Source organism: Arachis hypogaea, chromosome 7 (assembly GCF_003086295.3).
Source record: "Arachis hypogaea cultivar Tifrunner chromosome 7, arahy.Tifrunner.gnm2.J5K5, whole genome shotgun sequence".
NCBI lineage: Eukaryota > Viridiplantae > Streptophyta > Magnoliopsida > Fabales > Fabaceae > Arachis > Arachis hypogaea.
In genome coordinates this window covers 1,397,936-1,682,041 of record NC_092042.1, presented here as the reverse complement: position 1 = coordinate 1,682,041, position 284,106 = coordinate 1,397,936, and the positions used below count along the sequence as shown (strand labels likewise).

Sequence of the window (284,106 nt, the reverse complement as noted above, 5' to 3'; positions counted from 1 at the left end):
CCGGAAGCAAGCTGGACCGAGGAAGATAGGAAGACAGTGGAGTTAAATGCCAAGGCAACCAATCTGCTCAACTGTGCTATCAGCTTTGAGGAATACCGACGAGTATCACGATGCACAACGGCAAAGGAAATCTGGGACAAGTTGCAAATCACTCATGAAGGAACTACCATTGTGAAGAAGTCTCGGACAGACATGTTAAATAGGGAATATGAGATGTTTGCAATGAAGGAAGGAGAGTCCATTGATGAACTGTTCGAACGGTTCAATATCATCACTGTTGGCTTAGATGCTCTTGGAATCACACATTCAGAATCTGTGCTAGTGAGAAGAGTGTTGAGATGTCTCACAAAAGAGTGGGAAACAAAAGCTTTAATTATTTCTGAGAGTAGTAATTTAGATTCCATGACACTTGATGATTTGAGAGGAAACCTTCTTGCTTTTGAAAACTCCTATTTGAAAAAAGATTCAAAGAAAAAAGGAATTGCTTTTTCTTCTGTGACTAACCCTCTGGATGGTGAATCCAGTGATAACTCTTCTGAAAATGAATTTGTGTTGTTTGCAAAAAAATTCAGGAAAATGGCAAAGCTCAAAGGCAAAGGTAGCAGCTCAAGGAGGATAAAGAAAGACCTTAGCAAAGTAACTTGTTACAACTGCAAGGAAATGGGTCATTTCAAATCTGATTGTCCCAAGTTGAAAAAGGAAGAAAAGCCGAAAAAGGTGAAGAAGAAGGGACTGATGGCCACATGGGAAGATTTGGAAAATGACTCAGATGATGATGATGAAGAGTCTGAGACTAAATCACAGCACTGTCTCATGGCAAATGAGATAGATCAGGTATCATTTCAAGACTCTAACACTGAAGACCTTCATCTCATGATAGATCATCTTTCTGAAAAAATAAGATGTTTTCTAACTGAAAATCAAAATCTTGAACAGCAAAATTTCATTCTTAAAGCTGAAAATGATTTCCTCAAAGAAAAATTAAGAGAGGCCGAAAATGCTTGTGATCTTGTGGAAGAAAACAAGCAGTTAAAAGCCCAAGTTAAAAGCTGTGAAAGTGATCATTCTGTTCTTGCATATGTGAACTGTTTTAAGCAAAATGAAGAGTTGCTCAAAGAGGTTAAAAGACTTAAAGATGACTTAGCCAAATTTACTCAAGGTTCTGAAAATTTGAATCAAATCTTGGCTAGTCAAAAACCTCTTTATGATAAAGCTGGGTTGGGATTTTATAAATCTGGAAAATCACATTTTGAAAATATTGCCTCATCTTCAAATGATATAACATATCAAAACCCAACTCACTTTAACAAAACTGCAACTCCAAGATTTTGTAGAAAGTGCAACCGAGGTGGTCATTTTCCAGTTCAATGCTTCTTTGGTGAAAGACTGATTGGTGACAAAGTTTACAAAGTTGTTTTTGATTACAATGATTTGGGACATAAGAGATGGTTTAACGTGAAAGGATCCAAGAAAATTTGGATACCTAAGGTCACTTGAGTTTATTTTGTAGGTTTGCCTAGCATCCAAGAAAAAGGAAAATATGTGGTACATGGATAGCGGATGCTCTAGGCATATGACCGGGAAGACAACCTTCTTCATAAAGCTTGATGAATATGATGGAGGACTTGTTACCTTTGGTGATGATGCAAAAGGAAAAATAGTGGCTGTTGGGAAAGTTGGTAAAAACTTTTCTTCTTGTATAAATGACGTGCTTCTTGTAAATGGTTTGAAACATAACTTACTTAGTGTTAGTCAATTGTGTGATTTAGGTTTTGATGTTATCTTTAAGAAGTTTGTTTGCATGGTTGTTTGTGAAAAAACTGGGGATGTTTTATTTGAAGCTAAAAGATGCAATAATGTGTATGGATTAACTCTTGAGGATTTAAAGGAACAAAATGTAACATGCTTTACCTCACTTGAATCTGAAAAATGGCTTTGGCATAGAAAGTTGGGACATGCTAGCATGTACCAAATTTCTAAACTAGTCAAAAAGAATTTGGTTAGAGGAATTCCAAACATCAAGTTTGATAAGGACCTTACTTGTGATGCTTGCCAATTGGGCAAACAAGTAAAATCCTCTTTTAAATTAAAAGATGGAATCTCAACCAAAAGGCCATTGGAAATGTTACATATTGATCTTTTTGGTCCTACTAGAACTCAAAGTTTGGGAGGTAAACATTATGGTCTTGTTGTGGTTGATGATTACTCTAGATTTGGTTGGGTACTTTTCCTTGCTCATAAGAATGATGCATTTTATACTTTTTCCACCCTTTGTAAGAAAATTCAAAATGAAAAGGATTTGAAAATTGCCCATTTGAGAAGTGATCATGGAAGAGAATTTGAAAATCAAGACTTTGAAAAATTCTGTGATGACTTAGGGATTTCTCATAATTTCTCATGCCCTAGAACACCCCAACAAAATGGGGTAGTTGAAAGAAGGAATCGAAGTCTTCAAGAGATGACTAGGGCCATGTTATGTGAGAATGAAATTCCTAAATTTTTGTGGGCAGAAGCTGTGAACACAGCGTGTTATATTTTGAATAGAACAATCATTAGGAAAGGGTTAAAGAAAACTCCTTATGAGCTATGGAAAGGAACCCCTCCAAATCTTAAGTATTTTCATGTTTTTGGATGTAAATGCTTTGTGCTTAATAATAAAGAAAATCTTGGAAAGTTTGATCCAAAATCCTATGAAGGAATATTTGTTGGATATTCCACCACAAGCAAGGCTTATAGAATTTATCTCAAGGAACATAGGACAATAGAGGAATCCATACATGTTACTTTTTGTGATTCTAACTTAATTCCCAGTACTGTGATAGATAATGATTCAGATGGAGAAGAAGCTGGAACAAGCAAAGGAAATCCCAAATCTGTCCAGAATGAAGAATCTGCAAGTCCAGTTTTGTCTCGTCAGATTGAAGGAGAAACTCCCGATTTATCTCCTGAGCAGGGACGAGAAACTGAAACAGTGAGACCACCAGAAGTTCATCAAAGCTCAACACCTGTTCGAAAGCCTAGAGAATGGAAGTCTATGAAGGGTTATCCTCATGACTTCATCATTGGTGATCCCTCTCAAGGTGTAACAACAAGATCATCCACCAAAAGGCCAACCGAACCTAGTAATCTTGCTCTCTTGTCACAAATAGAGCCCAACAATGTCAAACAAGCTCTTGAGGATCCATCATGGGTCAAAGCAATGCAAGAGGGGCTTGCTCAATTTGACAAGAATAAGGTTTGGACACTAGTACCTCATCCGGATGGTAAGAAGGTAACGGGTACTAAGTGGGTTTTTAAGAATAAACTTGGTGAGGATGGACAAGTTGTTCGTAACAAGGCTAGATTAGTGGCCCAAGGTTACGATCAAGAAGAAGGAATTGATTTTGATGAGTCTTTTGCTCCGGTAGCTAGAATGGAAGCAATTAGGTTGCTTCTTGCCTATGCTGCCCATAAGGGTTTCAAAATGTTTCAAATGGATGTTAAGTGTGCATTCCTTAATGGTTTTATTGATAGGGAAGTGTATGTGGCTCAACCCCCCAGTTTTGAACATAAAGAATTTCCAAATCATGTCTTTAAATTAACTAAGGCTCTTTATGGTCTTAGACAAGCTCCAAGAGCTTGGTATGAGAGGCTTAGTGCCTTTTTGTTGGAAAATCATTTTCAAAGGGGAACCACCGACACTACCTTATTCATTAAGACATCTAATGATGATATCCTTCTTGTTCAAGTTTATGTTGATGACATTGTATTTGGTTCGGCCAATATCTCCTTGTGTGAAGAGTTTGGAAAACTCATGACTAGTGAGTTTGAGATGAGTTTAATGGGAGAGCTTACTTTCTTTCTTGGCCTACAAATTAAGCAAACTCCTAGTGGCACTTTTATTCACCAAGGAAAGTATGCAAAAGAACTTATCAAAAAATTTGGCCTAGAAAATTCCAAATCAATGGGCACTCCTATGCATCCAAATACTAAACTTGAAAAGGATGATGATGGCCAAGATGTGGACGAAACAAGGTATAGAGGAATGATAGGTTCACTCATGTACCTTACCTCCTCTAGACCGGATATAGTCCAAAGTGTGGGTGTTTGTTCAAGGTTTCAATCTCATCCAAAAGAATCCCACCTCACAGCCGTTAAACGCATCATTAGATACATTAAGGGAACTTGTAATTATGGGTTATGGTATCCTAAATCTGATGACTATTGTGCAGTAGGTTTTTGTGATGCAGATTATGCGGGAGATCGGGTGGATAGGAGGAGCACCTCCGGCATGTGTTGCTTCCTTGGAAGCTCACTCAACATGTGGTCAAGCAAGAAACAAGCCACAGTGGCTCTATCCACTGCTGAAGCCGAATATGTTTCCGCATCTGCTTGTTGTTCACAATTAATTTGGTTAAAAACACAATTGGAAGATTACAAATTAAAAATCAATAGTATACCCTTATTTTGTGATAATATGAGTGCTATAAACATTTCAAAAAATCCTGTTCTGCACTCAAGAACTAAGCACATTGAGATAAAATATCATTTTATTAGGGAACATGTGCAAAAGGGTACTATTGATATTCAATTTGTAAAATCTGAAGATCAAATTGCTGATATTTTTACAAAACCTCTCTGTGAAGACAGATTCTGTACATTGAGAAAAAGTTTGGGAATGTTTGATTTGAGTTTTATTGAAAATCTGTGAATTTGTGACTCTGTTCTGTTTTGCTCGTAGGTTTGGACGAGATGAAAATAAATGGCACAATGGAAGAGCTATGGTCTAGGGGGAGGCAACGCAGAATTCAAAATTTTATGGGCCCCACCAAAATTTTCATAAACCCACCATAACACCTTTGTTAGTTATCTCTCTATATACTTAAGAATCTTCCTCCTTGTGTCATAATATCTTCTTGGAAGTGGTTATTGTCAAATCAAATCCTTCTCTCCATCTAATCCCTAGATTTAAGGTAACCACTTTTCAGTTTTTGATTTCAAAAATTAAAAAGGAAATCATCTTTCTGGGCAATAACCGCCCATAATGGTCATTAACCTCCCACTAATGATCATTATTTCCATCTCTCTCTCTCTCCACGACACATTAAATGCATCATCCATCTTACTTCTCTCACACTCCACTCGGTTGTCAACCTCACCCCTTCATATTCTCATTCCTCCATTAATATGAAAAAGAAAACCGCGCCAAGAAAGAGTGAGAGAATTCTTCTTTCTCAGAAACCTCCAACGCCTCAAACCCACACTCATATCCACATTCACTCAACCTCATCATCTTCTCCTTCACCACCATCTAAACGAACCACCACCATGAGAAAGAAGGTTATTGCTCACAAGAGCTCAGGCCGAGGAAAGAACAAACAACCTGCAGTTGAAGAAGAAGAGCAAGAATCTCATACCTCTCCTACTCCTTCTCCTCCTCCCTCATCACCGAAGAAGACAACCCCCGGAAAAGGCTCAAAGAAAGATTAAGGGTTTGCACTAAATGACACAACCGAACCTGCGAACTTGGAATCCATGGAATTCCGAGACAAGTTTCGCAAGTCTCACTCTCACTTTGATCCAAGCAGGTTTAACTCATGCACCTCATATGAGTTCCACAAAGAGGTTGTGGAGAAACGCCATCTGTGCACTACATATCTTGTCAGTCTCGATAATCTCAAGAACACCAACATTCCCTCTCTGTTTGAACTTCTCAACTGGAAACCTCTGCTCCTTATCAAAAAGCCAGTGTACCCAGGTCTTGTTCGAGAATTTTATGCTAACATGCGGCTCATCGATGGCACCCTTCATTCCTATGTCAAAAGGGTTCAAATAGCCCTTGATGCTGAGACAATTGGAGCGGCCCTGGGCTTCAAGGATGAAGGACCGCGAGCATACATGGTGGAGAAATGGGACACACAAGTCGGCCTTTCTCACAAAACTGTTCTTCAGCACATTTGCACAAACCTTTCCGGATTGCATGGAACCACTCCAACTCACAAAGCTCTTGGACCGGTCAATTCCTTGCTTCACCGCATCATCACTCATATTCTGACTCCCCAAAGCGGCTCACACAACCGAGTAACATTTTCTGACTGTCTCATATTGTTTGCTTTGGTTACCTCTACTCCTATCTCTTTTGGTTATATTATGATTAGACACATGTGGGATTCTGTTAAAAGCACCAGAAAGGCTAATCTGCCTTATGGTATGTTTTTAACTGGAATATTTGAGTACTTTAAAGTTGATTTGTTGAATGAGAAAGTAGAAAACGATGTGTCTACAATCCGTGGTGGAGGCGTGACTAAAGAAACCAAAGGGAGAAAATCGGACAGTGAGCATGAAGGAAGGCCAGAATCTTCCAAAACAATCAGGTCCTTTCAACAGATCTTGGGAGAATTCTCAAACATGGCTGACATGATGTTTCGATCTCATAAAGAAGCCCGGAAGCAGGCTTATGAGAATGAGAAAGCTTGGAAAAACTGCAAAGAAAGGGTCAACTTGATGCTGGAACATCTTAACAAGGATTTGGGAGAAGAGAGTGAAGGAGGCGCTGAAGAAGAGGACATGCAATTCTCTGATGATTAGTGATTTCTTTTCTGTTTGATATTGGCTCCATTAGGCTCAATCTCTTTTTTGTATAAGCATGACTTGATACTCACTGCTTTAGGATAATCTTTAGGATGCTTTGATACACTTTTGCTATTTTATATTGTTCTTTTTTTTTGTTATGATTTGTGCAGGTGCCCCTTTGATGACAAAAGGGGGAGGAATTTAGGTTCCAAAATTGAAATTGGAACGAAACAGGGGATGAAATTTTCATTTGAAAATTCATGATCACCCTTGTTCAAAGAATGCATGTTGATAATGCATTGGTTTTACTATGATCATTACTGTTTGAACTACATGTTTATCATGATTAGTCTATTTTAGCATTTGGTTGATAATGATGTTTGATGCATGGCTGATTGATTCATCATTGATAAACTGGTTGGTTTAAAAATTTATTTTTGGCAGGTCCTTTAATTGTGTAACATATCAAAACTGCCTTGTTTTGGTCCTCAAATATTTTTCATCATGTTGATTTGCTCTGATATCCTAAACAGGAAAATGTTTGAAAAATATTTTGGAAACTTTTTGAGTTTGAGCAGTAAATCAGTTATGATATCAAATGAGTTTTGATTATCAATTAAAACTGCTCATAAATCAAGCAATTTAGCATTTTAAAATCTGCTAAATAACATTGTTACTTGAAGCTTGATTTAAATGTTACAGGTTTATGCTTCCCTTGGTAAAATAGCATATATTAAGGGAGAGCCATGTGACATTTTGAAAGGGGGAGAAATTCAAATCAAAGGGAGTATTACTTACTCAATCTTTTAATTTCTTTCCATTTCAATTTTAATAATGTTTGTCATCAAGGGGGAGATTGATGAGTTTGGAAAACTCTAAATTAATATTTGTGATGACTAAACATTGTTAAAATAATTAATTACAAAATTATTAATCTGATTCTCATTTAACATATTTTTGGTTAATAATTTTGTTACAGGTTCTATGATGGGCCGGGAAATAAGTTTCTGACTTAAGCCCAATAAGCAGCCTTGCTACAAGCTTTATACTATGAGGCTGAAATTTTATATTAATGGGCCAGAATAAATATTAATGTTGCAAGCCCAACCAAATGCTTTCTTATTTGCTTCCTATGCTTGATCCGCTACACAATTGTATCAGGAAAGCAAATGCTTATCAAATGGGCCAGTTTTGATCATATTGTCACAAGCCCAAAATTATACTAAAGAGAATAGCTTCCATGTTTGGTCCGAATCAAAAGGAAAATGAAAGCATAGTGATTCCAACGGAACCAAGCTCTAACAAAGTGATGGATTTCAAAATCTATTACATTGTTAATTAATGCATGGGGAACATGAGAGAGAAAAAATTCAGCTGAAGTGATTGATGGCTATTATGTCAAACACGCCACTCTATGTTAGGGGAGTAAAAGCAAGCTATTCAAATTAATTTGCTTAACCACTTTGCTTTGCTTTTATTCAGATTCTTTTCACTCTCTCTCATCTCTTTCTTCTTCTCTATTCGGTCCTTGTCCAGGAAACAATGGATGCCGTGCTCTTCAACGAAGAAAAGGAAAGAGAAGCATGCATCAAGACCATCAAGCTAATGATGGCAAGAAAACATACCAAAAGAAAGATGAGCTGTGGCTAAGATGCTTACCAAATGTGGTTAGATTTGGTGAAGCAATCTTGAGCCTTTCATGCTCAAAATGGAAGAAGAAGATTCGGCCAGGAGGGAGATTCTTGAAGCATGGCTTGTCTTCGAATCTGACCAACCACCACAAGGAGTAGCTAGAGTGGCGAAGTGATGGTTGGAGGCAGAGTTTGAAGCAGATGAAGTCATCATCATCATGAGGCATCAAGGGCCAGAAATCCATCTTGGAGAGGAAGCCAAGGATGGAGAGCCCGGATTGATGAAGGTTGATGATCAAGAAAGGACAAGAGGTAATTGCATGTTGGTTAATGCATGGTTATCTCTTCTCTCTCTGAGTGGCCGAACCAGTTTGTTGAAGGAGGAAGAAAGTTGGTTCGGTTTTGGCTTCAAGTGTGGAGGCTTTCCTGTTTCTTATAAAAGGGGAAACAACCACTGTTTGAAGCAAGGAGAAAATTTGAGAGTGCAAGGCACAGAGTTCTCAGAGCTACCTGAGCTAACAGTTTTCTCTTCTCCTTCAATGTATTCTGTTTTGTAATTTTCTGTTTAATTTTGTCATGTCTTGAGTCTCATGGTAAAAGGCAAACAAGTGAGGTTTGTAATGAAAAAGCCATAGAGCGGAAAAAGGCAGAGAGTGCAAAATTAAAAGAAAAAGCCATAGATGTCTTAGAGTTCCTTTGTTCATCTATGTTGTGTATCATGATTCTGTGGAAATCCCCTTGTAAGTTGGGTTAGCACTTTACAAGTTGTAATCAGATTGACTATAGTGAAATTCCATCATGTTTGTGATGGAGACTGGATGTAGGCTGCACTGCACTTAGCAGCCGAACCAGGATACATCTTGGTGCAATCTTCTTCTCCTTCTACTCCATTTCTGTTTTCAACTACACAGGAGCAAAAGCCAGAATTATCTCGTGCCAAGTGACGAGACAAATCAAAAATCTCGTGGCAAGGGACGAGACAAAACTGAGTTGCTCGTGTTCAGAGACGAGCAAAAACAAAAAGTCTCTTCTGAAGGGCAGCAAGTGTTAGCTTTTAAAAAGGGGGCTAAGATTCAACCCCCCCTTCTCTTAGCCACTGAAACCATCATATGTAAAATATGAGTTGTGCAGTAGAAGTTGTTAAAATTTTTAAATTTAAACTCCATAATTTCTGTAGAAAAATTGCATTTTAATGGGTAATAATGTGAGTGAGGAATTTTAGGGATTTAATTTGGAAAAAACTGAAATTGATTTTGAAAAGAACATTAATGACTCCAAACATGCAAATAAATAGTAGGTGATAAGGAGAGTAAGTGATAAGAAAGTGTATGTCACTTGCTTATCAAGAGAGAATGAAAATTTTTATGTGACATTTTTATATTGTAATTAATTTTTAGCTACCTAGCACTGCCCATTAAAAATACTATTCGTACATTAAAATTAGCCACTAAAATCAGCTATTAATATATTTGTATATAAATATATGTTTAATTTAATTATTTTCAATGTGTATTTATATTCTAATATATATTTTACATTAGAAACTGACTTTAGTGACTGATTTTGATACACGTATCATAGTCCTAACTAAATTCAATGGTTATGGAAAAGAAAGCAACACATTGAGAGTGGTTATGGCCCTACAATAAGCAACATTGAACCACGTTATGGTAACATCAATTCATCCCAGCAAATACGTTCTTAAAGTCTTTATAAATGTACAAATTTTCCAACCCTTCCTTCAATGCATGCTTGATTATGGGGATTGGGGAGCTAATATAAATAAATGAAATAATACAAGTATTATTTATAAAATAATATCTAGTGCTCCAAAAAAAGATTTTAATTGTTACTCTTAATCTTAATCTCTAGTAATTAACAGGTAACAATAATAATATGAAAAATTCACAATGTATTTTGTTTGATCCGAAGAATATTTCCCATTTAATTTTCTCATTAACGTAATTAAATTACTATATAATAAGAACATTTTCATTGAAAAGAACATTAAAATTATTTTTCGATTTTTGTCATATTTTTAATTATTTTTTCGTCACTTATTTATTGGTTGTATTTTTTGAATTATTTTTGTCAATAATATAAACTTTTGATTTAATAGTTTATCTTTTTCTTTTACTTCAACAATGAATCGGCGAAAATTAAAGAAAAATTTGAAAGAGATAATCTATATATACTTGCAAGAGAATGGAGAAAATATGAGACGGGTTGGGTGAAATTGATAGACTTGATCATCACATTATATTCTTTACAAATTAAATATATATATTTTTCAATTTAGTTATAAAATAATAGGAATAAAGCATTTAGATTATTCTCTAATAGCATTCGATCATAATTGAACTAGTGCATATCGTTGTTGATCACAAATCCTATAGGTCGATTTGGGAATATAATGGGGGAAGACTTGGGATTACGTTGTTGAAGGGTCGGAATAAAATGTTCATTTTGAATAGTCTTTGACTATTAATGCCTAAAAATGGCAGAAATAGTTATATATATATAGAAAAATCTTATATATAGTTTTGTTTACTTTATGAATAGTCTTTAATTTTTGTGACGAAAAACTTAGAGTGATATATAAGGAATTACTTTTTAGTTTCTTAATATTCGTTAATTTTTTTTAATTCTAAAAATTTTATTTTTTTTTTAAAATTAGAGTTTAGGATTTATAATTTAAATTTAGAATTAAAAATTTATGATTTAATATGATCTATAATTTAAAAAAAATTAACTGATATTTTTTGTGGTGACTAAAATTTAACTGATATTGATATTGCGTGAACAAAATTGATTTGCTAATATTGTTTTGTATAATATATTAAGTTTAGAACAAAGGTTCAGTTTGGGTAAACAACTTAATTAAGTTACTTTTGAAAAAATAGTTTAAATAATAAATGCTTATATTAAAAGTAACTTATAAATAAGTTATTTTATGTTTGATTTTTTAATTCTAAAAATACTTATTTTAAGAGAAAAATGATAAAAAGCTTTTTATTATAAGAGAAATTTTTTTTTAACTTCTCCTTAAGCACTAAGATAGCTTTTTAGAAAGTTACAATTTTATTTTAAAAATTATATCAGATATTAATACTATACCTTTTTATAAGTTAAAAGTTAAAAAAAAGTCACTTATGAACCTATCCAGACGGATCAAAATCTTTTTCTAGATTCATATTGGGACGACATCAATTTATCTAACAAATATGTTACTCTTGATATGTACAATTACTTTCACCAAGAATAAGAAGAAGCTTTAACTATCTATTTTTTTTTACTCATATTGAATTTTTTTTTTCCACAACTAATAAAAATGATATCGTTTTGAGAAAATTGATATTCACTCTAATAAATCAATGCCTTAAAAATTAAATTTAAAGAAATAAACTAAAGTCAAGCTTTTTTTGGTCATGCTAGAGTCAAGCTTCTCACCAATGCATGGTGGATATTATGGGTATGGTTCAAACATATGGCATATTTCAGTGAGTATAATTACAAGAAGAAAATTAAAAAAAAAAAAAGTCAAGTTTCTTACTCCATGACCCACAGACCACAGCTATTATACCCAACAAGAAATAGAAAACAACAACAAAAATAGAGAGAAATTATACAAGCCTCTCACTCCAACTAATTTCTCATTTGACTCATTCATAGGCTAATCAATATTCTGTCCAAAGAAAAAAGACTAATCAAATGGAATTATTTCTTAACATGGACCTGGATCGTGCCCCTTTTGTCATGAACTTCTTTTTCTTCCCATGTCCATTGATTTCCACATATAATACCAATATTGACCTTAGTTTTAGCTTGGTGAGTCAAGCTAAGTTCATCCACAAATGCCTTCTATCATGGAAATAAAATTATCTGGGTCTCGGGTTAGAAGAAAACTAAACTTCAATTATGAATTAGTCTTGGACATTGATAGATTGGAATAGTATGAATATTAATCTACAAATCATGCATTGGCTGGGTATAGGTGCTTGTAATTCCAGCTAGAAAAAATATCTATAAATAGATGGATCCTAATTGATGAGTGACATACCAATCCCATTTTCAAGTAAGCCATATATACACATAAAATAAGCAATAATCAATGGGGTATTTGATGTTGTTGGTTGTTAGAGTGGTGATGTGTGTGTATATGTTTATGATGTTCCATTTTGCATGTTTGTCTTCGCATCTATGCCATCCCGATGAGAGTTCTGCCTTGCTTCACTTTAAGACCCAATTCATTTTTAACCCTTCATTTTCTGAATATTTTTATGAGTATGAGTGCCCCCATGTTTATCCAAAGATGAGTACGTGGGAAAATGGGACAGATTGCTGCTCATGGATGGGTGTCACGTGCCACTCTGTGTCTGGTCACGTGATTGGCCTCGATCTCAGTTGTGGTGCTCTTGTAGGTAATATGAATCCCAATAGCACTCTTTTTCATCTTACTCATCTCCAAACACTCAGCCTTGCATTCAATGATTTTGATGGTTCTCAATTGCCTTCTCAGTTTGAAAGGCTTGTGAGTCTCATACACTTGAATTTATCCAGTTGTGGGTTTGAAGGTGATATTCCTTCTCAAATCTCACACCTTTCCAAATTACAATTACTTGATCTCTCTTGGAATAATGATTTGAAGTGGAAAGAAACAAGTTGGAAAAGAATGTTGCAAAATGCAACAGCTTTACGTGAGATTGTATTGGATGAGACAGACATGTCTTCCATTAGCTTAACACCAAACCCTTTGTCCAATTGGTCTTTTTCTTTTTCTTTGGTTACTCTTAGTCTTAGTATTACCAGAATAAGGGGACACTTGACAAGTCACGTTCTCTGTTTACCCAACCTTCATGAGCTCAATCTATACGGAAATGAAAACATTCAAGTCCATGTTCCAAAGTTGAATTGCAGTACTTCTCTTAGTTTTTTGGATATTTCATGGTGTCAATTCCCAGGATCACAAATCCCTGATTCCTTTTCTAACCTCACACAGCTAACTTTTTTGGACTTGTCTCAAAATGGATTCAATGGTTCAATCCCATCATTGCTCTCAAACTTTCAGCATCTCACTCACTTGGACCTTTCACACAATGCATTCACTGGTTCGTTCCCATCATTGCTCTCAAACCTTCAGCATCTCACTCACTTGGACCTTTCATTGAATGCATTCACTGGTTCGTTCCCATCATTTCTTTCAAACCTTCATCATCTTGTTTACTTGGATCTTTCATGGAATAAATTTAGTGGTCAAATTCCAAATGTGTTTGATAGGCACACCAAGTTGCAAACTCTCTTCCTTCATGATAACACTTTGGAAGGAAAGTTGCCATCCTCGTTGTTTGTCTTAACTCAACTCTCTTCCTTGGATTGTTCTAATAATAAAATTGAGGGACCACTACCCGACAAAGTAGCCTTTTTAAATCTCACTCAATTAAATCTAGAAGGCAACTTATTAGATGGGACAATTCCTGAGTGGGCCTTATCCCTCAAGTCTTTGAGATCCTTAGATCTATCAAATAACAGATTCAGAGGGCACATAAGTGAAATTACATCTTATTCCTTCGAGTATTTAGACTTGTGCAACAATGAGCTCCAAGGAAATTTTCCAGAATCCATTTTTCATCTTGTCAACCTTACTGATTTGTGCTTGTCTTCAGATAACTGGAGCGGTATTGTCCACTTCCCACTCTTCTCTAAGCTTCAAAACTTGGAGTATCTTCATCTTTCAGGTTGTAGTTCATTATTGCTAAAATCTGAAACTAGTGTTAATCACACTTTCTCCAATTTGATGGCACTGCAGTTGCTTTCTAGCAATATTACTGGTTGGTTGGAATTCTCCGGAAAATTTCCAAATTTGGATTATCTTAAATTGTACAACAATAGTCTTCAGGAAAAAGTGCCAGAATGGATACATGGTATGGATTCATTAACTTATTTGAATCTCTCACACAACAATTTTACATTGATGGACCATTTCCCATGGTATCGACTTCAAAACCTTGATCTTAGTTTCAACTCGATGGCTGATGACATTTCTTGCTTCTTTTGTAATGTAACCTTGTTGAAAATTATCAACTTGTCCCACAACAAATTCACAGGAACATTTCCACAGTGCCTTGCCAATAGCTCATCCCTTGAAGATTTGGATCTACAAATGAACAAACTTCATGGAACTTTGCCAGATAACTTTCTGGATCTTACTACACTGAATCTCAATGGCAACAATTTCGAAGGTCTATTGCCGAAATCTTTGTCCAAATGCCCAGGACTTGTGGATTTGGATCTCGATAACAATCAATTTGAGGACACATTTCCCAATTGGCTTCAGAATATATCAAATTTGGAAATACTGGTCTTACGAGGCAATAAGTTGTACGGTCAGATTGTAAATTTGAAATGTGAAAAGATATTTGCAAGTTTGATTATTTTTGACATATCATGCAATAACTTTAGCGGCTCATTACCAAAAGCATACATACAAAATTTTCGAGCCATGAAGATTGTTCATGATGATGTGCAAAGCCCTTTGTCTTATATTGAAGCAGATTGGCAAGTTAGTCACGGCACAACAGAATATGACAGTTCTATGGTTGCAACAATTAAAAGAGTCAGTCTTCCTTTAACGAAAATTCCAAGAGTCTTTGTAATTATTGATTTGTCAGAAAACAAATTTGAAGGAGAGATTCCAGATGATTTTGGGGAGCTTCATGGACTCATAGGCCTCAATCTTTCTCATAACAGACTTGTTGGTCATATTCCCCACTCTTTGGGAAATTTGACAAATCTTGAATCATTGGATCTTTCCTCAAATATGCTTACTGGGGATATTCCTACTGAATTGGCAAATCTGAACTTTCTTGAAGTCTTGAATCTTTCCCAAAACCAGTTGGTGGGACCAATACCCAGAGGAAAACAGTTTGATACATTTTCAAATGATTCCTATGAGGGAAACACGGGGTTATGTGGATTTCCATTGTCAATTCAATGCAACAACAATGTCCCTTTGCAACAATATCCATCTTCTGAGGCTGAAGACAAATTTGGGTTTGGTTGGAAGCCAGTGGCAATAGGATATGCATGTGGAATGGTACTTGGAATAGGATTGGGATATTGTGTTTTCTCAATTGGAAAGCCTGAATGGCTAGTGGTCCTCTTTGGAGGTAAAAGGACCAAAAGGAGGAGCCGTGGAAACCGCCGGCGTGCAAGAACAACTCTGTTTCAGCTTTTGGTTGTAATGTAAATGTGTAATAAGTTTATGTCTTGTGCTTTTGTGTTTTTCATGTTTTATTTGATTTGGTGTCGTCTTTTTCTTTTACTTTATGGATGTCTACAAGTCTTGTCGATATTTATAGTAAGTACTTGTTCTATAGTTGTAAGAAATGTTGCAAGTAAATTCTGTTTTCGAAGTATATATATGTGTGTGTGTTTTCTGATTGTTGATTCTTTTAGTAATTATGTTAGAACAATTGCCAAACTATTAGGAATATCTCCAATACAATATGGTTGTTTTTTTTTTCTTCTCTTTTTTTTATGATGACAATCTAAAATAATTTGATAAAAAAATATTAATTCTCGTGCAATAATAAACAAAAGTCATTGATTGTGGTATCCATCATCAAGTAATAGCTGGTCCCATATTCAAAACGAAAATTAAACCATCTATACTTAGTTAGAAATAAGAGTATAAAACTCTGGTGAAGATGCAAAGTACTTTACATACTTTGATTCTCAATCAATTATTTGATTAGTCCGATTAGGTTGTTCTCTAGAATTAAAATGTTGTGTCCTTTACAATCAAATATAATATTAGAAAATATTTTTTAGAAAGAGAAAGTTCAGGGGCCAGCAACTTTTGTGTTTTGTGACCAGCACTTAACTATAAAAAAAATGAGTGATTTCCCACCATTTAATATAATCTCACACCATTAAAAACACTATTGATGGTCAAATGATGGTTACAAAACACAAAAGTTGCTGGCCCAAAACACAAAAGTTGCTGGCCTCTAGCACTCCTCAGTTCCATATACATATCCTATTGCCACTGGCTCCCAACCAAATCCAAATTTCTCTTCAGCTTGATTTGTTCCAGAGGATAAAGGTTCTTCTTCAAGGTTCTTGTTGCATTGTATTGACAATGGAAATCCACATAACCCCATGTTCCCTTGGTAGGAATCCTCTCGAAATGTATCAAACTGTTTTCCTCGTGGTATTAGTCCTACAAGATGGTTGCTGGAAAGATTCAAGAATCCAAGAAAGTTTAGATTGGTCAATTCATTTGGGATATGACCTGTGAGCATATTCGATGAGAAGTTCAATGATTCAAGTTCTGTCAAATATCCCACGGATTGAGGAATAGAACCAATGAGTTTGTTATGGGAAAGGTTGAGTGCTATGAGTGCATGAACCTCTCCAATAACATTTGGAATCTCTCCTTCAAATTTGTTCTCTGACAAATCAATATATGCAAAGATGGTTGGAATTTTTGTGTAAGCTCTGCTCACCCCTTTAACTGTTGCTATCAATGAGTTAGCATACTCTGGTTGAGTTTCATAACTTATTGCAGAGTAAAAGCGACTATTCATGTAACTCAAAACGCTTCCCACTTCAGCATGAACAACATTCTTCATGGCTTGGAAATTCTCAATGAAGTCTTTTGGCAACAGGCCACTAAAATGGTTGCCTGATGCATCAAAGATAATTAAACTTGGAAATGGATGGTTGGTTGTCAAGTTATTACCAACAGGACCATAAAACTTATTGCCTCTTAAGACCAACACTTTTAAAGATGTCAAATTCTGAAGCTAGTAGGGAAAGGTATCCTCTATTCGATTCTTGCCAAGAATTAAAACCTCCAGCTCTGTGCAGTAGGGAAAGTTATCCTCTATTCTATAAAATATTATTACTGTAAATGTAAAAACAAATCAAGTATTTTTTAGTATATCTTACAGAAAATTTACCAATAACTCATTTTATACATCATAATTGAACTGATAGAGACAAATTAAAACAAAAAAAAAGAACAAAATTCTTGTCAAAGTCAAAGTCAAAGTTCGAAAGTAGTGCTACTTTAGTACTAAACTACTAATAGTAAATTCCGAGAGATTAAATTTTATTATTATTTTAATTTTTAATTGTTTTTTTCTTTTTGGCCTAATACTCTATGGATTCTTATATGTCTCTATGTAGGTTAAGTTCACTAGTCTGCTTAAACAAGTGTCAGGAGTTCGAATTTTGCCTTATGCATGCAGCAACCCATTGGCCAGCGACAAATCCTTAAATGGAACTTAGTACTGCGGCAAATTAATCCTTGACTTGTCGGATTGGAGAATACCGTGAAAAATAAAAAAAAAAGGTAAGCACAAATTTATATTATTATATGCCATAGAGTCTAAAATTTCAAAAAGAATAGAAAATAACATACATAGAAAACATTACCATATCATCAATTAATAATAATATATAATTAAACCAAATTGAGTTATTTTAGTGATTAGCTCAGTAATCCACTTAAACAAGTATCGGAGAGTTGGAATCTCCCTTGTACATACAGCAACATTGGCTAATAACAAATCCTGGAGCTAAATTGTTATTAGTTATTATTACTACTATTCCATGGAATGGGAACTAAGATAAGATCATTCTTCCTTCTTGCCGTGCTCCCAAAATATTCAGTCATATCCAATTCTCCTTCAATGTCTCCATTTTTTGGAACTTTCCAATCGAAATAATACAAAAGTTGTGCAACGCAAATTTCAATGCTTGAAACAGCGAAATAAATGCCTGGACATATCCTCCTCCCAGCACCAAAGGGTATGAACTCAACATCACAACCTTTATAATCAATGGAACATTCTAGAAACCTTTCGGGACGGAATCTCTCAGCATCTTCTTGGCCACCCCAATGATTAGGATCTCTTCCAATGGCCCATGCATTTACTATCACTTGGCTTCCAGCGGCTATGGTGTAGCCGTTGATGTCACATGTCTCTCTGCATTCTCTTGGAAGGAGTAAAGGAAATGGAGGGTGTAATCTCATTGTCTCTTTGATAACTGCTTTTAGATATGTTAGATTCTCAAGAGATGATGATGATTCTTTGGTGCCAAAAGCTTTTCTAACCTCTTCTTGAGCTCTTGCCATTGCTTCTGGATTCTTCACTAGCTCAGAAATTGTCCATTCTATCACTGCAGATGATGTTTCAATTCCGGCACCATATAGATCCTGACAATCCATGTAAATTAAATGAGTTTTAAAGTTTTATCATACAATAATCATGTTATTTCAACTCTAATGTTGGTGATTATATCATGTTTTAAATAGTAAATAAAATTACAAAAAATATTTTAGTTAAAGTCTATCTCTGAAAATAAGGAAGTAAAGTGATAATACTTTACATAAAATTAAATACTAAATACGTCTAGGTACTTAAACTAATTGGGATATATATATATATAAAATCCTTACTAATAAAAAAACAATAACAACACTACTCTCAATATAAATATATGAGAAAATTCTACTTCTCTTCCTGCGAGATGCTAAAAAGACACTTTCATTCTTTCTATTTATAAAATGTACATTCTCCTCTCTTATTATTTTTAAAAATTTCCTCTTTAATCCATTTTAATTTTTTTTTTGTGTTAACTAATGTTAACTTCATCTATTTTTCAAAAAAAATTATTTTTTACAAAAATACTCTTTAATAAAAATTTTATTTTTTTATTATTAAATTTTGCTTACTAAAATATCATTTAATAAATTCTTTTTTCATTAATTAAATTGTATTTTTATTAAAATATTTTTTAAAAAATTTAATGATTAAATTATTTTTTCTAAAACATCCTTCAATAACTTTTTAATTATTAAATTATGATTTTACCAAAATTTTTGTTAATAATTTTGTATATTTTACTATTAATTTTTCGATATCAATGTATATTATTTTAATATTAAATAAAAAAAATATTATCATTGTTAATATATATAATAATTAATATATATTGATATTGAAAAATAATCTTACTAATATTTTTTTTAATATTAAAATAATATATATTGATATCGAAAAGTTAATAATAAAATATAAGAAAAACATTGTTAACAAAAATTTTGGTAAAATCATAATTTAATAATTAAAAAATTATAGAATGGTATCTTAAAAAAAGTAATTTGATTATTAAATTTTTTTAAAAATATTTTGATAAAAATATAATTTAATCAATAAAAAAATAATTTATTAAAAGATATTTTGGTAAGCAAAATTTAATGATAAAAAAATTGATAAAATTAATATTAATTAATACAAAAAATTTAAAATAGATTAAAAATAAAATTTTTTAAAAATTATAAAAGAAAGAAATATACATTTTATAAATAAAAAAATATTATTTTAATATTTCGCAAAAGAGGAGAATCGTAAAGCAAAATTTTCTGAGAAAGAAATTTTGAGGTGACATATGAAGACATTTAAATTCTGAGGGACTAAACTATTTAAGTTGTTGATTGGTGTTAGGTTTCATACCTTCCACTCACCGTTAAATATTAAATAACCAATCCCTTAATAGCTAATAAGTTAAACAACTTTATGGGAATAGTAATAATAAAGAAATGCAGAGCACCATTTTGGTGCAACATATCCTCCTACTCCAACCTTTACTCTATGGACCAAGTAGGTAGACTAAATTATTATGCATGCACGAGAGTGTATATATATATAGTAAATGATGATCATGTCACAAATAGTCCTAACTCCCAATAAAATGATAAACAATAGAAATATCACAAACAAAAAATAAAAAATAAAATGTACACTTACAAAAACAATAGCTTTGACACTGTTGATTGTCACAGGATACTCATAAGCTCCATGATCTTCCACAATATTTAGAAGAATAGAAAGAAGATCCACTGTCTGAGATTTATCCTCCTTATTTTTTATCCTTGTTATTTTATTTTTTATAATATTTTCAATTACGATATCAAATTCTTTATGTACTTTTTCCGTCTCACGCTTCGCTCCACTTATAAGATGGAGCCATGTGTGAGACGGAAAAAGACTAAATACAACAAAAACACGTTCCACAATCTTTCCAAGACTCTTCAACAATGAAATGAATTGTTCTTGACACTTACACTTTTCTCCAAAAATTGCCCTAGCAGTGATTGCACTTGTCAAAGAAGCAACTTTCTCACTAAGATTAACACAAGATCCAGTATTATCAGAAATCCATGTTATCAAATTCATTACCTCTTCTTCCCTTATTGATTTGAATGAACTCACACGCTTAGGGCTAAGAAGTTCCATTGAGCATATTCTTCTTAGTTGCTTCCAATAGCCACCGTATTGCGCGGTGGCTATGTTGGTGGAACCATAGGTTAAGATATCTGCACCTAAATTTTTAGGTCTTTCGGCAAAGTTGATATCATGGGTTTTAAATACTTCTTTGGCAACTTCTGGAGAAGAAACCACCATGATTGATGCTTCACCGAGCTTAAGGTGCATGAGAGGACCATATTTTTTTGCTAAGTCTCTCATACAATGATGGGGTAGAGATTTTCCAACTAAGTGGTGTATGCTACCGATTAGAGGTAGTGTCCATGGCCCCGGAGGAAGCTTCTCTTTTTTCTTGCTTGTGACTTTGGATTTCTTAGCTAACAATTTGAGAAGTTGTGATATGAAAAGGATGAAGATTATTAATGAAAATAGAAAGAAGGGTAAGGATGATGAGGAAGGGTGATGATGCTCCATGAAGAAATCTAATGTGTAGAGAAAGTGAGAGCTAAGTGATTATAAAATTAAGCTAGTGCTTCTATATTTATAGAGTATGAAACGGATGCATGTATAAATATGATTTTTAAAAGGAATTAAAATTTTTTTTATTAAATAAAAAATATTTTGTGTATTTATATATTTTTATTTCATACTTAATGTTAACATGTATTTTTTTTTTACTATATATATATGATACACTTTATTGTATCGAATAGAATGAATACAAATAATAAGATCTTTTAAAATAAACTAAAGGTTAATTTATAGGAAAATTTTACACGCATTAGTTTCTGGAAAAAATTATTTATTTGAAATTAAATCATTTCAATTGAAGAAATAGACTCATAATATATAACATCTTTAAAACTTGAAAGTTAACTACTAACTAATAATAATGATAATAAAAAGAACAGCTGTATACAACAACAATAATAATAAATTAAACCACATGGCTGCGTAGGTGTTATAATTTATATATTGCTTGTATAGATGCAGGATTCTTTGATTGACTTAGAACCTCTGCCATACCATATTTTTACCATATTTTTCATGTTTCTTCGGTATTAAATATTTATACTATGCGTGTGTATATATAATATAGATGAATTTGGATCTTTTAAATTTTGAATCTTATTTTAAAGGATAAAATGTGATCTCTTATTATTTATTTCATAGATGATACTAAAAAAAATATGAAAAAAACTATTTAAAAATAAGAGATTACATTTTATTTTCTAAAATAAAAATTCAAAATTTAAAAAATCTAAAATCAATATAGATAGGTAACCTCTCCCAAATTAAGGGTCAGAGTCCCATAATAACGACTGAAATAGGTAAATATTATTAGGTATTCTAAATGCACATGTTAACTTTGGTGGCAAGTGTTAACTGGTCAACAACAACAGCACAACTTGAATTTCGCTTACACAAACATGAAGTGTTTGAATCTCGTCTTATAAATACATAAATACAGTAATTCATTAGTTAATAGTAAATTTTTAATGAAGCTTTAATTTGTGAAAAATTAGTCATTAACTTGTAGAATTGGATATTAAATGGATCACAAAAATTAATTCTGTTATTAGCACTAAATTCCGATAAATTAACTTTTGTCATTACTTTTTATTTTTTTAGTTTTTGGCCCTACATTACTAGTTCTTATATTTCACTCCATGGTTAGGCCCATGTTTCAAACCCGGTTAATTAGGTGAATGGATTTTCCTTAAGGAGTTGGGCTTCCAATATAAATTTCAGTCCAAATCATTCAACCTAACAAAATTAAGCACAAATTTGCAAAGTACAAAAAAAAACAAAAATTTGTATACAACTGAGGCCTAGTTGAGCTGATACATTAGCATGCTTCTTAATATGTCATCCGAATTCGAACCTTAGTAATGGCAAGTGGTGGATAAGAACCCTTAAAAATACTGGTGTGTGAGTGGATAGTTTGTGATGTAATAATGCCTAGGATTGGACCTCCAATCCATCTGAACTAAAAAAAAAAAAAAAGCACAAATTTGTATTATGTCACTTTCTAAAATTCAGAAAATGAAAGAGAAATAGCATACAAAAAACATTACCATATCAACCAATACTATATACATTATACAATGAGTGCTAATGTTTTCAAGACTAAGAACTAACATAAACTTCCATGTATTAGACTAAAGAGAGCAATCTGCACATCATTGTTTTCAATCCATGAAGGAAGAAGTTAGAAGTTTAGAACCATATTTGACTTGAATGTGTATAGGAACAATTATACCTAAGAAAGGAGTCTAATAATGCAGGACCTATGTACCTGAGTTAACCAAAACTACCACTCCTACTGTCAGAACAAGATTGTGAGAATGGGAGCTTTCTTTTGCGTGATTCAGTAGTTTTTGCTTGCGTTACTCGTGAAATAGGGAAATCATCATCATCATGGTCGCTGTCACTGATCTCAATGATATTTTGCAATTTGGATCCTCCCTCAGCTGCATCAAAGGTATGGAAATTGAAGAATTCTAAATTGAATAATCAAATGAAATATATATCTATATTAATTGCAACATTTTTTAGGTAATATCAATCTCAAGCTCAAGCATTTCATGTAATTGAAAGTCTATGGTATAAGAATAATGCATTCAACAAGTTTGGATAACATATACAATAGGAAACTCTGTGATCTCGCTTGTATAAATTGATCAATTTACTTATCTACTCAACAATGGTAAAGAAAATTTCAACAATACTATTTTAGAATTTTCTGATACTCACAAATCTCATGTAATTAAGATTTTCCTAATCAAGACAAGAAGGGAACATCAAAGAGAGTAAATTGGAACAATATTCTATTTACATAGCACAAATAATCAACCTTATCCTATTCACATAATTTTGTTTGGTAAACTCTTGGTAGTTATGAACTTAATACTTGTGGAAGCACCAACCTGATAAACTTCAATAAGCACTATGACAATTTGATTTCAAAGTAAATTGAATTCTGTATTGAATTTATGTTGTCAATTTGTGTCATATAGTAAAATCACTAGAAGAAATTTCCCCATTCTTTCAAAAGTTATTTAAAATATATATAAAAGAGAACATGTTCTGTTAATGCAGCTTCCAAAATACTAGTTCAATGTGTTGAGACTAATATATTGCTCTTAAGACTCAATCAAACATAATCATGACCTACACACCTAAAAACCTGACAAAATTATGTAATTAATGCAAAGATCACTATAAAGTAATATTTTCAGAGTACTACCAATAAAAAAAATGGACATTACTAATTGATTTAGTCATAAGAGAATTTGAAGTAGAATTTCAATACCAGCTGCAGCACCATAAGATTGATGAAAATCTTTGTGTTGCAAAGGTAGAGAACCATCATTAACATCATCATTGAACTCCTTCACTTCTTCTTTGACTTTAGAAGGAAAACCAGGATCATCAGCTTCATTAATATCATGCTCTCCATCAAAAGAAGCATTACTCATCAAAAACTTTGCACTTTCCTCCAATTTCACAACCCTATCAAGCAATTCCACAAACTTAAAATCAGCCTTCAATTTCTCGTCCACCAACTTCCAATTCTTATCATTCAACTCAGCAATGGTATCCAAATTATTCTTCTTTTCAGCCTCTAACTCAGCCACTTTCTTCCTCAATTCATCAATAGCATTGCCATCAACCTCACATTTCTTCTTCAACTCCAACAACTTAAGATTCTCGCACTCTAACTCTTTGTTCTTCTTCCTCAAATTCTCAATGGTTGCCTTGTCCAACCCACTTTCCTTCACTCCTTTAAACAACGTCTCATAAAGCCCCTGTACCTTCTCACACTGTTGCTCTTTCTTCTTCAATTTATCCTCAGCATCAATCCTTGCTAGACTCTGAAGCTGAAACTTCTCTTCAAGTTGACCAGCCTTGGTTTTAAGTTTTTCCTCTCTTTCTACCAAAACCTCTTCAACTCTGTCATAATCCTCTTTTTGCCACTTAACTCGAAGAATTTGAATGAGCTCAGGAATGCTCATCGTCTCCAAGCTTTTGTTACTGGTTGATGAGAGAACGGGGGGTGACCCAGGTTCGGTTTTTGGTTGAATTGACATAACAAGGGCAAAAAATTCGAACTTTGGAGAAAAAGGAAAGTGGGGTTCGAAAAAGTTATTGCCTTTTCGGTTTCTGAAGCTGAAAAAATTGGAGCAATGTCACTGTGAACGAGGAACAGAGGAAGATGAAGAGAAGAAGCATGCTTTTCTTCTTTTGTAACAGTGAATAGTGAAATTGTAACCGGTCTGCACTTTGAAACTTGGAAGGGAAGTGTATGAAAATTAATGTTTGATTGATTGTTTGGGAACTCAGAAGACATTTCTGTAATTAAATGCAAGGAGGGTAGAGTTGGAACTACAATGCAAAATGAAGTAGGATAAGAAAATTGAGAAAATTTCTTATATACACTCTAGATAGTAGATGTCAAAGAAATTTCTTTTCTCTAGGTTAATTTATTATCATAAAATAATTAAAGAAAAAGAGATAAAAAAAATTGAATGAATTGTTGTTAAACAATAAATACTAGATAATAGAATCTCTCAAAAATTGAATGAATTTCTATTGTTTAGAATTTAGATTGAAAAAACAAAAAAGATGGTCAATGATAATACTAAAAAAATTTATACTCTCTGTAACGTATAGTACTTTTTTCTTCTACGAAAAATATTTAATAACTAAAAAAAATTAGTTAAAAATAATTATAATTTATTTTATTTAATATTTATTAATTATTGTAATAATTAATAAATATTAAATAAGACAAGTTTTGACAATTTTTTGGTCTTCTTAATATTATTCTTTCTCCTAAATATGTTCAATATTTTAGATATTTATAACTAACTAAAGATTAGATTAAACTCCTAACTTAATACATAGTTACAAAAATAGGTTCACTATCATAAAATAAAATGAAATATGAATATATATTCTAGTAAAATTTACATTCAAAACTTTAATTCTACTTAATCAATTTTAAATACTTAAAACTTTCTAAACAACATTTTTTATACTAGTTATCTATATAGTCAATCACAGCATTTTTATTCGTATTCAACTCTAATAATTCAGCAACAGATAACAACTTAAAAGGCAACATATTATGGTGATGTCCTCTTTTATTAACTATTCGAGTTTTATCCATATTAAATTTTATTGGGAGTGGATCTTTTTTTAGAAAAAAAAATTTGATGGTATTAATTATAATTTTTTATTTTTTATTTTTTTATATTTAATTTTAGTTTTACTTATAAAATTAATAATAAAAGATGATACTATATTTTTCTAAATATTAAAAAAAATTGAAAAGAATCCATTTTTAATTTTATTAACTACTTGAGTTTTATCTCATTAAATTTTATTAGAAAAAATTTTAATGAAGATTTTGATTCTCTAAAATTTTAATTTTACTTTAAAAAATAAAATATGATCTTTTATTCTTTTAACAAAATACATCTACCGCATCTTAATCTCAAAGGTCCTCTATTAAATAATTTTTTTATATTTTTTGTTTTTTTTATATTTTATTTTCATGTCTCGTCAATGTTAGAAAGTAGAAACACAATCTGACCTAAGCCAAAACAAAATCCATGCTAATCCACATCCACATTATATACGCTATTTCAATCCTCATAATTACTACTAATCATACCTATTCAATCCTGAAACTTTAAGAACAACACATTCATTACTTTATCTTTTATAATATTTATACTTATCTATAGATATCTGCAGAAGTAAATCACCATTTATTTTTCTATATTTTTCTTCTGGTCATATATATCTTTTAATTGGGCAAAACTCATACCGACCTATAAATCGAAATAACACCTTTTTTCCCACAACATATTTTAAAATAACAAAACAATTATCATGCAAACAATCAAAATGTGAAAACATTCTTCAATTATGTTCATCTAAAACACTTCAAATATTGAAAACTGTTCCCAAAATAGCAGACATGTTATATCTGACCTGGTTAAACTAAGACCACAAGTCTACCAAAGTATTACAATCAAAACCCATCCAATACCATATATTTAAACAGAGACAAAAAATACATTCTTTCACATAGAAGTATAGAACAAACATCAAAAGACTACCACATCTTTACTCTCACTCTCTTGATCCTGATCATCATCAACCAGCTGACCATTAATCACAACCTTGCATGGATCCATGACAGCAAAGTCCAATATCGACGCAATAAGGGTTCGTTTGGAAACTCCAAAAGCTATTTTTTTTTTTTTTGACTTATAAAAAGTTGTTATTAATAAAATCCTTATATTCAGTCAGTTTGACCCTAAACCTCGCCTGCTCCCTGGTTTCTGATCCATGGTTGTCCTTGTCAGTCTCCAAACTCTTCTTCTCCATCGTCAACTCCATCACTTTTGTCTGCAACTCGACTTTATCTTCTTCTAATTTTTTCTCCTTTTCCTCTAATTGTAACATCTTCTCCGTCAAACCTTTCATTTTTTCATCTTTCAATTCTATCTGTTCTAAAGCAACCCGGAGTTTCTTCTCTTTTTCTAGATTCTCCTGCATAAGTTTTTCCATACTTTTCTTGTCAAAAGTAGCACTTGCATGTTTCAATTCTTGAGTTCGACCAATAGATAACAATCGACCTCCAATAACCTACAAAAAAAAGAAAAAATCAATTGCCTTTATAGTCTCATTAAAATAACATAATAAATAATTTAATACATTATAAACAAAATTTACCTGTAAGTATTGAGCTATACCAATATCATCCACATCATGAACTAATTTTACATCAGTAGAACATTGTCCATACTCATCAGCCATTAACATAAAAGGAAAGTGCTCACTCCACATGGATAAAGGATCAATATTTCTCTTGTACCCATGAAGTTCTTTTTTATTTTTGATAAATTTTTCTATCTCTCCCAAACCAATCTTTTTTCCCGCAACTTTAAAGTTGATCAGATCTACAATTTTATCCTTCTGAGTATCAATCTCCGCTCTTTTTCTTTTCAAGCTAAAATTTTCCTTGCGAGCAATAGGCTGATCCTCTATTTTCTCATCATTCAACTCAGTAATGGTATCCAAATTATTCTTCTTTTCAGCCTCTAACTCAGCCACTTTCTTCCTTAATTCATCGACAGCATTGCCATCAACTTCACATTTGTTCTTCAACTCCAACAACTTACGATTCTCGCACTCTAACTCCTTGTTCTTCTTCCTCAAGTTCTCAATGGTTTCCTTGTCCAACCCACTTTCCTTCACTTCCTTAAACAACGTCTCATAAAGCCCTTGTACCTTCTCAGCATCAATCGTAGCTAGACTCTGGACCTGAAACTTCTCTTCAAGTTGACCAACCTTGGTTTTAAGTTTTTCCTCTCTTGCTACCAAAACCTTTTCAACTCTGTCATAATCCTCTTTTTGCCACTTAACTCGAAGAATTTGAATGAGCTCAGGAATGCTCATCGTCTCCAAGCTTTGGTTACTGGTTGATGAGAGAAAAGGGGGTGACCCAGGTTCGGTTTTTGGTTGAATTGACATGATAAGGGCAAAAGATTCGAACTTTGAAGAAAACGGGAAGTGGGGTTCGAAAAAGTTATTGCCTTTTCTTTGTCTGAAGCTGAAAAAATGGGAGAAATGTCACTGAGAATGAGGAACAGAGAAACATGAAGAGAAGAAGCATGCTTTTCTTCTTTTGTAAGAGTGAATAGTGAAGTTGTTACCGGTCTGCACTTTGAAACTTGGAACGGCAGTGTATGAAAATTAATGTTTGATTTTTTGGGAACTCAGAAGACATTTCTGTAATTAAATGCAAGGAGGGTAGAGTTGGAACTACAATGCAAAATGAAGTAGCATAAGAAAATTGAGAAAATTGAGAAAATTGAGAAATAATTAAAGGAAAAGAGATAAAAAAAAATGAATGAATTGTTGTTAAACAATAGATGATAGAATCTCTGAAAAAGTTGAATGAGTTTCTATTGTTTAGAATTTAGATTGAGAAAAAATAATAAAAATGGGGTGGTCAATGATAATACTAAAAAAATTTATATTAAATATCTTTTTTTCCTCTAGATATGTTCAATATTTGTAACTAATTAAGATTAGATTAAGCTCCTAAAATAATACATAGTTATACTCTAGTAAAATTTTTACATTCAAAACTTTTATTCCTTAACTTGAGAACTTGTGCTAATAAAATTACATTTTATTCTGCTAATGTGTGTGTGCATGTATATATAGTGAAGATCATGGGAGGAATTTGGTGCTTGTTGGTGACTGGTGAGTGATAAGTGATAGGAATCAAATCCAAATCATATTTTCTTACGGATAAGCCAAAGGATTCAGCCATGTCAAGTTCTTCAGGTTTGTTCCCATTAGGCACCACCTTCCAATCAAAATGGAAAAGCAAACATGCAAGCGTGAATTCAACATTAACAGCCCCAAATGTGATCCCTTGACAAATCCTTCTTCCACCACTAAATGCTATAAACTTGTATTCTGAATCTTTGTAATCATCTGATGAGTTATCATCATCATCAATGAAAATGAAAATACTAAAAAATGAGTGATCTTAAGGGAACTCTATTACATGCAAGGTTTCATATTCAAAAGAATACTAATCAATGATTGCTTTGACAAAACTATAAAAGCTTGAAGAGAAAAAATCATACGAGTGTCATGACATCAATTTAATTTTTGCATGATTTTTGAACTGAAACATACTAACCAAAATGATTGCTTTGACAACACTGTCAGATAAGGGATATTGGAGATCATTCTGCTTTTGAAGCCTTAAAAGAATATCAACAAGATCTTCTCCTCCTCCACCACCAACTGTAATTTTGTCCCTAGGATCTGTCACAATGTTCTCAAGTATCCAATCCACTTCTCCGTGAAGCTTGTCATTTTTTTCCTGAACCCGGTAAGAAACCTCAAGAACTCCAATGGAAGGATACAGATCAACAACAGAGAACTCTGAAACTGCCTCCATGACATCCTTCATGAATTCTATATACACTTCTTGATATCACGAGTGTTCATCAGAGCTTTGGCCGTGTCAGCTGAAGATACCACCATGCAGGAAAGCTCACCAAGCTGAATATGCATGAGGACCATATTGCTTTGCCAATCTTGTAAATGTTACCTATGAGAGGTAGTTTTCTTGGTCCTGGTGGCAATTTTGAGTTTGATGAGTTCTTAGCTTTTGATGTCCAAAAGATGGTGAATAACATAAACAACAAGATGAAGAAAGGGAGGACCATGGAAATGGAAACCTGAAGCTCCAACCCCATGCTAGTGATGATGATTATCAGAAGATGCAAAAGATTAGATGAAGAGTGGTTTTGTGTGGTACTCACACTCTATCTAATAACATGGTATGTATCAACTTGGTACGCCAAACAAATCAAATAATACATCTCTGATAAGTTAAAATTTAGTTTTTTTTTTAAGGTTTCTACAGTATATTTTAGTCTGATAGGATAATGTCTAATGTGTCCTGAATTGGAACTCCATTTAAATTGGTTTTAAGAATTTTAGATTAAATACTTTATATCTCTAATAAATTTTTATTATTCTCCTCAGATAAATTGGACATCTATCACTTAAAAGAAATTAATATTTATGATGATAAGGACAATGAAAAGAAAAGGACCTTGGCATCTTGAGAGAATTTTCATTCGTGCAGCCTTCGTTAGTGAATGGTTCAAGTAATGAAGAACTCGATGATCACCGAGAAGATGAAAAGAAACAGAGTAAAGCGAAGAGCAACTCTGCAAAGAGAAGCTCAGAATAAAAATAACAAATTTAACTAGAAATTTCAAATGGCTTCCCAACTGAAAGCATTTTTGTTTTTTACACTATATGGTTAATTAATTGATAATTAATTAATAAATCATTTAAAATGATATTATTTTAAATTCAACTTTTTTTAGCTGGATTAAGTTTGAGTTTTATCATTTAGTTATTTTAAGATTGTAATTATCTTTAGTTAGAATTGTAATTGATATATGCATAGTTGTCTGAATCGATCTGGTTCAGCTGGCAAGTCACCGATTGAACTGATTAATTTGGTTTTATTTAAATAAAAATATAAAATAATAAAAAATTTAAAACTAAAATTTAAAATACATGTCTTCATTCACATTTGAACAACAATCAATTTTCAAATTCTAAAAATACCTAATACAAAAATAAACATAAAATTAGTCATTAGTATTACAATATTTAACACAATAAAAATAACAATTCATAAACTATGTCAAGGATTATTTTCAAAATCTTCATATGATGCTTCTTGGGATGATGGGGTTTTTGATGAAGCCATCTTAAAATTTCATTAAAAAAAAATATTCAATCAACTAAGTAACTAATAGCAAAATAAACAAGCATCATTCCCAAAATTCATAATCAGCGAAACCAATTCAACAATTAATAAAACCATTGCATATTCAACAATTAAACCATATTATATAATCAACAAAACCCTTGCATATTCATAAACCAATTCAAAAACCAAATCAACATTTCAATTAAAAAATTGCCATATGTATTTCTAATCAGCTCATAAACCAATCAATAATAATATTCACAGCAATAACATCAAAGAATCAACTTGAAAAATAAATTGAAAAAAAAAATTAAATGCTCACCTGTTGTTGCAGAGGCAGAATGTGGACGACGAGAAGCAGTTCAGGCTGCAACAACCACGGAAGCGAGGCGAGGGAGAGATGGAGGCTCGGCGCTGTGAGCGCGAGCACTCACCAGTAAGCACAGTTGCAGGAAGAGAGGCAAGACGCGAGCAGTGGAGCACACCAGGCGTTTGGCTTCTGTGATGGCGTAGGACGACGACCCGCTACACGGCTGCAGGAAGCACTGCTCGAGCACTCACCGGCGGGCGCGTGAGATGCGTGCGGCGGAGCACACAGCACAGACGGAAGAGAAATGCGAGAGGCGACTCGCGAGCATACGATGCGGATGATCCTATTAGAGGCACGGCGACGGCGGCGAGCGTGCGGTGGCGGTGAACTGAGGTGAGCTGCCAGCGCCGTGCCTCTGTGTGGTGTGCCGTTTTCGAAATTGAGAATGAGAGAGCTGGGTTTCTTCTTTTGTTTTTTTAACGTCAAACCAGTCGTTTAATTTTTAAACCGGTTCGTATTTCTCAAACCTAATAGTTCACCGGCTTTTGCAAAACCCAAACGAGTTAAACCGGATTCACCGGATTTGTTTTTTATCCGATTTCTCAGACCAAACATCTGGACCGGTCCGATTTTTTCAATTATAGCGATATATCTATATATAATAATCTCTAACATAATTCATTTAAATTTAGCTAATTTTTTCATTCAAAACGTTTTTAATAATCTCCTAACATATTTTTATGAAGTTTTTTTTATGTATTTTTATTTAAAACTTGTCACCTTAATTAAACAATAAATTTTTAAGTACAGCATAAAAGTGTCTCAAATGTTATTTATCAAAATTCTTAGTTGGTAATTAGTATCCATGCAAAGATAAATTACCAAACATCTTTTTAACTACTTACTAATTATTATTATTCAAGTGGCAAATGATGATGTGAAATGGGAACCACAAATAAATCATTTTTCCTTCTCATAGTAATGCCAAAATCTTCTATCATGTCCAAATTCTCATGACTAACTCCAAAGGGAAGATCCCAATCAAAATAGTATAGCAATTGTGCAAGTGGAAGTTCAATGTTTGGTAGAGCAAATAACATGCCAGGACACATTCTCTTTCCTGCACCAAATGGGATGAATTCAAAATGGGATCCTTTGTAGTCAATTTCACTATCCAAGAACCTCTCAGGATAGAATTTCTCTGCTTCATTCCAATACTTGGGATCTCTTCCAATTGCCCATGAATTCACAAGCACTTGGGTTCCTGCTGGTATTGTGTATCCATTGATCTCACAAGTTTCTCGACATTCTCTTGGAAGTAAAGCACCACCTGGAGGATGTAGTCTCATACTTTCTTTAATAATTGCTTTTAGAAATTGAAGTTCCCCAAGATCATTCTCGTCCACATAATCTATTTTTTGCACGAACATAATACAAAAAATAAATCATTAAAAATACATCCGAATAATTTTATCACATTTTACGCTATAAAATAATTTGATAGTATTTTTGTTGATAACAAAATTCGAAAATATTTTTGTTAACACAAAGATCATTCAAATGTATTTTTTTGTGATTTACCCTAATATAAATATTACATAAATATTTAAAGAATAATATTATATAAAAAAAAAAAGAAATAATAAAAAAAAATTCTTCTTATACCATCAACAATGTATAAAAAATATAAAAAAAAAATTATGTAAATATTATTTTTTAGGAGTTTTCTACCTCCTACCACAATAGATAGAAAAAATAAACATAGAATATTTATGTACAACCTTTGTTACCGAAAACTTCTCTAATTTCTGCTTGTGCCTTTTTTAGCACTCTTGGATTTTTTAGCATCTCTGAAAAAACCCATTCCATAGTTGAAGATGATGTCTCACTCCCAGCAAGTAGCATGTCCTGCAATAATAATAGAGTAACAACAATTAAGAGAAAATAAAGCACTATACGCTTATTATTAAGGATTCACATCACCTCCCATATATTAATCATGAAGTGCCAAGATCATAAGTGTAGAATAATAAAACCTTAGTAATATCTAACCTAAGCATAATATACCGAATAAAAAATATTATATATACACAAAATTAACTATTTATATTTAATATATATTATTTTATATATTTTTATTTTAAGTAGATTTTTTAATAATGACATATTCACGTAAAAATCACATTCTAAACAACAAATAAATAAATTGATATATTTAACTAAATATATTTAAACGAATTATAATTTACAATATAATTTTTAAGTGAAAATTTAGGACAGTCAAATTCAGATAAAATTGATAATTAAGAACCTTTAAATAATTTAAATTATTTAACTAATAACTCTCACTTATCAACTTTACTGATTTAAACGGTATCTGAATTTTGACCCTTAATTTCAAGTGAAGATATCATTATTATTGAAGTATCCATCTATATACTGATTTGGACATTTAATTTGGCCATAAATCGTACCTGAAGAAGAGCTTTAACATTGTTTCTTGAGAATTGAAATTCAGGGGTGCCGTTATCTGCTTCGAGGCTCAAAAGAAAAGAGAGAAGAGTACCATCTGCATTAATAGTCTTGGATTTTGCTGCAGCGATTATATCATCAAGAATTCTATCACTTGTTCTATGCATATCCTCCAATTCACGCATGGCTCCGTTAATCCTATGCAGCCACTTTTGGGAAGGGAAGATGTTACTAACATTGAAATTCTCATTCGTTCTCAAAATTCTCTTCATGTAAGAAATAAACGCTTCCTGGTCACTGCTTTTTGAACCCAACGTCGCCTTCGCAGTAATGCTATACGTCAAATTGAGAAGCGCATCGCTAAGATTGATAACAGAACCGATGTTTCTAGAAACAAATCTTACTAATCTAGAAACTTCTTCGTTTCTTATGGATTGAAACGATCGCACGCGCTTTGCGCTGAGCAATTCTTGCGTGCAAATTCTTCTTATGCGCTTCCAGTATTCTCCATAGGGTGAAAGCGTGAAGGTGATGTAACCGTAAGTTACAGCTTCGGCGGCGACGATTTGAGGCCGTTGAGCGAAGGCGGTGTCGTGAGTTTTGAAGATCTGTTTCGAGATCTCCGGGGAAGAAATAACGATGACTGATGTCTCTCCGAGCTGAATATGCATCAAGGAGCCATGTTTCTTGGATAACTCTGTTAGGCGGCGGTGTGGAAGACCACCGAGGAGATGGTGTAAGCTGCCGAAAATTGGAAGCTTCCATGGCCCTGGTGGAAGATTCTTTGAGGAGGCTTTGCGGTTAGTTTTGATGAGTCTCTTTCTCAATTTTAGGATCAAAGATATTGAAATGATGATGATAAGACTTAGCACCATGGGAGATGATGAGAAACGAAACTCCATGGCAGAATACAATATTCGAATTCTGTAAATAAAAAAATTAGAACAAAATCTTAAATTCTAAAAATAAAACAAAAATATTATAATTTAAATTTAAATAATATTGGATATAATATGATTAATTAAAATAATTTAATTACATTCACTATACTTACTCTCTTAATTCATGTTTGCCCTTGAAGCTTCTTACAACTGAGTACCGATTCAAGCTCACACCACCACCCCTCCCACTAACAACACATATACAGAAGATGATAAAATGGCTAGCAATTAGCGTCCTTTCTTTTCTTTTCTTTTTTAAATAGAGAAATATAGATAACTAACAATATTTTTGAACAATGTGTGAATAATATAAATTAATAGAGTTAAAAGAGTAAATTAATCTTAAATTTAATTAATAACATTAAATTAGGTTATAGGTTAGGGTATAATATATTTTTATTTGATTAATAATTATTCATATTATGATGGTCATTATTTATCTATCACTCCTTTTTAAATTAATTTCCTACTAAAATATCTTCGGCCAATCTTTTTATTTAATAACAATACAACGCTCTTTCGTCATCTTGTAATTATTATATTTCAAAAAGTCTTCTCCTAATTTTGTTGATCAAAACAACAGGTTTGGAATAAATCCTAACAGTTGTTTTTTTTATATTTACTATTTTTATTATTTTAATTTTTTAAATTTAAAATTTATTAAATTAATTTTTGATATTTAACTCTAAATATTATATTAATCTTTAAATTCTTTTTTCATGCTGTATTTGTTTTATTTTGTCACTTAAACAATAAAAAAATAAGAAAACAAATACAAATTTATATGATGTACGAATTATTTTATCTTATTTTATTTTTTAAAATAGTATTACTTTTACTTTATTTAAAATCTAAAATGACGTTTAATCCGTATCTAGTATGATTAGTCATAATTAACATTTCGTTCGTTAACTTATCGTCACAAAAAAACAATCTAAAAACTAATATAATGTCTAAAATTAAATAAATAAATATAAAAAATTAGTATAATAAATTTTAAATATAAAAAATTAAAATAATAAAATTTGTAAATTTTAGAGATCATTATAAAAATTTAATCATACTTTTATTTTAACATATTCAACTTACGTCACAAAAGAAGAAATATATATATATACACGCACACTAAATTAAATTAATTAAATTATTGTAAAATAAATAAATAAATAAATAAAAAATAAGAAATATAAAAATAAAAACTTTATAATATTTTTTAATACGTGCGTGTTTCTCGAGCTTTTTTCCAACATCATTAATATTTAGTCCGCCTTAAAAACTGAAACCGCCCAAATTAATTAAGATAGTTGAAAAAAATCCGAAAATCATTAAATTATACACTTTTCATATCATAACACTCTCCTATCGTATCAATAATAATTAATTAAATTTTATTAGATAGATAATAGTTTTTGTAAACAATATAAATAATAAATTTTAAAATATCTAATAAAATAAAAAAATACTTTATTTTTAAATTATTTTTTAAATCTTAATATTAGAATAATTATTTACATACCTGATAAATTAAACATTCAGTTATTGTTAATTGTACATAAATAAATTGAATAAAAAAATTTATTCAATTAAAAATAATAAATAAAATTATCTAAATATCTATTAAATTAAATATTTAATATATATATTATTTATATTATTTAATATTTTTATTATCTATGTATCCTTTTTCTAATTATATTAGTTCAGGTGATGTCAAATCCCAACTAAATTTATCCATTGCAAGTCAAAAATCACAGTTGTACGGGAGTGGATCCTCTCCAGTGGAAAAAAAAATTGAATGATATCCAGTAGAAGATTTCACCATTCAATATATTTTCTCTCTTATTTATTACTGGTCCCACTTGGATCTCACCATTCAATATATTCTCTCTTATTTATTACTGGTCCCACTTGTAAAATTAAAGGTGGGAGATTACACTTTATTCTCTCCGGTGACAAAAAGAATAGAGAAGATCTATTTCCCAGTTATACATAGCTCACCTTTGGTTAATTTTGTTATTCTTAGGGACGGCTCTTTATTGCCAACAAATATATTTATTGTCATCAAAAGTTTTTTTTCGAACAGATAAAATAGATAGCTATCATTCATGAATAGAACTCATAATATTAAAAAAGGCCAAATTATAGATATGAAGAGATGCTTTTTACATTTATATTGAATTTGGATAGATAAAAATTAATTGAGCCAATTCATACGCTACTTTATTATCAAATTTCATAACATAAAAAAATAAAATTGATCTAAAAAAGTTAGAATAATAAAAACAATCAGCAATAAAATTACTAAAACAATTTTTATCATATTTGCTGTTTTTTATAGCATTGATCACCTGAATATTATTATTTTCTAGAATTACTTCAAAAATGTAACATTTATGAATTAGTTTAAGACCTATTATACACGTATACACTTCAATTTCAAAAGATAGGAGTGACAATTTCATGTTCCACGTAGCCGCTACAGCAATCTTTCCACACTAATCTCGAATAACTGTTCTTATCATAATTGATTCTTCTCCTCCTTTACTTGCATCGATATTAATTTTTCACAGATTAGGTGGTAGGTATTTCCAATTCTCAACACTTAAAGTTTTAAGAAATAGTTGGTGAGTGAAATTGAACTCTAAGTTCTAGTCTATCCAGATTTTTTAAAAATATTTATTGGCTTTTAACATCTTTTGTACTGTCTCTTGAGGAGTTCTCTACTTATCTTCGAATACTACTTCATTTCAGGTTTTTTCAGAGGACAGCTAAGTTATAGCAAAGGAGACTTTAATTTACATGGCTAGTGATGGATCATCTGATTCAGTACAAGAGAGAATTGGCACGGATGAAAAGTGTCATCACCACTAGGGAGTTGCAGAACCAGAACGCACGAACAATACCACACTCCAGAATAAAAAATTTATTAATATTTAATAACCACTAACGTCCCAAAAAGTAAACTGCTTTTATACGTATATCATACGCATCTTTTTATATGTATATACTTAATAGGGAAAGTATAGGGAAAGTATGAGAAGCCAATGAAATATTTATACAATGTGTACAATGGAGGTTTATGGAGTATTTGAGATATAATTATTAGTGTTACACTTTTTTATTAGCTGAAGCTTTTGGGATGAGTGGTATCATGACATGGTATTAAAGCGCTAGATTCGAAAGGTCAAGAGTTCGATTCTTGGTGAACCCAAAAATTAAATTAATTTTTCGAGAAGATGTTTATTATCACTTGTACTCGGATGGTTATTCTAAATAGTATAGGGGATGTTTATTTCATAACTCAATAGCCATTGTACACATTGTATAAATAGTCCATTGTCTCCCTAGCGGGATCCGTCTTAATATGATACAATAAAATAAAAATAATTATAGTTTAGTAATTAAAGAGTATATAGTTAGAGAATATAATCTGAAAATATCAGATTTAATTTTTTATTTTAATTTAAATTTTAATTTTTAAGACTAACAAACACACAAACTAAACCAAATCAGTAGTTTTGCATTTCAATTCAGTCTAATTTAATAATAATGGTAATATATAGGATCAGAAGACATTATTGTCATTTTAATAAGCAAAATTATATATATCATATTCTCATGTAAATTAATTTTTATTGATTTAATAGTTCAATTAATTACGATCATATATCTATAATAAAGACTATTATATTTTACACTAACTTTTTTTAAAATTTAATATTAATAAGATTGTAATCTATTAGTTTATTTTCGTAGGTATATTTTAAACTTTTCACAGTATCAAGTTCTTACTAATTAATAAAAAATATGTCAAATAACACTGAATTTAATATTAAATTTCATAAACATAAACTTCGGTGTATAAATTTCTAATCCAAGAATAAATTTGTAAAAAACGTTACTCTAATAAAAATATAATTATTCAAAACTTGCACTGTTGTCATTTAATAGTAATAACTTATACATGACAAAAATTGATTACAAACTATTTGATTGTTTAATATGTTTTCTTAAGTATATTTGACAAAATATCTAATAAGTCATAATGATATTTTTATGTGAAGATATTTTTACAAGAGTATCTCTCTCTAACTAAGAAATTTAAAAATAGTGGAAACTCAAGTGCAGTCAATTTCACGTGAAGTTGATAATTGAGAATCGTTAGATGATTTGATTGATTTGACTAAATTTTTATCTAACAACTATCAACTATTAACTTCACGTAAAATCGGTTGCACATGAATTTTCACTTTTGATAATAGATTTATTCAAGTGGCACATTATGGTGGACCATAGGAATCACAAATAGCTCATTTTTCCTTCTCATAGTACTGCCTAAATCTTCAGTCATGTCAAAATTCTTATGACTAATTCCCAAGGGAAGTTCCCAATCAAAATAATACAATAATTGTGCAAGTGGAAGTTCAATATTAGGTTCAGCAAATGAAATGCCAGGACACATTCTCTTCCCTGCACCAAATGGGATGAATTCAAAATGGGATCCTTTGTAATCAATTTCACTATCCAAGAATCTCTCAGGATAGAATCTCTCTGCTTCACTCCAATATTTGGGATCTCTTCCAATTGCCCATGCATTTACAAACACTTGAGTTCCAACTGGTATTGTGTATCCATTGATCTCACAATATTTAAGGCACTCTTTTGGAAGTAACACAGGAGTTGGAGGGTGTAGTCTCATACTTTCTTTAATCACTGCTTTTAGAAATTTCAATTCTTCAAGATCCATCTCATCAACAAAATCTATATGGCACAAATACGAATACAAATATTAAATATAATATAGTATGATAAATAAATATAAAAAATTTTATTATACAAAAATGAGTTTAATTTTTATGTAGTATTAATATAAAAGAGGTTTATAAAAAGGTGTAGTCTATGGTGGCCACAAATTTTGGTACCTATGGTGGTTATGGACTTTACAAAATCATATTTTCAACCAAATAAAATGAAAAATTGAAGCACGTTTTAGTTTTATTAATAAATAATGACATGTTTATGAGTGTAAATAAAAAAATTAGACCATTTATCATATTTTTTGACAAAAAAATGATCTATCGTTTTCTCTCGTCGTCGGAAATGAAATCGCTACCAATGCCCAAAATTTATAAAATGATAGTATCTAAAAATACTTACGTTGCATTAATTTTTTTTCTCACGTTAATAAATAATTATTTATATCTTTTATTTTTAATTAAAATAATCATTTTATTCTGCAATAAAAATTTTGAAGTCTAAAGTTACTGTTATTAATTAAATTTTAATATTAGTAAAGTGAAATTTAAAATTATTAATTACAAAAAAGAAAAGTATAAGTAGATAACGAAAATATTAATGCAATGTAAGTATTTTTAGATACTATCATTTTTTAAATTTTGGACATTGGTAGCGACTTCATTTCCGACGACGAGAGAAAACGATAGATCATTTTTTTTGTCAAGAAATATGATAAATGGTATAATTTTTTTCTTTTATTTACACTCATAAACATATCATTATTTATTAATAGAACTAAAACGTGTTTCAATTTTTTATTTTATTTAGTTGAAAATATCATTTTGTGAAGTTGATAACCACCATAGGCACTAAAACTTGTGGCCACCATAGACTACACCTTATAAAAATAACTAATTGTGTATTATTATATCAATAAAAATAAGGGATAAATATTGTTTTAGTCTCTAAGGGTCAGAATCGAAATCGTCTCCAACGTAATTTTTTATTTAGAATCATCCTTAACATTTTTTTTTATTAAAATCGTCATTTTAACCTTTTCTGGACAAAAATACCCTCCACCAGCACCTTTACCTCCACCACCACCACCACCAACACCTCCACCACCAAGAATAACAACATCAATGAAATCAACACAAATTCAACAAATCAAGGAATTAGAAATTCAACAAATCAACACAAATTCAACAACCAAATCAACACACAATAACAATAAAATCAGAAAACAACAAATTAAAATCAAAATTAAAAGTAAAAGTAGAAGCAATCACAGAAGCACAAGAAGCAGAAGCAGAAACTCAAACAGAACAAACAGAAGCAGAAAGCAGAGGCCAAAACAAGAAGCAGAAGCAAGAAGAAGAAGCAGATGCAGAAGTCGAAGCAGAACCATCGGCAGCTCGTGGGCGACGGCGGCTGGGCAGATTGGCGGTGGTAGGAACCCAGCTCAGTCTTAGATCCATCTCTCTCCTTCGCGCGTCACCCTCCTCGCGTGAGGCTCCCCTTTCCGGCGACGCAGTAGTCACAGAAGCAGAAGCAGAAAGCTCTCCTTCGCCGGCGCTGTCTCCCATCTCTCCTTCACCTTCCCCCTTTCCCCTTCTCCCTCTTTCTTTCCCCTTTTTCTTTCTCCACTCCCTTGCGCCCTTCTCCTTTTCCCTTCTTCCCTGCCCCCTCGCGTGTTTTTTTTTTTTTTAATTTTATAATTTTTTTATTAATAGGGTAATTTAGAAATAAAATAAAAAATTTTATTAAAAAGAACGATTTTAATATAAAAAAATGTTAAGGATGATTCTAAATAAAAAATGACGTTAGAAACGATTTCGATTCTGATCCTCAGCATTAAAGACCGAAACAATACTTATTCCTAAAAATAACTACTTTTTAAATTTATTATTTAAAAAGTTATCTAAATACTATATAAAATATAGTCAATCTATGATGTATAGACACTAACAAGAATACGAGACACGACAAAAAACGCACCGTTATACAAATTTCAAGTTCTCATAAAACGCGGAGACATGACATATATATAAAATATAAAATAATTTTTAAATAAATTGTAATAATATTTTAATTTCTTTTTTTAATTATATAGAATATTTAAAATATTTTTATTTTAATAATTAATAATATAAACTATTTTTAAATTTATTTTAAAAATATATATTAAAAATAAGATTAAATATGTTGACATGTAATAGTATTAAGTAAATTTAATTTTTTTTATTTTTTTATTAAAACACAGTTTAACATAAAAAACATATATATTAATTGATAAATTTTAGGGTAAAAAACCCAAATGAGCTAAGGGGAACTCATTTTTACCCAAATCCGCCAAAATAAATTTTGATACATCAATCCACCAGAACACATTTTTATATAATTCGAATTAATAGGATTCGAATTAGCTTTGCACATAATTCGAATTGATTCAATTCAAATTATGACCAAATACTCTTCTCACGTAGTTCGAATCAATTAGATTCGAATTAGGCATGCAAGGTTCGAATTATATCAATTCGAATTACATGGAGTACGTGGCTTAGGGGAGTTCGAATCGAGTTGATTCGAATTACAAGTGAATTCCCTATAAAAGGAGTTCGAATTAAATTAAATTAAATTAATATTTAAATTGAATTTCCTGTAAAATTCTAATAATTTTAATATTTAAATTAAATTTTAATTTAATTTTTAATATTTAATTTTTTTTCAATTTTAAATGAATTTAGTGTTATTTCAAAGTTAAATGTGACATAATAACTAGTATATTTAAAAATTAATATAATATTTAATTTTAGTACGTAAATAAAATTGAGGGAAAAAAATTCAAATGAGCCAAAAAGAAATAAGTGTAGAAATAATAAAGAAGATAGAGAGTATAAATAATACATTATAAGATAAAGTATTATTTTAATTTTTAATATTTAAATTAATTTTTTAATTTATTTTTTAATATTTTAAATAGCCTATTTTAATTTTAAAAAATTTTAAACAGATTTAATATTATTTTACTATTAAATCTAATTTAAATAATTAATAAGAAACTTTTATATTAATAATTATTAATAGATCAATTTTATTTTTAATTTTTAAATATACTAGTTATTTTGTCACATTTAACTTTGAAATAACACTAAATTCATTTAAAATTGAAAAAAAATTTAAATATTAAAAATTAAATTAAAATTTAATTTAAATATTAAAATTATTAGAATTTTACAGAAAATTCAATTTAAATATTAATTTAATTTAATTTAATTCGAACTCCTTTTATAGGGAATTCACTTGTAATTCGAATCAACTCGATTCGAACTCCCCTAAACCACGTACTCCATGTAATTCGAATTGATATAATTCGAACCTTGCATGCCTAATTCGAATCTAATTGATTCGAACTACGTGGGAAGAGTATTTGGTCATAATTCGAATTGAATCAATTCGAATTATGTGCAAAGCTTATTGATTCGAATTATATAAAAATGTGTTCTGGTGGATTGATGTATCAAAATTTGTTTTGACGAATTTTGGTAAAAATAAGCTCTCCTTGGCTCATTTGGATTTTTTACCCTAAATTTTATATCCAAAATATATCCGATACCTATAAACACACGTAAACACAACAAATCAGTGAAATGCCGCGCTTTGTATAGTAGTCAATTCATCTAAGAGATTTTTTCATGAATATGCGGATATATACTTTACCAAAAATATTTATAAAAGAAATCAACCTTTGTTACCAAAAACTTCCCTAACTTCTGCTTGTGCTTTCTTCAGCACTCTTGGATTTTTTAGCATCTCAGAGAAAATCCATTCCACAGTTAAAGATGTAGTTTCACCTCCCGCAATTAACATGTCCTGCACCATATATATTATATGTTTTCAAAAACCTTAATAAACAAACATGAAATTAACCACATAATACACACAAATTAAACTAATTAATACTAACCTGAAGAATAGCTTTAATATTATCATTTGTCAATTGAAATTCACAAGCACCATTTTCTTTGAGTCTCAAAAGAATACACAGAAGACTACCATCTCCATCTCCATCTATCTTTGATGTTGCTTCATCAATGATATCATCAAGAACCTTATCACATGTTCTATGCATCTCCTTCACTTTACATTCCACTCCACTAATCACATGCAACCATTTCTGAGAAGGAAACAAGTTACTAACACCAAAAGCAAGTGATGAAGATGTTAAAGTTTCCTTGATGATTGAAACATATGCGTCTTGATCCTTCGTTTTCTTTCCGAATATGACTCTCGCTATGATGCTATATGACATGTTCAAGAACATCTCAGTGAGGTTGATGGATGAACCAACGTTCATGGAGACAGATCTTACTAAGCTTGAAACCTCTTCCATTCTTATGAACTTGAAGGATCTAACGCGCTTGGCGCTCAACAATTCCACCGTGCAAATCTTCCTTACCTGCTTCCAGAAGTTTCCGTATGGCGAAAACGCAAGATCTGACCAACCATAAGTTAGAGCTTCAATGGCGGGAAACTGAGGCCGTTGAGCGAAGGCGGTGTCATGGGTTTTGAAGAGCAGTTTGGCGATCTCCGGTGAAGAAATGACTATGGCTGGTGTCTCTCCGAGCTGCATGTGGATTATGGGGCCATGTTTTTTGGATAGTTTTGTTAGGCGGCGGTGTGGAAGATCGCCGATGAGATGGTGGATGCTTCCGAGAATTGGTAGCTTCCATGGGCCTGGTGGAAGATTATTACTTGATGCTCTGCCATTAGTTTTGAATCTCTTTCTTCCCAACTTGAGGATCAAAGAGATTAAGATGATAATGATAATAGGACTTTGAAGGATGATGGAGAATGATGAGAAATGAAACTCCATCATGGAAACATGTTTTAGAATTTAGCTTATGTGTAAGATATATAAAGGTGGAGACTCGCATGAAGTTGATAGTTAGGGGTGTCAAAATTTTCCGAAGTGCAAGAATCTCTGCGATAGGCACGGGACCCTAGCAAGGATTCCCATCCCATATTCGATAATTCTTCGAATTCTTGAGTTTATTTAAAGGAAAAGTCTTGGAGACTAGCAATTTTATTGCATTTTGGCCAACATGTAACCATCAGAAAAATGTGAGTCATAAGATGAAATCTCACACCAATCTCATACCATCAAATCATCATTGATGGCTAGTTGATGGCTACCAATCACAAATGTTGCTGGCCCCCTAGCATTGCTCTTATTTAAATACGCTGAATTTATTTCTAATATAGGGATTTTTTAGTAATTTCACCTATTGAAAATCCTAACCCTACCTTATTGAATGTCTTCCATTTTCTCCTACTACTCCACTTAGCGCCATTTCGAAGTCCCGACTCTACAAAAAAGTTCAATACTCCCAATCCCCATAGTTGTGTCCACAGTCACAGTCATAGCAGTATACCCCCTCACCAGTCGCTACCGGCCACTCTTCCTGCTCAGTGCTTACCCTCTTATGGACTATGATTTGTTATGTTGTATTTCTGGACTTATAATTTTAGATAAGATATGCTTGTAATAATGTTTTGTAGTTTTTTTTTTAATTTTTCACTATAATTTTCATATAAATGTTTAACATAGGGAGATGGAAAATGGGGCATCGCAAGGAACACGGAAATGCGGGGAATGGAGATGGGGACGATTATCCCTCCATGGCGAGGATCGGGACGGGGATAGGGATCAATTATGGGGGCAGGGACGGGGAGCAGGGAAGCATCCTCCGCCCCGCCCCATTAACATCCCTATTGATAGTTGAAAATCATTAGATAACAATTTAGTTAAACTTATCAAATCATCTAATGATTCTCAGCTATCAATTTCACTTCATATAAATGAAGAAAAAAAGGAAAAAGATGATCTACCAAATAATAAAAGTTAGGCACTTTCTTAATCAGTCTATTTTGGATTTGGTCCCTCTTCACCAAACTAATTAATATTCCCTGTGACACAAGTTATACTGCTTCACCAATCAGTACAAATATTTTCATGCAATTAGAAAATCAAACCTATTATAATATATTTTGAGTTAATTATTGTTTTTATAACTGATTTATCAATATTTTTTGAGTTAATTTGTTTAGATAGAGTTGGTCTTTAATTAGAAGCAGGGCCATAGCTAGCCAGAGATATTCAAATAGATATTCAATTCAATCTTATATGCAATAACCACAAAGTCTACTCTTAATTATTGAAGCTGCTTTCCTAAATTGATATCAGGAACAATGGTGTTAGATTATGGACTTGGTTGCTCATTGATATATCAAACAACTGATCTTCAAGTTTGTTTTAGCCTTTTAGCTTAGCAAGTAGAGAAATTGAATCCCCTGCCCCTTCATTCACATAAAATTTCACTTGATGCAGAATAACTATTGTTTGGAAGCTAAATTATCTGCAAACAACTGAGATTACTGCACACATTTATATGCTTAGCTGTTGTTCATATATATATATAACTCCATGATTCCATCCTCTAGACCTTAACCAGGCTTGGATTTTAAGGCTGCCTTGTAGGAAATGGGAATCACAAAAGGGAGTTTTCATCAGTCAAAAGACAGAAGACTACCATCTTTTATCAATATTCTTGGTTGTTGATTTTGTTTTGATATATTATCAAGAATCATATCACTAGTTCTATACATCTCCTTCACTTTATGCATCACTCCACTAATCACATGCAGCCACTTTTGTGAAGCAAACAACTTCTGCAGCAAGAAAGCAAGGTCTCTCTGGAAAGGCAGTGTCTCAAGACCTCTTCGGCAATCTCCGGCGAAGAGAGAACTATGGCCGATGAAGTGATGTATGCTATCAAAGCTTGATAGTTCCTATGGTCCTGGTGGAAGATTATGTGAGGCTGCAATTTTTGACCTATGATTGTTACTGATCTTGTTACATAACTGCACACAATTTGGTTGCAATTTAATTAAACAAGCATGTCTCACAAGGAGAACCACATAACAAGAACATACTATGTAAGATACTATATAAGCAACACAACCTAAATTATTGTAGTATTTATTACAGAAGGGTGGTTCTGAAACCTTACAACAACAACAACAAGATCCCTGCATATTATAGATACAGCTTTGTTGTTCTGCATACTATATATTTCTGATAGACTAATACAATGGTCCTGAGGGCACTTTGCTGTTATTATTTTCCTTTCGTTTATTGTTAGCAGGAGAACATGGATTCACTCTTACATAACAAACAAGAAGCCACCCTCCCCAAAATCAAGAATATAACCCTAAACCATGTTTCAAGCTTCAACTCTAAGCCGACTTATTCGGTAATTATCTCAGGACAGAAATACAGAAACACATGGAAAACGAACTTATTCGGAGAAATAGGCAAAATGTCTCCATCTCTGAGACAAAATTTATCAGAGACAGACAGAATTCTTCTATCTTTTCTTGTTCCTGTATCCTGTTTTCATATGTTCTATATCCTGAGAATCCTACCAAAGAGTAAATGCATGCTAAAATCTAAATACAGTAATCATAAAATTCAGTAATATTTGAAGTATGATCCATGGTGAAGCTAGGCATTTTGTCCAGCTTAACAGGGTTGTTCTTGCCTCCAACCAACTTAGCAGGATTCCCAACAACAGTAGTCCTAGGAGGAACATCCTTAATCACTACAGAACCAGCACCAATCTTAGCACATTCACCAACCTTAATGTTCCCCAAAATACAAGTCCCTGCACCAATCAAAACCCCATCACCAATCTTTGGATGCCTATCACCAGAAGCTTTACCAGTTCCACCCAAAGTCACACTATGCAAAATTGACACATTGTTACCAATCACTGCAGTTTCACCAACCACTAATCCAGTTGCATGATCAAGCAGAATCCCACTTCCAATCTTAGCACCGGGATGAATATCTACTGCGAAAACCTCGGAAACTCGGTTCTGGATCATAACTGCCAAGACTTTTCTTCCTTGAAGCCATAGCTTATGAGCAACTCTATGAGATTGGCATGCTAAGAAGCCTTTGAAGTTCAAGAAGCAATGCACATGGCTTATGCAAGCAGGGTCTCTTTCCTTAACTGCTTTGAGATCTTCCTTCACAGAATCCATGATTTCTTGGTCAGATTTCAAGATCCCAACAAAGAGATCAAAAAGTGTGTTACTTGGAAGGCTTGCACTGCTTAATCTGTTAGCAAGGTGATTGGCCAAAGCAGATTCCAATGAATCATGAGACAGAATTGAAGATTGGTAGTAACTATTCAGAATAGGTTCCTCAGTTACATCAAGTTCAGCCTCTTCCTTCATCTTCGGCCATAGATCCACAGCTTCATTTTCTTGAACTTCCTCAACAAAAATAGGGGTAGTCTGAAGAGTTTTCACCTGGTACTTGCAAACACCATCAGTGAAATTGTTTCTGAAGATTCTGGAGAAACCCCTTGAGTTATTTTTGGTCAACGTTGAACTTGAAGCATCAATTGAAGCAGAAGACTTAGAAGGCAAGGTTTTAGGTGAAGGAAGAGGAGTGAGAGTAGAAAATGGGGTGTGGCAAGTTAAGAACTTTGGATTGAGAAGAAAGAGAAGAGAGAATTGGGTTGGTGTTGGGTTGACAAAGGAAGTGAGGGAGCGCCCTGCCATGAGCACCATGATTTTCCTGGAAAAGTTTTGAAGATTTTCTGGGAAAGTAGGTTTGGCAGGAAAGAATGTTTATCAGGAAATGATTATTAGTGTTTGGAGTTTGGTCAATGATTTGTGATCCAAAAGGAAAGTTCACAGAAGAATGAATGAATGAGTTGGTGAGAGAGATAGTGGAGACAAGAATCTAGCACTCTAGATTATATAAAACATCATATGTAAACTGTTTGAGAATTAATAAAACCGCCAATTTTTACCAATTTTTATTTATAATTATATTTAATAAAAATATTTTTGTAGATATTTCTAATAAAAATATTTTTATTAAAATACTTTTTTATGTTAGTATTTAATAAAAATATTTTAATAGATATATTTTTTATTTAAAATATAATAATTAATTATTATTGATAATAAATTAACAGATAATATATTAATATTTTATATTTTTTTAATAAAAAAATAATATTTACCCAAAAATTAAATAAAATATTTTTTTGTTTTTTATACTCAACATTTATTCGATAATTTTGGAGATAATATACCTACTTATCTTTATGACTGTTAACTAAATCAAATCCATATAGATTTACTCAAAATACTGAATTTAATAAAACACTTATTCAATCAATAAATCATTAATCTAATCATTTATGATAAATTTTAATATGTATTGAAAACCTTGAGTCTTTGATGATTAAAAGAAAAGTCCATTTTTGCATCATAGAGTCAGATTGTTTGACCACTATATCCCACCATCAAGGCACTTCTAATGTAACCCCTTACATCACCATTGTTCATATTCCAATTAAAATAAGTGATAACAAAGTTTTTTATTCTATCATTTATTTTTGGGTATTGATAGAATAAAACAATATTATCTTCCATACAAACAAAACAAGACTGTGTATGGGTTGCAACGTATGAAAATTAATAAAAGTAAGCTATACTATAATAGTGTCAAGGCTGCGCATCCTATACAAAAATATATGGGTAAATTACACCAATTCTTTGTTAAAGAATAAGCAATATTATATATAAAAAATATATACAAAATCATAAACTTTAGATAATATATGTTGTAAATTTGTAATATCATATAATTTAGGGGGATCGAAATTTGATTTATCTAAAATATATTGATATAATATATGGATAGATATATACATCTTGAATATAATAATGAAACATATTAGATGACTCTGTTTATTTTTATGTAAAGATAATAATTAAATTTTTTTAGATAATTTAGTATGTTTAATTAAATAATTTAATATAATATGTATCAATATTTTAGTTATTATTTTTACATAAATTTATTTTTACGTAAATAATTATTTTTTAATTATAATAATTAAATATTGTACCTTTTTTATATTATATCTCTTGTCCCATTTCAGGTTTTAAGCTTTATTCTTTGTATATTATGGGAACATGGAATCGTGGATAGCAACCTCTAAAAATAAAAGATTCTCCACTTGGAATTTTGGATATACAAATAATGTTCTCATTTTATTAATTACCAAAAAATGTATTATTTGATGCTTTATTTTTTTAGTTTCCCACATTATTCCCCTAACCCGACAGGTCAAGGACTAATTCGTCGCGATACTAAGCTCCATTTAAGGGTTTACTGCTGGTCAATGAGTTGCTGCATGCATAAGGCGGGATTCAAACCCCCAATACTTGTTTAAGCGGACTAGTGGGCTAACCACTAGACCAACACAATTTGGTTTATTTGATGCTTTATGTTGTATATACTTTTTATGTAAGGTCAGAAAGGTCCAGGGCCTACAAAATCGTATAATAATTTTGTTTGCACAATCGTTGTGGTCAAGCAACCCAAAAAAAGCAGCAGCAATAATTGTGGTCAAGCAACATAAAGAAGAAGAAGTAGCTACAAAGTTGTATATGTTTTAATTTTCGCCTTCTTTTTTATTCGTAAACTAATAATTATATTAACTTCTTTTAAGCACCATCATTTTATTTTCTTCATTTCTTAATTTCGTTCTGCATTTCTTACCTTTTCTGTAATGAAATCTCACCGATGTATTCATCATCTTTAGACCAGTCTTCATAACGAAAGAAAAATACTTGCTTGTTTTCATAAATTTAACGTGTATTATTATATGATTATAACTTCAGTTGACGATAAGTACCAATTTACAAACAATTATATACTGAAATGATTAAAAAAATGTTCCATGCAAAGTCAAAATTCAATATTAATGTACCCCTTTTTTATAAAGATTATTTTAACCAAAATATTATTCTAATTCATTCTACAAGCATTACAATATGAAATGGTTAAATGTTAAAACTCTGTGGACTAAGTCTATAGGGTTGAAATAAATAACGATATAAATAGATATAGGTATTACAGGCTTCAGTGACTTGAAAAAGTAAAATATTCTAGGATTCCTTCATTATAAATTACACTTGATTTGTATGTGGATTAATCACATTACATACAGAGAATAAAAATTCAACAAAGAGCTCTATCAAGAGAAGAATCAACAGTAAGAACTGCATGCATGTTTATGCCTTCAACTTGGAAAATCGGGTTACTACTCAACAAGCTTGTCCAAACAATAATTTGGAAGTGTCATCCCCCATATAGTTTTCTCAGTAACATAATCCAATCCTTGAAACCATAATAAAATTTGACATCAATGGAAAATCAACAATGCCAGAAAGTGTAAAGGAGACAGCATTTGCAAGAAAATAGCATCATGCATAGCTTTTCAAAATTCAAACCAATAAAGGTAATACACCACTGTAACAAAGTAGAGTCTATATAAATATCTATGCAACAAATGTAGGTACTTTTTGAAAACCTTGCTAGGGTATATACAAATGTAGTGCAGAAAACAAAATGACAATTGAAGGCGAAATGCCCTGTATCTTTTAAAAAATCACATTTCTTAACCATTGATGGGTGAATTGAAGCTTACTCGGTTGCAATATGGATTAAGAGCCGTAAAATGTCGATAGCTCAGAGCTTGACCTCTACATCCACACCAGCAGGAAGATCAAGCTGCATAAGAGAATCTATTGTTTGTGCTGTAGGATACAAAATATCAATGAGACGCTGATGTGTTCTGATCTCAAAATGGAATCGAGCATCCTTATGTACATGTGGCGATTTAAGAACACAATAAATTCTCTTCTTAGTTGGCAATGGTACAGGACCCATGGTTTTTGCATTGGTATTCCTTGCTGCATCTAGTATCTGCTTGCAAGAATCCTCTATCAAGGGCACCCAGTAAGACCTAAGTTTGATTCTAATCTTCTGCTTAGGCGCCATCTGAAAATGGAGGGAAAACTTCAGGTAAACTGAAATTGATAAGGAGGAAAACAGTTACGAATCGGAACAAGATATAACAGAGTTGATGAGTATACCGTATCTGGATCACCACCAATGCTAATTGAGGAAGTGGTACGAGTGTCTGAATCTCCAACCTTAGAAAGCAACACAACAAAATCAGCAAAACCACCAAATGGATTCAGGAGAAGTATGAATGGATATCATTCATTCATAGCTAAGCAGGATATCATTTTCTTTTTTTGACAGAATATGATTTTTTATTAAAACTCTCTTGGAAATTCAGTTCCAAAAACTGTGAATTTACAAAGACCAAATAGCATTGTTTGATTCATGTATACAACTCAATCTAGTGAGAAAGGATTATATTCATAAATCACTATTAGTAACCTCAACAGAAACTTGCCTTTGATAAGTGTGTGTCTTAGCAACTATAAAATTTTAACCTAAACATTTGCATAGTTATCCTTTCCTAGAACATTATATCCACCTAATGGTAGAAAAATTCTATCCAGGCTCCTTGTCCTAATCCATAATTGAATCCACAAAACTAAAGGAAAATCATAGAGCTAAGTTCATTCACTCATTGTTGAATTCAATCTCATTCTAGTGACCAAGCACTCTGAGAAACAAATCAAACAATATACATAGATATATACTATATTACATTGCACAATTTCCAATTATCATTTTCACCATCCAGAAAACTCAAGTTATCCGAATTCGAATGAACAAAAATGAAGAAATGCGATATGCACAGACCTGAAAGGTGGTCGCCTCAGATTCATCATCGCCAAGGATTTCTGGAGGTACGTCTAGCGGTTCCTCAGAATCCAAAACTTCAGGCGCAGCAAAAACCCTAGTTGATGAGTGAAGCAGCTTAGGGGTTCTGAGCTTGAAGGTGTTACCAGATTGAAAGCACAAAGACGCAAACTTTGGGTTGGAAGAGAGCGAGGAGGAAGAGGTAGAGAGAGAAAGAGGAGGAAGTAGTGCCGCAGAGAGAGAAGAAACCATCGCCATCGAAGAAGCTCTGAGGTGAAGAAGCTCACTCTACAGTCTACACTATCTGAAAAATTTTATCCATTTGTTTTCTCTTTTTTTTTTGGTCAGGTGGATCCATTTGTTTGCTAAATTATTGTTTAGAAAAATATTTTGGGCCTAAGTTACTGTTCGAGGCCCATAACTCATAAGTATTCAACTTCATATGGATCATGGTTGAAGATACGGTCCAACTTATTGACCAAAAAAGGTACGGCCCAATTTCAATATTTTTTAACATTAGATTTTTTTCGGCAGTAACAATTTTATTTTTTAACAATTACACTCGGCTTCTTTTAATAAAAGCTTTTGAAAAATCTAACTGTAAAATTGTTCATATTAAATTATATATTTTCTTATCGGCTCCGCTACGTTACCAACAGCATATTTGTCAACTTCTGCCAACTCTTATTTATAATTGTGTTTTATAGAAATGTGTTCGTGGATGTGTCTAATAAAATAACTGTATTTAATAGAAGTGTCTTTATAAATATATTTTTTGAATGTGTCTCTTTATATGTATATTTAAAATATATTAATTATTAGACACATCTGTGAACACACTTTCATAAAACACAAATATAAATAAAAATTAACAGAAGTTGGCAGATGATATGTTGGTACCCTATACTTTTTCTTTTCTTATTGTATACTCAACTTTGTCACTTCACACCAACGCATGGTGTTTTACTGTTTTGGTTTTTTTTTGTCACTTATTGAATCCAATGTAAGGATAGATTTACCAAACAATATTTAAACTTCTAAAATGTCGTCTCGAATATATATACAGGTATAAATTATGAAGAAAAAATTGTGGCCTAACCAAAAACAATCACATCAGCGCAGCTTTTGGTATATGGAATTAAGAAAAGGTAAATACTTACATTAATTCTTATTTATTGTCAAATGGACCATATGTGTTAATGAGATGGCAGTTGAAAAATATGAACCTCAAGCAATTTTTACTCTCTTTTTTTTTTCCTTTAATTTCTTTTATCGATATAAATCATACTATGATACATTTAAAAGTAAAGTAAGATAAGATTAAATTGTAAACCTTTATATATAAAAGTGAAAAATAAGAATTTATATATCAAAACATAAATGATAAATCACATTGTTAAATATGATTTTTTTTCTTCCTATATATCATTTAAGTAGGAGCCAATTGAAACTATATAGTTCAATTGATGTAGATTTTTTAAATATTAAATTTAAGTATCATATCTTTAGAAAACCATTTTTAGTGAAAAAAAATAAAAATTTAGCTAATACCAATTTAGAGATACAATGCAAATACAAGGAAAAGATGTTAATTAGCTAATATTTTTATTCTTGTTAAATAACTTTTTTAATTATTAGAAAAAAAAAGACTAATTTTCTTTGTGCCTAGCTCTATTACTACTCCAAACACTTACTGGTTAATCCAGATTACTTATTAACCATATATAATTTCTTTTTTCTTCACAGAAGAAAAGAAAATATTGTTTTGCATTGAATGCCTATATATGTATGTTAGTTTCATGAAGCTACAACCGCACTTGTTGTTGAGGAGTTCTTTCCAACTTCTAACAGTTTCACTCCTTCATTAATTATTTGCCTTATTAGCTCATTCAATTATCTTATGCTTAATCTTATTAGCCCTCCTTAAATTAAACCCAATATATATTGGTTAATTATTCCTAGCTATTAATTCCGTTAAAAACATTATTAATTATATCCTCTTGTCATAGAGGAGTACTAAACTGGTGATTATGACTAGTTATAAGAAGAGATTATTGTTGTTATTATTGGCGATTATGGTTGTGATAAAAGGTGATGATGTTAGTAGAAACATGATTAGTTGGGATGATCTAATGGTTGATGATGAGAATCTCTCATCATACAATAAGAGTCAAGATTTATATTTTTCCTGGAATTTGCAGGTACATAATTATTGCCATTTTTATATTTAATTTCAACTTTTTTTTTGTTAGCATTTTTCATCATTTTATGTATTTCAAATATTAGAGATATAATATTTTATATATTTCTTTTATTAATTTAAATTTTTTAAAAAAATATTTCATAACATAATTTTAGAATATCTATAACTAAAAGTTTTAGAATTTGATTTTTTAAAAAAATTAATATAAAATAAATAAAAAGAGATATTACAATAAACACCCTCCTAGTTTGATATATGGTGGAATTTGCTAGTGAAATTTATACAAATATTCTAGTAAATAATAACATGCATATGTCATGCACAATTTAGATTTCAGGATATGTATGTATGATTATAAATATAAGAAATAATAATATGTATTAATAGTGAATTGATTTATGCAGAGAAAGAGTGCATGTGCCAAAAAGCAAGCCATATATTTCGTTTATAGGTAAATCTAATATAATGATGAATGCCACTGAACTAAATAATGTAACAGAAATTGGCAGTGCCATATTGTTACTACCTGTAATTACAAATAGCACTAAGGCATCAGATAAGGGTTCAATGGAGGGACAAGAATTAGGCATGTCTAACACAGCAACTCTTTGGGTTCAATCTGATTTCTTCTGTGCAACTGTTCTGACTATTGACATAACAAAACCTATTATGGGTTTTCAAAAAAAAAAAAAAATTTTGTACATTTTATTACATGATAAATATATTTGCATGGTTTTAAATTTATCAAATTACAAGAGCAATTTTTTTTTTGAAATTTTTTTTAATGCGATATATTTTGAGTTTAATTTTGATGCATTGACAATGTAAAGAGATTTACATATTCTTTTTTATCACCATTTCGCGCAGCTATTATAAAGTATAGTTATTTTTAATAACATATTATATACCTAGATGTATGGTTTTACAATGATACTTCGTCAAAATTAAATTCATATTTTTTGTGCACAAATAGTTTACTAGTTTGCTTACTAATAGAAATGATAATGAAAGTTGAAAGATGTTTGATTTGTTACCTATGCTTCTTATAGCATACATCTTCCGTGTGGCCTTGCTTGTTGCAATGAGAGCAAGCCAATGTAGCTCCACGACCTCTGCAATGGGAGGATCTGTTTGCCATGTTTGCCATTTTGAGAAATCAATGAATCACAGAGTAATAGGTATTCAGATCTTCTTCCTTCCAACTCGTTGATCGGAATAGCTATGTTCACCAAGAAAGAATCTTGCGAAATAGCCTCTCATCAAACTCTATTGGATGAGTTTGAAGGAAGAGGTAAGAATGGGGGAAAGAAAATGTCGAAAGAAAAATTAGGGATAGAAAGAGAATGGCAAAATTGGATTCGCAACTTTTTCTTTTTTTTGATTCACAGCTTGGTTGCTCTCCACGCTCACCGCACCATGAAGAAAATCTCATGCCCTAAGCTGTTCAAGCTGTGATGTTGATGGTTTGATGAATCAGAAAGAATTAAGAGAGAGAGAGAGATGGGTTCTTCTCATTATTAGAGAGAATGAAAAATCTCCCTTAGAAAATATTTGTTGAGTTATTACACCTTATATACTATGTACTTTTTTTTATGTACTCTCACTAAAAAATAATTACAATGGTAAACCTATTATTGATAAAGAAATAATCTAGGTAACATGATTTACAACATTGTTATATTGTTTGATTAATAGTAGAATTTGGTAGAGAAAGATGGAGAAAGCTGTATTCTACCAAGTTAGGGTTGTTGGGGAACAAGACACTCTCCTTAATAACACAGGAACCCATTATTTCTACCAAACTTTCATCCAAGGATCTGTTGATTTCATATGTGGCCAAGCAAAATCACTCTTTCATGTAACAATCACTTGTTAGTTCTTACTTTATTTTCCTTTCTATTTTTATTTTATTTTATTTTTAATTTAAAGTAATAACTAATTATTCACTTAGAGAATTATTGGCTTAAACATTTATATTTGACTTTATTTTTGGTGTAATGTCTCAAAATAGAATTTTTTGATGAAATTCAAAAATATGGATGTAGACTCCTTAAACTTTATGGGGAAAAAATTCTCTTTCAATTTTTTCGATTTTTTTTTTCAGTATACGAAAAGCTTTTATATATATATATATATTAAATATGCCTTGAATATGCGAAAAATATTGAAATAGTGATCAATTTCTTACATTTTCTAAAATGTCCCATAACTAGACAAATGACTTTTTTGTCCCATGTACATAAAATACACCAAATTTTGCTCTATATGAAAATTAATTTCCGGAATTATACTCCCATATTTCTTTCCATTTTTTTGGCTATAATTTTACTAAGATAAGAATTGTGTAAAAATTTTTATTTGAAAAGTTCAATGTAAAAATGTATACTATATTCAGTAGCTGAGAATTGGGGAGCAATTGCAGCTCATCATAGAAATTCAGCAAAAGAAGATACAGGATTTTCATTTGTTAATTGCAAAATCAAAGGAAATGGTAGAATCTTGCTTGGAAGAGCTTGGGGAGAATATTCAACAACAATTAAAAGTTTAAAACTATTCATGTTACTCTGTTTTTTTCAATGTTAATCTGACTAGATTCTGGTTTTACAAGACTGCAGTGTTTGGAGAGTATCAGTGTTATGGAAAAGGATCAAATAGAACTGGAAGGGTAGAATGGTCAAAAAATTTCAACAGTGAAGAAGCTATGCCTTTTCTTGGTAGAGACTATATAAATGGAGATCAATGGCTTAGACTACAATAGTAGTCATCTTTTAATCTTGTTTAGTTTAAAATTTTTGTCATTGAAACATGTTGGAGATATTTTCATAGAAATTAAAGTAAATACAACATTTTTATATTTTATTTTTTCTTGGTTCAAACACAAATTAATAACAAGAATTCTAGAATCTCAAATAAATTGTCATAAGAATCAAGATAATTATGATAAATGTTGACAATTTTTGTTTAAAAACAAAATGCTCTGCTCCTTTTGATGACTTGATATTAGGAACTCTGTTAGAGCATGAAATCTCTACTTACTATAACAAAAATGGGTTAGATTAAAATAAAAAATAAATAATTTTGACCAAGTAATCAAATACAATCTCTTACCATTGAGGAATAGTAATGGTAGAAAGTAGTAACACCACCATGACTTTAGAGATACATACACATTTATGCAAAAATTGATACCAATTCAGTGAATCACTCTATGATCCTAACCAACAAGTTATCATAAATGTAGAGAGGTGAGAGGTGATGGAACCATGTGTGTGCTATTATTATTAATAATTTAATTTTAATGCATAATTTTACGGCTAATTTTTTTTAATATTGGTTAAATATATGTGTAATACATTGTTATTGGAAAATTAGGTGTTTTTTTTATATGGTGTTTTATTCAAATCGGACGGTCCGATTTGTTTGATAAAAAAAATAAACTACAAATCGGAGGGTCCGACTTGTTTGAAGAAGAAAATAAACACCAAATCGTAGGGTCCGATTTGTATTTTTTATTTTTTTAATTTGTTAAAATGAAAATCGGACGGTCCGATTTCAACATTAAAATTTTTTTATTTTCGAAATTACAAATCGGACCGTCCGATTAGTTTTGTTTTCTTTTTTTTTCCTTTTTAAATCAAATTTGACCCTCCGATTAGAATTTTTAACCTTTTTTATTTTTTTTCAAACTCAAAACGGAGGGTCCGTTTTCTGCTAACACCATGTATATGTAAAATATCTCTCTTCTCCACATTGTTGTATTGTTACATTCTCTTCTCCATATAAAAAATCAAAAGCGTAATTTTACACGTGTATTCGATTATGCAATATTATATCAATAAAAATAATTATATTCTTTATTAATTACATAAATAAAAACACAAATGTGATGTGAGAGAGAGAGTAAGGCATGGCAATGGCACTCATGAACAAAGACTTTGAAGCAGCCTCATGCTACATAGTAATTATTTGTTACCTTAAATTGCCAATGACAGTAGTGAAGAATGGAGAGTTTTGAAATGATTTGGTATTGTACAATCCCATACATTAACAAGGTACTTAAAGAACAACCCACACCAAATATTCTTCAATATACATCCAAGATAACATATTGTAACTGCTACACTCATCATTATATGATACCTACATTTATTCTCCATATTTTTATTCCAATTATTGTTCACTTTACAGCTTCAAGTTATCTCTCAATTTTCTTTCTTAATTTTTATTTTTTTAGCTATTAATATATTGTCATTTATTCAGAAATTATCAATTTTTTAGTTTTTTTTTTTTACCACCAATATCCACTATTTGCATGAATTATTATTTCGTTAATCTAATGTAAACAACTATAATAAATATCATTTTCCATTAAAAAAAATGGTCCTACCAAATTGTCTATTTAAAGCTAAACAACAATGTCCACCGCAATTTTTCTGTGTTTCTATTAGATCAAGTTAAAATTCTTTGTTCCACAATTTCTTCTTTTATTATCTTCCTAACGAACCAGAAAAGAGAGGCAGGGACTAAAAAAAAAAAAAAAAAATATTAATAAAAAAAGCAGGGTCAAATGCTTATAATGTAATCATTGTTTTAAAGACCAGAAACATTCTCAATGGTAGTTTATCCAATTATTTCTCATCCAAAAGCACACTTTAATATTAGCATTTGTAGTAGCTCAACCATAACTTCCAAAATCATATCATCTACCAAATTTAAAAAATAAAATCAACAAGTCAACAAAATTCATTATTGAAACCCATAAAAAGGAATGAGCCTATATATACTCTACTATTACTATAACACACATGATAATTCAAACGGTAGAATTTCATTTTTATATATTATCAGTATAAAAAAATTCTATATAACAAAAGTAACGAACTTGTAAATTTATTATTTAAAATAGGTTTAATTACTGTGTTGGTTCTTATAGTTTCGTAAAATTTTTAATTAGGTTCCTATACTTTTTTTAATTGGGTCCCTACACTAATTTTTTTTAATTAGGTCTCTCTTAGCAGTAATTAACTTATATAATTTTATAGGGATCCAACTAAAAAAAATTGGTGCAGGGACCCAAATAAAAAGAAAAAAAAGTATAGGGACCCAATTAAAAAAAATTGTGCAAAGACTCAATTGAAAGGAAAAAAAATATATAGGAACCTAATTAAAAATTTTGCGAAATTATAAGAACCAACAGAATAATTAAACCTTTAAAATATTATTTAAATACATAAATAATTAGATGATCGTATAAAATTATTTACAGAGTTCAATAAATTAAAATTAAACTCTTTATTTTATGAATTTAATTTAATTATTATATTGTCAAATTATATAACGCTATATTAATAAAAAATAATTATTTTTAAAATTGACTGTGTAAATAGTCATTCGAGAGAACAGCTGTAAGTGCATGAGGTGTAAAACATTAAATTAAACTCAAAATTGCATGCATGTGAATGCAATAGATGAAGCAAAGTAAATAATAAGATCCAATTCCAATATAGCATAGACATAGTGGGAGGCAGTTGCACCCAATGAAGCTACAACCGCTCTTCTTGTTGCCACTAATGTAATGCAACTTCTTCTTCCTTTTAAGTTTTAATTTCTAACCCTTTTTTCTTTCTTTTTTTCTAAACTAATAATATCAAACATGCCACCAAATTAAACCAAGCATCTCTTATTCTTTCTATGTGACTCAACTTTAAAAACCATACACACTTTATTATCTAGTTACACAACACTCTTTCTGCTTCACCACTTTGCACATTCATATGCTTGCATTTAATTTATTCATTCATTCATTCATTTATGTTTATTGCCTTAATTAAACACAAGTACAAAGTCTCTTTATGTTCCTCTTTCAATTAAACACAATTAAAACAAGCCCATGTTTTCGTATATATTATTATTATTTTTTAATAATAAATAATATTATGTTATTTTCATGCACCACATACAACGCTTCCTTATTTATTGTATTCAGCTACTCCACGCTTCAACTCAAATAAACCGTTACCATTATAAGCTTTATTTATTCTTCTTCATTCACTTCCTCACTAGAGTTTCTTGAACTAAAGAAACCTTCTTTTTCATGATCATGATCATGGGGTTGTTTCCTAGAGTTATTATGGTATTGTTTGTTGTTATGGTTTTGAGTTTGAAGGTTCAGGTGAATTTAGCAGCAGCAGCAGAAGAAGAAGAAGGTTATTTCAATGGGAATGTTGTTGATGATGATGATGATAATGTGAAGAGCTACATTAGTTGGGAGGATTTGGAAGTGGGTGAGGAGAGTTTGGAATTGAGATCAAAGAAAGAGGTTAGAGTTATTGTGGTTGATCAACATGGTAAGGGACATTCAAAAACTGTTCAAGGTGCTGTGAATATGGTTCCAGATCACAACAAAGAAAGGGTCAAAATTTACATTTATCCAGGAACTTATAGGTCAGTTACTAACTTCTTTTTGTTACTGTTATCTACCTTAAATTCTTTTGAATGAAAAAGATAAACTTTTGGTTTTTGGGGTTAATGGCACCAATTATATTTGGTTTCTTAAATATTCCTCTGTTTTGAAAGCTATATTCTTATATCATCAAGTGATTAAAAATTTTACCTACATTGTGTTGGTCAATTGGTGTGAGTTTCTGTTAGATTCTTTTATAGTCACAATTCTCAAATTCAAGCGATAATAGTCAAATTAGTCCTTAAAAAGATTTAGACGCTTCGAAAATATCGATAAAATTGAGGGACTAATTTAAGACATCTACTCTTTTGATGACTAAATTGATTTTTGCCTAATTTGAATATTAACCTTTGAATTTAAACTCTAAAAAAATAATAACAATGAAAATTATGCAGGGAAAAAGTGCTTGTGCCAAAGAGCAAACCTTATATTTCATTTATAGGTAAAAGAAATGAAACATCAAGTGCTGTGATTACTTGGAACAGCAAATCATCTGATCAAGGCCCAAATGGCCAAACATTGGGAACCTATGGTTCAGCAACTGTTGGAATTGACTCTGATTATTTCTGTGCCTCTCAGGTCACTTTTGAGGTAAATTCAGGACACATTTTTCTTTTTATTTTTATGGAACAATATCAGAACATGTAACAAGACTTTAATTTGGTTGGTTTCAGAATTCAGTGGTTGCAATGCCTGGTGGAAATGGAATGCAAGCAGTGGCACTAAGGGTAAACAGTAATAGAGCCATGTTCTATAAAGTTAAGATCAAAGGAACACAGGATACTCTCTTAGACAACACAGGAACACATTACTTCTATAAATGTTACATCCAAGGAAAGATTGATTTCATCTTTGGCAGTGCTAAATCACTCTATGAGGTTTCAATAACATTATTTACTCTTTTCATTTCCTAGTAATTAGTTTATTAGTGAATCAATCGAATTAGTCTAGTTTTCTAAGAGTTCGATTTTTAGAACCTTGATATTTCTATAATGTTTATAAGTATAAGATATTGTTTAAGCGAGTTTTTAAGATTGAATTAGATCTACAAAATGAACAGAAATGTAGGCTTGAATCAATAGCTGAGAGCTTTGGAGCAATTGCAGCACATCATAGGGATTCAGAAAATCAAGACACAGGATTTTCATTTGTAGGATGCAAGATTAGAGGGAGTGGGAGTGTGTACCTTGGAAGAGCATGGGGTAACTACTCAAGAATTATTTACTCCAATTGTTACATGGATGATATCATCAATCCTCAAGGTTGGTCAGAATGGAACCATCCAGAAAGAAAAAGGTATATGCAAATATGTCACTAGTATTTTCACATAATTTATTAATTAATTGTAGTATATTGGATTGAATATTAATTAGTATGTGTATTTGTATGCAGGACTGCAGTGTTTGGTGAATATAAGAACATGGGAAGAGGAGCAGATAGAAGAGAGAGAGTGCCATGGTCAAAATCATTCAACTATCAGCAAGCAAGGCCTTTCCTTGACAAGAGCTTCATCAATGGAGATCAATGGCTCAGACTCTAGCATTATTCTATATATATATAGATAGATATAGATGATATGTTATGTTATGTAATATGTATATGACTTTTATTAATATATTATTGTTCTAACTCGTTTATCTCCTTACACATTAGCAAATGAAATTTTTTTATGCATTTTATTTGAGTGTGTGTTGAAGTGTTGCAAACAAATACAAATTAAAGAAAACTAAATGTTTTTTTTTATTATTATTATTAATGTTAAACCGCAAATATTTTTTTTTTTTTTGAAAGCATAAGAAGAAAAATGTTTGTTATGAACAAAAAGTACTTTTTTTAATTTTTTTGGACATTTTTTTTGTTAAGCGGATTGGACAGTTTTTAATACCGTTTGCGCTTTTTCTTGGGTATTGGGCCGTATTTTTTTGTCAGGGCCCGTTTCTGTGAAATATATTAAAAATATAAAGCCCATTAGATTATTTTTTAAAAATGTGAATGATTCGATCCATACCAAAAAAGGAAAAGAAAATAGAAAAGGTTTGTAGGTTGGGTCATCCTAGCCCATACCCTGATACCCATGACCAAAAATATAAGAAAAAAATAAAAAAGGTAAATGATTCGGACATGTTAATTGTTAACAGTGAAAATAGATTTAAGGTGAGGCAACTTTGACTTTTAAGTTAGCCTTTAGGGAAACCAACATTTTCTTTTTTATTTGGCAGAATATGTTTGTTGGATGGATTTTATTGACTTTATATTGTGAAATGAAATTATAGAGAGCATAAAAGCCGAAGGCCACGGGGAAATATCAAGGAGGTGCTATTTTTCTTATGATTTTATGTGCTTTATTTTTGTCTCCGTAAATTTAGGATGAAAAATAAGAAAAGATTAAGTTTTGGATGTGAATCAATGACTCAATGTATATCTGAAAAGACCTCATATATGTGTGTTATCTCTAGAATCTCCTATGAGTACATGTAGTACATCAAATTATAGGTGACATTATATGTTTAATTTAATTTCTTAGGTAACTTAATTAGCTGAAATACCATGCAATTAGGTAACATAATGCACATATTATTTTTTGAAAAAACAAAATCACTCCAATATTTTCTCTAAAATTTAGATACTACAAAAAATTATCCGTATAACAACTAATTTAGCGACTGATTTTAACAAACAATTTTCAATCAAAAATACCAAACTTATACTAAAATCACTAATAGAATTGATCGTTAAATGACGATCAATATTTCGGTCGCTAAACGATTACTATTAGCAATTAATTTTATTTGTTGCTAAAATTGATTGTTATTCTAATATTTTTTGTAGTAAAAAAATATTACACTATGTCCTTAACTATATTTTGTAAAGGGGCTTGCTATACATACAAGTAAAAAGGCCGTACAAGTTTTACAAATTATCAGCCCAAACTTCATTAACACGTGCATTAACTCATTTTGAATGGAGCGTAACTACACGCGCCCCACTCAAACGGTTCCTCTTCGTCTTCTTCTTCTTCTTCTTCTCTTCTTCTTCTTCTTTTTCTTCGTCTTCGTCTTCGTCTTCGTCTTCTTCCTCTTCCTCTTTCTCTTCTTCTTCTTCTTCTTCTTCTTCTTCTTCTTCTTCTTCTTCTTCTTCGTTTTTTTTCGATTTTCATGGTTTCTGAAATTCTTCTTCTTCTTCTTACTGCACGTTCTTCTTCCTCTTACTCTTCTTCTTCTCCTTTTCTTTCGTTTCTGCACGTTCTTCTTTCTCGTTTTCCTCTTCTTCTTCATTTACGTCTTTTCTCTCTGTTTTCTTTTTTTTTTCGATTTTTCATGGTAAAATCGTTTTTGAAGAAGAAGAAGCAGCAGAAGATGAGGAGGAGAAAGAGAAAGAGTTCTGAATTATGCATAAGATGTACTTCAACGAATTTTGGGTGTAATTTTTTAAATCCTTTGGGTGTATTTTCTGTAACCCTTTGGGTGTATTCCTATAATCGTTTAGGTGAATTCTTGTAACCGTTTGGGTGTATTTTCTGTAATCCTTTGGGTGCATTTCTGTAATCATTTGGGTGTATTTGAGTGATATCTGACTGATATCTATGGGTGTATCTGACTCATATCTATGGGTGTATCTTACTGATATCTATGGGTGTATTTTTCATTTCAGAAAAAATGGCAAGCATTAGAGAAATACACCCAAACGATTACATAAAATACACCCAAGAGATTACAGAAATACACCCAAACGGTTACAGGAATTCACCCAAACGATTATAGAAATACACCCAAATGATTACAGAAAATACACCCAAAGGATTTAAGAAATACACCCAAAATCATGCATAATTCAGAACTCTTTCTCTTTCTCCTCCTCATCTTCTGCTACTTCTTCTTCTTCAAAAACGATTTCAGAGCTTGATGTCAAAAAACAATAGAAATCGAGAATAACAAAAAAAGAAAACAGAGAGAAAAGCACGTAAATGAAGAAGGAGAAAGAGAAGGCAAGAAACAAAAGAAAAGAAGAAGAAGAAGAGGAAGAGGAAGAAGAATGTGCAGCAAGAAGAAGAAGAAGGTGCAATGAAAACGTGCCGTAACAGTATGTGGAGGAACTAACGTCAACGACGAAGAACAAACCAGTGAGAAAGGAGGAGAAAAGAACGATCGAAAAAGAAGGAGAAGAAGAAGGGATGTAGCGCGTGTAAGGAACGTAGCACTTGCAGCGAATTTTGGGGATTAGAGTTTAATTGGCTTGTAATACTTACAAGCCCTAATCGCTTGTACGCAGAGTTTTTTCCAACACTTTTATCTATTATAAGCATTACTAATTGTGGAAGTTATTATTATATGCCGAGAATTTCGGTTACTTTTTTTTTTATATTTATCTTGGTTGCTTTTAACAAAATAAATAAATAAAACTAAAAAAAAACAAAAAAAAGCCAAAAAGGAAAAGAAAGAAAGGGTTCCAAAGTTTCTTTTACACATATCTCATTCATTCCCTTCCTTGTCTTGTAAGAATATGGTACTTTAAAATATACAGATAATAATAGAACTGAAAATTAAAAGTCCTATGATCGATGTTGTAAAAAGATTAGATAGGGAACCAGGTTCTCCAAGCTTTATATACTTTTTCCAATCCAATACTTATCTATTTATCTTAAAATTTTCTTTTTTGACATTATCTATTATTCTATCCTTTTTCTCTGCGTCTAGTTTCGACAACATTTGTAGTTCCTTGTTAAGTGCTGTAGAAAAATAATAATAATAAACATTGACATTAACATTAACATATGTTTGAGTTAAGGACTTAAGGGAATGCCACGAAGCAAATTAAATTAAAATATATATTATGTACGTAATGTTTTCTTGAATGACTTAGAATGCTCCTTCCGTGACAATAATAATCATGAATTATTTTTGTACCAAAATACTTAATCATCTTGTAAATTTCAACATATCAATGATGATTGATGAGATTCCCAGAAACTATAAGAAAGTTTGAATCAACTATAAACTAGCCAAATCATTTGGATTGATATAGAAGCAATAATGGAGTATTAGATTTTGAGTTATATGTTAAATTTTAATTACTATGTATCAAGTAACTAAGATGGGTTGAATTTGATGATTGGCACCGTTTTTATTTATGAAAGTTCGAAATACTGATAAATTTAATTATAAATGAAGAAAATTAATTTTATGAATAGATTTCGAGAAACAAAAATATCAAACATAAATTTTCATCATGAATATAGGCTTGTTAGTATTTTAAAACTTTTACAGAAATGATAATTTATTTGTAAGTATAAAATTAATTTTGTCATTGCAAATCTTTTATGTTATTTTTTGTCCATCCAAAATTCTAAATCAAACGTGTTTTGCCACTTAAGTGAAAGAGATTAATTTTAATACAATAACGGTATAAAATTATACAATAGTTTAATTATTTTTTTTTAAATAATCATTCATGAAATTAATAAAAAATAGTTATTTTTGTTAGTAATGTACTTTTGTATAATTAAATATACGTGTAAAATTATTTTACAATGAAACTACATCAAATTTAAATTAACTTTGATACAACATTTTTTTTATGAAAAATATAAGTAAACAATAAAAATAGTAAATAATGTGAATAATAAATATATAAGATGTTCATTTTATTACTTAATGTGTAGATGATTATTCTAATATTAAAATTTAGGTGAATAATTTAAAAGTATAATATATTTTAATTTAATTAATAATTATTCATGTTGTTTAAAAAAATTATTAGTTACATAGCATAATTTTTTTTCTATTGTTTTGTCGCTAACACGTTCTAAGTTTAGATTTTCAACAAATCATCACCAACATATTTTTATGAAACAAAACACAAATCCAAATACACAAACACATACACACCCACCCCTTAACACATATCATTACTTAAGTGATTATTAAACTATCTAACTTAACACTCACCATAAAATATCTAATAATTTTTAATTACCATTGTAATTCAAACCTCAGAAGATTGCCACATGACAAGTCCAACTCAAAGAGGTGAACAATGAAGATAACCATTGCCAATTTGTGGGGGCAAATAGTGATTTGAAAATTGGCCACTACTTACCATTCAATTCAATTCAATTATATAACTATTTTTCTATCTTCATTCTATGACAAAATCCCTGAAGAGCAGGTGATGAGACTTTACCACAACATCATCCAACGTTGCCATCTGCCTCACAATAATTTGCCACACACTCATACAGGGTCATTTTAGTAAAATCACAAAAAAATTAATCATACATATATAGCTACCCACCACTATATATTTAAGAAGAATGTTACGTAAAAATGCGTAAAACATCTTTTTGTAAAAATACTTAAGTAGTGTTTGATGGAGAAATAGAAATAAAAAGATTAAGATTGTGAGACAGAGATTAAGAAATAGAGATTAAAATAAATTTCAGTATTCTATTTGGTACAAAATAGGAGACAAAAATTGAAACAAGAATGAAACTCTAATTTAATGTACACAAAGAGTAAAATTGGGATTAATTAATTAAAATGAGGATATTTTAGGTATAAAATGTTATTAAAATTTCAGTCTCCATTTCTAAAAATTTTAATCCCTGTGTCCCTACTTTTTAGAAGTACTAAAATACTAAAATTTTGGAGACAGGAATAAAAATTTTAGTACCAGTCTCTGAACCAACAAACATGATATTGAATCTTAGTCTCTCAGTCTCTGTTTCAATACCTCAAAACAAACGCTATCTTATGTGTCGTATTATTATTGGACATATTAATAAACCGGTTATTTTTAAATTTCTTACCAAACTAGAATAAAATCGATTTTTTTAACAATAACAATAATTTGCCACACACTCATAGAGGGTCATTTTGGTAAAATCACAAAAAAATTAATCATACATATATAGCTACCCACCACTATATATATAACCCTCTCATAGCACTCAAATTCAATATCACCAACCACTTCACCAAATTGGAAATTAAAAAAAAAAATTAAAACCAACCTTCCTTAACTTGGTTTTAATTTATTTAATTTAATTTCCCATATCTTATATTATATCAAATCATCACAATATGGATCAAATAAAGTACCAAAAGATTGCATCTTGTGTGACAGAAAGCATAAAGTCTCATCAAAATGTGTTTAAGATTACACAAGTTTTGGTGTCTTTATCTCTTTGTTCATTCATATTGTTTTCATCACCTTCTTCTTCTTTCTTGCATTACTTCAAATTCTACTTGTCAACATTCCCATTCCAACTCTTCACACACAACATAGACAAGAATTCCATGTTTCTTCTTTGCAATGGGCTCCTTGTCTTTGTTGGGATCACAAGATCTTTCTCTGGATCAAGAGATCATGATGATCAAGATTCTATTAAGTATGGTGAAGAAGTAGAAGAAGAAGAAGAAGAAGTGATGATGATGGAGGAGAAAACTGTTATTGAAGAGCATAATATTATTGTAGCAGAGGATGATGAAGTATTAGAAATCAAGCAATATGATGAAGAACAAGAAGAAGAAGAAGCTGAAGATGATGATAACATTGTTGAGCAGATCATTGTGGTAGATGAAGAACATCATCATGATCATGATCATGATCATGAACAAGTAGAAGAGGAGAAGAAGCTTCATGAAGAAGAAGAAAATAATGAACTGTTTGATGATGCAGAACAAGAAGATGAAGAAAATGTATCAGAAAGTGATGATCAATTTCTGAGTGAAGGAAACTTTGAAGAAGAAGAAGAGGAAGAAGAAGAGAGTAACATGTTAAGCACAGAAGAATTGAACAAGAAATTTGAAGATTTCATAAGAAGGATGAAGCAAGATCTAAGAATTGAAGCTCAAAGGCAATTAGTCATGGTTTAATTAATTACCAATAATCATTATTATCTTTTTTTTTCTTTTTTATCTTTTCTTTTTTTCTTTTCAAGGGAGGCATAGTTATTTTGTAGGTCTTTTTTTTTTTTGTTTTCTGTTTATTAATAACTTAGTTTAGTTGTAATATCAAATATGCAATGCAATTTTTCATTATGTGGTTGCATGCACAAATTAAGACCAAGCTCCTACGTACAATATTTTTAATAATGTTTTTCGATTAAAGTCATAATCCAATCACATAAACATGATAGAACAACATTAAAAACCTATAAAAGAATAAATAAATTTATACAATTTTATTTATTCTAACAATCTATTTTCACAAAAATAGTAGTAAGCACATTTTTTTTTATTATAAGAAGATTCAAACTCACGATTTCTTAGATGAATATGAAAAGATTATGCCATTTTATTAGCATAATAATAGTAAGCACACTTGAAAAAAAATAGTCTTGTATTTTAATCATGTGAATTCAATCCTTCTTAGATGTGTTTAGTAAAATGATAAATATAATAGAATAAGACACTAATATAAAGATATAATTACAATATATTCCAATCTTACTATAGTTTTCTTATAATATTTATTTAGAACTATCAAATATTTCTCTATATTCTTATGCCTATGTATTTTTGTTTTAAAATATTAAATAAACAGAACCATTATGATGACATAAAAATTAACATATGCTCGGTAACCCTTTTTTTAAAAAAAAAATCAAAGAACTTAAAAGTCATAGCTTACTATGATAAAATTATTAGAAAAGCATTATATGAATAACAATAAATTCCTATAATGTCTTGATAATTTATTATGCAATGGATTTGTTGCAAATTTACAATATTTTAGTAATTTGACGCCATGCATGATGAAGGGAAGGATTTGGATAAATCAACATGGAAAGGAAAAAAAAAAACAAAAAAATCAACATGAAAAGATAGAAATAGATTCTCAAGAATAAATGTTTTAGTTTCAATATAATTCATTCATTAAACTAAAATTAGCTATTTGAATATTGTTGACAAAAGACATGACCAATTTAATTAGTCCGTTTAATTAAATGTTAAGAATTTAAATTTAGCTGTATTAGTTTGTGTATATAATAATTAATTGACCAACAACAAATACTTAAATAAAATTTTGATTTGCGACGAATTAGTCTCTCGTATTAAAAAATTCATGTGCAACAAAAAAAATTAATTAGTGGGCCATTACTAAGTATATAATATACATGAGTTGAATTAGCTGTCAAAAGTGCACATGGAACCACTTGTTTGGTGGTTGTTATTCATGTAATGTCTGGCTAACAAGTGGTTTTGTATGAAAAACATTATTAACTCTGTTTTCAACATACATCTGTATGATTCTACAACATTCCAAATTCCAAATAATTGAAAATAGTAGTTTTCTAATTCTATGAGCCAGCTCATATGGTATTGTCCAAAATATGATTGATAAAGTTGAGACAATCAGTGATTAACAACTGATGTTACTGATAATGATAACTATCATCAAGCATAATTAAAAACACCTATTTAATGATTCCAGCAGCAACATTGCAAAGTGCAAATATTTTTGTTTACATAAGCATGCATCATCATCCATTTCTTTATTTATGCTTGTTCCTTTTAGAGCCCCATTATTTTTGGAGTAAATTAAATATTCTTTCATTATTTGGCTTAAACTGGCGGTTATTGAATCTAATCTTAAATTATTTTTAAAAATATAATATAAAATAAAATAATAAATAAATTTTTTAAAATTTATATTTTAAATAAATTAATTTTTAAAAAAAGATTAATAAAATCTTTAGGATAATAAATATAGATAAATTAATTTAAATTAAAATTTTTTATTTTAATTATAAAAGCTAATTTAAAAATAATGTGTCTACATCTGTTATTATAAAAAATTTTATTGATATTTTTTTAAAGACTAATTTATTTGAAGTATAAATTCTAAAAAGTTTATTTATGACTTTACAATAAAATAAACAATAAACTTAGCTTGCACATACCCAAGATGTTTATTTACTTAAAACTTACAAAAAATATATTACTGAACATTATTATATATAATTCAAAATTTTTATTATTATATATCTGTTTTAATCTAAATAAAAAATTGCACTTTCTTTTACCTAATATATATAGACACAAACATGATTAATTTTTATGCTTGATACTGCTATTTTCACATTTTCACCACCTAGAAACTAAAAAGCATCTCTTCTTTTTTCAAAAGGTAGGTCTAAAAATGTTTGAGATAAGAATGCAAGTTTACACTGCTTTTGCAGTTGAAAAGAATAAGAAAATTTTTTTTTTCTCATGAACCCATAAAAGAGTTGACATGCAATTTTTTTTATTTTTATTTTTATTTTTATTTTAAAAAAGATTACCTCCTCCTTTGGAATTCACCTTTTATGCATATGAATAACTGAAGTACGTACGGATAAGCATTAAGTTAATGATTGCACCAAACATTATTATGAAAATGAAGCATCACACAAATATCACCCAGATGGCCCATGAATATGGATATAGACTTCTTTATAAGCTTCAAATAATTGCCAAATTATGAGGGTCCAAAAAGCTTATTAACTTTTATAGAAAGCAGCTTTTATTAATCTTAAGCAAAAATTTTGGCTGATTTTTATGTCAAACCTAGTCTCTCTCTCTCTCTCTCTCAAATGATTGAATTTTAAATTTTTAATATGTAACAAATAAAATATAACTTGAAATTGCATAGAAGGCACCTCAAACAATTCAAAGTTCCAGCTATGTTATTTTATATATATAAATTTTTCAAAGCAAAGAAGGGTACAATAGGAATGTATGTGTGAATAAAACTAATTAAGAGGCTTGAAAATTGGAACAATCTTAAAAAAAAAAGAAAAAAAAGACATAGACTACTCTTCTTATTCTTATTTCTGAAAGTGACTTATTAAGATTTTGTCAATTAATTATTAGCATGCAATGGTACAAATGGCCAAGAATTAATAAATGCCTTTACACTGATATGGCAGAAAACTAGGGACCTTTCATTTTCATTCTCTTAGATGGTTTTTTTCATGACAAACAAGTTCTTCTTAAATGGATCCTCTATCTAAATCATGGTGTGGTCAATCTCGAAATTCAATGTACTTGCATTATTTCCCTTATTATATGGAGGAATAATTAGTAAGGCTGCATGGAGCATTGCATGTAATCATGTATTATGCTTAAAAAATAACAAATAACAAAATGAAATTTAAGATAAGAATTTAAATTGGTGTGGTAGGGTATATAATAATGTTATGTTTTTATTGATCATGATTATATTTTAATTAGTAGTGTATGTTTTATATATGTTAATTCAAGGGAATTTTTTATGTATTATTTTTTCTCCTATTTCAACTTATGATCATTAACATTTGAATTATATTACTAAGAATTTAACTAATTCAATTTTATTTAATTGAACTAATCACATTGAAAAAGAACTTATTATAACAACAATTTTTAAATTTTTAAATTTGAATATCAAAAGTATTGTGTATATAAAAAAGCAGCTACAAAATTAGTGGCAATGGATTTGTATATAAATATACATGTTATTTCATATATTTTTTCAACTAAATAATCAATTATTAAAATAATCAAACATGTTGTTATAATAGGATAATCAAACCTAAATGAATAACCAAATTTGTTCATAATATGTAATATAATAAAAAATATTATAAATATATATTTTTATATAAGTAGTTAATTAAGGATTGATTTTTAAGAGAAATACTTTATAATTATTAGAATTTATTATTTTTAGTCATTATTTTTATTTATTAATTTAATTTTTTTAGTTTAATAATCTAACAATATGTTTTTAAGTCACATTTTTAAATATTAATGACAAACTACTGGTTAAAAATAATAAATTATGCTAACTTTATAGTATTTTTTATTTTTAATTTATATATAATATGATTGTTTTAATATTCAACCTTTTATTTATTATTTAAACCAATATTGGTGGAGCAATATTAATGTAGAAGAGAAATGAGAGGAACCTTCCAAACTTGATGAGACTAATCCTAAGGGACAAAAGCTACATAACATTAGTATATAGTATAGTCCATATATATTAAGATAATATAGTCCTACAAAAAATACTAAGACTGTCCTTGGTGTCCTACAAAGTACACCGATTCATGCATGAAAATAATATAATAAAACTAAAGCAATAATACAAAGGGAGAAAATTCCAAGATGTGCAAGAATTAGTAAGAAATAAAGGTGGAGATTGTTACAACTTACATGTCAAGGGTAAGAAAGAGCATCCACGTGAGTTCCTATATATAATTTGGAAGCAATGGTGTGCTTGCTAGACAAAATTATTGATCAAGCTATAAGCGTACGTGGATTTAGAAGAAGTCACATTTGATGTATGTGCAAGAATTAAGAGTATGAATCGTTTGTGTTTGTGCATTAATCACATTGATTAAGACATATGATAAGGATTGTCCATTTTTGTAGCAATAATGCATTCTAGCTAGCTATATATTTATATATGCTCAATAATGAGAAATAGGAGCTGTATATGTTTGAAATTGATTTACATCACATATTTTAATATCAATTATGTGAGTAGATTTCCTTAGTCTTTTTCATGTCACCGTAAGATACTGTTACATAATATTATTTGATATACCGAGTCACATGATGAGTTGGATGCAAAACTTCAGCTACCTATTTTGACATTCATCTTAACTTTTTTTTTTTTATATACGATCAAGGAATTTCCAGAAAGACCCTTCCATTGGATATTAGGCTTTTTTTTTTTAAATTTAAAAAAAAATATTTACCATTATGTGTTGTCACTTAATTAGCAGTGACTTTATCCACAATAGTTGTAGTATTCTAGATTTATAGTTCTGTTTTTAATCGCTCTATATATTTTTTGTTCCGAAAATTACTTAAAACATTAATTTGGATTTGAACGTGAAATTTAAACTCCTTGTAATTTACATGTAATTTATAAGGACAGGAAAATTATTACAAGAGCTATGATATACAATAGTCAAAAACAAATAGTATATATAGCTTCTTTGATGAGGTCATGATTTATATAATTTAAAACAAAAAAAAAAAGAGGTCAAACTAGTTTTATGATGATATAATTGTTCGTCCTCCTGATCATCATGTCTAGTTTTAAAACTTTGGTATATATCATAAAAAATTCTTGGACTTAGTGTTTCCCTTCTACAATTATAATAATGTTCATAGGGCACTGTAGAAGCTACTATACTACTAATTAGAGAATTCAAGTTTGATGTAGGTGACACGAGTTTAGGAAAAATTGTTAGGATATAAGTACAGAAAAATTCATGTCTAGAAAACAACATTATGCAATGGCTAGTATTATTCATGAAAGATTGACATCACCATTTTAATTACTCTGTAGTTATTGGTATTTAAAACGAGATCCTATAAGATAAAATAAAATAAATCCTAGATATTAAATCAAATCAAAGCAAACAAAATTTGATATCACCATCTCAGCGTATTAATTAAGGGTAGTCAAGCGCCAAATCTTCTTGATATTTCTTTGATTTTGGTTGTATCTAAAAGGTTTAATTATTCTGTTGGTTTCTCTAATTTTATAAAATTTGTAATTAGGTTTTTATACTTTTTTTTTAATTGAGTCTTTGTATCAATTTTTTTTAATTGGGTCTCTATATTTTTTTCTTTTTATTTAAGTCTCTGTACTAATTTTTTTTAGTTGGGTCCTTATAAAATTAAGTTTATTACTATTAAAAAGGACCTAATTGAAAAAAAAATTAATGCAAAAATCCAATTAAAAAAAAAACAAGAGATCTAATTAAAAATTTTACAAAATTATAGGAACTAATAGAATAATTAAACCTATTTAAAATGGTGACTAACTAACTAACAAATAGTAATACTTTTTTTTTAAATTAAAAATAATCAAAAAATTATGCCATTTGAACTATATAATTCGTTGCTGTTTCATACGAGAATTAGTTGGTGAGTATTGTGTCAATAATATTCTCTACTGTAGACTAAAAAGAAGGGTTACTTTAGTACAACCTATTTCACAAATATAATATATAGTTAATATAATCATGTGACAAAAGTGAGTTCAAACAAGAAAGCAAATAGAATAAAACCATGCAACATATATAGCATGAGGATCAATTGTCCAACAAAATAAAAGAACAAAGGAATTAACAATCCCCTCTCTGATCCTAATTAATATCTTTAAGGCAGAAATTTGAACTATAATTTTCTGTCTTTCAAAACCAATTATCCAAAGTATCACAAAATAATTACAAAATTCAGTTGTAATAAGAGACACTACATTATTGCACAAGAATCTTCTGTTGCCATTTTATTTGGCCTAGGGCAGAAAGGCGGCGGCGGCGGCCAATAAGATGTTAAAGGAGGAGGTCCATAAGGCCGCGGCCAAACCGGTGCTGGTGGAGAAGGGTATAATGGTACTAATTGAGGATGGTATTGTGGTGGTGATGGCGGCGGCGGCAATGGCAGAGGTAGACTTGCTTGGTAACATAAATGTGGAGGATATGTTGACATAGGATATGATGATCCCATAGAATAGGGAGCATAAAAATCACCACCACCATTACCACCTCTTCCTCCATAATAATAAGGAAGAGTTCTTCTATCTAAAATTTCACCATCAAATTTTATATATTTGACTTCAGCATGTTTACCATATTTCTCTAGTAACCCTAATATTGTACTTGGATTCACTCTGCCAGTAACTCTAACCGTTCCTCGTTCTCCATCAATGGTGATGTTGTACACCCCTGAAATCAAATTATTGCGTGTGGAAATATAATAATGCATTATTACTATCTTATAGAAAGTGACTGAATAGACATATTTTTGTCCAAACTAGAATTTTATTCATACATTGCATGTGTGAAATAACGTTATATTTAGACGTGTTTGTAATAATTTTCTATGGAAAAGTACAACTCATACTATGGAAAGATATTCAATAATTCAAATATCTAAGAGAGAAAAAAAAAAGAACAAAAAATGTACCATTGATGTTCCTCAAGACTTGCATCACCTTCATTTTACATCCATCACATTGTGTATTTATTTTTAGAAGACAAATCTGAAAATAAGAGGAGAAAGAAGATATGGTAATGGATATTAAATCAAAACAAAGGTAAAGTATAATTAAAAAGAATTGCTTATAAGAAATGAATATATATTTTGATGTTACCATTTCAGCAAGAGAGTTCTCCATATTGCCTTATGATGATGACTCCTTTAGGAATTTGCAAAGTGAATGTTCTAACTTCTGCTGCGACAACAATTATGGAGGGGCAATGGGCATCAACTTCAGGCTCCTTCTTCAATGCACAGGTTGTCCCGAGACTTTTTCTTTTTTAATTGGGACCTTATGATATGATCAATTTCTTCCTTCTTTAACTCAATCATCAGCAATTAATTTGTATATTACGGAAATATTAATTTGTATGCTTAATTAATTAATAAAATTTGAATAAAATAAAAGAAAATGATTGTAGTCATTATTAGTGTGATTAGTTATTCTATTTGACTCGTTGTTGATGGTATCTCTATTAAAAAGACAAAAATTAATTCATTGCGAATTAGAATTTCATTTAAGTTACTCTATTTGATTGGTTGATTATGATTACTCAGAATTATTAGTGTGATTAGTTACTCTATTTGATTCCACATTCTCTTCAGATATTCGTATGATAAGCATAATATTGTAATTTAATTTATTTTTTTAACAAATAATTAAATGTTGAAGAGAATTATCAATCCCGAAAATTGCCTCGCCTTCAAGCAATAGAAATGTTGGAGAAATTGAGGGGTCCACCGAATTAAATTGATCTAAATTAAATACTACTCATTTTCTTTTGGTGACTAAATACTACTCATTTGTTCCTAACTTAGTGGCTAGTGGATAAAAACAAAAATAATTGGTGAAAACTCAAGTGCAATCGACTTCACGTGAAGTTGATAGTTGAAAGTCGTTAGATAATTTAACTGATTTGACTAAATTTTCATCTAACGACTTTCCGTTACCAATTTCAAGTGAAATCGACTGCACCTGAGTTTTCACTAAAGTAATTACTATAACAAAGACCGAAGGACATCCATCTGTGATCCGTTAACGTCCATTCACAAACTAATTACATTAATTACTCCATCATTAGCACAAAGCGAAAATGATTTTTTTTCGCCCAAAAAAAGGAACAAAATTGATTAGTTATTACCGAGTATTGTATTTATTTCCTGCCAGTACGAAATTAGATAAATTTTTAATTTTGGCAACAAAATCACGATAGTCGTGGATATCATGTATCATCCCCAAGGTAATTCAATCTTATTATTGGCTTAGAACTTAGAAGGAAAGTAAACATAATACAATATTTTTTTTTTTGGTCGGGAACATAATACAAAATTGTTAACTCTGTAACCAGACAAAGAAAAAGGATACAAACAAAGCTATGAAAGTCAAGTCTAGTAATCTGTCTCTTTAGCTAGCTATTAACATGGGCCCAAAGATTCCAGACAGACCCACTGCCCCTGATGAGCCCACTCCCATAAGAACTATGGATCAGACAAAAAACAGGTCCGAACTTGGACTGAAGCCTAATAAATGTTACCCTATGAACTGAACATGCACTGAGCTCAACATATTATATCAAAAATGCTAAATGATCATTTTACCTTGAATTTTAGATGGCAGGTAAGACACTGACAAGAATGAAAGAGCATGCACAGATAATGCTTCAATCTCAAACTTCACTCCTTTCTCCAGCATCATCTTTAGCTCCAACCTTCAAAAGCAACAATAAGACAAGGCACAGTTCAATTGAAGGTAAAAGAAAAATGTACGGGAATGTAAAAGGAATATCACCTCCATTGTGGCACATCCCTTTGCAGGTAGCATCTAAGCAACATGGCTTCAAGTTTCCTCTTGTCTTCCAAGTATATTGTAGGCACGGTATTGATTAGATCAGGTGTATAACTATGTCCCCATGCACTAAAATTAATATACTTATTCCTTACCTTCAGCAGTTAGAGAAAGTAGACACTGCTTTGGAATAAAATATCTCTCAGCATCTGAAGGATAAGCTCCAAGCCATTGTATCTCCGGGACCCGAAGATGTTTTGTGTCATAAGCCATTTGCTAACAAACATCAGGGAGTAGATTAGTCTACCAGTATCAGAAATGTAACTTGGCCATTAGGCAGAGATTCAATCCAATCAATAATCGTGTAATTTCATATTCAGAACTGTATCATGATATGCATGTTTAAATAGTTGCAAAATGATGAGTTTTAAAATGCTAACCATGGAACCAAATCTGTAAGTGGTTAAGATGTCAAAGCCATAGGGATCACAATCAACCAAGCAATATGCAGGCAGGTGCAAATCCTCAACTAGAAGACGCAGAAACCTGTTAGGATACAAAACATTTAAAACCATAGCTGATCAGAGACATCGCTAGCATGATATCTAGGGGGTGTCACACCTTCTTGTAGGAATATCCGGGTAGCCTCTTCCCTGTGCAAACGCAAAATTCAAACAGAAATATTGCTGTATTTAGAAATAATATAGAAAGATAAAATTCAAACACAAAAATAGTTTTGTAACAAAGCTAATTTCCTCCGAAAAGTACGTACAGTGATCACAATGCAGTGGTTTGCACTGCAGAACTGGTCATTTGCTAGTCTTTCGAAAACTGTAAGTCAAGTTCAACATGGACCTGCTTATCAATAAGAACAATACCAAGAAAGAACCGTCTTTTTGATTAACTGTTTTCCCCTTTTCTTCAAGAAATATTACCTGATTCTTTCTCAACGACTAATATGTAGTGAGCAACACTAATGATATCTATGTACAAGAGTTAAGCATTGTTACTTCCCATCTCTGATCAATTTGTATTATAACTCATGAATTAAAAAATATAATTAGAAGAAGGAAACAAAACGATTGCATTATATTCTTCCAGAAATTAGGATACCTTTAACTTCTTCAACATGAACAGGAATAGGGTGGACCTGCAAAAAAGTAAATAAAATTTTAGAAGTTAATTACTACATTAATGTTAGTTTTTGGTTCTTACCTTGTTCGGAGAACTGATGCAGTCAAACAGCCTTTTTCCTTCAAAGAATCTTATCCATCCCATAACTAACCTACAAGAAACAAAATTTGTCTGTCTTATTAGTTAAACATATTCGAACACGGCATGATTATATGAAGAACCGAACCAGATATTAGGAAGCATCAGCTTTGAGAAAACTAAATGACAATTGCTAATGCCACAAGAGATAAGATCTTAGATGGCACAATTCCACAATTGCTAAACCTTATTGATGTACAGCAAATATAAACTACAGAAAGAACAATAAATGTAATCAATTTTATCAATGTCATTAAGTGTGATATTGGTATTAACTGTTAAACCTGCTGGAGATACATATGCTGTAAGGCTCTTTTAGACATGAAAACTGCAATATTTTTATATACAAAAATGTATACAGTTTCATAAAATAGCACCACATCAGAAAAAATAAAGCTATTATTATGATTCATAGAGAGATTTCAGACAGCAAATTGCTTTTTCCAAGATAGAGTATAATCTCATACTGTACCCCTTCCCAGCAGAAACCTGCAGCAAAAGAAAATGTGAAAATATTAGCACCCAGAACATGGTTGATGTCTATTTCAAATGAACAAGTAGCAAGTGAAAAATAATTCTTAAACAATTTGCGGCCAGTAAACCATCCCTTCATAGTTGTTTACTAGCATTTTCCTTACCCTTGCGTAGACACAAATACTAGATATCAAAAGCTGGAACATGAAATCAACTAACCAAGTAACATTATGAATATGCTTTATTTCAGGATAGAACAGTTACTAATGGAAACTAATACCATGGTGAGTATTGTTACCAGAAATTCAGAAACAAGTTTAATTCACCAAAATCCACAGATTGTACAGTTCAACAATTTAAAGATAGCCAGACCAAAAGCAAAGCAGCAAAAAAGGATGGAGTACAAAAAGTTTACCACATTAAGGTTATGGCGACTGCACTGCATAAGGACACATATATCATTAATTGCATGGTCTACAACTGACTGATCTGCAAGAAAAAATAGAACAAATGGTTAAGAAGGCATCATGCTGTGCAATGATGCATATCAGAAATGTAGCCCATGACCAACAAAATTGCAATCATACACCATAATTTTTCAAATCAATATAACTTTCAACAGATGAATCTCATTCTCTAGCTAAGTTTCACGAAACAATATATTTACTCATCCCAAGCTCCATACCTGAAAACACAGAAGGATGCATGTAATAAATATCCCTCTTGGAACAATGCCTGTTCTCTTGCAAAAGTTTCTGAACAATGAGTAGCACTCTCAACATCACATCTGAAAGATACTCAGTGAGTAAAATTCAACAACAGATCTAAAAAATCTACAATCACATAACTCAACATTGATCAAAACACACAGAGAATTCAGTTTAGAAAATTCAAATTAGCTAAAAATTGAAAGATAGAGACCGAAGAAGAGATGAAGCGACCTATTCTGTGTACGTGTGATTCCCTGCAGAGAGTGAGAACATCCTTCCCGCAAGGTAGATTGGAGCCGCAAAAGCTGCATCGTCAAAATTTCACAAAAGAACAAACATAGAAAAATTTCAAATGAGAAGGATTCAAAAATTGGAAGCGATGCGGAACCATACCAATTGGAATTGGGATTAGTGCAGTGATTCCTGAAACGGTGGATGAGGATGACCGGCGATTGACCGTTGCTGAGGTCAGTGACGATAGATCGAGTGAACTCTGCTATGAAAGCGAATAATTAACTAACTCGATTGAGAGTCTTTATGAGCTGAGATGAGTGAAAGTGGATTGGATTGTTTACCTTTGATCTTGGCAAGTACGTGGAAGTTCGGTGACTGTGATTGGGAACTCATCCACTTTCCCTCCATTTTTAGCTTTCTTCTTCTCGCGCCTTTCTTAGTTTTTCTCCACTCTCAATTTTAAAGAAGAAATATTCTAGAATATAGAAGAAAAATATAGATGATGGGTATTGGAATTATGATAACCAGCGGCTTAACGGCACTGACGTACCTAGGAGTGTTTGCGGTGCGGTTTGGTTCGGTTTTAAGGAAAAAAGTTATTCGATCCGAACGTTTAATTTATGTGCGGTGTGGTTTTGATTGGATAAAATTTTTTTGGAAATCTGATCCGATCCGATTACAAGCGGTTTGGATTTGTAATTTTTTAAATAAAAAAAATTAAATACATATAACAAATCTCAACATCAAATTTTAAATAATCAACAATGACATAACAAATCTTAACAATATCTTAAAAAGCTAACGATAACATAACAATAGAAATAAAATTATAGGTTAGTTAAAATAAATAAATAAATAATATTTTAAACATAAAATATTTATTAAATAATAATAATACATGAATAATAGAAAAATGTATAACAAATTGAACATGTTATAAGTATAATTGTAAATATAATAATAAAATAATAATATTATAGCACATTATGCGGTTTGGATTGAATTGGATCGGTTATGAAAAATAGATTCGAAATCCGATCCAATTCAACGGTTTGTAAAAAATAGAATCCAATCAAATCCAAATTAGTGCGGTTTTAATCGGTTTTCAGTTTGAGTCGGATTGGATCAACGGTTTAATTTGGATCGGTTTGGATTTGAACACCCCTAAACGTACCTGCCGCTTTTTTTATTAGATTTAAAGTTGATTAATTTAATAATTTTTAAAATTTTATATTTGAATAATATAAAAATAATAATATAGAGTAGTCATTGATAATATGAAAATGATAAAACTAAAATAAATATATCATCTATCTATAAACAATAACAATATAAAAATATTTTGATTAAAATTAACTTACATTATCTATTTATAAATAACCTAATTTAAAATAGTTATCACAATAATATTTTATCTTTTTCTATCTAACTCAAAGTCAAAAAAATTAAATATAAAAATACCATTGTTTATATAAGATGAGTTATATTCAAAAGTCATGTATATTTATTTTTGTTTAAAGACCTTTTTTTTTAAGTGATAAACCAAAATACGGATCTGTATTTAAAAAAACTTTCATTTGTCTAAAAAAAAATGCAAAGAAGAAAAATAATTATGTCTTTTTTTGGAGATTATAGATTAAACTATAAGAAAAACGTAAAATAAACTTAAAATAATTTTTAAATTTTTACGGAGTAAAAATCTTTTGCAATTTCTCATACATCTCCTTATTAATAAATTTTTTAGCCTTAAAGAACTATAAAATTTAGAAATCAATAAATATATTATATGCCAATGCAAATTTCATTACGACAATTTAACAAAAAAAAATTATAAAACCTGTAAAATTAAAAAATTTTTGTTTAACATTGAATTTCCTACACATGTACAACAAAATAAGCTATTAAACCCTCTGCAGAGCATTCAAATCTATTTTTATTCGATATTACCTCTATTTTGTGCGATTTCTTAATCTAATGATAGGTACCTGTAATTTTGTTCTTTACTAACATGAGTTGGTTTCGCTCTTGTGAATTTGTGGCTGGAAAAAGAACAAAATTAATTTATTATTACGGATATAAAATTATTTTTTACAACTTTATTAAACATGAAAAATATAATTTTCGTTGGAATCTCATAGCAACCCTTTAACATTTTAGTCATAAAATTTTTTTCTTTATATAATAGAAGAAAAAGATGAAAAAAAAGGGATAAATAATAGGCATATCTATAACATTTTGATTAGGATGACTGCATTATTTTATATGTTGTTGGAGCTGTATTTTCTTGTATGTTTTGAAAAGTTTGAGTAATAGTGTTATTGCAGGTCAAAAAGAGCAAGACTCTATTAATACGAGTCATGATATAAATAGGAAGTCATTGCTTTCAAAAGAAAGAGATGTAATACATATTTTTCATCATTCTAATTTTGCTTTACTGTATTTTTTTTATTAAGTTGTCCTAAATTCTTTCTTGGTTTTTATTATCTAACTGGTATACATTATCATCATGTCCATGTTTTCTGTTTATCTTTCTTCTTCAACATTACATGTTTCAATTTTCTTGAGATAGACTGCGTTATTCATATACTAATCAAATAACCAATATATCATATGCCAGACAAATAATATTATAGAAAAAAAATTAATTTTTTTTTGTAAAAAATTATGAGTGATTTTTTTTGTAATTATTAGTTAAATAAGTATCTGCAAAGCTTTAGATTATGTTAGTAGGATTAAAATAATATAGAAAAATTTTGAAAAATAGAAAAATACATAATAGCACATAGGTGTTACGTTTTTTGAGCCTCTCTTATATTTTCATGAAAATAATATTCGCTTCATGTTGTATTTGCTGGCACATTGATTTTATGTCAGCCAACCTATCTGATCATTTAATTTTTGTGGCTAAACCTTTTATATACGTCCTATAGTATTTATTATTTGCTTTTCATGCATCCAAAATTCATTCTAAAGTGTTGTCTAATATTCTATTATTTTTTCATTCATTCTTGTCATTTTCATTGTTTTCAACAACTATTATTATTCTATATCAACCATTTTTATGCGCGGCGTTCTTTAAAGTCATTCTAAATTAATACGTATTAATATAGAAATAAAATATTAATTGACTTTAATAAATATAGACTTTAATAATACGTATCAAACAATCAATAAAAAAATATAGATAAATTTTAATAAATATAAAATATATTTATAAGTAAATAAATAAATAATTTTTTTATATCTTAAAATGACAAATATAATTTCTTTTATTTTTAAATAAATAAATATAATTTGTATAACTGCATAAAAATATAAATATTTTTTATTCATTATCAATTATTATGTTATAAATTTTTTATAATATTAAAAAAATTTATATTAAAATGTTATTTTTAATTAAAAAATATAAATTATAAAAGAATTAATTTTATTACAAAATTATTATTATTAGTCTTATCAATGTATTATCTATTTTAATTTTTATTTGTTAATTATTTATTCACATCTGAAAGATACGCAATGAGTAAAATTCAACAATAGATCTAAAAATCTACAATCACATAACTCAACATTGATCAAAACACACAGAGAATTCAGTTTAGAAAATTCAAATTAGCGAAAAATTGAAAGATAGAGACCGAAGAAGAGATGAAGCGACCTATCCTGTGTACGTATATTCTCTACAGAGAATGAGAATTGGCTTTATATATTAGTATAAATGTAAACTTAATCAAAGAAGATTATGTATAAAGTGAAGTATTGAATACAAGTTGAGAATTTATAGTTAATTTTAACGAATTCTATCCTCTAAATTATTTTGTATTTTACTCTCTCATTTTTTTGGGCTAAATAGTTCTGATAGTTCTATTATTTATAAGCTAATACTTATTTTTACTCTTACAAGCATGTCATTTGTTGGCTCAAGACTGAAGAGTTTTATTTTAAAACACATCAGTTATTAGAATAATTAAATAGATCATAATAAAATAATTAAATTTATAATAATAATAAAATTTTTAATGATATATGAAATATGTATTTCTATATACAATGACCAATTAGTAACTAACTTTTTATGTATATGTAATATAATTATTTTATTTTATTTATTAGCAAAATGAACTGATCTGAAACTGAAAGCATGTCATTTTCTTTCTGTGGCCAGCCACCATCTACAAACATCAAAAGTCAAATCCAGTTGAAACAAAACAAGTGGATATAACTTTATTATAAAAAAAAATCCAAAATAGCTCCTAACAATTATTTCAAAAAACAACGAGGTCTTTGACAAAAAAAAAATACCAATTCGGTCTTTGAAATTTACTTTTATAGGACTGATTAACTCCTGTATATCTTTTTTTAGCACAGGGGCTAATCAATCCTAAAGAAAAGATTCAGAAACTGAGTTGAGTATTTTTTTTTTCTTGGGATCTTGTTGTCCTTTCGAGATAATTGTTAGGATCCGGATGGGTATTCACTCTAAAAAAAATAGATTCATTAACGCGGAAGGGAATGGGATCCACACATGCACCTAAACCTGCACCTTCACTGAATCAAAACTTTTGGTTCCCCGAAGCTTTCAGAAGACACCACCACACTGTAACTGTAACTGTAACTGCATCATCATCCATCTCTTCCACTTCAAAAATTTCAAGGTCAACATTTAAAGCTTCTTCCATCACTTGTTGTTCATTCATAATATGCGTTTACTTTATAATGTTATTGTTATTGATTTGTTTCTGATTTGGATATCAGCTGTTTTGTTAAGTAATTGGCGTGTTTAGTTTCTGTGAAGAGGGTTGAGTTTGTGTATCACTGTAGATATATTGGTCAAGATCTATTGTTTTGTTTTCACATGATGACGATTAGTAGTGTTAATGATCATGATCAAGTCGGATCCAACTTGTTGGTTCAGTTTTTTCCCCACAATTAAGGCATCATTAGTATTTTAATTAAGGACACGTTTATTTTACTTTAATTGGGAATTTACTTCAGAGCCAATTAGGAATTTAGGTAATTAGGGACAAGGTGACTTTTGAACTGATATGTCAAATAAGGAAATTAGGTAATACTGATGTATTGTTCATCAGAATTCTAAGTACGATGGATTTAAGGCTGGGAGTAATTTGCAGATAAGAAGTTCTTGTTCATTAGTTTGTCTCTGGCTTTCGGCTGAACATTTTCCATGTGTAAGTTATCGTACTTTGGTTCCGGAGAGAAAGCTAAACCAATTTTCTACTTAGGAACCTATAGAATAATTTTACAGGCCATGCGTTAATACAGAATGTTTGTGCACTGGGCTGCCATCTTTTATTCTTATTTCTATGAATCATTTATATAGCTTCATTGTTTGTATAACCTTTGCTGATAGGGCTGCTGAATTCGTTGTTTATAAACTCAAAGAGATGGGGAAGATTAGTCAAGAAGATATATCACTTTTGATGCAGGAGTTTGAAGAACTTGATGTTGATCAATCTGGTACCCTTTCAATTTCTGATTTAGCACTTGCTCAGTCATCCTAGACTGACAAAGACACATTGTATATTTGTATGTAGTATTCACAGAGTAGAGTTTTTGTAGAGTTCACATTTTCCACTTCAATGATAAAATGCACACTAGAGCTTTGAAGATAGAGTCTGAAATTTCTTAGACACGGTTTACTTGTAATTAAATGTTTTGTCTTCCTTTTTCATAAGTTGAGAAGACATCACGTCTAAGTCTCTCATCTTATAAACTCCTCACTTCTCTTTGTTTTCTTCGATGTGATAAGGCTAATTTCATGCATTCTTCACACTTGCAACATTAACACATTAGTGTTGAATTCACTTGGATTCCTTTCCAACTTAAGTTACATGAATGAAACATTTAAAGCATTCTGTTCAGCTTAGCTCAAACCTTCTCATATTTTGCAAAGTTTGGAAGTAAAAGCTAATTAAGGGTAGTTTGTATGTTCTTTTTCCCAGTAATAGTTCTTCCAGATTAACAAAGAGTTTGTCCAGAATGTATGATAACATGTTAATGTATTAGATAATGAATCTTCCATTCTTTTAGCTATCTTGTCTGTTAGTCTATCTTATCTTATCTGTTAATTAGTTAACATGATCAATGCTACACCTTCAATCACTTAGCCATAACCTCATCAATATTTTCAAGTCAATGTAGTACCATTCATGCATCAACCAATTACTAGAATAATTATCAAATAAGATAAAAGAACAAAAGTGTATCTATTTATTCAGGATAAACAGTATTATTTCAACAAAATTTTTCAATTCCATATGATGTTCCATCATTTTTCTTTACAATACATAAAGAAAATCGAGTGACTCGCTATGATGGAATGTAATCTCACCAAATTTAACAGTATAATAATTAAATTGTAAGATGCAAAATAATATAGTTACAAAGTTACCAACTAATAGCAGAATTAGATGTACAAGAAGTTGTGCTATTAATTATTTATTTATTAGTCACTCATGTTAGAGCAGAGTTTTAATAGCTATATAACCAGTACAAGAATTGAGAGGGATGAATACAATGAATTTACACACCTATATCTAGAAAGCATTCACACTTAGGACTTATCTATAATTTGTGAATGTGATTGTAGTCAAATTCAAAACGACTCAAATGGCCCACAATGCCATAAACAATTGAGTAGCCTACAAAAATTTCAAACCAAACATTATCAAGTTTTTAAGCATAGTTGTTGCCCATTTCTACCATTCTGATTTTCCTATTTTACTCCCCAACTTTACACCTCTCTTATCTCATTTGAAATGATACAAGAGAAAACAACAGAACAGATTCAATTGAGTAGTGTAAAAAATAGTTAATTGAGTTGTTCAATGCAATTCAAATTCTTCAACTTTGGTAACAGTACACTTGATGACATTAAAAGTAGATGTTATATAGTGTGTTGACTCTTGAAATAATTCGTATATTTTTCTCTTAGGATCTTAGTCTTCCTACTAATAAGTATTTTTAGTGCATTAGTTAAGAACATAAAAAATTAAAAATTATACAATAAATATATAAAAAAAATTTTAAAAATATATTATTATATTTTAACAAGTGTTTTAGGATTTTTTTTTAACTTAGATTTTCTTTTAGTTTATTTTACAATTATACTACATATACACTAAAAAATAATCGTCAAATTAGCTATTTGTATAAAATACATATTAAAAATGTGTAAAATAATACATATATTTATATATAAATATATAATAATTAATTTAATTATTAAGTTTTAGTGTGTAAATAATATACCAGATTTAATGAATCGATTGAACTAGTTAAGAAGCTTTTCCTTTTTTGTGGAAACGATCGTATGATACTATTAAGAACCCAGTTCAATTCAAATGCTATACTTATATACATAGAAGTTTACTTCATCGATTCCATTTTGTTCAAGTTTAAAATGCCACATATATTATAAAAAGAAATATTCTGCGGGGGCAGAAGGATGAAGTAGGACCCCAAAAATAATAATAGAGTAATGGACATTTGAGGCAGTGAGAATCTAATCTAATCTAATATGGATGGCACATGCTGCATTGTACCATGGTTCTAACTTCTACGACTTTCAAGACTTTTTTTCAAATTCCCTTCGCTCAAAAATCAAATAAAATAGTATATCCTTGTATTTTTACAGTATTATTCTTTTTATCTCCTAGATGCTGCCCAGGTTATAAGTTATAACACATGCTTGGTTCTTTTGAAGAGACAAAAATCTAAACAAAAGATTATTTTTCCTCAAACCATCATTTAACACTTTTCCACGGCTAACTAAACATATGTCACTACCAATAAGGAGATTTTTTTAAATTTTTAATTAAAAACCACTTTTACTTATATCTTCTTACACTTGGTAATAGGCTAATAGCTAATACAAAATAGTTCATATAAATATAATTCCTTGGAATTTTTCTTAAAATTCTTAGCAATATTTTTAAATGAGTTTTATGGTGCCTTTGTTATGATACTTAAATTGTCTAACTTTCTTTTTAAAATAAAAAATAAAATATTTAAAATAAAAAATAAATCATATTAAATTTATTAAATATTATTTATTTATTTTTTTTAATAACTTAAGTATAAAGTGATAGGCATCATAGCATTCACTATATTCTAATATTGCTTAGTACATGTCATGTTGCTAATTCCGAGTCAAATGTTTTCAATCAATATCAATCAATTTTTTTAAATTATTTTAAATTTTAAATTTTCTAAAAATAATAGTTAAAAATATTTTTATAATAAAAAATTAACTAATATTAATTAATTAAAAATTAATTCTAGTAGTTATTTTTAATTCGTGAATATTATCATGAAATATGAAATACATAATATATATGAAAATTAATTCATGACCTAAGCATAACGTCATCAATAATGAGAAATAATTGTAGATTATGTCTTAAAAGAATAAAGAGAGAGAGGGTTTGAATTATCAATTTTGTACACACAAAATCATTGTATTTATCCAACCCGCACCCAAAAAAAAAAGAAAAAAAAAAGAAAAAGAAAAGATCGAAAGAAAAAAAGCATAGTAGGTTCAAGGTTGAATCTTTCACAAATCACAATCACACCAACGCTATCAACTTTGAACTGCACCTGCGGCAACCCCGAACAGCCAAAACATCCCTCATTTTAATAATTGAACCAAGCTTCAATCAATTCACATGCAACAATAATTATTGAAATCTAGCTAACAATAATAATTTTCAGCCCAAACTTCAAACTCAATAATAATAATAATCATAAAACAAAAATTATTGAATTACAACACTAACATGCAACTCGAGCATAAAAATTAAAAATAATAACAACAATAGTACAAGGTAATAAAGCTATCAAATTGTAAGTAGAAGTTGTTAATAACTAATAAATAATAATAATAATAATACACATGATAGAAGTGAATAATAAAGTAGTAAGAGCAGTTGAGGAGTTTTGTATCTTATTATTGTTATTATCTAATGTTGTTGTTGGTGGGTTTGGTTTATTCTAAGTTGTTCTAACCTTAGGCTAATCGAACTTGTTGTGAGCAGAATCCAAAGGTGGATCTTGGGGGCCAGCAACGTAATCAAGGAGGGAGTTGTCAAGGGAAGAATCGGTAGCCGGTAAAGGAGAGGTCTTGGCGAAAAAGAAGACTAAGGCAAGAACAAGAGCTGTGGAGAGAAGAAGTGGCCAGAAATATGCCAAGAGATTCATGAATCTTGGTGCCACCGTTATGAGGCTCAAGATTGTTGCTGACAAAATAAGTGTTGCAAGGATATGGTATCTCAACTTCACCAACTTTTCTGGGATCTCCATGAATCTTGATCTGAGTTTTGGTGAGTGAATGAGTGTGTGAATGAGAGGAAAAGAGTCTCTCTCAGGTTGAGATTGGTGTTTTCTGTGCAGAGATTCTCTCAGACAAAAAAGGTCTTTGTTTTTGGGAAGGATGAGAGAGAGAGTATGTTTTTTTTTTTTTTTTAATTTTAACTCTGGCACCGTCACTATAGTCTATAGGGGCATTTACCTTCAAGTTTTAATTATTTTTTATCTTCAATTTCATATTTCATGTTAATAGGAAAATTTAGTTAATTCTTACTAATATATTTAAGTTTTAAAGTAAGTGTTATTATATGTTAAAAATGTTCACTTATGCTTTCAGTTCAGCTTGTTTGTATGATTATTCTCACTTCTTAGCTAGTTAATTGCTTATTTGGGCATCCTTATTTTAATAAAAAAAATTTTAATAATTTTTTTTTATTTTTTAGTATGTTTGATAAATTGTTAATAATAAAAATAAAAATATTAAAAAAATTAAAAAAATATTTTTTTGAGAAATTATAATTTATATTTTTTTAAAATATCTTTTTTTTAAAAAAATATTTTTTATGTAATAAATAAATAAAAAAATATTTTTATATTATTATATCTAAATATAATTGATAAATAAAAAAATATTTTTACATAAAATACCTAAACATACAATTAATTTTATTTTTTTATAAAATTTAAAAAAAAATAATTAAAAAATATATTTTTTTTTAAAAATCGCCCAAACAAATCCTAAATTAATAAAAAAGAAATAATAACATTAACAGCAATGAAAATAATCCTATGAATTAAAAGTGGGCCAGTACTGAAAATCGGGCTCAGCCCAATAGCACGCTAGCCCACCTTCATTAAATCCCACCCCAAAAAAAATCCTACACGCTAATTAGCATTTAGCAGCAACATATTAATTGGTAACTACTAATTTGATTTAATTAAAACTACAATTAAAAAAGTACAATAACTTTCACAATGTTAAGATTACGTTAAAAAAGCCAATGAGCCTTGGTTCTAATGGCATCTCTCTTTCTCCCCACATCAAAGATTAAGGATTCAAACTCTAGAGAAAGTAATTGAGAAAAAAAATGTGATAATATGTGTGAAGAGTATGTAGGTATATTGTGTACTTAGAATTGAGAGTTGTCCTATCCACCGAAGGTTGATTAATAAACAATTATTATGAGTTTATGAGATGATTAACCTACATCTCTGAACTCTAGAAGAGTCAGAAAAGCGAGAGAAGAGAGAAGACGCGAGTGGCATCTGAAAAAAAAAAATGGCGCGTGTTGGAGGCACAAGCGCCGTTGGCTTCGGTGGCGCCATTTTGGTGTGCGTAGCTTTTGCCTACTTCATCTCCGACCGTCGTTGGAAGAAGAAGAAACCGATTATGAAGAAAACCAGAGGAGGAGTGGTTGATGCCATTGGCAACACTCCTTTGATTCGAATCAACAGCCTCTCCGATGCTACTAACTGCCAAGTAATCACAATTATAATCAAATTCAAATTCATTTGTTCTTCTCTCTCTGTTTTCGATTCAGCTCATTAACTTCCTTTTCTCTCTTCAGATTCTTGCCAAGTGCGAGTTCCTTAACCCTGGTGGCAGCGTCAAAGATCGTGTTGCTCTTCAAATTATCCAAGAGGTACAAATCTTACTGTTTTTTTAGGGTTTTCATTCGTCATATATTCATATTAAGCCTGAATGAATAAGATTTTTAGATAAATTCATAGTTTGTGACAAATTAGGTGTGAGATCAAAGTCTTCCACTACATATTAAACTCTCTATGATTGATTATGCAGGCCTTGGAATCTGGCCAGCTAAGTCCAGGTGGAATAATCACTGAAGGGAGTGCTGGTAGCACTGCCATTAGCATCGCAACGGTTGCCCCTGCATTTGGATGCCAATGCCACGTTGTTATACCCGATGATGCTGCCATTGAGAAGGTAGGTACTTTTGTTATTCTAGTTAAGCATGCTAATTATGAACTATTAGGACTCATTAGCTTGTAACATTTGGTATATCATTATAGAGCTGCTAGATTAATCTTGACCAAGTGTAGTTTCTGTCTATCAAGTTAATTTAAATTAACCATGTTTCTTCTTAGCCTCCCCACTATTACTGAAGCAATTTGTTTACTCTATTGGAATCAAATTTCAGTCTCAAATAATTGAAGCCCTTGGGGCAACTGTTGAAAGAGTAAGACCAGTGTCAATTACTCACAAAGATCATTTTGTCAATATTGCAAGGAGAAGGGCATCTGAAGCAAATGAGTTCGCATCAAAGCTCAGAAATTCACAATTGAATGGCAAGGACACATACCAGATAAACGGTCACAAATCCAATGGTTATGATCACAGTTCGCTCTTTCCTACTGATTGTAAAGGTGGATTTTTTGCGGATCAGTTTGAGAATTTGGCGAACTTCAGAGCCCATTATGAGGGTACAGGGCCTGAGATTTGGGAACAAACCAATGGAAATTTGGATGCATTTGTTGCAGCAGCAGGCACTGGTGGCACTGTGGCTGGTATTAGCAGTTTTCTTCAGGTTCATACCCCGTTCCTCCACCTTCACCTTTGCAACAATGTGATTCTGATTATGGAACCTGCTTGACATTCTAGTTTTATGCACAACAGGAAAAGAATCCAGGGATCAAGTGCTTCCTTATAGATCCTCCTGGTTCCGGTTTGTATAACAAGGTAACAAGGGGAGTTATGTATACAAAAGAGGAGGCAGAAGGACGAAGACTTAAGAATCCATTTGACACCATAACAGAAGGAATCGGAATTAACAGGATAACAAGGAATTTTGCAAAGGCAAAGCTTGATGGCGCTTTTCGAGGCACAGATCTTGAGGCTGTTGAAATGGCTAGGTTGTAGTTTGTATTTTACATATCACTTATTCATCTTATATATTTTCCTTACTCAGAGATGGTATTTTGTTTCTTTCTTCTTCTTTATGTTCATGCCAACCAGAAGACATGATGAAAGAATTGAATCATGGACATGAATATTTTACTGAATGTCGGCTTTTTAATGTATTAGGTTCCTCTTGAAGAATGACGGGCTCTTCTTAGGAAGCTCTTCAGCAATGAATTGTGTAGGAGCAGTTAGAGTAGCGCAGGCATTGGGCCCTGGTCACACAATTGTGACAATCCTCTGTGACAGTGGAATGCGACACCTGAGCAAGTTCCACAACGACGAATACTTGTCTCAGCTCGGATTGATGCCACAAGCAACTGGATTGGAGTTCTTGGGCATCAAATGAGAAGAGTCGAGAGATCTCTTGTTTTGAAGTTTAAATGCACTAGCAGCTATACTACCGGCACCCCAGTTTCTAGTGATCTTTCGGTTTCAGCTGAGTGGCTAGTTAGATGTTTGAAGAAGGTTGAGTGCAAGATCAGAGTATATTTCATCTCAGAAGATTTTGACATGGACAAGGACGGGTAGTAACATTCCACAATCATATTGAGGGCGTTATATTTGATTGATATATCATTTAGAATGTTGTACGGTTCATTATTTGTTAGACTAATTTATTTAGTTAATTAGTTTAGTGAAATGCACGTTGACCGATTCTTAGTTGACAAAATACAAATTCACTTTGAGCAGAATTTCTTGATAAGAGTAGTGTTGCTACTTCTAATTATTTCACTTTTATTCTTGGCAAATTATTAACAATTGTTTCAAACTTGCACACAGTATGATGATATACATATCATCCTGTATAAGGCCTTCTCTTCAAATTTTTTGGTAAATGATAGGAGACTTTTAAATATCATCTAAAGACCAATTGATACATTTATTATCTGAGTACATAAAATCCAAAACTGTGTGTCCCAATAGATAATGCATTAAACTATAACATAAGACCAGAAGTTCTACTTCAACAATGGCCGGAGAAACTATCATCTTTAGTTGTTTCATTACCTCCTCTCAAATTGAGATTCATGGCAATGTGGATCTAACCATTCCTTTGGGGACCCCTTTGCCATGTTAGCATTCACTTTCCCACCACCAACAAGCTCCCTTAGGTTATCCACTTTGTTTTCCCTACCAGTCCCACTAGTTCTCTTATCAGCTTCTTTCAGCTTTTGCTTGAGCTTCTGTTTTCGGTTTGGTGGATTTGTCTCTTGTTGTTTTGATTGTGAAGGAGGGGCTCCGTGTGGTCCGAGATATATGTTCTCTTCTTTCTTAACCTACACAAACAAATACAATTACTTAGCTTAAAACATTCTACCCAAGTAGTTCCATCCAAAGCAAAAAGCTTATGAAAATTTCACAATAAGAAATGACACTTTGAGCTGACCTTTGCGGCAGAATTTGAGGATTCTATGCTTGGAACATGCGGTTTACTTTGATCCGAGTCAATTCCCAAACTTGGAATCACAAACCCATCAGTGTCTACGAGTCAAAAATCACTCATTGAATATCAGAAGCAGAAAATCTGTGTGTTTGGATGCATGTAACTTTAAGGGCAGAGAACTCAACCAATCAAATAAGTATATAGAGTGCAAAAAATGGAAACCAACGTCAAATCAATCACTCTAACAATTCAGTTAAAATTTGAAAAGAAACAGTTGAATCAAAGGAGAATATCAACTCATGCCTGAGCTATGAGCATTCAACACAAGACTCACACAAAAAGGAGGGGATGAGATCCAACAACAATTACCTATCTAATTAGCAAAATTTGCATCCCGATTCAAATGATATCCACCCCCAAATGCATAAATCAAAACAATATTCAATATTAGCATCATAAAAATCAATCCTTGATCCAACCCAACCCAAGAAAGAAACACGGTATAGAAGAAAAAAAAACACGGAAACATCATTATTTCTTCTACCTTCATAGTTCTAAGATAATACATAAAAATAAGAATAAAAAAAGGAACTTTGAAGGAAAAAATAGCATACCCCACTCATCTTCTTCTTGTTCAATGGGAGAAATTGTGGGCATTTGAGAAGGGTCCATTGGAAACTGACGACCATGGATTTGATGGCAAAGTGGGCGATGAAGCCCCAAATGAAGAAAGCGCAGATGAGATCTCAAGAGAGAATCAAATCGAAACTATAATCTATTATGCTATCGATGAATCAAGAGATAAGATGCTTTGGGGAAGGGAACAAATAAACCCTAACTCAAGTCTAGGGTTTCGGTCCCTGAATTGCCCCTGCTGTTTTGAGCGGAAATTGTTTGAAGGTTGCACCATTAGTTCTCCACATATCAAGGGTAGTTTTGTTATTAAATCTATGAAAATATAATTTATCATAAATTGTAATTCTAATTCCTTCTCTAGAACATTTATTTTTAATAGCTAAATAAAAATAATATTTTTTTAAAACGATAACATGCTAATTTATCTGATTTTTTATTAATACTTAGATACTGATTTATTTCAATCCATTTTGATTTATATATTTTTTTTATTTAACCTAGCCTATAATTTAAATATATTTTTAAGATAGTATAAAAGTAAAATAATTTTATTGATATAGTAAACACATAACTAAACTTTAGAATAAAATACTTATATTGACATTATATCAAATTTAAGTTTATATATTTTTATAAAGAGAATATTTTTTGTCATATAAGAAGTTATTATTTTTGTCATAATCTATGGAATAACTTGGAAGTTTTACCTTCTATTATGCAAATTTTTGCTTAAGTAAATTGCCTCTAACAAAAAAAATCACGAGAGTCTTTGATTTTTAAATATTAAAGATATTAATTTTTACTGATAAAAATAATTATTTAAAAAATAAACACTTTAATTCTTTTATCATGTTATTATTTTTAAGAAACATTATAGACCAAATCTTCGCTTTTATAAAGATATTAAGACCAAAATTATTTTCTATTTTGTTTAAAACTATCAATACATGTAATCTTCTGTAATCTTCTAAAATATTAAGGATTAATCTATAAATTTTAATTTTTTTTAGCACTAACATGTGAAGTGAGATGTTGTTACCTAATGTGAACTTCAAAGTCTAAACGAGGTCGTTTTGCAAGGAACAAGGAGAAACAAAGCAGAGAATCTCTAATTCTCTTTGCAGATAGATTCTAAATTCACCTCCGCCGCTTCTACTACCGCGGCTTAGCCTCAACCCACCGGAGCTTTGTTCTACCTCCGCAAGCTCTTCTGTTGCTTCCCGTGGCCTGTTAGGGTTCGTTTTTCTAACTTTCTATTTTGTGACTTTTTTTTTTAATTAGTTACTTAGTTTCTAGGGTTTAGTTCATGTGAAACTTGTTCGTGTAATAATTTTTATTAAATTGAACTCCATTAAGTTCAAATCCCCGATTAGAATCCAAAATCTGACACGCAAAAGAATCATTAAGGGATAGTTTGTTTTGATCCGTCAACTAGAATGGAATAATTTGTTGTTTGCAATTGCATGGTAAGAAGACAACACAAGATCAACAATTGCATTTTGAGATTGAATTCTTTTGATAAATAACTTCTGGGAGGTCTATTGTTTTATTCTTCAAGAAGTGCATTTTACTCTTTTCTTTCTGGGAAGATTTGTTGCATTCATTCTACTGAAATAGCGTGAATATAGGCATATACTAAGATTGGTAATTACAATTTACAGACCAATAGGGTTTGTTGATGTCCCAAAAGTGAAGTCAGTTGAGTTGAATATCTGTTATGGCCGATAACGATGAGGATTCAGCAATGCCAAGGGATGCAAAGATTGTGAAGTCTTTGTTAAAATCAATGGGCGTTGAAGACTACGAACCTTGTGTTATACACAAATTTCTTGAGCTCTGGTATCGCTATGTCGTCGACATCTTAACCGATGCACAAGTCTACTCAGAGCATGCCTCCAAGTCTGCAATTGACTGTGATGATGTTAAGCTTGCTATTCAATCCAAGGTTAACTTCACCTTCTCCCAACCACCACCCCGAGAGGTATTTCAATTCAATTCTTTCCATTTTTTTCAATTTCTATTCTTCATACCTGGTTGTAGTTGAGATTGACATTGACATTTGTTTATTGGTATTGTTTAGGGTCAGCTTGTAGAACTTAATCTTGCATTTATTTTAGATTCATGGGGACTGTCAATTGAATTTAGAAAATTAGGAAGCTAGTGCTTCGATCTGTTTTCAGATGTAGTGGATCAAACATTGGTTAACTTGAAAGTAAGGTGAGTTCTAATCAAGATTTTAGGTGAAATCGAAAAAGTAAATTAAGTACGTAAAACATGAAATGGTAACAAGATTTAAATCGTAAAATCGTTAGACTTAGTACAATTTTGTAAAATCAATTAACTCATTTAAAATTGTAATATTGAAAGATTTTAAGAGTTGAATCGAGATTCTAGTAACTATGCTTGAAAGGATCCTTGTCAGTTGTGTTGAGTAACAAGTAATGCTAGAAAATTAGTAAGATATGTTATTTGTAATGTGACGGCAGGTGCTTCTGGAGTTGGCGCAAAACCGCAACAAGATACCATTGCCAAAGTCTATAGCAGGGCCTGGTCTTCCACTTCCACCTGATCAGGACACATTAATCAGTCCCAACTACCAGCTTGCGCTTCCGAACAACAAAAGGCCTGCGGAGCCCATGGAAGAAACAGAGGATGAAGAACCTGCTAATCCCAACCCTTCTCAGGAAGAGAAGACAGATATGATGATGCAACAGAATCCTCATCAGAGAGTGTCTTTTCCCCTCCCCAAACGCCAAAGGATCGATTCCCCATCCACCACTTAAATGTAACAGAAATGTATTGACTTGTAGAGTGAGTCCACTGGGTTTTCAGCTTGGAACAAAATCATCAAGAAACTGCTCATTTTATAGTGTGATCAGTGTTCATCTCAGCTGTATGATTGTATCTGTTGTCTTTGGATCCTTACAACTGAACTGAAAATGCATTCAATCAGTTCATTAGTCTGTATTTGCAATTTATTAAATCCTTGTTCCACCAGGCCACTAATTAATACTCCAAATTCATCAGAGTAATTAGGAGACTAGTTATTTATTCATATTTTGTGGCATTTGTTAAGTTTCATTTCTGTTTGAAGAGTTATATATATAACTTTTCTATGCAAATTTCCTATATTAATACTCTAAATCATTGCCACTTGTGTTAGTTAATAATAATAATAATAACAACAACAACACAAATCTCTTAATATCATAATTCATTTGACAAATCAAATCACGGGAAAGCATTATTTTCAACTATGCAGTGACTTTTTGTAAAATTAGCATCATTTCGTCATAGGCACGAGCAATGATTAGGAGTGAGATTATATATTAGAGCCAAGAATTATGCATAATTAATTTCAAAAAGGGACGGAAAGCTGACAACGACATTCACAATTCTTGTACATGTGAAAATGCTTTTCTTACTTTCCTGATATAAAAAAAAAAAAAAGCTAAAAAATGAGTTGCATCTTTTTTAGTGTGACTAAATTAGTTGCATTACCTATTGATCATTCATTTTTTTTCCATTTTGTATTTTAATGTTACAATCATCCTTTCAGCAAGCTCCTAATTATCACAGAAGAAAATTTTTTTTATTTGATTACTCACTCATGATGTCAGCATAATCACCTAGCACTTTATCTTTTGTTTTAGTTTCTAATTCGACAATTTAATAATTAATCTGTCAGAGATCTAAGTTTATTTAAAAATTTATTACTCATCAATAAATTACTACATATACAAGACAAAATACAAATATGTATACGTAACACTTTCTTATTACAATGGATTAGGATAGTTTATTTTCATTCACAATGGGCCTCCACACCATCAAAACATGCATCACATGCTGTCATGCTGAGGATAGAAATGGAACTCTAAATAGTTACTCCTTCATGGCTTTTCCCTCAAGACCCAAGACAATAGAAAATGGGTCAGTTTGCATTGCATTGCTCATTTCATTTATTATATATAATATAAAATTTGCAGGGTGTAAATTTCTTTGTTGACCAACACACATAAAAAATTATACATTGCTGCAGAAATCTATTATTCTGGATTTGTACGTTTCTTTTTATGCTTGTTGTGAAAGTCTTGTCTTGAAAAGAAATCATGCAATGCAATTCCATATGTATATATTCATCTGAAAAATATTTGTAAGATCTTAAAACACACCTTATATCTATACATATATATATGTTGCATAATTGTGAATAATTTTAGAAAATACACTAAATATATTTTAAAGCCATGCAAGATTGTATTAATTCGAGAGTTTGGTTTGTTTGACTCTGAATATAATATAGGGAGAATCAAGAAAGACCTTATTCTTAGGTATAGATTACCAATTTTGAGGTTTCTGTGCTACTTATATTGCCATGTGAAGGATACTCAGATATGAATGGCACATGCACTCGATAATTCCAATGCTTTTATGTTCCAAACATCGATGAAAAACAAACATCATAGCCATCTCCAAGATATATAATCATCTCAGTTTCACATTAACCAATTACTAAATATATATAACCAAAACAGTTTGGTTTTAATTGTCAGAAAAATATTGAACAAACAGTTGCTCAGAAGTAGGAAAAAGGAGAGTTAAAAAACTCACCAAATCTCAACTACTTGTTTGAAGCTATAATAATGAAGAAAAAGGGTATGATCCTTTGGATCTTATTCACATTTGTTGTGGATAAAATTAAACCTTTTTCTCCTTAGCTTTCCCTTTTCTTTTTAACATTTTTAGCAACAGTTCTACAAAATGGTATCAACTTTTTTCATAAAAGGCTCTTTTTTTGGCACCCCAAATTCCTTTTTCCCATGCTAATAAAAACCATGTATTTTACCACAGATAAAGACTACAGCTTGAACAAAAAAAAAAAATTCAGGTACTTTTTAACTTTCTCTGTATGTTTTTTCTTTTTTCATTTTTCTTCCTCCATAGATCTTCATCTCTTGTTTTCCATAGTTTCTACATACATAAGTAAATTTCAGTGAGTGAATATGGAGAAAGTATCAATTCAACAAATCTTTTGCAAGCTGTGTTATTTGCTACCTTTTGTTCTTGTTCTTGTTCTTGTTCTCTTTTCACTCTTATACTTCTTTTCAGTTTTTGAATCCTTTCCTCTTTCTCTTTTTACAACACTGGTTGCTCTTTTCACCACTTTGTTTCTTGTCACATTGACAAGGACAAAATGGTCCATAGATGAAAAGAATCTAATCCAAGATGTTACTAAAGAAAGTGAAATCAATGCTGATGAGAAGTATGAAGAACAACATGATGATCAAGATTCAGAAAGTCAAAGTACAAGTAGTTTTGAGAATGATCAAGAAAGAAGTGAAAATTATGGCATGATTTCTAATAGTGATGTTGAAGAGGAGGAGGAAGAGGAAGATAGCTTGATTGAAATCAAACTTCCAAACAGGTACTTGGTTGAGGAACCTAAGCAAAAATTTGAGTCTAATTTGACAGAGTTGTTCTTGCCAGAATACATGTTCAAGCAGAAGGGTCTAATGGATCTATTAGAAGAAATCAATGAGATAAATGAGGATGAAAATTTAATTGAAATTGATATTTCAATGGGATCTACCAAATGTCAAGATTTTAGAGTAAAGAAGGAATTGGCATATTATGGAGCAGATCAATGTGTTCTTAGTGATTGATAGAGATATTTCAATCTTATGCTGCCATTATTTCAGGTCTTGTTGTGTAGCAAATTTTCCACTTTACTAATTTTTGCACCTAAATTAGAAAATTGGAGTCCTTTTTTTTAATCTTTTTGCAGCTAATTATGTAAAAAATTTGAGCCCACAAAACATAGTATGATGATATTTTGTTTATAGTCATGATTCTAATCCGAAAAAGAAGAACATTATTGAGTGGGTGCATGAAGATTGTGTTCTTTTTTTCTTTATCTATCTTTTTTTTTCTTCCCACGATATTCTGTCTAATTTGGTAAACTAATAATTAATTCGTTGCAAAATCGAGCTCTATCTAAAAGTCTATGATAAATTCTCAACATACAAGCGTTTTTTTATACAAGTCTTTACAAGTGCACATTCTTCTTCTTCTTGCGCACGTTCTTCTTCCTCTTTCTCTTCTTCTTCTTCTTTTCTTTCGTTTCTAGCATTCTCTTTCTCCTTCTTCAACCATTACTGCACGTTTTTGCTGCACCTTCTTCTTCTTCTTATTGCACGTTCTTCTTCCTCTTTCTCTTCTTCTTCTTTTCTTTCGTTTCTTGCCTTCTATGTCTCCTTCTTCAACCGTTACTGCACGTTTTCACTGCACATTCTTCTTCTTCTTGCTGCACGTTCTTCTTCTTCTTCTTTTCTTTCGTTTCTTGCCTTCTCTTTCTCCTTCTTCATTTACGTGCTTTTCTCTCTGTTTTCTTTCTTTGTTATTCTCGATTTCCATTATTTTTTAACATCAATCTCTGAAATCGTTTTTAAAGAAGAAGAAGAAGCAGCAGAAGATGAGGAGGAGAAAGAGAAAGAGTTATGAATTATGCATAAGGTGTACTTCAACGAATTTTGGGTGTATTTCTTAAATCCTTTAGGTGTATTTCTGTAATCCTTTGGGTGTATTTCTATAATCGTTTGGGTGTATTTCTGTAATCGTTTGAGTGTATTTCTGTAATCATTTGGGTGTATTTCTAAAGTTCCATTATCTTCAAATTTGGCAAAAAACTCATTTTCATGGAGAAAGAAGAAGAAGAGTTGTTTATAATGCATGGTGAGTAGCGCGTTTTGGAAACAAGAAGTGGTTGAATAACGTCCATTTATTTACTCTTGAATGTGGGAGTGTAATGCGTGTTTTTTGTTGAGCTTGTGCCAACTTGTAAGCCAAAAAGACTTGTATGTGTAGCAGGCCTCAAAGTCTATTTCTATCCAATGAGTCATTACTTACACAAAGCGAGATTCAAATCTCTTGACACTTACTTAGACAAATGAGCGTGCTAACCACTCATCGATCGTGCTTTATCTTTTTTATTTTTATGCAGTTTGCAATATGCAATGCTAGTGTGCTACAATTGAATAAGGTTCAATTTTTATATTTCACAGGTATGTAAAGAAATGAACCTAATAATTTTGATTATGCCAATAATATTCTTCAGCTTTCTTTCTGCAAATATTGGAGCACCAACAATCAAAGGCGGATGAGTAATTTTCATACTATATACTTAAAAAAATGGTCCAAAGGAATCAAACAATATTATTTGCTTACTGAAAAATTTGATGTTTATTTATAAACAAATTCTACTACAACTAGATTAACTTGTGAAAAAAGAAAGATTAATTTATGAACACTACTCACCTCGTACTCACGTACTTTCTTTATTCTTGAATTTGGAAAGTGTTTAATTAAGTGAACACAAACTTTTGTTGTGAGAAATAATACTTGGGTTTAGTTAATATGTAGTTTAAGAATACATTTCAAAATTATTATTAATAAAAGCTTTTAAATTTTTTATTTTAATAGATGCATAATAGACTGAAAAATAAAAACTTATATTTTTTAAATAAATAAAAACTATTCATTACCTTAATATATGTTCAAAAATATATATTAGTTAATCTTTTCTCTTTTTTTCCATCCTCACCATTTATCATTTTCCTTATTTTTACGGTTATAGTTTCGCTTTCTTTCTTCACCTATCACATCACTTACCACTGTCATTCTCCAGTCGTCCACACCTTCACCTCGTATCCAGATAGTAGTGTGGAACGTTACAAAGCTCGCCTCGTTGCAAAGGGATTCACATAGGTTTTTGAAGTTGATTACAAAGATATCTTTAGTCCAGTTGTTAAATTGAGAACATTACGAGTGATTTTGGCTCTTGCTACTGTGAAAGACTGGCACTTGAAACAAATTGATGTTAACACTACGTTTTTGTATGGTGACTTAGATGAAGAAGTATACATGAAGGTACCAGAAGGACTTCATGCAAAGCCAGGGCAAGTATGCAAACTTGAGAAGTCACTATATGGATTGAAACAAGCTAGTAGGCAATGAAATTCAAAACTCAAATCTATTCTTGTGGAGCTGGGTTTCAAGCAGTGCCAACCAGATTATAGTTTGTTCACAAAATCAACTCCAAAAGGATTTTCATCAGTCTTAGTTTACGTTAATGATTTGGTTTTGGCAGGTGATGATCTTAATGAGATTGAGAATGTGAAGAAGATACTTGATGATAGATTTCGGATTAAAAATATTGGAAACCTCAAATATTTTCTCGGCTTAGAAGTGGCTAGGTCACAGAAAGGAATTGCTTTGTATCAATAAAAATATGTGCTGGATTTGTTTAAAGAAACAGGTTTTGAGGGATGCAAGCCTGCCCCCAACACCAATGGATTATGGTGCAAAGCTTAGTAAGAGTGATGGGGAGCTGTTGTCTAATTCTACCGAAGAATCATTGGAAAGTTGCTCTATCTTTCGAACACTAGGCCGGATATAAGTTTCACTATAGGGAAGTTGAGTCAATTTTTAGATTGTCCTACCACATAGCATTTGCGAGTTGCTCATCGAATATTGAGGTATGTGAAAGGATCCCCAGCTGCTGGCCTTAGCTTTTCTTCTCAACCAAATCAGACTTGAATCTCAGGCTTCTCATACTCGGATTAGGCAAGGTGTCCTGACTCCAGGAGGTCAATCTCACCCTATTGCTTTTACCTTGGATCATCTCTTGCTAGTTGGAAGAGTAAGAAGCAACTTACAGTCGCTGCTTCCTCCTCCGAAGCAAAATATAGGGCGCTGGCGCTTGCAACTTGGGAGGTCCAATGGTTGAGTTATGTTCTTCAGGAACTTGGCGCACCACTTTAGAAGGCAACGAACATTTACTGTGATAGCAAGTCTGCTGTGTATATAGCCACTAATCCAATCTTCCATGAGCGGACAAAGCATATCGAAGCGGATTGCCACATTGTCCGCAACAAACTACAAGAAGGCGTGATTAATCTGCTACCTATCTCTACACATGAGCAGGTTGCAGACATTTTGACTAAGCCACTATCACCAGGTCCTTTCCATTACATCCATAGTAAGCTTGGACAGCTGAACATCTTCGTGGTCAGCACTCCAAGCTTAAGAGAGGGTGTTACTTAACAAGAGAGTCTACTAATAGTTAGTTAAAAAAAACTGATTTGAGTAGTTAGATATTTATGCTAATTAGTAGTTAGCCAGCTGTGTATAAATATAAGAAGATCAGTTATGTAAAAGTGTGATTCATCATTTAATACAAGTTCGCATTTCCACTCCTTCTTCTCTCTAATTTTCTTATCCCCTGCATTCTTTCTCCGTTCTCATGCGCAGCCTTCAACAGCCGCCGCCCTTCCCTTTCCTTCACCCGCGTGCCACCTTTCCCTGGTTGTGGTTTCTTTTTTTTTTTTTTGCCTATGTTGCAGCACTTCCATATAGTTTTAGAATTCTGTTTTATAAATTTTTTGTAATCGAACTGTGTCTTCCTCTCAGACCAAAGTTTACATAAAACTTATCAATTTTCTTTCTTAGTTAATTAGTTTTAGATTTTATGTATTTTTTCGATTTGTAAGTGTCGCTCAGCTATTTCCTTAAATTTATGATGCACGGACACGACACGACACGGAAGACATGCCACATGCGAATTTTAAAATTTTATAAGACATGGGACACGCATACATATAAAACATAAAGTATTTTTTAGATGAATTGTAATCATATTTTGATATTTTATTGATATTAAAATATAAATTAATTTCTTAAATTATTTTTAATATCTTATTTTAATTATATCAATTATTTAAAATATTTGTTTATTTTAATAAATAATAATATATACTATATCTAAATTAATTTTACGAATATATATTAAGAATAAGATTGAACACACTACATGTGATAATATTTAAGTGTGTCCAAGCGTATCTAATGAAAAAAAATTTATTTTTTATTTTTTATTAAGACATAGACAGACACACATATCGAACAAATATCAGTAGTCTAAAATGTATCCGACATGTGGACACGTCAGCAAAGTGTGCATGCTTCATTTTGAACGAAAGTTTTTTGTCCTGAATTTTGGTTTCGATGATGGTCATGGGTCAGTCCGGGCTACGTTATCAAAGTATTGGGCTAAGGTTCTATCTGTTTAATGTCCAACAGTTATGACTTACGAGTAACTCCAAGACCCAAAAAAAAAATATACACTAACATTAACTTGTCTCATCTGTCTTGAGTGACAAAAAAAAAAGTTTGTCTCATTCCTTGTCAATTTGTATTTGTGTCAGGAAAATTTGAATTCTATCTTATACATATAATAATTTATTGGCTAGTAAAAAATTTTTAAATAGAGCTTAGATCGCGATGAATTAATCCTTGGAATACTGTGGAAAAAATTAATAAATAAAAGGTCATTATCAACTATACAATCTATTATAGCTTCACACACAAAGTATTAAATTTCTACGTACAATCTATTCCATGAAATCACGAGGTTGTAATATAATAAATTTGAACCGTTTTTACAGTTTATTTCACATTAGGGTTGCACAGAGGAGTTGCTTTCTTATAATGTGAACTCATTCTCCTGATCTTGAAAATTAAATTTCAAGATTATTATTATTGCTTAAAACTTCTATATCAACCTTTTTATTGGGTTCTAAGCACTGTTTTCTGACCTAATCTATACGCTAGCATTACTTCAAATAAATACAATAATGCAAGTGGAGCAATTCAAAAAGTTTATAGCCATGCTTTCTTCACTTATATTAGTGGCGCACCAAAACCATGCACCTACATTTATTATATAGCCCCCCTCAAATTAATTACAAGATTTAGATATCTTAATCTAAAATAATAATGTGTTATTTTGCATTGAGGAGGTGACTGGTGGAATATATAGTATAGTTTATAATTACATTTATCAAGTGTTGAAATTAAAAAAGACTCCATATTGTAAGGTTCGTTATTTAGAATACATAAAATAAGACCCATCATTATATAAAGTTTTCGTCAAAACTTGCATTACTATTGGTCATAGTCTCATAGAATAGGGTAAGTTCTGTTTCCTTTGACTTTTATATTCATAACACAAGATGATTGATATATTGAAGAATAACTTTTTGTTTAATGAAAAATGATTTACATTTGAGTCTAATTAGGAAATTAATTATTTATTATTTAGCTTATATCAACTAATTGTATTTAATTTTTTTTATTCTTATATATTAATTATTCTTTTTTTCGCTCTTTTCCTTTTTCGTTCTAATATCAGTAGTCGGTTATAATTATCACTGTCAGATATTCTAAATCTTTAACTATAAATTCTAAATCTTGAATTTTAAATTATAAACTATAAATTAAATCTTAACTCTTAAGTATTAATCCATATATTCTAAATTATGTATTTTAAATCTTATACTCTAAATTTTAAACTCTAAAAAGAAATAAGAATTAAAAAAATAATTTTGCAATAAAAAATAACTATATTAACTAACTAAAAATCAGTTCTTTATATTTATTGAGAAAAATATTAAGAGGTCAATATTTCCTATTAATATTAGTCAATATTTTAATTTTATACTATTAAAATTTAAAATTAAATAATATTTAGAATTTAAAATTTAATATTTAATGTTTAAAATTGATGAAAGATTAGCTAAAAAATGATAAATTTATCCAGTAATGTAGCTTTCTCATTTATTATTTACATTTAGACTTCTTTATATATGAACAAGTGTTATAGGTCAACACATTGAGTACCAAGAGGTGAAAATTATATATCATGTTTATTTATTTACTCTTCGAATCCTTCATGAAATACACCATATGTTCTCAAAAGCATAAGTTAACTTTTAACCCAAGCTTTCTTTACTCTCGTCTTAACTTGTTTTTATGATATAATAGGAAATCTTTTGAGGAGAAAATTAAACTATTAAAATTGGGAGACACTTATATAAAGACGTTGAAAACGTCTTTTTTTAAAGATATTTTTTAATAATTAAAATTTAACACATATAATTGATTAAATTGTATTATTTTTATTAAAATTAGATCATACAAATTAATTTGACCCAAAAGTTGGTGAATCAAATCTTGAATTAGTCTAAATTAATATTATTATTTTTTTATAAAAAATAACTACAATACTCTTATTATAAAAAATAATTAAAATACTCTTATTATATATATTAATTTTAATAATTCTAAATTATAGCCCTTTATTTATCTGTCCTTATAGGATTAGAATTTAGAATTTTCATATATATATATATATATATATATATATGAGTATTTTAATTATTTTCTGTAATAAGGATATTGTAGTTATTTTTTATAAAAAATAATGTTAATTTAGATCAGTTTAAGATTTGATTTACCATTTTCTCAATCAAATTAATTTATCTGACCTAATTTTGACAAAAATAATACGATTTAATCGATTATATATGTTAAATTTTAACTACTAAAAAATATCTTAAAAAAATATTTTAAACATCTTTATTTGAGTGACCCCCGTAAAAATTACCTCGCCATGCATGATTATTCTATCTTATATACAGATTATTCTATCATACGAGTTAAAATATTATTATTAGAAGCAAATGTTAAACTGAATTTGATATCACTATATATATAATTAGAAATGCTTTGGCCATTACTATGATAATTTGCGGAAAAAACAAAGGAATACCGTCACAAGAAAAGAAAGAAACAAGGAAATGACATCACATCAAGAGATTAGAAATTAAAACAATGATGCATGGGTCGGTGACCCACTTAGCTAGTAGTTTGCATTGTACATCCCTAATAATGTTTTTAATAGTGGAGAGACCTACATGCAATGTCATTGTTTTTGTGACCACATTTTATAACTAATGCTACCTCTTTGCAATGCCTCAAAGCCCTATATGTTCGTCTTCAAATGCTTCATTATTGTGCATGGGTCCATATATAAACAGAATAACAGAATATGAAGCTTTTTCATGATTTTTATGATAGATTTATATTTTTTAAGAAAATAAAATTTAATTTAATTTTAATACACCACGAGTGTAAAACTATTTTAGATGTATATCTAATCACATAACGCTATATTAACTAAAATAATTACCTTTTATATTAATTACGTAGATAGTCATCAAAAGAATGGTTGTAATAACTGCACGATTATTGTGTAAAACGTTTTATACTATCAATGTATTAAAATTAAACTCGATAAAATATAAGTAATTTTTTAAAAAAAATTTAATAAAACACTATACTTATAAATTCTTAAAAAATATAATGTTGAATACTATTTATTTTTTTTAATTAGAGATCTATAATTCTATTTTATAATTTTTTAGGTAATTACTTAATTTTTTTCCCCTCGAAAAACCTCGCTATAAATTTTGTCGTAAAATTTTCTTAAATAATACTTACTTAATACTTTATTTTATTTAAAACCTATAAATCTATATATTACAAAATTTCTACAGAAACCTATTTATCTTATTACTCTAAATATAAATATGCTTTTTGACAATGATTATTAATTTCAGAAAGAAAATGAGGAAAAAGAAAATCATTGTATCACTCAAATACAAAAAGATCATCAGTATTGAGCACTCCCATTTTAGATTTTATTAATACCACTAGCTTGTAGATATTTTGAGATATTTTGGAAATAAAAGCGTATGGTCCGTTCACGTCAAACTGATCCATTATATTTATATATACAATCTAAGGTCTTTTCTTCTTTTATTGAGTGTGTAATGATGTATGATATTGATTGATTTTTTCCTTTTCTTTATGGCTTAGATTTTTCTTTTGAATGTAAAGGCTTGTATTCATTGCCATCCTTTCTCTTTTTCATATAGTATTTTAGGAAGCGATTCCTTTTATGTTTAGTTTTATTTATTATATTTTTTTAAAAAATAAAAGTTAGTTTCTTTAAAATATTTGACAATACATTGTTGTAAAATTTAAGAAGTTGATTGGTTTGATTATTTTTATTTTTACCTTAAATCATAAACTATTAATACTAAATCTTCCACAAAAACAAGAATTTTAGAATAAAAAAATTGATTAATATTCGTTAACTAAAAATTAATTTTTTTTATACTTTTTTCTTAAAAAAAAGCTAAAATTGACAAATTTTGTGGGTAAAAAAATACCTGTCAGTTTAAACACTAAAGAAAATAAACACAAGCTAAGAATTAAGGTTGAACTAATAATTTAATCAAATATTTTGGATTTAATATTTTAAACACTAAATATAAAACTGTGTTACAATTTTATTGCTTAAACAATCTTACTATAGAATAACAGTAATGTTAGAGAATCAGCATATTTTATAATTTATAATTATTAATTGACTATTATTAAAATTTTTAATAGCATAAAATTACATTTAATAATATAATATTACACATTTTTTTAATAATTAAATATTTGCTAAATTTTAATAAAGGTATTTTTTTTTGAGATTTTTTTATAGAATAATACAGTCCTTAAATTTCGGAAGAAAAAAAAAAGACCCTAAAACAGTACCATATAGTGTACGTAAGTGTTAAGTTTCTTTAACTAGAAGAATATGTGCACAAGGATCAGATTAGATATCATCATTTGTGAGTAGCAGCCTACAAAATATTCTAAAGAATAATTTTATTCTCATCGAAAACAACTTTAGCCACGCAATTCATATTTTTGAAGTGAAAGTAGAGATACATATATATCTTGTTTACACAAATGTACAATCATGAAGAAGAAATTAAATTTACTTGACAAGGAAATTAAGGATATAATCACGATCTCTCTGATCCATTTCATTATTCCACGTCCTTGGTGATCTTTATTTATGCCCTACAATGAATAATTCACACATGCACTTTTGCCAACTTTCTCAGCATGCATATATCTATGGATTAATATTTGATTTGATTGCTAGACACAAAACGTTAAAAGACACACTCCTTATAAGTAGTCCTAACTCATGTATCACCGACACATCTAATCATAATCAAAATGCCCTCTCAAATTTTTCAGATATTTTATTTTAATAATTAAATAAATAATAAATATATTAAAATTTTAGAATTTTAATTTATCATATGTCTTTAATTAAAGCTCCAAAATGAAAACCCAGGCTTACAAAAGAAGTTATAATGGTTAATAGTTAATACTTGTTTTGGGGCATACATGGTTTAGTTTTGTCCACGCAATTATATGCATTAAGTTGGCTGCATTTGAATATATAATATTCATCGTAAGATCTTATGCTTTGAGATAACGAGATTAGGCTAAATCTGTTTGTAAATTAGAGTTGTCTTATTGCGAGATGTCACAGCAATATGCTGAACTCCACGCTGTAATTTATGATTCTTCTAGAAAAATACCCTAGACTAAAAATAGACGAATTATATAATGTGAAAATTTAGGTGAAATTGACTTCACGTAAAGTTAATATATGAGAGTCGTTAGATAAAAAGTTAATAAAATTAGTCAAATCATCTAATTGATCTTAAGTATCAACTTCACGTGAAGTCGACTGCACATGAATTTCTATAGAGGAAAAAAAATAAGGGTTGATCGAAGTAATCATTATTTTATTGAAGGAAGCTACTAAGAATAAAAGGGTTTCCACCTAAGATATTTATTTTTGTATGAGATATGATGAAAAGAAAAGTTAATTGGTCATTGACCAAGTATGAACCATTAAAAATGAGCAGAGAAAGATTAATTCATGCATGTACCTCCCAGCACTCTCTACCTATCAGAAAAGAATCAAATCAAAGAAAACAACTATTGGTCTCTTAGCTTAAATAGAATTGAATTAGGAGATAATGGTTTTTTTTTTGTAATATCAATTAACTTTTAAGATTTTATATTTTAATCCTAAATATTCAAAAAATTTAAATTAAGAGAAATCTTATGACAAAAAATTAATTAATATTAATTAAAAGTTAATTTTCTATATCTGTTCAAATAAATAATATTGAATTTAAAGAAAAAGGAGAGGGTGATTAGAGAGTCCAAGTCAGACCAAGTGGCAGATACCATATGAACGGTGAAGATCACTCAGTCCCTCACCCAATCCAACGGATAAAAATCCGTCCGCGTAAGCTTACACTTATCGACTAACAACGGTTCAGAACGCTCCACGTGTCCACCAGATAAACCCCCTTATTAACCAACCAACTCAACGAACCCCTTCCTTCACTCCCCACTCCCCAACTCCCAACTCCCTCACTCTCTCTATCTCTTTCTCCTCCTTCTCCGCCGCCCCCGGCCGCCGCCACCACCACCAACTGACTCACCAAGTCACCATCCTCCACCTCACCTTCACTGAGCCGCAATTCGTCAAAACCTCTCCTTCACTCTCAAGTCAACGCACATTCAAAAATTCGAGAAAATTCGGTCATTGAATAATCCAATCACTGAGCTTCAGCTTCAGATTCCTAGGGTTCTTCTTTCGAATCCAATCCAGCAAATCAGAGCGATTCAACGATTCGAAACCGAGTTGAGAAGTAGTGAGTTAGGTTAATGGCGGACTCGGACAACGAGTCAGGAGGCGCGCAGAACGCCGGGAACAATAACAGCGAGCTGTCGCCGCGGGAACAGGACCGGTTCCTACCGATCGCGAACGTGAGCAGGATCATGAAGAAGGCGCTTCCGGCGAACGCGAAGATCTCGAAGGACGCGAAGGAGACGGTGCAGGAGTGTGTTTCGGAGTTCATCAGCTTCATCACCGGCGAGGCCTCCGACAAGTGCCAGCGCGAGAAGCGGAAGACGATCAACGGCGACGATTTGCTTTGGGCGATGACGACGCTAGGGTTCGAGGAGTACGTGGAGCCGCTCAAGATTTATCTTCAGAGGTTCAGGGAAATGGAAGGTGAGAAGAGCGTTGCGGCGCGTGACAAGGACGCGGTTGGGGTCAACGCCGCATACGATTACGGAGGAGGTGGTAGTGGTGGCGCAATGGGGATGATGATGAACCAGGGACACGTGTACGGCTCTGGTGCGTTTCATCAAGTGGCTGTGAGTGGTGGAGGTAGTGGTGGTCCTGTTATGGGTAAGAGTGGTGGGCCCAATTATCCGGGTGCTGGATCTAATGCAGGTAGACCCAGATAGATGTCGTGGTCTTCTTATTTTGTGACGTGTTTGGACATGCCTTTTTAATTTTTATAATTTTTAATATTCCATTTTTAATCCGCAAGAACTTTTTTAAACTAATGTATTGTATAGGGTAGGTAATTTGGGAATGGGGGACTTCGTATTAAAAACTCTTAAATTGAGTCGAATTCTATATTACACCAAAAATAAAATAATAAAAATATTTTAATCAGTATGAATTGTAAGAGAGTGACACTCGTGAAGCCAAACATGGCTTGATGTTGTAAGTTGTAAGTTCTTTCTTGTCCATTAACATCAATTAGTTACTAGTTATAATAATAATAATTTAATCAGTTGTTGTTACTGTTTTATATTGGTATTAGATGAATGAAGACTCAGGTTTGAAAATCTTTTTCGTTTATTTTTTTTGGTGGGACTGCGGTTTGAAAAGTTGAGTTTGTGTCCATTGCGAATGAATCGAAGACGACAAATCAAAGGCTTATGCCTGTAGTTTTTAAATCAAAATTTTATAAATAATAGTACTAAGAAAAAAAATAACAAAAATCATTTTTTCAACTAATTTTTGTGATAAAATGAGAGTAGTAAAATGAGAACATAAAAGTCAAACTGTGATTGGTTGAAGTAGTTTTTCAGCTATAAAACTCGACTTTGGAATATATAAAAGGAAAAATAAAAGGGAGAATATTTGGAAGGTTAAAAAAAGGTTCATGCAACTAACGATGACTAACTTTATTATTCCTTCATTCACATGCTAGTATGCTACAATATACGTAAGAGAAATTATAACCTTTTTTCTTTTGGATAAGAGAGAAATTAAAAGCATATCAATTGAAATTTGAATAACATACTGAAAGTGACATGCAAACATAAATAGCTAGATATGCCTCTGCATTCGCATTGGTTGGTTTCTGTGGGATCCAGATCTAGATGGCTTCGGCGGAGTTTGTACATTTTAATATATGAGACCTGTGTGAATCTAACATATTCGGGTCTTAGCTACACAAATTTGACAGCATGAGTATTTATTTAGCTCTGTACTATGTCGTTGCCAATAAACACTTAGATTTGCGGGTATGTGTTCCTAACTGCAATTTCGAAGGATGAACATGTAACAGTTATATTGAGTTTGAGAAACAATAATATTAGTTTGATAATGATAACTATACAGTAGCATTTGGTGGAGAGACAAAGACAGAACTGAGACTGAGAGACTGAGACTAAGAGATAGAGATTGAAATAAGTCTCAGTATCTTATTGGTACAGAGTGGGAAACAAAAATTGAAACAAGAATTAAGCTCTAATTTAATTTGCACAAAGGGTAAAATCATAATTAATTAATTGAAATGAGAGTATTTTAGGTATAAAATGTTATTAAAATTTCGGTCACAATTTCTAAAAATTTTAGTCTCCTGTGTCCCTACTTTTTGGAAGTACTGAAATACTAAAATTTTAAAGACAAAGACAGAAAATTTAATACCAGTCTCTAAACCAACAAACATGATACTGAGTGTCATTCAAGTCTCTGTCTCAGTACCTCAAAACAAACGCTACCTATAAGTCTTTGAGTTTGAAAGTCCAAGTGATATTTGACGAGTGTTGTTTATGCCGGCTTAAAATGAAATGAGAAAGTTTAGGAACAGTATTTTTATTAAAATTTTGAGCACTTAACCAATAAAAGACAAGTAAGTAATCTCACACTATTGAATAAAATCTCACACAATTAAAAACACTAATAATGAGTAATTGATGACTACAAATTACAAAACTTGCTGACATCCTATCACTTTTCTAATGAAATATATGCATAATCCAAGAAAAAAATAAAGCAAATCAATATTTGGACAAAATAAAGGGATATTGCAGTAATTACATAGACATGGACATCAAGCATTTATCTGAAATCTGAATATTAGTCAAATTAAACTTCAGCCATTTGGGTATAGCACAAAAACAAGAAGGGAAAGTGAGTTTGTTAGTTTTAAGCTTCTTTGTTAAAATTTGATGGAGGAAAAAGATCAATTTTTTGAGTCAAAGAAAAGATCAATGATACTGATTTGGTTAGCACAACTAAGGATAAAGTGCTAATAACATAAGAAAGAAAAAGAAATAGTAAGGACAACGCACTTCTATCCATGATCTTCTGCTATCGCAATATTTTTCTTTGCTTTTTAGCACCTCCATTATTTCTGCTATAATACTCTGATTCAGGAAGAAGAATGCAAGTTCAACACAGTCCTTTATGCTCATATATGGTACCAAAAGACAGTTTCAAATTTTGGAAGCAATCCACCTAAATAAAAAAGACATTCGGTCAAGAGTTGAAGATAAAGAGTAAGAAATTTAAATTTGGTGTTTTTATAGTATTTTTGTCACATTCATCTTCTTCTTCATTTTGTTCATTAAATATGTTATTTTTTTAGTTTATTTTTCTTTGTTTTCATGGTAAAATACAAATATTTGAGGCATTAATAAAAACCATTAAGAGAAGAAATAAAGAAATATTTACTTAAAAAAAATTATTGAATGTCAAATTCTTTTGATGTATTTTCTATTTTGTGTCATCAATATTAAAGATTTTTCTTACGAAATTAGGAGAACATTTAGTATCCAAATCTAAGCTAGGTTAGCTTAATGATGACAAATTTAGTATGAAGCTTGTGTATTTCTTAATAGAATTATAAAAAATTTTAGAAAATTAATGTATGCAATTTTTTAAAATTATATAATTGTTGTGGTAAAGACTTGATATATGCCATATTATACTAAGTGGATGAATAAAGATTTATGGTGGTGCAAATTTTTATTCTCTGTTCTATTTTTTATTTTGTTTTTATAAGATAAAATTAAAATGTCTCCTCCATAATCATTTTAATAGACATTTCAAAAGATTTCTTGCAATTCTTTTTAGTATAGAATGAGTCAATCATTCACTTTGGTATCTTATTGAAAAAATATGGTGATATTATTCTTCCATTGATCAAGAATTTCGATTTTTTAAAAGTATCACGGCCATCCAATAAGAAGGGTGAACAATTGGCTGAATCTCGTGAAACCATTTCATAAAAGTTCATTGATATCTTCTTTTTTTAAAGCAAATCGACTTCGATTATTGAATAATCAATATTACTTTTATTTCTATTGTAATAAAAGATTCCCTTTTTTTGAGACTGGAAACTTGCTTACTCTCTTCCTTCCCATCCTTTCTCACGAATTGGATTCGAACCAATATCTCTGAAAACTTTTTTTTAGTAGATCGTCCTCCTCATTATAGTCCTCCTAAAATCAAGAGCATTTCGTCGAAAAACATCCTGTCTTTTTACCTGAGTCTTGCAGCATTTAAGATTCAATTAATTTTGGTAAAAAAGTTAAAATACAACTTTGGATTCAACCTCTTTTTTTAGAGCATTGATAAGCCATCAAGTTATACTTGCATTCCTTTGTTTATATAGTTAGCTATGAAGCATGGACACTTCGATGAGTTACCGTGTTCGCGTATCAGACACATTTCGGACACGACACTCATCGACACTCGTCCGACACGCGTGTCTGCCGTGTCCAACCGTGTCTTAATAAAAAATAAAAAAATTCTTCTTCGGACACACTTGGACACACCTAAATACCATTACGTGTCCTCGTGTCTAGCCTTATTCTTAACATATATCGTTGAAATGAGTTTAAAAATAATATATATTATTTATTAAAACAAAAAATATTTTAAATACTTTTATATAGTTAAAAAAAGACATTAAAAACAGTTAAAAAATATTTTATATTTTAACAACAATAAAATATCAAAAATTCATTATAATTTATCTAAAAAATACTCTATATTCCATATATATGCCGTGTTTTCGTATCTTATAAGATTTTAAAATTTATGTATCCGCGTGTTCCGTGTCGTGTCGTGTCCCATGTCTGTGTCAGTGTCAGTGCATCATAGATAGTTAGTTAAGGAATGAAATATGTGATACCATGAATCCGTGATAGATAGAGGCATTTGCGTGAGTTTCAAGTTTTCATCAATGTACAAGTATGTGAGACTAGATCTTTTAAGAGTTAATTATCAATTCATTACTTGAAAAATTAAGTGTTAAAAAAAATTTTGTAATATGTTATTGACAAAATAATTTCATACAAATTTAAAAATGTTATAATTTTTTTTTTGTTTTTAGTAGATAATTTATTCATGTAGATTTAAATTTTTGTGGTAATATTTAAATAAATATTTAAAAAGTGCATAAAAAATTTTAAAATAAAATTTGATTTTTAGATTTTTTTTAATTTTTCAAAAAAAATTTGGTGATTCACAATAAAAAATATTTTAAAAAAATTTACTTAACATAAAATTTCCAAATTTTAAAGATGAAAATAACTTTTTTTTAATAAAGGTTACAAAAAATTGCATCAAAAACTAATTTGTAAAACCTTTTTTAAATATATATTTAATATTATTTTTTTTGTTGTATTTTAAATTTTTCGAAAGTTTATTCGTGTTAATATTTTTTGGGGTTATTTTATTAGCAATATGAACTTTCGAGTACTATTTAATAGTTTACTCACTTTTAAGTTCTACTAATTTTATTGTCTTTTTGGTTGGAGGTAGAAATCTTATCCTATGGTATTTCTCAATTTATCATACTAATAATTAATTCGTCATAAATTAAAGATTTATTTAAGGATTTGTTATTAATTAATAATTTGTTGTATATAAAAAATGAGATTAGAGCCTTTAGTACTTAATTAAGTAGACTAGTAAATTAATGACTAGAGTAACCCAAGTTGGTTTGATGGGATAAATCTGTTTATGAAAATCTTCGTTTTGGGTTGGACTGTCTGTTTCATAATCTTAAGGACTATGTAAGGTGAATTGATGGGCCAATTCCAATTCTATTGCATGGGCCAAACAGATGCTAGAGTCGGAGAAACAACACAAAAGATGATCCACAAAAACGAAACATAACAAGACAAAAAAAAAAAACATGCTTTATATATATATAATTAAATAAAAAGGTAATTAGAGTTGAAGACAAATACATGATAATATGTCCAAATGGTAAAGATATAAATGATAAAGGACGAGAATAAAGGAATATAGAAACCTATAAATCACGCATACTTCGTTGAGTATTGTATTCATGTGTCGAACACATTTTGAAATATAACATTTACGATATACGTGTCTGTTGTATTTAATCATGTCTTAATAAAAAATAAAAAATTATTTTCCATACTTAAATACCATCACGTGTCAGCGTATCCAGTTTTATTCTTAACATATATTTTTAAAATAAATTTAGATATAATATATGTTATTATTTATTAAAACAAAAAATATTTTAAATATTTAATATAATTAAAATAAGACATTAAAAATAATTAAAAATTTTAATATCAATAAAATATTAAAATATCATTATAATTTATTTAACAAATAATTTATATTTTATATATATACATATTTTCATGTCATGTAAAATTTTAAAATTTGCGTGTCGGTGTATCCCGTATAATACGTGTCGTGTTAGTGCCAGTGCCAATGTCGTGCATCATAGATAGAAACAAAAAAATAGGTATCGAATTTTTTTTTCCATAGATATTTGCATTACTTAGAGGAGTTACCTCTTTTAAATGACAGGAAAAAAAAAAAAACAATTGTACGATACAAGTTCTGTGGAAGAAAAAGAGATAATCTGCTGGATCCATCTCATATCATTGATGAAGATAAATCACCGTCATTAAAATTATTTGAAACAGAGATATGAATGGAGAGAATCAAGCAAGTAATCAGAGACTTGAATTTTTTATTTCCAAATATAATTCACACCGATTGATCCATGAACCGAACCATTGCCAATTTTCAACGTTCAATTCACCCCGTTTCAAGTTCAACTCTCCTACTAAGTCCTATATATATACACATTAACACTCTCACTCAGACACAGACACATTACACACGTTTGATTTCTACGAATATTGTTTTGTTCCAAAATCTCATATTATTCACTTACGATGATGATGCGGCGTCTTAATATTGTGGCGGTTTTCTCTTTGATTGTTTCGCTCTTCCTCTCGCATTCTCTTGTTATAGCAAAACGCCACCATGAACACCATTCTCCGTCACCTTCTCCGGCGCACTCTCCGAGATATCATCACCCATCCCCTGCGAAGTCTCCGTCATTACCGCCGAAATCCGCCACTCCGACGGTTCCTTCATATGGTCCTTCGTCACCGTCTCCGGCAACAACACCAGCAGCGGTTTCTCCGACGATTCATTCCCCGGCTCCGGCTCCCAGCCGTCAGAACCATAGTTTAACACCGGCACTGGCACCGGTAGCTTATCCTCCGTCTCCAAAGAGTGGTCTGTCACCGGTGGCTCATTCTCCGACTCCAAAGAGTGGCCCCACACCCGAACCAGTGCCAGCGCCAAATGCAGGAGAGAGTAGGATTCCAGCTCCGGCGAGTTCTTCTCCGACGGGGATTTCAGAGCCATCTGAAAATGACGAAGAGAATCATAAGGGTTCGGGTTCGAAATTGGGTGTTACTGTTACCTTGTTTGCTTTATCAGTCTTTCTCGTTTTGGCCATGTAGCCATGGCGGTTCATGTTACGTTGTTTCGTTCTCTTCTTTTTTTCGTTCATTATTCTTTGGAGACTCGTTAAGTGCTTCATTTTATTTTATTTTTAATTTGTATTTTATTTGTATTGTTTAATATTTTATAAGATGATTAATTTAAAGTTGCATTTTAAAATATCTATGAAAATTGAAAAGAGAATTCACATTGGATGCAAATATGCAATTAAAAATGTGTAACTAATAACGAATTATCTTTTGAAGAGGATGATGATATATTTTTTCAGAAAATATTTTTTAATGATCTTAACATAATTACTGTAAATGAAATAATAGAAAAGTATAAGAGACTAGTAATTTTTGTAATTTTTTATTAACATTTAAGTATCAAAATAAAAATGAATAATCTTTCACTATTATTAAAAATATTATTAATGATTAATTAATGATTACAAAACACTTATATTATTGGCCCTAACATTCCTCTGAAATTATATTGAAGTGTCATTTAGCCTATTAAAATTACCATAATAATTTACATATGATAAAACAAAATAATATAATGTAATTGAGATGAATTGACTCATCATCGTTTTAAATCAAGTGTCGTTGAATATGAAAAAAAAAAATTACCAAAATATAAAAGGACTCATTACTTGTCGTGGTGCTGGTATAATAATCTCTCCATATATATATGATACTTATAAAGAAAAGAAGAATTCTTCATATGTTTGAGAATTAATGTATTTTTTAGATTCCATTTAAATATATAAACCTTTTAATATAAAATTTAGCTAACATATTTATTCTAAAATATATATTAAATTGTAAACGAAATTTATTTAGAAATACAAATGAATTTAATTATATTTGTTATATACATTTATTAAAATAAATCGTTTAAAATAATTTTACAAAGAGTAAAGCTAGGGAACCAAAAGCATATCAGTCAAAACCTAGCCAAAAATCTTTGGATGAATTCAAAATCTCTACGAGTTAATATATATAGATGTTTTTTCTACTAAGTATCAGAATGTTTCTTTTTCATACTAAATGGATGTTCTTTTATATATTTTTCGAATTTTTTTGTATTGCAAATGTGAATATCTATTTTTTTAAAAATTTCATATATTTTTTAAATTTTATAAATATTTAATTATTTTTGCTAAAATATAATTAAATGTTTCTTTTGTTAAATATTAAGATATTTTTTTTCATATTAAATAAATATTTTTTTGGTGCTGGACCTGCCCCACCCCTAAGAAGGCTGCGCTGGTGGCTACTGCACCCAACACACAGCAAGAAGGTCTTGACCAGTTGGAGCACCATGTGCTGTACAATCTTGATTGGGACTCCATCATAAAAGACCTTGGATTCCACGAAGACTCCAACCTACCCTTGTTCAAGACCACCCTCCCTAATGTCCCTGACTTCTCTACTTCCTTCGATCCACACTTCAAATTTCCAGACATCCAAACCATATCCTACAACGATGAATTGCATCACCAAGGGAAAGAGAAACCTTGAACTGGGCTTCACTAAAAGGAAGCTGAATTTTGAATTGGACTTGATGAGATGTTCCGTGATTCCAGGAGTGGATTTTGGGTTGTTGCAACTTGTTAGTGAAGGGGTGATTTCAAAACTGATACGGTAATTAATAACAAATATTAAAAATTAAATAAAATTAAATTAATTAAGTATAATGTGATTTTGTTTATGTTTTGGCTGATCCCTTGATCCCTTTTGGTTCCACGTACTTTTCCTTTTACAAATAATCATTTTAACCACCCGTTAACTAAACTTTTTAACATATTATTGAATAGCAGAAATATATTATTATTATTATTATTATTATTATTATTATTATTATTATTAATCCACGTTTTCCTAACTCCAAAGAGAAAAGATATTTTATTTCATTTAAATATTTTAATAATTTTTCATCTTTTTTTCTTCATCTATCGTGTCCTTGTTCTCTTCTCTGGTTTCCTCATCTTCTCTTCCAAATTCGTTGGCCCCAAAAACCAAAACTTTTCTTCTTCTTCTTCTTCTTCTTCTTCTTCTTCTTCCATGGCCAGCTCCACCTTCCTCCTCTCTTCTCTCACTTTCTCACACAACAAAAAACCACTTCTTCATTATTCCTTCCTTCATTCCTCCACAAAAAATCTAAACTTGCTGCTTCCAAAGGGATTCATCAGAAAAACCAATGAACTCAGAACCCTCACAGTGGCCAAATCCAACGGTAGTGATTCAGCAGATGCTCCTGACCGTTTGATCTCTGCACTCTGCTACTTCTACCCTTTCTTTGATGGGGTTCAGTATGGTAAATATGTCATCAATCAGTTCTATCCTGTTCAAGCCATTGTTCAACCCTTGTTCCCTGCTATTAGGGTTTTCAAAAGCTTCCCCTTTAATGGGTTCCTTGTATTTTTGACACTTTACTTTGTTGTTGTGAGGAACCAAAATTTCAGTAGGTATGTGAGGTTCAACACAATGCAAGCCATTGTTCTTGATGTGCTCTTGATTTTCCCTGATCTTTTGGAGAGGACTTTCAATCCAAGGAGTGGTTTTGGTTTGGATTTGATGATGAGCTTGGATAGCACTGTGTTCTTGTTCCTCTTGGTGTCTTTGATCTATGGTTCTTCTTCCTGCTTGTTGGGTCAAATTCCAAGATTGCCCATTGTTGCTGATGCTGCTGATAGGCAAGTTCTATGACTCATCATATTCCTACCTTTGATTCATTTTTTTTACTTGTATAGCAAACCTTATTGATTCAAGCTTTCAACTTCAGCTAATTAGGAAGTGATTAAGCTATGCTAGAATGTTATGCAAAACATGTTTAATTGGATTTGTTGTATTCTTGTAAAATTGGAAATTTCTTAGCATGGATTTTGTTCTTGGTGTATTTGGAACATGTTGGATCAAATGGTTATCAATGACTATTAGTCCAAATAAAATCAAAGCTATGGTGCAGCTTTTGAAAATAATGTTGGGTTATATTAATAGCTAATTTTTAGAGTTAAGGTATCTAGCATAAGGAATTATACTTATCACAAGCATCATGGATTGGATGTTAAGCACTTAAGGCTATACAAACTCAAAGGGTGGTGCTGGCAAAACAAAATTATCATAAGACAATGATAAACTTGTATTAATCAATGTCTTGAATTCGGTTTTATATGTCTGCTTCTTTAGCACTTTTATAATGAGATATCTCGTGCTCTTATGTTTGAGGAGGCCAGGGTGATATCTTTTAGAATGGTGTAGTGTAGTATTAGAATATTCTATTAATGGCATTGGGAGAGTTAAATTCCAAAGTGGTATCTTAGATTAGTTGCATGCATTAAAATAGTTTTCGAGATTTCAATTGAACTAATTATATATCTGAAATTGACAAAAGTACGCCATGTTAGTCTTTTCGCTCTTTTCCATCAAGTAAGTAACTTATCATGCCATTAAGAACTAACTTGGTGCATTTTTGCTATTTTCAATAATGTAATTAGTACAACTGTGATTTCAAAGACTATTTTAGTACACGCGGTTAATTTCAGATATCACTTTAGAGCTTGACTCGGAGAAGATGAGAAAACAGATGTAGGGTGATACTTTTCTAAAGCGGTTTAGTATAGTGATATTGGATTGATTTTGATGCTCCTCTCTTCACTAAGCAGTTGTGGATTATTGTATTGGAATAATTTTCTTGTGCTAATCTTCTAAGGACCAAAGTTGGGGATTGCTTGTAAATAACAAGGGAAAGTCTTTTCATGAATGAGAGTTTTATACACCAAACTAGTTTCCACCCTACTTTTATCTTATCTTCCAAGTTCCAACAAAACATATATACACCTTTGAACGTAACTGGTAATGCATTGTGTTTTTCCATCATTCTCAAACAGTTTCATGATGCATATAGGTTTTGTTAACCTTTCTAAGTTGATGTGGGGAAAGAGCAGTAGCACTAAGAGGTTTTAAAAGGCTCTAGTATAAGCTTCATGGGAAAAACGTTTCAGTGAATAAATTGATGAATCTCAAAAAAACAAAGAAAAAATTGCAAGACACACTGCAGAAACAGAGGAAGTTACCTACTATGAGTTGAAAGTAGGGCTGTCAAACGGACCAATTCAGCCCATTTAAACTGGTTTTATTTACAGGCGTCATTTTTTAGCTCGGATTATTTATGACTAGCCTGAAGAGTATTACTTTTAGGTCAAAAATCTTAAATAAATTGTGTTTTTTTCTGGTTAATGGGTTGAGTTTTCGAGTCTGATCGAAAAAAAATATTAACAAAAAGTATTACTTTTAATGAAAAAATATATAAAATAATTAAACCGCCCATTCGTTTAGCCTGGAACTAAAACGTTTAACTTTTTTTTTCCCGGGTTAATCAGCCTATTTAATCCGAAATTTTAACGAGTTTGATTCTAAAAATAAAATAAAACGGATAAATGAACTGGTTTGATAAATTCTAATCTATTTTTGACGGGCTTATCAAAGATAAACCTAAGCTTGTGTTCATAATATTTAAGAAATTGGTAATCTTTTTGTTGTAGAATTATATAAGATTGTAAAAGCACTTTTGAATTAAAATCCAAAATTTAGTATTCTTATCAATTTTAATTCTTTTAATAATTTTTGAAAAAGAAAATTGTATTTAACATTCCCTACTGACTTTCGTTTCGTTCTTTATCTTGCCTGTATAAAGTTGTGTACTGGTATCAAAATTGAGAAAAACAATTATTTCTAGAAATATTTAACATTCTTTCAATTTTGTCCGCTTAAAGATAATTGAAAAGTGGAGTAAAACCTCTCTCGATCTCTAACTATTTATGAAAAAAATCTGGTGTTTTCTGATTATTAGAAAATAACACGGTTTTATCTATTTTTTCGTGTGATCGCAATACTTTTTCGACGTTCCCTGATTATTAGAACTTCTAGTTATTTTTTACTCAAAAATCGATAAAAGAATTCTTTCGGTCACACAAAAAAACTGGATAAGAATCGCATTATTATTTTCTAATTGTCAGGAGAACGCCAAATCTTTTTTGTGAATGGTTAGAGATCGAAAATGAGTTTTACTCTCAAAAAGTGTATAAATCTTTGAGACAGAGATCATCATCGTATATATACTTTGGAGTACTAACACATTTGGTGGTTCCATATAAATACAAATCAGGTTTGCATATAAGCCATGAAGAGATTAAGGAGGATTGTCGGTAGATGATTCTAGCAACGTCACATACACACTTTCATGAAATCAACGTGGCATCCTCATATGCCTCCATCTATTATCTTGAAACTCACTATTATCTTCGCGCATATGAAGATAATAATTAATTAAAATATTGATGCGAGTAATTTAGTTAAAGAAAAAAGATTCATATGTTGACATAATTTAATTAATTAACAGTAATATGAATAGGATACATATGAACTTGTATAGACTAATTTCTTGCCATGGAACATATACCACATACAAAATTAAACTACAAAATATTGACAACATCTTATATAAGCATTATTATTACACGTCCAATTCAAAATGATCATTGATTTTTATTTCTTATACAACTTAATTAAAAAGGACAATAAAAAATAAATAACCTAGCCAAATTTTAGAAGACAAAAATAAGAGAAGAGAAAAGCATCATGATCAAGAGAAGTTGAATCGGCACAACAAGAGTTGAAACAAAACCTCTATCATTATAAGGCACGTAGGTGTAAGGATTTGGAGGTGCATAACCACCATAGGCATATGGAGGAGCATAAGCATTTGGAGGACCATTATAAGTATAGTAATAGGGTGGTGGTGGGGTGCAGCACTCAACACCGCCACCACTATTTCCACCACCACCACCAGAAGTAGGAGGACATTTGTTACTCTGTCCTCCTTTCTCGTGTGGTGGTGGTGGTGAGCCATATATAGAGTAACCGGAAGATGTCGGCGATGGTAGTATTGGTGGAGCTTCATAAGTAGGGTTTGGTGGAGATTGTTGTTGACATGGAGGATCACATTTATTAGGGCAATTCAAACAAGACTTTGGTGATGAAGGGACATCATCACTTGATGGGTCTCCATAAGCTTCAAGATGAAAATAGGATAGTGATAACATCAAGAGGGGTAGGGCTACTACAACAAATAGAAACTTTGGTGGTGGAATCATTTTTTTTTTTCTTTTGTAACAACTTTAGTAGTGTGTTTTTTCGGTATGAAAATTCAACTTATAAGATGGCATAAAGCAAGAAATAAAGGAGACGGGGGGAAATTGACTATGAGGACTGCAATGATTTCGACGAAATTTTATGCATGAGACAAATAATTTTAACATATCTCTTAGCTATATATATATATATATATATATATATATATATATATATATATATATATATATATACACTCCTAGATAAAATAAATTTTATTTAGATATAATTATTTTTTTCAAAATATCTTTTTTTAAATTGTAGATAATTTTATACTTTCGGTACTAACAATTATTTCGAAAAGATTACAAGGGTTCCAAACAAAAAAAAATATTCAACCCGATCTTTGAATTTTATTTTTATGAAATTGATTAGTTCTCATGTCAAAAAAATAAAAAATACTGACTCAAAAACTAATCAATCTTATAAAAATAAAATTTAAAAACTAATTAAATATATTTTTTTTGTTAAAAATTTTGTTGTTTTTTGAAATAATTGTTAGCGTTTAAAATTTTTCTCAATATATAGGTATGTAAAAATACAATTTAATAGGCTTAAAATATCCGACAAGAGAGGACTTTAGTATAATATAATAAACTTATATTCAGCTATAGTTTAATTAATTTTTGAAGTGAAAATGATAACTGTAACATATGAAGCAGGGGAAACAGAGTGTTCTAGAATCTCTGTTTTGATTATAAGTTTATAATGAACAAGCATCAGCATGTCCATGTTTATGGCCTTGGATCTTTCGCCATCTTTTCTAGTTCATGCATGATAAGGTGCCGCATGGCACAACATTTGGCGTCATAGTATTGAAGCACCACACACAAATGTCCACCAACACTTCAATTTCATTTAATTTAATGCATGCTCTCATTGCTAGTCCCTACTGTGCTAGCAAATTGTTAGTTCTTGTTCCATCAACTTTCCCTTTTTCGTTGAAAATTGTTGTGTTTCTTCCGTATTTTTTATTTAATTGGTGATTATTTATGTTGTTTAAGATGATTATTATTTACCTAGCACTTCCATATAAATATAATTGAGCCTATATGACTTGTCGTTTTCTTTGTAATAGTAATTTTTGCACTACCACCTTCAATAATGGAGTTAATTTCTGCCTCTATAAAATCTAGCATAGGATTCTGAAGAAGTATAAACATTTAAGCACTTGAGGCCCACAATTATGTAGGATAAACTAAAATGTAGAATTAGTGATATTAAAAAATGATAACAGATTGGATTGAAAGCAAACATGCAGCAGTGTCAAATTAAATATTTTATAAAAAAAAAAGCGTACATGGACTTTGTGCATTTTATCACAACTCTTTCAATTCTAAATGACTTGAAAACCTATTCTCTCTATGGTCTGAATTTTATTCTGAATGCATGCTACTAATAGTTCATATTTACTAACTGAATTTATGAATTAGAAACACTACAATGAGTTAAACTCCAAAATTATCTTTGAAATTGGCGTTTTACACTGAAATCATCCTTGAAATTTTAATTGCACTAATTACGTCTTTGAGATTGAAAAAAAAATACACCATAGTAATCTCTGACCCATTTTCCATTAACGACGTGATGACATGGCATGATGACGTGGACTGTAAGTGACACGTGTCACTTCATGATTTAGCTACGTGTAATGGTAGGATGATGTGGTGACCAGTGACACGTGACATGCTGACGTAGATAATTTTGCCACGTGTCACAATGTTATTTGATCACGTGTTCGGTTGTGCCACGTGGCGCAACAATATTCGTCCACTTGTCATCTATTATGCCATCGTTGTATATGAACCAAATTAGTCCCTCACTTTGCATTAATTGACTAATTTTAATCGTTGTATATGCACCAAATTAGTCCCTCACTTTGCATTAATTGACTAATTTTAGTCCCTAAAATTGAATGTCGTGCACCAAACTAGTCCCTTCACCAATTTTTTCTCATTTTTTTCTGTAAATTCAAAATTCTCAATATTTTTGAGTGCATTAATTTCAATTCTATTTTTTCACACGTTCTTCAAATAAAAGTGTTTTTATAAAATATTTTTTCTCTTGCGAATACCCTATTCGCCGACTTGGAGTTGACGTGAAGGCTTTTCAAGCACCTTCACTACCATCTCCAACCTCTTTCAGTACTTTTATAAAATATTTTTTTTCTTGCGGATACCTCTAATAGCCGCCGTCTTAGAGTTGACGTGAAAGCATTTCAAGATTCTCTCATTATCATCTCCGACCTCTTTCGTCTAGACTGCAGAGATCAAAAGTGGTAGTGAGGGTGGTTGAAGTGCCTTCAATCTAGCTCATTTATACATAACGAAAACGTGTATTTCATAAGAAAAAAATATTTATTTTAATTATTAATTTCTTGTTAAAAACACATGTTTTTTTATGAAAAAAATGTGTCTAATCAATCATATAATTATTTTTTTTTATAATAACATACTTATATATTATAAAATTTACCAATATTAAATTATTAAAAAAATTATATAATTAAAACTAAAATCTTAAAATTTTTTATAAAAGCATTTGTATTTAAACGATATATGAAAAAATAGAATTGAAATTAGTGTATTCAAGATATTAAAATTTTAAATTTAAAAAAATGAGAAAAAATTGGTGAAGGGACTAGTTTGGTGCACGACATTCAATTTCAGGGACTAAAATGAGTCACTTAATGCAAAGTGAGGGACTAATTTGGTGCATATACAACGATGGCATAATGGATGACACGTGGACGAATACTGTTGCGACACGTGGCACAACCGAACACGTGGCCAAATAATATTGTGACACGTGGCACAACTATCTACGTCAGCATGCCACGTGTCACTGGTCACCACATCATCCTATCATTACACGTGGCTAAATCATGAAGTGACACGTGTCACTTACAGTCCATGTCATCATGCTATGTCATCACGTTATTAATGAAAATTGGGTCGGGGACTATTATGGTGTATTTTTTAAATCTCAAGGACGTAATTAGTGCAATTAGAATCTTAGGGACGATTTCAATACAAAATGCCAATTTTAGAGACTATTTTAGAATTTATCTCCACTACGATCACAATTCACAAGTGAAAAAGACAAGTAAGGAGAAGAAGAGAACGAATGTTTATTTGTCTTCTCTTATTTATTTCCTTTAAAGGCAAATAAGAGTGATGAGCAGGTGAGGAACTAAAAGTCTAAAACAGACCTGGTTGAAACCTGAGATTAATTCATATATAACGTTAGAAGTTGCAAGAGATGCACTGAATTCAGAAAGCTATTGTGTAAGATGAAAATTCAGGTAAAATTAACTTTATGTGAAGTTGATAGTTAAAAGACATTAAATAATTTGACTGATTTGACTAAATTTTTATCTGACGACTCTTAGTTATTAACTTTACGTAAAATTAACTGAACCTGAATTTCTACTGTTAAGTAATTAGAGATTATATGTCTCCTATGAATGATACTTAAATCTATTTAAGAAAATCTTATTGAGATATTTATACTTTTTTTAATCTTAAATGTTAAGATAGTGTACAATTATTTATTATTAGATAAAAAACTCTTTAGTCTATCAATTTTTAGTAATTTTGATTATTATTTAATTGGTATAAATATTAAATTATTTTTAATAAATTTATTTTATTAATTTCTATGTATAAATTAAAAAAATATAAATACAAATTGTATTAATTTATGTGTATAAATTTTAATAAATATAAATAAATTATAAATTTTTTATATGCAAATTTTTGTAAATATAAAGATAAATTATTATTGACCAAATATTAATCCAAAATAATAATATTTGTGATATAACATTGCTCTTATTAGATTAGATGAGAGGCAAAACTTGTTATTTGTTTCAACATAAAATATGTATGTTAATGTAATATACAAAAATTAAAAAAAACCTTGTTTTCCATTTTGTCTTTATGTTTCATAATACAATGTTAATTAAATTCTAGTAATCATTAGTTTTGTTATGACTAAGCTATTATTTTTACCTTAGACTTATCTTAACAAAATTATCAAGAAACTGCTCCTACAGAGATCCTTGCAACTGAACAAAAAATGCATTCAATCCGTTCATTTAGTTGCATTTAACTATTGATCATTCATTTTTTTCATTTTCTGTTGTAAGAATAAGAGAAAGAAAATAATAATAATGGATGACAAACCAGGCAACCCAAGGCTAAGTTACTTGAATAATAATTTCATAATAAAGTCAAGGACACACGGTTAAAAGCAAAAACAGAAATATGCAGACATTTATACCTCAACCCTAATGATAAAATCTAACATTCATACATAACTAACTCTTTTTGAATGTCTCATAATTCTTTATCCAAACTGGTGACCTCCTTTCCCATCATGATCTTGATGTTCTTGGGATCAAAAGATATAATACATCAAATAGAACATCATTTCTAAACACATCAAGGGATGAGTACACATATAGTACATACTTAAACACTTTCAAAACAAAGAGGCCCGTCAAGTTTGCAGTAACATTTCTATAATCTTGCCTTTCAAATGTATACGACAATAAGTATAGTCAAATGTATCTCAATTTGTGATTTGGGCCTAAATGAGACAGAAAATCAAGGGATACTAACGAGTTATTGCTCCTAAACTCCACCTTATGAAGGTTAGGACATTTTTTAATAACTAAGTTAAGACTCGTAATATCCAAATAACTAACACGTAGTGTCTTAATTAATTTTTCCATGCATGCCAATGTACCTAAAAACATTCTCACTCACACCACAAACCAAGCTTACTGAGTTTCTTGCAATTAATAAAGATAGCTTCAAAACCCTCATCTAAAGGCATGCCACTGATGTGATCATACATATTCTTACATCTAAGGATAGCACCCACTTTGATAGAAACTCAATCTCTTAGAAGGGACCAAGCGCACCTTTCAATATGACCGATTCTATATTGTCGCAGAATCGCCTAGTGGCTCGTTCAGGTGAAATTGCATGGCAATTTTGAACGAAGAGCTCCGACCGTGTTTGGCCGTCCACACCATACCAGATTTTTGATACCATAGAAGCAGCATTTTGGTCACTATGTGATGGCAGAAACTCAAACACTTTTTCTAACGCTTCATTTGGAATAGAAAAAAAAAATCAATGTAATTTATTAGGATATTATTCCATAACGAATGTACTCTTACCGTACTCAGTCTATATATTGGTAAGAACTTTGTAATCACAGATGAAAACATATGAATAATAAAAATAATATTTTTTTTAAATAATGCTTCGTTTCTTTTCTAAACTCTTTGTACCATGGTAATATGGTATCAGAGCCTCGTTAAGTTCTAAGGATTTAAAATTCTGACGAATTCACATTACAAATTACAAATATGTCATGCAATAATTTTGGCATGCGATCATCACAATTCTGACAATTTGTCAATTAGTTTTAAACTAAACCGGATATAATTATGCATTATGGACAACTCTTTGGGATATTATTCTATAACGAGTGTACTTTTAGCGTATTTTTGGTCTATATATTGATAAAAATCTTGTAATCACGATGAAAAAATATTAATAATAAAAATAATATTTTTTTAAATAATATTTCATTTTTTTCTAAACTCTTTGTACTATAGTAACAAAACTAACGTTATTTTGTTGAGGAAAAAAAATATAAATATGAAGGAAGATGAAGATGCAGCGAAAAAAATTTTGGAAGAGAAAAAATGAGAAGTTTCTGAGAATAAAAAATGAGAAGCAAAGTCAAAAAAAGAGAAAAGAAACAAATAGTACATATTGTGCTTCATTTGCAGCTTTAATTTTAAATTTGTACATTGTACGCAGTTTCTCATCGTTACTAGTAATACAAAATTTATTAATTTTGGAATTTGTTTTAACATTTTTTTATTTGTGCTTTCATTATGAGTCATACTCATGATAGTTGATAGATAATTATGTTTTAATTATTATTAATAAATTAATAAAAAATAATTTTTGTTGTTTATAAAAGGCTAAAAAATTTAAATATAAAAGTAAGATGAGTATTATACCTTAATGTGATAATTTTTTGTGTTTTTTAAAATTATAGGAGGTACATAAATTGAATTCTCTGATTTATGTTTAAAAAATTTTAAAAATTTGGAATAGATAAATCGGACCCACCGATTTGTATTTAAAAGATTAAAAAAATTTGGAATACACAAATCCGATTTGTGTATTCCAAATTTTTTGAATTTTTTAAACACAAATCGATGGATCCGATGGATCCGATCGAATTTCTGTACCTCTTAAAAATCGAACGGTCCGACTTATACTCTGTAAATTAAATTATCTCACATTTAAAAAAAACATCACAATTGATTATAATTTAAAAAAATATTATTATTAATTCAATATTAAAAATAAAAATATGTTTATAAAATTCAAATCCTTGGTTAGAGTATAAGATATTTATTATTATAAGTTATTATAACTTATTACTTACAAGGAGTTTGATTCTTTGATGTACAAATTTATTAAGATATTTACAAATAGACACGTTAGTGTCTATAATCATCTAGTTATAAATAATCCTAGTTTTTATTAATAGATATAGAATGTATAGAATATTTTATTTTTACTGCTTTGAATGTTAACATGAAGGAGAAGAAATAAATAAATAAAGAAAATCTGGATATGAACAATGAACTTGATTAGGTGTTGAAGTAGTGATAAAACATGATTCTTTAGCAACAACTGCTAATAACGAAAATTAGGATAATAAAAAAAATCCAGCCAAATGGTTATTCGCGAAAATTACTAGACTAAATAAAATTTGTCTACGTAAAATGGACAGAAATAAGAAGATAAGTACTTTTTTTATTGATCCATTAAATTCATACGGATATAAAACTATTAATTTATCTTAATATATATATATCTTAATTTTTTTTAATTTAATAATTTTAATTTTTGCTTTCAATTTAATTTTTTTTTAAATTCATTCTTAGTCTTAATTTTGTATTTTTCTCTGTCTAACTCATTTTGTGTCATTTAAGTTTGATCTGTCATTACATAATTCAGTTTCATCTCAAAAATATATTATGTTATTATATTGGAAGATATTTTATTTTTTATTTTAAATATTATTTTTTATAATTAATATATTATGAATTGTGTTAAATTATATTGAATTGATTATTTTATAATTATTCTATTATGACCTTTTTTATTAATTTTTTTAAATTTTCAAAGAATATCTATAAATAGCCGTGAGTATCTGTATTTTACCTAAGGAGATAATTAAATAGAAACTTGTGTTAAAGATGGAGAGGAGACATGGGGCATTTTTTTAAAACAGAAGTGATAAACAGAAAGAAGATCCGCCATGCTCATACAAGTATTTATTACCATCTCTAACTAACAAAGAAAATTCTACTTGAGCCGATTTGAGAAGGAATATGTAGACTTCATCTGCATTGAATTCTAAAATAATGAACCTAATTTAGATTTGGGATCTTAACAGTAGACCTCAGTTGGTCTTGCTCACTTGAGTTAATATTTTGAGTCATTACTATAACAAATACTATACTATTAAATATTATTACATTTAGTATATATAAAAGTTGGATATACTTACAAGAGATTTTTTAATCAAACTAACAAATAAATTCTAATTATCTTTTTTTTTCTCTCTTTTAATTTTAAATAGGTTTTGTTCTTGCAAGGATACTGTGCTTGATCTATACGTCGGTCTGGTGATGTGGTGAGTGTTCCTAAGCCGACGTTAGTCCTGAGCCGACGTTATCTTTGTGAACTCGAACCCGAACGTGGTACCTGCAAAAAGGACTCCGACACTCAAGTCAGTGATGAAATAAAATGCAGTTAAGAAATCGAACGTATGAGATCGAGGTTGAGCAGTGTGGGGTGAACTGAGTAGTTCTATTAGGTGAGAGTGATTTCTTTGCCGTGTCCTGCTCAATGTTACCTCTTCAGATTTATAGGTGAGGCTTGTAGTCTGATTGGTCAGTGCATTCTAAGATTTTGGTGAGTGGATTAATTTGGATATGCTGGCATGCACGTTGTCTCTGTGATTCGAGCATGTGGACGGTTTCAAAACGTGACCGTTGCGTCGAGGTATATCTCGGATATGGCCGAGATTCTTGGGTGCAGTACACAGCCCCCAAGCTTGACTTGGTGTAAGCAGCAATTTGAGCTTTTTTTATAGAAGATATACCTCGGCGCAGAGAGGCTAAATGGGTGAGCCCCCAAGCTCAACGAGCGTACAAACTTGGGCTAAAAACTCAGACGGATTTTTCTTGGAAAATTTTGAGAATACATACTTCATTTATGTTTTTTGAAAAAAAAAGGTATTTTTCGTCATTTTGTTAACTGGGCCGTAATTAATGCGCACGTTCAGCGATGTGGGAGCCCGACCATTTCCTTCTCATTCCTTAATGGTTTATTGTATTCCCACTAAATTAGTGGGTTGTAATTTAATGTGTACGTTTTTCAAACACGAGTCTTCAGGTGTCTGCAAAAAAGATTTTTGGTGAATTAGAGACCATGTCTTCCAGAGGTTAGTCTTCTTGTTTTCTTGTCTTCTTCTTGTGTTGTGTGTTTTCTTTCTGGCCTCGTTTGTTTTTTCTGAAAAAATGGTTAAAGAGAAAGAGAAGTTGAAGGTTGTAGAGGAGGATAAGGAGAATCCTTATCATTGGGTTCACGATGATGTAAAGACTCAGTCTTCTTCTTATTGCAATCGTGAGTCGGTTCAGGCTTTGGTGCCTGCTAAATTTGTTAGACCTGGTTTTGATGTTGGTTTCGAGTTCCTTCCTTGCGCCGGTCAGGATAGGGTTTGTGAGAGGAGAGGAGACTGGGGTTATTTCTACATGTATATCCCCTGCCTATCTGAGCTTCATGTGAAATTTCCCTTTTCTGATTTTGAGTGTAAAGTGTTGATTCAGCTTAACTGTGCTCCTTCACAGTTACACCCGAATTCGTGGGCATTTTTGCGCGCGTTTGAAGTTCTGATGAAATTTTTGGACGTTGCTCCTTCGCTGAACGTTTTCTTTTCTCTTTTCCAGTCTAAAGGGGTTCGAAAAGGGCTTTGGGTTTTTCTAAGTACTTTTCCTGGTCGCTCTCTCTTTTTGCTCTACAAATCTTCTTTTAAAAATTTCAAGTCAATGTTTGTAAAGATTCGCCCTTTGGAGACTGTGTACCCTTTTTTCCTTGATGACGAAATGATAGAAAGGTTCCCTTTGTATTGGTGTTCTGAGCCTTTACAAATTCTTGAGGCCGATGGTATGAGCGAGGAAGAGGATTGTCTGTTGGAGTTTCTAGTTGATACTTTCGCTGCTGGAGAGTGTTTGCCTATTCCTGATTTACTGAAATATGATGCGGAAAATGATTTTGAAGGGCTGAAATTGTATATAGGTACTGTTGTTTTTGCAAATTCTTGTGTTGTGCTGCTACATTTTTATTAACTTCCCTATGTTTTCAGGTAGCAAGTTGCCCAATCTGAATCCTGCTAAATTTCAAGCTTTTCTGAAGAAGAAAAGTGAGAAGGGTGGGAGTGTTTCTGGGGTTGTGAAGGAGGCTGTTGAGGATGCTGCATTTTCTACTGCTCAGGCTCCTCCGTCTCCGAAGAGAAGGAAAACTGTTTCGGAGAATTCACTAGAGGTGATTTCTGAGGGTGATCAGAATGTTGCTACAAAATCTATTTTTGATCGGCAGCGTCGGCTGCATGGCTTCCTGCTTGGCTCGAATACTCACTCGCTCTGGAGTGATCAATTCCCTCTGGCCGAGCTAGCTGACCGTGTTTCCCAGTTTTCTGGGGATATGGCCCTCACTCGTCGTGTGGGTTTGGAGGGTATGGGCAAATTTATCCAGGTGTGTGTTTTTGTATAAGTCTTATTTGTTTTTGTTTGTTTCTGAGTGTGCTGAAGTTATTTTACTTTGCGTAGATTGTCGCTTCTCGGCTGCTTTGTGTTGGCCGTACTACGGAGCTATTAAGTTCGGAGCAGCAGGTTCTAATTAAGAAGGCTGCCTCATCAGAGCATTTGTTAAAAGAAAAGGAAAAAGCTGTGAGTGATGTCACCGCTAAGATGAAAGAAAGGCAAGATGAAGTAGAGGACCTAAAGGGACAGGTTAAGTTGTTGAAGAAAGAGAAAGAAGACGAAACGGCACGTCTTCAGGAGCAGATCAGGTTGCTCCATGCTGATTTTAAGGAGAATGATAAAGTTAAAGGTGAGATGACTGCTCGTCTGAACGAGCTTGAGGAGGAGAAGATGGACATGTTTGTGGCCAGATTTGACCGTGCCGTCAGCTAGGTTTTATTGTTCACCCTCGACTTTGACGTCGGGAAGTTGAATGTTGCAAAGATTGTAGTTAATGGTCAGCTTGCTGACGATGAAGCTATTAAAGACCAGGATGAGAGTGTTCCTCCTCCTTGATGAAAGTTTCTATGTTTTGTTTATTGTATTTTGCTGTTTGTGTTGAGATATTTTGAGCTCTGTGTCCGACTTTGTTTGTCATTGTTTTGTATGTTTTGTGAATACTTGTTTGGCTTTTATGCCTTTTATGAACATTGGGTATTTTGTCGACGTGTTCGGCCTTAAGAGGTCGGTTCTATTAATTTGGCATGCATTAAAGCTTTTGTATATGTTATAGACTTGAATTTCTCAATATATGAGATGGTCGGCCTCGTTAAAACCTGTCCGAGTAAAACCCTCCTTAGGGAAAAACCTCGTGATCAGGAAAAAGAGTACCTGGCCACCTCATAATTAGAAAGACAATTTAACTGTAATACATTTTTAGGGATGAAATATTCCAAGTGTTGGGGAGGGGTGTCCCTTGTATTGTTTCTAGGCAGAACGCTCCTTTCCCAATAACTTTAGAGACTCGAAAGGGGCCCTCCCAATTTGCAGCTAATTTTCCCTGACCTGGCGGTTTCTGTATATCCTCCATCCGTCGCATGACGAGGTCTCCCTGTTGTAGTGTTCTCGGCCTTACTCTTTTGTTATATTTTTTCTTTATCATCGTTTCCATGGCTTGCTGTCGTAGTTTGGCCAGGTTGCGTTCTCCATCGATTAAATCAATCTCGGTTGTTCTCTCTGTTGAGTTGTCTTGTTCGTTGAAGTATTCGATTCTACTAGATCCTTGGCTGATTTCGGCTGGTATCATGCATTCTGATCCATACACTAGTCGGAATGGGCTTGCATTTGTTGTTGTGTGTGGTGTTATGTTATAGCTCCATACTATTTCTGGTATGAGCTCAGCCCACCGCCCCTTAGCATCTGTCAATTTTTTTTAATGCCTACAAGATAACTTTGTTAGCGGCTTCTGCGAGCCCGTTGGTTTGCGGGTGCTCGACAGAGGAAAAATGATGTTTAATATGCAAATCTGTAAGATATGATGCAATTTTTCTATCAGTAAACTGCCTGCCATTATCGGATACAATTTTCCTAGGTACATTGAATCTGCATATTATCGACTTCCATATGAAATTTTGTACCTTTTCGGCTGTGATTTTTGCGAGGGGTTGTGCTTCAACCCATTTTGTGAAGTAATCGATGGCTACAAGTAAAAATTTTACCTGTCCCGTTGAGATGGGGAACGGGCCGAGTATATCCATCCCCCACTTATGGAATGGCCAGCTGATGTTTGACGCATGTAGGAGCTCGGCCGGGTTATGGATGAGTGGTGCGCACCGTTGGCATGCATCGCAGTGTTGCACCTTGTTGTGGCAATCCTTTCTCATTGTTGGCCAGTAGTAGCCGGCTCGTAAGGTTCTCGTGACTAGGCTTCTGCTTCCAGTATGATTCCCACAAATTCCATCGTGAAGTTCGTTTAAGATAGTTTTTGCTTCTGCTGGCCCAAGGCATTTCAGAAGGGGTCGAGAAATTCCTCATTTGTATAACTCGGCTCCTAGCAGGGTATACTGAGCTGCTTTGTATCTGAATGACCTCGGTGCCTCACCTTCTGGTATATCTCCGTTTCTTATGTAGTTGACGAATACCTTTCTCCAGTCTTCTTCCTCCTATGATATGCTAAAGACAGATTTCGGATCTACACTAGCTTCTGTTAGTGTAATATGATGGAGCTTTTCTGTTTGTTCGGTCAGTCTATGCGTGGCTAGTTTTGATAAGATATCGGCTCTATAGTTTTCATCTCTAGGTATATGTAGTATTTCGAATTTCTGAAAATTCTTTATTAGGGTTTTGATGAGTTTAAATATCTTTCTAAGAGTGTGTCTCGTACCTGAAATTGGTCGCTTACTTGTTGTACTACTAGTAGTGAATCATAGTGAACCGTTAGAGAAGGGATTCCTACCTCCTTGGCCAATCGCAATCCTGCCAGTAAAGCTTCATATTCGGCTTGATTGTTTGTTGCTTGGAAGAGGAATTTGATTGACTGCTCAGCGTGGACGCCTTCATCATCCTTTAAGAGGATTCCTGCTCCTCACCCATTTTCATTTGACGTGCCATCTACATATAATTCCCAGTTTTTGTTCTGTTCATCTTTGTATGTGAATTCGGCTAAAAAATTGGCTAGCGCTTGAGCTCTAAGTGATCCTCTTGACTGGTATGATATGTCGAATTCGGAGAGCTCTATTGCCCATTATGTCATTCGTCCTGCTAAGTCTAGCTTTGAGAGTATTTTCCGCAGAGGGTGCCCCGTGCGTACTATGATTGGGTGCGTCTGGAAATAATGTCTCAGGCGTCGAGCTGTAACCACCAGACCCAGTGCTAGTTTCTCTATTGTTGGATATCGTAGCTCGGTGTCCCGTAAGACTCGGCTCACAAAGTATATCGAGTGTTGCTCGTTCCCTGTTTCTGTTACGAGCACAGAACTGATAGTATTAGCTGAAATTGAAAGGAAAAGTAGCAGTGGTTTACCTTGCTCTGGCTTCTGTAATATAGGCGGCGAAGCTAGTATTGCTTAAACTCGGAAAATGCTCTTTCGCAGTCAGTCGTCCATGTGAAATTTTCCAATTTCTTTATTGTTTTGAAGAAATGATAAGATCTTGTTGCTGCAACTGGTAAGAATCTTGATAAGGTGGCTAGGCGCTCTGTTAGTCGTTGCACTTCTTTTATTGATGTCGGCGATTGCATGTTTAATATGGCTTGGCACTTATCTAGGTTAGCTTCTATACCTCGGTTTGTTAACAGAAAACCCAGGAACTTTCCCTGTTTTACTCCAAACGCGCATTTTTCTGGGTTGAGCCTCATGTTATGTGTTCGTAGTTGTTTGAAAACCTCTTTTAAGTCAATTTCGTGTTGTTCTTCAGAGCTGGACTTGATGACCATGTCATTGACATATATCTCAATATTTTTCCCGATTTGGTCTTTGAACACCTTGTCCATTAGTCTTTGATAAGTGGCACCTGCGTTTTTTAGTCCAAAAGGCATTACTTTGTAACAGAAATTACCTTGGTCGGTTATGAATGTTGTTTTATCCTCATCGTCCGGGTGCATTTGGATCTGATTATATCCCGAGTAGGCGTTCATAAAGCTCAGCACTTTGTATCCTGAGGTATCATCTACAAGTCTGTCGATGTTCGGTAGAGGATATGAGTCCTTTGGGCAAGCTTTATTTAGATCTGTAAAGTCCACACACATTTGCCAACTACCTGTGCTTTTTCTGACTATAACTACATTGGCTAGCCATGAGGAGAATCAGACTTCTCTGATAAAACCTGCATCGAGAAGTTTTTGAGTTTCTATTGTTGCTACACTTTTTCTTTCGGCTCCTAAGTTTCATTTTTTCTGACGTATGGGTCGGGCATTCAGGTTAATTTCCAGTTTGTGGCAGATGAAGTTTGGGTCGATCCCAGGCATGTCGGCCAGTGTCCAAGTAAATAGGTCGGCATTGTCTTTCAGGATGTTCGTCAAATGTTGCTTTCTTCCTACAGAAAAAGCTGATCCCATGTTAGTATATTGATCATCTGTATGTAATTGTACCTTTTCCAGATCGTCTGTTGGGGAGGGTCGGTCGTGGTTATCTCTTGGGTCCATGTGAGTTAGTTACGGGATATGTTCCGAGTTATACACTGAGTTAATCCTTAAAATTGCCTCTTTTGCGGTTTTCAGCAAACTTGCATTGTAGCATTGTCTAGCCTCCCTGTGATCGGCGTGAACCGTTGATATTGTGTTATCCTGCAAAAGAAATTTGACGCATAGGTGGATGGTGGAGACGATGGGTCCGAAGGAGTTCAGGGAGGGGCGCCCTAAGATGATGTTATAAGGGCTAGCGCAATCGACCACTAGGAATTGTATGTCCAGGGTCTTGGAGTCTGGTGGTTCTCCTAGCGTCGTTTTCATCCAGATGTAGCAAGATATGGGAACCATAGTTATCAAACCCGGACCGGACCGGCCGGTTCGACCGGAAAACCGATGAACCGGACCGAGTTAACAATCAAACCGCACAAGCATACGAACCGGTCAAACTCGGAAGATCCGGTAAAAACCGGACTGAACCGCGCATTGAAACCGGACCGGTCAGACCGGGCACGTGGATTTTAAAACATTTTGACCTGCGTCACCTGCTGGATTCGAACTTGGCACTCCTCGGAAAATAAAAGAATTTGTAACCACCAGGCTACCATGCCTTTTTGATATTTTTGATGCCTTTTTATAAATATATTATAACTTATTAGACATATCCTAATTAACAACTTTATCTTATTAACTATTTTATTCATGTAAAATTTAAAATCTCCTTACACTTTTGTCTTTTTATTCTAATGATTAATTTTATATTTAATTTAATTAATTTTTTATTTTATATTTATTCACTTAAATTAATTATTTTTTAATTTTACATAATTATTAAAAATATTAAATGTTGTTAAATATTCTTTAAATTAAAAAGATAAACAAAAATATTTTTATTAATCATACCATATTTTTGTTATTGATAATTATATAATATTTATTAATATTAACTCTTTTTCAACATATATTTGATAAATATAATTAATTAATAAATTATTGATATATTAAAATAATTTAATTTTGCATAAAAAAATTTTAGTATAAAAAAATTAAATTTTATATAATTATTTAATTATAACCGAGTCAACCGGTTCAACCTGTGACCCAACGGTTGAACCAGTGACCCGGTGACCCAATGATCTCACCGGGTTGATTACCGGTTCGGTTCTGATAACTATGATGTGAACTCTTTCGCCTGAAAAGCCTGCCAGCTCCCCTCCTGACGGTTGTAGTGAATTGTTGCTCAGTTGCATCTTTTTGAATGTGGAATAGAATAAGACATCGGCGCTGCTTCCTAGGTTGAGCAGCACCTTTTTCACAATCAAAGGTCCCATGCTTACTGAGATTACGACTGGGTCGTCTAGGTTTGGTGCTCTTGATTTGAAGTCACTAGTACTGAAGCTGATAGCAGCCGAGGAGGTTGGTGTTGGGGAGTTTTGTTGAATTCCTTCCATCGTCATCATGGCTCTGTAAATTCGTTTCCTTGCTGTGTTTGTCATTCCTCCCCCTGCAAAGCCTCTTGAGATGTAATTTATGACTCCTTTGGCGGTGGGAGTTTCGACTGGGTCTCGCCGCGGTCCCTTGTCCCTGCGCTCCGAATCACACTTCGGCTTACTTGTATCTACGTCTCTCCGACTCCTGGAATCGATATACTTGTCTAATAGCCCCTGTCGTGCCAACCTTTCCAGCAAGTCCTTTGCAGCTACACATTCGTCTGTGGTGTGACCGAACTTCTGATAAAAAGCGCAATGCTTCCCTTTGTCTACATACTTCTGATCTTGGTATGTTCCAACCTTGACTGGCGGCTTTATTAGTCTATTGTGGAGTATGTCCCTTATAATGTCCTCCCTCTTTGTGTTAAACCTGTTATATGAATCAAACTTTGGGGATAGTTTAAAAGATTTTCTATGATCTTTGGACCTGTTTGAGTTGTCTTCATCTTTTCGTGAGGTCGGCCTCTCATTCCTTCGTGTTTCACGGAGCTCTTCTATTTCGATTTGTCCCATAGCTTTGTCTCGAAATTCTTCAAGCATCTTTGGCTTGGCTACAGCTATGGCTTCTTGGAATTTCCCTGGTCGGAGCCCGCTTTTGATAGCATGTAGTTGTACTTCTGGATTTAAGATGGGAATTTCCATGGCCGCCGCAGTGAAACGTGTCATGTATTCTTTGAGGCTTCCATGTGGGCCCTACTTGATTGTGCTAAGGTAGTTCGAGTCTCTGACATATATTTTTGACGCTGTGAAATGATTGATGAACATATTGGCGAATTCGTCAAAGCTAGTTATAGATCCTGCGGGTAGATTAGAGAACCATAGCAGGGCAGCTCCATCAAGGAAAGTGGGGAAAGAGCGACATAGGATGGGGTTACAATCGCTGTTGAGGAACATCATGGATTCGAATTTGGTGACGTGGACCTTTGGATCCCCGATGCCTTTGTACAGTGTCAAGGTCATTGCGAGCATGAAATTCAGGGGAATTTTGTAGCTCATTATCTTTTTGGAGAATGGATTAGCTCGTCTTCTTCCATTCTTGGGGGGAGTTTCTGCTGTTTTAGCATTGGATTCTGACTGATGCTCTTCGTTCTGCTCGGGACTCGTCTTTTTGCTCTTCGTTGGTTTTCTACTAGCAACGCGGCATTCGCAGCAAGGAGATCGGCATTTCCCTGGGGGGAGTGATGAGTTTCGGAGTGATCCCTCATCTTCCTATCCTGTGAAGAAAAAGAAATATGCAGGTATGGGTAAGTTTAAATATAGATATATCCTCGGGAGAGGGGAGTTTAACGTCGGCCCCACGTTGGGCGCCAAATATTCTTGCAAGGATACTGTGCTGACGTTAGTCCTGAACCGACGTTATCCTTGTGAACTCGAACCCGAACGTGGTACCTGTAAAAAGGACTCTGACGCTCAAGTCAGTGATAGAATAAAATGCAATTAAGAAATCGAATGTATGAGATCGAGGATGAGCAGTGTGGGGTGAACTGAGTCGTTCTGTTAGGTGAGAGTGATTTCTTTGCCGTGTCCTGCTCAATGTTACCTCTTCAGATTTATAGGTGAGGCTTGTAGTCTGATTGGTCAGCGCATTCTGAGATTTTGGTGAGTGGATTAATCCGGATATGCTGGCATGCACGTTGGCTCCGTGATTCGAGCATGTGGACGGTTTCGAAACGTGACCATTGCGTCAAGGTATATCTCGGATATGGCCGAGATTCTTGGGTGTAGTACAGGTTTAATTATTATATTGATACCTATAAATTTATAAATTTTCAATTAAATTTTTATATTTTTTAATTAGGTCTTTACACTACTTTTAAATTTGTATTTAGGGTTTACGATTTGGGTCATCCTATGGTGCTGAAAACAAATTTTTCTGCCGTTGCTGAAATAGTGTGGTATGGTGATGAAGGGGACGCGTGGTACTGCTGCCTCCAAAGTGCTGACAATTTCTGCGCCAAGGTTGATGGTGATGTATGCTGAAAAATGGGGTTAGAGGATAATAATCTTTTGTTAATGATGTGGTTTATGGTATTGGGCCTATTTTTGAGGACCCAGTATATGTTTGATCTGTTCGTTTTTTGTACAGTTTTGGAATAACAATTAGGGAAACGTCGCCGTTTTCACTCACCACCTGCAATCCCTGATCTTACTCAATCGCGGAAGCCCTAGGTCCTCATCGATCTTCTCTCCGCCTGTCACACACACAGTCCAGGGAGGAGGGTTGCATCTCAAGACTCAATCTCATCGAGCTCAATCTGAAGCCATCGTCTCCTACGGCCGCCATCGTCATTCATTCCGACAGCCACCGCCTCATGCTCGCTCACTTCGCCTTCATCGCACATGCAGTCATCGCAACATTCGAAGCCTCCGTCGCGCAACCTACGAAGCCTCCATCGCGTAGTAGGCATCGCAACCATTGAAGCCACCTTCCGTGGAAGTCACTCACCATCGCAAGTTCCCGAAGCAAGCTTGGAGATTTGAGCAGCCGTTTCCGACGCGAAGTCATTCGTGGAAATCGCAACCACCGCCACAACGATGTGGTAGTCTTTGCTAATGTGTTCAATATAGATAAATTTAGTATATTTAAACAAATATTGTTCAAGAGCGTTGAATAATTCTTTGGTGCTGGTTGTAGATTAATTCTTTGCTGCTGATTGCCTAAAGCATTATTAACTATTAAGTGATAAATTGTTGAAACTGATTTCTTGAATAATGATTAAAAGATTAATTTTTTGGTTCTGACTACTTGAAGCATTCTTAAATGATTAATTATTAAAGCTGATTGCTTAAAGCATGATTAATTGTTATAGTAGTGCCTTAATATATATATATATATATATATATATATATATATATATATGCACGTAGCAGAGGATGAGTTTGTCCTATCAGAAAAATGCATGCCTGGTGACCAAAGATGGGGTATACATATTGCATCTGAAACTATATATGTTAATGTACTAAGATACATCTGTAACTGATGAATTTTTTTGGTGCTGATTGCTTGAAGCATTGAACGATTAATTGTTGAAGCTGATTGCGTGAAGCATGATTAATTTTTATAGTTTATTGTTGAATCCTTGATAATTGATTAGTTTTTGGGAGCTAAAAGTTGTTGTTGAGGCATTGATTAGTTGTCGGATTGTATTGTAACTAGATTGCTGGTAATTTTTAGGTATGGATGATAGTATCAACCAAGAATTAGTTAGGAATAATAATTATATTAGACTATAATTATGTTTTGATGTGTTTATTTTTATTTTATATTATTTTATTATAATATGGTTTTTTCAATTTTATATTATTTTAAATTTGTTCCTAACTCTTGATTTTCTTTGAGGTCTGTAGTGGTTATGCCGATGTTCCATGGGAAAGGAAGATAAATGTAAGGTAATTAGACGTTGTTCGTGTTAGAATTTTTTAATACCTTTCACGCTGATGTAGAAGAAATCGTGCTTAGATTGTGATTGATAAAAGAAGAAAATATGAACTTATAACTGATTGAATATGTATCTAGGTTCAAAGAATTATTGATTTATATTTCACTTAAGTCTGATTGAATTGTCCAAAAATACTCAAATATTTAGAAAACAAAAATTCTTACAATTTTAATGTTGTTTCATTTTTCTTTTTGGACCGCGAAATAAAATTATGATTTTGTGGATAATAATAATAATAATAATAATAATAATAATAATAATAATAATAATAATAATAATAATAACAACAAGGTGTTGGTTAAAGGCAGATGAAATGAAGATGGGTAAAATGAAGATAGAAGCAACGACACGTGCTGGGAGCTGGTGATTTTTTGTATAGCCAAAGATCTGGGGGGCAGTCCAAGGTTGACGGTTTCGGCGAGGGCGTGAGAAGCTGCAAGGGAGTTTGCACCCTGGGAAGCACATTAGGCAGTAATCAGTAAGTATATAGGACAGAAAACGATAGTTTGGTATGCATTATTTAATTATTTTATTTTTCTGGGGGTAACATGGTGATATTTAGTTTTTTTTTGGAGTGGTGAAAATCCTCTAGAAGGCTAAAGGGTATATTCTGCTGGATTTGTTGAGCTGTGTTGTTCATATTTGTGGAAGATAGTTTGATAATAAATGATGGAAGTCTAAAATTGTTAAACGTAGTTATTTCTGGCTTTGTTTTTGTTAGAGTGATCGTGCTGATTTTAGTTATAATTATGCATGCATGATTTAGATGGTTAGTTGTACGTTGGAGAATGCTGTATACGCAGTTAGTTTGGGTAGATGAGTCTGGTTAGTAGGATTAAAATTACGAAAATTTAGCTTCTGCAAAGCAGTTTTCATGGGAGTTGGAAACCAAAAAAGACATTCTGTTTGTTTTTCTTTATTTTTCTTTAATTTTCTTTAATTTCCAGTCATTGGAAACTTCACTATTCTTCTCTCTCACAATGGAGAGGTCAGGCTTCCATCACTCTCTAGCATGTTCACCTAGCTTATTTAATTTAATCTAATCATGTGTAAACTTTAATGTAATCCCGTAATTTAAATTAGTGTTGTTATACATGTGAATGCATAGAGCGTGCATATGTGTAGACATGCTTCTAAGCTATCCTTTTAAGCAGTGATGAGACTTTGTCACAAACATATATGTACCTATGATTGTACGCATATATAGTATATGCTTATGAACTTTACAAGGGGTTTTGTAACAATAGTATTCTCGTCTTAGTTTTCAAGCATGTTGATCTATTTGGATGGAAGACCATTGTGATTTTCATGGTTGTGTTGATGTTACAAGTTATAAGAGTAGGATGCGTTGAAATAGAAATTTCAATTGAATTCAAAAATGAAAATACAAGTATGTGTAAATTTGTATCCATGAACACAAACTAAAAAAAAAGTAGATATATTAGTAACATTTATATATGAAAAATCGAGATCAGGTGATATAACCCAAGGTCTTCCAAAAGTGGAACAGGTATTAAAAGTTTGTTTGATTGATTCAATATCGATTAACCTAGGGAAGAGGGTTGACGCTTGGAACGAACATATAACCATAATTCTCGACATTCCTTGGGGATTCTTTCTTTGTACTGAGCTAACTATTGTCCAAAGTCGAATTTCTTTGGTTAATAAAATCCAAAGGGTTTATCGATCCCAAGGAGTGCATATACATAATAGACATATTGAGATTATCGTACGCCAAATAACATCAAAAGTATTGGTTTCAAAAGATGGAATGTCTAATGTTTTTCACCTAGCAAGCTAATTGGATTTTTTCGACCTGAACGAGCGGGACGTGCCTTAATGGATATAGAAATAGAAAGAGATAGACTAGAAACGACATCTCTTATCTCACTGACACCAAAGAGGGGTATTCATCTGCTTCCGAAAGAAATCAAAAAATTTCTTGGGAATCCTACAAGAGCCAATCGTTCTTTTTTCTCTGACAGATGGTCCTACTACAATAACAGAACGCCCCGAATAATCAACCCTTTTTCCAAGAAGGGTTTCGTGAAATCTTCCCTCTTTACCTTCAATTATATCTGAAAATGATTTGTAAACCTTATTATGACCATCCCTCATTGGTTGCCCGCGGATTCCGTTATCCAGAAGCGTATCCACGGCTTCTTGTACCAATTTCTTCTGGCACATTACTAATTCGCTTGGCATAGATCTACTTATTGTTAATAGATCGATAAGAGTATTGTTCCGATAGATAACTCTTCGATAGAGTTCATTAATATCTAAGCTCGTTAGTTTTCCCCCATCGATTTGAATAATGGGTCTCAATTCGGATAAAAATAAAAATAAGATTCATAAAAATGTGGTAGACCTTAATAAATTAAGGAAGAACTTGCTTTACGTTTACGAAGAACTTGCTTCCAATTTCTTCTATTTTATGAGTTGCTTTAAGTTTAAGTCATTTGAATTTTGTTTGTCTGGTTTCTTTTGTTTGTTTTCTTTTTATCTAGTTAATAAATTGTACAGAATATATTTTCGGTTTTGTTATTGCAACAGTAAAAAACTAGAGAACCGCGTTACTTGGTGCAGTTATTGTGTTTTATTTGATGTTGTAAAGAACGATGTGTACTTGATGTTAATGGGTTTTGAGTATGCTGACTTTGGCATTTGATTTTAGCAAGTAAAGGTGATTTGTGCCAGTGGTGTAGTTGTGCGGATGGAGGCTAAACTGGATGATGGAGTTAACCAAGGTGCTGGAATTCAAGAGGATGGTAGCGGGGGAACACAGATTGAAACAAACGAGACACTGATTGGAGACGGTAAAAATGATACTTGTGATGAATGGGTGGAGGGAAAAGCCATTGAATATCGAGACGTGCTAATGCTAACGGAAGCCGATATGATGAGGAAGGTGTTCTGCACGGACGAAGCCGCGTATGAGTTTTACAAGAGATACGGCAAATGCCATGGGTTTGGTATTCGTAAGGGTGACTCGGGAAAGGATGATAATGGAAGGGTGATTAGGAGGAGGTTCTTTTGTAACAAAGCAGGGCTGAGGCAGCGCAAACATTACGAAAGGCTTGACAGGAAGAGGGACCACAGATCGGAGACGCACACAAACTGTGACGCAAAGCTATCAATCTTATGGGATGATATTAGCGAAATTTGGAGGGTTAGAAAGGTTATACTAGATCACAACCATGATTTAACTCCTCATAGGATGGTTCATATGATCAACAGCTTTAGAGACATCGATTGTTCAGCTAAGGTACAGATTAATGGCATGCAGGGACACGGTGTCCCGACGTCGAAGATCCTAAGTTATATGGCAGGGCAAGCTGGGGGGTATTCTCTGATGGGTTTCACAAAAAATGATGCCGATAACTACATCGAGCAGACCAAGTGGGAGAAGATTGTTGATGGAGACGCTAATGCCGCAATAATTTATTTAGAGGGAAAAGCAGTGTCGGATCCGATGTGCATGGCTAGGTACAATTTGACGAACAACAATATGTTAGCAAACTTGTTTTGGGCTGATGGTGGGAACCGGGTTGATTACCAACACTTTGGTGATGTGCTTTCCTTCGATTCGACTTACAAGAATAACAAGTATAGGAGACCTTTGGTTATCTTTTCTGGTTCAAACAATCATAAGAAAACAACCATATTTGGGTTTGGTTTGGTGTTGGATGAAAGCATTGGGTCATACATGTGGTTGCTTGAAAATTTGTTGGAGGTAATGTGCAACAAAAAGCCGTCGGTGATTGTGACAGACGGGTGTGACTCAATGAGGGCAGCAATCAGGGCGGTGTTTCCAGAGGCCACACATAGGCTGTGTGCTTGGCATGTGGAGAAGAACGTGACTTCAAATGTGAAGGATGAAGGCTTAAGACAACTTTTCACTAGGTGGCTGTACTCAAATATGGAGATAGAAGAGTTTGAGGCAGAGTGGGCCGCAGCTGTTGTCGAATACCGACTTCATGATAGTTTTTGGGCAAAGGAAACCTATGATAAGCGGAAAATGTGGGCAAATGCGTACTTAAAAGACAAATTCTATACCGGGTTCCGCACTACTTCTTGATGTGAAGGGATTAATGCAAATGTCAAAAAGTATCAGAATAACGAGTTAGAGGCCCACTTCAAGTCCATTCACGGCAACCCAGTGATCACGACTTGCTTGGACCCACTCGAGCGTTTTACTGCCAATGTTTACACACAAGAGTTATTCTTGGACGTGAGGAGGGAAATTGTGGGTGTCGGTGGGGTTAACTTTGTCGTAAAGGTTCGCTGATCCACGACTATGGTGTACACAATTGAAGACTATGGCATTCCGGGTAGGCCACTAACGTTACTGTACGATAGGGTTGTGAATAGGGTTCAGTGTCCTTGCCAATTTTGGTTGCGAAAGAGTTACCCGTGTTGACACATGTTTTTTGTTTTGAAGCATGAGCATGCGAGAAAAATTCCATCAAGGTTGGTGCTCAATAGGTGGCGTAAGGACACTAAATCATTGGAGAACTACGGTGAAGGAAGAGCTGATGAGTGCAGTGAGCGGGGGTTTCTATTACGTCAGGGTGCATTGCACTATGCATCGCAGTGGTTTTCGTTCGTAGCTGCATGTAGCCCGGGTTTGTTTAAAACAGCGATGAGTGGTATACGAGTTTTATGCAAACAAATCGAGGCTGCATGCGATCAGAAGGGTCCGTCGGCAAAGGGAAGAGATACTCCCAGTGTGAAGGATCCCGTGGTGGTTAAGACCAAAGTGGCTCCCCGGGTTAAGAAAATGAGTGGTAGGAAGAGGCGTTGTAGCATGTGTTGGAAAGCAGGACACACGAAGCGACACTACACCAAAAAAAGGGGAGTCAATATGCAGGCAGACCCACAGGAGGATGGGAACGCAGTGGACTTAGGGTCAGAAGGTTCCTCACCAACAGAAAATGCAAAGGTTTGTTTATCACAGTTACTAGGAATCCTAAGTTGTGTATGTTAGTAGTAATAGGGTTTAGGGTGTTGCTGTTACGTATTTCTGTAAATGTTATAACAACCATGTTAGGTGCCGTTTGCATATCACGCAGTGTAATGGTTAGCAAAGGGCAGCCTTTAAGTACTTGTGTAAAAATTTATTTTATAATTGCATATGTTTGCTAAAGTCACTGGTGACATGGTTTCAGGTTTATTTGGATTCACCAATGACATGTTTCTTTATGTTAAGGTTGATGTGACGCGTCGAAAGTGCTTCCACCTAAAGTGGGAGAAGCCGTTGCTGAGTCGGACGTGGAAGAATCCGGGTTCCGGCCAAATGAGGGGGGTCAGAGTGGCATATTCGTATCGAAAGTTGGGATTCTATCCTCCCACTGTGCTATAATGACGACAACTGTGTGAAGATTGTAGAGGTACAGTTGTTATTTTGGAATAGTTAAACTTGTTTCATCAGGTGTGTGCAACTAATTGACATGTACATGTTGTCGATGCAGCTGATGCATGACATAATCAGGGTTACCGAGAGGCTAGCAAGTTATCCAAGACAAGTTTGAGAGTAAGCATTCAATGAATGAATGGTTAGGTTTTGGGCAACATGTAATGTTATGTTACATTTTTTTCAATTTGCTTGTATTAGACAACTAAGCTACACCAGCTGGATTATGTTGTCCGTAGTTATATTTAGTATACAGTGGATGAATGATGATAACTTGTATCCTCCATGTAGAGTGACTATCTTGTAGTGGTAGCTAAAAAGGCCTCGAACCCCTCGGAGACAAGCCTTTCTTTTCCCCTTGAAAATATTACAGTGACTGACCTCTTTCAGTTATGTGACACGGTACTTGATGCTGAAAATGTTCTCCGTCTCTTGAATTTATTGTAGGTTATTTATTTGCATTTGCCAAATTTTCATGTGGTTCCAAATTCATGTTTGTTCTCTTATATTCAGTGTCTTCAATTTAAATTTAATTTCCTTGTTCTAATCATTCTAATGACACGAAAGTTATTGCAGCAGACAGAGAGAAAGATAATGATAGCGTTGTTTGTTGTGCTGTGTGATCTTGATATAAAGTTTGAGATTTTTTTACTTATTCAAAAATTCTTTTTAAATTGTTTACTATATAAAATAAGAGAACAAAAGATTTTAATTTGGAAGCAGGACTTAATTTAAATTGTTTACTATACAATACACATAGGCTTTCTGCTCTGGAAATACACATAGGCTTTCTTTTTAAATTGTTTACTATATTTCTTCTCTGGTTTAGTATGCTTCATTGTGATTTGAACACACTGCTTAAATTTTGATGTGATTCTACCGTAATAAATTAGTTAGAAAACTAGATTTGAATTAGCTTATTTAGCATAAATGTTCAGGGACCTCATCATCTTAATTTCTCAAACATCAGATATGTACTTGTCTTTTTGCTTACTTTTCTCAAGTCAGATTAATTTGGATGTTCAAAATTATATTTCTCATGAATTGGTGATGTTAACGATGTGATTACTAAATTTTCATGAGAACCTCTCAAAAAATTACTATCAAGCTTTCATTGGGACAAAAAGTTGATTAAAAAATAAATTCAGGAATTCTGAAGCAACGGGAAAACAAAACAAAAAATAGAAAGGGGAGAGGATGATGAGATAAAAGTGCAAGTCGTCACAAAAATGCTTCTGTAAGGCTAAACTCAAATACAATATGAAATATGCATATTTCGGGTAGGACTATATAGCATAATACACATAGGCTTTCTGCTCTGCAATGTGGACCACCCTAAAACCAGAAAAGAATGTCTATCCAATATACAAGAATATGCACTAGTGCATCTACTACTAAAGAGAACAACTCATGGTTATTGCTGGATCAATCATTCACTCATGACTCATTCTACCTTCCAGGTACCAATGCAGTACATACACAGAGAAAGGAAAGCATGATAAATCGAATATATTTTATTTTTCAGATAAGTTACAGTGCCTGGTTTGACTGGATCCCATTTCCCATGTAATCATAAAAAGTAAAATACCACACCACTTGAAACTTAATGACACTATCAATATTACTATTAGTAGTATAAAATACCCTTACCAGAAAGCATGGTGAAACAAGACAAAGAATTTAAAAAACAAACAAAGAAAAAAGAAATACCTGTTGCAGAATATGACAAAACAGTGTAAGAAGCATGATGTTCTTATGAGTGGACCCTTGAAAAACCTCAATGTTTTATTATTTTCTTTTTAGTAGAACTACAATAATCAAACACGTAAATAAAGACAATAGGGTTTGAATGGTTTAGTGCAGCTTAAAACAGAAAAATAAACCAACAGAAGCAAACTCAGAAATTTAAGACAGTTTCGATGAGTAAAAGGAAAGGGACCAAGAAAAGGCAAATAACTTTGGAAAAAACTTAGTAAAGCAAAAACCCGTCAAAAATAGGGAAAAACATTCAAAAGTAAATGTAATAGAGAGGGTCAAAAAGCATAATATTTTCAACCTGATTACGATAATAAAGTTAGGCATGAATATTAACACATGTGACAAGGTTAAGTGTTTGTAAATGAGTCTCCCATGTTTGTTGCATTCATGATCACTTGTTTAAAGACTAAATACATGAATGTCCCCAAACAAAGCATGGAGAATCAAATTCCAGGGGTACAAGTAACTCCTTCAGCTGCCAACCAAATCTGGGTAACACATACCATTGTTGACCCCTAACAAGTGTTCCTAAGTAGTACTGGTGTAAGGTAAACTATTACATGCAGAAAATCCTTAAAGGAGTTGAATAAGGCGAAACGCGTCCTCTAGAGTTAGGCAACCCAAAAAGCAATCAAAAGAAGGTCAGTGGCAGCTACAACTATATTCCAAAAAAAATTCCAACACCAGCACACCAGGTGACGGTGGCAGCTACTCAAGCCCTCAGATTGAGGGGCTCAAGGGACCTGTAGGGGAGTTGGCCTTCTTCCCTTGTCTCTTTCCCTTCTTGTAGGATGCTCTATTTGACCTATCCCAATACCTCCTTGCCTTTTCTGCCACTTCCTCAACAGTAGGGTTGTGACTGCCCATGACAAGGTCTATGGCCAATGCCATACGGGTGCTATCGTTAACCTCCTAAAGCAATAATTCCCTCATGAAATTAAGCAACGTAGGACAACAACAGGCTCAATCAACATGAACATACTAGCCATGAGATAACCCTTACCTCCAACTCATAAGATGCCCACAGATGGGTGAGGATCATCCATTGTGATACCTACACTCCACAATCCATCCTATTTTAGATATTAAATTCTGTCACCAAACTAGAGTTACAGTTGTTTTAAATCATGTTTCAACATCAGAAAGTGGTGTGCTATGTTAATCACTAAACTAAACCTGTATGTACATGATGGATTCCGGAATCTAAACTAAACAGATCAATGCATTTAGGAAATTACTACTACAAATTAAATTAGCAACTACTTGAAATCATAAAAAGTAACATAGCACACCACTTGTTTTAAATCCTGTTTCATCCCCAAATAGATACAGCAGGAAAAAAATTATAACTAAAATCAGATCACCAAAATTCCTTCTAGTCGTGTTTCAACATGATTTGCAACTTACGAGTCCTCAGCTTGCTGGGAGACCAATGGCTCAAACACCTTAAAGCTGGACACCTTCTTAGGGGTGATATTTTGCTTTTCATAGTAACTCTTGTCAGCAAGTATGTGGTCGATAAACCTGGCCTGTATGTGGTAATCTGCAACTGTTAATGTACGATGAATGAAGTCAAAAATGTTGCAGCAAGCACATAAGTTGCGGATATGACTCACCACGTCCAGCATTTGGATGATCCTTCCTTCTCGTTCCGAGGTAAGCTTAAGTGAATCAAGGTACACCAGCTTCTCCTCCCACATGTCGACTATCATCAAGTACCAATGACGGCCACTATGAAGGGGAACGTATATCTAGTATTCAAAAGTTAATGAAACAACGACATGTACAGTCATGGAACAACCTTGCAATCCAATTCAGCAACACAGAAAAAAAACCATTAGTTGAAAGGGGGTACCTTTAGGAGGTTGTCCGCCAGCCCCATATATTTGGCTTTTATGTAATCCAGCGTAGATTTGCAATGAAAAGCTGGGTTCAATGTAATTTGCTGTCACGAGTAGGAATGAGGCATTGAGTACATGTTTTCCATTCGGGATTAATCTTTCAGAAAATGAATGAGAACTTACCGAAAAGGTCATCAGAAGCCACCATCAATGATGGTCCTTTCCCGTCGTTAACATCGCAACTACAAGGTTGATTACATCATCCACCACCTCTTCTCCAGGTCTCAGTGTCCACAGTGCCTCTCTGTTACCGACACATTGGTCGTTTTGGACAAGCAGCTCGCTACGAATTAGAGAAACATGTTAAGCATATAGTAGAATAATTTCAGTAAAAAAAAGGATGAGAAGAGTTGAGCAATAACTTTTGCAATTATCTAGAGACGTGGCTGGCTGCACCTTGGTTCTAAGTCTTCAGCAAACACATATGCAGCCACAGAAAGCTCATGGCCAAAGAATTGCATCCCCGGAGGGGGCCAGAAATAGATATCTATGCACTGCACGGCCAGTAAAAAAAATCATTCGTTCTTGGTTCATGCCAACTTAGTCATCGTAAAATTAGTCTGCCCAGTTAAGCATAGAATATCGCACACATGGAATATATCAAGTTTTTATTCGAGGGCCATCACACCCTATTCGGAACAACATAATCACATTCAAGCTACAACAAAGATAGTTGTTTATCATGAAAAGAACCACTTCGCTGCAAATCGTTGTCGGTTAAAGAAGAAAAATGTTTTTATGAGGACGAGCAGTCAATGCTGGAAAGTGGTGCCGGTTAGAAAATAAAAAATTTACATGGCCAAATATTCGTATAACGAGTTACTAGGGATGCTTGATACATATTACCGTGGGCATATCTTGTGACGTCATCTACCAACAGGTGTGTGTGTGTGTGTGTAGAACGTGAAGGGAGATCCAAGTCCTCGCTGCCATATGTTCCTCAACTCTCCGAAGTCAGAATCTTCTTCCTCACGAAACTCAAGCTTTCTCCGGAACATTGGGTTGAAAAATGCGTCAGGTACACAACCAGGTCCATATAGTAGGAAACTAAGGGCTTCACAAAGGAATATACGAAATCAAAACTGAGAACATAAAATTCCTACCTTGGGTGCACCAGGTTCACCCTCCTTCTTTACGTGTTTGGAAACACCTTTTCGACCAGCTTGACTAACCCCTAGCTTCTGGGATCCGTACTGCACAACAGCCTTTGAGTTCTTCATAGTTTTTGGGTCGGTGAGAAACCATGTTACCTTTGCCGTTGCTGTCTCCGTGTGCAATACGATCAATGAGAAACCCGATGACTTGATTGTGTTCGGTAAGAAGGTCTGTGATGGCCTGGATTTGCTTCGCCTGGCCGTGCAGAATGGCCAGTATGGTCTCGTCGCGACGGACTAGATCCTGTACATCGAAGGACGACAACATTAGAACGACGAATCCATCAAGACATGTTATCACAACAATAAAATGAGCCAAACCATGCAACACGGTATATTCTTAGCACATTCAGCTACTAAGTTCGGACTTACCGTTCTCACTGTCATGAACTCCGCCTTGATCTGGTTGTCCACACCACTGAGGGGCTCTTTTGTTGGCATCGAATGCTGCTGCGAATCATGCGATGGAGGGTGCAGACCTTGTTTCTCAGTGCTCTCCATGCTTTGTTTCCTCAATGGCGAATATTTCCACCGTTGACACTGTTAGGCGAGAGTAGATAAAATTAACGTTCCACATCACGCGTGCCAAGGAAGCTTCTTATTTATAGAGCAACCCCATATTAACTAGCTCACACGTGTGGGCACGTGACTCACTTAGTTTGCATAAACAATAAATTAATAATAATCTCAGCATTCTTAAGCCAAAATTCGTAGATAGAAATGCAAGTGGGCCCAAGAGTTGTATCACCCATGATGTTCTAGTATGATATCTTGCAAGTGTAAAAATTAAACGGTTAACAAACACATAAACAATATAAACATATCCTCTTAACTTGATTAAGTTAATGAATGGAGTTTTAGTGCGTCAAGACACTGTACAAGCTGGTCCGGTATAACTTTGGCAGATCATTGCACGACCCGTTTACATATCCTAGCCCAGAAGATAAAAAAACAAGAAGCCCAACCCAGATTCTGCAGGAAACAATCATCAACCGCATTTTATAAACTCACATTTGTAATTTTATTATTCGTATTCAACAACCGAAGGGCTGAAGCCATGTTGTTTCTGGGAACGCCAAAAAATTAAGCAAACAACAGCACTCTCAACCAGGTACACAAAAAATCTAACCGAAAATCCAAAAATCTAACTGCGTAATCCAAACTCGTTCTATTATAACCTGCAACCAAAAATTTTAGGATTTGCATCCTAATATCAATTAAGCGACACAAGAAAAATGGCACCGTAATAAAAAAGCGTTATAATCAAAACTGAGTTGAAAGGTGATAAGACTAGTCACTGGAAACGTACGCCGCACTCAATGTCTCGATAACTTTGGCCTACCTCTTAGGGGTTAGAGAATTGATGGACCAAGAATTTATCATGGAAAAACAAACCCCTTCTCATCCAAATACACGAAGGATCCATGCCAGAATCCTGGTGTCTACTATCCCATTCTTCACCTACCAGGGAACTTATAGTAAAAGCTATTTAAAAAACATGAAATATAGAGCAACAGGGCTACTGAAGTGAAATAAAAAGGGAAAAGTAATTGAGGCAAAACGTCTTAGCATCTATTAAGCGCAGCTTTGAATTCCAATGATGAAATGACAAATATTTATAATTTCAAAGGAAATGAACAGAGGGTCATCCCCAAATTTACATCAGCTTCACTTAATTATAATCAGAATTTAAACATGAATTACACAACACACCCAACTTCAAAATGGAATAGCAAACAACCTTAATTAAGTCAACTAAAACGTACTTAAGAACATAAAACAAACCAGCTGAATCTAATCCAAAGTAAACTAACCTAAGCTAAGTCCAACGATTACTCATTGAAGATCTCGTGAAACTTTTCCAGCTCAGACCGTATCCTTACATTCTCTTCTAGGAGCTCCCAAATTCTGTGATACGGAGGGGTAGACATCTGACCTTGGAGTTCCTCAACGTGCTGCTGCAAAGCTCCCACCTTTCTGAAGTTGTAATAAAAAATTTTCCTTCCGGTCATCGTTAAAACCTTGTCCAGCATTTGAAAGGCAGCATCTTGCCTTGCTTCTACCTCATCCTCTGAGAAATAGCCGTTCACTACCCAGTTGAGACCATGTTCCACAGACTGAAGCACAACCCAGTAACCATGTAAATGCTCGCTGTTTTGAGAGTACGACTCACGCCTGGTGAAGACCGGGTAATCAAGACATAACTGACAACAAACCCGAACAAGATACACTTCCATGTCTTCGGTGATAATGAAATCAGTCCCCAATGTATCTCCTTCACCCGCCTTACCTGAAATGCAACAAAAGGTACAACAGTACATCACTCAGAAACATCGAGAACGGACATGCAAATTACCAAAAGCAATGAACATCCACAGCCTAATCAAAGTGTTACCTAGGGCTCGAATCTACCTTTGAGTGATGCTTCGTGTTTTGAACAAACCCCTCCTGCTTCCAACCGTGTGCGATGAAAAGCACGTACCTGCATTGTATGCAGCTGAGTCGCCAGAGAGCTACCATCCATAATCGCTTAGCTTCCTAGCAGACCCAACCGTGGCGGTGACGGTGGAGGGGGGTGATGGGGGTTCCGGTGGGGTGGGGGTGCCAACAACACACCCCTAGCACGGAGCCAACTTTCTGCCTCATCAACATTGGCGAACCCCTTGAACTCACAGTCCCTGAACCTATTGACCTGCCGCTTACAATCTGCCCACGTCGTGTATATCCCAAGAATTTGTTCCTGCTGTATAGCATAAAGATGGTGCCTTCCTGGCTCCATCTTCTTGTTAACGTATTTCGATCTTGGCTCCAGACCAGGTTTCAAGAGAAAGGAAGGACCTTTATATGGTTGAGAGGCATCACCGGAAACAAATTCCATTAAATTTATCATTAAAATAAGTTATTCATTATTTAAATATATATTATTAAATTTCTTATCTTTCTATGTCTAAATAGGCATGAAGTGTTTAGCCCACATGACCATTGATTAGACATGTTAGGCTTTGTACACAAAATTTTTTTTTAATAGTAATAATTTGCTTCAGTGGATGTAGCTAACTTTAATAAATAAAACCTAACCAACCACCAAATAGAGACTTTTTAATGTAGATATGGAAAAAAAATTAGTGTAGGACGCAATTATAAAGTGAGTTGACCATCTAATTTGTATACTTCGAATTGGTTAAATTTTTTTAACACACCTTCGAGATTTAAGTATGTATTTCTGCAAAAATACGTTAAAGATTTAATTTTCATACAATTTGTTACTAACATGATTAAAAAAATAAAACATTATTGTTCATAAAATTTTGTCATTTTTCGTGGAGTACAGGGATGGATTCAGAAATTTTAATAAGGAGGGGCCGAATTTTAGTTAATTTTTTTCATTTCATAAAAATGATTGACATATAGTTATTAGAGTTATTTTTTTAAAAGATTTATCAAAATATATATATATATCTATATATATATAATTATAATTTTTTTCAAAATTTTACTTTTACTATAAGAATTATGTAAAAAAAATATAAGAATATTAATAGTACATTATAACTCTAAAAATTTTAGTTAATTTTTTTCATTTCATAAAAATGATTGACATATAGTTATTAGAGTTATTTTTTTAAAAGATTTATCAAAATATATATATATATATATATATATATATATATATATATATAATTATAGTTTTCTTCAAAATTTTACTTTTACTATAAGAATTATGTAAAAAAAATATAAGAATATTAATAATACATTATAAAATTATAAAATACCAAAAATTTATAGCGTGATTAGTTAAAAATGATCACATATCTTATTCATTAAAATTAATTCTTTTAAAAATTGTAAAAAATTTTGAAAATAAATTATAAATTATTAATTATTTAAAAGACACAGTACCCTTATAGAATACAAGATATAAGATATCTTTAAAAAAATTTATTTTAGCAACGTAGTTTTAGAAGAAAAATGAGTATTTTTTACAAAAAAATAATATCTAAAATACATAATATGATTATTAAAATATAACTACGTAAGTCATTATTAATTTAATAATATAAATGTTAAATATATTGATATAAAAAAATAAATGGTTTTTTTAAATAAATATAAAAATTATTACATAAAAACTAATTTGAAAAGTAATAAAGACTTGAGGGTATGATATTAAATTGGTTAAGTAAAAAATATTGATGAATTAAAAACTTAAGACATAAATCCATTACATAATGAAAAATAACACATATAAAATTATTAAATTACATAATATTTTTTTTAAACACGTATCTCATATATAAATATAGTTTCTTAAAATTTTTGGGGCTGAGGCCACAACTCGACCCCCTCGTGGAGTACATATTTTTCTTCTAATTTTTCGGGTTAACAACTAATAACACTTCTTACAAACCACAAGACACTACATACTCGTAAACAAATTAACAAATTTCAAAAATAACAATGTCTCATTTTTTTTTTGGGATATGGTTCTAAAAATTCGCATAACATTCAATCTCTGAGGCATGTTTTAAAAAATATGTATAATGACCGTTGGTATTGTTGGTGTATTTTCAAATTATTTAAACGCATTAAAATTCAGGTGCATTTCAGCCCGCGTTTAAATAATTCGGGGACATTTTTTTATGGTTAATCGTTTATTTAAGCATGTGTCGTAATGAAAATCTTTTGTGATTACTATCTTCAAAAATATAAAATATATTTTAAATTAATAAATTAATTAACTCATTTTAAAATTTTACATGCAACATAATTACATATAATACAACAAAAACTTAAAAAGAAGTAATAAGTATGAATTATTTCAGAATAGAATAAAACACACAAAATCATCGAGAGAGTTAAGCATTAGATTTATAAGTAAAGTATGAGCGTTTGAATTAAAATTTGTAATCGAAAAAATAAAAAGGAGAAACAATGAAATTGGAAGATATACTGAGTTCTACCGAGCTTAGTCAATAAATGTGGTGTATTCGAAATTTACCTTCAGAAGCAACGAACAAGACTACTACACAAAGAATAACAACAGAAGGCAGAAAATGTAAGAATTAGAGATTTCAAGAAAATAAACAAGTAACGACACATAAATTAAATTCTATTAATTTAAATAACAGTCGTAATTTTAAAACTTTGTCCGATTGAATGATATTGATTTCCAACGGAATCATTTAAAGTTTAAGGCGAGTACACATTTAATATAAAATTATTTTTTATTGGAGAAACTAAAACTTAAAAGCACAGCAGGCAAGTGCCGGACCCGGGTTATTAAAACGGAATCGGATTGGTCGGTTTGACTAAAAAACCCTTAAACCGGACCTTACACCGCTCCGGTCTAAAATTTGGACGGCATAAAATAACAATCGATGTGAACCGCTCAAATACGAAATGAACCAAAAAAACCTGTTCGAATTCTTGCACTCTATAAAAATACAGCCATTCAAAGCTACCAGTCTATCATCATTCTTATTAACATATATGCAAAGTATAACATATACATAGATATCTTTTATGGAATACTTTATTTCTCTCTAATTTATTTTAATTTTAGTTATAATTTCTCTCATTATTACATCAATTATGCTTTTATAATACTGTGATTTACATATCTGAATTAATAAATCATTGAAATTTATAAGCGATTCTTATTTTAATATAAAAATAAAAAGTATTAAAAATATAATAAAAATAAAAACATACTTATTATTTGTGGTCTATATTATTTTAAAATAACTCGATATTTTTAAAAAATTAGTCAAAATATGTATTTCACAGCTTAATTTTATATTTTTTACTATTCTTAATTTTTAGTTATGTAGTACCGAGTCAACGGTTCCAACCCGTGAGCTTCCGGTTAAACCAACGAACCATTGACCCAATAATCTGACCAGTTCGATCTCCGGTTCGGTTATAAGAACTATGCCCCCGTCAGCACTATTACTCGGTTCCTGCCAATTCAAATCCGATTCCTTGTCCATCAAACCATGGTTGCATGAAACTTTTCTCATATCGCCAACTGATTTTCATGTAGGATGGACGGAAACCATTGCTAACGAGAAGCCAACAATCGGGACCGACAAACACTTTATCCAACAAAAATCTCTCGGTCGATTACCTTAATTATTTTTTATCAACATCTAACTTATTCACATAAACCTATATCGCAGCAAATCAACCGCCGCTCCACCCACTGTTACAGCAGAAGTAGTCTCCGCCTGGATCTCGCTCGCCAACACGCGTCGCACTCCCTTACGGCCATCTAATTTCATTACATGCAGAAATAAATTCCCTTTCAGTACCAGAGTATCGGCCTTAGGAGAAAACCTACTATAATATCATGTAAGAATAGAAAATGTCCAAATAAACTTGGTCGATACTACGGGGCTGAAACGAAATTTTTTACGATTTAGGATGCAAAAGGTAGTTTTAGAAAAATTTATTACTGCATATTGTCGTGAACGACAGAAATAAAAAATGACACAAACATAACATTCTACGGACGCATGAGGAATCGAAAAATGTAGTGCTTACACGATAAAGTTTTATGAAAAAATTATCAATCATTTTAGGCCTCATTGTTAAAAAGCTTTTCCACTACAACTCCCCATAACGGAGCAGATAGCTGTCAATCTTTGGATTCTCTCCACCAATTTTTAGGGCTGGAAGTGACTCAAGCCAGCTCATGAGTCACCTTGAGCTCCACTCGATGTTTAGCTCCATAACCTAAACTCGTAGGCTTCTCAGCCAAGCTTGCTCCATAAGATAGATAATATATAAATTTATTCTTTTCTACATGTCTTTAGAATATATAACTTATAATTTATAATTTACTCAAATAGAATTGTCGGTTAACTTCCTAACATATATTTGAGCCAGCTCGTGAGCTCGAGTCAGCTCCTGAATTTTCGGTGGGTCGACCTTCAGCTTCATTGTTAACGACTCCAACTGTCAACCAAGCTAAATTTTCGTCGGCCGAACTTCAGCTTGAGCAACCTCGCCTCACATACGCTCACTTCCCGGCCTACCGGTGTTAAACAACAAAAGGAACAACTTAAAAGAAGTTCAAACTTTTCTTTCTATAACTACGTGACTTTAACACCAACCATTATTCACAAACTATTATTTATTCTTAAGACAAAGTAATAATTAATTCAATATTACTTAATCAAAAATTACATAATATCCCATCTAAATTATCAAACAAATTCATAAAATTTAAAATTTTATAACTTGAATTACATCTATTTAAATAAATTCCAAAAAAAAATTATTTTACAAAATTTTTAATTTAAACATCCTTTTTCGATTTAACATAGACTTTCAACAGTTATATTTAAACTCAAAATACTATTATTTAACATTTTTAATTTATTTAATTTAAAAATTAAACTTGAATTACATCTTAAATTATTTGTTTTTCAAATATTTAATGATTTTCCTAACGATATATTATATTTCTGGTCCTTCAAATTATTCGTTATTGTTCTTATGCGTAATAAATATTTATTATAACGGGAACCAAAAAAATATTTATTATAACACTATATTTATGAAAATATGACATTTTATTTGTAGATTTTTAGAATTCTCTTCTTTCGCGTTTTATTTTGATTTTTGAGTTTGATTTTTCACAATTTTTTAAAAAGGTTATGCATTTCATATCGATTTCAATGGTCCATTCACTCCATTGTCTAGTTTCAAATAAAGTAATACTACAATAATACTCTTATATACAGTGATAGATTTAAAAAATTTATATACAGGGATAGATTTAAAAAATTTTGATAATAGACAAAATATATATAATAAAAATATTATGTGTATATAAAAATTAGTTATTAATCATTATATATTTATATAGAATAAATGACCATTTGTATCTATGAGAGATGAAAACGCTGACATTTGTACTCATGAAAGCTCGAAACTAATCTTGTACCCATGATAGATACTGTCCGTGTGACAAAAGTGTCCTAGCTTGGATCTGAGCTTGGTTCGTAGGTTTCCGAACTTACGTGGCACTCCCAACCTCCCCCCCAAATCTGAGCCAACCATTCACCATCATCATCTTCATCTTCTCCACCATCACCATCACCATAACCTCCATAACTTCCATCACCATCACCTCAGCACCGCCACAGCCACCTCCCTTCACCACAACCTCCGGCGACAACCCACACCACCGCGCCCCTTTCTCTTCTTTTTCCCCTCTCCGCATACAATTTTTTTTTAGCATCTTCGAACTTCCTCCACCTAGCCTCGATCTCTTCCCTCTCTGAGACTCCAAGCAACTCTATTCCTTTTCTAATATAACCTTCACCATAAGGCTCACCAAAAGTCCCATCGTACCTCAACATTGAAGTCAAAGCTAAACCAGTCCCACACAATTCACATATCCTTTTACCTTCATTTGAATCCAAAGGCACTAGTGCCTTCTTTGGGGTACTCTTCCCAGCCTTCTCATCTTTCTCACTAAAAACCTTCTGAAAGATGGATTTGGACTCGTCACGTGATTTATTTGGATCCTCTTCATCGGAGCTGGCGGCGTCATCGTCCTGTGCCTTCTTCCCACGCTTTGGTTGGTTCGAGTGGTCGATACTGTTCTTGGCTGCGCGCTTTGACCCGAATTTGGCTAGACTGACAGCAGACGAAGGTTGAGACTTCAACTTTGAAGAGGGTTTAGCGTTTTCCAATTGAGACTCGGGCTCATGCTTGGGCTTGGGCTCCAAATCCGATTCGACTTCAGATGAAGAAGACGAGGGTTTGGAAACCATTTGCGGTTGAGGCTTCTTGGGAACCAGCACGTGCTTGTCACGTTCATCTTCGCCTTCATCTGTGTCTTCGGTGGATGAAGCAGAGCTAGGGTTCGGACAGGAGAGTGGTGACGGGTTGAAACGCCGTAAGGACACTGCGGAGAAGGTTGGGTGTCGCGACTGTTTGGTGGCAGACGAGAGGAGACCCAGGAATGGAGAAGGTGGCCGCCGCCGCTCTAGGCTTTGGTGGAGAGGAGGAGTTGGCGCTGTGGTTTCTGGACTCAGCGGAAGTGAGAAGAGGGGAAGAAGAAGAGAAAGGGGCGCGGCGGTGTGGGTTGTCGCCGGAGGTTGTGGTGAAGGGAGGTGGCCGTGGCGGTGCTGAGGTGATGGTGATGGAGGTTATGGAGGTTATGGTGATGGTAATGGTGAAGAAGATGAAGATGATGATGGTGAATGGTTGGCTCAGATTTGGGGGGAGATTGGGAGTGCCACGTAGGTTCGGAAACCCACGAACGAAGCTCAGATCCAAGCCAGGGCACTTTTGTCACACGGACAGCATCTATCATGGGTACAAGATTAGTTTCGAGCTTTCATGGGTACAAATGTCAGCGTTTTCATCTCTCATGGGTACAAATGGTCATTTATCCTATTTATATATAAATATATATTGCTTAATTTATTTTTAATATATATTTTTTTATTTTAATAGGTATACATGTAGTTATTTTTTATATACATATAACATGATTAATCTTTAAAATATTTAATTTATAAATTAAAATACTAAAATAGTAATTTAAATAATAATATATAATTTAAAATTTTATTATTTAAGTTTTATATTTTAAAAAAATTGAGTAATCTTTTTCTTAATCATCCAATCAAAATATTTCTCTTTTTATATTGAATAATAATAATAATAATAATGCTATACATTCAAGTTTTTTTGTTAACTAAATCCAACCAAGTTAATTAGTTAATTTAAGATAACAAAAATCAGATATGACTAGCATTATTCTAAATCTTATTGTTTAACTTGATTAGACTTAGTTAATAAAAAGACTTAGATGTGTAATATTACTCTTATATATATATAACTACTTAAAAATTTACTTCTCATACAATTAGAAATAAGTCAATTCTTATTGAGATTCATAGTTGAGAAGGTTTTTTCAATTAATACAGTTGTTACGGAGAAGAAATTAAAATTAATATAAAAAAAGATAAATAATACTTTTTCGAATCGATTTCTAAAAAAAAAGACACAAATTTCATTTAAATTGAGAATGGATCATTCTAATGATATCTAATATAAAATTGGGTAAAGTATACTTTTTGTTCCTAAAGTTTGGCAAAAATTTCAAAAATACCCCTAAGTTTTATTTTGTTTCAATTTTGTTCCAAAAGTTTTCGATTTGCATCAAATATACCTCTATCGGCTAAATTTTCAAAAAATTTAAGACCAATCTAACAATAATGCATAAAAATTATGCTTGATTTGCTTGTGTTGAGGGTTGTTCTTATGAAATTGTTGTTGAATTGGTTTTAAATTTTTTGAAAAATTAGCCGTTAGGAGTATATTTGATGCAAATCGAAAACTTTTGGGACAAAATTAAAACAAAATAAAACTTAGGGGTATTTTTGAAACTTTTGTCAAATTTTAGAAACAAAAAATATATTTTATCCTATAAAATTTTTAAATTGACTATAAAATATTAAAAGTTAAATAAAAAATTATTATAAAAATAAATTCAATAATTTAATAAAGACAAATAAATATTATTACCATATACTACTCGTAAAAATTTTAAATTGGATCAAATTGGAGTGGGGGGCAAGTGCCCCCACAGGCACATACATACATCCGTCAATGCTTATATATAAACTTGTGTTTATTATTATTATTATCTTATTCATGCATTCAGATATTTCTAGCGTTACACTGACTAGTTACAACAGAATAATTGACTAGATCATATGTGCATTAAAGCACATTGATTATGCCACCTCACACACTGATAAGATTTTTGTCCTTTTTTCTTTATGGAGTTTGTTACCTTGACCTTGACCACCTTCATAATCTCCATTAAACTTTAATAAATTGAATATATATATATATAATCCTCCATCTTTTTTAATTGTTATTAAATATTTCTACTATGTCAATGTCATCCAACTATAAGGTACGAGAATTTCTTAGAGAAAACAAATGTGAAAGTAAATGGTTAAAGTATTTTTAATAATGCAACTATTTTTTTTAGACTATTTACTTTTTTAGTTTCTTTTAGACTCAAGAATTGGAGGAAGCAACCAGAAAGAAGAAAACCTGATAACGTTGCCCATGTCAAGCGTGCATAGGATATGAGACAAATTGTTCCAAAGCATGCAAAGATTTGTGATGACACCAAAGAAATTGTTAGTAGCTGCGTTTGTGAGTTCATAGGAATAGTTACCTACGAAGCAAATGGGCATTGTGACACCGAGCAACGTAGGGCTCTTGCTGCTGAGGACATGATATGGGCCATGTCGAGCCTTGGTTTCGACAACTACGCCGAGCTTCTCAAGGCTCATCTTAGCCATGTGCGCTATATTGGCGCTGAGGCACACTACACTGATGCTCCTCAACGCCGTGACAAGAATGTTGCTCCACCACCAACCCCTACACGTGTGGGGGTGTTGGTGGACTTATCCACCAACATCCTTTGCGTGTAGGAGTGAGTATGACCCAAGGGGGACTGGGAAGGTTTGTGGTGGGTTCAGGTTGGGTGGTGGGGCTTGGTCAACTAGTGGTGACAATGTTGGAGGGAGTGAGTTTGATCCTCTTGCTTACCTCAATCGTGACAAGTTCCTTTGAGTTGGTCGAAGAACTAAGCAATGGTTAAGTAGTAGAATAGAACCATGCAATTGTAAGAACTACTATGGAATAAGAACATGCAAAACTTTTGACTGTGTGTTCATGGCTATTGTAGTGAATTATTGTTAGCTAAGACTCTAATTATTCTTCAAAATACAGGGTAATTGAATGATTAAGAAGATGCTAAACGCAAGTTAAGGTAATATTGGTAACTTGCATGCAGTTTGATTTTCATCTAGTAATTGATTATTGAATATTGGCCTCATAGTTACATCACAATTCTTACAGATTATAAGGTGAATAAACCTCATCATATCACAACACTACTAATTATTTATCATCCAAGGTTAAGTATAATTTCTGATCTCTGATATAATCAATCACTTCATCTGCTGTCAGGTATTTTATTGATAATCCTCTTGCAATGCAGTCCCTGAAATTAGACAATTAGTAAAGACAGCAAAAACAAAATAATATGTCTTTTGTTAAATCACTGTACTAAACTCTTATAGAAGCAAACAAGGTCATAGGATTACCTTAATCTCGTTGAACTGATTTGGTTCGGTACAAGGTCATGCACAACTTTGATATTAGCCTAAAAATCGTAATGGCAACTTTGATGATAAGTATAAAAGCTAACTAGCAAAAGTTCATTCTGAAGATTGATAAGCAATTTGGACAAGTTATATAAGTCTGATATATACCTGATTCTCCTTCAAAATTTCATCATCGGATATAATCTTCTCAACATCTTGTCCTTCTCTGCGAATGCAGACTATTCCATAATCTCTGCATATACTCTTAACCTAATTTGAAATCACCAAATCATAGTCCATTATTTCCACAATCTATCACTAACAACTAACAAGCATATTTAAACTCTACTGTTATTATCATATATAGGTGCTAGCAGAGGTAAACTTCTAAGCTCACTAATCTTATCAATTCTAAGTTTCTAATAATAAACTCCACAGAAACATAACCAATCCAATTCCTATCCTTGAATTCCACAACCATCTGTGGATGGTTTTCAAAAATATTATGTGATCCCATTAGAATAGCATTTATGTCCTAGATTCACCAAATGATTCAATGCAAAGCTACTGATATTATAAACAACATTTATATTTATGTATTGAATATTTACCTGGTCAGGAATCCAAAATCCTGGAATGCTAAAAGAATGAATCAGATCAGAACCACAGACAAGCATGACCTTGAGGGTTCCTGGACTAACAAATAGAAAGGCAAGTTATTCTATTTGAAATGTTTATAACGTGAAAAGAAAATATCAAAGTTTCTTTCTAGTTTACAGCCCCATTTAATAACAATAAGCATCTAGAAAAACTTTGAAGGCTTTAGTAGAACACAATCAAAATAAGCTGGCTGACTATGTATTGTCGTAGCACCAAGGACTTCTGAAAAACTACAGAGAGGAAAACATGCCCTAATATTGAAACCAATGCAATAATTATTTAAATAACAAAGCGTTCAAAATGAAAACATAACCCTAAGCATTCAATTTTAAAATTTCATCAATAGTGGGGACTAGCGCTCTTAAAGGAGATTAAGATAACCACTATTGCTTCTTCTTCTTTCCCTTGGTTTACATATTAACAGTGGGCTGGGGAGAAATCTTATATGGACAGAAGACTACTTTTCTTTCGTTAAAGTTTTGTTTTAGAACATACCTCTAGATATTAATCCTTTCCCACATATTGAACTGTGGACTCTGGACAGCACGGTTAAAGTGCGTTGATAGGTGCTTTGATTTGCCTATAGGAGTTACAACCATATAAAAATTCAAAATATGAGGAAATGAGGCCACCACAGACCATTGTACTTCTCACATTTGCACGGGTGATAAAGGGATGTTTGCAAACTGGCAGATAGATAGGGGCTATTTACCTCCCATGGATCAACCATTACAAAATCTGAACTTTTGCAAGCTAGATTACATAATTGCATTCGATGTTCAGCAGATATTAGGTTCTGTATCAGCATAAAAGAGGCAGAATATTAGAATGTGCAACTGCGAAGGAGATATATTCATTTAAATAGGCGAATAAAAGACAAATATTATAGATGCATAAAAGAAAGTTAAGCTTTGTTCTCATAGAATTTCTACAAAATTAAAAATAATATTTCAAGGAGTCTTCCAAATCTCAAATAGATTGCCTATTGACTCTCATAATAACTTCAGTGTTTCTCACATGGCAAGCATATATTTCCCTTATTAAGAAGTTATACACATGCACATTTGATAGTAGCGTACCTTTTTCTTATACGCATCGTTCACAGGAGACATGTAAGCTCCAATTACGCAGTAACCTTCTGAATTCAGTGCATCTCTTGCAAGCTCTAACGTTAATATCCATAAAAAGGAGGGGGAGGGGATTACATTATATAAATGAAGTAAAAAATGAATAAATACACAAATAAAATACCAAGAAATCATATCAATGAATTTTCATTAAGTAGTAGTCGGGGAGGCTAGAGGTAAAATTATGAACGTAGATTGCTCCCCTCTGCTGACTTATTTAGTATAAACTCAGACATCATAACTTAAGGAAGTTGACAATATAAGAAGACACCACATCCACATGTATAAATTGGTTCTCATCCAAATTCCACAACTTATTTGAACATTTTTGCAAAGCTTTTAATTTCAATAACAATTCTCATTCATCATATTAACTTTTCAGGGTTTAAAGCTACAAAGCACTGGCAACTCAGCTGTAAATAAGGAAAAGAAAGTGAGGTGTAAATGGCACTCACCGAACATTCGCAAATGCATGAAGGTAGGTGGATTGAAGCTCCCCGTAGCGACAAGAACAACATATATCTTACTGCTGATTTTTTGGACAGAGATACAGAAAGTATGTCATAAACTCAACAATTGATAGTGAAGTTCACAGAATAATTCAACCACAAAATTGACCATTACATTAACCAAAGAAAAATGCATAATAATATAAGGAACATACTTGGTTGTGTTTGGAGGGGGTTCATTGTTGATCAATTGCAAAGCTAATTTATCCACCGGCAACGGAATATCCATTAGCTAGAACACATAACAAACAAGAAATCATGAAGTTATAGATTTAAAAAAAAAATCAATTTTTTTTTTAAAGTTAGAAGCTGAAGAATGGAATTATGAATATGAAAGAAAGCAATGCTTACTTTTTCTTAATCAATGAAGCGTAGAAATCACGTCACTGATGTGATGAAGAAAGAAGAGAATTTCTCTAATGTTATTGGATTGGAATTGGAAGCTGGATGGATACGGAGCGTAGAACCAACGGCAAAGTAGAGAAATGATGCAGCAGATAAATAAGAAATGGAAGAGCCTTTGGGAACTTTTATCAAACACCTTGTGTGCTATACGGTATACACCCACAAATCTAAGTATATTATCCTTCCTTTATTTTTAGTTGCAAGTCAGCAAGTCCAGGAAACAAAACCCCACTCTAAACCAAGCACAGAGCAAGGTTCTACTTAGTTCTAATTTTTGTTAATTTTTTTGGGCTTTTTGGCCATGTTTGTTGGAATTTGGGCCTGGAAATGAGTATATCTGGCCCAAGTAAAAGATGATGAAGTGACTCGTATAATATAATCTCTTCCTTTTTAAATGTGAATAATGTAATGTTTAACAGTATATTTATAACGGCTATATGGCAACATAAGCACAATACAATACACCCTAATAATAATAATAAAAAAAATCATTTTATAAAACGAAACAGAGGCGCCATCTTTGTAACGGTTTAAACTCCCTCTGTTTTCTGTTCCCACCATCTTCTTCTTCTCTTTACTCCATTCTTGGAGAAAACTATCTTCAACCTCTGTATCTCAACCATGCACTCCACCATTCTAATAATCTTCTTCTTCTTTTTCTTCTTGTTAACCTCAACCTCATTGATTGTTTCGGCAGAGAACGTCAGTTTCGAATTCTCTTCTTTCACACTCCGAAACATAACCCTCGTCGGAGATTCCTACCTCAGGAACGGACTCGTCGGACTTACACGCGCCACCGACGTCCCCACCACCTCCTCCGGCGCTCTCCTCTACGACCACCCTATCCCTCTCTTCGACCCACCCACCAACACCACCTCCTCCTTCTCCACTACCTTCTCATTCTCCATCACCAACCTCAACCCTTCCTCCTTCGGCGACGGCATCGCCTTCTTCCTCTCCCCTTCCAACACCACCGCTTCCGCCACCGTCTCCCCCGCCGGTCGCCTAGGTCTTCCTACCTCCACGCGCTTCCTCGCCGTCGAATTCGACACGCGCGATGATTCCGCCTTCCACGACCCTAACCAGAACCACGTCGGCTTCAACTTCAACTCTTTGAACTCCATAGCCACCGTTGACCCTATAACCCACGGCATTGACCTTAAATCCGGCAACACAATAACGTCTTGGATCGATTACAGCACTGAAAAAGAAACCTTAACGGTTTTCTTGAGCTATTCTTCTTCTTCCAAACCCTCCAGCCCTGTTCTCACAGTGCGCAACGTCGATCTCTCCAAGCTCTTGAAAGAAGAAAGGGTTTACGTTGGATTCTCAGGCTCCACCAGTGGAAGCACCGAGGTTCACTTGATCGAGCGTTGGAGCTTCAAGAGCTTCGGTTTCGTCCCTAAAAGACAGAACTTGAACCCTCACAATGTTTCTGATAACACCGTTGGAGTAACGGGAAATGGTGCAACTGTTAATTTTCCACCTGCTACAACTTCTTCTTCTAATGACGGTATAGGTGATGATGATGGTGATGATGATGACGATGATGATGATGGAGATAGAAAGAACAAGAACAAGAGGAGGAGAATTGGTATTGCTGTTGCGGTTGCGGGTCCTGCGTTTTTCTTTGTTCTGTTCTCCATTTTGGTGTTCTTTGCGGTTCGAAAATGGAAGGGTATAAAGAGAGGTGGTAACAACAATAATTCTAAGAGCAACAGTGTGACAAGTTTTAAGGCTGAATCGTTTGTCACGTGTCCAAGGCAATTTGATTACAAGGATCTGAAGACTGCAACGAGAGAGTTTCATCCAAGCAGAATCATTGGTCATGGCTCTTTTGGGACTGTATACAAAGCTTTCTTTGTGTCTTCTGGTACCATTGCTGCTGTAAAGAGATCAAGACATTCCCATGAAGGGAAAACTGAGTTCCTTGCTGAGTTGTCAATCATTGCTGGTTTGAGGCACAAGAACTTGGTTCAGCTCCAAGGTTGGTGTGTTGAGAAAGGTGAGTGGATCCTTATGATGCTCAACTTAAATTTGTAACTATTTTTTCATAAAACTGTCGAATTTATGTGTCTATATTTGTGTTCGTGCAATTTAGGTGAGTTGCTTCTTGTGTATGATTTCATGCCTAATGGAAGCTTGGACAAGATGCTATACAAGGAACCTGAGAGGGGAAGGTTGTTGAATTGGTCTCATAGGGTGAACATTGCTGTTGGTTTGGCTTCTGTTCTTGTTTACCTTCACCAAGAATGTGAACAAAGGGTGATTCATAGGGATATCAAAACTGGCAACATTTTGCTTGATGGGAATTTCAATCCAAGGTTGGGTGATTTTGGTTTGGCAAAGCTTATGGATCATGACAAGAGTCCTGTTTCTACTTTGACTGCTGGAACAATGGGGTACCTTGCACCTGAGTATCTTCAATATGGTAAAGCTCTATGATGCTTAATTGCTTTAGTTTTGCTCTGTATCCGTATATGCATATCTATTAGTCTATCTGATATTTGGAACAATCTATGGTCTCTAATATAATTATTGAGGAAATTATTATCATGTTTAATAGTTGTATTCATATCTGTTAAATATAGGTAAAGCGACCGATAAGACTGATGTGTTTAGCTATGGAGTGGTGATTCTTGAGGTGGCTTGTGGGAAGAGGCCAATTGAGAGGGAAGGGCAAAAGATGATGAATTTGGTGGATTGGGTTTGGGGGTTGCATTCTGAAGGGAAGGTTATTGATGCTGCAGATAAGAGGCTTAATGGTGAGTTTGTTGAGGAAGAGATGAGGAAGCTTTTGCTTTTGGGGTTGTGTTGTGCTAACCCAGATAGTGCTGAGAGGCCTTCAATGAGGAAGGTGCTTCAGATTCTCAACAATGAAGCTGCACCAATTAGTGTTCCTAAAGTGAAGCCAAGTTTAACTTTCTCTTCTGATTTGCCATGCACTATTGATGACATTGTTTCTGATACTGAAGAGTTCAACACCAGTCAGAGCATGTGTGAGATTAAGATTGATTCATCATCAAGTTGCTGAATTTATAATAATTCCAATTTGATTCTTTAATTCCTTTTTTTCTTTTGCCCTTTAATTCTTTGTGTAATGTTGCTGTTCCATAAGTCTGAATATGATGTGCAAGAAAAGTTGATGTCGTCATGGTTCATTGAATGAAGTTCAAAGCTAATCCATTGAACTTCATTGATTTCATGCTTTATATGTTCAAGGCACATAAGCTTAGGTAGTATAGTGTACACTTAAACTAATTTTTGTATGCAAATTCCTTTTAAGTGTACAAAATCAAACCGTAAAGACCATTATTATGTATGCTTTCTTTTGATAGAAATGGAGCAGTTCATTATTATTTGGCATGGTCCACTACAATATTTACAGAACATCTGTGTTTAAATTATTCTGTCCCATATGTACCTAACAAAGTGGCATTTGACCATGTGAGTTTTGGAAAGAAAATGACACCAAGAAATGGAACTTTTTGCAACGGCTATATGCATATTGAGCATCATCATCATTGGAGTGTATACACAAGTACACATGAACTTTATTGAAAGGGCCAAACTTCTTGAATTATGGATTACTAAAATCTAAAAATAACTTCATCTATGGTAAAATCAGCTAAATTTGAACTGGATTTGGCATCAAGAGTTTCAATGGAGCAAAGATTTTTATTAACATTTTTTTTCCTGGACAGAGGGGCCTCCCCTTTTGAGAGGGTGAAATAGAACTGCTTTATGTATGGCAAATAAGACATAGGCAGAGAGACATTATGTTTAGAGATACTGAACTAGTGTATTTTATATCTATCTTATACATAGACAATAACAAGAAACACGATTTATTTTTTATTATTTTTTTTCAAATTTTTATAATTATATTTTTTTTCCTAAATTCTTTTTATGAAAAAATAGAGAAAATTAAATTTTTATCGTTTGTTCTAATTTATTACCAAACAAAATACAAAAACACTCATTTTTGTATTGTTTTTTGTGTCTTCTGTTCATTGTCCTACCTTATCCTGTTCTCAGATACAAACAAACGCAATCTAGAATCCTTCATGAGTACCATCAGTCATCAAATTGGGAATTGGTGATGGCATTGTATTAGTTTTGGGCATGGAGGGCATGGATTAATTGAATTTAGAATTATGTTTTCAGTATGGACACTCTACTATACAGATTGAAGTGGTATAGAGAGAGAAAATAAATTCCTTTTATAGTTATTTTTTATTATTTTATTGTTATTCAAAGTGTGGATCCTACCTTTTTTAATCTCTCTTTTATCCCATAAAAAAAAAAATCTATAAACTTACATCTTTACCACCGTATCAAAGTGATATTGGATTTGGGTTTACTAATTTACTTCTGATTGGTTTGTTGTTGGCGCAATCTAATCCTTTTAATTTGTGTGGTTTAAAATGTTTAATCTGGTTTGACCAACCTGACTTGGTTTTTTAACTTCTAAGTAACATTTACTTTTGAATTAAAGCACACTTATTAATTTTTAATATAGGGAACGGAAAACACTACACTTGACAAAATTTTTCCTAGGAATTTGTAATGTCATATTTGAAATTTGTATTTTCCATTTTCAATTAATTGTTGGCCTATATTCCTATAATATATAAAGGCACAAGTAGTAGTCCCACTCCCATCACAACACATTTGTATTGAAGGGAACAAAATGAAGTCTTCCTCCTTTGCCTTATTCCTAGTCTTTTCATTTCTCCTGGTGAAACTTTAAATTTTTTTTTTGTCCATTTTATATAAATCATTTTTAAATTTTATGATATCTAAGTATATATAATTTGTTTCTCTTTTCTCTTTCTTCTCCCGTGTTTCTAGGTTGCAAATAATGTGTGCCATGGGAGAAAAGATCAAGGTGAATATTGGAAGGATGTGATGGATAAGCAAACTATGCCTGAAGCAATCAAAGACCTTCTTGTTGAAGATCCACAAGTTTCATCATCACATGCAAGAAAAAATAAGGATCAATTTATGAAGGACTTTGATATTAAGCCTAATGTCATACTTTATCACAGCCATGTTGGACCCAAGAAGCAGAAAGCATAAGTCTTTTGAAAAACCTTTTGTTTAAGTTTGTAACTTTGTGGAATAATCATGCATGTACTTAGTTAGTTCATGCACGTGTGTTAAGTATATATTACTTTTGTTTTTTTGTGAATGTTATATGTTTTTTCTCCCTTTTTTCCTTCGCAAGTTATATCCAAAAAAGTCTGTACAATTAAAATGGTAACAACAAATTATATATTAAATATATATTTAAAAAAAATTAGAGATTAAATTTTAAAGTATTTTTTTGTAATTATTATTAAAAAATAATATCCTTTTATGTCAAGTAATTTTTTATTTTTTTTAATCATGAATGATCATATTTTTTAAAAAATAAAAAAAATTTTAAAGATTAAATTTTCTCTCGAATTTTGACTTGATGAAAAAATAAGGTGAGAATATGATATATCTGACTTCAGCGGCTAACTCTGTCGCCATTGTATAATTGTTGCTTCCTTGATTCTCTGCATTCCCACACGCACAAATGAGCAAATGCTTCATTTATGATTTATTTATTTATGAGGGAAATGGTTCGTCTGTTTGTGCGTTGCATCTGTAAGTTTTTAATATGACGTTACTCCACAAGCAAAGCACCTGCCGTTCAAAATTAAATTCAATTGATGTTCTCTCCTCTTTTTCTTCTTTTATAAATAATTCATAAGTTTTAATTTATTTCACTTTGAGCAGATATGCTTAGAATTAAACTATTTCTTAAATAACTTTTCTTTGCTTTACACATTATTGAACAAACAAAATAACTTTAAGCTTTCATGAGGTCCATTTAGTCAAGTAAACAAAAAAAAAAAAATACTAATAAACAAGTATGTGAATCATCGATATAATCATGCTATGTTAGTGTAAATAAAATTGATTATTTATTTATAATAAATTTATAATAAATTTAATTATTCTAATGATTAATGTTTTAATTAAAAAGTATATAAATTAATATGTATATATTATTTAGTAATTAATTTGTAATATATTAGTAAAAATAGATTCTCTCAATTTTTTTTTCACTTAAAAGAATAAAGTGTAATTTTTTACACTTAGTTTTATAAATAAAATTAAAAAATATATAAAAAATATTAAAAAAAACACTTTATTTTTTCAGTTAAAAAAATCTATTCTCATCTTTGGTTAACAACCAAATATAAATTTAGTTTCTAAGATTATTAATTAAAAATGTTACTCAAGGCAAATTCGTTTGTTCTGACTTTTAATATGCTAGCATAGGTTTTAATTTGGAGTTTCAAGGAGATGATCAGAGCAGAAAAATAGAACATTTTGGATGACACGTTGTAGACATGCACAGGAATTGATGCTACTCCTCCTAAAATAGAAGATGATAACAAGAAATATTGTACAATAATATTAATAAATAGAAGAAGATATTTTAAGAGTCATTTTCTCTAAAGCTGATATTAATTTCCACAAACCAATAAAAGAAAAAGTTGACTATAAACATTATCTTATCAGATCAGATCCTTATTTTCTCCTAAAGTAGCGACCGTATACATGAAAGGTTGGCACAAATATTGGTCTTTCTGAAAAAGCCAAATTACAGAAATTGACTTTAATTTCATGTTGCTGTGCTTGATTTGATTCTGCTCCATCACCATCATCGATAATCACCATCATCATTCTCGATCATTCTTATTTCTTAGCTTCTTGCACCGTACATACTTTCTACTAGTTATAAATATACATATACTAAAATAAAAATATTATTTGTATACTAAAATATAAAATTAATTAATAAAATTAATTATTATATATATAATTTAATTTAATTTAATATATATTTTATATTTTAAAATATATTTTATCATAATAATTCATTTTAATAGTTAATTTTAATATATTTTTAATATATAATTATATTAAAAATTATAAATTTCATATCAAGTCTCAAATATTAATCAAGATTTTTCAAAAAGAGCCTCTCTAACTATTAACACTATGGTTTTTCTGTTTGTGAACCAAAAACTAAACAGAGGAATATGATTATCATTATCCACGTACTTTGCATGAAATCTTAAACTTTAGTTAAATCTTAATTTTTTAATCCTAAATTATAATAATTCTAATATTTTTTAAAAAAATATATAAGTGTTTTTACAATTAAAAAGTTAATTAATTAAAAATTAATGTTCACTACTTATTCTCATAATATATATTTATCATTTGAGTTCAACTAAAGAGTTAACCTTTTTAGTTATTTTTTAAATTATTAAATATAAATTCTAAATCCTTAAACTAAAAAAAAACTTTTATAATGAAAAAAATTAATTAATATTATTGACTAATTAAAAATTAATTTTCAATACTTATCTTCTATCCCGACAAGTTAAGAATTAATCTGTCGTGGTATTGATCTTCATTTAAGAGTTTATTATTGGTCAATGAATTGCTGCATTATGCACAAGACAAAATTCGAAATAGTGAGCTAACTATTAAACCAACTCAACTCAATTTTATTCTCACCATTTTAGTAGAAAGAAAATTTATACCTCATTACATACCTTAGCTAGTTGGCTTGAATGGTAATTAAGATATATAGTAGCGATTAGTAAGAGAAAAAAGATCTATACCATACAAATAAAGATAAAGATGATGACAGAAGAGTAGAGAGCACACTCCCAACAAAGGTAAAAGATTCTTTGACCATTTCTCGGGTTGTGCTCTCTCTCTTCTGTCAACATTTATAATCTCTTCGAGGTCCAAATACTTGTATATCATCCTCTTTTGCAACGTTTTGTGACCATTAATTGTATATCACTCTTCTCCTTGATCAACAAAATTAAAACAGCATCAACAATATATTCATAAGGTGAAACCATATATACACACACATACAGGTATACATTTGCAGCTTTTGGTGCAATTAAATATGAAATTATTCTTGCTTAATAACTAATTATTTAATACGAAGTTATAGGACTAAAATGGTTGAAGTCCTACTTAAGTGCTCCTCCTCTTAAACCTAATGAAACACAGACAAGTGACGAGGTTGTTAGAGGGATTAGGTAGAACTAGGGTTTAAGATATAATTATTAGGGTTTAAGTTATAAAGAGACGTGTTTATTATCTATCTTCTCCTTTTCCTACAATATTTTATATTATCTATATCTATCAAGACACTGATCAAGGAAGATATTTCTGATAACATGGATTCGGAATATGTCAATACATACAAGATCTACAGACTTTTTAGATGGTAGAAATTCAAATTACTGTAAAATTGATAGTTAAGTATGTTAAATGATTTTAACTAAACTATCACTTACGGATTCTCAATTATCAGCTTCACGTAAAATTAATTGTTCGTAAATTTTCATATTTTTAGATATATAAATCTTGATAACTTAACAATAATATAGAATATCAAAAGTAATCTCTACAATGAGCTACTTCATCAAATCTATACTATATATGTAAAATTTTAAAAGCAACTATGAATAATAAATAGATGGTTGATTAAGAAATAAGAATGAATAATTCACCTGCATGTATATATCTGATCTTGTCTCTTCTTGAACATATTGATCATAAATCTAACTATATATATAGAGTTAGATTTATTAGGAAAGATATATAGTAGCAAAGATAAATCTGAGGAGAAGGGCACAAGATCTTAGAGGGGGAAAGAGAAAAATAATTTATAATGGAAAGGAAATTATTGATTAAAGAAGATGTATTGGGAATGAATGAATGAATAAGGAGCTGAGATGAAATTGATGAAGAAGGGTTTGAACTTTGGAAAGAGAGAGAGAAACGTATGAAACAGAAACTCTATCTGAAAGGTGATAGAAAATCACCTTGGATAGGTCGCCATAGGTGGTGGTCTTTATATCAATGTCACAATATATTTAACCGACTATATGATATATGAGTGGTGTTTGATTTGGCTAAATGCATTTTCCTTATTGGCCTAGTTGATTTATGTGTCTTCTCTTCATTATCTAATTTTCTTTTTTAATTAAAAATGATATTCGAATTTGTGATCTTTAGATGAGTATAAAGAGATTAACATTTGAATCATCTAAATTTTGAATTTTATTTTAGAGAGTAAAGTGTGATCTCTCACTATTTATTTCATAGGTGGGACCAAGAATAAGGGCCATTTGAAAACTTTAGAAGTAACTTTTTTTTTAACTTTTGACTTATAAAATGTAGTAGTATTAATGTCTGGTGCAATTTTCAAAACCAAATTACAACTTTCTAAGAAGCTATTTAGGAATTTATAGAGAAGTTAAAAAAAAATGACTTTTCTCGTAATACTTCTACTTTTCATCACATTTCTATAAAATAAGCACTTTTAGAGTTAAAAATCCAAACACAAAATAACTTATTTATAAGTTACTTTTAATAGAGTCATTTATTGTTTAAGTCTTAATTAAGTTGGTTACTCAATTTGGGTCTAAATATGAAAAAGAAATTATTTAATGGTAGAAGATGACACTTTACTCTCTAAAGTAAAATTTAAACTTTAGAGGATCCAAATAAAAAAAATTATGCCATTTGAATTATAATTTATTGGTTTTTATTACTTATTTATTATATAAAATTAATTAGATTTTATTTTAATATTTTGTATATATATGGACAAAACATCTTATCAATTTTGTTATATATATTAAAAGGGTTTTTCTTTTTGCAAAAATAACTAGTAGGTGTAAAAATTAGTTATTTTTATCTAATAGAATAGTAATTAGTTGGTTGTCAATATAATTCTCGTGTGTGATCATCTAAGTAGAGATACCTAGGATGACTGGGGAAACATTCTTCCATGGATATAAATTAATTCTACATTTAAAAGATTATTTAATTAATTAACAATTGACATTCCAATATAATACATTTAGTATTATATAAAAATTAAAAATCAAAGCCAACTCTTTTCTTAACAAGTAACATAGTGATGTCTTTAGATTCAACCAAAATAAATAAATAATAGTAACAATGATGTATGTCAAATTCTGTAAATAAGAAGTTAAAATTAGATTGAACTTTGACAGTTAGATAATAGTAGTAAAAATACAGGTCGCACATAGATGATAGATTAATCACTAATAATTCAGTGGGTGGCTGCTTTGTTTAATTTATATCTGACAATGGGTGGCTGTTCAGTGTTTATTTTGAAGAACATTTATTTTTTATTTTTTCGGTATTAAAGATTTTGATGGCTGTCAATGTTACTAATTTCTATGTACATTAAACGGCTGAATTGTAATATTTGACTTTTTGTGGGTCATACAATGTTGCATGTGACATGGCAAATTTGTCCTTTCCAGTTTCCAGGTTATTTTATTTGCATTCCCATTTTGTCCAAACTGCACCTACTCCACTTTTCAAACAATAAATCTTCAGTGCCTAAGATACGAATATAATCTAATTACTGAGTGCTTCCAGTGCTAAAGATACACCTCGAAATGCCCAACAACTTCATGAGAGTATAAGACACTATTAATATTAAGAAAATTTGTTACATTTTTAACCAGAGAAATGTTTAATAATATTTCTTTATATTTCAACTTCCAGCATATGTATCGGGAAGTTTGAATCATATCTTATTTATGGAATAATCTATTTAGTACAGATCCTTAAATGTACTCGAGATTCCAATGGATTAATCTTTAACTGACTAGGATGAGAAATTATGGAAAAATAAAAAATTATTGTCTCAAATTCAATTCTAGTTCTAAGTGTGTCAAGTGTGATGAACAATAAAAACAAACTGTATCAATATGGCCCTGAAATTATCTACAAAATTGTGGGCTACAACAGCTGCATAACAGTTTTACTAAAAAAAAAAAAACATTACTTGTTAACAGCTACTCAATTTTGCTTCAACCAATTTCCCTAAAGCAGCATAAGTATGTGGATTATTTTCCCTACAAAAATTTCCTGCTCGGATAGAAATCATGATGCTTTGAAAGTGTATATAGATTTGGAGAAAATTTTGAAGCATGGATTGCATTCAAAACTGCAAGTATGTTGTTAAGGATTACCAGCCTGATGAAACTGAAGTTGCAGGCATCTCAGATATAAACCTTTTTCATGGATGAGAAATCAGAAAGTCTGCCCTGGATTTGTAAAGAGATGGACTGCGGCCGCAGCAACTCAGCCGCTCTGTTTTCCATTGAGTGCCATCCCGAAATGGGGGACAGTTAGGAAGCACGCACCAATCGAGCCGCAAAGGAGCCATCGAGCGAATGCTTTACCGGGTTAGAAAAATAGAAACCACCATCCGTCACAAAATCAGGTGGAACAAATCTGTCTACAGGATCAATGCGAAATTCCTGAAAATTCAGATAAAGATTGATTAGCACTTCAGAAAAATTGAGAGTAGAAGCCATAGTACAAGAATTTTATGATAATGGTTACCGCATGTCTTAGAAGAAATGCTGCTACCCTCTCCTCATTCTCTTCAGGATCTATGGAGCATGTACTATAAACTAACACTCCACCAGGTTTTACCAATCTACACTTGTGGAAAAGAAGAATTATCACGTTTTTTATCTTCATAATAAACAAAGGGAACACAGAAGAGAATCTTGGCCTTACTTGGCCGCTGCGTCGAGGAGCTCGTCCTGTAATTTCTTCAGGTCTTCCATATCTTCCAGCTTCCGGTTCCATCGCAAATCCGCTCTCTTCGAAAGAACACCAAGCCCAGAGCATGGAGCATCCAACAAAACTTTGTTACTCTTTAGCGCTTCACCATCCTGGATAATCCAAAACAAACAAAAAACACATTAGAAAGAAACAATTCCTCCGATTTCAACATGATAACGGCGCGATACAACGTACCGTTAACACGCGAAGATCGGCGTGGACGGTGGTAACAACGCCGTCTAATTGGTGCAACTTTGCTGTCTCTTTGAGAATCCTCAATCTGCCGCGATTTACATCAACTGCAAATACCAAACCTGCAAAACACAAAACGTTAGTTACGTGCAATGCAAGTTTTAAACAAACTAAACAAGAAACTATTATATGGCTTAATTTTTTAGGCGGAATAAATAATTGACAATAGATAATAGCAATATTTTGTTTTCTTTGCAAGCTCAGTCACTTCGAATATAAAAAGGGATTCAAAAATAAAAAACCCTAAAATGAAGAACGAAAGCGCAATGGCGACTCAGGAAGATGACGATGACGAAATAAACCCCTTCACCACCGTCCTAAACGACCAAGACCACCACGAACAACAACCTAACAGCTTAACCACCGTACACGACGGCGCACCGGAGCAACAGAGCTACTCACTCCTTTCGATCGAGTCAACGGTCGTGATTCGCCAGCTCCCTTCCGAGGGACTCTCCTTCCAGCTCTGGCCCGCCGCCACCGCACTCATCTCTCTTCTTGATAGCTACCGTTCCAGCCCTTCCACCAGCCCCCTCTCCGCTGCTTTCTCCGGCAGCCAGCGCCAGCTCAGGATCCTCGAGCTAGGCTCCGGCACAGGAATCGTCGGAATCGTCGCCGCCGCCACGCTCGGCGGCAATGTGACCATCACGGACCTTCCTCACGTCGTTCCGAATCTCCAATTCAACAAAGACGCCAACAAAGAAGTTATTACGTCCAATGGCGGCGCCGTAACTGTCGCGGCGCTGAGATGGGGAAATGTTGATGACGTGGCAGAGATAGGGCGCGATTTCGACGTTGTTCTGGCTTCGGATGTGGTTTATCACGATCACCTGTATGAACCGCTCCTCGAAACGCTGCGTTTTTTGTTGTTAGGGTTCGAGGAGGAGAAAGAGATGAAGAAGAAGAAGAAGGAGAAGGAAACGGTGTTTGTGATGGCTCACTTGAAGAGGTGGAAGAAGGAATCGGCGTTCTTCAAGAAAGCAAAGAAGCTCTTCGACGTTGACGTTTTGCACACTTGTGCTCCCTCCGATCGTGCTAGGGTTGGTGTTGTTGTTTATCGCTTTGTTCCCAAGGGTTTGATTGCTCCTTCAGAAGTGTGAAGTTTCAACCATAACTCCATGTTTCATTTCAAAGTTTCATATTTTTGGTATAGCTTCTGCAACTGTTGATTAAGTTCAACTTAGCTTCTTTTTTTACTTTGTTTGAAGGTGGTTAAGCATTTGGTTCAAATTTCTTGAAATAGCTCTTGTAGCTTTTGATGTTTGTTTCTCCAATTGATGAAGCTTGTTGATATTGGTCAAATTCTGCTTTGAGTGGTTGAACTGTATTAGTCTTTGGCATTTGATAATTTGTTGAGGAAGCAACTGTATTAGTCTTCTCAAATCAGATTCTTCCTTTTTGGGGTTAGTTAGAAATTGTTAACAGAGATTAGTAACTGAGTTGTGATTGGCTGATTGGTTATAGTTTTGTTGGTGTATAAAAGATCTATTGTATCAAATTGTATTCACCTTTTATTGTTCTCTCAATATATAACCTTCTCTGCTTTTGTCTCAATTCTCAAAATTCTGTGATGGCCACCATGGTTCTCATCAAAATATGAAGTGGATTAAGGAGGAGGAGTAATTTACCTTGGCCACATAAACGAGAGGCCATGTATAAGGTCTTTCCACCAGGAGCAGCACAGCAATCAATCACAGTTTCACCCGGTTGAGGATCCACAATAGAGACTACCAGACCTGAAATCTTCAATCTGTGAGTTTCATCCCTCACTAAGTAGAGTCGGCTACATGAAAAGATGAAAACCAGACCTGCACTTTCATCTTGAACTGAACATAAGCCTTTTCTGAGTAATCCGGCATGAATTACAGTCTGAAATATGAAAGTACAAATAATCAGTAACATAATCAAGGCATGCTAAAACTCTCACAATTGATAATGTAAATCAGAAGTTATATACAGATAGAGTATCAGAGTTCAGTCTCCACCATGCAATTAACAACATTCACATATGGAAAATAGTCTTATAATCAACTCATCTCCTCACTGTCATACCTGCAATCCGGTTTTGACGCGAACAAATTCATCCAAATGTGGTGAAACACTGTATGGGACCTGAAGTTTAAGAAAAGGAAGAAAAGACCAGATTATCCATGGAAGAAGAGGTAAAATGCAAAAAGGATTGTGCATACAAGAAAACTTATCAGTACTACCTTCAATGCATTAAGCTGCATCACAAGGTCATCTCTCGAAAAACCTCTTGCCTGGTTTGCTCTGAGACAAACACAAAATATATAGCTTCAGTTTTCATTTTCTGTGTTATTGATAGAAACCGGCTTGGCTCTTGATTTTCACTGCTTAATTCCTAATTGCTGCTGCCTATAAGTACTAGGGTTAGCTAGTTTTTTGAGGCAGTTAGAGAAAAATCTGCAAGTCTGTTAGTTCAGGAGAGAAAAACTCTCTCCACAGTTGGTTAGATCCCCTAATTCTGCTAGTCCCTTGAACCTATCAGTTATACACCTATATGGTGCTTTATGAGGAACAAAGGAAAAAAGGAAGCAACATATTTACTTGCCTTAAGCTGAAACTAGGTTCACTGTTGTTCCATTTCATCAATTTAATGGTTTCTTCCTGGCCAAGATACTTTGTCCATCTCCTTACCATCCACTGCAAACAAGAAATTAGAAAATATTCAATGTTAATCTTTTTAAGTTTGACATATGACAATGTTTCTGCTTCTCTTCATAGTGTTAGTTTAATCAAGTTGTATTTTTCTGACATTGGTTTATTCCTTATAACTGGCGCAAAAAAGACATGTTAGTTACACACTAACAACTGGGTGTGAGTATAGAGTTGCTAGAGCACGGGCTTGGGCACGATCATCACCCTCCACTCTGGGCAAAGGAAGAACCTCATCTTCCTGCAAGCCAAACAACAATGGAGTTTATAAACTCTTCATGGTTTCTCCACTCAGAGTTTATGAAATTTCTGAAAAGGAAAACCTTGAGTGCAACTAGCTTTCGGAGGATTCCGTTGACCATGTTGCCGGCACCAGGTCTAAGCGCAACTTTGGCAAGCCTAACATTCTGCATTTCCATTCGGTATATTAAAATTTAATGAAGAAAAGGTTGGACTTTGAAAAACAATTATTGTCACTTCATAATAATAAATAATGGAAAAAGTCATCAAACAGTGCAAGAACAGCTGTCTCCTAACATCTGTATCAAACTTAAAATTTAATGAAGCCATACCAGACTTTACTGTTACAAATGAATTCTTCCTAACATAAGAAATTGAAGTTGAATTTTATACCAAGAATCAACAATTTATCATAAAACAAATAATCTCTAATGGCTGTAAACAACATAAAAGATAAATAGATAAATTCAACAGATGATAATTCTTTCTGTCTGATACTGCTTGAGCTTCAAGCAACATCAACCCAATCTATTCACCTGGAAACAAGGGATAAAATGAACAGAAAAACATACCTCATCTACAACAGCATATGGTGGCATATCTAATTTGACAATCTCATAGAATCCTATCCTTAGAATCTGAAACAAACAATGCAATAAGGTCTCAGATCAATAAATATTTGAGTACACCAGCCGTCTTTGTTACAAAACTTTTACCTACAAACTCTATATTGAGAAATGCCAAACTAAAACAATGGTTAAGGTTTTTCTTTACTCAGTTGAAGACTCATGGCTCATGCAAACATGCTCATAAGAAATATGTGACAGAACATTTTTATCACCTGTAAGAGAAGAGGTTCCATACTAGATATATCTTTATCATGACAAAGTGAACTGATCAGATGATCAAGATATCTTCTCCAACGAATTGTGCCGCCAACAATGTCAGTAACCTATGTAATTTAAAAATAAATAAATAAGAATCAACAACTTTGTTCATGAATGGTAACTAAGTGACATGAACTTAAAGTCTCAAAGTCCAAAATACTTCAACTTCAAGCCTAACCATTGACCACAACATGAAAATTTTAAGAGTACAGCAGAGAATGGTTGAAAGTGATAACCAATCTAAGATCATGATGATTCAATTCCCGGGTTCGAAAGCCGAGCGTTCTCTGGACATATCCCATCTCATTCTCGCCAGAACCTTTGCCTTTCTCATTGAGAAGGTCAGCAAAAGCACCACCAAGCTCTATCCTCATCAATCTCACAGCTGAGACTGCAACATTACATTAGCCAAAAAAAAAAGCAAAAAATTGATAAGACAACAAGAAAAAAACACCATAAACCAATTCTGATGCAGGGTTCAAACTGAAGGCACCCCATTAGCCAAATTCTGATGGTAACAATAACATAGATAGTAAAATGAGTATCTACCAGCTCTGTGAGGAGAAACCTCTGAATTCAGCTTCTGGGTTTTGAGCAAGCGACTGGAACCACCTGAAAGTTTCAATTTTTAATCTTGGGTCATTGTGATTGAGCTGGTAGAATAATAGCAAAAGCAGTGAAAGCATCAATGAAGTGTTTTTTTTTTTTTTTTTCGTTTTTTAGTTAATAGTTAGTTACCTTTGGTGGTGGCAGGAATTGATACGTTGGAGCTTCGAGTTCTTTGTGGAAGCTTCAGTGAAGGTTTGGAAGAAGAAGAAGAAGAAGAAGAAGAAGAAGAAGGTGAGAATTTTCGGGGTTCTGCAGGGAGACACAAACGCAGGTACAGCACTTGCGCCATGTTTTCGCTTCGTTCTTTCGAATCGTTATGTTTTTTGGATTATGATATGTTGTAGATATTTTTTCATTTTCATTTTTCCTTCTAAAACATCTATTTATCTATTTTATCTACTAATCATCTTAATTTAATACCCCTTAGATATTAATATAATTAATTCATTCAACATCTTTTAAAACGTTAGTGTAATGCATGAAAGTGATATAAATGAAGTCAAAATTAAAAGATATTATTACTTCATTAGTTTTTATTATAATTAGTGTATAAAAAATTTATTTAAGATTTTCGTTTTTCAAATATTTTTCTTTTTTTTAACAAAATATCGATGATTAAATTTTTGTTTTTAAATATGAAATTTTTATAAGTCAACTATCAATCAATTATATATACTTAAATGTGGAATAAGAAGAATAATAGAAAAATTATAGGGTAAAGTATATTTTTGTTCATGAAGTTTGACAAAAATTTAAAAAATACTCTTAAATTTTATTTTGTTTCAATTTTGTTCCAAAAGTTTTTTATTTGCATCAAATATATCCCTGACAACTAATTTTTTAAAAAATTTAAGACCGATTCAACAACAATTTTATAAGAACAACCCTCAACACAAGCAAATCAAGCATCATTTTCATACATTATTGTTAGATTAGTCTTAGATTTTTAGAAAATTTAGCCGTCAAGGATATATTTGATGCAAATCAAAAATTTTTAGGACAAAATTGAAACAAAATAAAACTTAAAGATATTTTTAAAACTTTTGCTAAACTTAAGAACAAAAAATATACTTTACCCAAAATTATATAAGCTAGTTAATAGTATTTCCATTTGCATAATTCTATAATTTAGATTTTCCAAAGGACCTTGTAAAGAGGAATAAATGATGAGGAACACACACTCATAACTTTAGGAAAACTTTAAAGCTAAAAAAAAAAGGAAGAAGACAACTAGATTGATGCAAGTGTCATTTTGCCATGACTTAAATAAAAGATATATATGACTTGTGAGAATATATTCCTCTTGACACATGATCAAAGTTTATGGGGTACCACCATAGACAAATTGAGCACTACTACTACTTTTTATCAAATTAATTAATTAAAAAAATATAAGAATAAGTTGATAACTAAATAAATTGATTGATAAAATAGTTGTAGACATTACATGATTGATGTGGTCATGCTAACAACAATAAAACCTTTCCATATTTTTTTCCTACCGTATCCATCAATTCAGTAAATCGAAAACTAATTTTGTATGAATTTAAATTTTATTTAAAAATTTATTATAAATTAATAAATTGCTATATATATAAACATGATTTAAACTCCTAGCTTTTATTTAAATAAATTAATAAATTAACTGCTATACCTACTCAAGTTGATTATAAAACATTTTTATATAAGCATTAGGAATTTAGGATTATCATTAGCGTTAAGCATAATTAGTAGATAGATTCCATTACTAAACTTTTTCTTTCTGTTTTTTTCTGTTTTACTCAAAATAGTCTAATACAGCGTTAAAGTCAAACGGCGCCGTTTGGACGCGCCGTCACTGATTCCTTCTTCACTGTGGCATCCGTTTAACACGTTACGCAAACGCCGTTATAACTCAAACACTGCGCCTCCAAAATTTCTTTCACTTAGTCCCAACCATTCTCGCTCTTCTCTCTCTCTCTCTCTCTCTCTCTCTCAAAAGACGCACACTCTTCTTTTCATTTCGTCTCTGAAATTTTCTCGTCTTCTATTTTCCCACTCTTTTTTCTTTTCCCGGAAAATCTTTCCAATCCGGTATTCATGTCGGTATGTGTTCCTATTTCATTTTTTTTCTTCCTCTGGAATTTTCTGATTAGCGTCATTCTAAATTTGTACCGATTATGTTTCTCTTAATCGGTTCTGTTTGCTCTGCTCGATTCCTCGACGATGATTGCGTTTAGCTATTTCTGCTACGATTTCCTTGATTTTGGTTCGATAATCGCTATATTTTTATGATTTTTTTGTAATTTCGATGATTGATTTTGGTGATATGATCTGCGTTTCGATTGTTCGAATTTTAGGTTAAACTCTGTGATGAAACAACAACGGAGTTTACATATATCTCAGATCTAAGATCTAAAGAGAAGATAAGGTTAACAATACACTGAACTAAACACTGTTAGGTGGCTTTGCTCTTTATCCAAAGACTATTGATGACTGAACATCTTTTACTGCGGAGTTAGATGATGTAGTTTATTGCAGAGAGCATTCCTTACCTGGATCTAGGGTTGGGGGAAAGAGAAGAGAGAAAACACACCTCACAGAGAGGGATGAGTTCAATGTATTAACAGTTAGTATAGAAACGAGTTAGATGTGTTAGTTAATTGCTTTTAGATTAATTTCTCCCATGGATAGTTCAAGTTTATGATTAAATCATCAGGTTTAGTTTTGAATTGTGTTGAAAAATGAGAATTAGTTACTTTTGAAGTTTACTAGGGTTTGAATGTTGGTTAACTGAGTTGACTTAATATACAGCAGGAAAAGGGTCAGCCACTACCTAAGTTTGGTGAATGGGATGTTAATGATCCAGCTTCAGCGGAAGGGTACACTGTAATCTTTAACAAAGCTAGGGATGAGAAGAAGACTGGTGGCAAACCTGAGTCACCCGGAAAAGCTGATCCTCATACTGCCAAGCCTGCATTAGATCCCGGCAAAACTGCGAGTGTAAGATGTTCTAAACCTGTGCATGTCTTTAATGTTTTCTATTGTTTAGGATATTTGAGTGGCTGTCTGTGTGTGTATTGTATATAATGCATGTGTATGTATTTCAAATGGATTTAGGAACATTATTAGTTAACAAGCTCTGCTCTATGTTGCACTAACTTGTCTTGAGTACAAGTATATTTTAGCTAAATAACCTGGCACCTTGATGTATATGAGGTAATAAGGTAATGAAGTAATGAACCTTATCATTCTTGTCTGTGTAGTTTGTTGTTCTAGCTCAGGGATCACTTGTAGACTAACTCAGGAAGGTTTTTCTATTTCTTTGTCCAAGTTTAGATTGTCAAATGGCAATGTAATCATTGAATAGATGCGTGGTACTTGAATTAATCGTAAGGTATAGCGTGTTAACCTTCTCATGAATGAATTGATTTTCAGAAGAAATGGTTTTGCTGCATACAAAATCCTCCTGCAGAATCATAGTATTGGTTGCTCCTGTCTAAAAGCCTGAACAGAAGAACATGTTTATATCCAACTAGCTCCCAGTGTTTCCAAGATCTGAGCTACAGAGCCATAAATGAATTCTGTTTGAATATAAGTTTATGTACTGTAAAAGTGAGTTGCACTGTGGGGAGAGTTAAGAAAACAGACTATTATGTTATCTGTACGTATCTGTATTGATGTGGTGCCTTATAATTAGGAGCAAAGATTGCTTCCTTTTTTTTCTGTCTTGCGCTATGGCCTATAGTGATTGCTTCTCACATTGTATTCCTTGTTGTATAATTTAAACAAATCTTATTTTATCAACAGATTTTTATTCCTTTGATTTTCTACAAACCTGATTTGATGCATACCTTACTTTCCTAAATATTCTGTATTATACATAATATAATTATAATCAAAATGGTATTATTGCGTACAATTAGCTAAGAAGATAGCGAATTTCTTTCACCATGGATCTTCTAGTACATCTTTCTAAAGTAAACATTATACAATTCCTTCAAATGACAATAAGAATCCCTTATTTCATTATGAAATTATTTTATTTTTCTTCCAAATAAAAGACAAATGCACACATTACAATAATTTAATCTTTCAACATGTTGAAGAGGATGCATGTGCTTAGAGCCAATACTGTTGATTTAATGGCAATAGAGCTTGGCAATCTGCCCTTATCCTTCCTTAAGAAAAGTCCTTGGTATATAGGAATATTGATAAGTACCAAGAACCCACACAACAGAATTTGCAAGGACATTTTCTTATAAGTTTCAAACCAGTCTTCACAAAGGGCTAACTCCTTCAAAATGCCAAGTAAACAGAACAAATTGAGCAATGCAATTGTTGCCAATACAGTGAACAATGGAGAAGCTGCTCCAAACTCCATAACTTGTTTCTCGTATCGTTCGGAAACATCTTCCTCCATGACCTTAGCTGTGACTGTAAAGGGAGAATCTGGAAGGCCAAATAACTTGGAGATGCTGTCTATGAGAGCAAATAGGTAAGAGCTTGTTCCCTTGTACAGCACCATCCTTAGGTCATTCCACCAACCTTGGATTGTGCTTCCAAATAACACAAACTCCAACAAACTGCGAGCACTTTCACCCACTATTACATATGCAAAAGGTATGAACCATATGCTAGACATCTGATCAGCACAAGAAATGTATTCAGTGTATAAGACAAATAAGTACATAAAACATTCTTTATTATGAAGTTATACAACAAAAACGTAATTGCAAGATACTTCTAAATAATCACATTACCTTTGGAAACAAGGGAATGCCTCTAAGGAGATAGAGTGAAGGGATGATGGAGTAATATAGCTTTGATAAGGAGGTGAGTGCCCAACAATTGCAGTAAGAATATCCCAATTGGTGGCCTAAGCTGATCCTTCCATGGCCATATAATGCTGGACAATGCTCAGAAAGAAGAATTTGAACTTGTCCTTCAGCCCATCTCTTGTGCTGAACAAGTGCTTGAAGCAAGGTGGTTGGAGCAACACCATAGAAAGCCTTCCTTGGTGGGCTATAGTACACTGATTTCCATCCTTGCAAATGTATACACAATCCTGTCATCACATCCTCCACTAGACACCCATATCTCACACCCATCTACATTTGGAATGAACCATTATTCATTAATTTGTAGCATGCATATTAAGAAATCTTTTAAATTAAGATTTAAGATATCTTGGTTTTCTTAAAATTTTCAATTAGTTTTTCAAATAATTATTCTACAGGTACATAAAAAATCAACCATCAATAAACCACTTCATATAAAAATATATATTTGACATCTCATAATTTGTTTACTATACTACTGTAAACAAGTTTGATTATTCATCTATTACAAGTTTGATTTTACTATAACATGTGAAACATATATTTAGACACAAAAATTTATAACGACTAATTTAGTGGTTAATTTTTTGTATAGATATAGTATTTTTGTTTTTCAAATCATACGATATTTTACCAACTTTTATATGCGTGCATATGAATATATCAGGATAAACTTCTTCTCATATATGAAAATTTCATTTTATAAATAGGGATTTTGTTCAACTAAAAAAGGATATGGAGATATAAGGCACCTCTTTTCCCCATAGTGTGTTTTTCTCATAGGTGCAACTTGCTAGAGCCTTTGATTTTACTTCTAATTCATGCAAGTTTTCTTCTATGGAATAGTCTCTCTCACTCTTTAACAAGTCGTTTTTGTATCCAACACTAAACTTCATCCCACTTAGAGCATCTCTCCTATGAAAGCAGCATGTTCCAATATAGAAAGGGCCACCATAATGATCCGCACCATGCATCTCCACCTTCATATAAAATAGAATAATCATCAATACAAGTTTGAATATTTCTCAATTCATTATATTGGTGAAGATGAAGGGGATGACTCACATCAACAATTGATAATAGAGTGCTGCTGTATATGTCATGCTTGAGAATGTTCTCAAAAGTCTGAGGAAACTGCACAAAAGCAATTTCATGGCCTTTCTCTTCATCCATCAAAAAGCAAAGAGCATCTTTCACTGATTCTGAACTGTTTGAGTACATGTCACAATCTACATTTAGAATGATCTTCGCATTGCTAATCACTGATGACACCCTTAGCTACAATTAATTAATTAGGTGCCACATAAGAAGAATTAATATAATGTTTCATTAATGAAATTGGTATAATTTATACTAATGTAGCATATATATTATATAAGGGTAAAGTATACTTTTTGTCCCTAATGTTCGGAATTGTTTTAAAAAATATCCATAATGTGTAATTTTATTTAATTTTGTATCTAACGTTTTCGATTAATTCAATTTTGTTCCTAACGTGTAATTTTATTTAATTTTGTTCTTAATATTTTATATGAAATTAATGTTAAGAGATAATTTTAATACAAATAAAAAATTTAAGGACAAAATCTAATGTAACTAAATGTTAGAAATATTTTTAAAGAAAATTGCAAATTTTAAGGACAAAAAACATATTTTATACTAGTATGTATTAATAAAACTAGCACTTAATTTTTATGCAAACAAATAACTAATAGTGTATTACTATATCAATAAAAGTAACTAATTTTTAAAATTACTATTCAAAAAATTATCCGCATGAATTTTATTAGATGACTGTGAAATTATGATAAATCATCTATACCAAGGAGTTCATGGCTCCAGCTTTGAAATTGTGATGATGTTGGGGTCTCTTCTCACGAGCCAAATACACAAGAGTTGGCAAATAATTCCCATCTTCATCTTTAGAATTATGAGGCTCCTTCTTATGCAGTATTATCTGTTATCATAACAATATCAAATTAATTAATTAATATAAATGATCACCTAATTAATTGATAGAAAAAGTTGTATAATAAATCATGTTATTATATTATTATACTTGAAGAATTGTGTCATGGTCACGTCGAGAAGAATATGAATCCCACTGAGAAAATCCTTGATGCTTCAAGCCTTCTTCACTCGGTACTCTTCCCAACTTAGTTGCATCTTCAATTCTTTTTTTCATTTCATCGTATAATTTCTATACCATTAAATATATATGAACACAAAATTGCCTTGTCAAAAGTAAGTACATCATGACATTATACTAAAACTTAATTTTTCTATAGCTTTAAGGATCATTTATATATTAAAGATGGTTCGTTATTTAAATTTATCTTTTGAAAAATTTTATCAATTAAATTAGTCATTTAAAAATTATAAATTAATTATTTTTATTTTTCAGTTACTCAATGAATAATTTTCGTAAATGATTGATGACATGGAATATTAATTCATATCTTAACATGACACTTAATATATTTAATTAGACCAAAACAAATAAAATTTATCAATTTAGTGTCCTTAGATTGTATTACAATTAAGGATTATATAATTAAAAAAATAGACTAAATTGATAAATTTTCATAAATATATTTATACAGAGCGTACAATTAGACATGTCAGGTGTACATATATACTATCAGTTAGGGGTGTACATGGGCCGGGCCACACCGGGTTTGGCTTAATCCAGACCCAATCCAAAATATAGACCGAGCCTAATTTTTATACCCTAACTTGATCTTAGATCCGATGAAACCTACGTACTTTCGGACCGGGTGAAAACCGGGTCTTTAGCATGTAAAAATCACTTAATCTCCAACCATTATTTCACAATTCACATAGTAAAATTCACTTAAAAAAATATAACAAGAACCAACGCTTCTCTAAAATTAAAGCATAACCATAATCAATATTAATATTGTCTAATAACACCAAATTATTTAAATCAATACAAATAACACATTATTATGCATTAGTCTAAAGTCTTATGCATTTTAAACATAAAACATTAACTTATAATCTTATAATGACTAATAACACAAAATATTAATGTTTATAATATTTAAATTCCACATAAGAATAGCCATCATCCATCACTAATAACACAAAATATTAATTGTTTATGATGACCGGGCCACTGGGCCGAGTTCGGGTGACCCGAGCTATGGTCCGGATCTGACCCGAAATAATGACCGGATCTATTTTTGAAACTCTTATCCAACCTTAGACCCGATGAAATTACACTAAATTAGCCCTTAAAATGTTCGGAGTCAAACCGAATTTTTGGGCCGGACCGGACCATATACACTCCTACTATCAGTTAATGTTTTATATCATTAATTATTGACTGACATAAACTATTAATTAAATGATAGAAAGACAAAAATAATTAATTTATAATCTTTGAAAGGCTAAAACTGATAAAAATTTTTAACAACGAATTTAGAAAATGATATATTTTTTAGAAACTAATTTCACCATCCACCCAAAAATATATATATATATATATATATATATATATATATATATATATATATATATATATATATATACACATTAAAGTTACACGATTATACCTGAAATATGAATTTGACGAAAATACATTAAAGTTACATGATTATACCTTAATGTTTGCGAATTCTTTAGTAGCATGATTATGGTGAAGAAGGATATTATTAAAATAAGCAGCTGGAGACGTAGGTTGAACATTGAATTTCTTGCAGAAAGGTAACCAATGCTTAGCAAAGAGAGAAGCCTCCAAAAGAGCATAGAAAGTGAGATCAGAAGCAGCATCATCAGAGAGATAAACACTGAGCTTCTCAGAAGGATAGTCATAAGCCATATGAGACAGCACTGTGTTGATCACCATTATTGGTGGCTCAACTTCTGGATCTGCTGTGCACACAAATATGTCCACTTCTGGTAACTTGCTTTCTTCATATCTGTTATTATTTTATTTACACCATTAATTATAATTATTATATTATTGATTGTCTTATTATCACTACTATATATGTTAAATATATCTTACTAATACATATATAAATATTTTATTATTAAGGAAAAGTATAGGTAAACAATAAAAATATTAAACAATGTAAACAATAGATATATCGGATGTTCATTTTACTAGTGTACGGATGGTTATTTTAATATTAAAATTTAGAAGTTTAATTTGGAGGTGTAGTGTGTTTTTATTTGATTGGTGATTGTTCACATTGTTCAACAAAGTCATTGTCCCCCTAGCATTCCCCTATTATTAATTATAACCACAATATCTTTATTTGGTTCAAGTTTTATTATACTTTTGATATATTTATTGATAGATCTTTTATGTGGGTGGCTTTTGTCATTCTTCTCTCTTTGGTCAATAGTAAAATTTAGTGATACAACAAAAAACCTCTATATATAAACTAAAATTCAACCACTGAATAAATTATTATATATTTATTTATTAATAAATGTATAGTATTATTAAAATAATCAAACTTAACTTATTATAATAAAATAATTAAACCTACAATAAACAAATAATCAAATTAAATTTGTTTATAATGATATATTTTTAACTAAAAAATATTAAATATATATTTTTATACATAATAATTAATTGACGATTGATGTTTAGTATTCAGGTAAATACTATATATATATATAAAAGTGATACACTTAGAAAATAATAAGAGATGAGTCATGTTGAATTTTTATTATTTGCAAGGTCATAATGTCAAAGATGTTAAAAGGACTACTAAGTTTTGACAATTTTTTATTAATATTTTTTATTATTAAATATTTTCTTAATATAAAGTGATAGTTGTCAAGGAGTTATAACTCAAATATTATAGTTTTTTTAGAATTCAAATCTTCCTATTTTCAAAAAAAAAATTATAAAATGATACCTTTGAGCGAGTCTCTTTTTGAAGGTTTTCCTAAACACTAAGTTCCACCGGACGGCTTGAGTCAAGACCCAGTAGAGGCCGAACCACAGCTCCGCCGCGAGCAACCCGAGCCAAGTCCATGTGCCATAGTAGTAATCTTCGCCGCCGCCGTGGTCTTCCCCACCAGTGGGTATGTGGGTCAACCGGTAAGCATAGACAAAGCAGATGGCGACAAACAAAGACACTGAGAACACCCTATGTAGGAAGCTCCCTCTTGATTTGGTTGTCTCAAACAATGATTCTTCATCATCACTCCTCTTTACAACCATATCTTTCTAACGAGTTTAATTCTATGTATTTCGAAATATATATAACAATTAATAATAATAATAATAACAATAAAACTAGTTTTCTTTTCTCAAAATAAAACTTGTTATTATTACAAAACTAATAATAAGCTAGCTAACATATATAGAGTGATGAAAGAATGTAAAGTGTAATCATATATAGGTGAGTTTTCTGGTGACTATGTTTTGTGGTGGCTAAGGTTATCTATAGTTGACTGGCCAATAAGATTAAGATACATGTATGAAAAAGTTGGCTAGATATAACTAATTTCAAGAATCGAAATATGACCACAATGGCAGAGTAGTAATCACATGTCCTAAAACTATTTTTTTTTATGGATTGGGCTTTGAGTGAAATGGACAACAAACAAAAAAATAAAATTATAATAGTATATTTCAAAAAATGTGTGTCAAAGTAAGACGAAATATATAGTAATTGAATACTCAGTAAATTAAATATCTAGAACTGGTTAAAAAAAAAAAGAGATGATGCAAAATAAAGTAGTAAATATTGTATGCAGTACGAAAATAAAAATAATAAACATTGTAATGTCTAATGCTCAAGAATCTATTATAAACAATTGTTATCATTTGTAATAATATTAAAATAAAAATATTAATTAAAATGAAGAAAGTCGTTACCATTGATAACATTTGTAAAACAAAATCTTAAATAGTGAAGTGTGAAAATCTATACTATGTTTATATAATTATAAGTCTTTAACATTTACAAAAAAAGAGTAAATTCTCTCTTAGTTGGTAAATTTTAAAATCTAATGATTAAGTTAATTATCATAATCGCTAACTATAAAATGATCCCGTTATTTTTTAATCTACGATACATTATTTATATTTCATAGATATTTTAAGAACCATGAAAATCGTTAAAAAATTATTATTGTAACTTGTAAGCAAAGAATTTTATACTAAACACTAAAAAAAGTAACGAAATTAAATTTTATGTGAGAAATTGAAAACCATAAACTAATATTATTACAAATGATATTTAATTAATTATAAATTACTTAATTAATAAATAGAAGAACTACATATCCTCTATATTTGCAACTATTTTTTTTGTTTGCCCAAAATAAATTTTAATCTTTATAATTAAATATAAACCCTAAAATTTGTATAATTATGCTAATTATCGTAAACGCTAACCACACAGATGATTCATTTTTTTTATCTACAATATATTACTTATATTTTAAATATGCTATGAGAACAATTAAAATAAAAGAAAAAGATTGTTATTTATGAGAACAATAAAAAAATGTACATTAATTTTATTACTAATAAAATTAAATAATTTAGATATGAAAACGTGAATCATATATATACCTTTTAAATCTTAAATCTTAAATTCTTAACTTAACAACTTTTAAATTTAATTTATTATAATCCCTAATCTCTAAATACTCAAACCTTTTGATCTAAATTATTTTGGCTACACCATGAATATTATTACTTCTGATACCATTAATCACAAATACATAGCTTCTTAACTTAAATAATCCCAAATTTAACATGCTAATGTTATTTATGCATTTTACTTTATTAAAAAAATGTTAAAGATTTGCAATTGTATAAGTATAATATTACTAGTAGCAGTTTTTTAATTTTAATTAATAATTTTTACTATTTTATTGTTGTTTATCATGGAACCTTTGAGCATTAGGTATTACAATGTTTACTGTTATTTTTGGACTGTATAATATGATACAATGCTTATTACTTTATTTTGTATCAACTCTTTTTTTTTTAAACCACATTCTAACCATTTAATTTACTGAATGTCCAATTACTATTTTCTTTTATTTTGACTACATTTTTAGAATATTTCACTCTAGTTCCATTTTTTTTATTGTTCATTTCACTCAAAGCTCAATTCATTAAAAAAAATCGTTCTAAGACCTGTAATTTGTAATTACTATTCTACCATTGCAGTGATGTTTCTTGGACTACCTGTTTACTTTGGAGGGATACATTAGTTATTGTTTTTTATATATGTATTCTAATTTTATTAGTCAGTCAACTATAGTCACACTTAGCCACCACAAAACATGGCCACCACAGAAGTCACCTCATATATAACTTGTATATTAGAGGAAGAAATTCAGCATGTATATATAGTGATACAAGAAGAGGCAACAAAGGCTTGCATTGATAAATAGCTAACTTCTTTCATTGATAGTTACTTTAAGAGAAAAACACAAAGACACTTAAAAAAATAAATAAATAATACAGTTTTTTTTTTGTTTTGTTTTCGGTGATGAGAATAAAGACATTAATGATGTGTTTAATGGAAATGTAAAATTAAAAAAAATATATAAGGGAAAGAATATAATGAAATTTATAAAAAATATCAAAGATAAAATTAAAATAAGTTAAATGTTAAAAATATCTTTAAAACTTGTTAAGAATACAAAAAAAATAAAAATATACTTTATCTAAAAGTAAAAGTAGAGAATAGGAAACATGTTAAATATCTTTATTTTGAAACAAAATTGTGGGTTTCTGAAGCAATATTATTAGTTGAGAATTTCTTGGTAGAATGATATATATTATTCTGGTCAAGGAGGTGAGGTATATTCTGGTCAAGCAATAATGGTTAAGGTTGTGGCTTGTGGAGGCTTTTTGCACTATATGATTATGATTACAGAGGCCTAAAGACAAAAAGGGTACCATTTTTCTGTCTTTTTCTTTTCTTTTAATGAGGCAATGATGGATAAGTTTAGCTAAACATTAATATATTTTACATTCAATTTAGATCACATGTAGCATTATTGCCTTATCAGCATTATTTAAGATTTTTTTATAAATTCAATATTTTTACTTATGCAAATATTTTTTTAAAAATAAAGAGATTGGGTTATTGAGTGTGAAATTGTGAATAAATAAATACTAATAATAACAAAACTCGGCTGCAAAATAAAATATATATTAAGATAATATATATATATATATATACAAAAATATTATTTGTACACTAAAATTAATTATTAATATATTTGTATATAAATATATATAGTGTAATTTATTTTTAATACGTATTTATATTATATTTTAATATATATTTTATATAATAACTGACTTTAATAACTAATTTTAATATACATATATTTAAGATTTCTAATAATAAACTAAAATAAAATTGGAAAGAGATCGACAGAGATTCAAGATTTTTATCAATATTATTGATTGGAACACAAATATATATATATATATATATATATATATATATATACGACTTCAATATCATTAATTCATTATTGCACATTTCTTTGACTTTAAGCTCTACAATAATTAGAGGACAAAAGTTGCAATGAAGCATGCCAATGAGGCCAATATTTGTAGTATAGTGTTTTTTTTTTTTTAATGTTATCTATTGGCAGGTAATTAACTAGTTTTCATTGGTATATCTTACTAGTCAGTAGTCATGTCATTTAGGAAGAGTTTAGAATGCGTGTTTGGAATAATGGTTAAGGTGGTGGCTTGTGATGGCTTTTCACTATGATTACAAAGTCCTAAATTAATACCCACGTCAATTCTTAAAGTTTTATTTCAACAAATAAATAAGTTTTCAATTTATTTTTCGACACAATAATTACTCAAATTAGTCTTTAAAGATTAAAAATAAATATTTTAATTTTTAAAAAAAATTAATACACAAATTAATTTTCAGCGTTTTTCTTGTTTTTCTCTATCATAACAGTTTCCGTTTATTTTACTTTTACCATATGTTGACATTTATTATTATTAACTTAGATTTGTGCATGCGGATGATGACACTAGCATATTGATACGCTCTTTTTGTTAGAAACAAGTAAGGTGAATAATGATGTTTTCTAATTCAAATTAAAATATTTACTTTCAATACAAACATGTTTTTTAAAATAAGACATCTTTTGATTATATTAAATATAAAAATATCAAATAGTTTCAATATTAAATTTCTTATAAAATTATCTCTAATAATTTTATCAATTATTATTATTATTATTATTATTATTATTATTATTATTATTATTATTATTATTATTATTATTATTGAGTGACTATATATATATATTTTTTATATTATAAATACATACATAAGAATTTAATGAATAAATTTATTATTATTTTTATTTAAAAAATACAAAAAATTATGGTACAGTATAATTAATAATAATTATTATTATTTTATTTTTTTTATAAAGAACTGTTATGTTTGACTGAAAAAATTTTGGTAATTGATTTGTATATTAATTCTTTTAAAGACTAAAATATTTACTTTTAAATTTCTTGAAGACTAATCCAGATAATTACTATACTAGAAAATAAACTAAAAATTGTTTTGTCTATTAAAATAAAATCTTAAAAATTAATCTGTGTATTTTTTTAAATAAAATATTCATTTTTTAAATTCTTAGGACTGATTCGGTAATTACCATTTTTTTTAATGAGGCAATGATGGATAAGTTTAGCTAAACATGTAGCATTGCCTTGTCAACATTATTAACCCTCTCTTTTTGATAAATGTTTTCTCGATATTATTTTATATTATGATATTAATATTCATTTAGGATTAATTTGGATAGATTTATAAATATATTTTTTTACTTTTAATTTATAAAAAATTATAATATTCTAAAAAGTTATTTAAGTGTTTATGAAAAAATTTTAAAAAATGATTTTTTTATAATAAAAAGTTTTTTATCATTTTTTTAAATAAACACTTTTAAAACTAAAAAATCAAATACAAAATAATTTATTTATAATTTATTTTTATTATAAATATTTATTATTTAAACTCTTTTTAAAAAAAATTAATTAAACTATTTTCGCAAACTGGATCTTAATTTATACTATTAGATACCAGATGTTGGTGTTGCTTCTATTCTAGTACTCTCTCGTTTTCAAATAATAATATAATTTAAAATTATAAAAATATTATTTTTTAATTTCTATTCTTATTCGATAATATATAATTAGAAAAATAAGAAGAAAAAAGATATTAGTAAAATACTAAACAACAATAAATAAATAATTTAAGATTTTCTATAAATATATTTTAATTTTTATCAATTCAATATTTTTAACCTATGCAAATATTTTTTAAAAAAATAGAGATTGAGTTATTGAGTGTGAAATTGTGAATAAACCTATATTAATAAAGACACAAAAAAAAATCACATACTAAAAAAAACAAAACTCTGGCTGCAAAACGAAAAATATATTAAGAACTCTAATAACTTAAAACAAAATTGGAAATATCTTAACTGGTTCTGTGGTTTTTTTATCTAAATAAATATTAAGAAAACATTATTTTTGAAAATACGCACCGCAAAAATCTCTTCTACAAATACGTAGGACCACTTCTTAGGAGGCGCCTGCGAAATGGGTTTGCAATTTAACTCCAGGGTGGAGCCAACGAGGGACATGCTGGTCGTCTCCGCCAGGACATTCGAGCTCCTACGTGCAACACAGGCGACAGATTGAATCACGAGCACTATTAGTGTTATGTTAGCTGTTCTCTTTTATATGTTTTACCGTTCAGTATTGTTGTGACTTATTCCATGTTGCTTCCATTCACTGTTTTGTTACTTGTTCGAAGTTGATGTACTGTTTCCATTATGTATTGTTTTACTTGCTTCTATTAAGTATGGTTTTAGTATCTTATCATCATTTGATGTACATATGTAGTTTTAGTAATGATTACCCCTCATTTTATTATGATTATACCACAACAACAACACAGCCGTAAGATAAACAACACATGCAAATATGCATTAAATAAAACAAGAAGAAACATTTGACATTTTTTAGTACAACGAAACTCAAATATTGCAAAAACATACTACAATAAACCAAATTGGTGGCATTCTAGGTGGTAGAAACATGCGGACAATGTCGCCTTGTATGTCCTGGTTGCCTGCAAAGGCCGCACCGCTTACCTGGTCCCGGCTCAATCTCGTCCATCTCATTCTGAATCTTCGTAGACACCGGACGTCCTTCCATTGTACGTCGTAAGAGGGGGTCGGGACGGACACGTTGTCCTTCATACGGGGGCCACATCTCCTTATCCGGCATTGGCTGGAATTCTATTTCGTAGACCCGAAACATGCTATCAACCCGGTAAACCACATCGACATACTGTTGCCAGTCCAGTCTCGCATATGTGCAAGCGGCCAGTGCATGAGCACATGGGTAGTGTAACGCCTGGAAGTAACCACAGTCACATTTACGACGCTGAAGGTAAACCCGAAATCGAGACTGCACCCTTACAGCAGCTATTTCATCGACTGTGAATATGGAAGTAGCTCTGTCGTACGACGTCACTAGCATCTGGGAAATTCCCTCACGGTTCGCTAATATGGCTTTTTGCAAGAACTGTGAGAACACTTGACCGCATGCAATCTGCGCTTGTGCTTGCCGACCCTTGATGACGAATAACTCATTTAGGCGATGGTAGGTAGACTTGACAATTGCACATATTGGTAGATTTCTAGTGCCCTTGAGGACGGAGTTGATACACTCAGAAAGATTGGTTGTCATGTGACCATAACGTCGCCTGTCATCAAGGTGCTACAGCCATTTAGGTGGCTCTAACCCTCGGATCCAGGCCATCATCTGCGGTGATGTTACGGATCCTCGCACTGATTAACTCCAGGTAGTACTGCGCCTGCTCTTGCGTCTTCGATTACGCGGCATTAACCAGGTGTCTTTTGACTTCGTTACTCTTGAAACTAGTTGCAAAGTTGGAGGCAATATGTCGTACACAGTAAACATTGTGTTCCCAGCCACATCCTTCACGCTCCAATGCGGCCTTTATTGCCGCATGCCTATTGGAGATAAGCAGAACTCCTGGCCGAGTCGCTACATGTCTCCTCAAATTGGTAAGGAAGAAGTACCATGACTCTGTGTTCTCTCTTTCGACGATTACGAAAGCGACGGGTAGAATATTATTATTTCCGTCCTGTGCTATGCCCATGAGAAGGGTGCCTGCGTACTTACCATACAGGTGTATACCGTCCACCGACACCAGCGGCTTACAGTGCCTAAAAGTTTGAACACATGACGGGAACGACCAGAAAACCTGGTGAAACATGACACTCTCACCGTCTAGAGTGTTCCCGACATAGTACGGCCGCGTTTGGAGGTCAACAATTGTCCCTGGTGCGAAAATGCTTACTTAGTCAAACATGTCAAGGAGTAAACAGACAATGAATAGCAAAGACCATACCATAGTGAAATGCAAGTAATACCTGGGACGAAAGCTTGTAGCGCATTGAAGTATCTACGCAACTGGTCATACGAATCGTCCCAATCACCATAGATCCTTGCGATTGCCTTCTGCTTCGCGTGCCACACCTTCTTGAAAGACACCTTGTACTCGTACGCTGACTTTACTGATCCTTGCAATACCTTTACACAAATCCTCGCATCAGCATGTACCATGGGGAATATATGCTGGCAGATGACATTACTATCAAGTTGAGCGTGGTTTTGAGACATCGAATTTGCCAAGCAACTATGAGGCCCTTCATATTTTCGAATTTCCAAAAATCTTGAAGACCTTGTCTTCGCGACTCGTACCATCCAACGACATTGATCCTCGAACTGCTTGCATCGACATACATACCTACTTTGGTCTGACTCTACCACCTTATATTCTGCACTCCTACGAATGTTGTAATTTTTTACTGCCAGCATTGCTGTTTTCCGGTTGAGAAACTTCAACCCAATCTCGAGCTCCATCTCGCCTGACAAAGCGTAGCTGCTCGGTCTATCCTCTGCGGTACTCGAATGCATTGCTCCAAAATTTAAAGACAGGTAGTGTGCTGGTGTGCTAGAGAATACACCACCACCTCCCAATGCGACACGTGTTGGAGGAACAGAATCGCCATGCATAGGCTGTGTTTCCGGAACAGCTTCTGCCTCATCATCGTTGAAATCTTCAATCTCATTCTCGTCAGACATTTCTACAATGCCAGTATCAGGATACCTATTGAACCCAACAAAGGTAGAAGGGGAGGGGCGTGCTTCACGAATATCTGCATTCTGTTTCCGCATAACAAACGCGTTAAAACTTGGACTATGGGCCCTACTGGTATCCTGACCCGGAACAAAATCAGCCGCTCCCAGATTTCTCGCACCCTCTACATTATTGGAACTGGACGAGCTTCCACTAATATCCTGAAGATTCAGACAAAGCTCCAACGAATAGATGCTTCCTATGCTGCGATGATAAGAAAACATCATTGACACATGCTGATCAGATTTTATCTGCATCTTTTGATATGCAAACGAGTTGGCCACTGCAACCGGCATCCTGTAAATCAGCTTTGTGATTTCTTTTTTCCAACCATTTCGGTATGCATTAGAATCATATTCTTCAGGTCTTGCAACGATGTTTGTTGCGGAATCATTATCCATAGTGGATCGTCGCAAACGAATATAATACCTTGTGCCGTATGAGAAATTTTTTCATTAGGATATATAATCACATAAACGTTCTCTGAAGCCGGACACAAAGCAAACCAAACTTAATACCCAAAAATTTTTTAGAGAAGAAGATTGTGACGTTGAGAGCAATTTTGGAGAGTAAGAGAAGAGTAAAGATAGAATGGCTCCTTCCGTGAATGACCCACCGGCATTTATATAGGCATATTAAGATCCCACTTTGTTGGCAGTACACATGAAGTGCACCATCTCGTGTGTACTAACCCTGACTTGGAACCAATTCGTGGCCGCCGCCCCTGATTTCACCAATTCGCGGACGCCAGCCACTAAATGGCTGCTCCACCATTTCGTGAGGTGGCCCCTGCTGTCAGGCCCACTTCGCGGGCACCGGGGCTGAGTTGACGAGGAACTCCATTTCGCAGGCGATATTTTTTAAATATTTATTTATATAAAAAAGCCTCGGTTCTGTTTGCTCTGTTCGATTCCTTGACGATGATTGCTTTTAGCTATTTCTGCTACGATTTCCGTGATTTTAATCGCTATATTTGTATGATTTTTTGTAATTTCGATTATTGATTTTGGTAATATGATCTGCGTTTAGATTGTTCGAATTTTAGGTTAAACTCTGATGAAACAACAACGGACTTTGGAAATATCTCAGATCTAAGATCTAAAGAGAAGATAAGGTTAACAATAAACTGAACTGAACACTGTTAGGTGGCTTTACTCTTTATCCAAAGACTATTCATGACTGAACATCTTTTACTGCTGAGTTAGATTATGTAGTTTATTGCAGAGAGCATCCCTTATCTGGATCTAGGGTTGGGGGAAAGAGAAGAGAGAAAATATACCTCACAGAGGGGGATGAGTTCAACTTATTAACAATTAGTATTGAAACGGATTAGATGTGTTAGTTCATTGCTTTTAGATTAGTTTCTCTAATCCTCATATAGTTTAAGTTTACAATAAAATCATCAGGTTTAGTTTTGAATTTTGTGTTGAAAAATGTGAATTTGTTAATTTTGAAGTTTACTAGGTTTGAATGTTGGTTGACTAAGTTGACTTAATATACAGCACGAAAAGGGTCAGCCACTACCTAAGTTTGGTGAATGGGATGTTAATGATCCAGCTTCAGCTGTTAGATCCCGGCAAAACTGCGAGTGTAAGATGTTCTAAACCTGTGCATCTCTTTAATGTCTTCTATTGTTTAGGATATTTGAGTGGCTGTGTGTGTGTATTGTATATAATGCATGTGTATGTATTTCAAATGGATTTAGGAACATTTTTACTTAACAAGGTCTGCTCTATGTTGCATGTGTATGCATTTCAACGGATTTAGGAACAATGTTAATTAACAAAGCTCTGCTCTATGTTGGATTAACTTGTCTTGAGTACAAGTGTATTTTAGCTAGATAACTTGGCACCTTGATGTATATGAGGTAATAAGGTAATGAAGTAATGAACCTTATCATTCTTGTCTGTGTAGTTTGTTGTTCTAGCTCAGGGATCATTTGTAGAACTAACTCAGGAAGGTGTTTCTATTTCTTTGTCCAAGTTTAGTTAGTCAAATGGCAATGTAATCATTGAATAGATGCATGGTACTTGAATTAATCGTAAGGTATAGCGTGTTAACCTTCTCATGAATGAATTGATTTTCAGAAGAAATGGTTTTGCTGCATACAGAATCCTCCTGCAGAATCATAGTAGTGGTTGCTCCTGTCTAAAAGCTTGAACGAAGAACATGTTTATATCCAACATCTTTCTAAAGTAAACATTATACAATTCCTTCAAATGACAATAAGAATCCCTTCATTATGAAATTAATTCTTTTTTCTTCCAAATAAAAGACAAATGCAGACATTACAACAATTTAATCTTTCAACATGTTGAAGAGGATGCATGTGCTTAGAGCCAATACTGTTGATTTAACGGCAATAGAGCTTGGCAATCTGCCCTTATCCTTCCTTAAGAAAAGTCCTTGGTATATAGGAATATTGATAAGTACCAAGAACCCACACAACAGAATTTGCAATGACATATTCTTATAAGTTCCAAAACAGTCTTCACTAAGGACTAACTCCTTCAAGATGCCAAGTAAACAGAACAAATTGAGCAATGCAAGTGTTGCCAATACAGTGAACAATGGAGAAGCTGCTCCAAACTCCATAACTTGTTTCTTGTATCGTTCGGAAACATCTTCCTCCATGATCTTAGCTGTGACTGTAAAAGGAGAATCTGGAAGGCCAAATAACTTGGAGATGTTGTCTATGAGAGCAAATAGGTAAGAGCTTGTTCCCTTGTACAGCACCATCCTTAAGTCATTCCACCAACCTTGGATTGTGCCTCCAAATAACACAAACTCCAACAAACTGCGAGCACTTTCACCCACTATTACATATGCAAAAGGTATGAACCATATGCTAGACATCTGATCAGCAAAAGAAATGTATTCAGTGTATGAGACAAATGAGTACATAAAACATTTTTTATTATTAAGTTATACAACAAAAACGCAAGTTTTGCAAGATGCTTCTAAATAATCACATTACCTTTGGAAACAAGGGAATGCCTCTAAGGAGATAGAGTGAAGGGATAATGGAGTAACATAGCTTTGATAAGGAGGTGAGTGCCCAACAATTGTAGTAAGAATATCCCATTTGTAGGGCTAAGTTGATCCTTCCATGGCCATAGAATGCTGGACAATGCTTAGAAAGAAGAATTTGAAGTTCTCCTGCAGCCCATCTCTTGTGCTGAACAAGTGCTTGAAGCAAGGTGGTTGGAGCAACACCATAGAAAGCCTTCCTTGGTGGGCTATAGTACACTGATTTCCATCCTTGTAAATGTATACACAATCCTGTCATCACATCCTCCACTAGACACCCATATATCACACCCATCTACATTTAGAATGAACCATTATTCACTAATTTTTAGTATGCATATTAAGAAATCTTTAAAGTTTAAATATCTTATTGAATCTTATTAAGAAATTTTCACTTTCTTAAGATTCAATTACTTTTTCAAACAATCATGTTACATGCACATAAAAAATCAGCTACCAATCAGTTACCTCATATAGAAATATGTATTTAGCATCTCATAATTTTTTTTACTATACTTCTGTAAGCAAATTTAATTATTCGTCTATTGCAGGTTTGAATCTATTATAACATGATTGATAATTCTAATGGCTGATTATTTAGTTGAAAGATGTGAAACATTTGTTTATACATAAATTTATGACGACTAATTCGGTGATTAATTTTTATTATACAGGTAGCATTTTTGTTTTTCGAATCATTCGATATTTTACCAACTTTTATAAGAGCGCAAATAAATATATCCTGGTAAACTTCTGCTCATATATGAATTTTTCATTTTATAAATGGGGATTTTGTTCAATTAAGAGAGGATATGGAAATATAAGGCACCTCTTTTCCCCAAAGTGTGTTTTCTTCATAGGTGCAACTTGTTAGAGCCTTTGATTTTACTTCTAATTCATTCAAGTTTACTTCTATGCAATTGTCTCTCTCACTCCTTAATAAGTCATTCTTGTATCTATTACTGAACTTCATCCCACATAGAGCATCTCTTCTATGAAAGCAGCATGTTCCAATGTACAAAGGACCATCATAACCATCCGCACCATGCATCTCCACCTTCATATAATAATAATAGAAATAATAATAATAATCAACACAAGAAAAAAAATGAATCATTTGAATATTTTTCATTTTATTTATATTAGTGAAGATGAAGTGACTCACATCAATTAATGTTAATAGAGTGCTGCTGTATATGTCATGCTTGAGAATGTTGTCAAAATTCTGAGGGAACTGCACAAAAGCAATTTCATGGCCTTTCTCTTCATCCATCAAAAAGCAAAGAGCATCCCTCACTGATTCTGAACTGCTTGAGTACATGTCACAATCTACATTTAGAACGATCTTTGCATTGCTAATCACTGATGACACCCTTAGCTACAATTAATTAATTAGTTGCAACATAAGAAGAATTAATATAATGTAACATATATATAGTTATAGATTAATAAAATTAGCACTTAAATTTTATACAGACAAATAACTAATCGCGTATTACTACATCAATAAAAATAACTAAATTTTAAAATTATTGCTTAACATATTATCTAAACGCATGAATTTTATTAGATGACTGTGAAATTATAAAACATCTATACCAAGGAGTTCATGGCTCCAGCTTTGAAATTGTGATGATGTTGGGGTCTCTTCTCACGAGCCAAATACACAAGAGTTGGCAAATAATTCCCATCTTCATCTTTAGAATTATGAGGCTCCTTCTTATGCAGTATTATCTGTTATCATAACAATATCAAATTAATTAATTAATATAAATGATCACCTAATTAATTGATAGAAAAAAGTTGAATAATAAATAATGTTACTATATTATTATACTTGAAGAATTGTGTCATGGTCACGTCGAGAAGAATATGAATCCCACTGAGAAAATCCACTATGCTTTGAGCGTTCTTCACTTGCTACTCTTCCCAATTTAGTTGTATCTTCAATTCTCTTTTTCATTTCATCGTATAATTTCTATACCATTAAATATGAACACAAAATTGCATAGTCAGAAGTAAGTATATTGTGACATTATACTAAAATTTTATTTTTCCTATAGCTTTAAGGACAATTTATATATTAAAGTGTTTTTATATTTTGGTCTTAATATATAAGAGTAAAGTGATAATTAGATTCTTGAAGATTTTGACTTCGAATTAATTAGTCTTTGAAAAAAAAAGTACTAATATGATCTTTCACGGTATTAAACTTCGAATTAATTAGTCTTCTATTAATTTATCAACTTAATGATAATATTTATATATTCTGTTAATTATTCTGACGTGTCTATCTATAAAAGATAGTTATGGAAACTCAAAAGATAATAAATGTTTCAGTGTCTAAAACTATATCGTTTTTATGCTCATGACAGCAATAAGACATGAAATACATGGATAACTTCATTTTGTTTTGAACTATTCATAGACAGAAAAACATATATGTTCACCATTTACTATTATAAAAGACTTAACTAATTGATATTTTTTTTTCAAAGACTAATTAATCCGAAATCAAAATTTTCGAGAATGTGTCATTTTACTCTTATTATTATATCTTACCTGAAATATGAATTTGATGAAAATACATTAAAGTTACATGATTATACCTTAATGTTTGCGAATTCTTTAGTAGCATGATTATGGTGAAGAAGGATATTATTAAAATAAGCAGCTGGAGACGTAGGTTGAACATTGAATTTCTTGCAGAAAGGTAACCAATGCTTGGCAAAGAGAGAAGCTTCCAAAAGAGCATAGAAAGTGAGCTCAGAAGCAGCATCATCAGAGAGATAAACACTCAGCTTCTCAGAAGGATAGTCATAAGCCATAAGAGACAAGACTGTGTTGATCACCATTATTGGTGGCTCAATATCTGGATCTGCTGTGCACACAAATATGTCCACTTTTGGTAACTTGCTTTCTTCATATCTGTTATTTAATTTACACCATTAATAATAATTATTATATTATCTACTCCTATATATATTTTTTTATTGATTGTCTTATTATCACTACAAATGTATTAAATTACTTTTTTTTTGAAAGTAGAAAGACTCAAATCGGTTTTTTTTATCTAAATACGCACTGTAAAATGATTTATTTACTAAATGAGCACGATAACTGTACTCATTTTAGTAAATATATTATTTTTCCATACGTATTTAGATAAAAAAGTCGACTCAAACCTACAATTTTTAGATAAGTATGGAGAGATGATGTTATTTGAACTATGACTCGTTGACAAATTTATTAATTTAATTATTCACTACTATATATGTTAAATATATCTTACTAATACATATATAAATATTTTATTATTAATTAATAACAACAATATCTTTTCGTTCAATTTTTATTATAGATATATAATAATTGATAGATCTTTTATGTGGGTGGTTTTTGTCGTTCTTCTCTCTTTTATCAATAGTAAAATTTAGTTATACAACAAAAATTCTCTATATATAAACTAAAATTCACTACTAAATAAATTATTATATATTTATTTATATTTATTTATATTTATATATTGATTCACATGTTATTAAAATAATTAAACTTAACTTATTATAATAACATAATTAAATCTACAATAAACGAATAATTAAATTAGATTTGTTTATAATAACATATTTTTTAATTATAAAATATTAAATATGTATTTCTATACATAATAATTAATTAATAATTAATTTTTAGCATTTAGATAAATACTATTGATGATATATATGCAAGTGATACATTTAAGTAATAATAAAAGAAGAGTCATGTTATCAATAAGTTATATCTCAAATGGCAGGTCTGAGTCTCTCTATTTTTTGTAAAAAAAAAAAGAAAAAAAAAAGAAAAAGAGGAGGAGTCATGTTGAATTTTTACCATTTGCAAGGCCATAATGTCAAAAATGTTAGAAGGACTAATAATGTAAACAGTAATAATATTAAGGAGACAAAAAATAATCTATTTAAATAATTTAAATGATTTTATTTAATATTTATTTATTATAAAATTTTTAAATAAAACTATAAATAATAAATTTTGACAATTTTTTACTAACATCTTTTTGTTATAAAATATTTTCGTATGTAAAATATTACCTTTGAGAGAGTCTGTTCTTGAAGGTTTTCCTAAACACTAAGTTCCACCGGAAGGCTTGAGCCAAGACCCAGTAGAGGCCGAACCACAGCTCCGCCGCAAGCAACCCGAGCCAAGTCCATGTCCCATAGTAGTAATCTTCGCCGCCGCCGTGGTTTTCTCCTCCGGTGGGTATGTGGGTCAACCGGTAAGCATAGACAAAGCAGATGGCGACAAACAAAGACACTGAGAACACCCTATGTAGGAAGCTCCCTCTTGATTTGGTTGTCTCAAACAATGATTCTTCATCATCACTCCTCTTTACAACCATATCTTTCTAATGACTTTAATTCTATGTATTTCGAAATATATATAACAATTAATAATAATAACAATAATACTAGTTTTCTTTTCTCAAAATAAAACTTATTATTACAAAAAAACTAATAATAAACTAGTTAACATATATAGAGTGATGAAAGAATGTAAAGTGTAATAATAACTTGTATTATTAGAGGAAGAAATACAGCACATATATAGTGATACATGAAGAGGCAACAAAGGCTTGCATTGATAAATAGCTAACTTCTTTCATTGATAGTTACTTTCATAGAAAAACATAAAGACACTTTTAAAAAAAAAAAAAAAAAGAATAAAGTATTTTTTTATTTCGGGTGATGAGAATAAAGACAACAATCATGTGTTTAAAGGAAATGTAAAATTTTAAAAAAAAATAAAGGAAAGGACATAATGAAAATTTTCAAAAATATTAAAGATAAAATTAAAATAAGTTAAATATTAAAAATATATTTAAAACTTGTTAAGAATATAAAAAAATATATACTTTATCTAAAAATAAAGTAGAGAGTAGGAAACATGTTAAATATCTTTATTTTGAAACAAAATTGAGTGTTTCTGAAGCAATATTGGTTGAGAATTTCTTGGTGGAATGATATTATTCTGGCCAAGCCGTCAAGGTATATTTCAATATTTGTAGTATACTTGTTTTTTTTTTAAATGTTATCTATTGGCAGTTAATTAACTAGTTTTCATTGGTATATCTTACTAGTCATGTCATTAGGAAAAGTTTAGAATGCGTGTTTGGAATAATGGTTAAGGTTGTGGCTTGTGATTGATATTTTTTGCACTATGATTAGTTGATTACAGAGGCTTAGAGACAAAAAAGGGTACCATTTTTTCTCTGTCTTTTCTTTTTCTGAATGAGGCAATGCATGATGGATAAGTTTAACTAAACATTGATATCTTTTATACATTCAATTTGGATCACATGTTGATGTAGCATTGCCTTATCAACATTATTAACCCTCTCTTTTTTATAAAGAGAGTGTTATGGACCAATAATTTTTGTAATTTATAACTATCAAGTAGTCATTAATAATGTTTTTAATGGTGTGAAATTTCATCTAATAATGTGGGATTACTCATTTTTGTTTTGCTGGTTACATGCTGGTCAGAATTTAATAAAATTGCTATCTCCTAAACTTTTCTTTTTATAAATGTTTTCTCGATTTTTTTTTATATTATGATACTAATATTCACTTAATTTATTACTATTAGATCAGAGACGTTGGAGTTGTTTCTATTCTAATACTCTCTCATTTTCAAATAATTGTTTAGTTATGAAATTATTTTTTTACAAATAATAATATAATTTAAAATTATAAAAATATTATTTTTTTAAATTTAGATTCTTATTCAATAATATATAATTAGAAAAATGCATAAGAAAAAAGATATTAGTAAAATACGAAAAAACAATAAATAAATAAATAAATTATTTAATATTTTTCTATAAATATATTTTAGTTTTTATAAATTCAATATTTTCAACCTATGCAAATATTTTTTAAAAAAGTAAAGAGATTGAGTTATTGAGTGTGAAATTGTGAATAAATACATACTAATAATAACAAAACTCTGGCTGCAAAATAAAATATATATTAAGAACTCCAATAAGTTAAAACAAAATTGGAAAGAGATTGAGAGAGATTCAAGATTTTTATTAATATTATTGGAACACAAATATACACTACTTCAATATAATTAAATAATTAATTCATTATTGCACATTTCTTTGACTTTAAGCTCTAAAATAATAATTAGAAGACAAAAGTTGCAATGAAGCATGCCAATGAGGCCAACACAAAGGACTTAATCATCACATTGCTTGATATGCTACCTTTATCACTACGGATGAAAAGAGCTTCATAAACTGGTAAATTCACCATTACAATCATTGCACTAATCACAATTTGAATAATCATAATCAATTGTCCCATAATAATTCTCCTAATTCCCACAAGAAGACCAAGAAGGTTTACTAATGCCAATGTTACCATCATGGTCAACATGATTGATGAACATCCTCCAAAGTCAATGATTTCTTTCTCATACCTCTTTTGAACATCCTCGGTGACAACCTTGTCTGTTACTACAAAATTTGTTTGTGATAGTCCCAATTGCTTTGTTATGGTATCAATGAATCCAAAGAAATAGGAAGTGGTTCTCCTTATGAATCTCATTCTTTGCAAGTTCAACCAACTCTTTATTGTGGATCCACAAATCAATGCCTCACATAGGCTATAACCATTGTTGGCTACAAATGCATATGCAAAGGGAAGGAACCATAGGCTTGTAGGCTGCAAATTAAGACACGCATATTTAAAATACAAAGAATTAATTAAAATGAGTTAGTTAAGTAAAAATATAATTAAGGAATATGGAGAAATTGGTAAGTATTAGCTTTATTTGAGGTATATGATTTTTGTTTTTTATTTGTATCATTTTTTGGAATGATTTAAGACTTCAATTTTGATACACTAATAATATATAAAAATTTTATATAGAATTATATTATTATCATATTAATAAAAATTATTTATTTTTAAATCCACCACTTAAATGTCGTTTAGATGTATAAATTAAATTGAAAAACCATATAAATACTATCAGCTAATTAAAATTAAACTCATAATTTAAATATACTAATTTAAATTTGATATAAAACAATTTAATAGTATATATTTAGCAAAAGTTATTGATGTAAAATTATACTAAGATTTGTACTATTAAATTGATTATTTTAGAGCATATGCACTAAATTTATTTTGGTAGTTTATTATTTGTCTGATCATTTTGTTTTGCATCACTCTAATATCCTTAATTGTTTATGAACTTCCTTCACAAAGTTGATTCGGCAAGTAATGATTAAGTCAAAGAAAAATATCTTAGAGATATATATGTACTACAATAAATTAAAGATTTAATTACTCTATTAATCCTTATAATTTTATCAAATTTTTAATTAAACTTTTATAATTTTTTTTCTTTTTAATTGGATCTCGACATTACTTTTAATTTTGTAATTAAGCAATTTTTATATCAAAAACGTTAAAATTAACATAATATTTCTTAAAATATATGTAATCAATGATCTAATTAGATTTCTAATTATAAATAATTAAATATCTTCTATTTGTGAATAAATATTCAATTAATTCTAACATTTTTATACTAAAAAAAATTTAATTATAAAATTAAAAACAGTATAAAAACTCAATTAAAAATATATATATAAAAATCTAATTATAAATTTAATAAAACTATAACAACTAACTAACAGAATGATTAAACCTAAATTAAATTATCTCAATGCATGACAACATACACCAAGTTCAATCCTAATTCAAATCAACAGCAATAATAATGCCTAAAACTTTCTGTTTAATTAAGAATGAAAAGCAAACCTGTGGGAACAATGGTATTCCACGAATGAAGCAAAGAGGTGGAAGAATGGCATAACAAAGAGTAGGAAGTGACAAAGGTGCCCATAAGAGGTAGACACAATAACCCATTTGAATACCAATGTTGATCTTGCCATGCCCATAAATGAAAGGACAGTACTTTGAGAAGAAAATTTGGAACATCCCCTCCGACCACCTCTTATGCTGAACAAGTGCAACATCTAAGGTTGTTGGAGCTACACCAATGAATGCTTTCCTTTCTGGATTATAGTATATTGATCTCCATCCCCTGCAAGTTATTGCAAGCCCACTTGCTATGTCTTCCACTGGAATCCCATACACCAATCCCATCTACAAGTTATTATAATTTATATATTTTCTTGTTAGTTATATATATTGAGATATTAAATTTGACTCATCATTCATTTAGATGACTTTTTTATTTAAGTAATAAATTTAAAAATTAATTATTTTTATTGGTGTGATAATACGGCTAAAATTTTTATATATGAATAATTTTAATGTGAAATACAAAAATATTTGATTATTTTAATATTAGAAAAGTATGTGGAACCAAAAGGGGATCAGCCAAAAGATAAACAAAACAATATTAAATTAATTAATTTAATTTTTATTTAATTTTTAATGTTTGTTATTAATTGCCGTTTTGAATAAAATCTCTCATTGACTAATATGTTTCAAATTCCCAATAACCACCCCTGGGATCACGGAACCCTTTCAGCAAGCCCGATCCAAAATTCATTTTTCCTTTCGTCAAACACAAATTTGAAAAATACATAAAAGAACATCTATTTAATATGAAAAAGAAACATTCTCATACTTAGTAGAAGAAACATCCATATATATTAACTCGTAGAGATTTTGAATTCATCGAAAGGTATTTGGCTGGATTTTGGCTGATATACTTTTGGTTCCCTAGCTTTACTCTTTAATATTTTACATAGTTGTGGTGGTAGTACAAAACGTCAATGACGTTTTATAATAAAAAAGAAATTTAATTATGAAAAAACAAAATGTTATTAATGTTTTGTAATAAAAAATATTATTTTATTTATTAAAACACAAAATGTTATTGATGTTTTGTTAAAAAAATATCATTTTAATTGAAAAAATACAAAACGTCACTTACGTTTTATACATAACCATAATAGTAACACAGAGTTTAGTTCATCATGAAAAATTTCACCCTTAATAATATAATATTAAAAAGAAAAAATTCTGATAACACACAATTAGTCATTTGTATAAAATTTATTTATAATGATAATAAGAAAATTAAACTTATAGTTATATAAGTATATATATAATTATTTATGTGTTCTTATTTAATAATTTAAATTTTTAAGATAAGTAGTTTTATTATGATATAATATCAAAATTTTTATAATTAAGAGATGAAATAAAATTTAGAATTTATTAATTTTAATGCATTGAGAGATTAAATTACACAATTATTTAATTATATTTATTTTTTTATGATTATTCACGCAATTAATAAAAAAATTAATTATTTTTATTAATATAGTAATACATAATTAAATGTACGAGTGCATCAAAACTAAATTCTCAAATCTATGCTAAAATATCATAGAACACAAAGTTAAGCATATCAAATTGTGAAATAATAATTAAAATAATCAATAAATTTGTTCCCATATCTCCTTTAATTTCCAAATAAATACCAATATAAATAAATAAATAAATACCTCCTTCCCCCAAAGGGTGCCATGCTCATAGGAGCAAGTAGCAAGAAGTTTTGATGCTTCATTCAATTCATCAACTGTTCTATTATCTTCTATTTTGGTGTTGATCATGATATGATCCAATTTGGCTTTGTAATCTTTAAAGTGAGCTCCAGAGAGGCTTTCTCTTCTATGGAAGCACCCTGTTCCACAATACAGGGCAGCTCCATGTCCACTTATTCCAGCTAGCTCAATCTTTAATTTGTACATATATACACAACAAATTAATAGATCTAATTAAGTTCTTATATTATGCAAACATTGTTTTTAATTTAAATCTCTTTGAATTTTTAAATTTTTAAAAGAATATAATAATAATAATGATTATTTGAATAGGTGTTTCATCACAAAATTTTAAAACTATAAAAATTTAATTGAAAATCCTCATTATAAATATTATCACAAGATGTTTGCAATTTTCTCTATACTCTCTTGTGAGTGTCAACTTTTGTTATTTTCAAACTTCTTATATTAACTGATCAAATTATTGTTAAGAGTAATTACTGCCACGTGGTACTTTTGTTAATCTAATAAAGGAGCTACTCATATGAAGATACCTAAAATATTTTTTTTAAAGATATTTTTTAATAATTAAAATTTAATAAATAAAATTGATTAAACTATATTATTTTTATTAAAATTAGATTGGACAAATCAATTTGACTAAAAAATTAATAAATTAAATTTTAAATCGGTCTAAAATAATATATTTTTTTATAAAAAATGACTACAATACCGTTATTATAAAAAATAACTAAAATACTTTTATTATATATATATATGAGTATTTTAATCATTTTTATAATAAAGATATTATAGTTATTTTTTATAAAAAAGTATTAATTTAAATTGCTTTAAAATTTAGTATATCAGTTTTTTGGTCAAATTAATTTGTCTGATCTAATTTTGACAAAAATAATATAGTTTAATCGATTATATATGTTAAATGTTAATGATTAGAAAATACCTTTAAAAAAAACATTTTAAATATCTTTATCTAAGTGGCTCCCCTCTAATAAAAATATTTTATGAAGATAACAGTTAAAATGTAAATACATATTATATCAAAAAATAATTTTAATTAAATATGTCCATTCAATTAAAAATTTAATTTTTTAATATTAAATTATTAGGAGTAAATATCTCAATAAATAATCCAAATTATGTATTAAATTTATTTTTTAATTATTGTTTTAAAATCTTTTTTACAAAATATCATAGATGCTTTATGTTAATACCATAACAATATAAAATACTAAAATGATCAAATATTTTTATATTTTATATTAAAATTATTCATAAGTAAAAAATTTAGTCTAACATTTCTAGGTTATTATTTTTATATAAAAATATTGTTAACCAGCCCACATACCATATCTGTGGCAAGGCAAGAACTGGCATAGAGATCATTGTTGGTGAGATTATTATAATTTTGTGGGAATTGAACATAAGCAATGTTTTGGCCTCTGGATTCATCCATGAAGAAACATAGTGTTTCTTGAATTGTATCTGCGTTACTTGGGTACATGTCACAATCCAAGTTCAGAATCAAGGGACCATTGCTTATCTCCGATGACACTCTTATCTGTATATAATAACAATAAATTAATATGTATAATTAATTACTACTCTATGATAAAAATAAAAATTGATCATGATATATATATACCAATGCATTCATAGCTCCTGCTTTGAAATGGTGAGGGTAATTGGGTCTTTTCTCACGTGCCATGTATACAACTCTTGGCAATTGTATTCCCTCTTCATCTACAGCATTTTTATCCCTTCCATCGATTATGATCTGGGTAAATCAAATAATAAATAATAAATAATAAATAATAAATAATAAATAAACTAATTTAATTTATTATTCAATGCACATGAACCATTATTTTCTTTTTTCTCCTCCAAAAAAAATATATAATTTAGTTAGCTATACCTGCACGATAGAATGGTGGTCCTGCTTTTTGGTTTTCGAACTCCATTCTTTGAAACCTTTGTGAAAATTCCTCTCACTATGTGCAACCTTACCCTTTGCTAATGTTGTTTCAATATCACTTTTCATTTCTTCGTATAATTTCTGCCATATAATTTTTTTCATGCAAAATTATTGAAACGCTTCAACAAATACATAAATATAATTATGTATTAAGTGTCGGTTTAAGTGCAATTTTATACATACATATATGTAGAAACTTAGGTGCAGTCGTAAAGTTGATAGCTGAAAACCGTTAGATAATTTGACTGATTTGATTAAATTTTCATCTAACGACTCACAGCTGTCAACTTCGTTGAGTTTTCACTTACATAATATATATATATAATTATGTATTATATTTTGCAATAACAAAAGTAATTAAAATTTAATGCTTAAATAGTACTAATATACATAAACGTATAAATTAATTTAATGATAATATATTCAATATATGATGAAAATTAAAGTTCCAAATTTTTATTATTACTCAAACCATGCATGTGTTCAAATGTTTAATTTTCAAGGGAAAAAGGCTTATTTAATAATTTTGTCATCATCAATATTTTAAATTTTATTTTAAAAAATATCACTACATACATACCTTGATAAATAAACATTGTTTATGAAAGTCATCATCATGATCATGATGATGGCAATGATAATTATGATTTAGGGCGGAAAAATAAGCGTGAGGTGACCTAGTTTGAAGATTGAATTTTCGGCAGAATGGCAACCAATGTTTAGAGAAAATGGAAGCTTTGAAGAGTGCATAGAATGTTAACTCTGATCCTCCATCATCAGAGAGATACACACTCAACTTATTTGAAGGATAATTGTATGCCATTGCTGATAATATTGTGTTAATCACCATTAATGGTGGCTCTAATTTTGGATCAGCTGTGCACACAAATATGTCCACCGCTGGCATCTTCTCTTCATCATATCTGCATATATAACAAATTTTACAATATTATGTCATCATTTGTCAATTAAATACCAATTCATCCTTCTCATTCCTCTATTCAACAATATGTACATATATTGATATTTTTTATTTTTCTCATAATTATTTTTCATATGTAATCCTATACCACTGTTAATATGTATGCGTTATAATTATTTTCTCTTTAAGAAACTACTGCAAATAATGTTAAAAAAAAGTAACTAAATACGGATGAGTTGGCAGCATTGATAGAGTTTCAGGACTAGGTTGAAACAGCTCAGACTAGATTTTACATTTAATAGATTTATTAGGGCAAAAAACGTTAATAAACTATGGTGACTAATTATTTACACAAATTCGTCATAGGCAAATTTAGTTTGAATCAACTTATTTCGAATTACATAGGATGCGGTCTTTTTGAGTAAATCGAATCAACCTGATTCGAATTACTGTTAGTGTGTAATTCGAATCGGGTGAGTTCGAAATATATGTGTATGTGAGTTATTATATAATTTGAATCAGCATGATTCGAATTATATGTAAACGCAGTTCGAGCTTAGGTGATTCGAACTACATATAAGTGTGGTTTAGTTGATACATGAACCAAATTTATCTTTGGCGAATTTATGTAAATAATTGGTCACCATGACTTATTAACGTTTTTTGCTCGATTTATTATGTAGTTAATTGGCTGGATCCAACTTATAATTTATTATTTTTTTTAAAATACTAAATCTAACTTGTTATTTAATTTGATCTGGCCTAAAATTTATTAACAAATCTCATAATTTTATATAAAAATAAAAATATTATTTAATTTTTTTAAAAAATAATGTAATATATCATATTTAATATTTATAAACAAATTAAATTTAAAAAATATTTAAAATATATAAAAGTATTTATAATAAAATATAATAAATTTAAAATATCTAATAATTTTGTTAATAATAAAAAATTATTTATATATTTAATTATATTTTAATAAGTTAATAAAATTAATTAATAAATCTAGATATATTCTATTAAAATATTAAAATTTTTATAAAAATTTGTATTTATTTTATGACAGGTCAAACTAAATCAAACTAAATACAGACTAGACTACAAAACTCCTAACAGACGAAAATGTATCTTCTCCAGTTTTTTTAACACTTGCTTTCATTTTTGATTTTCTAAATGGGATCAAAAATAAATAAGAGAGAAAAAATAATGAATGATTAGATTAAACACTGCACATCATCCAATTTTTTTGTCACTAGAAAAGATCCACTCGCCTAACAGACCCTGATTTATTTTCATTTCTAACTATGGGCTATATGAATTGGGCTGTGGATGAGTTTAGAGCATGGTGCTTCTTTCAATGCGAAATTGATTCAGGTTTATTTTTTAGTAAATCAAGAGAATATACTGTTAGGGAGCGGATCATTTCCAATAAAAAAAAAATTGGATGGTATTCAATATTTAATTTAATTATTGATTATTTTTTCTCTCATTTATTTTTAGTCCAATTTATAGAATCAAAAGTGAGAGATCACACTGTATTTTCTCCAACAAAAACCAGAGAGAATCTATTTCCCTGATACAGCATGTAGAATATGATTTTTTTAAAGATTTTTTTTATTTAAAGATGTGTAATCAAGATTTCAAGCCTCATTCAGCTTTGTACTAATTCACTGTGATACTAATAAAGTGACAGACTCCAACCTTTAGATGATTGACTGCCTCTCATGCAGCAGGACATAGCTTAGGCTTCTTTTGTTTTTTCTTTCTTGTCTTCCGTTTCTTTTTGTCTTTTTTCTTTCCAATACCAAAAAATTACAAAAAGCAACTAAACACCGATGAGAGATATGTTCAAGTTAACATGGAGATGGCTATGTGATATGATGGAGAATTAATGTTAACACATAATTAGAAAGAGCACTAATTAATACTTAAGAAGTTTAGAGAAAGGGACTAGGAATAGAAAGCTAATAAATTAAGGTTGAAAAATATAGTAATGATGAATATATTTATATTATTAACTATATTACCTTTGTAAAAGGGTATGTTTGGATGGAGATTGAAAAGCTATTCTCCAACGAACAGATTGAGTGATGATCCAATACAATCCAAACAAAATCTCAGACACCAACATAGCAATCCATGCCCATGATTCTGTTCTTGTTGCTGTTGGGAAGTTTTTTACTCTGTAGAACAAAATCAAAGATATGGATACCAATATTGTTGATGCAAACAACTTGTAAGCACCTCTGAATCTTGCTTCTTTTGTCTCAAACAATAAAGGAGCACCAACAATTTCATCATCTTCTTTTTCCCTCATCTTGATTTCTCTCTCTCTCTCTCTCTCTCTCTGAAAAAACACACGCTCTGTCACTCACTTTGATGAGATGAAGATGAAGATGTTGTAATTTGTTTGGCTATGCTACTATATAAGCTGCAAATTATATATTAAGAATATAACATTTGTTTTATCAACAATGCTAGGAACTAAGAGGATATCAGCAAAAAATCAACCAAATATTTTTATGTGAATTCAAAACCTCTACGTGGATGGTGCTTATACTAGGTATTAGGATGTTTATTTTACTAAGTATCATAATGTTTTTTTTTTATACAAAATGGATGTTCCTTTATATATTTTATAAATTTTTTTATATACTAAGAATCGGGATTATTGGAAGTAGGGTTCTGTGATTCCCGCCCCTAATTCTCCAACGTATCATTCAAAATTTTAATTTGGGGTGAAAAACAATTAATATCAAATATTATAAATTAAAAATAAATAAAATTAATTAAATATAATGTTGAGTTAAGAAATTAACTAAAATAATTAGTGATGACAAACATTATTTTTGGCAAAATAAATAATTAGAGTTGTTAAATTAATAAGTACACATTGCTAATTATTTATGTTATGTTGCAGGTTATACTTCATTTTTGGCAGCCCAAGTTGAATGAATAACAAAACAAAGCTAATGGGCTGAATGGAAAGTGTGAATAAAGACAAGCCCAAGTCATTCATATCAAACAAAGAAGCATAGCAAGACACCGGGCCAAAAAGAGAAGAACCCGATCCAAGCTTGAAATTGTTTTCAATTTCCCACCATCTTGCTCCAACCAAAGCAACGTTCCTCTCCTCTCAAATCAAGTCACATCAAGACTTCAGTAAAGTAGGAAAGAGAAAGAGAAGAAAAGCTTCCTCCATAAGCCAGTAACCAAAGAAGCAAGAAAGAGAAAAATCTAAGCTTGAAGCACAGAAGCTAAAGCAGAAAATCTAATACAAATCAAGTTTAAGAAAGGTAATCCATCTCATCTTGCATGCATCAGATCTTCGTCCCTTCTTCCCAACTCTCTGCACTATCCAAAAATGGCATTCAAAGAAAAGTTGATCTCTGTTCTTCACTGCTACAAATCCACGGTCACAAGAGATTCTTGGGGACCAAGTTGCATCTCTATGGTTCAGATTTGGTTGACCATTGGAAGACAATTTCGGTTACTCCTTCTTGGCTTTCGGACAAGTTGGAGAAGTCAGAAGCAAAGTTCCCATTGTGAGGATTAATGGGAAAAAGTGAGACAGTGGGTTGATGAAACTCAAGGCTCAAGGTGTTGACCTTGGAAGCAGAACCAAGCAACATGCAATGAGATAAAAGAAGCTTGCTGCTCATTCAGAAAGCAAGGAGAGAAAACCAGTGAATTGAGGTCTTGTTCTGAGAAGAGCTCTTTGAAGAAGTTCAACTAACTGGACAGTGTAACCTAATCAAAGGTGCATTCCGCCAGTATGAAGAACTGAATCAGAGGCTTGCTAATCTGGTTTTTCGCATAGCACAGAGGCTGTTGATGAAGTCAATCTCCTTCATGTTTTACTGATTGTAATGTACTTTTCTAAGTTTATCTTTCTGTAATTTCTTGTGAGAAAAGGCATTGTGAGAAAGCTCAAGAAAAAGCCATGAGTGGAAAAAGGTTGAGTGAAACACTTGAGAGAAAAACCTAGAGTTATTTTCAGATTTTTTTAGGTTAGCTAAGTGTCTTGTATCTTGTACCTGTTTGGTACCCCTTTCTTAGTTGGGTTAGCACTAAGAGTGAATAGTTGAGTGTTAGCATAGCCAATGTCAAGTTAGGTTAGAACTTGAGTGTGAAATTGGTGTATGTAATACTGTTAACTATAGTGAAATTCTTCCATAGTTGTGGAGGAGACTGGATGTAGGTTGCATAGCACAAAGCAACCGAACCAGGATATATGCTGGTGTTAGTTTTTTTTTCTCTGTCATGTTCTGTTTTCTGATATTCATGAGACAAAAATAATTTGTCTCATAAATTTTCGCTGCTGAGTTCAAACAGAATCAGATTTGTAACTTTGCTATAAAAAAGGTAAAAATAGCAAACCAAAGGAAGGCATAGATTCAACCCCCTTCTCTAAGCCTACCACAACCTTCATATAACTATAAATTAGTTAAGTTGTTTACTTTTTTATTGATCACCTCTTAATTTTATATATTTTTTTTTGTTTTATTCATCACCTTAGCTTTTTCCTTTTTAATATTAATGTATATATCAAGGTGATTTATAGTATTATGATAAAAAATAGTATTATTATATGAATTATATATATATATATATATATATATATATATATATATATATATATATATATATATTAGAAAATGGTTTTATTGACTAGAATAGAAAAAATTATAATGTAGCTTAGCCAATAGAGATCAAATGAACCTAAGAAAATAGAGTATTATTATATAAAAGTTACAAAAAGTAATTAACTAATAAAGTAATAATCCAATCTTAAGAAAGAATATTTAATTCAAAGAAGAAGAAGACGTTTAAAGGAAAACACAACTGAGACATTATAAAATTCATTTTCAAGTGACTTTGCAAATGCAATTAATTACGGATATCATAGGCAAATCTTGTTTTCAAACATAAAATCACTACAGTTGATTCGAATCGTCTACAAAGTTGAAATGATCAAATCCAATTATTCAACAAAAATCACACGTGATGATCTAAAAGACAAACAAATGGAGAGAGAGAGAGTATTTAATGCCTGGTAATAAGTGTCATTGTTATCTAAAAATAATGTCCAGACATACATTTGATAAGAGTCATTGTTATTATTTATTGAAGTGACAATGCAATAATGCAAAGCCAGCAAAGGTCATAGTCAGAACACTTGCTGAGTTGTTATGTTTGCCTGCTATACATATTTTAGATACAATATTTATTTATATAATAATAAAAATAAAAAATATTTTTAAATATAATTAAATATATTTAAATATGATTACATATTAATATATTTAATTTTATTTTTAATTTATATTTTTTAAATAAATTTATAAATAATATATTATTATTTATTAAAATAAAAATTATTTTAAATATTTTATATAATTAAAAATATTTAAAATAATTATAATATTAATTTATATTTTAATATTTATATAAAGTAATTACTTAAATAACAATGACAAAAATATTTTTTTACGAAGATATTTTATTTAAAAATAGGACTTATTTATTTAGCTATATTTTAAACAAAGACAATATTTTTATAAATATCAAAATCTAACTATATAATTTATTATTTAATAATAAAAAAATATTTTTACATAAAAATAATTATAAAATTTTTATTATAGTATCCACTCTTATAAAATATTAATATATTATTATAATTTATTTAAAAAATATTTTATATTTTATATATATAATATTTTTGTTTCTTATAAAAAATTAAAATTTATATATTGATATATTCTATATATTGTGTCGTAGCAAAAGAGCAGCGTTAATTCTCTTGTTTGATTAGTTCAATTAGTTTAATAATTAGTAATGGACACTACAAATGAAAAGATTACCACTACTCCCATATATATATAAAATATAATAAAATAAATAATATTAAAATTTTCATAGCAAAATATTCAATTATTCATTAGAAATTGGATTGTGACACACGACCTCATTATTCATAATCATCATGATGCTACCATGTTACTCACGCAAGCTTTTGTGAATAATTTGATCTCACATTTTTCTAATCTATCTATAACAGCGTATATGTGTCACTGTTTAATAGCTACAAGGCAATTGCATGTTTTGGTATTTTGTGAAAACTAGGATGTGATATAATAAATATTAAAAATTGTTATATTTTATAGAAATAAATTAAATAGCTATAAATCAAAGTTAAATTTAAAAGGTATTTTATTTAAAATAATTTATAATACAAAAAATTTGGATATTGGAATTATATAAAGTGATTTTTTTATTTGGTGGTTTGATTTTTACATTTGTTTTAGTTGATAGACTTAACATTTTTATGTGGCGCTCGTCCTCCTTTGTCTTTATTGGTTATTGTTAGAGTTGTTGCTTTCTTCTTTCTGTCGTAGGTTCTTGTGAAGGCATGTTTTTTATGAATTGTTGAGTTTGATGTACTTTCTATTGTGTTGTTTGTTTCACCATTGCATGTATGTTCTTCTTCCGAATATGTGTCTTGAATTTATATGGTTTTCTTTCTCCTTAATGTCTTGATGGGATGGTGCTTCAATGTCATTACTTTTCTAGAGTGTCATTAGATTTGAAGCTGTTGTGTCCAATAATTTTGTTGCTTCGCCATCAAATAATACAAAAGTTATTGTAACACTTTGATTTGAAACATTTAATTGAATTCTGAACCTAAAATAAGTATTGGGTTAGTAATTGATAGATGGGATTATGAAAAGTATATAGAGTTATCCTATTGTTAGATATTGTAGTGTTTGATTACATGTGCCACAAATGTTGTTGTTTCCTTTTTTATATGTTTTTTTTAATACTTTTCACATTCAACATAGTTTTTTCTAAATTTGTCATCAATTTCATTTATAGTTGCTAAAATTGTGAAGATCTTTTCTATTCTAATATTCAATTTATGTTATCATTAGGTATATGATATTTGAGTAAGTACGAATATATGATGCATGTTATGATTTTTTTTGACATATCTGATCATCATATTCTCATTGCATGACCATTAGATCTTGGATAGTTATTCGATTTCTAATCATTCTGTTATGAAATAATGATGTTCCATTTAGTAAGTTTGAGATGTGTAGTTCGAAAATAAATTTTTTGTGCTAAATTTGATGTTATTTGAAGGAATAGTGGTAAGAGACTTATATAAGTAGTTCAAATATTATGAAATTTGAATATTTGTAACGTAAAATTTATTATGATTAATAATATTATTATGACATTTGTAATATAAATGTTTATTATCTTTAGTGAGTTATTCATAAAAATTAATAAATTAATTGTTGGAGTTATAAATTTATTGTATTGTTTATAACAGTAAGATATAATAAATATAGAAATATGGATTCAATGTATTTGTAAGTTACAAATTTATTGTATTATATTTTTTAGTTTTTTTTGTATGTGTTTTTTTTTTTTTTGCTTATTTAGAAATAATAGTTAATTTGGAAAAAATTGAGTGGTTGATTCTAAAGTATCGTCAAGTAAACGATATTGTTGACATGACATTAGTAGGAGGAGAAAGATGTCTTAAAAGTAATATGGATAAACTTATCCATTTACTTTTATATATTAAGAATATATTAGAGGATAGATAAAGTTTTAGGATTTTGTTTATTTAAATTAAATAATTATAGTATTACCAAAATATATAAACGTGAAAGAAATTACCAAAATACATCTTCAGTCACATCTCGGATGCAGAAGGTCAATCTCCAAAATGACCACATCTCGAATGCATTGACCCTGTGTTGTGATAGGATGTCTGCGAACCATATTTCGGATACACTGTACCCGAGATACGCGTATTTTTTGATTTGGGGTCGTGTATCCGAGATAAGAGAAAAGAAAACGCGTGTTTTCTGATTCTGTACCATATCTCGGATGCACTGACCCCAATAAAAAAATACGGAGTAATATCCCAAATAGGTCCCCAAGAAATTTACCATCCGACAATTTTGTCCCCACAAAATTTAATTAAGATTTTGACCCTGAGGTTCTCAGATATCCACCAGATACATCCTCAAAACCGTTTGATCCGGTTAAAGTGGTGACGTGTCAGATTAACTGCGACATGTCACTTCCAGGACATTTTGGTCCCCATCCACGCTGGACAAAACGACGTCGTATTGGAACCAGGGGCAAAACGACGTCATTTCGGGGAGGACAAATTCGTCCCCACTTAGACAGAGAATGCAATCGGCGCCGTTTTTATGTGGGGGGGATCTATTTGTCTTATAATAGTATCTTAGGGGACCTATTTGATCTATAATTCATGATGTTAAAAGAAGCTATATTTACTTCAACATAAACCTTAAAACCACATTGACATTAGTCTGTTCATTTATCAAAATAGTAACATAAACCTGAGAACCCAAACATATTAACCGCACAAATATTTGGCTTCAATAGCAACACAAACCAAATCAAGTCAAAAGAAGGTTTATTTTTTTCAACATAAACTAAACGAAACCATTCTAAACAACATAAAGTCTTCTTCCTCCAACATAACAAAAGGTGGTAACATAATTAAGACAACAACTTTCACACTAATTCTTAGAAGCGTCATTTCTTGAAAGACTGGTTCAACCCTGGTGTTGGAATGAATTTGAACAACTTAGATACTATGCAACTGGTTACAGCTGATATTGTCTTAACACTAACACTCTCCGAATTCTTGGCCCTAATTACTGTCTCCTTTGGACGTCTAAAAGAAAGCTGAGATTGGAATAAACAATATTGTCATCACCATGTTTCACACAGAGTTCAACTGCTTACATTAAGCCACTTACAATCCAAAGGTATGCCCTTGTAAGTGGCTTAATGTAAGCAGTTAAACTCTGTGTGAAACATGGTGATAATAATACTATTGATTTCAAGTTCAGCTTTTTTTTAGACGTCCAAAAAAGACAGTAATTAGGGCCAAGAATTCGGGGAGTGTTAGTGCTGAGACAATATCAGCTGCAACCAGTGGCACGGTATCTAAGTTGTTCAAATTCATTCCAACACCAGGGTTGAACTAGTCTTTCAAGAAATGACGCTTCTAAGAATTAGTGTGAAAGTTGTTGTCTTAGTTATGTTACCACCTTTTGTTATGTTGGAGGAAGAAGACTTTATGTTGTTTAGAATGGTTTCGTTTACTTTATGTTGAAGAAAATAAACCTTCTTTTGACTTGATTCGGTTTGTGTTGCTATTGAGGCCAAATATTTGTTTGGTTAACATGTTTGGGTTCTTAGATTTATGTTACCATTTTGATAAATGAACAGACCAATGTCAATGTGTTTTTAAGGTTTGTGTTGAAGTAAATATAGCTTCTTTTAACATCACGAATTATAGGTCAAATAGGTCTCCCACATGAAAACGGCGCCGTTTGCATTCTCTGTCTAAGTGGGGACAAATTTGTCCTCCCCGAAACGACGTCGTTTTTCCCGTAGTTCCAATACGACGTCGTTTTGTCCAGCGTGGATGGGGACCAAAATGTCCTGGAGGTGACATGTCGCAGTTAACCTAACACGTCACTACTTTAACCGGATCAAACGGTTTTGGGGACGTATCTGGTGGATATCTGAAAACTTCAGGGTCAAAATCTTAGTTAAATTTTATGGGGGATAAAACTGTCGGATAGCGAATTTTTTGGGGACTTATTTGGGATATTATTCAAAAACACGTGTATCTCAGGTACAATGTATCCAAAATATGTTTATGTGCAGACATCTTACACAATATGGGATTAGTGCATCCGAGATGTAGTCATTTTAGAAACTAACCTTCTATATCCAAAATGTGACTGAAAATATATTTTGGCCATTTCTTCCACATTTATTTATTTTGATAAATATTATATTTAGTTTATTAGTACATATATTTAATAGATAAAATAAATTATATTTATATGTTCTATTTAGATATAAAGTTTTTTTTAAATTAAACCTTAAATAGTTAATTTATTATATTATTTTTTGTTCTAATAAGATTATACAGCTTCAAAAAAATATTTGTATCATATTATAACACATTACATTTTATATATGTTTCAAAAGCTTAATTAATTTTTGTTTAAACGTCTAATATGAATTAAATTGATTAGGTATATGATATTTTATGTATTAAAAATGTGTAACATAAATTTATTATATGATAATATTTAATAGAATTATAGAAGTAATTTACTTTTAAATTTTCAAAAGTTATTAAAATTGAGAAAATATTCAATTTGGTATTTGAAGTTACACTCAAATTTTAATTTAGTCATTAAAATTTTAATTGTCTCAATTTAATTTTAAAATTTTTCAATTGACTCTTTGATAGAAACAGCCGCAAAGACTAACGTGATTAAAATTTAAAAAGTTTAGAAATTAATTTGAGATAATTAAAATCTTAAAGACTAAATTGAGACTCAAATGTAATTTTAGAGACTAAACTGAATATTTTCTCAATAATTACCAATATCAATTAACCCATACAAATGTGGCAACCATATGAGATTGGGTCATGATCATAAACATGCTACTTTAATTAATTTGAATTAGCTATTAATTAAGTCATTCGTTTATTTAAATAATTATTGAAAGTTTAAATTTTATTTTGTATATAATAACTGATTGACGGACAATAATTTTTTACATAAAATTCTAATAACAATAAATTAATTCTTAATTTGTCCAAACAAAAGAAAAGATAATGGGAGTAACCAAAATAAACCTGATGCTTTGACTTTGGACCTGACAGTCAAAAGGAAAAATTGAAGGTACAAAATAATTGAGCTATGAATGTATGGTATGACTGCAAGTCAGCAATGATAGTTCTAATTTCTGTCAAAAAAAAAAAAAAAGCAATGATAGTTCTAATTAAAAATAAATTATAAATATATATCCTTCAATAATTGGGAGTGTGGGCCACCTTAATAAAATTTTCAACATGTATACTAAATAAATAAATTTTAATAAATTTCATTATTAAAAAAATTAGGCCTCTTCCATAAAAAAATCAATTTTTTTAAGGACCTGTGTAAAAAATTTTAAAAGTAATTTTTTTTTAACTTTTAACTTATGAAAAGTAATAATATTAATGTCTAGTGTAATTTTCAAAAGTAAATTGTGGATTTTTAAGAAATTATTTAGGAGTTTATAGAGAAGTTAAAAAAAATAATTTCTCTCTTAATATTATTATTTTTTACCATATTTTTATAAAATAAGTATTTTTAAAACTAAAAATTCAAACACAAAATAACTTATTTATAAGCTACTTTTAATATAGTCATTTACTGTTTAAACTATTTTTTCAAAAGAAAACTTTATTAAGTTGTTTACTAAAATTGGGTGTAAGTGCTATTTAGAAATGTATTCTATCTAACATTTTTGAAATTTAATTTGAGTGATTATTCAAATTTTTACTAGAACAAAGTGATTTTTTGGTCGGAGGAAACAAATTCTAGGATATATTTTTTTTCTTTTTCAAAGCACAGGCCCAAAGAGAGAGAGAGAAGAAGAAGAAGAAACACTTGGACCAAAGAAAAGGTTTGTAAATCGTGTAAAGCAGCAAGAGATTTTTTTGATGAAATTGAAAAAGATAGATGAGAATATGTTAGGAGAAAGAGAAGTCTTTGAGTTTGTATAGATGAGAATATGTTATGATGCTGATACTTCACAAGTTGCCCACCATGTGTTTGATATAAGTTCCCAATCACGCCATTCCCTTGTTTTCTTATGGATAATTACTATTTTAAGAAGATATATTGACTTATCAATCATTTGATCTTTATTTTCTACTTTGATTGTCAACAATGTAGCTTTTTGTTAACGATTTTACATTCATTGATTCAATCACATGACTTGGTTTTTGTTTAATGCATGGTTGGTGTCTAAGGTAGTTGGACAAACCCCATTTTGTTATGGATATAGCACATTACTATTTGGATGGCAATGCTGATGCTGTGGAGTTTTGTCCACATGATTCGTACCACCATGTTCTGGCTGCCTCCACATACAATCTCCAAGAAGGTGACCGTCCCAGTCGACATGGAAGCATTTCTCTCTTCAGTGTTGATGGCAGTGACATAGCTGGTGGTGATGACCACCTTGACTTGGTTTGCAGTGTGGAGACCTCTGGAATTTTCGACATAAAGTGGAGCCCGCCCGGACAGCATTCGAATCCTTTTCTTTCTCAAGCTGATGCTGATGGATACTTGAGAATTCATGTGCTGGAAAGTAGCTGTAATGGGGTTGAAGGTATTGATATATCCTTCATTAAGCTTCCTTAACACTATTTGAATATTTCAAAACCAATCCAACTTTAGATCTTCATTTCTTACTAAGCTTGATAGCAGGTATTATTCGTAATTGTAGCACTTTTGTTTTCAATTACAATAATAGTGCACTAGGATTTGGTTTCTCGATGACATAAGTTTCTATTTTGCCAAGGAATGTTTCTAATAAGAGTTTTTTCAATTGATGAATATTGATGTTATGGCAGAGATTAATCTAAAGCATATGACCAGTGAAAAAATCAGCGACTCTATGTGCTTGTACCTGGACTGGAACCCTTCAGGCACATCCATGACAGTGGGGCTTTCTGATGGCTCTGTATCCATTGTTTCTTTCCTTGAATCCAAGTTGGAAATACAAGAAGAATGGAAGGCACATGACTTTGAACTCTGGACAACCGCATTTGATATCCACCAACCAAATTTGGTATATACTGGCTCTGATGATTGTAAATTCAGTTGTTGGGATTTAAGGGATGGTCCTTCCAGTCTGGTATTTCAGAATTCCAAAGCTCACAAAATGGGTGTTTGTTGCATTCAAAAGAGTTCTCATGATCCAAATAGCTTAGTAACCGGTAGCTATGACGAAACCTTGAGGGTATGGGACTTGAGAACAATCTCAAAACCTGTTAATGAGACTTCAATTGGCTTAGGGGGAGGAGTTTGGAGGGTGAAGCACCATCCCTACATTCCAAACTTGGTCTTGGCTGCATGTATGCACAATGGTTTTGCAATTGTTTCCATTAAAGGCAACGAAGCGCAAGTGTTGGAAACTTACAAGAAGCATGATTCCCTTGCATATGGAGCAGATTGGCAGAAAGGTGAAGCAAATCACAGAGTTGAGAGAACCAAACCAATTGTGGCTACTTGCTCATTCTATGACAAACTTGTTCGGGTATGGAAGCCAGAAAATGAGATTAACTTGTGAGCTTTATGCTTAATGTTTGTCTCAATCTGGAAAAAAATGTAATGCTTAACTATTTATTTGTTGAATCATATGATTGCAGGAAGGTTGGAAGCATGAGTGACACAAAGCATTTCCACTTTATTATTATTTCAAGTCACTTATTTATTGATTCCTTAACCTAATCAATGAAGAAAAAGATAATGATGATCATGAAGTTATTGAAATTGTGAACTGCATTATTCAATATTCATTATACCTAGTTTATAGTTGACTTTTTAAAAACTACTTATACCTAGCTTATACTTTACTTTTAAGGGAAATTCTATGGGGTTAAAGTATATATTATATTGCATCTTTTCCATTTCTCTTAAGAACTAGGAAGCTTAAGTGCAACTATATGAACATCTTCATTGCTCATAAACACATTTTTAAAAGTAATTAATATATTGTTTTTGCTAAAAATCATTTCATGGACCGTTTCCTTCTGAATATAACTATGAAAAGTATAGAAGAAGAAAATAAAGGTGATTGATAAATAACTCACAATAACTCAAAGACCGAAAAAGAAATAACACTCATAATAACTTGGTGATTCGGTTAATAAATTCACTATCATGTCATAGTAGTACTAAAATTTTTGCTGCAATTTTACAGTATATATCGTTGTCAGTACATAAGATATCATTACATGACCCCCAAAAAGAAAATGCACGAGATGAGTCATCTTTGTTAACAAATATCCCAATTCATAGTCTTTGCTTCAAAACATTCTCATTCTCAATAAGTACAAACTCAAAGCATACCATTAATATTTCATTTTCCAAAGGAAGTGGAATAAAATAACACAACTTTAAGGTGTATATAGTATATAGTATATAGTACCATAATAAATTAATTAATAATATATATCCACATCTACCTCAGTTGATAATGGGACATAGCTAGTGCAAGTTAAGAAATAACAACGACAATTAAGATTTGAAAGAACACATGATCCTATTTGTAGGTGAAATCCAAACCCCATAACTGATACATGTATAACTGACATCTTATTCTAATATTCTCTCAGATTTGGCCCTTTATGATTTTCCATATTTATCATTACTCCATTGAATCAATGAATCTCTCCAATCTTTACATACCTTAAATTACACTATTATTTTTTAACATATCAATTATCAATTATTAGCTTAATGTTCAATCATAACTTAATATATTCTCATTATTTTCTGGACGGTGCTGGTGCCAACGTGGGGACCCATTTTCCACTGCAACATTTTTTTCTGACAGAATCTTCCGCTACGCTCCACTTACTTTTGTGTGTCCCCATAAGCATTGGGGAAAAGGACAACATAGTCCACAAGGTACAAGGAATGAATAACAGAAGCGGGGAGTAAAATTTTGAATAGGAAAAAGGGTGCACGTGAATATTACCCTTTTTAAATCACACTGTTTCGGAACCTTGCTTGCTTGCTGATACAAAATTGGTCTTCAACATCTTTCAATTCAAACACAGTAAGTAAGTAACACAGAACCCCATTTTTTTAATTCTCTCTTTCTTTTCCTTTGATTTTCCTTCATTGCAAGCAAGGAGCATTGTTCGGATTCTTATTTTTACTCTGCAATTCAATGCCATAGGTTTCATCTGTGTCTTGGAAATTGTAAAGGAGCTAGCTTTACAAATTACAAGGCCTGAAAAAGGTGAATTTTTTCCCCTCTGAATTTTTAGTTTTCCGCTATTTTTCTTTCGGATTCAGATAAAGCTAGAAACTTTCCTACTTGTTCTTTCCGTTTGCGATTTTGGGGTTCCATAGAATTAGAAGTTTCGATGAGTACGAGGATTGGCACTTTTTTTTTAAGAAACCACTTCTGAATCTAACGAAGGGGGTTTTCTTCTCTGTCTCTCTAATTTGGTGTGTTTTTCGGTTTCTGATGCTATTTTTTTCCCCTTTTCATTTATTTGGGACTATCTGAGATTGATGTTTATAATGTGTTACTTGTAAACATGTTTGATGAGAATTTGATTTCAATTCTTACTTGTAACATTTTGCTTCTAAGCAGGTTAGGCTTCAAAAGTCACCAATAACATCTGAATTCTACCCTGCAATGGTGGCAAAAATAAGGCAAAGTGCTATCAGCTCTCCAAAACCAACAAAACCGGAGGTTGGAGAGATTGATACTAGTCCACCTATTCAGTCAGTTAAAGATGCTGTTTCTCTATTTGGTGAAGGTGCTTTCTCCAGCGAGAAACCTTCCATTAAGAAGGCTAAACCTTATTCTGCTGAGGTAACACTGGCTTTTTTGTATAATTGTGTGTGCTTTCAAACTAATGGATTAGTAGCTTTAGTGAAAAGTTCTTTCTTAGAATCTCTGTTATGTTAGGAATCTAATGCATTCTGGTGTGACGTCACGAATTGAATGCAAACTCGTGTGGCATTATAAACGAATGCATTCCTGTTGGTGTTATGAATCTAATGCTAGCTGGTGTAGTGGTATAAAATCATTGATCTGTTTTTCCTTTGAAGATAAAAAAGAAAAGCACCCGCCAGGAAACATGTGGTTTGAGCTCTTCAAACTAATATATGATTAGGCATTAGACGTTGATGAAGAGTTCAACAGCACCCAATCTTTAAGCTTTGATTTGATATTCAATTTCATGTCCTCATTTAACAGAGAATATCTGGTGCGACGTCATGAATCGAATGCAAACTCGTGTGGCATTACAAACCAATGCATTCTTGTGTGAGTTATGAATCTAAGGCATTTGTTTCTGACATCATGAATATAATGCTAGCTGGTGCAATGTCATGAAAATCATTGATCTGTAAATCCTTCAAGGAAAAAAAAAATTGAGCAGGGAAACATGTGTTGTTATTATTAGTTGATGAGCTTTTTAAACTAATATGTATTATTAGGCATTGAAGTGTTGATGAAGAGTTCAATGGCATCGAATTTTTATGCATTGACTTGATAGCTGATGGCATGTGCTCATCTAAGAGAGAATATCTTGTGTATGTGAAGGCTGGGACAAGTTTTACTGGATTCTAGGGACCTTGAGAATTTTCCCAGTCATATTTTCATCTCCATATTAGATAGCCTTTTACCGGAGAAAAGCTATTCTAGGTGTTCTAATTGGACAAGTTTTTCTAACTTCTAGGCTAAGCTATCTGCTCATTATTTTCGTTTTCTTCGTTCCGAGCTTAGCTATGATGTACTCTCTCCTTATTATTGCAACTTACAATTGTTGTTATTTTGTTAAGAGAGTTTTGGCAAAAGAGACACAACTTCACTTAGCCGAGAAAGAGCTGAACAAATTAAAGGATCAACTAAAGAATGCAGAAACTACTAAGGCTCAAGCCCTAGTGGAGCTTCAAAGGCATAAAAAAGCAGTTGAGGATCTTTCACAAAAGCTAAATGTTCTCAAGGAGTCAAGAGAATTATCAACTAAAGCAACAGAAGCTTCAAATTGTCAAGCCAAACAGCTTAAAGAAGAAAAATGTGGTGATCCTGTTGGAAGCAATGGTGCTTGGAAAGAAGACTTGGAAACCGCAGTTAAAAGATATGCATCTGTTATTACAGAACTTGATGTTGCAAAGCAAGAACTGAGGAATATTCGTCAGGAGTATAATACTTCCTTGGAAGCAAGAGTTTCGGCTTTCAAGCAAGCAGTAGAAGCTGAAGATGCAATGAAGGCAAACACTGAAAGAGCATCTGAGCTATCAAAAGAAATTTTAGCCGTGCAGGAATCAATTGAACGAATGAGGCTTACAGCTCCATTGGCACATCAACCGCAAGAAAGCATATTAACTGATAAAGAAGTTCTACGACAATCATATAGAGCAGCCTTCGAAGAATCAAGAAGGAAATTGCTTGCTTTAAAGAAGGAATTCAGTCCGGACCAAACAGAAAATCTTGAAATGCAGCTGAATGAGACAACAAATAAAATTGGGGCTCTGCAAAAGGAAATAGAAAATAAAAAGACATCAGACTTGGATTCTCTGAAAAGCGTCACTTCGGGGCTTGATAATGCTAAAGAATCCCTGCAGAAAGTAGCAGAAGAGGAAAGCTCCCTAAGAAGCTTGGTTGAGGCTCTTAAGGTGGAACTGGAGTATCTGAGAAGAGAACATGCTGAATTGAAGAAGAAAGAATCTGAAACTGAATCTATTGTTGGAAATCTGCATGTCAAGCTTCGGAAAAGTAAGTCTGAGCTTGAAGCATACTTGGCAGAAGAATCTAAAGTCAGAGGTGCATCTGAGGAAATGATCTTGACATTGAACCGGTTGTCATCTGAAACTGAGAATGCAAAGCAGGAAGCTGAAGATATGAAGAACATGGAAGCTGAACTGAAGATGGAAGCTGAAGTAACCAAACTTGCCTTAGAAGATGCAGAAATAAAGCTTAAAGTAGCATTAGAAGAAGCCGAAGCAGCGAGAGCATCAGAGGCAAGCAGTATTGATCAGATTAGGGTCTTATCTGAGAGGACTAATGCTGCTCGTGCATCAACCTCAGAGCATGGTGCTAAAATTACAATCTCAAAGGAGGAATATGAGTCCTTATCTCGAAAGGTTGAGGAATCTGATAGATTAGCTGACATGAAAGTGGCTGCTGCCAAGGCACAGGTTGAAGCTATCAGGGTGAGTGAAAATGAGGCTCTCAAAAGATTGGAGGCAACACAGAAGGAGATTGATGATATAAAGACTGCAACACTAGAGACCTTGAAAAGCGCTGAGATGGCCGAAGCAGCAAAGAAGGCAGTGGAAACTGAGCTAAAAAGGTGGCGTGAGCGGGAGCAGAAGAAAGCAGAAGAGGCTGCAGCTCGAATATTGGCCGAAGCACAGATGTCACCAAGAGTGTCTCCTCAGCACTACAGGATTCAACAGCACAATCCAACTCCAAAAAAGGTTGAAGTGCAAAAGCTTGAAAAGGGAAAGGTTTCAGTTTCAAAGAAAGTTCTGTTGCCCAACATTAGTGGCATTTTCCATCGGAAGAAGAACCAGGTTGATGGAGGATCTCCCTCTTACCTGCCAGGAGAGGAACCGCTTTGAAATGTGAATGGATTTGTATAAAGTTGAGACCAACTTAGATTTTGCATTCATAGCCTTTTGAACTGTCAATAGTTTGGTAACAATCACAAGTTCAGGGATGTAAAGTGTGAATGGAAATCAAGTAGTGGATCATTATATTATTGAGGTTTCATGGCCGGTAACATATAAACTATTTTTCTTCATAATAAACTATTCAAAGATTCTGAGTAGTATACCTTATTCCATCTACTTCATTTTTATCCACACATTTTTTGCTCGTTTCTTTATGCCTTATTTTCTTAGATGGAGAAACATGAGAATTCTACTAAAACAAAGCTACAAAATTTCTCAAATGTTTCCTTGAGAAATTTTTGTGAGTAATGATAACTCTAACTACTTTTTAACATTTTTGCAATAATTGAATTTGTATGTAGTGTGTCAAAATTTGGTATAATCATGTGAAATTCTTTATATTGTTCATGTATCAAAACTACATTCTAATTGAGAAATGTAATATATAAAATAACTTTTTTTTTATTAAATAACTTTTTTAATTTTTGGATTACTCATGCCATGTTTTTTAATTTTGAGCCTTCTATTTCTTTGATTTTTAAAAGATATAATTTTATGCCTTTGGAATAATAAAATACTTTCTTTGTAAAAAATGAGAAAATCTATAAAATTTAATGTTTCAACTCCAACTGCTGTCGTCCTCATTTTGTATCTTGAGAAGTCGTTACCTGTTACCTTACTATTTTTTATTTTCGTGATTTCTGTTTGTCTTTTTTTTTTGTCACAACCAAATTGAGTTTCAAATTCACCTGTGTGCCTTTTTAAGTAACAATTTATTAAAATTTTTTAACCCTTTTTCGTAAAAGTTTATACATTGAACTTATATCTGGAATTTACTTTTGTTGTCACACACAATGGTTAAGGTTGAAAAAGAATATAAGAAATAGTAGTTGAGCTTTTGTAATTGTGACTTCCGCAGTCCCAATTCAACGCAACAATATTTTAGAGTGAAAATTTTAAGAGTGAATTTTTTCTGTTATCATTTCAATTCCAAATAATCTTTAAGTTGATACGGAACTAGGTGAATCATAACCTTATAACTCATATTGTTGATTTTTATATTCCTTTTTCCACCTTTACTATTCTACATGTTCTATAGTACTTGAGTTTGCTGTTTCGGGTGAAATAATTATTTTTGGCCCCTCTGAAGAATTTGTTGTTGAAAATTTGATCCTACCGCTGTTGCTATTTTGGTTAATAAATAACAAACATTTATTAGATCTTGATCATAATATGTATTGATAGTTGGATATTAGAATATGGTAACTACAGTAAAATGTTATTTGTTGTATCAAGGAAGGGTATAGATTGGGATTGGGGTAAGCAGAGCATACAGTTGGGTACAGATGTTTTCTGTCCGTGCATTGCATATATTCCAATGAAGAATAGAAGAGAAAGCAAAAAAAAAAGACAAACAAAAAAACGTCCTCTATAGTGCGCTCCCTTTCATCTAAGAGTTAAAGTTGGGCAAAAGAAGTTTTACGCTTGTCGTTCTTCTTCTTTCTTTGATCTTGAAAAATAACAAGTTTGATGAGATATTTTAAATATCCATCCTTTTTTTTTCTCTTTCTTCAATTAGTATTTAAACATAGGGCAAATCACTATATTAAGGCAAGGGGAGCAAAATATTACACAAATCCGCTAAACCAAAAATTAATTCATGAATCAACCAAAACACATTTTTATATAATTCGAATTAGGTTGTTTCGAACTTCGAATCACCTTGATTCGAATTACATACACATGTACACACCCTCTAATTCGAAATCAGGGTGATTGTTATTAAAAAAATTAATAACTTATTAAAAAAATTGTTAAAAAAATTAATAATTTAAAAATTAAAAAATATATTTTATTTCATGCATTAAAAAAAGCTAACAAAATATTTAATTACGAGACTTCTTTAAAATATTAATGAGTTATCAATTTGAATTCCATACAATACTCTTTTGTCCATTTTTAATAGCTCATGAATATTTTTTAACAATTTTTTTAAATTATACTACAAAAAATATTTTATTCTATGCAAAATAATTTTAAAAAAATGGCTTAAAAAATGTTAGGAGTACTATAAAAATTTGTAATGTTCTAATGACTTAGGTAAATACATGCATGTACACAAATTTTAAATAAAATACTCTACATAGTCAATAATAATTTAGAAATTAAAAAAATATTTTATTCCATACAAAATAATTAAAAAATATATTTTATTCTATACAAAATAATTTTAAAAAAATGGCTTAAAAGATGTTATGAGTACTATAAAAGTTTATAATATTCTAGTGATTTAGGTAAATACATGATAAAAATATATTTTCTTTAATTTCTAAACTATCGACTATGTAGAGTATTTCTTTAATGTCCTAAGTGATTAGGACATTACAAATTTTTATAGCATTCCTAACATCTTTCAAGTCATTTTTAAATTATTTTGCATAGAATAAAATATTTTTTTGTGGTATAATTAAAATAAATTTATTAAAAAATATTCATGAGCTATCAAGAATGAAAAGAAGAGTATTGTATAGAATTCGAATTGCTCACCATATAATTTAAAAAAATTATTAAAAAATATTCATGAACTATTAAAAATGAACAAAAGAGTATTGTATAGAATTTGAATTGATAGCTCATTAATATTTTAAAGAAGTCTCGTAATTAAATATTTTGTTAGCTTTTTTAATGCATGAAATAAAATATATATTTTTTAATTTTTAAATTATTAATTTTTAAATAAATTTTTTAATAAATTATCAATTTTTTAATAAATCAGGGTGTAATTCGAATCACCCTAATTCGAATTACTGTATGTGTGTAATTCGAATCAGGTTGATTCGAATTAGTGAGTGTGCGTGTGTGTAATTCGAATCAAGGTGATTCAAATTACATGTAAATCAAATTCAAAACAACCTAATTCAAACTATATAAATGTGCTTTGGTTGATTCATGAACCAATTTTTGGTTTGACGAATTTGTGTAATTTTTTACTTCCCTTGACTTAATTAAGTGATTTGCCCTTAAACAAAATAAGAGGTCAAAGTAGTATTTTTTTCAAATCTTTAAGTTCTTCGTCCTTTAATGCATTTGGCCCTCTCTTTTTGATAGACTTCTATTAGCATTTAAAAATAACAACTTATATTTTTGTAAAATAAATTTTTTATCCAAGATATAACACCCTAACTTTCAGTACGTCATGATCGTACCAAAAGTAAGGCGTTACTGACCTGTTTTCCTTATTTACTATTTAATATTGAGCCTTTAGTTCGATTTCGCGTTTCAACTTTTAGGAAAAAGCCGAAAACTTTTGTTTCTATTAATTAAAATCATATATCAAAGATCTCCAAGAAATACTAGTCACATAGTTATTAATAATAATAAATATCATACAAAAGAATACAAAAGAAACTCAGTTACAACTCAACTCCTATCCCTCTGTATAAAATAAAATCTTAAATAACAAGGGCGAGAAAATTCTATAAAAGCAACTCAACACATAAACTTAACTTAAATAAAACTCCTAATTGCCCCGCGGCTTCAAACTGAGTCTACGAACCTGTGTCACTGAAAGGGTGGAAGATTTTGGGGTGAGAACAAACCACTAGTTCTCAGTAGGGAATGGGAATGCCTAAAAGTAATGATTAACATGCAAATAATTAACTTTACTTAATAAAACTATTTTCTTCTTTTTAAAACCTTTGGAAATATTTCTTACTCTTACTTCATATACTTAATTACCTTCTTTAACTTTTTGAACTAAAAACAAATCTCAATTCTCAGTCACCTCAATACACCAACTAATAGTACAAGAAATAGATCAACACACAAACAAATTGCAATAAGACAAACAAGTCAAGCAGCACAATCACAGAGAAAATATAACAAGCAAAACAAGACCAAATGCAAATGCACAATCAATATGATGCATGTCTATCCTAAACAGGCCATGAGCTCATGCGTCGGTTGTCTATCCGCAACCCGACGTTACTCGGAGTGAACCCCGAATATGGTCCCTTTACTGTATCAATTAGACACCTTGGCATTACGGTTACCCGTGTCAATTAGGCCTCATTATAATAACATTTCAATGTGTATCACAGTAAGGAACAGTGCTATCAATTAGGCGAACATTCCCGCATTAGCAATCTCAAGCTATCAGTTAGGCGGGCCCTTTCGCATTAGCAGTTTGGCACAAAAGCCCAATTAAACATACAATATGCTATCAGTTAGGCGAACATTCCCGCATTAGCAATCTTAGGCTATCAGTTAGGCGGACACTTCCGCATTAGCACTCGGCACAAAGGCCCATTCAATATAATTCTCAACTTTTATTTCATTCCTTGTTCCTCATTTTTCTTTCTTCACTATATTTCTCAATATCATTGTCTTTAACTTTAACCTTTCTTAGGGGCAACTTACATTCCTTTTCATTTCCTAAGTTTGTCTAATCTAAAACCATGTTGGTAAGGTAACTCTAGAGATCTTAATCTTTAATTTAAGTTAGGTTTTACTGAATTTGGATTAGAATTGAATTTTATACAAGCTTTAAAATTCTGCTGTTGTATTTACAAAAATTCGGAAAATAGACAGCAGCCATGTTTTTTTTTTAAATTCCATAATAATTTCAATTCTAATCAGTTGCTTCTAAATTTTGGTGAGATTACAGTCAACATCCCTAAGTTTCAAAATCCATAAGTTTCAGGTTCATATCACTCCATTTGATTAATTAATTATCAATTGGAAGTGGAGCCCTGTTTTCATAAACCAGTTCAGAGTTTCCAGCAAACAACCGACCTTCCAAGTGACTTATCTAAGTCTACAAAATAGATATGAACATGAAACTTGTACTCACTTAAAATAGACTGATAGATCTTTAAAATCCTTTTGAAATCAACTCAAAATTCTGTTTAAATTAAAAGTTATAGCGTCTGGAAGTTGGTACTGCAGAATCAGAAAACCAGAAAAATCTGCAGCAACCACTAAACTTCAAAAAATCATATCTTCCAAACCACTTGGCCAAATTTCCTGAAATTTTTATGGAATATTCAAGACACACTAAAGTTTTACAGAAAAATAGTTTCATCTGAAAATTAGGTCTGGAATGCTCCCAAAAAGTCATTCGTTCTGCTGCCAATTATGCAGATTTCTGTACAAAGTATTTCCAACAACCTCAGATACCAAATCCTATATTCAAGCCTAGGATTCATCAAAACCACATTTCTAACTTTCTTTTGACTAACCAAAGTTGCCCAAGAACTCTTAATTCAATATATCACAATTTCATATCATAGGTGCAACGTAACCATATTATCACAGCATCCATTCTTCAACATCTCATCTATAACAACATTTCTCAATTCTGATTTATCAAATCAATTTCCAGCAGCCATAGCAACATTCCATACACAAAATCAACATCAACAAGTACTAGCAGCAAGTATAACTTCAAAATACACAACATCATCAATAATTAGCACATTAAATCATTAAACCAATCACCAACTACAGCCATGATTCAACTCCATTCCAACAATTATTCACACAAAGCAACCATAAACCATTTGCAGTTACTCGTTTAATTTTATTGGCATTCATAACTTAAAACATTTATTTTTAAAGCAAATCCCCTACCTCAATTAGTCGAACTTCGAAATTAACCCAACAAACCCTCTTTTGTTTTGAATTTGCAGCAGCGGCGACACCCCAGTGCAGTCGGAACAGCGGCAGCAGCATCAATTGAAACAGCAGCAACGCCAATCACCTATGGTGGTGGCAGTAACAGCAGCTCCGATGCAGAACCAAGGTAGCAGCAGTAGCTTGTCCTCTCCAGCAGTGGTTCTCATAGTAGCGCCATAAGCTCTATTGGGTAGAGAAGATAGGGTTCAGTCATGGTGGAATGAAGCAGTAATTAGAAACGGCAACACCCACAACAGCAGCAGCCCCAGTGGCGTCTCTTTTCACTCTTGACAATAACGATGATGGTAATAGCAGCGTGGTCTTCCTCTTTTCCCACCATGTGCAGCAGTGACACCAACCCCTCCTTTCCTCTCCGCGACAGCGACGGCGCCGGGAGCGATGACACCTAGCCCCGACGGCGGCGAGCCTCCCCCTCCCTTCCTTCTTCTCGGATGCCCTCTGCTTTCTCTCGGATCGCTCTCTCCCTTTCTTTTGTTTCTTTCTGTGTGTGTGTGTGTGTTTTTGTTTTGGTTGTGTTGTGTGTATAACTAGGGAGGCTTGGCAGTGGGTGAGGGGGTGAGAAGAATGAGCGTGGCTCACTGAGAGGTGACCAGGTGGGGTAGTACGTGTGTGAGTTGGGTAATAGAAGTTATGGTTAGTGAAATTAGGGTTTGAAATTGGGGATATAGGATTAGAGTAGAGTCTTAATTTGAAACCAAATTTAACTTAGTATAATTATTAATTAATATAAAAAAATTATTTATTTTTTAAATTATAAATTATTTGTAGTTAAACACTTTAATTTAAAATTATAGATAAATAAATAAATTTTTTTAGTTCATAATATTAGTCAAAATTTTAAATTATATCAATTAAAATTAAGTTTAATTACTCTGTTGGTCCCTATAGTTTCACGAAATTTTCAATTAAGTCCATATACTTTTTTTCCTTTTAATTGGGTCCATATACGTTATTTTTTTTTCAATTTAGTCCCTATTAACGTTAAACGTCAAAAAAATGTTAGTGAATTGTGAAATTACTTTTATACCCTTAGGGACCTAATTGAAAAGAAAAAAAATATAGGGACTAAATTGAAATCAGATAAGATATAAAAAGGGTTGTGTAAAGTGCAGTATGAACAGAATAGCATATGAAAAACCATTAGAACTCTGCCTCAAGATCCAATGAAAAATGGCATCATAAAAACATTGTTTGGAGTGGTCATCGATCATCATTCTTTCCAGGTAAGTGGCAAACATAAAACTGTTGTGGATATGTATTGTAATTTAGTGCAGTGCACAAAAATAATAAAATCACCTTCAATTTCTTTCCATGCCATGATATGAACTAATATATCTGCTTTACATATTTACTTTCCCATAGTATTAGTTATTACATGAACAAAATTGAAGCTCAACAATATATATATATATATATATATATATATATATATATATATAAGATAGCACGGTTAAATTATAAATAGCATCCCTGGCCAGAAAAAAGAAAAGCCTTTGCCGTTGAAGTTTACTTGTTAGTATAGAGTTTTATATCTATTCGGTTGTTTAAGCATGTTATGCCTTTCCAATATTGTCCACACAGATCATCACCACTCACTTGCCAACCTAGCTGTGAAGATGAGATCATAGATTGAAATAAAATTCTTATAGCGGCCGCTGCATCAAACATCAGAAAAGAGATAATTTAGCAAACCCAAGACATGCATTCATCATCATTGAGTTTACATATCTAAAGATATGGGATAACACTCTAGACAAAGTGAACCATTAAGCAGTAACCTTCAATATTTTACATCTATACATAAGTATACAATCTGGGTGCTTAGTTTTAAATCTAAATTTAGAAAATTATGGATAGTAAAAAAAAAGAAGACAAAAGGCAGCCCCTTTCTCCAGTGACTTAAGGAAAGAAACAATGGAAAGAAAACCTACAGATGATACCACACATTTCATAAACAATCAACTCCCATGGTAACAATCAAAAACTAAAATATACTACTTAATCATTTCATGAACATTCAACTCCCATGATTAAAAATTTGATCTTCAAACTTTTGAGCCAAATTTTGTAATGAACAGAAATTAAAATTGGTGTCTTGTGCTCAGCAAACTAGAGTAAAGGAGTGGTATGGTCTTGTGCAATTATACAGAAGACAGGCTCAAGTAACTTGCAAAAATCATAGTTACTAAGTACTGCAAAGGAACATCCTATTATTTGGATCAGACAGGACAAAGCCCTGACAAAGAAACATTTTGACTACTATACTGAGATTCAAACTAATTTTAATTAAATTTGTTCATCTAATCTAAGGCAAGTCTAAGACCATCGATTAGAATGAAATATTTTCAAGAGAACAAAGGCAAAGAGAGAGAAGAACCTACTCGTGAGTCTGCCGAAAGAGAAACTCGTTGGAAGAGAAGCCGCTGGAAGAGACGTCGTTGGAGGAGAAGTCACAGGAGGAGACGTCGCCGAAGGAGACCGTCACTGGAGAAGACGTCGCAGAAGGAGGTCGCTACTAGAGGAGACGCCGCTGGAGGAGACGTTGCCGGAGGAGACCGTGAAAGGTACCTTCCTGGACTTCTCCGGCATTGAAATGTGCGGGAAGAAGATGAACCCTAAAATCCTATTACTGTGAAACAGAAACAGAAAAAAGAAGAAGAAGAAAGAGGAGGGAGTAGTGGTGTGGTGAGGGAAGAACCGCAGAGAGAGGTTGCAGAAGGAAGCGAAGGGAGGGAGAGTGTGTCAGAGTGAGACCGTTGAGGAGGTGGAGCTCACGCGCCACTATTGTTCGGGTTTATATATAAATTGCGAACAGAGAGAGCTATATCTGAGTGTTGAAGTGAGAAGAGTTGTTTTGGAATTTTAAAAATATAAGAGTGTTTTGTTATTCTAAAAGAGAGAATATTCGTTTTTTTAAGAGAATATTCTGTTATTTTAGACGTTTTTGTCACGGTAGGAATTTAATTGAAAAAAAAAATAACGTATGGGGACCCGATTAAAAGGAAAAAAAGTATAGGGACCTAATTGAAAATTTCGTGAAACTATAGGGACTAACAGAGTAATTAAACCTTAAAATTATATAAAATTTTTATTATTTAATTTTAAAAATTCGGATTATTATACAAGATAAAAATTATTTTAACACAATAAATCAAAAAAAAAATTTAATATACATAAATTATATTGGTTATGGTTCTTATTGTATTGTTTATATTTTTAAGTTGTATTTGTATAATTTATGAAGTTAAACAAGATATAATATACTGTGAGGCAGGATTTGTATAACCAATTTTAAGAAGTGCTCATCAAAATGAATGTTTTGAAAAATATGGATACTTATGCAAACGGTGAGAAATTAAAAGAGGATACTTATGTATTTTGAGTTGTGATAGAATAAATAAATCTTTACGTTTAATTAAAAATTTAACATATTAGACTACTTTTAGTAACGTAAAAAGTGACAATTTAAAAAAAATGAAAAAATAAGTCAAAACAAGAAATAGAAATTTTCAACCTGTGCACTGTATGGATCTTCTGCTAGTTTTATAAATAAAATGTGTCACATGTCACTCTATTATTACAATTAAAATCAAGTTTTTTCCTCTAAAATTAAAGGGTTTTCTTCCCTTATTCCTATTAATTTTACAATCAAAATATATCACATATCATTCCCTTATTGCAATTGAAATAAAATCTTTCCCTCCAAAATTAAAGAGTTCTCTCATCCTTTCTCTCCCTTAGTTCCTTTATCTATCCCTCTCATTCTTTCAACCACTTTATCTCTTTTATAAATTACTAATGTATGTTCCCGTGTCCTGCACGGGATAATCCATAAAATTATATAAAAAAATTTTATTAAAATTTAAATGAAAAATATATGTAGTAATTATTATTATAAATATTTTACAACTTAAAAATATTAAAAATAATTAATATTTATTTTAATCAATTTGGATTAGTTGAATGGTCATCTCATTTGTCTGTTTAAGTAAGTATTTGGAGTTCGAATCTCGTCTTGTGTGTATAACAATCCATTAATTAGCAACAGACCCTTAATAAATAAAGTATCAATATATGGTGAATTAGTCATCGACTTGTCGAGTTAGGAAATCCGTAGAAAAAAATTTGTATTTGTCTTTTAAAATAGATTAATTTTTCATTAATAGCAATACTCATGGACTTTTGTCTTTGTTGAAATTTATTTGGGACAATTTTATTTGTTGATATCATATTCATTCTTTAAGTCAAAACAATATGATCAACCTTGTTACTTGTTAAAACTTCACATTTTATGAAATGATTTCTAAATTTTCAAATTCATAAACTTAAAACTTATGTCATTACAAAAGTTATTAGATCGATTAATATTTCTTGGTAACATAGTGTACCAAAACACCATTATTGAGTATTAGTTAGTGTGAAAAGAAACCAATAACAACTTTTGTTATTCAATATATAATTTATTTTATTGAAAAATAAATTAATATTTTCTAAACTTGTAAATATATTTTCTTCTACTTTCTTACACTATTTTATTTGACAATATTCACCATTAAAAAATAACAAATAACCATACTATTTTACAATATATATGATATACAAAATAATTTCTTATCTTAAAATTTATTCTGATTAGTGAGATAAAATTTAAAACATTTTTTTATTTTCTTACTCAAAAATTTAAATTTAAAATTAAAATTTATTAACAACTCATTTTTTTAATTTCAATAAAAAATAAATTAATTAGATACAAAATATTCAGCATTTAATAATTTTAATTATTTAAATTTTAATTACCAAAAATTAGATTAAAAATTAATTATAAACTTAGTAATTGATAATATATATATATATATATATATATATATATATATATATATATATATTAGTATGTAAATAATAATATCCAATATATTAATTATTTAATTTTTTTGACAGAATTAATGTATAATCTATTGAGGATTGATTTATTATCCAAAATTTTTTTCATAAACTTTGTAATATATGAAAATAGTGATCTTATTTTTTATTATTATTTAAAAATTCTTCATAATTTTTAATTATATATTTAACTTAATTAATAACCTTTATTATTGCTTTTATACTAAAAAAATATCAATTTATACTATTTACATATTTTTCACTACTAATATTAAATAATATTTGTATTATTATACTTATTGTCCTAGATAATGACTTAAGTTACTTATTTTGTATGTTAAATAATATTTTGTATGTTAAATTTATTAAATATTAAGATAAAAAAATTATTCAATAAATTATATAAATAGTTATTACAGAAAAGAAAAAAAATTATATATCATATATAATAATTCTTGATATATATAGTGTCATGTTAATATTAGAATTATCTATTTTAATTATGTGAGTGATTATTGTTATTTTCACTTTTTCGTTACGTTAGAAAATAATATTTAAAACTAAAAAAGAGATAATTAATTTTTTTAACTTGAATTAAAAAATGTCTTGTAAATATTAAGTGTTATAATATTAAAAAATTTTCAACTTTTACATATAGTAAGTGTTATAATATTAAATAGTATAGTATTTATTATAACAATAACTCAAAATATTAATCCAAAATATATTAGGGCCTATTAAGACCTTAATGCAAGCAAGATCAACTAAAATCAATTGTTAGGGTCTCAAACATTAAATGTCCAATACAGATAAAGTCCACGTGTCCCCTTTTAAATCGGCTCAGATTGGATCCTATTGCTAGTTAGATATGGCAATGAGTACTCAGGAGAGCGTGAGAAGCCCCCTTTCCATCCCTCACTCCTATTTAAAAAAAATGCCCCTGTTCCTTCTCTGTCATTGCAAGTTCCTGTTTAATTATCCCTTAGAAAATGCAGATCTCTTCGAGTATCTACGAATATTCTTTGAAAACTTTTGAAAAAAATTAACACAAAAAGACATAATATAATAATCATAAAATAATCAATTCAATATAATTCAACACAATTTATAACATATTCGTTATAAAAGATAACATTTTAAAAGGAAAAAACATAAAAACATATTCCAACATAATAACATAACATAATTTTTTGGAACGATACTGAGCGACGTAGTGACAAATTTGAGAAGCAGAGAAAGTGAGTTAGAGTGAGAGGATTGAGGCTGAGAATAAGTCTGGAAGAAAAATGAAGAATTTGAATTGGAGGCAGAAATTAGGGTTACTAAATTCAAGAAATGGATTTATGTATATATAAATTAGGATAAATTAATAATTTCATATTCTCGTATATTTAATAGTTCTATGCGGCGAGTACTTATATTCATGTCTCATTGGAGGTGACAAACGGGAAAGCCCGCCATCTGGCAGCCTGGCCCGCCCCGCCCTGCCTAGTAAGACGGTCCTGAATTTCTCCCCCGTCCCGCCTAATGGTACGCTGGCGAGTTGGCGGGTTCTCCTTTTTTTTTATAAATCATTAAATATTAAACAATATATATAATTTCATAACAATTTCAATAAATTTATAATTTCAAAAAGCATAAAAAAATTATAATTTTTAAATTCACACACATTAAAGTCATTATAATTATAAATATGTAATAAACATAATTATAAACCAAATTTATTGAAACAAAATAATAAAAACAACATTGTCCAAAGCAAAATAAATATTGTCCAAAATATATAATTAAACATCTTCAAATTTATAATCAATCAAACATAAAACATAATCCAAAATATAATAAAAAAATTATATATAATAGAGTAAAATTATATTAATATTTTGATATATTATATATAAATTATAATTCAAATGGTAACTCTGTTTTTTTATCCATGTTTGCACTTCTATATCAGTTTTCTTTGCAATTTTAAAGAGAACAAATTTACATGAACTCCACATACATTTTTATGTTTTTCATTCAATTTATTTGTTGATCGAAAATTTGAAAAAATGATTTTTTTTCGTCCATTTTCTTCTTCAATATTTTATTTCCCAACAAATTCTTCTAATCCAAACAATGCATAAATAAATCACATTTTTTATATAACAATAACTTATATTTCACTTGTAAAAACATATACTAATTAAAGAATTCTATGTAAATTCTATAATTTCACTTGTAATTCCATGTGTATATAAAAATATTTTTATTATAAAAAATAAAAATTATGATAATATCTCATATATTTGTTAGTAAATTATATACAAATATTTTTTTGAAGCATATCACTTTTATTATATGAAAATAACTTAAATACCTTTAAATGTGATTATGATAATTCATTAAGTATTATATTTTTTTACTAATTTATATTTAATAATTTATCTCTAAATTTTAATTATAATAAAAATGTAAGATATGATGCCGAAAAAAAAGCTAAAGCGACATAAAATTTTTACTAACAAAAAATATATATTTTATTTTTTATTTTTTAGACACGCCTCTATTTTTTTAAGTTATACATTTTAATTTATATAAATTAATGACAATTAAATATACAAAAAAAATACTAATTAATAAAGAAATAAAATTTAAGATAAATATGTCCTGAACAAATTGAAATAAAATAAAGACTTTTAATTATGACCATTAATTATAATCACATATATTTACTTCAAGATTTATACTTCAAAAATTCAGCATATTAATATTTTGTATTTTTATGTCTCAATTTGATACTATCACAAATATTAGTTACTCTCCAATAATAACAATATTTTATAAAAAATAAACGTAATTAAATGATCTTAAAATTATATAATAATTTCAAAATAACAAAATAATTATACAATTGCCTAAAATATAATATTTGTATAACAACTGAAATTTAATTGTCAATATGAAAGTAATATATAATATCATTTCGTAATCAAATAAGTGTTTAATCAAAGAATTGAATATTTATATAATAATATGACAAAATAAATTAAAGTTTGAGTTTAACCATAGCAAGCGTTTAAGTTTAAATTTTCATAAATTAATTTATTTTTGTTAAAGTGAATTGCGCAATAAAAAAATTATAAAAAAATCATATATTAAAGTAGAAAATAATTTATTTATAAATACAAAATTAAAAAAATTATTCTTAAAAGTTGAATATGCAGGTAAAAAATAAATTATAACTTGCAAAAATTATCTTTAGAATTTATTATAATATATAATAGAACTGTAAAAATTATGTATCTATATAAATTAAATTATATTAAATTATAAGATATCTAGATATTTAATCAACCTAATTAATTAGTTTGTAACTGATTTAATTTAATAATTTAAAAAAATTGAAAAACCCTTTTTAGAAATATACCAATCTAAATAATATATATTGAAGATAAGAAATATATAACTAAATTATATAATATAATATTTTATTCCTAAAAATTTATTTTATAGCACATCTGATACCAAAATATTAATCATCATCTTCTGTGGTATAATCTAATTTCACAATTATTTAAACGTTATTTTTATGAAAAAATTGCATTATTTATTTTGAAAAAAATATTTACTCATTATTATAATTTAAATAGAATATAAAATAGATATTAAACCAATTTCTTTTAATAATTACTCAGTCATAAATATCCATCAAGGACATGAGATTTAAGAGCATATAAAGTAAATATAATACCTACAACTTTTACACTACTACGATAAAATGATTATCACAAGTCTTTTTAGCATAAATTAGACAGAACAAAATATAATAATAAAGAAACAATCAAATCCAAAAAAGTTATAGAATACTTATCATACACTACGATTGTTAGTATTGAGGAAGTTTTAACCATTTATTCTTTTATTAGCTGTCTTTTTATCTACTCTACACTTTATCTACGAATATGTTAAAAACTAAACCTATGCTTCAATCTTTCAAAATCCCATATATTCTTGCCAAACACAATATTATTATGTCTTTTTTCTTTATAGAAACCATTGAATGAAAGAACCGTTGGTAAAAAGATAAGGTTCTCTTATAATATATATGACTTTTTATGATAATAAAATAAAAATGAAAAGTATAAAATAATATTGTGTATATTTAAGTTAATTTTAATTTTTTTTAATAACCAGATTTGTCATAACGTATGATAAACAATGACAATTAATACGATTGGATATGTTTTGAGTATGCTATACATTTTATAATTTTGTATAAAAAAATTTTAGTTTTAATTTATATATTATTATTGGGTATTAAAAATGAAAAGTATTTGTATTGTTAGCATTTTTCAAACCTTCCTCAACTCTTATCGTGATTGGGCCTAAAAGATCACCTACCTCATTGGAAATAAATGTAATCCAATCAATTTTCATCCGATAGTGCTATACATTCGCATAATCATAGGTGAATTAACTTTAGCGAGATAACAATATGGTATTTATGTATTTTTATATATAGAATTATCAATCAATTATGTATAGCTTCTGATGAAAATAATACAACATGGATATTGTTTATTAGGTAAAAAATAACATAATTGACAAAGAAAATTAATTACAATGGGTATATTCATTTTAAAAAAAAATTCTATGTAATACTATAAAAAATATCATTGTCACCCTGAATTATTAGAGGTTCAACTTCCATCGACAGCTGTAGAATACCTAAGTTGAGACATTTTCAGACTATAATATTTATCAAACAAATAATTAATAAAACACTCGTCCATACCTTCTCATTTTGAGTACATTTATACATAAAAAAAAATGTTGAAATAGTAAAAGCGATAAAAATAATAATTTTTATAATTTTGTGTAGTTATCTATATATAGAAGACCAAAAGATCATGATTATCTAACAAAATTAATTTTATTGATTGCATTCAATTTGAATAATTAAAAAATTATCTTATTTTAATTTAGTCCTAATTCACATGATTTAAATTTAGCTTAATAAATATGATTTGATTGAATTATTAGTAAAAAGTATCTCGAGAACCTGTTTTATTCATAGATTTATTATTTTAATAATTAATTAATTAATATAATCTAATTAATTAATAAAGATAATTAGTATAATTAATTTTATTTAATAAATTAAAAAATAAATTAAAAATACTAATAGAATATTAAAAGAAATAAATTAAAAAATATTACCCAATTAAATTGATATAAATTATAATAAATTATGTGATATTTAAATATCTAATCAAATTAATTAGTTGATATAGTTAATTTATCATAATAAATTATATTTAATGAGTTAAAAGAAACAAATTGCTAAACACTCTCATTAACATGTCACGTCAACTCCATCATTAAGCGCAAAAATATAATTTTTATATAATATAATAGATAATAAATAGAATATATGAGAATATGATATGTGACCTATTTTAATTATGAAATTGGTTTTATATGATAGATTTTTTCTGAATTCTTATTGCTTATTCGTCGCTAATTTTTACGTAATTACTTAATAATTTTCGCTTATGAAACTATCAACTACCTAATATTATGATTTAATTAATAAAATTGATGACATTAATATTTTTTCATAAGTCTTGTTATTATTTATATTTAGAAAATAGCCATAAATAAATTTATTTCCTTAATAAATGTTAATTTTGTCTTCAAATTCTATATTACCTTTAAAATTTTAGCGTAATTGAGTCTAATTTCTACATTTTAAAATGCATTTAAATGAAAAATTAATACGTAAATTACATTATTATTACAAAATTATTTTTTAATATAATTAGTGGTGCTTATTTGAACCATTAAATTTAGCTTCTAATGATATTAAAGTCAACATATTTTATTATCTTGTGCCTTCAAAGAATTTACACGACTGACATAAAAATATAACAATTGAAAAAAAATATTACAATGGGTATATTCATTTTAATAAATATTCTTCTATCTAATACTATAAAAAAATACATTGGCCATTTTGAATTGCTACAGGTCAACTTCTATCTACAGTAGTAGAATGTCTAAATTGAGATATATTCATCAAACAAACAGTCAATAAAATACTCATTCATACTTTCTTATTTTGGGTACATTTATATATAAAAGAAATTATACATAAAGAAAAAAAAGAAGAAAAGAAGAGTTAAAAGCTTGAAATAGCAAGAGCGATAAAAGTAAGGATTCTTATAATTTTGTGTGGCCATTTGTATATAGTAGACCAAACAACTATCATTATCTAACAAAATTAATTTGTATTTATTGCACTCAACTTGAATAAGTAAGAAATTATCTTATTTTAATTTAGTCATTAATTCACATAATTTAAATTTAGCTCAATATATATGATTTGATTTGATTTAATTATTAGTTGAAAATGTCTCTATTGCCTATTTTATTCATAGATTTATTATTTTAATAACTAATAAATTAATCAAATTAATTAATTAGTACACATAATAAATTTAGTTTAATAAATTAAAAGAAATAAATTAAAAAATACTAACAGAATATTAAAATAAATAATTTAGGAAATATTACCAAATCAAATTGATATAAATTATATATCTAATCAAATCAATTAGTTGATATAGTTAGTTTATCGTAATAACTTATATTTAATGAGTTAAAAGAAACAAATCAGGAAACACTCTGAGAAGCATGCCACGTCAGCTCCATCATTAAGTGTAGAAATTTGATTTTTATATAATAGAATAGATTATCAATGATTAATTATAAAATTGACAATCAAAATATGCAACATGACATTTTTTAATTATATTAAAATTAAAATATAACTATATTATATATTATATTATATTATATATTATTATATAATTAAATAACAAAATATGTCACATGTCACTCTTATTAAATTTAAGAGAAAATATTTTTTTCTAAAATTAATAAATTTTTTTCCTAAATTCTCTCATTTACAACTCTTCCTTTTTTCTATTTCTCTCTATCATTCTCACTCTATATATAATTCTGATATATTTATATATTATTATCTAATTTAATAACCAAATATGTCACATGACATTCTCTTATTCAAATTGAGAAAAAAATATTTCCTTCTAAAATTAATAAACTCCCTTCTTAAATTCTCTCATCTATATCTTTCTCTTTTTCTTGTTTCTCTCTACTCTTCTCACTCTATATATAATATTTATAATTTAGGGTAAAAAACACAAATAAACCATGGGAGGAAAGTTGTTACATGAATAAGCCAAATTGAAGATTGATTCACGAATGAGCCAAAGCATACTTATATGTAATTCGAACCTATTTGGTTCGAACTACATTTGCATATAAATCGAACCTATTTGGTTCGAACTACACACACATAATTCGAATCTAATTGGTTCGAATTACACACGAATAGGTGCCATCACATAATTCGAACCTAATTGGTTCGAATTCCACTAATTGTAAATCAAACCAAGATGGTTCGAATTACTAAGGAACAGACCTGAATATGTTACGTGCATGGGATCGTAATTGATGAATATGTTTCGTTTAAGGAGTTTTAAACGAAATGTCTGTTGAACACACATGGGAATAAATTAGTCTACGAATTAAATTAATTAAGACATGATGCGGAAATTAAATAACATCAAAATGCAAAGTACAGATGTTTTCATAGTAACACACACATACATCTAAATGTGGATACGAAGTAACACTGATAACAAAATACATAGACGAAGATAGGTAACATACAACTCGGCACAGAAATCATCTAAACAGGTGTGACCCCGTGAAGCAACGACGTGGAACCCGTGTCCTTTGACCTCTCCGGATAAGCGGCTCCTCATCCTCGATCTCGTCGTCCTCGTCCTCGTCATGTGGGGCTGGCTGTGCAGGCGTCCTAGGCTGGACATGTACCGGTCGGGATGAGGACGGCCCGATAACTGAATGTGACCCAGCAGTATGTGCCGAAACTGGGGTACCACCCAAAGTGAAATACTCAAGAGGAGGCACGGAGGGAGGCTCATTCAGATCGACATGTAACGGTGCCTGTGTCCCCGTCGGCTGACTCTGCCCACGGGCAGCCTCATCATCATGCATGATGGCACTGATCTCATCTAAGAAGGGGGATCCACCAAAATCCCCATCATACCCAACACCGGCAAGGAAGTCTAAAAACGTGCTGCCCGGACTCACCCATGGCGTACTCTCCTGAAGTGTGTGGTCGTCAGGGGAAACTCCAACGAAGTAATCTCCGAGCGGCCCCTCCCCAAGTCCAGCCTCACCATGGGCAGTGGGATCTCCGGTGGCGTACCCCTCTCCACCAAGGCCGCCATGATGGGGATAACAACCCCGACTGGACCCCTTCCCCCACCGTCCATGTCACAAAGATCACCATCGTCGTGGCCTGCAACGAGTGCCCTCCGTCTGTTTGCCACACGTCTGAAGTGGGCCCGCTAACTTCACCACATGTCTGTTTGCCACTCGGCACATGCACCGGTACAACCATGCCAATGCTGCAGACCCCCAACTATAGGAACCCATCTCCTCAAGCCTAGCTATGTAGGGAAGCCATTTGATGTGAATGCGGTTGCCGGACTTGTCGGCAAACAGCTGAGTGCCCAACAACATCATGATATAGGCACGAGCAAAGCGCCGCATAGTCTCCTCATCGGCTCCCTCGGGGCACTCTTCGAAAGTCTCCTGAAACCAGGTGCAGTTTACTGCGAACTTCTAAACCTGGCTCGGAGGAGGAATCACTCCAAGCAACTCCTCGAACCACACCCAAGCTGGACGTCCACCCTCGATATACATATGGAAATCTGTAAGGCAACCGCTGACATAACGCCCGTCCACTGCCAACCCCAACTGGTACGCCACGTCCTGAAGCGTGATCGTGCACTCTCTGAAGGGCATATGAAAGGTGTGCGTCTCAGGACGCCACCGCTCGACGAAGGCGCTGACAAGGGGCTCATCTAACCGGAACCATCTATCGTTCGGCCTAGCCAGATGGTATAACCCGGCCATCTGCAAGTAGGGAACATAACGCTCATCGAGTGGCATGCCTTGTTGCTGCCGCATGCTCCTGATGCATCGCTGTGGCTGCGCATTAAATGAACCGCATTATTAGAACCACATACAATACTGGTAACAAAAAAAAACTAACACAATAAACCACTTACATAAACCAATTACATAAACCATCAACACAACCGCATATAAAACCACTAACATAAACCACTTACATAAACCATCAACACAACCACATATAAAACCACTTACAAAAAATCACTTACCCTAAACCACCAACTAAACCGCATGCAAAACCACTAAAATAAACCATTTGCAATACCACTACAATAAACCACTAACAATACCACCTAATATAAACCACTTACATAAACCATTAACACAACCGCATATAAAACCACTTACAAAAAACTACTTACCATAAACCACCAACTAAACCGCATGCAGAACCTCTAATATAAACCATTTGCAATACCACCACGATAAATCACTAACATAAACTGCCACTAAAACCACATGCAAAACCACTAACTCAAATAAACTGTGTGCACAAAATTTTCTATCTACTAACCTCGTCGTTGATGACCCCGACTATATGAGCAACCCCGTCCAACCGGTACAGCCTTGTAGGATCGTCCCCCATCAGCTGAGTCTTCGGTTCTACTATTTCTCGGATCGAATCTAGGTCATTTTCTCTGGAATTTGGTGGGGTATGGAAAATGAGAAGTGGTTCGAATTTGTTTGATTCGAACTCCTTATATAGCCCAATTGTACGTAATTCGAACCAATTAGGATCGAATTAGTGGTGGCACTTAATCATGAGTAATTCGAACCAATTAGGTTTGAATTATGTGATGGCACCTATTCGTGTGTAATTCGAACCAATTAGGTTCGAATTATGTGTGTGTAGTTCGAACCAAATAGGTTCGTATTACATATAAGTATGCTTTGGTTCATTCGTGAATCAATTTTCAATTTGGCTTATTCATGTAACAACTTTTCTCCCATGGTTTATTTGTATTTTTTACCCATAAATTTATAACCGCAACAATTAATTTATTAATTTTTATAAATAACTCACTAAATGTAATAAGTATCCATATTACAAATGTCATAATAATATTATTAATCATAATAAATTTTACGTTATAAGTATTCAAATTCCATACCATTTAACTACATATATAAGTCTCTTATCACTATTCCTTCACATAACATCAAATTTAGCACACAAAAATTATTTTTGAACTGCACATCTCAAACTTACTCAATAGAGCATCATTCTTTTAGAGCAGAACGATTAGAAATCGAATAACTATCAAAGATCTAATGGCCATGCAATGAGAATCTAATGATCAGGTATGACAAAAAAAAATCACAACATGTATCATACATTCATACTTACTCAAATACCGTATACCTAATGATAACATAAATTGAATATTGGAATAGAAAAAGATCTTCACAATTTTAGCAACTATAAACGAAATTGATGACAAATTAGAATGGAACTATGTTAAATGTAAAAAGTGTCAGAAGAAAGCATATAAACAAAAAAGAAACAACTACATTTTGTGGCACATGTAATCAAACATCACAATATCCAACAATAAGGTAACTCTATATATTTTTCATAATCTCATCTATCAAATTATTAGTTGCTAACCCAATACTTATTTTAGGTTCAGAATTCAATTAAAGGTTTCAGATCAAAGTGTTACAACAACTTTTGTACTATTTGATGGCGACGCAAAAAACTTATTGGGCACAATTGCTTCAAATCTAATGACATTTCAGTAAAATAATGACATTGAAGCACCACCCCATCAAGAGATTAAGGAGAAAGAAAATCATACAAATTCAAGACACATCTTCGGGAGAAGAACATACATACAAAGATGGAACCAAATAACACAATAGAAAGTGCATCAAACTCAACAATTCATAAAATACATGTCTTCACAAGAACCTACGACAAAAAGAAGAAAGCAGTAACTCTAACAACCAACAAAAAAAAGGACGAGCGCCACATAAGATAACTAAGTTCATCAACTAAAACAAATGTAAAAATCAAACCACCAAATAAAAATGTTACTTTGTACAACTCCAACCTCCAAATCTTTTGTACTACAAATTATTTAAAATAAAACTTTTTAAATTTAACTTTAATTTACACATATTTAATTTATTTCTACAAAATATAACAATTTTTAATATTTATTATATACTATCATTAATTTACTGTTCGTGCATCGCGCGGGTCTCATTCTAGTTCAAATTAATGATAGATAATGAATGCAAAGTTCTTCCTGACATCTTGTTAACTAAGTTAATCCTAGAAGAAGAAAAGGCAAAATCTATCTTTAATCAAGGCATGAATGAAGCATCATTATTAATTCATTACATGCACATGGATTTGATCCCAAACCACCTCCACACCCCCCTTCTATTCCTCTATTATGTACTTAAAAAAATTGTAAAAATTTATGTGCAGTTGTATTCATGTGAAGTTGTTAATTAAAAATCGTTAGATAACAATTTAATTAAACATATCAAACCATCTAACAATTCTCAACTAACAATTTCACATGAAGACAACTGTATGTGAATTTCCACCTTAAAAAAAAACTATGAACCTTTTGTGTATTTTTTCCCCCTCTCCTTTGAGTTGTGTTTTCATGCTTGATAATAGGTGGTTGCAAGTGTCTTGAGAGCAAAGATTGACTTAAATTGAGAAATAATAATATGAAGCAAAAAAAGAGAAGTTTGTAGATAGCAAATCACCCTCATTAATTTGATTAATGTAAATTGAAGTACCTATATGCTATATTACAAGCTGTAAAATACAATACATGAATTCAGTATTTTCATTTTGCTTTCAACAAAGGAACTATTAAGTATTCCTAATTATGAAGTTGCAGTCACAAACTTATCTCAAATGTTACATGTTACAAACAACCACAACCACCACATTAATTCTCAAATCACTCATCAAAGATACTAATAATTGCATACATCAATGTTTCTGCGGAGGCAGAAGTAAGCAAGAAAACGGAAGCATAATGCCATGGCTATGAGAACCCAAACTTCTTGTAAGCCACCTTTCAAATTAACAGTGTCAAATGAAGGTGAACTCTGAAGGGTCCTACACCCTCCTATGCTCTCACATTCATAGAGTTGGTCTCCTGAATACTGCACTTTTAGAAGTAGTCTGAATCCATAGTACATGAATGAAAGGTACTTCATCCACTGCATGAACTTTGGTATGTGCTGAATCCATGCATTCAATACAATCATTTTTTCAGTTAATGTTGTAAACTACTTCTATAACAAACAAACTCATGGTTTGAACATCTAGAAGTCAGTGTTTGAATACAATCAATCATCTTGTTCATACCTGGACATAGTATCCACCAGTGAGAAGGAATAACATTAGTATTAAAGAAGCAACCATTCCTGCTCTTTGAATGCTCATAACTGCAGCTCCAAATAGTTCTCCTGCACCCTGATAACAAAATCATTGATTAGTATTAATGTTATTCCACTTTCGCTTAAACTTTTGGGAGAACTGATTTATGATGCGAATTACTTGACTTGTTATGGCTATTAACAGCACTGCAAACAATGTTAAGAAGAAGCATGCAACCGTCCTCTTGAATCCGGCCATGAAGTACAAGATAATCATGAAGAAAGTAGGATAGAAAACATGTGCTACCATGTCACTCAGAGTGCTGCATGCATAGTATACACTTAATCTATACATGTCTGCTTTCCTTTCTTTCACTATGTAGGCTTTTTCAAATGGAAAAACATATACTGCTCCAAAGATACATGAAGATGTCCAAAATATGCAGATATAGAACATTAAACCAATCTGCATCAAATATGTTGATTCAGGTTAAGGCCCTGTTAGTTTTTTGTAATCAAAATGAAAATAGGAATCATGAAAGGAACTACCTGATCTCTTAGTTGAGCCTCTGTGTTGGTTGAGGATTTCCACCAAAGTAGCCCCAAAATAATTGCAATTCCAAGGGCTTGAATTAGTCTTAATTTATCAAAATAGTCCTTGCATCTTGCTGTGAATGTTCTCTTATAAAGAATAATGAATTGGTCCAACCAACTCAATGTCCACTCCTTTTTAACCTGAATTGCTAGCTGAAGATGTTTTGGTGTGTTTACCACTCCATGGTTCTCTAGCTTTTCTTTTGGGTCCAGAATTTCTTTGTACTTGAGTTTTAGATACTAAGAAAACAAATCAACATTTCTTTAAGTTAGAAATGAGATAAGACATGGACATAGTTAACTAACTAACATAATTGAAACTTACCTTAATAACAGCTTTTGAAGGCTCGGAAGATTCTTGATCTCCCAAAATTTCTTGAGGAACACTTATGTCATTCACTTGACCAGTTGCCAAGTCAAGCAAGAACTCTGCAGGATTCATCGGTATCTCCGGGGCGAATCTCAATGAAGAAAAGTATTCCATTGAGTCTCTAGCCTTTCCATAATAAACAGGATAGCCTTCTGATATCAGAAGAAGTTTGTCAAACATATGAAAGATTCTGCTTGATGGTTGGTGAATTGTAGTTATTATGGTCCTCCCACCCTATAAAGTTAATCAAAAGATAGTTTTCAGCATCTATTTCAAATGACACTTAAAATGTACTCATTTAAGAATATATGTCACTTTGAACTATACATTCATAACTCATGCATCTTGATATAAATTGTATGTAGATACAGTAAATTACTAATTTCTAGTTACCAATACCTTGGCAAGTCCTTGAAGAGTGAGGAGAAGTTTGTTAGCTGAGGTTGAATCAAGACCTGAAGTTGGTTCATCAAGTAACAGCAATGAAGGATCAACAAGAATTTCATAGCCTATGCTAGTTCTCTTCCTTTCTCCTCCTGATATGCCTTTTAGAAATCCTCCACCAATTTTCGTGTGGCGACATCTATGGTTAAACGAAAGATTATTCAGAGAAACAACTTTTTCCCCCTACCTTTGGTTCTGCAAAAGCTATAAGGAAATAAATTTGCACCATTGTCTAACACACCTTTCAAGTCCTAACTCCTTGATAGTGTTTTCCACTTTTGCATATTTTTGTTGCTTGCTCATGTTGGTTGGTAGCCTTAAGAATGCAGAGAAGATCAATGTTTCTTCTATTGTAAGTTGAGGGAAAAGCACATCCTCTTGTGTAACAAATCCAATCCTACAATGCAAAACAAAGAGAAGAAACAGAAAACTACAACATCAGCACAAGTTTATGGATTGAAAAGATCAAAAGTTCATGTTATAGATAGATATTAATTACTAACCTTCTCTTTATAGCAGGATTAAATCTAACATCATTATAAGTAATGTTTCCCTTTACATTCTCAAGTAATCTTCCTCCAATTACTTTCAACAAAGTTGTTTTTCCACTGCCAGAAGGACCCATCAAAGCAAGAATTTCACCAGGACCAATGCTCCCTGTGATACCCTTAAGGATTTTCTTGTATTTTTCTTGTTCCACTTGTTGTGTGGCCACCTTTGTCACCATTTTCTTTAAAGGGTTGTTGGAATCTGTTTGGCTATTTTTCACTTTGAACTCTACATCCTCAAACTGCAAATCAATGAGAAAATGAATTGTCCATTCTCAAGACCAAGTTAACTATAATTAAAAAAAAAAAAAACACCCTAAATTTGAAAGAGTTCCAAAGGAAAAATATTACATAAATTTACTAATTAGGTGACATATTGCGTACCAACTCATAATTCATCTACGTACTGAAATGTATAAGTATATTTTTCACATAAAATATTTTAAATATAGCGTACCACGTACCCATTCCCATCAAAGAGCGTATTGCGTTCCATGTAATTATGCATTATACTAACTCACACGGTTCACGATAAGATTATCTAGTAAAATTTTTAGTGTACAAATAACATAATTCTTTCATAGAAACAAGATTATTTTCTCCCCTACCTTCAGATGTATGGGGAGTGGTGGATCTTGGTTAATGCTTGAATCCACAATTTTAAGGACAACTTCTGAGTAGCTATTGGGAAGATATGCTTGAGACATGAACTCTATGCTGTGGCCAAAGCCATTGCTTCCAGCTATTTGCATGGAACCAACAGAAGGTGGTGACATTGACATTGACATTGACATGTCCTCAATCTCATGATCCTCCCTACCATTTTCCATGATCATGAATAATGGGATGAGCTACTGCTACTACTATTACAACCCTTGAATCTAAGTCTAGTAATAAAAGTTCAGATATCATGAAGCATCTGCATTAGACCAAGAGCTTAACTATATATGGAATCTAGAATCTTAGTTTGGTGGGCCACAAAATTCTCGTGGCATTTTATTGGTCCTTCAATTGCATGAAATGCAGTTCTTACATATCCCTTTCAATTTAACCATTATGACTATTTTGTAACAATAACATGACAAAACCATGAATGTAACTGCATTCTATTCATTGTTTATGATGTGATTCATTTACAAAAGAGAATATGATTAGAATTTAACATATCACAATTTTTTTTCTTCTTTTCTAAGAATCAATAGAATATTTATAAAGAAATGTCTGACATTTAGGGTATAAAATTCGCCTATAACTTAACCTATTTTGACATTAAAGTAAGTGAAGCTAATTTTAATTATGCATATGTGCCTTAAAATAAGTTTTGAAAAAGATTCTAAACAATTGTTAATTTAAATAATTTTTACATAAATTTCTTTTAAAATAAGTGATTAATAACTATACATATATTAATGGATCAAAATTAATCTCTCAAATATTCATTTAGCACAGCTTTACACCATACATCAAATTGTTTTTTTTATTTGTCAAATAGAAAAAAAAATAAAGTCCTAAAAAACAAGATGAAAACAAAAATAACTTTGGGATATACGACACCGTTTTCCACATGAACTAGAAAGTGTTGAACTGTAGAACCCCTAATTCAAAGCTTGAACCTTTTCATCCAAAACAGCAAGAACAACACACCCTCGCACAGAGGGGGCGTGGAAGAATCGCAAGTGCTACTCTGTAGAGATTTCAGCTGCTAAGCGGTTGCATTGGAGATTTCAGCTTCCACAAGGTACTTGAGGAATTTGATGCTTTTTTTTTTTTTTCTTCTGGGTTGGTGTTCAAAAGCTGAGAAAGTATGGGAAAATAAGCAAAGATGAGATTTTGAATTTCTCTATTGTAATTGGTATCTCTGATGAATCTTGCTTTATTCATCCCTGTTCAGTAATATTATTAGTTGTGATCTCTGCAATTATATGAGAGTGATAAAGATTATTCAACAACAATGAACTCTTCATTTTGAGATTTTTTATACTTTTTTTTTCCTAGAAAAAGAAATTCATTTGAGATTCTAAACATTTTTTAGTGTGGAGGAGTTTTGCAATGATTGTTGGTAGGATTGGACTGAGATTTTAAAGCATGAGCTTGGAATGTTTTTGGATTGTTGATCCATAATCATCCGTATTTATGATTTGAAATCATCTAGTCATTCTATCAAATGTAACTTTAGTGCATTAAATTACTACTAAAACTTCATCTTGTGGACATGATCTGAACCCTTTGTGCTAACCTTTCATCTTCTTAGATTTTTTTTATTGCTATGTTATGGATTTATGGCTAAGAATGGAATGCATCTGTTGTCTGTGGCAGTTTCTGTATCCATCTGACGGGGAGAATATTTTGGAGTTATTGAAATTTGGAAGTGCTGCTGACCTTAGAAAGATTAGTGCTTGAAGAAATCTAAAAGGATAATTTGAGAAGATCCGTTATGGACTCGAGTACTCAACAATGGATTAGGTAGAGGAAATGGATGTAACACCTGCTTCCGGTGAATCCTCCTCAAGCATGGTGGATGGTTGTAGCAGGGATGAAGAAAATTGTATATTAAATGAAGTGGATTCGGTTGAAGTACCTGACAATGGAAGAGTTTCATTTGGAAATGAAGAAAGTGGTCCTCATGTTAAAGATGGTGGAGATATGAATGTCTTGAAACAAAAGGTAACTTTCACAAAAGAAATTGTTACATGCTTTTCTTAACTTAATTCCAACTGAATATGACCCAGTTTGGGGATTCCCCCCTCTCCCCTGTTTCCTATTTTTCTATCTTTTGTTGGGTAGTTGATGTTTAGATGAAGGAACTGTATGATCCAGCTGTTTTATTTCTTGATCTGATCATGTCAATAGATGTGAAATATGGAGATATAGAATGGCATGTGAAACTAAATAACTAATAAACTTATAAATCAGGAAAAAGCACTCATAGATGACGTGGCTTCAAGAATTTCTGAACTAGAGCTTCTTGAACGAGAATTGGAAGTGATGACATCAGTATCAGAAATGGCATTTGATAAGCAACACTCCGTTGACTTCTATGCCAACCAGTTGAATGAACAACTACAAGCCAAAAGACATAATCTTTTGAAGTTGGAGTCAGAGTGGTGAGTAAACATATTCATATGAAATACTAGATCATTTTAGCTTCAGTTAGTACTGTGTATTCAGGGTTTACTTTGATTCCAGTTCAGCATAGTCACAGCATAGGACAAATTGTTCACTTCACCGAATTTCAATACATTTTGCAGGGATCCAGTAAGAAAAAGTTTGGAAGAGAAGAAGAGAAGTCTCGAGGACTCTTTATATTCAAGTAATCCAGATTTACAAGAAATGCTCGAAAAGTTGCGAGAATGTCAACAGGAAGAACAGCTCATTCTATCCGAAATTAGAAAGAGGTATGTATTCAAGAATTCTTCATTTTACTTTGTACAACTGAACTGAATAAAAGATTCTTCAGAGAACAGTAAAATAGATTGGCTTTGGAATGTTAAAAAGTTTCTTCTAATTCAATCCTTGTTGATTACCTTTCAATGAATACTTTTTAAACATGAATATTGTGTTTCTCTAGGGAGGAAGAGCAATCAAAGCTCTCTGCTGATCTTGCGAAGCAGCCAAAATCATCATCGAGGAAATCATACACTGAAAAAATAAAAGAGATAACAAAAAATAGTCGCAAACAGGATGCTGACATTGAGCGTATCTTGAAAGAAACTAGAGAGGTTCAATTAGACAGTAACTCTATCCAAGAACGCTTGCATCGGACGTATGCTGTTGCTGATGAAATTGTCTTTAGGTATGAACATTTGATCATCGCATGCGTATCGAAACATCCACACAGGTGTGCTAGGGCATATTACATGCAGAGTGCACACAAGAAAATGAAATGAAGACAAAGGGCCTAATTTTGTTACTTTTTATTAAAGGTAGGTAATAAGAAATTTCTTTCTCTTTTTTTCTCTGCAGGGAAGCGAAGAAGGATGCTACAGGGAGGCAGATTTATAGGCTCCTCACTAGCATCCACCAAGGTTTTGAACAAATATCTCAGAAAATCATGGCAACTGATAGAATCAGAAGAGAAGTTGCTGAGTATGAAATGAAATTAGCAGCTATGACCCCAAGAAGCTTAGATGCAAACAAACTACATGCTGATGCTGATATCGATGTCGTTGTTAAGGAAAATGATTATTTTGAGCATCCATTCCAGGAGAAGTGAATTTTGTTTCCATTAGTTGTTGTGAAACCACCTTTTGTAACTGGAAAATTACATTGTAATTGGATTTGATGTGTTCAAAGTTAAATAGGACCACACTAACATTTTTTTTTGAATGATTTAGTATTGATGTAATCATGTTCCTTGGTTTTGTTCATTGTAATTTCTACAGGGCTTAAATTTTCTGAATTCATTATAGTATGGATATGGATAAGGAAGGAATCAATTCTGCAGCTATGCAAACAATGGATATTGACCATTTGACCTTATGGACAACTTTAAAAGAAAAATAACTTAAAAAATAAAAAAATTCCAGAGGTATTAGGCTAAAAAGAGACAGTGAGGACAATACTGATTGCATTCACCAATATAGCAAATAATTGAATGGACTAAAATTTAATATAATAATATATACTATGAGAGGAAAGCTACCAGCCATACCTAACATGAATGAGTGGACTTATGGGCTGAAACTATGAATTTGGATATTTTAAATTTTTAATTGTAAAATGTGCAGTATCTGTCCCCACTATCCAAACAGAAAAAAAAGGATATGGAATTATTATATTAGACATCATTTTAGGCTTTAGAGGTTGATAAAGTGTGAGAAAGTTCAGAAAAAACTTGTCATGGTGGATAGTACTGTGCAAATTCCATTTCTTGGAATAGCAGCATGACAGCATCTAATCATCCATTCCCATAAATAGATGTTTAGTCTAAAGTAGCATACCAATCAAAGAAAATTTAATTAAGGGAATAAAACAAAAATAATAAAGCATTATGGTATATGATTGATCATCCAACTTGAAAGCCACCATTTAGAACTTTATTCTTGACAAATTTTCTTTTAGTATTATATTGGACATTTCATTTGCCCCATATATTAGAATTAGTGTTTGATTTTTAACTATTTACTAGTTTATATAATCAATGCAAAAAAGATTAAACTATAGAATTAAATCAAGAAATTATACTTGTATTTTAGTTATAGAAAGAAAAAAACTTAGCATGCATAATATTTAGGGTAAAAAACTGAAATGAGCCAAGTAGAGCTCAAATTTACCTAAATCAGCCAAATGAAAAATCAATACGTGAATCAACCAGGACGAATTACTATATAATTCGAATCAATATGATTCGAATTTCATTTGAACGTAATTCGAATCAATATGATTCGAATTACAAGGAACGCCAAAAATGTATGAAGTTCGAAACAACTTGTTTCGAATTACAACTATAGAATTCGAATTTAGTTAATTCGAATTACTAGGAGAAGCATTGTTTAGTAATTCGAATCAAGTTGACTCGAATTACTAGGTTTCGTTGTGACATTAGATAATTCGAAACATATAGATTCGAATTATATATATATAGTGCGAGCCAGGGCTATATATATAAGGTGTGAACTGATGTTGCTCTCAACAAAGAGGGGAGATGGCTAGTGAGGAGAGTTTCCTAGTTCTGGTACATTACAGAGGGTCCATTAAGAGAAAAACCCGGTCCGGCGTTAAGTTCACTGATAAGGATCCCCTATGTATTATCGTGACGCCGACAACCACCTACGATGCACTTGTTAGCTCTGTGCTGGAGAAGCTGGGTCTTGAAGGCGTTAAAAGGGTGAAGAAGTTTTTCTACCGCATTCCTACAGCGGTGCTCCATGACACCGTGAAGTTTGATTGTTTCACAATCGGTAGTGAGGAGGACTTGCAGGTTATGTTTCTTTCTCGTAGGCAGTTTCCCGAGGTAAGGACTCCGGAGCTATTGGCTAAGTTGGTTGATGTGGTATCTAGCTCGGGTGGTTCGAACCGGAATGCCACTACTATAGCCGCGGTTGCCGGCTCGAGCTCGAGACCTGCTGTTGCTTCATCCTCTGCTCCTGTGTATGAGCCACCGATGCAGCCTGTTGCGTCCCCTTCGTTTGCCGTTGATCTGAGCGGCAATGTTGGAGATGAGGTTCGGTATGGGGAACATATTCCCACCGAGGTACATTGTCCCACACCGGCTGGTGTTGGTGATGGTTTGTTTGATGATCCAGATGACGATGACGTGGAGCCGGATTTCATCGCTGATGAAAGCGGCGATGATGTTGGAACTACTGTTCCGACAAGGGCTATAGGTGGATCTAGTTCTGGCACACAGCAGTATCCACCCCATTTTTCCTCATTGGACCTGGATGCCATGCGGCAAGACGACAATGATCTGCAGGCCTCAGGATTTGGTGCTAGAGATACCGAGGGGTCTGCCGGTATGAACGAGTTCCAGGTTGGCCAACAATTTCAAGATAAAGATGAGGCGCTGTTGAGTGTGAAGACGTACAGTATCCGTCGAGGGGTCCAGTACAAGGTCGTTGAGTCTGACTATCGCAGGTATGTGGGAAAGTGTTCTGAGTTTGGGAATGGGTGCACATGGCTAATTCGGTTGAGTCTCCGACAGCGGAAGGGTATCTGGGAAGTGAAGCGATACAACGGACCGCATACATGTCTTGCCAGCTCCATCTCCAGCGACCATAGGAGTCTGGACTACCATGTCATATCCACCTTCGTTATGCCGATGGTTAGGGCTGATGCAGGTGTGAACATCAAGGTGCTCCAAAATGCCACGGCCGCACACTTTGGGTTCAGGCCTACGTACAGGAGGGTATGGATGGCGAAGCAGAAGGCCGTTGCCGTGATATATGGGGACTGGGAGGAGTCGTACAATGAGCTCCCTAGGTGGGTTTTAGGAGTGCAGCTGACGATGCCTGGCACTGTAGCCGTCCTCAGGACTTGCCCTGTTCGAGTTGGGGGACAGGTTGACGATTCTCAGGTTTATTTTCATAGGCTGTTCTGGACTTTCCCCCCTTGTATCCAGGCATTCCGTCATTGCAAGCCTTTGGTGAGTATTGATGGCACCCATTTATATGGGAAGTATGGGGGAACACTGCTAGTCGCCATTGCACAAGACGGAAACTCGAACATCCTACCCGTGGCATTTGCACTAGTTGAGGGTGAGAATGCTGAGTCATGGTCTTTCTTTCTTTCCCACCTCCGTGAGCACGTGACACCTCAGCCGGGTCTGTTAGTTATTTCAGATAGGCACAACGGCATAAAGGCAGCCCTCGAGGCTCCGGATGGGGGATGGCTACCGCCTGCTGCGTACCGGGCTTTCTGCATTCGACACGTTGCAGCGAATTTTGCCTTGACGTTCAAGGGAAAAGATGCCCGGAGGCTTCTTGTTAACGCCGCATATGCCAAGACCGAGGTGGAGTTCGACTACTGGTTTGACATTCTGCGCTCTGAGAATCCGGCAATGTGTGACTGGGCGAACCGAATCGAGTATTCGTTGTGGACACAGCACTGTGATGAGGGTCGGAGATTCGGGCACATGACAACCAACATTTCCGAGTGTGTCAACTCAATCCTGAAGGGGGTTAGAAACCTCCCTGTATGCTCCCTGGTGAAGGCCACATACGGAAGGCTCGCTGAGCTATTTGCCCGTAAGGGGAGGGAGGCCGAGGCTCAGATGGGTACTGGACAACAATTCAGTCAATACCTAGTAAAGTGTATAGAGGCCAACCTGAGAACAGCCCGGCATTTCACGGTTACTGTTTACGACAGAGACAACTCGGAGTACACCGTTGCTGAGACGACTCCGACAGGCTCATTCTCTCTTGGTACGTACAGGGTCTCATTAGGGTCTAAGACTTGTGATTGTGGATACTTCCAAGCACTTCATTTTCCCTGTCCTCATGCACTGGCATGCTGTGCTTATTCACGGCTTACATGGCAGCCTTACGTGCACGAGGTATACCGGCTTAGCTCCGTCTTCGGCGTCTATCAGATGGTATTTGCCCCTCCCATACCGGAGGGTTTCTGGCCACCTTATGCCGGGCCTACAGTTATCACGGATCCGAGTATGAGGCGTGCGAGGGAGGGTCGTCCTAGATCCACAAGAATTCGAACCAACATGGATGAAGCAGATCCGAACCGGCCAAAGAGATGTGGCCTCTGCAGGCAGCCAGGACACACCAGGCGTAGTTGTCCACAAGCCGCAGGCCCAAGCGGGACTGCTAGAAATCAGTAGGCGATTTGCTATGTATGTGTTTCTTTGTTATTGTAGTAGCACTTGTCCTGTATTTGTTTATAACTTTTAATGTATTACAACTTGTATGGAACAACTTTGCTTCGTTTGTGTAATGAAACTTGATAATGGTACCAAATATTTCTGTTTAAAGTATTTTACATCATTGAAATTTATAACTAGAACAAACAACATTATATAGCGGTAAAAGGATAACGAATAACATAACATGAAACTATAAATCATAACATAAAAGTATAATACATCGACGTAAATGAGACTACATAACATAAATTCAAATAACATAATAAGAAAGTACATATCATAACAACTATAACAAACCAACAAAGTACAAAATATAAAAAAGACAACAATGTGTAAACCAATATCCATGAAGTCATCTAAACAGGTGCGACCCAGTGCCGCAACGGCGTGGCACCCGTGTCCGGTAGCCCCTACGAATAAGTAGCTCCTCATCCTCAATCGACTCGTCGCTGTCATCAGGAACTGGCTGTCTCGGGGTCGTAGGCGGTACATGGACGGGTCTGGAAGAGGACGGGCCGGCAACCGAGTGTGATCCAATACTCTGTGCCGATGCTGGGGTCCCACCCATGGCAAAAGGATGCGCAGGAACTACCGTGGCAGGCTCATTCAGATCAACGTCTAGTGGTGCCTGTGTCCCTGTCGTATGAACCCGTCCGGAAGCAGCCGCATCCTCCTGCATGATGGTACGGATATCCTCAAGGAAATGTGGTCCACCAAACTCGTGCACAATGCCATCACTAGCAAGTAAGTCCCCAAACATCGAGCCAGGACTCACCCATGGAGTACTATCCTGAAGGGTATGATCATCACCGGGAACACCTACGAAGTAATCTCCAAGACCACCACCACCAAGCCCAGCATCAATGTGACTCGTGGGATCTCCCATACCGGCTCCAGGGAACCCACCATCATGCCCGCCCTGAGGTGCCCTAGGAACTCCCGCAACATCACCTCCCCCAGGCATCTGCGCACCATGTCTAGCAGCACCCACCCTCCTCCTGCCTCCTCGACCACGACCTCTCCCCACACCCATAACTGGGTCGTCTCCGGCATCCATAGCCTGATCTACCCAGTTCCACTCACGCTGGCTACGACGTGTCCCAACTCGTGCTCTCCTCTCAATGCGACGTCTGTCAGGAACATCCTCTACCCGGTCCATGTCTGGAAGTCGGCCAGCACCCCTCTGCGTCGCCTCATCTGGAATAGGAACACCTCTTGGATCCCCCAATAACATCTCCGGCGATAAAAACCTCTTCCCGTGCTGATACTACCATGTCAACAACTCATGCGACGGACCAGGGTCGGGCACGATGTCAAACTGTAGAATATAATCAGCACGCTCCTGCCAGTAAAGATGCCAATCGGGGTACTGTGCCGGGAACCAACGGTCCCCTCCTCTCCCGTCCTTCGACATCAGGAAGTCGATGTTCAGGGCGGGAGACGGTATGGGCTGAACGCCGCCAAACTGAGGTAAAACTCTGTCAACCTGATGCCACTCGACAACCGCAAAATAAATAACGGCCGTCCTGCATCGCCACAACATCGTATGCCGAGGCTCCAACACCTCCGGATGAACAACCTGGATGACGTCCACTCCGCTATACGGCATCCATACGAACTGCAAAAATCAAAATCAAATCATTTGTACTTTCAATTAAGTGATATAACGTGAAACACTGACTTTAGATACGGAGAAGTTCTGCTTACGTACCTGCCGAGGCTGTAGCAAGTCGATCTGCATGCGAGCCATCTGTACCCGAGGTCCCTTGTTGCTAATCCCAGGGTTGTAACCAGACCATCTGCGTACAAGAAAACAGAAGAATATAACAGAAGAATATAGGGCATAATTACAAAATAATAACAAGGAGAATATCTACTACAAAACAATAACGGTACCTCGATGCAAGGGGCCAGCTGATCTCATCATACCCAGATGGTCTAAGTGTAGGAAACCGCCAGAAAATCCATGACTGTAATAACTGTAACGGGCCAGCTAACTTAACCACATGTCTGTTGGCGACTCGGCACATGCACCTGTACATCCATGCTAGTGCAGCCGACGCCCAACTATAGCGACCCATCTCCTCAAGCCGAGCAACATATGGTAGCCATCTGATGTGTATACGATTGCCGGACTTGTCGGCAAACAGCTGCGTACCCAGTAACATCATGATGTACGCCCGGGCAAATCGCCTAACCGTCTCCTCATCTGCCCCATCTGGACACTCCCCGAATGTCTCCTGAAACCAGGTGCAGTTGACTGCGAATTTCTGCACCTGGTTCTCCGGCGGTAAAACACCGAGCAACTCCTGGAACCACTGCCAAGCAGGTCTCCCACCCTCAACGTAAATGTGGAAGTCCGTAAGGCAACCACTAACATAATCTCCGTCGACTGGCAACCCCAGCTGGTATGCGACGTCCTGAAGCGTGATAGTGCACTCTCCGAACGGCATGTGGAAGGTGTGCGTCTCAGGCCGCCACCTCTCGACGAATGCGCTGACTAGGGGCTCGTCTAGTCGGAACCATCTGTCGTTGAGTCTCGCAAGATGGTAAAGTCCCGCCATCTGCAAGTACGGGACATACCTCTCATCAAGACGCATTCCCTGTTGCCGCCTAACACTGGATATGCAACGACGAGGCTGGCCATTACATAAAACGCATAATTAGAACAGATGCACAAACCACTAACATAAGAAAAACCATTAACAAAAACCCTTAACAATAAACCGCTAAAACAAAACCATTAACACAAAACAATAAACAAAAAACATCAACAATAAACCGTTAAGAAAAACCATTAACAAAAGCCATTAACAATAAACCGCTAAAACAAAACCATTCACAAAAACCATTAACAAAAACCATCAACAATAAACCATTAACAAAAACTATTAACAAAAACCATTAACAAAAACCATCAACTAATACCATTAACAATAAACCGCTAAAACAAAACCATTCACAAAAACCATTAACAAAAACCGTCAACAATAAACCATTAACAAAAACTATTAACAAAAACCATTAACAAAAACCATCAACTAAAACCATTAACAATAAACCGCTAAAACAAAACCATTCACAAAAACCATTAACAAAAACCATCAACAATAAACCATTACCAAATACCATTAACAAAAACCATCAACAAATACCACTACCCTACACTAATTTCCTAAACCACTATCCAAAAACCATTTACAATAAACCGCTAAAACAAAACCACTAACAAAAACCATTAACAAAAACCATCAACAAAAACCACTACCCTACACTACTTTCCTAAACCACTATCCTAAACCACTAACAGTAACATAAACCATTCTAAAAAACCATTAACAAATACCATTATCATAAACCGCTTTCATAAACCACTAACCTCGTCGTTGATAACACCGGCGATATGAGCTACTCCATCCAGACGATAAAGCCTTCCCGGATCGTCCCCCATCGACAGAAACAGCCGCTCTGGTCAAGCTCGTACTGAACGCTGGTCTTTTTCTCTGGGATTTGGTGGGGTTGGAGAATGAGAAAGTGATTCGAATGAACTAGGCTCGAACTCCTTTTATAGTCGATTCCCTTGTAATTCGAATCAACTTGATTCGAATTACTATGCAAGCCCGTTTTCACCTAATTCGAATCGAATTGATTCGAACTCCTCTCACATGCGCTTCTCCTAGTAATTCGAATTAACTAAATTCGAATTCTATAGTTGTAATTCGAAACAAGTTGTTTCGAACTTCATACGTTTTTGGCGTTCCTAGTAATTCGAATCATATTGATTCGAATTACGTTCAAATGAAATTCGAATCATATTGATTCGAATTATATAGTAATTCGTCCTGGTTGATTCACGTATTGATTTTTCATTTGGCTGATTTAGGTAAATTTGAGCTCCACTTGGCTCATTTCAGTTTTTTGCCCTAATATTTAGTGAATAACGGTTAACACCAACAACTAGTTGGTGTGATACCTGAAATATTGGCAATGCAGTTAGAGTAAGATAAAAGTTTTGTATCATATTTTAGTTATGATATCTGATATATGATATGATACATAATACATATAATATATTGATTGATATCTTATATCACAAACGAAAGATTTGCTATCAAGTCAATCTCACCTAATATAAGAGCACTTCATATGGTTGTTGCTACATGTGTTCTTGACTGTTTCCTAATCATAATAACAATATTTTTCATGATGTTACCTTAACTTCCCCGTAAATCAACAGTTACACCAATCTCTAACTATACTTGAAACAGGACACGTGTCATTATATTGTTGGAAGTCAGATCAAATACAATATTCTCTCATGTAACACAAAGCAATTTTTTCTCTTAGCTTCTTCCACTTTTTCCCTTTATTCTCTTTATTATTTTTTTTTTCTTTTTCTTTTTTCTTCTTTCATGCTATTGAGAAAACACCTCCTTGAAGAATGAAAAAAATCTGTTTTTGAAGATACCCTTTTGCATTGATTGTGTTTTAAGCATCTTGGTCTATTCATTCATATTAATGTGACCCTTTAATTTATTTTTTTCCCCTCTGTCTTTCTATTTTAATAACTTCTTTATATGTAATTGGTAACACAAGTGTAACACAAAGGGTCCTCAATATTTGATCAAATATGTGATGAATAGTCCAGATTGGTATGGGGTGGTTTGATTTGCTGTGGAGAGAAGAGGGAAGAAAACTCATCAAAAGAAAAGATAGTGATGCAGGAGAAGCAGGTCTCTTCTTAGTTCTTAGATATCACTGCACTTAAGTTTCATTGCATGCAAACAAGTACTTTTACCTCTCCATTCTTGTATTCTTGATTTTCTGAAATTCTCTCCTGAATTTTGCTATGTATAGATTTCAAATCATTTTAACATTGTTCTTTCCTTGATCATTCTGTGTGAGATTTCATTTTTCTTGTTCAAAAATCCATCTAAATAGACAGTCTTAAGTTATAATTTTGTAATATACATTTTAATTTCCATTGTGATATCAATTCCCATTTTTGGATTGAACTGATAATGTCCATTTTCTGAAATTTCTTTTGATGTTCTAATTTTCAAATTCCTAAATTGGATACCATCTTCAATAATCTTTCAGAGACATGCATAAATATGACATAAATCAATTGATGGCAACATCATTGTTCTTAAGAACATTATATGTATTAGAATTGATGTCCTCTTCACTCTTAAGACTAATGTCAGTTCTGATAGTCAGGTAGAGCACTGGAAGAGCTCAGAGCTTCTCTCTACAATGAGCTCCGAACCTCCGAAGGAGCGAAGCGCCAACAGCAAAGATACTGTGGACCGGTGGTTGCATTGTCCTTCAACTTCATGGTTGCTGTTGGGATCATCATGGCAAACAAATTGGTCGGCAGGATTTGCTTCGTTTTCTTTTTTTGCAAGTAATTCATGATGTGATGATGAACTATTATTCATTGAAGGAAATTTTTATTAACAGGTGATGGGGAAAGTTGGATTCAAGTTCCCAATATTCCTCACATTTGTTCACTACCTCACAGCATGGGTTCTCCTAGCAATTTTCAAGGCACTATCAGTGCTTCCTGTGTCACCTCCATCCAAAACAACTCCATTCTCTTCTCTATTTGCATTAGGTGTTGTAATGGCCTTTGCCTCTGGCCTTGCCAACACTAGCCTCAAGTATAACAGGTCCAACACCTCTTTGTGCTATAACACTTTTCATAGTAAAATAGGAGTTTTTTTGGTGACATAGTAAAATAGGAGTTTAATTTCTATATAATGTGCATATAAAAGAGTTTTTACACTTACATCTAATCAAATATCCTCACTATCTGAAAAGGAAATCATTTTTTCCCCATGTGTGGACACCTGATAGTTGTCAGTGCATATAAATTAAACTCGTGAATGATTTGTAACTTTTTTCTGTTTACTGAATAGTCATCTCATCATGCAGTATTGGTTTCTACCAAATGGCTAAAATTGCTGTCACCCCAACAATTGTTCTTGCTGAGTTTGTACTTTTTGGGAAGACAATTTCTTTTAAAAAGGTAAGGAATAATGCTGCTGCTTTTTCTTTTGTTTCTCTTTAGCAAAGCCCTTCAAATATGCTAAAAAGGGGTCTAGTACACCAACCCCTTCTCTTTATTTTTTCTTTATTTGCACTTATCTTGTAATTGTAATGATTCAGGTCTTGGCTTTGGCTGTGGTATCAGTAGGTGTAGCAGTTGCAACTGTAACAGATTTAGAGTTCAATTTATTTGGTGCTCTGGTTGCAATTGCATGGATAATACCAAGTGCCATAAATAAGATTTTATGGTCTAGTCTACAACAGCAAGGAAATTGGACTGCCCTGGCGTAAGCACTTGTCGTCACTAACCAATTTTTCCATGGCATAACGATGTTATTGTTAGCGCATATAACTGGAATTAGAAATTAGTTAGAATCAGTTACATATAGCTAAGAGTTAGTTACACCCATCAATCAATACAATAACAATTGACTACTGACAGTTTCAATTTTGTAAAAGCTCATATGTAACTAAATGTTAATATCTAACTAGCTCTAGTTAATTTCCAGTTCTAATTATTTCCTCTAACACTTATCATTTGCCAAAATACTTGGACTTAAAAAAACCTTTTTTATGGTAGGTTGATGTGGAAGACAACCCCAGTGACAGTTTTCTTCCTAGGGGCATTGATGCCATGGATAGATCCTCCAGGAGTCCTATCCTTTCAGTGGGATGTAAACAACTCAACTGCAATCTTGATATCTGCTCTTCTTGGTTTTCTCTTGCAGTGGTCAGGTGCATTGGCATTAGGGTGAGACTACCTTTTCTTCTCTTACAATAATAACAGCATACCACTTTTTTGTTTAGATTAGATCGACTATATAGATCAGACGATATCATATGTGCTATGCAAGAACCTTGAGCGTCACGCAAACCACAGAACATGTCATGAGTAATTCTATGATGGAAAAATGAAAAGTAAATTAAATAGGGTAATTCCACACTTTGATGCAGGGCCACTTCAGCTACCACACATGTTGTGTTAGGACAGTTCAAAACATGTGTGATTCTGCTTGGAGGGTATCTGATATTCAACTCAGATCCTGGGATTGTGAGCATTGGAGGTGCTGTTGTTGCTCTCACTGGAATGTCAGTCTACACAACACTCAACTTGCAAGAATCTAAGGATAACACCAAGCAGCTTCCAAAGCAGGTTGTAACAAAATCTGTTGGTGAAGGCAGCACAGACTTGAATGTAAATAGTACAAGCATTGTTGTCTAAGACAGATAGATAATCAATCGTTTGGGAGAAACATTTAGACCAGATTCTGTCTCATTTTTGTTGTATTGACGGCCTTAGTTGCAGAGATTTAATCATTAAAACATGAAACATGTGTTAGGTTTATGTCTACCAAGAGTAGTTTTCTTTATTTTTTATTTCTTGAAGAGTGTGTTACATCACACTTGTATCATATGGTAACTTGATTTTCTATAATTAATGTTTGAAACTTGACAGATGTTGAAGATTGGTATGCAAGATAGTTCTCAACAAAATACAATTTGATCAATATTAGTACATAAATTCATGGTTGTGAATCCAGAGAATAATAAAAGAAAGAAAGAAGCCTATACTGAAAGAAACAAAGAAACCAACCTATAAAAAGTGCTATGATCATAAAATGCAAATTTCTCAGTGCATAAACAATAATTCAGAAGGGCATGTTAGAACTCTCATTCAACCCACAAGCAAAGCACATTCTAAACATAAAAAGGGGACATGAAACTTGAACTTTTGTTTATAGAGAAAATAGATGTGACAAATTCTAATACAGCAATAGAACTGTATAATATAATATCCGCTATCAAATCATCAAAATGTAATATACAGGTGAGACATTAGAACTGGAAAAATTGGTAAAATCTCACCCTACTCTATTGAAACTCTTGGCTTAGTATAACACCACTAGGAATCTCTTTCTTATAGCCACAACTAAATGTTCTATATAAGGGGGGCAAAAGAACATGTGAAGGGTAAAATAAACTTCTTGGGGCGCAAAAATTAAAAAAAAAAAAAAAAAAAAAAAAAAAAAAAAAAAACCTGCAACTAGCACCCTTCAAAATCGTTAGCACCAAAATATCTCCATCCAAAAAAGAGTACTAATTTTCTTTTTTTTTTCTCATTCTTTTTGGCCGCATTTCTTATTTACACTTTCAGATCAGGACCATATTTCTTGGATTTGAACACATCATTGTCACCAAGAGAATTTTTTTTTCAGCTCTAAAAATTAGAATTCCAATTGATCTGTGTAGGCTGAGGCTGATGGTAAGAGCCTGAAGGGGGTCCTACAGCTTCGACAGGCCCAGCCACAGCCTGAGACTGTTGCAAAAGTGTTGAAGGCGAAACTACTGTCTGCCCGGGAGGATAGATGCCTGCATACGCCCCATGGCTGGCCTGAGGCGGGGGGAATGTAAGATGTTGTCCCTGAGGAGTGAGGTTGTACAGAGAATTAACTTGCAAATTTGATACATCTTGGCCTGGAGCAGGTATCCAGACAGCAGATCCTTCACTCTGACATTTAAAAAAAGGGTCAAAATAACTAGAAGATCCAAAAACTTGGACAGATGCTGATCAAACATGATCTCCCACTCCACCGAGAAAGAGGGCGTAAAACTTAAACAGAAACGTTAAAGAAGGTATGGAAATGAACTAACCTGTTGTGCAGTTGTATAGATATGGTTTTCCTTCAATTGAGAGACAGAAATATCTTCATTTCCAGCTGAGCTTCCTGCATTAACGGCTGGACTAGGTGCATATCCAACAGGAGGGTTGATATAAGATCCAGAAGGAATTCCAATATGGCCTGAATTTCCTGTGTTCGCTCCAGTCTTGAATTGAGGGAGAGGGAATTTGATCCCGGCTGCAGCAGCAGCAGCTGCGGGTAGATACATGTTGCCAGCTGATGGCTGTTGAGGGAAGCCGTTATGGCTTAAAAATTGGTGTATTGGAGACAGATAAATTGGAGGGTAATAGTGGCCATATGGAAAGAAGTTGGCCGGGTAAGGTGGCCTGAAAAGGGAAACTGATTGTGGAGGTACAGGAATAGGGCTCTGCAGAGGTGGAGTTGGGCTAGGGCTAGTGACGGTCTGGGAACTTGCAGGCTGCAATTTGAAAAGGACGAGAGGAAGTTAAGGAAAAGGGAATGTGTGGAAAAGGAAACAATACTCATTGTTGCAATTCCAATCAATTTACAGTAAAGGAAAAAAGTGCAATTTCTCAAAGTAACACTACAATCCAAAGCTAAGCATGGAGAAACTTACAACAAAGTTAGTAAAACGAGATGTTTCTTGAGATTGAGGTTCAGTTCCCTCAAATTGAACTTGCTGATTCCCTAAAATGATGGACTGGTAATAGTTTTGAGCACTTTGAACATTGGGAATTTGATGGCCCTCTGGAGCCAACAATACCTCCTGCTTTGGATGATCAACCTTCAAGTCAGTGCTAGTTACAGCATTGCCTTCTGGTGGAGCAGATGTCTTTTCAATCATATAGGACGAAGAATGTTGAAAATCAACTTGATCCCCTTGTTGACTCAATGATGCAGTTTGGTCCCTACATTCAAGTATGAATACCATCAAATCAAAGATTAAAAGGAGCACACCATGACTCGGTTAATAAACTTGGAGAGAGAGAGAGAGAGAGAGAGAGAGAGAGAGAGAGAGAGAGAGAGAGAGATCAATTAAAAGCATTACAATTCATAAAAGAAATAATACCCCAGCCCAGGATTTCCAGAGGGACATGAAAGAAGTATTTACTTTCTCCGCAGAGAAACTCTACACCTTTAAAGTGGTGACATTAAGGTATATTTTGGTAATTACCTGAATGGAGGAGTTTGGCAAAAGAATAAAGCTAGGCTGACCCAATAACAGACCATCTCTACAACATTTTAAAAAGGTATATAATTTGATTTATACAAAAAAATTGAAGCATTTAGACCACAAACCTAGAGATGCCATCTTTGTCGCTTCCAAGAGAAGATTCAAGAGCAGGAGAAGGGTCATGGTCACCATCAGCTCCACTGCTAGATGTTTCATTTGGACCCAAGGTATCAAAGCTTCCAAATGTCAGACCACTTTTTAAAGCCTTGGGTACTTGGAAATGGTTAGGAAAAGTAACATGTTGCCTCAATTCGGCTGAAGATTGCACACAAGCATCAGAAGTTGGAACCTCGGAAACATTAGCTGTTTCAGAAACAGAAGTGAATACACCAGCATATTGAAAGAATTGAGTGAAGAATTACTTGTGAACATAGAATTAAAAGATTTACCTAGAGATGGCTGGCTACTGGAGCTAGAAGATGACCCCAAGTTTCCATTTAGAGAAGCAGTTGAGGCTTGAGATGGCTCAAAGAACCGATTGTTTTCAACATTGTTCGAATAAGGGGCATTCATTTTGCTTGCAGAATTCACAGACACGGAATTTTCATTCTTGGGTGGTAAATGACTAGCTTCATTATGAATAACTTTATTCCCTTTGACTTGATTTGTTCCAGCAGACATCCAGGGACTCCCAACATCCCTATTAATAGAACTACTGACACCAGGATTATGGGAGGAAGATGATGCAAGTACAGGATCCAAAGAAGAGGTATGACCAGTGGATGCAGCAGCAGAAGTGAGAATTTGATCAGAACTTGACAGTGACTTTCCTTGCTCAGTGCTGGTAACTGAGTTAAAGGTTTGAATAGGGGAAGTAGCTGCAGCAACAGGAGCAACTTGGGGTTGAACATTTTCTTGATTGCCGGTGTTGTTATCAGTGGAACTGCTTTTGGGGACAGTTGGAACACTCCCTGCAAGAGATTGGCCACCAGAACCATTGCCAGACTTCCCATTGGTTTGATTTGTAGCAATAGCACCATGGGTTGTATTAGCAGGAACTCTGCACTTGAAGAAAATTAAATTTGAAGAGGATGCATGTAGATTCAAAATAGAGCATATTAAAATATCAATGAAGATATTGAAACTGGTGTAATACTACTAGCATCAATAATCAGGTGAGGTGAACAACTTAACCTTGTGACTTGAGATGCTGCATTAGCTTTTGTTTTCTGCAAAACTGGCTGAGATGAGGGTGCATGATTTCTCTCTGCACTGTTATTGATTCCATTTTCCCTACGCATTGCAAGGTTCCTCCCACCGCCGCCACCACCGCCATCTAAAAGAGATATTTGCAAAACAAAGTATCGCAACTAATGAGATAAAAAAAGAAGTGGCAGGAGATCAGCTAATACATAAGACAGATCTCTATACGAAAAAAACATGTAGGAGAGTTGGTCTTTTTCATCTTGCAACAGCAAAATCAAAACATTATTATGAAAAAGTTTCAGATCAAAGATTGTAAGAAAATGTTTAAAGAATCAGCTTGTGCTAAGTTTTTAAGAATTGATGATATCCTAAAGTTATGTTTTAATGTAGACAAAGGTAGCTTCCAGGTGACTCTTCTGAAAATGGATGGCCATAGACGAAACAGAGGTAATATTAGAGACTTAAGTTGTGAAGTTGTACCAGAAAAATTGGACGTGTAACCCCCTGAAGCACCCCTTAACCCCCTCCCTTGTCCACCTTGCTTTGACCGAGAATCCTCAGAGGTTCTACTTCCAAAACCCTGGAATGATCAACAAACTTGAATTAGTCAAGGGTGACAATAAATACGAGAGAATATAATGGAAGGTACAAGCTCATTTACCATTTACAACAACTTGACATCTACAATGGCCACAACACAGTATATAATGCAGACACAAGCAATTACACATAACTTCAAATCTTCTACACTTCAGCAAATAATATTGAACAAATTTTAAACATGGCATATAACCAGTAGCCAACAAAATGGTAGCAATCAAGATATCTGAATTCTGAAGAAACAAATAAGAGGTCCATCAAGGCATCATTTCAAGTGATATACTATTCAGGCTCGATATTAATATGATTCAGCAACTCAACTTTCATAAGCAAAAGTTACGAACCAACTTAGACACAATTATATAATCACATAGCAAGTAACAAGTGAAGAAGGTAAAGAACTTTCCAACAGAAAAGAAAAGTTACCTCCTTCTTTCTGTCACGTCTCCTTCTCACCTCATGAAAAGTATCTGTGAACAAACCAAAATGTATGAACAAAGCCATTCACATAAATAACATTAAAACCAGAGAAAACTCAGAAATGCCATTAAAACATTCATAAATGATTATAAGCCAGAGTCCTTCTCCTTCAGCCACTAAATAGAAAATGCGTGAGCTGAGATCCTGAGGGAGATATAAGCAATCACAATAGCATGTTAAGAACTTAAGCTAATACCACCAAACCCCATGTTTTAAATCATGTTCACACGCATTCAACAGTTGCAAAAATCCAAACTTCTGGTATTCAAAGCACCAAACAAAGTTCCCACAAACCAATAAAAACATCAAAAAGATATTAAAACGTCCATGAAAATGATAATACCAGCTCAACTTCAATAATCACTGGCTTAGCTAATACTCTAGTAAAGCTTAAAACTTGAAACCATTATCTTCAAATCCCTAACAACAGAAATACTATAAAGAACAAACACCAAAAAGGGTCGGTAGCCAAAGGCGCAAAATAAGAAATCACAGTGGATCGCAAGGGAAACAAAGGAAGACCCAGATGAGGGCACAGTAAAAAGTAACATTTTTTATCATTTGGGATTGAAGAAATACAAAGAGAAATGAATTTGAAAAAAAGAAGAGAAAGAGAAGAAAACCTAAATAGAGAAGCTTCTGAGCGGTCTCATTGGGATCCATGGAACATTCACGGAGGACGGCGTAGATTTCGTCGTCGGTGTGCTGTTTTCCGGTGATCTCTCTGATGTCATGGATGGTCTTCCGTACATTGTTGGGGATCGGAACCCTAGAAGACCCGCCACCGCCGCTCATCCTTTTTCTCTAATGCTTTTTTTTTTGTTTTTCGCTGTGTTAACACACACAAGGACGAAGAAGAAGAAAAGGGGATAGTGTCTTTAGTTTGTGTCTTATAAGGGACACAACATCAATGATTATTTTTATAAACTCTAAAATCATAAAATGTTAGACCAAATCATTGTGATTTCCTTTTTTTTTTATTTTATAGAAAATTGTAGTGGAATATTACTTTTTCTCCAAGCAATTCATAACAATATATTATATTTAAATAAAATAAATTATATTAACCTTCTCTAGGGTAATAATAAATGAGGATTTTTAACAAAAAAAAATATAGACCAAATCATTGTGATTTACTTTTTTTCACAAGAAATTTCTAAAAATATAACATATTTAAAAAATTAAATTAAATTAGTCTTTTAAGGGGATAATACACTAATACTACATTTTATATCTAAAAAGTACAAATACTTACCTGAGTTATTGTATTCGACTATTTGTGTTTTGAATACATTTTAGATATAACTGTGTGTCAGACACATATTAATATTTGGCCGCATTTTTTTGTATTTTTAATAAAAAAAATTTTTTTTGCTAAACACGATTAAATATACTTAAATATCATCACATTTTGATATATTTAACCTGATTGTTAACATGTATTTTTTAAATGAGTTTAAAAATAATATATAATATTTATTAAAAATAAAAAATATTTTAAATATTTTATATAATTAAAAATTAATTTATATTTTAATATCAATAATTTATTTAAAAAATATTTTATATTTTATATATATTATATTTACATATCTTATAAAAATTTAAAATTTATATATCTGTATATCTCATATTACACATAACATCAAAATCATTATTACATTTAACTAAAATTGTCAATATAAAAAAGTTGAATTGGAATTAGTTTAATCCGATTAGACTTAATTAGAATGGACTAACCTAGTACATCGGGTTACCTAGCCCAATAATTTGAACATACTTTTTAATTCTTTTTTGCAATTTGAAAAATAACTTCCACATTCTTAATCAATCTACTCATTTGTATGAATCCATCATGTTATAATTGTTTGCGGGAACGATTATGCACGTATGGGCTAAGGGATATTTAAATGCATTAACTATACAAATAAATGTGCATAATACCACATATAGCAATCGTAATCTTCAATCCATTCTTTTTTCTTTTTTACTTTTCTTATTTAAAGACAAGAAAGTTGTAAATTTAATAATACAATTAGTCAGCTCAAGCTATTTTAAAAGAGTTAAACCCCAAAGTGGTCTCTGAGATTCACGGTTTGTACTAATTTAGTCCCTGACTTACCAATTGC

General features: G+C 31.9%; 38 protein-coding genes, 5 long non-coding RNA genes and 1 other non-coding gene across 70 annotated transcripts; 20 read left to right on the top strand and 24 right to left on the bottom strand.

Moving 5' to 3' along the window:
• Window positions 1-11,837: 11,837 nt before the first annotated feature.
• On the top strand, window positions 11,838-15,598 carry LOC112701841 (receptor-like protein 6). The gene has a single exon (XM_025752622.3). The coding sequence runs from the start codon at window positions 12,295-12,297 to the stop codon at window positions 15,427-15,429; it is 3,135 nt and encodes a 1,044-aa protein (XP_025608407.1). The 5' UTR covers window positions 11,838-12,294; the 3' UTR covers window positions 15,430-15,598.
• A 594-nt stretch (window positions 15,599-16,192) lies between these two features.
• On the bottom strand, window positions 16,193-16,816 carry LOC112703862 (receptor-like protein 9DC3). Its single transcript, XM_025755492.1, has one exon. It carries the CDS (start codon window positions 16,814-16,816, stop codon window positions 16,193-16,195), a length of 624 nt encoding a protein of 207 aa, XP_025611277.1.
• Window positions 16,817-17,649: 833 nt separating this feature from the next.
• Window positions 17,650-20,982, bottom strand: LOC112701840 (desmethyl-deoxy-podophyllotoxin synthase). Its single transcript, XM_025752620.3, has 2 exons — window positions 20,003-20,982; window positions 17,650-18,408 (listed from the first exon to the last, which is right to left on the bottom strand). Exons 1-2 carry the CDS (start codon window positions 20,933-20,935, stop codon window positions 17,779-17,781), a joined length of 1,563 nt encoding a protein of 520 aa, XP_025608405.1. The 5' UTR covers window positions 20,936-20,982; the 3' UTR covers window positions 17,650-17,778.
• A 1,537-nt stretch (window positions 20,983-22,519) lies between these two features.
• Window positions 22,520-24,869, bottom strand: LOC112701839 (uncharacterized). The gene is made up of 2 exons (XM_025752619.2): window positions 23,778-24,869; window positions 22,520-22,935 (listed from the first exon to the last, which is right to left on the bottom strand). Exons 1-2 carry the CDS (start codon window positions 24,553-24,555, stop codon window positions 22,766-22,768), a joined length of 948 nt encoding a protein of 315 aa, XP_025608404.1. The 5' UTR covers window positions 24,556-24,869; the 3' UTR covers window positions 22,520-22,765.
• A 1,512-nt stretch (window positions 24,870-26,381) lies between these two features.
• Window positions 26,382-31,587, bottom strand: LOC112701838 (uncharacterized). Of its 12 annotated transcripts, XM_072198929.1 has the most exons (7): window positions 31,126-31,561; window positions 30,129-30,246; window positions 29,202-29,642; window positions 28,800-28,990; window positions 28,198-28,306; window positions 27,215-28,094; window positions 26,382-27,127 (listed from the first exon to the last, which is right to left on the bottom strand). In XM_072198929.1, exons 5-7 carry the CDS (start codon window positions 28,269-28,271, stop codon window positions 26,747-26,749), a joined length of 1,335 nt encoding a protein of 444 aa, XP_072055030.1. In that variant the 5' UTR covers window positions 28,272-28,306; window positions 28,800-28,990; window positions 29,202-29,642; window positions 30,129-30,246; window positions 31,126-31,561; the 3' UTR covers window positions 26,382-26,746. The 12 variants fall into 12 exon arrangements, with proteins under 12 accessions (XP_072055030.1, XP_029143652.1, XP_072055031.1 ...); XM_029287819.2 differs by lacking the exon at window positions 28,198-28,306 and having other exon boundaries at window positions 28,800-28,859; XM_072198930.1 differs by lacking the exon at window positions 28,800-28,990.
• Window positions 31,588-31,910: 323 nt separating this feature from the next.
• LOC112701837 (desmethyl-deoxy-podophyllotoxin synthase) lies at window positions 31,911-34,708 on the bottom strand. The gene is made up of 4 exons (XM_025752607.2): window positions 34,640-34,708; window positions 33,588-34,509; window positions 32,895-33,021; window positions 31,911-32,524 (listed from the first exon to the last, which is right to left on the bottom strand). Exons 2-4 carry the CDS (start codon window positions 34,485-34,487, stop codon window positions 32,028-32,030), a joined length of 1,524 nt encoding a protein of 507 aa, XP_025608392.1. The 5' UTR covers window positions 34,488-34,509; window positions 34,640-34,708; the 3' UTR covers window positions 31,911-32,027.
• Window positions 34,709-38,514: 3,806 nt separating this feature from the next.
• Window positions 38,515-44,144, bottom strand: LOC112701836 (desmethyl-deoxy-podophyllotoxin synthase-like). The gene is made up of 3 exons (XM_025752606.3): window positions 43,231-44,144; window positions 43,010-43,136; window positions 38,515-39,287 (listed from the first exon to the last, which is right to left on the bottom strand). The coding sequence occupies exons 1-3, from the start codon at window positions 44,140-44,142 to the stop codon at window positions 38,791-38,793; spliced, it is 1,536 nt and encodes a 511-aa protein (XP_025608391.3). The 5' UTR covers window positions 44,143-44,144; the 3' UTR covers window positions 38,515-38,790.
• Window positions 44,145-46,275: 2,131 nt separating this feature from the next.
• On the bottom strand, window positions 46,276-48,102 carry LOC112701835 (serine acetyltransferase 1, chloroplastic). Its single transcript, XM_025752605.2, has one exon. It carries the CDS (start codon window positions 47,904-47,906, stop codon window positions 46,776-46,778), a length of 1,131 nt encoding a protein of 376 aa, XP_025608390.1. The 5' UTR covers window positions 47,907-48,102; the 3' UTR covers window positions 46,276-46,775.
• A 2,133-nt stretch (window positions 48,103-50,235) lies between these two features.
• LOC112701834 (small ribosomal subunit protein uS10c) lies at window positions 50,236-52,323 on the bottom strand. Its single transcript, XM_025752604.3, has 4 exons — window positions 51,982-52,323; window positions 51,297-51,356; window positions 50,849-51,201; window positions 50,236-50,538 (listed from the first exon to the last, which is right to left on the bottom strand). The coding sequence occupies exons 1-3, from the start codon at window positions 52,237-52,239 to the stop codon at window positions 50,890-50,892; spliced, it is 630 nt and encodes a 209-aa protein (XP_025608389.1). The 5' UTR covers window positions 52,240-52,323; the 3' UTR covers window positions 50,236-50,538; window positions 50,849-50,889.
• Window positions 52,324-53,616: 1,293 nt separating this feature from the next.
• Window positions 53,617-57,041, top strand: LOC112703860 (pectinesterase QRT1). Its single transcript, XM_072198595.1, has 5 exons — window positions 53,617-54,182; window positions 54,589-54,635; window positions 55,234-56,043; window positions 56,562-56,742; window positions 56,777-57,041. The coding sequence occupies exons 3-5, from the start codon at window positions 55,899-55,901 to the stop codon at window positions 56,940-56,942; spliced, it is 492 nt and encodes a 163-aa protein (XP_072054696.1). The 5' UTR covers window positions 53,617-54,182; window positions 54,589-54,635; window positions 55,234-55,898; the 3' UTR covers window positions 56,943-57,041.
• A 2,878-nt stretch (window positions 57,042-59,919) lies between these two features.
• LOC112703884 (pectinesterase QRT1) lies at window positions 59,920-62,292 on the top strand. The gene is made up of 5 exons (XM_025755513.3): window positions 59,920-60,628; window positions 61,043-61,238; window positions 61,322-61,525; window positions 61,708-61,943; window positions 62,040-62,292. Exons 1-5 carry the CDS (start codon window positions 60,279-60,281, stop codon window positions 62,185-62,187), a joined length of 1,134 nt encoding a protein of 377 aa, XP_025611298.1. The 5' UTR covers window positions 59,920-60,278; the 3' UTR covers window positions 62,188-62,292.
• Window positions 62,293-67,597: 5,305 nt separating this feature from the next.
• LOC140174433 (uncharacterized) lies at window positions 67,598-68,714 on the top strand. The gene has a single exon (XM_072198928.1). The coding sequence runs from the start codon at window positions 67,727-67,729 to the stop codon at window positions 68,519-68,521; it is 795 nt and encodes a 264-aa protein (XP_072055029.1). The 5' UTR covers window positions 67,598-67,726; the 3' UTR covers window positions 68,522-68,714.
• Window positions 68,715-74,626: 5,912 nt separating this feature from the next.
• Window positions 74,627-75,940, bottom strand: LOC112703859 (heavy metal-associated isoprenylated plant protein 28-like). The gene is made up of 3 exons (XM_025755490.2): window positions 75,792-75,940; window positions 75,605-75,680; window positions 74,627-75,363 (listed from the first exon to the last, which is right to left on the bottom strand). Exons 1-3 carry the CDS (start codon window positions 75,813-75,815, stop codon window positions 74,891-74,893), a joined length of 573 nt encoding a protein of 190 aa, XP_025611275.2. The 5' UTR covers window positions 75,816-75,940; the 3' UTR covers window positions 74,627-74,890.
• Window positions 75,941-76,904: 964 nt separating this feature from the next.
• Window positions 76,905-80,647, bottom strand: LOC112701833 (meiotic recombination protein SPO11-1). The gene is made up of 15 exons (XM_025752601.3): window positions 80,494-80,647; window positions 80,312-80,411; window positions 80,150-80,223; window positions 79,894-79,995; window positions 79,624-79,697; window positions 79,207-79,223; window positions 78,678-78,747; window positions 78,576-78,612; window positions 78,398-78,445; window positions 78,235-78,293; window positions 78,084-78,115; window positions 77,903-78,008; window positions 77,618-77,738; window positions 77,466-77,529; window positions 76,905-77,385 (listed from the first exon to the last, which is right to left on the bottom strand). The coding sequence occupies exons 1-15, from the start codon at window positions 80,558-80,560 to the stop codon at window positions 77,259-77,261; spliced, it is 1,098 nt and encodes a 365-aa protein (XP_025608386.1). The 5' UTR covers window positions 80,561-80,647; the 3' UTR covers window positions 76,905-77,258.
• A 4,010-nt stretch (window positions 80,648-84,657) lies between these two features.
• LOC112701832 (uncharacterized) lies at window positions 84,658-85,939 on the top strand. Its single transcript, XR_011863577.1, has 2 exons — window positions 84,658-84,810; window positions 85,527-85,939. It is a non-coding gene; the product is annotated as an uncharacterized protein (transcript).
• A 2,611-nt stretch (window positions 85,940-88,550) lies between these two features.
• Window positions 88,551-89,356, bottom strand: LOC112701831 (uncharacterized). Its single transcript, XR_003153862.2, has 2 exons — window positions 89,183-89,356; window positions 88,551-88,827 (listed from the first exon to the last, which is right to left on the bottom strand). It is a non-coding gene; the product is annotated as an uncharacterized lncRNA (long non-coding RNA).
• Window positions 89,347-93,105, top strand: LOC112701829 (cysteine synthase 2). The gene is made up of 6 exons (XM_025752597.3): window positions 89,347-90,962; window positions 91,051-91,125; window positions 91,284-91,427; window positions 91,642-92,028; window positions 92,118-92,353; window positions 92,526-93,105. Exons 1-6 carry the CDS (start codon window positions 90,762-90,764, stop codon window positions 92,746-92,748), a joined length of 1,266 nt encoding a protein of 421 aa, XP_025608382.1. The 5' UTR covers window positions 89,347-90,761; the 3' UTR covers window positions 92,749-93,105.
• A 210-nt stretch (window positions 93,106-93,315) lies between these two features.
• Window positions 93,316-94,766, bottom strand: LOC112701830 (uncharacterized). Its single transcript, XM_025752598.3, has 3 exons — window positions 94,401-94,766; window positions 93,790-93,884; window positions 93,316-93,679 (listed from the first exon to the last, which is right to left on the bottom strand). The coding sequence occupies exons 1-3, from the start codon at window positions 94,456-94,458 to the stop codon at window positions 93,407-93,409; spliced, it is 426 nt and encodes a 141-aa protein (XP_025608383.1). The 5' UTR covers window positions 94,459-94,766; the 3' UTR covers window positions 93,316-93,406.
• Window positions 94,767-95,327: 561 nt separating this feature from the next.
• On the top strand, window positions 95,328-97,477 carry LOC112701828 (transcription initiation factor TFIID subunit 9). Its single transcript, XM_025752596.3, has 3 exons — window positions 95,328-95,657; window positions 96,084-96,403; window positions 96,909-97,477. The coding sequence occupies exons 2-3, from the start codon at window positions 96,140-96,142 to the stop codon at window positions 97,203-97,205; spliced, it is 561 nt and encodes a 186-aa protein (XP_025608381.1). The 5' UTR covers window positions 95,328-95,657; window positions 96,084-96,139; the 3' UTR covers window positions 97,206-97,477.
• A 1,187-nt stretch (window positions 97,478-98,664) lies between these two features.
• On the top strand, window positions 98,665-100,317 carry LOC112701827 (uncharacterized). 2 transcript variants are annotated; one of them, XM_072198927.1, is made up of 3 exons: window positions 98,821-99,081; window positions 99,277-99,313; window positions 99,614-100,317. In XM_072198927.1, exons 1-3 carry the CDS (start codon window positions 99,069-99,071, stop codon window positions 100,086-100,088), a joined length of 525 nt encoding a protein of 174 aa, XP_072055028.1. In that variant the 5' UTR covers window positions 98,821-99,068; the 3' UTR covers window positions 100,089-100,317. The 2 variants fall into 2 exon arrangements, 1 of the variants encoding a protein (XP_072055028.1); XR_003811016.2 differs by having other exon boundaries at window positions 98,665-99,313; window positions 99,535-100,317.
• Window positions 100,318-110,558: 10,241 nt separating this feature from the next.
• LOC112701826 (nuclear transcription factor Y subunit B-3) lies at window positions 110,559-111,727 on the top strand. Its single transcript, XM_025752594.3, has one exon. It carries the CDS (start codon window positions 110,926-110,928, stop codon window positions 111,511-111,513), a length of 588 nt encoding a protein of 195 aa, XP_025608379.1. The 5' UTR covers window positions 110,559-110,925; the 3' UTR covers window positions 111,514-111,727.
• An 8,265-nt stretch (window positions 111,728-119,992) lies between these two features.
• LOC112701825 (protein TIC 20-v, chloroplastic) lies at window positions 119,993-121,073 on the top strand. Its single transcript, XM_025752593.3, has one exon. The coding sequence runs from the start codon at window positions 120,157-120,159 to the stop codon at window positions 120,799-120,801; it is 645 nt and encodes a 214-aa protein (XP_025608378.1). The 5' UTR covers window positions 119,993-120,156; the 3' UTR covers window positions 120,802-121,073.
• An 18,247-nt stretch (window positions 121,074-139,320) lies between these two features.
• Window positions 139,321-140,415, bottom strand: LOC112703857 (uncharacterized). The gene has a single exon (XM_025755488.1). It carries the CDS (start codon window positions 140,413-140,415, stop codon window positions 139,321-139,323), a length of 1,095 nt encoding a protein of 364 aa, XP_025611273.1.
• Window positions 140,416-145,902: 5,487 nt separating this feature from the next.
• On the top strand, window positions 145,903-147,267 carry LOC112703856 (protein FAR1-RELATED SEQUENCE 5-like). The gene has a single exon (XM_025755487.1). The coding sequence runs from the start codon at window positions 145,903-145,905 to the stop codon at window positions 147,265-147,267; it is 1,365 nt and encodes a 454-aa protein (XP_025611272.1).
• A 17,931-nt stretch (window positions 147,268-165,198) lies between these two features.
• Window positions 165,199-168,509, bottom strand: LOC112701824 (nicotinamide/nicotinic acid mononucleotide adenylyltransferase). 2 transcript variants are annotated; one of them, XM_025752590.3, is made up of 10 exons: window positions 168,218-168,509; window positions 168,022-168,098; window positions 167,813-167,886; window positions 167,310-167,395; window positions 166,943-167,026; window positions 166,726-166,810; window positions 166,182-166,261; window positions 165,739-165,840; window positions 165,571-165,629; window positions 165,199-165,467 (listed from the first exon to the last, which is right to left on the bottom strand). In XM_025752590.3, the coding sequence occupies exons 2-10, from the start codon at window positions 168,093-168,095 to the stop codon at window positions 165,365-165,367; spliced, it is 747 nt and encodes a 248-aa protein (XP_025608375.1). In that variant the 5' UTR covers window positions 168,096-168,098; window positions 168,218-168,509; the 3' UTR covers window positions 165,199-165,364. The 2 variants fall into 2 exon arrangements, with proteins under 2 accessions (XP_025608375.1, XP_025608376.1); XM_025752591.2 differs by having other exon boundaries at window positions 167,813-167,883; window positions 168,218-168,501.
• Window positions 168,510-168,770: 261 nt separating this feature from the next.
• Window positions 168,771-171,612, top strand: LOC112701823 (probable L-type lectin-domain containing receptor kinase S.7). Its single transcript, XM_025752589.3, has 3 exons — window positions 168,771-170,276; window positions 170,373-170,702; window positions 170,863-171,612. The coding sequence occupies exons 1-3, from the start codon at window positions 168,893-168,895 to the stop codon at window positions 171,303-171,305; spliced, it is 2,157 nt and encodes a 718-aa protein (XP_025608374.1). The 5' UTR covers window positions 168,771-168,892; the 3' UTR covers window positions 171,306-171,612.
• Window positions 171,613-172,916: 1,304 nt separating this feature from the next.
• Window positions 172,917-173,486, top strand: LOC114924263 (uncharacterized). Its single transcript, XR_003811269.2, has 2 exons — window positions 172,917-173,012; window positions 173,126-173,486. It is a non-coding gene; the product is annotated as an uncharacterized lncRNA (long non-coding RNA).
• Window positions 173,487-175,809: 2,323 nt separating this feature from the next.
• LOC112701822 (uncharacterized) lies at window positions 175,810-177,213 on the bottom strand. The gene is made up of 2 exons (XR_003153860.3): window positions 176,860-177,213; window positions 175,810-176,142 (listed from the first exon to the last, which is right to left on the bottom strand). It is a non-coding gene; the product is annotated as an uncharacterized lncRNA (long non-coding RNA).
• A 1,649-nt stretch (window positions 177,214-178,862) lies between these two features.
• LOC112701819 (uncharacterized) lies at window positions 178,863-185,023 on the bottom strand. 2 transcript variants are annotated; one of them, XM_025752587.3, is made up of 16 exons: window positions 184,765-185,023; window positions 184,576-184,638; window positions 184,263-184,417; window positions 183,981-184,091; window positions 183,712-183,777; window positions 183,223-183,306; window positions 183,054-183,140; window positions 182,796-182,887; window positions 182,434-182,494; window positions 182,276-182,335; window positions 182,032-182,092; window positions 181,852-181,959; window positions 180,167-180,285; window positions 179,924-180,081; window positions 179,744-179,840; window positions 178,863-179,658 (listed from the first exon to the last, which is right to left on the bottom strand). In XM_025752587.3, exons 1-16 carry the CDS (start codon window positions 184,922-184,924, stop codon window positions 179,527-179,529), a joined length of 1,614 nt encoding a protein of 537 aa, XP_025608372.1. In that variant the 5' UTR covers window positions 184,925-185,023; the 3' UTR covers window positions 178,863-179,526. The 2 variants fall into 2 exon arrangements, with proteins under 2 accessions (XP_025608372.1, XP_072055025.1); XM_072198924.1 differs by having other exon boundaries at window positions 184,205-184,417; window positions 184,765-185,000.
• LOC112701820 (uncharacterized) lies at window positions 180,411-181,721 on the top strand. Its single transcript, XM_025752588.3, has one exon. It carries the CDS (start codon window positions 180,472-180,474, stop codon window positions 181,321-181,323), a length of 852 nt encoding a protein of 283 aa, XP_025608373.1. The 5' UTR covers window positions 180,411-180,471; the 3' UTR covers window positions 181,324-181,721.
• Window positions 185,024-186,510: 1,487 nt separating the features above from the next.
• LOC112701818 (protein NOI4) lies at window positions 186,511-188,451 on the top strand. 2 transcript variants are annotated; one of them, XM_025752586.3, is made up of 3 exons: window positions 186,511-186,720; window positions 187,432-187,617; window positions 188,053-188,451. In XM_025752586.3, exons 1-3 carry the CDS (start codon window positions 186,715-186,717, stop codon window positions 188,095-188,097), a joined length of 237 nt encoding a protein of 78 aa, XP_025608371.1. In that variant the 5' UTR covers window positions 186,511-186,714; the 3' UTR covers window positions 188,098-188,451. The 2 variants fall into 2 exon arrangements, with proteins under 2 accessions (XP_025608371.1, XP_025608370.1); XM_025752585.3 differs by having other exon boundaries at window positions 187,429-187,617.
• Window positions 188,452-188,473: 22 nt separating this feature from the next.
• On the bottom strand, window positions 188,474-195,001 carry LOC112701817 (cellulose synthase-like protein E1). 2 transcript variants are annotated; one of them, XM_025752584.3, is made up of 8 exons: window positions 194,357-195,001; window positions 193,081-193,399; window positions 191,515-191,655; window positions 191,278-191,412; window positions 190,521-190,733; window positions 190,208-190,435; window positions 189,378-189,725; window positions 188,474-189,259 (listed from the first exon to the last, which is right to left on the bottom strand). In XM_025752584.3, the coding sequence occupies exons 1-8, from the start codon at window positions 194,662-194,664 to the stop codon at window positions 188,702-188,704; spliced, it is 2,250 nt and encodes a 749-aa protein (XP_025608369.1). In that variant the 5' UTR covers window positions 194,665-195,001; the 3' UTR covers window positions 188,474-188,701. The 2 variants fall into 2 exon arrangements, with proteins under 2 accessions (XP_025608369.1, XP_072055026.1); XM_072198925.1 differs by lacking the exon at window positions 191,515-191,655 and having other exon boundaries at window positions 194,357-194,813.
• A 5,552-nt stretch (window positions 195,002-200,553) lies between these two features.
• LOC114924293 (uncharacterized) lies at window positions 200,554-201,225 on the bottom strand. The gene has a single exon (XM_029288207.1). It carries the CDS (start codon window positions 201,223-201,225, stop codon window positions 200,554-200,556), a length of 672 nt encoding a protein of 223 aa, XP_029144040.1.
• A 2,881-nt stretch (window positions 201,226-204,106) lies between these two features.
• LOC140174432 (uncharacterized) lies at window positions 204,107-206,351 on the top strand. Its single transcript, XR_011863576.1, has 3 exons — window positions 204,107-204,295; window positions 204,793-204,900; window positions 204,981-206,351. It is a non-coding gene; the product is annotated as an uncharacterized lncRNA (long non-coding RNA).
• On the bottom strand, window positions 204,878-210,754 carry LOC112701816 (cellulose synthase-like protein E1). Its single transcript, XM_025752583.3, has 8 exons — window positions 209,827-210,754; window positions 208,345-208,663; window positions 207,573-207,713; window positions 207,335-207,469; window positions 206,901-207,113; window positions 206,565-206,792; window positions 205,683-206,030; window positions 204,878-205,561 (listed from the first exon to the last, which is right to left on the bottom strand). The coding sequence occupies exons 1-8, from the start codon at window positions 210,132-210,134 to the stop codon at window positions 205,004-205,006; spliced, it is 2,250 nt and encodes a 749-aa protein (XP_025608368.1). The 5' UTR covers window positions 210,135-210,754; the 3' UTR covers window positions 204,878-205,003.
• Window positions 210,755-211,803: 1,049 nt separating this feature from the next.
• LOC112701815 (cellulose synthase-like protein E6) lies at window positions 211,804-220,862 on the bottom strand. 2 transcript variants are annotated; one of them, XM_025752580.3, is made up of 8 exons: window positions 220,285-220,862; window positions 217,910-218,252; window positions 217,270-217,410; window positions 217,000-217,131; window positions 216,703-216,915; window positions 215,295-215,525; window positions 213,571-213,918; window positions 211,804-212,463 (listed from the first exon to the last, which is right to left on the bottom strand). In XM_025752580.3, exons 1-8 carry the CDS (start codon window positions 220,572-220,574, stop codon window positions 211,924-211,926), a joined length of 2,238 nt encoding a protein of 745 aa, XP_025608365.1. In that variant the 5' UTR covers window positions 220,575-220,862; the 3' UTR covers window positions 211,804-211,923. The 2 variants fall into 2 exon arrangements, with proteins under 2 accessions (XP_025608365.1, XP_025608367.1); XM_025752582.3 differs by having other exon boundaries at window positions 218,177-218,252; window positions 220,285-220,675.
• An 8,729-nt stretch (window positions 220,863-229,591) lies between these two features.
• On the top strand, window positions 229,592-231,696 carry LOC112701814 (uncharacterized). 5 transcript variants are annotated; one of them, XM_072198923.1, is made up of 4 exons: window positions 229,592-229,798; window positions 230,152-230,509; window positions 230,754-231,439; window positions 231,552-231,696. In XM_072198923.1, the coding sequence occupies exons 2-4, from the start codon at window positions 230,173-230,175 to the stop codon at window positions 231,570-231,572; spliced, it is 1,044 nt and encodes a 347-aa protein (XP_072055024.1). In that variant the 5' UTR covers window positions 229,592-229,798; window positions 230,152-230,172; the 3' UTR covers window positions 231,573-231,696. The 5 variants fall into 5 exon arrangements, with proteins under 5 accessions (XP_072055024.1, XP_072055022.1, XP_025608364.1 ...); XM_025752579.3 differs by having other exon boundaries at window positions 229,620-229,798; window positions 230,148-230,509; XM_072198921.1 differs by having other exon boundaries at window positions 230,754-231,592.
• Window positions 231,697-232,688: 992 nt separating this feature from the next.
• Window positions 232,689-236,708, top strand: LOC112701812 (WEB family protein At5g55860). 3 transcript variants are annotated; one of them, XM_025752574.3, is made up of 4 exons: window positions 232,689-232,970; window positions 233,090-233,152; window positions 233,513-233,737; window positions 234,712-236,708. In XM_025752574.3, exons 3-4 carry the CDS (start codon window positions 233,558-233,560, stop codon window positions 236,494-236,496), a joined length of 1,965 nt encoding a protein of 654 aa, XP_025608359.1. In that variant the 5' UTR covers window positions 232,689-232,970; window positions 233,090-233,152; window positions 233,513-233,557; the 3' UTR covers window positions 236,497-236,708. The 3 variants fall into 3 exon arrangements, with proteins under 3 accessions (XP_025608359.1, XP_025608360.1, XP_025608361.1); XM_025752575.3 differs by having other exon boundaries at window positions 232,890-232,966; XM_025752576.3 differs by lacking the exon at window positions 232,689-232,970 and adding an exon at window positions 234,125-234,193 and having other exon boundaries at window positions 233,092-233,152.
• Window positions 236,709-239,889: 3,181 nt separating this feature from the next.
• Window positions 239,890-245,111, bottom strand: LOC112701811 (uncharacterized). Its single transcript, XR_003153859.3, has 3 exons — window positions 244,626-245,111; window positions 242,179-243,899; window positions 239,890-240,111 (listed from the first exon to the last, which is right to left on the bottom strand). It is a non-coding gene; the product is annotated as an uncharacterized lncRNA (long non-coding RNA).
• A 13,808-nt stretch (window positions 245,112-258,919) lies between these two features.
• Window positions 258,920-262,340, bottom strand: LOC112701809 (ABC transporter G family member 26). Its single transcript, XM_025752573.3, has 9 exons — window positions 262,119-262,340; window positions 261,466-261,752; window positions 261,204-261,359; window positions 260,918-261,101; window positions 260,474-260,752; window positions 260,104-260,388; window positions 259,736-260,020; window positions 259,544-259,651; window positions 258,920-259,416 (listed from the first exon to the last, which is right to left on the bottom strand). Exons 1-9 carry the CDS (start codon window positions 262,338-262,340, stop codon window positions 259,147-259,149), a joined length of 2,076 nt encoding a protein of 691 aa, XP_025608358.2. The 3' UTR covers window positions 258,920-259,146.
• Window positions 262,341-262,970: 630 nt separating this feature from the next.
• On the top strand, window positions 262,971-265,909 carry LOC112701808 (uncharacterized). Its single transcript, XM_025752572.2, has 6 exons — window positions 262,971-263,248; window positions 263,827-264,174; window positions 264,424-264,614; window positions 264,759-264,905; window positions 265,079-265,303; window positions 265,474-265,909. Exons 2-6 carry the CDS (start codon window positions 263,983-263,985, stop codon window positions 265,721-265,723), a joined length of 1,005 nt encoding a protein of 334 aa, XP_025608357.1. The 5' UTR covers window positions 262,971-263,248; window positions 263,827-263,982; the 3' UTR covers window positions 265,724-265,909.
• Window positions 265,910-270,913: 5,004 nt separating this feature from the next.
• LOC112701806 (protein MAIN-LIKE 1-like) lies at window positions 270,914-273,619 on the bottom strand. Its single transcript, XM_025752567.3, has 4 exons — window positions 273,204-273,619; window positions 271,721-272,463; window positions 271,536-271,623; window positions 270,914-271,442 (listed from the first exon to the last, which is right to left on the bottom strand). Exons 1-4 carry the CDS (start codon window positions 273,273-273,275, stop codon window positions 271,092-271,094), a joined length of 1,254 nt encoding a protein of 417 aa, XP_025608352.1. The 5' UTR covers window positions 273,276-273,619; the 3' UTR covers window positions 270,914-271,091.
• A 292-nt stretch (window positions 273,620-273,911) lies between these two features.
• LOC112701807 (nucleotide-sugar uncharacterized transporter 2) lies at window positions 273,912-277,352 on the top strand. 4 transcript variants are annotated; one of them, XM_025752570.3, is made up of 7 exons: window positions 273,912-274,557; window positions 275,041-275,196; window positions 275,288-275,496; window positions 275,762-275,855; window positions 275,996-276,162; window positions 276,456-276,626; window positions 276,830-277,352. In XM_025752570.3, the coding sequence occupies exons 1-7, from the start codon at window positions 274,543-274,545 to the stop codon at window positions 277,095-277,097; spliced, it is 1,080 nt and encodes a 359-aa protein (XP_025608355.1). In that variant the 5' UTR covers window positions 273,912-274,542; the 3' UTR covers window positions 277,098-277,352. The 4 variants fall into 4 exon arrangements, with proteins under 4 accessions (XP_025608355.1, XP_025608353.1, XP_025608356.1 ...); XM_025752568.3 differs by having other exon boundaries at window positions 273,916-274,557; window positions 275,045-275,196; XM_025752571.3 differs by having other exon boundaries at window positions 274,482-274,612; window positions 275,045-275,196.
• A 277-nt stretch (window positions 277,353-277,629) lies between these two features.
• LOC112701805 (GBF-interacting protein 1-like) lies at window positions 277,630-282,934 on the bottom strand. Its single transcript, XM_025752566.3, has 9 exons — window positions 282,601-282,934; window positions 281,924-281,967; window positions 281,378-281,477; window positions 280,886-281,027; window positions 280,141-280,751; window positions 279,817-280,054; window positions 279,134-279,425; window positions 278,528-278,974; window positions 277,630-278,384 (listed from the first exon to the last, which is right to left on the bottom strand). The coding sequence occupies exons 1-9, from the start codon at window positions 282,770-282,772 to the stop codon at window positions 278,094-278,096; spliced, it is 2,337 nt and encodes a 778-aa protein (XP_025608351.1). The 5' UTR covers window positions 282,773-282,934; the 3' UTR covers window positions 277,630-278,093.
• Between the last annotated feature and the right edge of the window lie 1,172 nt (window positions 282,935-284,106).

Coding starts and splice junctions, on each gene's coding strand:
- LOC112701818 (XM_025752585.3), top strand. Junction 187,618..188,052: donor ATCCCGGCAAAACTGCGAGT/GTAAGATGTTCT, acceptor ATTGATTTTCAG/AAGAAATGGTTTTGCTGCAT.
- LOC112701817 (XM_025752584.3), bottom strand. CDS start 194,664: ATGGTTGTAAAGAGGAGTGATGATGAAGAATCATTGTTTGAGACAACC. Junction 191,656..193,080: donor AAGAATTCGCAAACATTAAG/GTATAATCATGT, acceptor TTAATGGTATAG/AAATTATACGATGAAATGAA. Junction 190,436..190,520: donor CTCTATTATCAATTGTTGAT/GTGAGTCATCCC, acceptor TTTTATATGAAG/GTGGAGATGCATGGTGCGGA.
- LOC112701805 (XM_025752566.3), bottom strand. CDS start 282,772: ATGAGCGGCGGTGGCGGGTCTTCTAGGGTTCCGATCCCCAACAATGTA. Junction 281,968..282,600: donor TCAGAAGCTTCTCTATTTAG/GTTTTCTTCTCT, acceptor GTTTGTTCACAG/ATACTTTTCATGAGGTGAGA. Junction 280,752..280,885: donor GCAGCATCTCAAGTCACAAG/GTTAAGTTGTTC, acceptor CTTCAAGTGCAG/AGTTCCTGCTAATACAACCC.
- LOC112701827 (XM_072198927.1), top strand. Junction 99,314..99,613: donor AACAAAAAAAAAAAATTCAG/GTACTTTTTAAC, acceptor CACATTGACAAG/GACAAAATGGTCCATAGATG.
- LOC112701806 (XM_025752567.3), bottom strand. CDS start 273,275: ATGGGGGACGATCCGGGAAGGCTTTATCGTCTGGATGGAGTAGCTCAT. Junction 272,464..273,203: donor CCGGTGTTATCAACGACGAG/GTTAGTGGTTTA, acceptor TGTAATGGCCAG/CCTCGTCGTTGCATATCCAG. Junction 271,624..271,720: donor AGCTGGCCCCTTGCATCGAG/GTACCGTTATTG, acceptor TCTTGTACGCAG/ATGGTCTGGTTACAACCCTG.
- LOC112701816 (XM_025752583.3), bottom strand. CDS start 210,134: ATGGTTGTAAAGAGGAGTGATGATGAAGAATCATTGTTTGAGACAACC. Junction 208,664..209,826: donor AAGAACAGACTCTCTCAAAG/GTAATATTTTAC, acceptor ATTAAATAACAG/ATATGAAGAAAGCAAGTTAC. Junction 207,714..208,344: donor AAGAATTCGCAAACATTAAG/GTATAATCATGT, acceptor TTAATGGTATAG/AAATTATACGATGAAATGAA.
- LOC112701839 (XM_025752619.2), bottom strand. CDS start 24,555: ATGTCAATTCAACCAAAAACCGAACCTGGGTCACCCCCCGTTCTCTCA. Junction 22,936..23,777: donor ATCTTATGGTGCTGCAGCTG/GTATTGAAATTC, acceptor CCTTTGATGCAG/CTGAGGGAGGATCCAAATTG.
- LOC112701812 (XM_025752574.3), top strand. CDS start 233,558: ATGGTGGCAAAAATAAGGCAAAGTGCTATCAGCTCTCCAAAACCAACA. Junction 233,738..234,711: donor CTAAACCTTATTCTGCTGAG/GTAACACTGGCT, acceptor TATTTTGTTAAG/AGAGTTTTGGCAAAAGAGAC.
- LOC112701841 (XM_025752622.3), top strand. CDS start 12,295: ATGGGGTATTTGATGTTGTTGGTTGTTAGAGTGGTGATGTGTGTGTAT.
- LOC112701834 (XM_025752604.3), bottom strand. CDS start 52,239: ATGGCGATGGTTTCTTCTCTCTCTGCGGCACTACTTCCTCCTCTTTCT. Junction 51,357..51,981: donor CTGAGGCGACCACCTTTCAG/GTCTGTGCATAT, acceptor TTGCTTTCTAAG/GTTGGAGATTCAGACACTCG. Junction 51,202..51,296: donor TTGGTGGTGATCCAGATACG/GTATACTCATCA, acceptor CTCCATTTTCAG/ATGGCGCCTAAGCAGAAGAT.
- LOC112701820 (XM_025752588.3), top strand. CDS start 180,472: ATGAAGAACGAAAGCGCAATGGCGACTCAGGAAGATGACGATGACGAA.
- LOC112701808 (XM_025752572.2), top strand. CDS start 263,983: ATGGATGTAACACCTGCTTCCGGTGAATCCTCCTCAAGCATGGTGGAT. Junction 264,906..265,078: donor CTATCCGAAATTAGAAAGAG/GTATGTATTCAA, acceptor GTGTTTCTCTAG/GGAGGAAGAGCAATCAAAGC. Junction 265,304..265,473: donor GCTGATGAAATTGTCTTTAG/GTATGAACATTT, acceptor TTTTCTCTGCAG/GGAAGCGAAGAAGGATGCTA.
- LOC112701829 (XM_025752597.3), top strand. CDS start 90,762: ATGGCGCGTGTTGGAGGCACAAGCGCCGTTGGCTTCGGTGGCGCCATT. Junction 91,428..91,641: donor ATGATGCTGCCATTGAGAAG/GTAGGTACTTTT, acceptor ATCAAATTTCAG/TCTCAAATAATTGAAGCCCT. Junction 92,029..92,117: donor GTATTAGCAGTTTTCTTCAG/GTTCATACCCCG, acceptor TATGCACAACAG/GAAAAGAATCCAGGGATCAA.
- LOC112701824 (XM_025752590.3), bottom strand. CDS start 168,095: ATGGATATTCCGTTGCCGGTGGATAAATTAGCTTTGCAATTGATCAAC. Junction 166,811..166,942: donor TAATGGTTGATCCATGGGAG/GTAAATAGCCCC, acceptor TAACTCCTATAG/GCAAATCAAAGCACCTATCA. Junction 166,262..166,725: donor GAAAGGATTAATATCTAGAG/GTATGTTCTAAA, acceptor TTGTTAGTCCAG/GAACCCTCAAGGTCATGCTT.
- LOC112701823 (XM_025752589.3), top strand. CDS start 168,893: ATGCACTCCACCATTCTAATAATCTTCTTCTTCTTTTTCTTCTTGTTA. Junction 170,277..170,372: donor AGGTTGGTGTGTTGAGAAAG/GTGAGTGGATCC, acceptor CGTGCAATTTAG/GTGAGTTGCTTCTTGTGTAT. Junction 170,703..170,862: donor ACCTGAGTATCTTCAATATG/GTAAAGCTCTAT, acceptor TGTTAAATATAG/GTAAAGCGACCGATAAGACT.
- LOC112701807 (XM_025752568.3), top strand. CDS start 274,479: ATGGGGTGGTTTGATTTGCTGTGGAGAGAAGAGGGAAGAAAACTCATC. Junction 274,558..275,044: donor TAGTGATGCAGGAGAAGCAG/GTCTCTTCTTAG, acceptor TCTGATAGTCAG/GTAGAGCACTGGAAGAGCTC. Junction 276,163..276,455: donor GGAAATTGGACTGCCCTGGC/GTAAGCACTTGT, acceptor TTTTTATGGTAG/GTTGATGTGGAAGACAACCC.
- LOC112701819 (XM_025752587.3), bottom strand. CDS start 184,924: ATGGCGCAAGTGCTGTACCTGCGTTTGTGTCTCCCTGCAGAACCCCGA. Junction 183,307..183,711: donor CATATGCTGTTGTAGATGAG/GTATGTTTTTCT, acceptor ATGGAAATGCAG/AATGTTAGGCTTGCCAAAGT. Junction 180,082..180,166: donor CCGATCTTCGCGTGTTAACG/GTACGTTGTATC, acceptor TGGATTATCCAG/GATGGTGAAGCGCTAAAGAG.
- LOC140174433 (XM_072198928.1), top strand. CDS start 67,727: ATGGATCAAATAAAGTACCAAAAGATTGCATCTTGTGTGACAGAAAGC.
- LOC112703857 (XM_025755488.1), bottom strand. CDS start 140,415: ATGACACGTTTCACTGCGGCGGCCATGGAAATTCCCATCTTAAATCCA.
- LOC112701830 (XM_025752598.3), bottom strand. CDS start 94,458: ATGGACCCTTCTCAAATGCCCACAATTTCTCCCATTGAACAAGAAGAA. Junction 93,885..94,400: donor ACAAGAAGAAGATGAGTGGG/GTATGCTATTTT, acceptor TTTGACTCGTAG/ACACTGATGGGTTTGTGATT. Junction 93,680..93,789: donor CCTCAAATTCTGCCGCAAAG/GTCAGCTCAAAG, acceptor TTGTTTGTGTAG/GTTAAGAAAGAAGAGAACAT.
- LOC112703862 (XM_025755492.1), bottom strand. CDS start 16,816: ATGAAGAATGTTGTTCATGCTGAAGTGGGAAGCGTTTTGAGTTACATG.
- LOC112703859 (XM_025755490.2), bottom strand. CDS start 75,815: ATGGAGAACTCTCTTGCTGAAATG. Junction 75,681..75,791: donor AGAACTCTCTTGCTGAAATG/GTAACATCAAAA, acceptor TCTTATTTTCAG/ATTTGTCTTCTAAAAATAAA. Junction 75,364..75,604: donor AGTCTTGAGGAACATCAATG/GTACATTTTTTG, acceptor ATTTGATTTCAG/GGGTGTACAACATCACCATT.
- LOC112701835 (XM_025752605.2), bottom strand. CDS start 47,906: ATGGTGCTCATGGCAGGGCGCTCCCTCACTTCCTTTGTCAACCCAACA.
- LOC112703856 (XM_025755487.1), top strand. CDS start 145,903: ATGGAGGCTAAACTGGATGATGGAGTTAACCAAGGTGCTGGAATTCAA.
- LOC112701828 (XM_025752596.3), top strand. CDS start 96,140: ATGGCCGATAACGATGAGGATTCAGCAATGCCAAGGGATGCAAAGATT. Junction 96,404..96,908: donor CCCAACCACCACCCCGAGAG/GTATTTCAATTC, acceptor ATGTGACGGCAG/GTGCTTCTGGAGTTGGCGCA.
- LOC112701838 (XM_029287819.2), bottom strand. CDS start 29,251: ATGATCTCCAATATCCCTTATCTGACAGTGTTGTCAAAGCAATCATTT. Junction 28,860..29,201: donor TTGTCAAAGCAATCATTTTG/GTTAGTATGTTT, acceptor TTTGATTGGAAG/GTGGTGCCTAATGGGAACAA. Junction 27,128..27,214: donor GTATAGCTCAATACTTACAG/GTAAATTTTGTT, acceptor TTTTTTTTGTAG/GTTATTGGAGGTCGATTGTT.
- LOC112701815 (XM_025752580.3), bottom strand. CDS start 220,574: ATGAGGGAAAAAGAAGATGATGAAATTGTTGGTGCTCCTTTATTGTTT. Junction 218,253..220,284: donor AAACATACCCTTTTACAAAG/GTAATATAGTTA, acceptor TTATATATGCAG/ATATGATGAAGAGAAGATGC. Junction 217,132..217,269: donor ACCACCATTCTATCGTGCAG/GTATAGCTAACT, acceptor TGATTTACCCAG/ATCATAATCGATGGAAGGGA.
- LOC112703860 (XM_072198595.1), top strand. CDS start 55,899: ATGGAGAAAGCTGTATTCTACCAAGTTAGGGTTGTTGGGGAACAAGAC. Junction 56,044..56,561: donor AGCAAAATCACTCTTTCATG/TAACAATCACTT, acceptor GTTCAATGTAAA/AATGTATACTATATTCAGTA. Junction 56,743..56,776: donor AAAAGTTTAAAACTATTCAT/GTTACTCTGTTT, acceptor TAATCTGACTAG/ATTCTGGTTTTACAAGACTG.
- LOC112701826 (XM_025752594.3), top strand. CDS start 110,926: ATGGCGGACTCGGACAACGAGTCAGGAGGCGCGCAGAACGCCGGGAAC.
- LOC112701833 (XM_025752601.3), bottom strand. CDS start 80,560: ATGGAGGGAAAGTGGATGAGTTCCCAATCACAGTCACCGAACTTCCAC. Junction 80,224..80,311: donor ACTAATCCCAATTCCAATTG/GTATGGTTCCGC, acceptor TTGACGATGCAG/CTTTTGCGGCTCCAATCTAC. Junction 78,116..78,234: donor ACCACTGCATTGTGATCACT/GTACGTACTTTT, acceptor GCGTTTGCACAG/GGAAGAGGCTACCCGGATAT.
- LOC112701825 (XM_025752593.3), top strand. CDS start 120,157: ATGGCCAGCTCCACCTTCCTCCTCTCTTCTCTCACTTTCTCACACAAC.
- LOC114924293 (XM_029288207.1), bottom strand. CDS start 201,225: ATGACAACCAATCTTTCTGAGTGTATCAACTCCGTCCTCAAGGGCACT.
- LOC112701837 (XM_025752607.2), bottom strand. CDS start 34,487: ATGGAGTTTCGTTTCTCATCATCTCCCATGGTGCTAAGTCTTATCATC. Junction 33,022..33,587: donor ATGTTAAAGCTCTTCTTCAG/GTACGATTTATG, acceptor TTATTATTGCAG/GACATGCTACTTGCTGGGAG. Junction 32,525..32,894: donor AGAAGTTTTCGGTAACAAAG/GTTGTACATAAA, acceptor TGCAAAAAATAG/ATTATGTGGACGAGAATGAT.
- LOC112701814 (XM_072198921.1), top strand. CDS start 230,173: ATGGATATAGCACATTACTATTTGGATGGCAATGCTGATGCTGTGGAG. Junction 230,510..230,753: donor TAGCTGTAATGGGGTTGAAG/GTATTGATATAT, acceptor ATGTTATGGCAG/AGATTAATCTAAAGCATATG.
- LOC112701809 (XM_025752573.3), bottom strand. CDS start 262,340: ATGGAAAATGGTAGGGAGGATCATGAGATTGAGGACATGTCAATGTCA. Junction 261,360..261,465: donor AATCCTGCTATAAAGAGAAG/GTTAGTAATTAA, acceptor TTTGCATTGTAG/GATTGGATTTGTTACACAAG. Junction 259,652..259,735: donor TAATAGCCATAACAAGTCAA/GTAATTCGCATC, acceptor TTTTGTTATCAG/GGTGCAGGAGAACTATTTGG.
- LOC112701840 (XM_025752620.3), bottom strand. CDS start 20,935: ATGGAGCATCATCACCCTTCCTCATCATCCTTACCCTTCTTTCTATTT. Junction 18,409..20,002: donor GTGTCAAAGCTATTGTTTTT/GTAAGTGTACAT, acceptor ATGGATTGTCAG/GATCTATATGGTGCCGGAAT.
- LOC112703884 (XM_025755513.3), top strand. CDS start 60,279: ATGATCATGATCATGGGGTTGTTTCCTAGAGTTATTATGGTATTGTTT. Junction 61,239..61,321: donor CCTCTCAGGTCACTTTTGAG/GTAAATTCAGGA, acceptor GGTTGGTTTCAG/AATTCAGTGGTTGCAATGCC. Junction 61,944..62,039: donor AACCATCCAGAAAGAAAAAG/GTATATGCAAAT, acceptor ATTTGTATGCAG/GACTGCAGTGTTTGGTGAAT.
- LOC112701836 (XM_025752606.3), bottom strand. CDS start 44,142: ATGATGGAGTTTCATTTCTCATCATTCTCCATCATCCTTCAAAGTCCT. Junction 43,137..43,230: donor ATATTAAAGCTATTCTTCAG/GTTAGTATTAAT, acceptor TATATGGTGCAG/GACATGTTAATTGCGGGAGG. Junction 39,288..43,009: donor GGAAGTTTTTGGTAACAAAG/GTTGATTTCTTT, acceptor TGTGCCATATAG/ATTTTGTTGATGAGATGGAT.